At 46.2% G+C, this 220090-nt stretch overlaps 1 protein-coding gene and 3 long non-coding RNA genes across 12 annotated transcripts; 2 read left to right on the top strand and 2 right to left on the bottom strand.

Annotated features, from left to right (window-relative positions):
- Positions 1-27794: 27794 nt before the first annotated feature.
- Positions 27795-43951, bottom strand: LOC122233131. The gene is made up of 3 exons (XR_006210604.1): positions 43849-43951; positions 43156-43285; positions 27795-28003 (listed from the first exon to the last, which is right to left on the bottom strand). It is a non-coding gene; the product is annotated as an uncharacterized LOC122233131 (long non-coding RNA).
- Positions 43952-50309: 6358 nt separating this feature from the next.
- LOC122232973 lies at positions 50310-57945 on the top strand. Of its 4 annotated transcripts, none has more exons than XR_006210356.1 (4): positions 50310-50433; positions 51761-52015; positions 56680-56872; positions 57593-57945. It is a non-coding gene; the product is annotated as an uncharacterized LOC122232973 (long non-coding RNA). The 4 variants fall into 4 exon arrangements; XR_006210357.1 differs by having other exon boundaries at positions 57557-57605; XR_006210358.1 differs by lacking the exon at positions 57593-57945 and having other exon boundaries at positions 50310-50437; positions 56680-57057.
- Positions 57946-59153: 1208 nt separating this feature from the next.
- On the bottom strand, positions 59154-199415 carry KANK1 (KN motif and ankyrin repeat domains 1). Of its 3 annotated transcripts, none has more exons than XM_007077460.2 (12): positions 199301-199415; positions 127160-127279; positions 89613-92279; positions 74749-74946; positions 73988-74096; positions 72565-72807; positions 71093-71180; positions 67857-68076; positions 65095-65237; positions 64139-64339; positions 61781-61879; positions 59154-61193 (listed from the first exon to the last, which is right to left on the bottom strand). In XM_007077460.2, exons 2-12 carry the CDS (start codon positions 127194-127196, stop codon positions 61131-61133), a joined length of 4068 nt encoding a protein of 1355 aa, XP_007077522.2. In that variant the 5' UTR covers positions 127197-127279; positions 199301-199415; the 3' UTR covers positions 59154-61130. The 3 variants fall into 3 exon arrangements, with proteins under 3 accessions (XP_007077522.2, XP_015390907.2, XP_007077523.2); XM_015535421.2 differs by lacking the exon at positions 199301-199415 and adding an exon at positions 140317-140559; XM_007077461.2 differs by lacking the exon at positions 72565-72807.
- Positions 167064-175463, top strand: LOC122232972. Of its 4 annotated transcripts, none has more exons than XR_006210351.1 (4): positions 167363-167396; positions 169118-169325; positions 172640-172769; positions 174226-175463. It is a non-coding gene; the product is annotated as an uncharacterized LOC122232972 (long non-coding RNA). The 4 variants fall into 4 exon arrangements; XR_006210352.1 differs by lacking the exon at positions 167363-167396 and adding an exon at positions 168769-168957; XR_006210354.1 differs by lacking the exons at positions 167363-167396; positions 169118-169325 and adding an exon at positions 167064-167116.
- Positions 199416-220090: the final 20675 nt, after the last annotated feature.

The following is a 220090-nucleotide window of genomic DNA, read 5'->3' on the forward strand; positions in this document are numbered from 1 at the left end:
TTCTCTCGCTCCCTTCCCCCATTCTCCAAGTTAGTTGGGTAAGGCAGAGGTTGGCAGAAGCCAACTCGGAAAGGAAAGCGCCTTCTGTCTCACTTAAGAGAACAACGTACGAGATTGAAGGCCTGAGAAAAGAGAAGTCTCTGCACTTAATCAGCAAATGAGACTCTCACTGTGTGGGGCTCGATGGCACCAAAAGTTGGGCCTTTCTGTTCTCCAGTTATCCCTTCGTGCACTTATGTTCATTCGTTCACAGGATTTCCACCTGCTGGCTCCAGATAACTTTCAAATCTATAGCTCCAGCTCTTGTCGCTTCTCACTTTGGGGGCATACAGCTTCTTGCCTTGAGGCAGCTTCACATAGGATCTGCAGGCACGTGAAATTCAGCCTTTAAAAAAACCTCGATGGGGTGGGGTGTGCTTAACAGATATAGATATTTCTCAAAAGTCATCCCACACTTAAGATCTGTGCATTCACTGTAATTATCCCTCTAAAAACCGTCAGTCATCTTACAGCCTTCTCCCCACCCCCACCCCACCCATGTGTGTTTCCTCTCTGTTCACAGGTACAGCAAATCCCTTCCCAAGGCCCGCAGATCATTTCTTCCTACACACCCACGTGTCCCTGGAACACAGCCCTTCCCTTGTCTGGATCTGCAGTAGCTCCCAGGGGTCTCCCTGTTTTCTTAGTATTCCAGTATATTCCATGCAAACAGCAGCTGGCCCCTGCAGTGGTTTGGTATTGTTTGCCTTGTGAAAACCAAAAGTTAAAAAACCTAACGCTGTGTCTTAGAGGACTTTGAATGACCTCCCTCTGCATTTCTCAGCCTCATAGAGTTTCCACCCAGCATGGAGGACTGTTGTTGGTCCTTTACCTACCTGTTTACTTGGTGACACCTCCCTAACCCCACAACAGCCATTGTCCAGCCAGGGGGCTGCCCTAACATTGCCCTCCCCCCACTCTCCTTGTTTTCTCCAGTATTAGTTCTCAGGTTCCAAACTCTGGGCCCCCATCCCGGGGGGAGGGGGCGGTTAGGTCTGCGAAGGATGGAACCCACCCTACTTGGCTTTTCATCGAGGTGGTTATCTGATTACCCTCACTTAGCAAATGAGCATTTTTCACATTCTCTATTAGTGTTCTCTGGCTGCAAATTATTTTCTAAAGAAGCTTCTACCTTTACATAATCCCTCATACCCTACCCATCGAGTCAGTGAAGCTCTATTCCGGACAGAGGCCAGGATGCAACCAATCATCTCGTTCTGGAACCTGTTACGTGATCACCACCAGTTTGTGGAGGAATACTGCCATTAAAACACACAGGCCAATTGCTGTTAGGTACCATTTATTTATCTTTTTCCATACATTTATACTTTAATACATTAGCTAGAGCAGAATTATTCCCAAAGGCCAATCCAGTTTTAGAGAATGGAGTAAATGCTGGAAGCAGTGACTGTCAAATCCCATGTTACAGGGGAGCCGCCCATCCCTGGGATCTGTGATGGAGGGGTTTAAGGCTACAGAAACGTTGAGGCTAGGAATCTGTGCGACCAAGGTGCTAACACATAAAATGTGATGAAGCTAACGGCCTAATAAAGTTTTTATTCACAAACCACAGAGGAGGTACCAGGCGCAAGATGATCCAAAAGGAAAGTAGGGAGCTCCCAAGGATGAGCCGAGTGGCTCTGGATATTCCGAGTGGCCTGGCCTTCTTGTCTCCTTTCTTCCCGCCCCTCTTTCCAGAAACCAGATCTATGAAGGCTGATGATGCAGATCTCTATGTACTGAGGTAGAAACATGGTGAAGACATACTGATGAGCGGTGGAGGTGGGGAAGCCTGTTCTAAAACGTGGCAGGGTTAGGCAAAGACTTCTTAGATATGACACCAAATCACAAGTGATAAGAGCCAAAAAAAAAAAAAAAGCTAAACTGACTTTATCAAACTTCAAAAATCTTTGTGCCTCTAAGAAACTGAAAAGCCACAGACTGGGAGAAAATATTTGGAAATCATACCTAATAAAGGACTTGTATCTAGAATACATTAAAAAAAAAAAAACCTCTTGAGATTCAATAATAAAGAGACACCCAGTCGAAGAATGGGCAACATTTTGATTGGACATTTCACCGAAGAAACTATTCGAATGGCCAGGAAGCACATGGAAAGATGCTTGGTATCGTTAGTCACCAGGGAAATGCAAATCAAAACAACAGCGAGGTATCACCTCACACCCACGAAGATGGCTGTGGTCGAAAACATGGGCAGTAGCAAGTACTGGGTAGGATGTAGGGAAACCAGAATTCTGATATAGTGCTGGTGGGAATGTAAAATGGCATAGCCATTTTGGAAAGCTTTACCATGTGACCAAATGATTTCGCCCCCTAGATATCTACCGCAGAGACGTGAAAATATGAGTCCAAACAAATCCCCGGACATGAATATCCATAGCACCATTATTCATTTTAAAGAATCCCAATTCATCAACACATGAATGGATAAACAAAATATGGTATATGCATACAATGGAATATTATCCAGGCATCAAAAGGGATGGCAATAGTGATACATGCTGAAGCAAGAATGAACCTTGAAAACATGCTAAGGAAAAGATTCAAAATACCACATATCGTATGTTCCCATTTATATCAAATGTCCAGAAGAGGCAAATCAATATAGAGAAGATAGACGAGCATTCACCAGGAGCTGGGGGAGGGATGAAAAGGAAGTGCAAACGGGTATAAGGGGTCTTTCGGGGGTGATGCAACGGTCTAAAATTGCTTTGTGGTAGAGGTGCCTGGGTGGCTTGGTAGGTTAAGCATCCGACTTCGGCTCAGGTCATGATCTCACGGTTCGTGGGTTCGAGCCCCGCGTCCGGCTCTGTGCTGACAATTCAGAGCCTGGAGCCTGCTTTGGATTCTGTGTCTCCCTCTCTCTCTGCCCCTCCCCTGCTTGCTCTCTCACTCTCTTTGTCTCTCTCAAAAATGAATAAAACATTTAAAAAATAAAATAGTATTGTGGTAATGGTTGCAAAGTTCTGCAAATTTATTAAAATTATCGGTATGACTAAAACAAGAGAATTTTATGTATATAAATTATAGCTCAATGAAGCTGTTTATAATTTTGAGCTGAAAGGCAACAAACAAAAAACACCATGATATACAATGTGGTTCCATTTCTGAAATAGAAACTAATGTGGATTTATATCTGTTTGATAGGCTATTTAGTTCTCCCTGGGTTACAGGATTATGGGTGATAATCTTATAGTTTGTTTTTATTTTATAATTTTGCAAAGTCCATCCAGATTCTGGAACCCTCCATTCTGTCTCTTTTCCATGACTGTATGGTAAGAGCTGACATCCAGGTTTGGGCTGAGCTGGTGCAGCCTCAGTCCCGTGGTCAACCCCAATTTGCCAGCACTCTTAGCATTAGAATTCAGAAACTAGGGGCACCTGGGTGGCTCAGTCAATTAGGCGTCAGACTTCGGCTCAGATCATGATCTCACGGTTCGTGAGAGCTGAGCTCTGTGCTGACAGCTCAGAGCCTGGAGCCTGTTTCAGATTCTGTGTCTCCCTCTCTCTCTCTCTGCCCTTTCCCCACTCATGATCTCTCTCTCTCTCTCTCTCAAGAATAAACATTGAAAAAAATAATAATTCAGAAACTAAGCTCATTTCACAAAAAATTATTATGTGTTTTGCTTTCTAACTACTATAGCTCAGTGGTGCTTACACTTTACTATCTGATTTTTATAAGTGCTTAGGAGGCATTACTTTCACCATCAGAAAAAAAAATACATTATTTTATGAGCGAGGCAGTATAGCATCATAATGAAATGCCTAGCTTTGAATCCCAGCTGTGTGACCTTAGACAAGTTTCTTAACCTCTCTGTGTCTTAGTCTGTTTATCTGTAATAGGAGAATAAGAGGATAATAATAATATCTGCCTAAAGGATTGTTAGAAATACTAAATTAGTTAATACTCATGAAGTGCTTAGGAAAGTATCTGGTTCCCAGTAATAGGGTTATTATTATTATTATCATTATTGTTGTTATTGTTATTTCCATATTGGAAAGAAAAAAGAGTAGGGAGAAAGCAGGGTACATACACGTCTAACCTTCCACACGTTAGTATAATTTAGCAGGGGGAGCTATATTAGAAAGCACCAATGATAAATTTCATCTACTTTGCATTTTGTCCACAGGAAGCAGTCTTTGCCTGAGGTCTTCGTACAATAGATTAGAAGGAAAATTCTCTGTGGTGCTTCTAACCAAATATATGAAGCTAGATACTATACCAGTCAAAATACTCAGCTCAAGGGTCAAGCATGGAGCCCTGAGTCTACTGGCCTGAACTAAAGCCTTGCTGTGCCTCTGTGTGTGGGCAATGACCCAGCGACCGGTATGAGCAGGAGTCTAAGGAGGAATGAGAGCAATAGAACCTGAGGCACGGCATGCAGGGGGCCTGCCATTAAGACCACACTGCCCCATGGCCTGCAGTCACGCAGGATGTGAGCAGGCACAAAGGAGAAAACAGGACCTTCTAGGTTGTGGGAACAACGGATGGAAGGCTGGACACGGGGAGTGAGCCTGTGGGTTGGGGAGAGGGCACAGGCATGCCAGTCTGGAACAGAGGAGTCAAGCTGGAGCCCAGCAGGAGATAAGGTTGGAAAGATAGCGTGGCACCTTGCCTGCCAGTGAGGAATTTGGCTTCTATCCTATAGGCAAACGGAGAATGATGAAGGTTTTTGTCCTTGAGGTGTTTGGGGAATAAAAATGGTGGGTCTGCTAATTACTGTGTGATTTGAACGAACCACTTAATGTCTCTGAGCCTCCCTCTCTTCATCTGGAAATTGGAGAGGATCTGAGAATTGTAATGATGCAGTGACTAGCATACATCAAGGGCTGAGTTTGGTGCCTGCAAGAGAATAAGCACGATCCGGGTGTGAGCAGGTGTTTCAGAATTCCACAGGAGGAATCTTGAAGCACAGAGGGGACATGAGGGGAACTAGGAGGCAGGTTTTAGGATCTGGACAGGCTGCTAATTCTTCCTGAGTAAACAGGTCCTGACAAAGTCAGTAATTAGGAGCCCCGCCTGGAACTTGGAATTAAGTGATGGAACCTCTGAGTAGCTAACATCTGTCACAAGGCACAATGCCCCCCACCTTATCTGAGCATCTGGGACCCGTCCCCGAGGAAGACTGACACAGTAAGGTAGTGCAGGAAGAGCGGCGGCACAGGTGGGAGCCAATGGGAGGGAGGAGACAGCACACGGGAGGCGGGGCTCTGAGTTAACTCGGTGCAGACGCTTGCTGCTTGCAGGAGCCCCCCCCCCCCCCCCCCCCCCCCCCCCCCCCCCCCCCCCCCCCCCCGCCAACCCTGCCCCGGGCGTCCGATTTTCTAAGACCATGCAAGGATTGATTTTCCCAAGTAACGCCCTGTGGGTCATCAACACAAATTTAAATCCTGTTCTAGTCCTTATTCTTTGTTTAAGCAAAGAATATAAATATTTGATTTTTTTTTTCCCCAGGAAAAATTGTTAAAATGTAAATGTTATGACATTTAAAGGGAAAGCTTGGGGCACCTGGGTGGCTCAGTAGGTTGAGAGCCTGACTCTTGAATTCCGCTTTGGTCATGATCCCAGGGTCCTGGGATGGAGCCCCAAGACAGGCTTTGGGCTGAGTGTGGAGGCTGCTTGAGATTCTCTCTCTCTGCCCTTCCCCCCCCCCCCCCCCCCCCGCCACCTCTTTCTCTCTCTAAAATTAAAAAAAAAAAAAAATCTTTAAAAAAATGAAGGGAAAGCTTAAGTTATGTGGGGGAAAAAAAATTACTTAACCTGATAGTCAAATGAAGTGATCCAGAAAAAAATACTCATCATCCAGAGAAATTTAAAAATGTATTTTGAAGATAACTATAGAGGATTTTTCAGTCTTAATTGCTGTTCCGAAATTGTCAGCAGCATCTTGACCCTTTTATATTAAGCTAAAGAAAAAAAACGGCTTGCCATTGTAAGTTTTTCTTGTAGGATCAATTGTTTAAAATGTCAAGAAGAAATTTGGTTAAAAATATTTATTTTGGATGGGAATTGAAGAGTACACATATCATGATGAGCACTAAGGAATGTATAGAATTACTGAATCACTAAATTCTACACCTGAAACTAATATTCCACTGTATGTTAACTAACTAGAATTTAAAATAAAAAAATTGTTAAAAGCTTAAAAAAATAAAATATTAGGTCCAAAAAATTTATTTTATAAAATTTATTTTGGTGGGGAGAGAAAACAGTACACCGGGGCACCTGGGTGGCTCAGTCAGTTAGGTGTCCAACTTGTGATTTCAGCTCAGGTTATGATCTTAGAGTTTATGGGTTCAAGCCCCATGAGGGGTTCTGTGCGGATAGCATGAAGCCTGCTTGGGATTGTCTCTCTCTCTCTCTCTCTCTCAAAATAAAATAAAAAAATAAAAAACTTTACATTTATTTTCAATGTTTGTTTATTTATTTATTTATTTTTTTTTTTTTTGAGAGAGACAGAACATGAGCAGGGGAGGGGCAGAGAGGGATACAGAATCCAAAGCAGGCTCCAGGCTCTGAGCTGTCAGCACGGAGCCTGTTGCTGGGCTCCAACTCACGAACCATTAGATCATGACCTGAGCCAATCAAGACCTTGACACTTAACCAACTGAACTACCCAGGAGCCCCTAAAAATAAAATACTTTAAAATCAAAGGTGTCTAGGGGCGCCTGGTGGCTCAGTCGGTGGTGTCCAACTTTGGCACAGGTCATGATCTCATGGTTCATGGGTTTGAGCCCTGCATCGGACAGTTCAGAGCCTGGAGGCTGCTTCAAATTCTGTGTCTCCCTCGCTCTCTGTCCCTCCCCCGCTTGTGCCCCCCCCACTCTCTCTCAAAAATAAACATTAAAAAAAAGTGTCAAATTAAAAAAACTTTTTAAAAATTTATTTCAAGAGAGAGAGAGAGAGAGAGAGAGAGAGAGAGAGTGAGCATGCACACATATAAGTTGGGGAGTGGCACAGAGAGAGGCAGAGACAATCCCAAGCAGGCTGTGCATTATCAGCACAGAGCCTGAGTCGGGGCTCAAACTCACAAACTGTGAGATCATTACCTGAGCTGAAATCAATAGTTAGATGCTTAACCGACTGAGACACCCAGGTGCCCCTACTTTTTCATGTTAATAATCCCCCTGAAATTACTGTCTATTTAAGTACTTTCTTATACAGCTACTGCTCTGGTAAACGGAGGCTCTTGCAAGGGTTTTCCTGTGCCTTCTGCCATCACAGATTTAAAAGACCAGAGGAAACAGTAATCACAAATCTTGAAATAACTTTTCATTTAAGAGTTTCAAATGAATCGGAAGTTAAAATGTATATCAACAAAGGTGCTCAGATACATCTCCCATGGGGTTCAATGGCCACTCTCTGGCCAATTTGTGAGTTTGCTACCAAAATAAAAAGAAGATAAACAGATTCAGAGTGCAAATACTGCCAAGATAAATAACAATGTAAGTATGCTTGGATTTTTACCACGGGCCATTTCAGGAGGCAGAAGCCGTTGAGAATAGTAAAATGAATTATTTTGTGGCTGATTCAAAGTTTAAAAATTGAAACCTTTAGTAGACACATAGATCAGTTATTATGTGCTTTAGCAAACTTTGTGTTATTGTTGTTGTTGTTTTCCCCCAAAGAAGGCCTTGTCAGGTTTCTCCTTTCCCGGCAAATGGAAGAAAACTACAGTAAGTTTTAGAAATCTGGTATAAAAACAAAAATTTGTCTAATTCAAGAAGGAATCTTCTATTCTAGAATCTTCTAGCCAAGAAGCTAGAGAGTGAGGATGACTGTGTTACTGGATGCCAACAATTAGACTGAGCCTACTGATTGCAATTATTAGCACAAATTATTTTAAAATGACCTGTAAGTCTAAAATGGCAAAAGAAATAATTATACATTTCTATACTACTTTCATAAATGTTGCTTCAAGTTGATTACTGTATATGGTTATTGTCACAGTTGGCTACTATGACTTGAAGGGTCAGAACACCCCTAACCAAATGTGACTTCAGAACACTATAAAGCATGTATCCGGTGCTCAGAAAACAGGACAAATGTGTAAAATATTTCACCAAAGAAAACATCAGTAACCGTTCACCTCAAGAAAGGTCGTGAGTTAGTGCAGGATTCATCCCCAAACGGAGGATGACATTAAACACTAAGGAGTTTAGAAGACAAACACACTGAAGACTGGAGGGGGTGCTGGGGGGCTTCTTGGAAGAAGCAGGCTTTCAGGAGAGAAGCATTGGGATTAATGAACCAAATCAGGAAGGGGTGGTAGACAGGTACAAACTAGAATCACACCTTCCAAAGGGGGAAACGGGGCTGTCTCATGATGGGGACATTCAGGCAGCCTCTACTCTGCCCTGGAAATTTTTGTCCCCACGGTGCGCACTTCCTCCAGCCCCCATCATTCCTCACTGCCCTACTTGGATGGGCATTCCTAATGGACACATCTCTCCTGCTTTCAGTAGACTCAGGAGGCACACAAAGCCCTTCTTTGCCTTTAGGAATCTTACTGAGACAAGGATGGAGTACTTTTAATTTATTATTATTTACAAATACTCAGAAAATGGGTACCCGGGTGGCTAAGTTGGTTGAGCATCCGACTCCAGCTCAGGTCATGATCTCAGGGCTCGTGGGTTGGAGCCCCACTTCCGGCTCTGTGCGTGAAGCCGCTTCAGATTCTGTGCCTCCCTCTCTTTCTTCCCCTCCCCCACTCGTGTTTTCTCTCTCTCTCTCTCTCTCAAAAATAAATAAACATTACAAAAAATACTCAGAGAAGCTGGGGCAAACAAGGAAATAACCCCAGAGTGCCATAAATGGACACACCCCCCTGCTTGCACACACCCCAGTTCCTGGGGACTCCCAAGGGAAGGGTCACCCTCTAGGGCTCCACCAGCCCGCGGCCATGTTTGCCACCGCAAGACAGGCATCATCTTTACACAGTGCCTCTGCGAGCCAGTATGTTTGGCCCACAGGACTGGGTCATCTTGCACACATGCACCGGTGTGGGGGGTGGGGGGTCCTGGGTGGGGCAAGGAAGCTTCCTCCTGCTCCTTTTCAGGCCCTATTTCCTGCCCAGAAGAGCCCCTCCTCCACAGTGATTGACAGGTAGTGTCTGTGTGTCCTCCCCCGCCCCTCCCCCCACACGCACAGCTGTGCGCTGAGAGTGGTCTCCACGTGGGAGGTAGGCACCAGCACAGTGGTGTTGGAGGTGACAGGTGGTGGGACGAGAGGGTGGGATTGGTAGCCTCATACCCAGAGAATACGACCAATACTCTGTTAAGCAGGGGAGCCAGATAAAATACATAAATATTGCATGGGACATACTTACACTAAAAAATATTACCCTTGTTTATCTGAGATTGAATTTCAACACAGAAACAGGTCGAATTTCTGTATTTTAACTCGCCAAATATGGCGATTCTAATTTTACCGGTTCTTGGAAAAATGACTTCCCCCAAGTCTTCTTAGAAGTAGGGAAAAAAAAAACCCTTTAGTGCCAGGGGTCCTCCAGCTATATCCCCATATGCCAAATTCAGGTAACTGTATGTTTTGTATAGCCAGTGGGCTAAGAATGTTTTCTACGTTTTTCTGAAGCTTTATTTATTTTGAGAGAGAGAGAGAGAGAGAGAGAGAGAGCACAAGTGGAGGAAGGGAAGAGACAGAGAGGGAGAGAATCCCAAGCAGGCTCCCTGCCATCAGCAAAGAGCCTTATGCTGGACTTGAACCCATGAACTGTGAGATCACGACCTGAGCCAAAATCAAGAGGTGGTTGCTTAACGGAATGAGCCACCCAGGTGCCCCTGGGTTATACATTTTTAAATGTCTGAGAAAATCAAAAGTACAAGTTTTGTGGTACATAAAATTACATGAAATTCCAATTTCGGTGCCTGTAAATAAAGTTTTATAGGAACACAGTTCCACTCACTCCTTTATGTACTGGCTCGCAGCTGCTTCAGAGATAGGAGGGCAGGGGCCAGGAGTGGCAACAGAGGCCACATGGCTCACAAAGCTTAAAATATTTACTATTTAGTCCTGTTACCTAAAAAGAGTATGAATCCCTGCTATGGATTTTCTTTTTCTTTCTTTTTTTCTCTCTTTGTTTGTTTCTTTCTTTTTCTTTTTTTTTTTTTTTTGAGACTCCCAGTATGACTTAAAAAACAAATGACAGTATTTCCAACTGGGAAAACACATTTGGAGGTACACTGAAAGTCTTCTGTGGACAGCAGGCTTGGTTTAAAATCGTGCTCCAGGGGTGCCTGGGTGACTCAGTCCCTTAAGTGTCTGACTTTGGCTCAGCTCATGATCTCAGGGTTTGTGAGTTCAAGTCCTGCGTCGGGCTCGGTGCTGACAGCTCAGAGCCTGGAACCTGCTTCAGATTCTGTGTCTCCCTCTCTTTCTGCCCCTCCCCTGCTCGCTCACTCTCCCTCTCAAAAATGAATAAACATTAAATATATATATATATGTATATATAATAAAATAAAATAAAATGGGGCTCCAGTCTTTACCCCTCAGGGTCTCTCCCTGCCAAGCCCCTGCTGGCTGGTGGGTTGAAGGAAGAACATGACATAAGCCCTCTCTTGCCCCAGCTCGCGATTACCAGGGGAGACAGACACTTAAATCAAGGGCTCTACTGGACGTGTATTAAGGAAGTCTATCCGGGCTCCTGGGTGGCTCAACCAGTTAACTGACTTCTTGATTTCGGCTCAGGTCATGATCCCAGGGTGGTGGTACTGAGCCCTGCGTCAGGCTCTGCACTGAGGGCGGATCCTGCCTGGATTCACTCTCTCTCTCTCCCTCTGCCCCCTCCCCTGCTCATGCTCTCTCTCATAAACAAACAAACAAACAAACAAACAAATAAAATGGAGTTGAGAAGGGGCACCTGGGTGGCTCAGTCAGTTAAGTGACTGACTCTTGATCTTAGCTCAGGTCTTGATTTCAGGGTCCTGAGCTAAAGCTCAGCATTGGGTTCCCGGCTCTGGCACCCTGCCACTTGCAGACCCCAACAGGAAGAGACAGTACCTTGCATTCCCCGCAGGAACAAGCCTGTACTTGACTATTCCGGCGGGAGGAGGGAAGGTTTTCTCCTTACCCAGGAACGGCCCAGCCAATGGGAGATGGTCACAACCCAGCCAATGAGGAGCCAGTATACTTCAAACTCCCAGTTTATCCCAATGGACGCTTTGCTTATTACAGCCCCGCCCAAAGCCCGCTTTTCCTCTATAAAAAGGTGTTTCTCCCCGTTGTTCTCTGAGTTGCCTAATTGTTTTCCCTTTGCTTGTGTTTGCTGGATTACAATTCTCTGATGTTCGCAAATAAACTCCTTAAACAGTTTATTTTTAGGGTTAACAGTGTGAACAGCGATAGCAACTTAATTAGGGTGATTTACAGTGAGCTTTTCTGAAGCTGCAGCAAACAAAACAAAGGGGGCAGGTAATTCATGGTTTACATGTGATGCAGACCAAAATATGCTGTTGCAGATCAGAGAGGAAAGGAGAGGAAGATTCCTGCTCGTCATAGAGTTAGAATGGGTGGCAGAAGGGCTGCCTTTGAGCTGGTCTTCTGGACTCTCAGAAACAAGGGGTGTGAAGTCCATGACAGTCCTTTCCATGTTTTTGTTTGGTCCTGTCCACAGCTGTGCCTCCATCACCTGGACCAGGACCTGTGATGCCCTAGTGGCTCATTAATGTTTGTTCAATGAAGGAGTGAATTTTAAAATAAATACGTATTTTGGGGGCACCTGGTTGGCTCATTCCTTTGAGCGTTTGACTCTTGATTTCAGCTGGGGTCATGATCTCATGACCAGAGCCTGGTTGGAATGCCCGCGCCCGCGCTGCCGCTCTACTGTTGTTTATCTCTCTCTGAAAGTAAAAAAAAATAAACTTAAAAAAATAAAATAGATATGTATTTTTAAATAGATAATACAGTCCCATGGTTCCGAAGTTAAAAGATTCAAAAAGCCGGAGAATGAAGTTCCTTCCTGCCTCTGTCCCCAGTCACCAAGTTCCCCTCCACACAGGCAACCAGGTTTTAAATTTTTTGAGATTTCTTGCAGTTATTGGGTGCATACACAAGCAAATGCCTCGTGTCTGTGTGTGTCTGTGTGTGTGTGTGTGTGTGTGTGCACACGCACGCACGCGTAAGTGCGTGTATTTATTCTCTACTCTCCCCCCCCCCCCCACACACACACTTTTTTTGTGTGTGTGTGGTAGCATATTTTACACGCTTTGGTGCATGGCTTTTGTTCATATATATATTTTAAGTTTATTATTTATTTATTTTTGGTAATGTCCACACCCAGTGTGGTGCTCAAACCCACGACCCCAAGATCAAGAGTTGCATGCTTTTCCAATTGAGCCAGCCAGGTGCCCCTAGCTAGACATATTTTGAAATTATTCCCTGATAGTCTGTCGTAGGGCTGTGCCCACTGCATTGATGTGCCACACCTTATCCAGTCCTCTACACTGGACACGTCCACCTTTTTCTTCCTTTGCTTCTAGAGGTGGCATTGCAACGGGGTATGTGTGGGTGAGAGTGAGGAAACGCTGGGATAGGGAAACACAGAGCACAACAATCACCACTTTTTCAGATTCACCGGAAGTCACCCACCACCATGGTTGTGAAATGCCCACCCTCAGAATCTGACAGCTCCAGAGGTGAGCTGGTCAAGCGAAAGACAATGGATCTTTGGGCAGACAAATGTGAATTCCCATCTGTGTTCTGCTCCTTACGACCTGCATTCCCCTGGAATAGTGGCTGAATCCCCCAGTTTTCACATCTGAATTGGGGCTCGTGATGCTCTCGGGCTATGAAGATTCAATTCAATGAGATAAGGAACAGAGCCTGCCTTGGGGCATGTGACTGCTTTGGGGCATGTGACTCTTGATCTCATGGTTTGGGGTTTGAACTCTAGGTTGGGTGTAGAGATTTCTCAAAAATAAAATCTTTAAGAAACAAAAGAAATGAAGTTGCCTGCCTAGGTGTGTGGGACATAGGAGGGAACCAATTCCTGCCTTCATTTCGTTTTGCTGCTGTGCTGTGACCCACAGAATTCTCTTTCCTATCTTTCCCTCCAACCTTTATTCCACCTCCCTTGCCAAGAACAACTTGATGATCTGGAAGTCTAGCCCACGGTTGAAGCTCGAAAACATGATGGTAAGTAACAGACACCAGCCACAAAGGACCACATATTGTATGATTCCGTTTGTATGAAATGTGCAGAGAAGAAAGATCTATAGGTTGATAGTTTCCTAGGGGGCTGGGGCAAAGGGGGAGTGAGTGCTAAGGGTACAAGGTTTCATTTCTGGGTGATGAAAATGTTTTAAAATTGATGTTGTTGCACAATTATCAATATACCAAAAACCAGTGAATTGCACGGTTCCAGTGGGCACATTTCATGACTTTATGAATTATATTTCCATAAATTTGTTATTTAAAAATGCCCTGGAGGGGGGCGCCTGGGTGGCTCAGTCGGTTAAGCGCCTGACTCTTGATTTCCGCTCAGGTCATGATCTCATGGTTTGTGAGTCTGAGCCCCACATCAGGCTCTGTGCTGACAGTATGGAGCCTGCTTGGGATTCTCTCTTTCTCTCTCTCTCTCTGTGCCCCAGCCCACGCGCACTCTCTCTCAGGATAGATAAATAAACATTTTTTTTAAAAATTAAAAAAATAAAAATAAAAATGCCCTGGAGGGAAAGCGAGGTAGAGGAGAAAAAAGGGACAGAAGGAGTCAGGAGCAGCTGAGAGAAAGGGCTAGAGAGAAAGATGCAGGTCCAGGGCAACAATAGGCACCTAAACCTTAGTACTGGCTCAGCCTCTGACTGCAGGGTGACCTTGGAAAAGCCCTTCACCTTTCACCTCGCTGAGCTTGGCTTGCCTCATTAAATCACAAAATGAAATTAAAAGGAAGAGGTGGAACTTTATGACCTCGGGTCTCTTGCCATCTATGAGTCTGTAATTTGCCTCCTACAGGGGCTGGGGGAAGGGAGGGCAGGGGAAGAGAGAGCCTGGAGGAGAGCAGAGATACTGGCTGGGCCCCTCCCCACCTCTCTTTGCCCTGTTCTGCACCCTGCCCTCCCCTTGAACCCTCGGTCTTTGTTCAGCTTCCCTCAACCCTGGAAGTCCATGCACGCAAGGGAGAGTGTGAGGGCTGGGTCGGGTCAGGGTCATGGGGAGGCCCGGACAGGAGCCACGTTCACAGATATTATTCCACTTTCTAGTAGAGATTATAGACCTTGGGAAGGAAGCAACTTGGGAAAATGAATACAGAGCCGAGGCAAATTCTCAAGGTGGTTTTCCACCTACTGGTAAGGATAACTTTGCTATCATTAAGGTTAATTAGCATCCTTTAATATATGATCGTGACCTGCACCTGATCGAGCTCGTGAATTTTTTTTAATTATGGTAGCATATACATAAAATGTACCATTTTGACCATTTCTAAGTGTGCAGTTCGGCGGCATTAAGCACGTTCACACAGTGCAACCATCACCACCGTCCATGTCTATTTGAAAATTTTTATGTCGAAGCAGAACACATGTGAAGTGCAAGCATCCAAAGTGTTCCCCACCGTGAGTTTTTACATTGTATATACCCAGATAACTGCCATCCAGAGCAAGATGCAGACTGTTCACGGCCCTCCAGAAGGCTACCTCTTGACCCCTCCCATCACTTATATTTTGTGTTTGCTAAATTTAACTCTTTGCGGGGAGGAAAAGTTCTTTCGCAGACAACTGAGGGGTTTGCAAACTGCACTGTCAGTATCTCAATGTTTCATTCCTGAGGTTGATGCCCCAGTGTACTTGGCCAGGAAAGCACTGTGCTAGGTCCGTGAACATGTTGCTCTCCAGAAGCTTTGCTCCCCTTCAGCGGGCTGGAATCCCCGAGTCCCACATCGTAGGGCCAGTTCAGGGACTAAACAGTTCTCCCTGGAACGCGCTCTGAATTCTCACTGCAGACGGAACGAAGGTGACAACCTTTCTGATAAACAGAATGCAGAGATATTTTCTTCCTGCTGCAGGAAATCGGTAAGGAATCCAGACCTGTGGTCCACCAGGGACGTCAAGAGTCTGCTGCTTCTGTAACTGCCTTAAAAGTGACATAGCCTAGCCCACATCATCATTCTGTAGCAGGAGCTGAATACTAAGGTTAGCATTAACCTACGCTCTTTTTTTTTTCAGATTTAAAAATGTAATTTAATTTTTATGGAGATATCATCAACAAAAAATGGTAGTTTTAGGTGCACACCATAAAGGTTGCATAGTTGTATATGTTGCAAACTGATCGCCAGTTAACATCCATCACCACACACAGCTACACATTTTTTTTATTGTGATGGGAACTTTTAAAAAAAAATTTATTTATTCTGAGAGAGAGAGAGGGAAAGAGAGACAGAGAGAGAGGGAGCAGGGGAGGGGCAGAGAAAGAGAGGGAGAGAGAATCCCAAGCAGGATCTACACTGTCAGCACAGAGCCTGATGCAGGGCTCAGTCCCACAAACCATGAGATCATGAAAATCAAGAGTCGGACGCCTAACCGACTGAGCCACCCAGGGGCCCCAGGATGAGAACTTTTAAGATCTACTCGCACGGCAACTTTCAAATATACGATACCCTTTTATTAACTGTAGTCACCAAGCTGCACTTTCCATCTCCAGGACTTATTTATTTTATAACTGGAAGTTTGTGCTTTTGACCACCTTCACCCATTGTTGTTTTCAGTATCAAAATTGAGGCTGGTTGCCAGTGAAGGAAGAAGCAGAGGGGTCAGACAATCATTCATCAGACTGGGAAAATAGCCTGTAGGAAACCAGGGAATATAGATAATGAAGGAATCTTGAATGACAGATTGGAGGATCATATCAATCCCAGAGAGAAAGAGATCACACAGCTGTGGTCAAGGAATCCAGAAGAACGCAAAACAAACCTCTGCTGATCTTCAGCTCCAACTTTCCTATCTGCAAAATGGCTGGCTGCAGTTTTTTTTTTAATGTTTATTTATTTTTGAGACAGAGAGAGACAGAGCATGAACGGGGGAGGGTCAGAGAGAGAGGGAGACACAGAATCTGAAGCAGGCTCCAGGCTCTGAGCTGTCAGCACAGAGCCCGACGTGGGGCTTGAACTCACAGACTGTGAGATCATGACCTGAGCGGAAGTCGGACGTTCAACCGACTGAGCCACCCAGGCGCCCCATGGCTGCAGTTTTTTACCTTCTCCGGAAGCCCCATGAAAACTGGAGCGTTTTACTCACCACTGTCTCTCTGGAGCCTAATACAGGTGCCTGGCACGTGGTAAGCAGTCAAGAACCAAGGAGCAAAGAAAGGAGCCAGAAAGGCCCATTTCTAACTGGGGAAAATGGCCAAGGGAGAGTGGGAGGCAAGGAGGAAGGGCCACCAGGGAAACTGTCACATGTTCAGAGGGAGGCAGACTGGTGCTGGGCTTCCCAGGGTAGGTACACAGGTACTTGGGACAAGGAGGAAATAAACCTGAGGGGATTTTTTTTTTTTTAAGCTAGAAAAAAAAATTGTAATTATGTGTGGCAATGGATGGTCACTAGACTCATGGTGATGATCACATCACAATATACACAAGTATTGAACCATGATGTTGTGCACTGGAACTAAAATAAAGTTACCTGTCAATTATATCTCAATTGAAAAAAAAAATAAGAGCAAGGGAAGGAAACGCTTAGAAGGAACGAGGCAGAAGTGCCAGGGGAAGATGAAGAAAAAGCCTTTTCTTTAAATCAACAGGAGTAAGGCAAAATAAAATTCTAAGAAAAATAAAGAAAGAGAAAGCAAGTAGGATTTTAATTTCTTAGCCTTCTTGGCAGAAAGCGGGGGCGGGGGGTAAATGGAATCATACCCACAAGTGCTGAATGTCTTTAGCAAACGAAAACCATGGAGACTCAAGACAGGGGGTTTTCATAGTGAATGCTCTAAGCTTTCCCGCCACAGCAAAATGCATGTAAGTTTGGCTTTCCTAAAAATAAATTCTGATTTTTAGAACGTGTTAAGCTCTTCTGTGGGACTTAATACATGATCAATTTGGGGACATGTTCTTCGGTTATTTAAAAAGACTGTGTTACTTCTGGTAGGTGCAAAGTCTGAACATATGTTCAAGCTTGAACATACATTCAAGTTCATTTTATTTTCATATACTCTGCATCCTTACTTTATAGCTGTGTGATCTGTTGATGTCTGAGGTCAACGTGCTCGAGTGTCCCCATAACCACAAACACAGATCTGTTCATTTCACCTCTTGTATTAGTTGGCTTTTGCTGTATAGAATGTGAGGCCATGGCTCTGGGGGCATAAAGACTCGTGATTATTACATATTCTCAGTGGCTTGCACCTTTTACGGAGAGTGAAATCTCTCTCCTGGTCACTTGTAATGATTTTTTTTTTTTTTTCCAGAGCTTTATTTTGTCTGGATCAGTATTTTCCACACCAGAGTCTGTTGTCCTAGTATATCTTTTCCCACGTGCAATTCTTTCCTTTCTACTAGACAGACAGTGCAAACTGAACCAACATCCAAAAACATACCCACAGCTTGAAATTTTCCATTCATTGTGAAAACCTAAGGCAAACCCCAAAGACTAACAGGGTAGACCTCAACTGTTTATATATTTTTTTTTAATTTTTTTTTCAACGTTTTTTATTTATTTTTGGGACAGAGAGAGACAGAGCATGAACGGGGGAGGGGCAGAGAGAGAGGGAGACACAGAATCGGAAACAGGCTCCAGGCTCCGAGCCATCAGCCCAGAGCCTGACGCGGGGCTCGAACTCACAGACTGCGAGATCGTGACCTGGCTGAAGTCGGACGCTTAACCGACTGCGCCACCCAGGCGCCCCTCAACTGTTTATATTTTTTAAATTTTTATTGACTTATCTATTTTGAGAGAGAGAAAGTGCTAGTCACGGAAGGGCAGAGAGAGAGAATCCCAAGCAGGCTCTGCACTGTCAGCAAAGAGCCAGATGCGGGGCTTGAACCCATGAATGAGCTGGTGCCAAATCCATTCTCCTAACGGAGGGGAGTTTTAGCAGAGAAGAGGTGGATTGATCTCATTCTATTGAAAGTGTGTCGGGGCGCCTGGGTGGCTCAGTCGGTTAAGCATGCGACTTCGGCTCAGGTCATGATCCCATGGTCCGTGAGTTTGAGCCTCGCGTTGGGCTCTGTGCTGACAGCTCAGAGCCTGGAGCCTATTTCCGATTCTGTGTCTCCCTCTCTCTGACCCTCCCCTGTTCATGCTCTGTCTCTCTCTGTCTCACAAATAAATAAACGTTAAAAAAAAAATTAAAAAAAAAAAAGTGTGTCTTGTCTTTCTGAATGGTTGTAAACTCCAGGATGGGCCAAATCATGTTTTATCTTTGCCTTGAAATTTGAGCCTCTGGACTCATGGTCCATGGGGCGGGCTTCATCTGTGGAAGAGGCATCCTGGGTTGAGGGTACATTCTTCCAGATATGTTTTGCCTTTGATCCTGCCAGAATCCTCCCCCCCTCCCATAGGTGTTAAGAGCCCAGAAACACTTGCTTAAAAGTTTTTCTAATGTTTCTTTATTTTTGAGTGACAGAGAGAGAGAGACAGAGCACGAGCAGGGGAGGGGCAGAGAGAGAGGGAGACACAGAATTGGAAGCAAGCTCCAGGTTCCGAGCTGTCAGCACAGAGCCCGACGCGAGGCTTGAACTCATGGACTGTGAGATCATGATCTGAGCTGAAGTCTCAGATCAAGTTCGACTCAGATCAAGTCGAACGCTCAACCAACTGGGCCATGCAGGTGCCCCCAGAAACACTTTTTATATTAATACGTCTGCATAGAGATTCTTAGCCTTCACAGGTAGCATACGTTTCAACTCCAAAACTCTGCAAATGTGTGGTTTGCTGTTATAGATTCTCATGGAAGGTCTCCTCCTGACACCCTCCCCCTGCACCCCAAACCAAGGCCCAGGCAGACAAGCTTTCTCCTCATCCAGTCCACTCCTTTGTTCGGGGCACACCCCCTCGAAAACCCCTGCTTTGTGTTTGGGTTTCGATTCCAATTCAGTTTTTAGGCGGGAGCCCAAGGCCTTGCCTCCTGGCCCCGTGACGGTCTTGAGAGCCAGCCCCTTGATCACTAAAAACGTCCAGACCGACAGACCACACCAGGGTACCCAAAGACTCCATTTGCTCACCCTCAGTTTTTCAGCTTCTTTGTGAATGACCTCTGGGGATTTCCCTTATTTTCTTGTCAGCTCTGCATTTATAGGACATTTATAATATTTTTTACAGAATTTATAAGCCTTTCATTGCAGGAAGTTGCCCAAATATCTATCCTGCCTTTTTTTCTTTCTTTTTTTTTTTTTTTGGAAATGGGAGTCTGCCAAGAGCTGTGTTTTTATCAGCCTTTGCCTTTTCCTCAATATCCAACCCACTATCATACAGAGGCTGGATACTCAGTCATAAATAATGGTCACGTGAATGTCTGTGCCATTGCCAAGAGAAAACATACGATCACGTGAAAATAAGTTCATGTATCGTCTTTTAATTTTGAACTGGTGCCAAATCCATTCTCCTAATGGAGGGGAGTTTTAGCAGAGAATAGGGGAGACACGGATATTGGTGAGATTCAAGACCAAGGAGAGATGCTTAGGAAAGGCACAGCCAGGCAGGCTCCTCAGGGGACCCAGCGAAAGGGATGGGTGTGTCCGGAGATAGGTCACTGCAGGTCAAGGTCACTGTCGTTCAAGAGAGGGACTTCTGTCAACGCTGTCCCAACTTCTGCCAACTTTTGTACCAAGGGCAGTTTCTTGAGTGTCACTTTTCCACCGAGCAAGTCTCTGAAGATTTGTTAAGCAGACTTAGCAAGGTGTGAACAGCAGTTAAGCTTTCTTTCCTCCTTTTATGGTTTGTTTGTTTGGGGTTAAGAAGAAAAAGTCTGAAATTAGGAGGAGAAAATAAGCCCCAGCTTTTTTTCTTCAAATTTTGAGGAAGAGAATCTTAGGAGGGACAGGCACGTTTATTCCCTCTTAATAAATATTTATCGGATGCCTACGAAGTACCAGGCCCCGTGCTGGAGAGTAGGGCTGCAGCTGTGAACTTCGCAGATGAGGAACACGCTCTCTGGAGCTTCCGTTCCAGGAGCCGAGACTAGACATTTGCAAAGAATCCCAGAAATAAATGTCTGCGTCCAGAGAATCCACCGAAGGGTGCAGTGATGGCTTGTAACCAGGGGGTGGTGCACATGGGAGACCAAGGGGGCTTCTCTGAAGAGGTAACTGTATGTAGAGACCCGAGGGATGAACCCAAGGGGTCAGGCTGAAGTGTGCGGACGAAGGAAGAGCTGGAGGAAGAGTGTGTGTGTCGTTTCTCATTAGTAATAACTTATCTGCAGAAAATACTGGAGCTTTTCCTCCATTATCATAAGACCTGACAGGGGCGCCTGGGTGGCTCCGTGGGTTAAGCATCTCACTCTTGATTTCAGCTCAGGACATGATCTCATGGTTCGTGGGTTCAAGCCCCGCCTCGGGCTGTGCACCGACAGTGGAGAGCCTGCTTGGGATTCTCTCTGCCTCTCTCTCTGCCCCTCCCCCACTCACACTCTTTCTCTCTCTCTCAAAATAAATAAAAAGCATTAAAAAAAAAAAACCTTAAAAAAAAAAGAAGACCTGAAATTTGGTGGCACTTCATGGCTCCTGGGGTGTTTTCCTGGGGTGGCACAAGCCGGCATTGTAATCCCCGCTTTGTCCATGAAGGAACCAAGGCTCTGCGTTGTCAAGTCACCCGTCCGGGCCACACACCAAGAGAAGGATACAGCTGGAGGCTGGGCTCTGGGTGTTTAAGTGACTCGCCTTGAAAAGGAAACTTTGAAAGTTCCCCAGAAACAAGTGGTTTTCTTTCAGGCAGCAGGCTGGCGGCTCCCTCGACACTCGATAGAAATAGCTAACCGTTTCTGGAAAGAAATGGCCTTTTGAATAGGACAGAGGCTCAGGAGGAAGAGGCCCCAGCTGGAGATTTAACTGTAAGTTGTCACCATAAATAGAACTTGTTGCGGGGCGCCTGGATGGCTCAGTCGGGTAAGCGTCCGACTTCAGTCAGGTCATGATCTCAAGGGTCATGAGTTCCAGCCCCGCATCGGGCTCTGTGCTGACAGATCTGGAGCCTGGAGGCTGCTTCAGACTCTGTGTCTCCCTCGCTCTCTGCCCTTCTCTTACTCATGCTTTATCTGTCTCTCTCTCTCAAAAATAAATAAACGTTAAAAAAAAAATAGAACTTGTTTCACCAGGCCTGTAATGAGGTTCTTCTGGGCAGAGTGAACCAAGACCCTGTATTGGAGGGTGCAAGTTCACTGTCAGAAGATGAGTAGTGGGGAGGCTGTGCCCCAGCTACTGACTGCAGAACACATTTCTACGGAAATTTCTTTTAATATTGAGTTACTACAACTTAATGGCCACATTTTTCTAAAGATGGGCTAAATCAGAGAACACAGACTCCTCTCATCATTCATGAAATTAAAGAACAGAAGAGCAAAAAGGGTCGAATCCAGCCCAGTCAATGGAAAACGCTGGGACGTGCCTTTCCTTTCGTGGCCAGAGATGTCTTAATATGTTCCACGAAAGGGTCTAAGGTGGTGTTCCTCACCTCTGTTCCTTATCACCCTCGAAGGAAAATATTTTAATTTAATAAATTTAAATCAATTAACCAAACTTAAAGAAATTGTTAAATTCTTCAATATGAAATGCATGGTTATGTAATTCAGTTTCTTCCTAATGAGAGAAATTAAATACTAAGGAGTATAATTTTGTCAGAGTTTGAGTTTGGAGGAACCCAAGTCTTTGCAGTGTCTAGGAATTTTTTGGCCCCCCAAGAAATTAATTTTTACCTCTGTTTCTGTTGAGAATTCATGACCTAAAGGAGAAGCAAGGAAAGAAAACATACGTATGCACAGACATATACACACATATGCACATGCACACACACACAAACAAATTGTAGAGCTACATTCTCCTCTGGTCTTTAAAGGATGACAGTAAGTGCAGGGGCCCCCGGATGGCTCAGCCAGTTAAGCATCTGACTTCGGCTCAGATCATGATCTCAAGCTTCGTGAGTTCGAGCCCTGCATTGGGCTCTGTGCTGACAGCTGGGACCCTGGAGCCTGCTTCGGATTCCGTGTCTCCCTCTCCCTCTCTTTGCCCCTGTCCTGCTTGTGCTCTGTCTCTCTCTCTCTCAAAAAAAAACAAAAATAAACATTAAAAAATTTTTTTAAAAAAGGATGGTACTAAATGGAACTGAGATGATCATCGTGTTGATTAATATTACGCATCACCTTGGCTAGGCTACGGTGCCCAACTGGTTAAACACTAATGTACTTGCTGCTGTGAAGGTATTTTGTAGTGTAATTAATATCTATGATCAGTTGACTTAAGTCCTCAACATGGGTGGGTCTCACCCAATCAGGTGAGGGCCACAAGAGCAAACACAGTTTTCCCTAAGAAAGAATCCTGCTCAACGGCTGCAACATAGAAATCACGTGCAGCCGTCCAGCGCCTCTGGCCTGCTGACTCACAGCCTCCACTGTTGCATTAGCTCCTTCTTTAAAATACATCCATTTCTCTCTCTCTCTCTCTCTTTCTCTTTCTCTTTCTTAGCAATAGAGGTAGATATAGATTTAGATACATTTGGTCTTGGTTTAAAAGGAAGAAAATAAAGTATCTCTTGTGTGATCGCCATCCCGCTATCATTGGACCCCCCCCCCCAGCAATGCTGTGAGGTAGGTATAATCACCTCCATTTCACAGAGGAGAAAAGTGAGACACCCAACGTTGACAGAAAGCTTGCCCAAGGTCATGTAATGGAACAGGATCTGAGTCCAGGACCTCCTGGCTTCAGAGCTCCCTGCTTTCCCGACGGCACCTGCTGTCCCTCAGCTGCCCTCCCTGAGCTCACAGATCGCAAAGTGAACGGTTTCCGCTCAGCCTCACAAAGCACTGGGAACACGAAAAGCTTCCCTAACCGAGTCCGCGACTGCTAATGTGCGTGGAACGCTTGACCGTGGCAGTGTTGGCTTGTATTATTCGTCTACTCGTCAACACAACCTTAGCGAGCATATACTGTTACTGTTCACCTTTTATAACTTAAGGGGCTCTGCGTGGGGCGGTGCTCTCAGCTGGCACATGGCTGAGCTGTGACCCTAACCCATCGCTGTGCCCTCCAGGGCCCGGCTGTGACCGCCACACTAGAGAGACTTCTCTGAAGCTGTCCTCAGGACCTTGGCAGAGTTCGTCCCTGGGACCCACATCATCCCCTTTCTCCCTTCTCTACCCTCCTGGCTGGCTCTTGCCGACATGACTCGCTTGTTCCTATTCCCCACTGCCAAAAACACCTACTTGTCCTGGGGCAGGGATGGGTGGCCATCTGATGAACAGTTGTCATGATCGGTTTGAGATGCCTAGCATTTGCCTTTACACAAAGGACGCCCGGAAACACAAAACCTTAACCCACAAGACTGAGCGGTGGATTCGGCAGGTGGGCAGAATTTCAGCAGGCCGGGGACGTGCTGGAGGCAGGACTGGTTCGAGGTACCAGCAGGAGGGGGACGGCACCCTCAGTGGGGAACGGAGAACTGAATAAAGGCACGGTTTACCGGGGTGCGGGGACGGGGAAGAGACACCAACATGGGACGGTTCGGCACGCTGCGGCTGGCGTCGGCCCTGAAGGGGTGTGGGGAGGAATCATCCTGGGAACCCGAGAGCGGCCGAAGCCTTGGAGAGGGCCTCCTGGCAGGTGCTGCGGCTTCAGCAGAGACCCGAGCCAGCCTCTGGCCACCGATGGGGAGAAAACCAAGGAAGGAAGTACTCCTTCCCGCCCTTCTCCTGTCCCCACCCAGGCCATAGGAGGGCCCCCCCATTGACCGCACCCAAGCCGTAGGCAGAGAGTAAGGGGGCCCGTGGCTGCAGCACCCCAGCACACGGAGAAGAGTGGGGCAGAGAGCCCTGGGCGCCTGGAGGGCAGTGCTGAAACCCAGCACGGGGGCCCTCTGGGACAGGTGAGCACAGGGCCAGTTTCACACACGACAACGCGTGTTCACCGAGCGGCTGATAGAACGGCAACGGAGGCGGGCACAGCCCGTGGAGCCGGCCTGCCTGCCTTGGTGTCCTTGCACAGGTTACTTAACCTCTCTGTGCTTTGTTTCTTCATCTATGAAATCGGGAGAGTACTATTGACCCGCACGGTTGTTGTGGGGATGAAACGAGTTACAGCGCCTGAACAAAGTCTGCCGAAATGAACACCGAATCATCCTCTAGGCTCCAAAGCAACATGTCCCCCAGGGCCTCACGTACTGGGAAGTTGGGGGGTGGGGACGGACCCACCAGCACTCACAGTACAGGTGACCTGGGCTGTCAGCAGGGAAGGACGGGGGGGCCGGGGGGAGCATCTCTGCCTGGGGTGTGTCAGGGAGGGCTTTGCAGAGGACCAGCCTTGGGCAAGTTCCTGCAGTGCATTTTCAGAGGTCCCTTTTTTTTGTTAATACATCCAGTGAACATCAGGTGACAGTCCCAGCCCTTTAAAGAAGGAAAGAAGAAAGTCCAACCTGGGATTAAAGAGGGTAGAGGATTTGTTGACGGGTCCGAGGACAAGAATCCACCCGCCTTGAAATCCAGGCATGAGTAAGCAGTGCAACAAGAATCCAGTAGGTGGCATGAACAGGCCGCTCATTTGGAGGGACTTTCATTCGTCACTGTCTTTTTTGAGATTTAGGGAATTTTCTTTTTCTTTTTCTTTTCCTTTTCGGCCCCCTTATTTACAGAACCAGGAAAATCCTTATCAAAAGACCCACTGAACAGTTCAAATTCATTATTTTTTTTTGTCTTGTCTCCTCTTAGAGTTTTCTGGTCAAAATTCATGGTTTCCAGACATTTCTAAAATGGTTTTTAGGGGCGCCTGGGTGGCTTGGTCGGTTAAGCGTCCGACTTCGGCTCAGGTCATGATCTCACGGTCCGTGAGTTCGAGCCCCGCGTCGGGCTCTGTGCTGACGGCTCAGAGCCTGGAGCCTGTTTCAGATTCTGTGTCTCCCTCTCTCTCTGCCCCTCCCCTGTTCATGCTCTGTCTCTCTCTGTCTCAAAAATAAATAAACGTTAAAAAAAAATTTTTTTAATGGTTTTTAATGTTTTTTTTTTAAGTTTATTTATTTATTTTGAGAGAGAGAGAGAGAAAGAAAGCATGGGTGAGGAGGTGAGGGGCAGAGAGAGAGGGAGAGAGAACCCCAAGCAGGCTCCACGCTGTCAGCACACAGCCGGACGTGGGGCTCAGTCCCACAAACTGTGAGATCATGACCTGAGCTGAAATCAAGAGTTGGAGGCTAAACCGACTGAGTCATCCAGGAGCTCCTCTAAAATGATTTTTTTAGTTTATCTATTTATTTTTGAGAGTGAGAGAGAGCAAGCAATGCAGGGGCAGAGATAGAGGGAGAAAGAGAATCCCAAGCTGGCTCTACACTGTGCAAAACTGGAAGCCAGACTCAAACCCACGAACTGTGAGATCATAACCTGAGCTGAAATCAAGAGTTAGACGCTTAACCACCTGAGCCACCCAGGTGCCCCTCCAGGCATTTCTATGTGCATTTCATCTATTTTACCATATATATACCCTGCCCATTTCATCAACATAGTGATTAGAAGTTTTATATGATTTTCATTGAAGAGCTTAGATTATTTTTAAAAATCCAAGCAAGCAACTTGCAATTGATCTCATAATTCAGCACTTTCCAGAAAGCCAGATATAAGTATGAACCCGTGGTATCTACAGAAAAACTGATTTACGTCGGGGTAGAACTTCTAAACCCAATTTTCATTGTATAGTTTTCCAGAAAAAAGACAAAAAATACAATATTTTTGAGTGATTTAATGTGATCACTTTCTCTTTGAGCTAGCTCTAATGTTTCCAAAAGCAGATGCAAATGTTCTTACTTTCTTTGGGATCTTTGGAGCTGGTTTACTAAGGAACAAATTATGAATTTACCATAGTTTGGAGTATACAATAGGACTGTGCTTTTTATGTTTATGGGGGCATTTTGGAAAGTAAATAATTTCTTTTTTTTTCTTTTTTAATTATAAAATAGAATATTATAGAAAACCTAAAAAATATAGAAAAGGAGGGAAAAAATCACTCTTGATTCCAGTATCTTTGTAGAAAGTGCTGGCAATTTGATGTATTGCCTTCCTTTTTCTTATGCAACTTTTCATTCTTTCATAGAATAAATATTATCTGATGGATTTTCATTCTGGGACCTGGGAATCTAATTGTAAACAATAAGCAAACTCCTGATATCACAGACAAGAAAAACGATAAGTGAAAAAGTGGAATAAGGATAAATTCAGCCCTTTGACAGCACTATAGAGAAAATCAGACAAGGGGATCAGGAGACATGAGGTGTCGTCTTTGGATCAGGTGCTCAGGAAAAGCCTCCTGAGGAGGTAATGTTGAGCCATGACTTGCACTGAGGAAGGAGCTAGCATGTGAGGAGAGGGCAAAGAACATTCTGGGCGGAGAGAAGAGCAGGTGCAAAGACCCTGTGGTACAAACAAGCTGGGTGCATGTTAACTATAAGAGGTGCTGGGGGGCTCTAGCACAGAACTAGGACCGGGAGACAAGATGTGGTCAGAGAGCTAGTCAGGGGGCCAGATCACCCAGGCCTAGGCAAAAAAATGTGGGACTTTATTCTGTTCATCATTGTATATACAGTTGTAAAAACACATTTATCACCCTGATTTTTCCCTGGGACATTACTAATATAATTTCCCTTATGTCATTACATAGACCATCGTTTAAAATCGATGCATAAAATTCCACCAAGTAGATCTTTAATAATTAACCTTTTTCCCTATGAAAGGTTTATCCTCTTAACAAATATCCCTGTGTGGCAATAGAAGCATATTGCAAAATTATGTCCTTTTAAACAAGTTGCTTGATTGTTATTGTTTCCAGTTGTTATTGAGTCAAGTTAGTTGCAATAGACCCTCTTGCTTCTCTTAAGAAAGTTCATCTGGGGGTGCTCCGGGGGCTCAGTCGGTTGAATGGCTGCTTCTTGATTTCGGCTCGGGCCGTGATCTCACGGTATGACATCGAGACCTGAGTTGGGCTCTGTGCTGAGTGTGGAGACTGCTTGAGCTTCTCTCTCAACCCGCTCTCTGCCCCTCCTCAGCTCATGCATGCGCCTGTATTCTCTCTCTCCCTTTCTCTCAAAATAAATAAACATTAAAAAAAAATTCATTTGTAGTTGGAACATTTGACTTGTTTACATTTTAATGACGTAGAAGAGAAGCAGAGTTAGACAACTCTGTCATTAAGACCAAGCACAGTTGGGGCGCCTGGGTGGCTCAGTCGGTTGGGCGGCCGACTTCAGCTCGGGTCACGATCTCGCGATCCATGAGTTTGAGCCCCGCGTCGGGCTCCATGCTGACCGCTCAGAGCCTGGAGCCTGTTTCAGATTCTGTGTCTCCCTCTCTCTGACCCTCCCCCGTTCATGCTCTGTCTCTCTCTGTCTCAAAAATAAAAAATAAAAACATTTAAAAAAATTAAAAAAAAAAAAAAAAGACCAAGCACAGTAATGAAGGAGCAAAGCAAGAAATTCATAGTGATCAAGTTTTTTCCATCCCCCCCGCAACCCCCCGTGTCTGACATTATATCTACTTAAAAGAGGCTAAGACCAGGAACGCTATTGTCACAGAGGCAGGAAGAATAACATTCTGAAGCTAGCGAGCTTAAGTCTGCACTCCTGTGCTCGGCATTGAAAGCCAAGGAATCTAGCAGAGCCTTGCTTACAAATAGTAGGGAAGAGAACAGAGTGGTTTTGCCAGTTCACCCGAGTTCTGTTAGGTGATTAAAATAAGGCTGCTCCAGATGCTGGTATTTTCATGGTTCTGTGAACATGGTTGTTTTAGAGAACAATTTTATCGAGGAGCTCACTCTGTGACCTGTAAGAGAGAACGTGGTTTTTAGCAATAGACTAATGCACGTGCTTACACCCCCTGAGAGAGCAGACCCCGTCTTCACAAGTGACCTGTGCGTTTATTGTTAGCTTTGTTTTAGTTGCTATTTCTTTTGTTTTTTAAGTTTATTTACTTATTTTTGAGAGAGAAAGAGAGACAGCCAGGGGAGGAGGAGGGGCAGACAGAGAGGGAGGGAGAGAGAGAGAGAGAGAGAGAGAGAATCCCAAGCAGCCACTGCGCTGTCAGCACGGAGCCTGATGCGGGGCTTGAACCCACAAACTGTGAGATCATGACCCGAATCGAAATCAAGAGTCGGATACTTAGACTGAGACACCCGGGTGCCTCAGTGGCTGTTTCTGATCATGGTCATGGCCGGGGGCTGTGTTGCTGACAGGGTAGCTATGTCAAAGACTCTAGAGGATCACATGTGTCCATAATGGAGCCAGAATCCTTTGGATACTTGGGGCCATTCACCCAATAACTGTGTGTGCGTAACACTGGCAACAGCCAGTCTGCTTGTCTTACTTAGCAGCTACAAGGCACCTTCTTTAAAATGCTTGGACATTCTTTTATTATCTGACCATAAACCCACTGTAAAATTATGTCTGCATTCCATTTGCTTTTTTAAAAATGTTTATTTATTATTGAGAGAGAGAGAGAGAGTGTGTGTGTGTGTGTGTGCAAGTGGGGAAGGGGTAGAGAGAGCCGGAGACACAGAATCCGAAGCAGGCTCCAGGCTCTGAGCTGTCAGCGCAGAGCCCGACGCGGGGCTCAAGCTCACAAACCGTGAGATCGTGACCTGAGCCAAAGTCAGACGCTTAATGGACTGAGCCACCCAGGCGCCCCTCTGCGTTCTATTTTCAAAACAAATTATAAATTCTCCTGTGTGCTGTTTGCCCTTAGATTTCTAATACTGGAAAAACATTAAAGCTGATCTCAAACTTCTCATTTTTATAGATAAGGAAACAGAATCCAGAGAGATTATAGGACTCACCCAAGGTCATTTAACTAGCTAATATTTACAAGTTTTGTGTTTGCACTGGTTTTTTTTTTTTTTAAGAAATCCAACATTATTTTTTTTATTTATAAATCAGCTTTGTGTTGAACAAAAGCAGGTTCATGCTGGCAGATTTCAATGACCCACTCAACCATTTGTTCTAGAAATAAGGCAAAGTTATCTATTGGGAGTTGAATTGTGTCCCCCAAGAGCTCATGTGTTGAATTCCTAACCCCCAGGGCCTCGGAACGTGGCCTGCTTTGAAAGTGGGGTCAATGCAGGTGTAATTAGTCAACTTGAAATGAAATCGAGCCGGAGCAGGCTGGGCCCCTAATCCAGTACGACTGGTGTCCTTATCAGACGGGGAAATTTGCATACAGACATGCACGCAGGGATTAGGCCGTGTGGAAATGAAGATGGAGATCACGATGATGCGATGATGCGTCTACAAGCCAAGGAACAGGTAAGATCGCCTGCAAACCGCCAGAAGCTAAGTAAGAAGCTTGGGCCAAGATCCCCCCCTCCCAGCCTCAGGAGGAACCCCCCCCCCCCAGCCTCCAGCACCGTGAGCCAGTATGTTTCTGTAGCCTAGGCCCCCTACTTAGAGGTACTTTGCAGCCCAGCAAACGAATACAATACACAAGACTGCCGGGTATCCAATGAATTTGGGAGGCCACAAATAATGTGATCACGTCTTCGGAAAAGGCAGGAGAACCTCCCTGAGCCCACAGATACCAACTATTAATATGACAGCAATTTGTGGCTGTGGACCTGAGTGCCACTGATTGCCAAACTACCAGTTATGAAGGTTTCCTAAAATCCAATGTAATATCAGCCTGCGGGGTTTCTAGAGACCTCCGATTGCCTGGTCTGCCCAACCGTGGGGGTGTTACAGATCAGCTGTACTGCCCCATATAAAGCTGTTGCAGAAAACCAGGGATGAATTTAAGCATCCTGATTTCTACGTAGTACGGCACAGGATGATGATGTTACGTTTTGTTCCTTTTCTTTCTTGAGAGCCATTCCCTTGTATCATGGGAAAAGCCATATTCCTGTTCAATTTAAAATCCTTCTCTCCTAAGTTGTCATTTCCGTTAGCATGTCCCCAGCATGTCACTGCAAAATCGAGGGAGAGGACAGGTGGACGGCAAGGGGAGGGGGATGTTTATCTCCTTTTAGGTCCAATCACAACTGGACGGAGGAAAGCATAGGATGTAGGAGCAGATGTAACCACCCTTCTCTTCCCAAAAGTACCGCCAGGAGGTGACCCTAGGGGAGCGTGACGCTTGGCTTATATGACAAAATCTCTCTGAGGAGGGCTCAACATGAAAATACACAGTCTCAGCACAAAGGCAGGTACGGTATACCCTTTCGAAGCCTTTGTCCCGTTAAAGACTATTTACCTGAGCTGGCAGGTGAAATTATGGCCTGGAGGTGAAACTCTGGAGGGCAGCAAATGAAAGAATTAGTGCACTGTTAAAATTAGATTTGCCGATGAAGCAGGGAAACCTTTGCCCGCTGGGGCTGCTGAGGGCACCCTCCCAGGTCTCTGGCCAAGGACACTGCCACGGCCACGGAGGAGGGGATTTTTAGCCCATTTGAGCGAGGGCCCTTCCAGAGTCCACTGCCATGTTCTAGCTCAGGAAGGGCTGGATTCTCGGAGAGCCGAGAGCGAGAGCGCTCCCCAAGTCCCCGGGCCCATTTCCTCACCTTTATTTTTTGTTTGTTTGTTTTCCTGTTTGGCTCCCATAATGATTCTGCTTATCAGACCACTTCAGGTTTTGCCCCCTGGAATGCTTTTCTGCCTTTCAGAAAGCGAGGAAATTACCAAGAATTACAAAAAGGCAAGTCAGAACCATGGCATTTAGAAAACAACCATATTAATCTGCCCCGCATGGCCTTTGGAGAGGGAAAAATAATCGAGTCGGCGACTTTGAATCCTCAGCCGCTTTGCATGACTCATTAAACTGCCATTTTGAACACTTTTGCCTCATGCTGTAAGAATGATAGAATCCTGGAACAATCTATACGTTTAAACTCTTTTATATCTGAAAAGCCTCATGGCACAAGTGCCTTCAGACGTGAGCACAGACATCAATTGAAATACAAGACAATCATAATAGACCTAAATTTGATAAGCCATCCGAGCATGACCCAGGCAGTGCAGACTCTTAAATCAGGATGCACAATTAATTGCTATTCTTTTATTTATTATGTTTAATCCCTCCTTGGATACAGTTGACTTGCTACTTCCTGGGATGAAGCCACAGCATAGGTGGGAATGAATAATTTTAAAATTATGAAGCAATTTCTTTGTTACAAACCTGGGTTCAGACAATGTCAATTTCCAGTGGCTTCCTTTTCCCAGTGCCCTTTGAACTTGGGAAGGGCATTCATTTTTCCTTCCTTCTACCTCCAGTGGGCAGAAAGTCAGGTTCTTGGAGGCCAGTTCTTGGAGGCCACTGGTGTTTTTCTTACCCTCACTAAGGACTTTGCATCATTTCCCAGAATCTCCTTCTCGACACTCTACAGGCTCGTTAAAGACTGATATATTCAAAAGAGTAAAACTCTCTCCTGGATGAACTTGCCCTTTCTATAGCCCTCTTCCACCCCACCTCCAACCTGGTGTATTCATTCCTAGTAACTAGGTCAAGGTCTGCACCTCTCAGGAGATGAGGATTTTGTACTTTGAACCTTTGGTGGTTTTGAGCTGAGTCAGCCTAATGAATCACCAGGATGTGATTTCAGAGGCATTAGGAAACCATTTTCCTTCCTGCTTATTTAACAGTATTCTCCACTGTCTAGAGGTGTCTAAAATTCTACTGTTAGGGATGTCATCCTTTGCCTTTGTTCCCTGGTGAAACATATTGTCGCGGGTAGCATCACATGTTAAGCATTAACAGTCTTTGACAGTTGAGCCTGAGTAAATGACTTCATAGACTCCTATCTTGAAAGGAAGCCAAGTAAGGGAGAAAGGAAGCAAGTGACAAGACAGTGGTTCGGGAAGGGCCACACACAGTGGGGACACCAAGAGAACAAACAACCCTTGAACCCCCACTTTGGAGTAGCATTGGCACTAATGTTGGGAGAAAAGGATTGGCATTGTTTGATACGTATACATATTTCAAGATCCTTTTGTATTAAAAAAAAACTATTGATTCCTGATCATAAAAGTCATCGATTCTTATTATAGAAAACCTCATAAAATATGTAAAAATATAAAAATGCTCGGGTGCCTGGGGGGCTCAGTCAGTTAAGCATACGACTTCAGCTCCGGTCATGATCTCACCTTTCATGAGTTCAAGCCCTACGTCGGGCTCTGTGCTGACAGCTCAGAGCCTAGAGCCTGCTTGGGATTCTGTGTCTCCCTCTCTGTCTTCCCCTCTCCCATTTGTGCTCTGTCTCTCTCAGAAATAAACATTAAAAATTTTATTTTAAATATAAAATTGCTCATAATCTTATAATCTGGACATATCTAATACTTTGCTGTCATTTTTGTGTCATTAATATCATACATTATGTACATTTGTTCTTGATTCTTTCTCAATTAACACTATGTTGTGAGCATTTTCTCACGGTGATTTTTTTCATGGCTACGTAATATTCCATTGTTTATTTCACGGTTCCTCTATCCATCTCTGCTGTTAAATACGACAACGGCCAACATTTACAAAGCTCTCTTGGTCCTTGTCTACACAGCTTACGTGGGTTAATTCACCTCATCTTCACAAGAGCTTAGTGAGGAAGTCCAAGTATTATTTGTGTTTTAGAGATGAGGAAACAGACACGGAGAGGTATCTTGTCCAGAGTCACAGGCCAGGAAAACCCTGGTGCAAGTAGGACCTCCAGGGCCCCAGCTCCTAATATTTCTGCACAGGTGTGATCATTTCTTTAGTAGAATCTCCAGGTCAGAGTTTCCCTTTTTAAGTCTCTTGAAACATTGCTAAATTGCTTTCTGCACAATACACTCTTTGACAATGAGTTTCTATTTCCCTTCCTTCCTTGATGTTTAAAAACAAAAGTGAAAGACAAAAACACCTGTGTTGCTATGGCTGAATGGTTCTATTTATATCCTGCCCCCCCCACCCCATCTCTGAGCTGGCAGCAGGAGGAGGGACCCAGAAAACAACAGTTAGTCTGCACAGGAGACCCACAGTCCTTGAATTCTGGCAGCTTTGGGGATTTCTGAAAGCACATGCAGATCAGATGCATCCTGGGCCCTGCCCTCCCTGTTGTTTGAGTTGCCTTGGAAACGAGGCAAATTATCAGTGTCCCTCCTTGTGGGCTGCTTTTCTAAGCACGGGTCGGGGAGTCAACCACAGGAGTCTTTCCAGCCCTCTGTCTGCAGAGTACACAGCGTGCCCTGGGAGACCTGCGTCCCAGCCGAGCCAGCCGGGCAGCTTGGAGGGGGCACCCTGGGTGGGCCGCAGCCACAGCTGGGAGGCCCTGACATTCACATGGTTAGGTGTTTGTTTACGTGCTTGATGTTTTTGATAGAAAAGGCTTCTAAATGTTTCCATAGAAGATGGGTTAAATAAATTATGGCATACCCACTTCATGGCATAGTGTGAATGAAGTAATCAGTATGTAAGGACGTGGAAAGATGCCCAAAGCATTTAGTTAGGGGGAAAAAAGGAAAAAAAAAAAAAAAGAACAAATTGCAGAATTGTACCCATTATTCATTCCCATTTCAGCATATATACAGAAAAAATAGATTTCTTCTAGCAACTGGGATGGGAAGGGTTTAGGGCCTTCTATTTTCTATCTTACACATGTTTATATTCCTTGAAATTTTCAGTGAACATCTATTATTTTTAAAATTAATTTAAAACCAGAGCATCTGGGTGGCTCAGTAGATAAAATGTCCGACTCTTGATTTCGGCTCAGGTCATGATCTCACAGTTTGTGAGTCCCAGCCCCACATCAGGCTCTGCGCTGACAGCACGGAGCCTGCTTAGGATTCTCTCTCTCTCTCTCTCTCTCTCTCTCTCTCGATAAACTTAAAGAAAATAATTAATTTAAAACCAATAGAGAATTTGCAGTAAGGTAGAATATCTGGGGTATGAAAATTTAAAATACACAAACATATAAACTCACATTTACAAGGAAGGGAAATACATAAAGAAGAAAACGAGATCTAAGGCTATCTGGTACAATTAATACAAAAGGACTCATTGAACTGGTATTTGGGAAATGGAAGTATGTTTTTCCTCATTGTGTTTTCTAAATGTTTGCTTGGTGTAATTATATTACTACTTTACACACCATTTATATAGTTCCAGTGTAGATGTAATGAAAGAAAGCACGAAACTGTATTAAAAGTAAACCAAAAAGGCAACTCTACAAGGAAAAGAGAGAGTATACAGGAGTAGCAAGAGTGAAGCCTAGGATCCAGATACCTACGTCTCCCCCAGGCTTGCTGTGTGACCTTGGGCAAGTCACTTGGCCTCTCTGGGCTTTGGATTCTTATCTTAAGCCTGGAGGTTCTCAACCCTGACTGCACATCGGAATCCCCTGGGGAGGTTTCAGAACCGTATCCTGGGCTTTTCGGGGTGGGGTCCGGATAGGCTTCCTGGTGATTCTGGTGAGCACACAAGGGTGAGAACCCCGATAAGCCCGTGCTCAGGGAAGGTCAGTTCACTCGTACTGGGGAGCCTCTTGACCCAGACCCAGAAGCGACTAGTGGTCATTTAAATAAGTAAATAAGTAGATGTTTATGCAGCTCTCGGAGAAGAAAATTTTGAAAGGCATCATTTGGCTGGATCACCTCTTGGGTTTGAAAAGTGGCTGCTCTTTGCGCATAATGACCACTTTCTGTTGGGATTTTCACTCGGCATTTCGGTGTAAAGAGTATGCATTTTTAAAGCTGTCCAAATGCCTATTTATGCAATAGACCATAACTCCTCTCTGGATAAGCTGCTATGCTTTATCAAATAAATGATACACATTTAAAAAACTGTCTGACGGGGCATTTACCTGAGGGAGTGTTATTGTGTTTGGATTTTTTTTTTTTTTGAGCCCTTACGGTTCATTGGTTAAATAATACCTTTTAACCAATTTTTAAACAGATGTGTCTAAGCAAGATGCCATTGAATCAATCTTACCCACTCTCATACTCTTCAAAGAGGGATCTTTTAGGTTGTTTTTATTTTACTTATTTATTAAAAATGTTTATTTTTTTTTTGAGACAGCATATGTCGGGGAGGGGTAGGGAGAGGGGGACAGAGGATCCAAAGCAGGCTCTGACCCCATGTGGAGCTCGAACTCATGAACTGCAAGATTACGACCCTGAGCTTAGGTTGGATGCTCAACCAACTGAGCCACCGAGATGCCCCTAGGTGGTTTTTATTTTAAATTTTACATTAAGATACTTTACCAAAAACAAAAAAAAAAGGAAGAAAACAAGAAAAAGGATCAGGTCTTTAAAAACTGAGTATTACGGACTCCTGGCCGGCTCAGTCAGCTGAGTGTCCGACTTCAGTTCAGGTCATGGTCTGACAGTTTGTGAGTTCAAGTCCTGTGTCAGGCTCTGTGCTGACGGCTCAGAGCCAGGAGCCTGCTTCAGATTCTGTGTCTTTCTCTCTCTCTCTGCCCCTCCCCTGCTTGCACTCTGTCTCTCTGTATCAAAAATGAATAAACATAAAAAAACATTAAAAAAACACTGAGCATGAAGAAGGCACCTGGCCTTGGACTTTTCTCCCCTCTGGTAGATAAAAAGACTTTCTTATAAGTTTATTTTTTTCTTCAATTTTTGGAGAAAGTGGGGGGATTAGAACTGTTCCAGAACGAGAGGGAGTTATTGAGCTATGATTGTCGAACAAAGAACATTTGGTGGGATGGGGTTTGCATCAGCATGAGTCACAGGACTTGTACAAGCAACAGAGCCAGGGACGGAGCCCTGCCCTGCAGACCCCCAGCGAGGAGACGGGAGGATTCAGTAGAGAAATACAAGAAGGCTTCGAGCATCTGTACGGAGGACCAATAGCCTTCAACGGATCAGACAATAGGAGCCACTCGAGCTGGTTCCAGCAGAAAGGGGTTTACCAAAGGATATTAGCTGATGCACAGAACCTCCAGCAAGGCCGTACAGGCTTTTATACACACAGGAAATTACACAAAGTAACAAGGCAGCCGGCAGGAGAAAGGAGGAATCAGACCTTAAAAGGGTAATTTGGGGGGGAGGGGGGTGGAGGGCCTGGGTGGCTCAGTCTGTTAAGCATTTGACTCTAAAAAAAAAATTTTTTTTAATGTTTATTTACTTTTGAGAAAGGGAGAGAGAGAATGAGCAGAGGAGGGGCAGAGAGAGACAGAGACACAAAATCAAAACAGGCTCCAGACTCTGTGCTGGCAGCACAGAAGTTGGATGCTCAACCGACTGAGCCACCCAGGCGCCCCTAAAAGCACATCTGTTTGGACACATTCCATTTGCAGTCAGAGCGAGAGCTTCATACACACACCTTTATACTTAATTTACACCTGTCCTATTAGGTGACATTGCTGTGGCCGTACCGACTGTAAAGTCTAGCAGGGCGCTGAGCCGCAACGGGGACGTCTGTGTCCTTGGTGGGATCCGCGAGCCCCCAAGATCCAGATGGCCGGGAGGATGTCCCTTCAGTCCCGCTCTGGCTGACAAACGCTTCCCCTCTCGCCATTCAGCTCTCAGTTCAAACATCATCTCCTTACGGAAGCCCTTCGCCAGGGCCCCAAACTCGTGTTGCTCACCCCGGAGGTCACTCCCCACCACCAGTGTCATTGTCTCCTCAGTCCATCTCACTCTCTGCAACGAGCTCATTGATTTGTTCAATGCCCTTCTCCCCACCAGAACATAAGCTCCAAGAGGAAAGTGACTTGCCCACCTTGTCACCGTGGCATCTCCCTGCCTTCCCTATCTGCTGCCCAGCAGGCTCCAATGACTATTTGGAATAAGTGACGAGGCACGGTTGGGCAGCCCCAGGACCACAGTGCCCGCATCACAGCTGTGGCCGGTGAGAGAGGCAGTGTCAGGGAACGTGGTTTCTCTAAAACGTGTGGGGGTGCTCCGTCTCTCCAGAGATAGCCTGATGGACTCGCGGGGACAGAGGAGAGGGAGGCGCCCCATGGAAGGGCCATCTTAGTCACTCAGTTAGAGAGGAGTTGATTAGGGCCAGAATGGTTGTCCCTTCCTCCGGGCTGCTGCTGAAGGTGGAGATCGGCTGCTGTCACAGTCACGGAGACCACACATGTGGCACCTTTCTGACACGATGCTCATCGCTTTTGCGGAAAACCTAGCTCATAGCACTCAGGTGTCCAACCCCGGGACTTGGTTTAAGTTAGCTGGACATGGCCGATTGGAAGACATTTGTGCTGTCTTTTTCATAGGCAGCCTTCTGTGTTCTCATTCCTAGATGGTTGTTCGCGTTATCTCGGTTAATTCACTTTTCAAATCTATGATTTAAAAAACTTGGACATTGATGTAGTCTTTCTCAATGGAATTAAAGTTTTACCTTTCTTAGAAATACAAAAAGCAAAATAAACAGCTGAAAGCAAACCTTGTCCACACCTAAATGCTCTGCACAGAGGTGGTCTGGTGCCTCTGTGGGGGTCTGTCTACGATGCACTCACCTTCTCAGCACCTTTAGTGTCCTTTGCCTAACGAGGAAGATGAGAGTCAGCCTATTGGGCTTTTTGTGGCAATAATGAGCTACTGCACAGAAAACTATATAAAGCCTGGCCCAGAGTAAGTGTTCAACTGTGATGGCCACCTTGGGGCAGACCAGAGGCCAAGGTAAAGGTGTTGCACGGGAGGGAGAACGGAGCAGCCACTCTGGGACACGCCCCTGATGCCCAGACAGACTTGCATTCCTGTGATTAGTCACTGCGGTGTCCCCAGGTTGACTACTGTCCCCTAAAAGCCATGTGCGCCTAGAACCCCACCACGTGACCTCATTCAGAAATAGGGTCTTTGCAGAAATAATCAGACAAGTTAAAGTGAGGTCACAATGGCCGGTGTCCCTGTCAGAAGACGGAAATGTGGACGCGGACCCCCAGAGAGGAAGGTCTGGAGTAACTCGTCTGCGAGTCAGAGACTGCCGGCACCCACCGGAAGCGACAAGAGACAAGGATCCTCCCCTAGAGCCTTGAGAGAGAACGTGACCCCGACTTCACCTTGATTTTGGACATCTAGCCTCCAGAACAGCTAGAGAATACATTTCTGTTGTTGCAAGCCCCTCCTGGCAGTGTGTGTGTCTTCCTGTATTTGCTCGCCACACGGCCGCTGGGCGCCACGGAATGATGACATCACATTTGGAATAAGATCCACTTCCGAAAGCAAGCTGGGGTGGCCGAGTGAGAGACAGGTGCTCCAGGGACAGAGAAATCCAGAGATGGAGAAGGAGGCAGACTTGACCATGGTGTAGACGATTGGAGAGTCTCAGTCTTTTTTCAGGGGTGAAAAGCCAAGCACGTCTCCTTCGATGATGACATCAAGCTTCCGGCCAGGGCTGCTAAGTGTCACGGGAGGAAGCGCACCTATCCAGGAGGTCACCTACCTCCTTCTGGGCTCTTCCAAAGACTTAGGCTTCCTGATTACAAAGGCCTTTTCTCTTTGAATTCTGTGGCAGAAACCAAGGCGCCTGCCCGTAGGAGGAGCTAGGATGGCCTTGAACAGCATTGCTGCCCTTCTGCGTGGTGGTGGTCTGGCTGACTCATTCACCTTGCCTAATTCCTTTGGGATCCGTGGTGGCCGTGGACCCATCACCACTGTCTTAAGTCACGGTAACACCCTCCTCCCCACCACCTCTCCCACCCCAGCAGAAGAGCTTTAAAATTCCAAGTCCCAGGGTTGGGCAATTTTTTAAAAATTACATAAATTGGAGCACGTGGGTGGTTCAGTCAGTTGAGTGTCCAACTTTGGCTCAGGTCACGATCTCACAGTTCGTGGGTTCGGGCCCCACATCAGGCTTTATGCTGATAGCACAGAGCCTGCTTCGGACCCTCTGTCTCCCTCTCTATCTGCCCCTCCCCTGGCTCGTGCGCTCTCTTTCTCAAAAATAAATAAACATTAAAATAATTTTTAATTACGTAAATAAAACGAAATTGCAAATCCCCATAAAACCCTCTCAATATGTTTCTGTCGCTGGTCTGGATGCATATAACCTATTATATCTGAGTGCTGGCCAATGGATCCTTCCAATGGAACTTTTCCTCCCGGAAAAGCTGCCAGGTGTGGGATTCCGTGCTAGATTGGAGTTAGCAAGCCAGTGGCACCAACCCTACATTATGGAAGATACAAAGTGTAGCCTTAATGTCATGCCCAAGAACACACTTCGCTGGCGATGTGATTCCTCTGTAATCTCCACGTGGGTTGCTGGGAGTCAGCGATGGGCTGGAAACCCCAGTATTGAGCCGATAAATGAACCAAAGCACCTCAGTCCACCAGCTCTCATCAAGTTGCCAGTCATGGGGGCCCAAGTCGCCCTCTTCCTACTTAGTGCCACTATTGGCCCCTCTTCTCTTAATATTCCCCCGTCTGCTTATCTAAGCTCTTACTGTACCCATAATTTGTTTACGTTTTTTCGTTCTTTCTTTCTTTCTTTCTTTCTCCTTTCTTCTTTCTTTCTTTCTTTCTTTCTTTCTTTCTTCTTTCTCCTTTCTTTCTCCTTTCTTCTTTCTTTCTTTCTTTCTTTCTTTCTCTTTCTTTCTTTCTTTCTTTCTTTCTCCTTCTTTCCTTCCTTCCTTCCTTCCTTCTTTCTTTCTTCCTTTCTTTCTTTCTTTCTTTCTTGGTTTAATTCAAACCTGTACTTGTACTTTCTAATATGTTGATTCGCAGACTACCTTCTTGGTGCACACGTATCAGCAGTGAGAACAAAAGGCGAAAAACTGCGCTAGTATAATTCAGTCCTTCCAATCACAAAGGACGGAAGTAGAGAGAAGTTTCTACTTTGGGGGGCCAGAAGTGCAACCTTACTCTGTACCCAGAACAGGAGAAAATCAGAGTGCTTAGTGAGCGAACATCATCAGGCGTCCCCACACTCTGCCCACCTGGCGGCCCAGTGCCCGGCTCACCCTCCCGCTGGGCGCAGAATATACTCATCCCTCTCTCCCGCCCCTTGGAGCCCAGATGTCTCCAGTTTCAGTTTCAGTCTCCAGTTCACAATTCGGGGTCTCAGGACAGCCTGTACTTTAGTGAATGAGGTGCAGTCTTATCTACCTGGAAACCAGGGAGCAGGAAAGCTGGGCTAGCTGTGTCCCCCACCCCGTACGCAATGGCTGTGTCACGACAGGATCCGTGCACTAACCACTCCTTCGGGAAAGGAAAATAGGAAGTGCAGCGCAGTCCCCGGTCCGGAGGAAGACTGAGGGCGCGCAGACATTCTGAGAAGCCCCCACTCCTCCACCTCGGCAGGGAGAGCGTCGTTCCTGAAGGGCCCTGATTCAGCTCCCTGGAGCCAGCTCCCTGTCTGTGCTGCCCATGGCCTGCGGTTCTGCTTCGCTGTTTGATCACTCTCCTAGATGTCATTTGAATAGGGCACTAGTAGAGGACTTTCTTGGGCGAGGGACAGCTTTGTCAGTCTGCTTGCTCCTCAAAGGTGGTGGAGAGGACCAACGGTCATTTAAAGTCTCGGGGTGCCTGGGTGGCTCAGTCGGTTGAGCCTCCCACTTCGGCTCAGGTCATGATCTCAGTTTGTGGGTTCGAGCCCTGCTTCGGGCTCTGTGCTGACAGCTCTGAGCCTGGGGCCTGCTTCGGATTCTGTGTCTCCCTCTCTCTCTGCCCGTCCCCTGCTCGCACTGTCTCTTTCTGTCTTTCAAAAAAGGAATAGATGTTAAAAAAAAAAAAAATTTAAAGTCTCAAGCAGGGTTCCCCGGGTGGCTCAGTCGGTTAAGCGACAGACTCTTGATTTCAGCTCAGGTCATGATCTCGCGGTTCGTGAGTTCGAGCCCCGCGTCAGGCTCTGTGCTGACAGCTCAGAGCCTGGAGCCTGCTTCGGATTCTGCGTCTCCCTCTCTCTGCCCCTCCCCTGCACTCTCTCTCTCTCAAAATAAATAAATAAATAAAACATTAAAGAAAAGAGGATGGGTAAATATTCTTCCTGGGTTCCCCAAACAAGCCCTCAGCTTTGGGGCACCTGATTCAGTCCCCAGAGAGAAGGTCTGGAGCCCCGCAAGCTTGCACCCTCCAGTTAATCAGACACCCCTGCCTTAGCAAAGTTTTCTTCCTTCCCTCCTCTATCCTCTCTACTTCATCTTTCATGCTCTCCTTCCAGCCAAATGATTATTAACATTTATGTTTTTATCTCTAGTGCCTGGCAATATGGTTGAAATATACCTACAATTTCTCCCCTACTATCAAGGATTTTCCTGGGCACTAGGGATGTAAATCTTAAATGAGGGTTGTTCTGGGCCCAAGGGACATAAATATTAAATGGGACACACTCCGTGCTGGATAGCTCCCCTTGCCCAGCCAGATCGGCTCTCCACCTCCCCTCCCTGCTCTCTGCCAGAAGTGTGCTTGGTTCTGTGGACCACCTCCCTGGACTCCTTGCCCTCCGGCATCGGTTCAGCCCATGGGGAGCCTTGGTAGAGACCAGAGGGCAGGAGGGGGGTGAGGCTGGGGTATGGATTCCCCTGGACTGTCCTTTCCTGTCCCTGTATGCTTGGCTCGGGCTGTTTATGTCCCTCCTGTAAAGGAGACCCTTTTCCACTTGATTGTCTCCTTCTGGCTTTACTGGCTCTGGGTCTGTGGCATCCTCTGTGGTTCCCCCTCTGCCAGCCTTTGTCTTGCTGAATTGTCCCTTATTAAGTCCCCATGGACTTTCCCAATTTGGCAGTGGCACCTGTTTCCTACTGAGACTGGTCCACAGCTCTGTCCTAATTGGACGAGAAAGTGACACACAGGTAAACAATAGGCATACTATGTTGTGACGATAACTCTAATACAAGAAGCTGGGGGAGTAAGTGTGGGTGAGTACGGGTAAGAGAAAGCTTTTTTTTTTTTAATGTTTATTTTTGAGGGGGTGGGGTAGGGGCAGAGAGAGACGGGGGCAGAGGATCCGAAGCAGGCTCCATGCTGACAACAGACAGCTCGACGCGGGGCTTGATCTCATGAACTGCGAGATCATGACCTGAACCAAAATTGGATGCTTAACGGACTGAGCCACCCAGGCGCCCCTAAATTATGATTTTTCAAAGATTATGTATTAATTTTACTCCAGAAAATATCCACGAAACCGTGAACAATGGTAATCTCTGGGTAGTGAGGATATAAATATTTTTTCATATTTTTATTATCTAGTTGTATTCGTTACCTATTGCTACAGAGCAAAGTCACCACAAACTCTGTGGCTTAAAACAACACACAGTCATGACTCCACAGTTTCTATAGATCAGGGGTCCAGGCACAGCTGAGCTGTGTCTGCTGCAAGGCTGTAATCAAGGTGACCACTGGGGCTGTGGTCTCATCTGGGATGAGAGTGGGAAAGGATATACTTCCTTGCCCACATGGTTGTCAGGAGCATTCTGTTTCTTGTGGGTTGACAGACTGAGGGCCTCGGTGTGTTGGAGGCTGCTGGCCAGAGGCCACCCTCAGCTCCTTGCCACATGGGTCCTGCCAACATGACCACTGCTTCCTCAAAGCCAGCAAGGAAAAGAGTCTCCTTGTAAGACAGGCACTACAACCTTATGCAATGTGATCACAGAAGAGACATTCTATCGCCTTTGCATTCATGTATGGGTAGAAGCAAGTCACAGGTCCCACCCACACTCAAGGGGAGGGACATCACAAAGGGGTGAACATCAGGAGATGATGGGGACAATCACAGTGTCTCTGCCACAATTGTTTCCTGATAACAATTTACAGTAAACCTATAGTTTCTGTAATCATGCACTATTTTTAAAATACTGTATTTTAAAATTTAAAAAGCAACAGAAAAAAAGATTATTTATAAACAACCTAAAAGGTATTAATTTCTTGGTGAAAATAATTTCTTAAGTTAGTCTCTGTTCCGATTATGTTTCCTAAAGTTGAAATCTGTTTAATGAAGTTAATATAAAGGATGTTTTTTGTTTTTTGGTGTGTTTTTGTTTTTGTTCTTACAGAAAGACCCCTGAACCCTTATTTCAAATTGGAAGGTCATCGAGGATTAAAGGGCATACAGTAACATACCAACTGCCCATGGGGCCACATCTGGAAGATGACGCCTCCTGTCCAGCTCATCAGAACTTCCTGGGGGTTGGTCTTCTCAAAAAATCTGACCGTTTCCTCTAAAGGCTGCTCTTTACCTGGGGCCGTCGTGCTGTGTTGGAAGAAAACCTCAACCAGAATGTGGAGAGCTCAGGTTCTAGCTTAGAACACATTATTTTTGTAACATCAACTGAGAAACCTAATTTCTCTGGGTTTCCATTTTTGTCCATTTGAAGGGGAATAAAAACGATACTTGTATCAGCTGACTCCTTAGAGGCAGATGGATGAGATAAATCAATCCACACCCATCTGGCTTTCTAGAAGCTCACGGGTTAGAGTCTGGCAATTCCAGCCTAGGCGTTTCCTGTTGAAGACCTAACTCAGTATCAGGAGGGTCCTCCCCACCCATAGCCTGTTGCCACTGCTACCTGGTTCAGACTCTCTTGCTTGCAGTAAGCACCCTCCGGAATGTCAATCCAGTTGACATGGACCAACCCCTTCCTGGTCTTCCTTAACCACAAGCAGAGCCTTGGCCGGATGTCTGGACAAGGGGACAGGCTCAAACCCAGCTAGGCCAATTGGTTTTGTATCTTTGGGAATTTGCAATGGGATTTCCTGCCCTTCATCTCACTGGGTCCCTCAGAAGAGGGGCTTAAGTTGGACAGATGGACCTACCTTCTTCCCAAGTTCGTTCAGTCAGCCGTTCTACTCATTCTTTCATCTGTTCAGGAAGCATTCGTTGTTGTGTGATTTGCAGGCACCTTACCCCATTTCATTGAATCTGTACAACAGCATCGCACCCATTTGGCATTCTAGAAGTTCAGTGGCCACGAGTCTGAAGGCAGGCATTATTACCACCTGCATTCTACGGGTGCATAAGTGAAGTCTCACAAAGGTAAAATAACTTGCTCACAGTGTCACGTGTAAAGGGGGAAACCGGGAGCCTAGGTGAGGTGTGGTTCCAGAGTTCCTGCACTTTCCCCCTGGAGCCTTGAAGGTACTTGCCAAATCCCATGGAGTGGGCTCGGGCTGGGGTTGGGTGTCTGGTGATGGACAGGAGGGAGAACTCCACCCTTCTCAGACCACACTGGGGACAGTGCAGTATCCAGATGGAGACACAAGGTGGCAGAGAGCCATAGGACATGCAGCTCCCCAGGCCGGGGCTGGGACTGGTTCTTGCTTCTGCGTTCATGCATTCTTTTACATTAAGGAAAGGATATGTGCAACTATTCCATATATACCCAAACTATAAATGTTTCATAATTCACTACAAGAAATAGAGGGAGAATCATAGGAGGAAAAACAAATGTAGGGAGAAAAAAACCCCGACAGTAGTGACAGGTATCAGCATTGTAACAGGCCAAGATTCACTTAAAATTGCTTTTTTTTAAAATATGCTTGTTTAGATGAAACCTTGCAAGAATTTATTATTAAATGGTATATTAATTCCTACCTAATTTTTGAGACAATAATAGACCTCTTTAAATTCTCTTTTCCTTAGTTTTACTGGAGGGAAGAATATCTTTTTTTTTTTTTTTTTAAGAGAGTGATCATGAATGTGAGAGTAGGGGAGAGACAGAGAGAGAGAGAGAGAGAGAGGGAGGGAGAGAGAGAGAGAGAGAGAGAGAGAGAATCCCAAGCAGAGAGAAAATCCCCACTGACAGAGTAGGGGCAGACGTGGAATTCAATTTCACAACCGGGACATCATGACCTGAGACAAAATCAGAAGTCAGATGCTCAACTGACTGAGCCACCCAGGTGCCTCAAGAGTTTCTTTCTTCTAATTATGGAGCAGGAGGGCATCTGATCTCATTTTCTAGGAAAGAAGTCTACTTAGATGGTGTTTTATTTTAGTCTTACAGGGTTTTACAGCGTTAGTACTGAGACTTGAAATCACGTTCTATTTCTATGACTGCAGGTGGAAATGGGCCCACAGAGTGGGTGAGGTTAAGGGGAGATCTGGTTTAGCTGGTCCAGGGAGCCCTCTTCGGGCCCTCACCTTACTTGATGTGAGGTATGGCACGTCCAGAGGCCTACAAGAGGAGAGAGTTTTGCCTTTTTCCAAAGCAGTGGAGGGCACGCTTTCAGAGATGAAGACTTTTCCACTTTTTTTTTTCTTTTCTTTTAATTTTTAAAAAATAATTTATATCCAAATTAGTTAGCAGATCGTGCAACAATGATTTCAGGAGTAGATTCCTTAGTGCCCCTTACCCAATTAGCCCATCCCCCCTCCCACAACCCCTCCAGTAACCCTCAGTTTTTTTCTCCATATTTATGAGTCTCTTCTGTTATGTTCCTGTCCCTGTTTTTATATTATGTTTGTCTCCCTTCCCTTATGTTCATCTGTTTTGTCTCTTAAAGTCCTCCTATGAGTGAAGTCATAGGATATTTGTCTTTCTCTGGCTAATTTCACTCCAGTTCCATCCACGTAGTTGCAAATGGCAAGATGTCATCCTTTTTGATTGCCGAAGGTTCTCCCACTTTTAGCCATAATGAGATCCGAAGCCTTCTTCCCTGCGTGCTGCCATGTCTGGTCACGAAGCTCCACTGGTGGATAGAAACACTCAGCATTACAGGTGTTAAGCGTCTGGTGTGTGAGAAATGAGGGGCCACAGCTGTCAGCCGCAGAATGGAAGCAGGGAGGCCCTGGAACAGGACCAAAACTGGACTAGTGTCTACTGACCGCCTTCCCTCCAGATGAGTGGCCATGAAAGGCGTGCACTGTTCCGGTCCATCCTGATTGTCTACTAATACGCCCAGGGGTACGGAAAAGGCCACCCCTCAGAACCTTGGCGGGGCCGTGCTTCTCCTCGTGGCACAGACACGTTTGCTTGGCAAACAGACCAGCGTTTGGGGCTCAGAAACGCGAGAGAAGCCAAGGAACATCAGCTCTTTGTCGAACATGCTGGGGAAAGGTCATGAGTAACATAACTTTGTTAAGGTGGGTGACATGTGTGCCTAAGTTTGAGGACCCTTGTGGCAGCTTGGTCTGGCAGAGTTGGGGGCTCTGGGGATGCCTGAAACAGGGAATAATAGGACCATCAAGAGGGACAAGACTGGAGGTGGAGACACCAATTCAGACACTCTCCTTGCAATCCAGGCCATGGGGGGCCCTGCATCAGGGGCCAGCGGTGGGGGCAGGGGACGCACCCATAAGCTGCTAGGTAGGTCGAACGGGTGACCTTGCTGAGGACCTAGCTCAGGGGATTTGATGAGGTGATACCCGGGAAGTGCTTAACACAGTGTCAGCCCCGAGGAAGGGACCAGGGACCGGCAGACATCAGCTGCTGCCTTACGGGAGGAGGGGTGAGTGCGTCGTTACAGAGGGGGGACCTGAACACTGCAGTGCATCCGGGGAGGGGGGAGTGTGGAATCAGTTTGTCCGACATCGAGAGGGACACGGGAATGAGGGCCCCCCTTCCTCCTCGTGCCCCACAGACGGGCTGCAGGTTCCACAGAAAAACCTTCTCGCTGCCCAGTGTGGGCTTTTCTTTTTGTCCGAGACCAGCCTGCCTGGGGTCAGCGCTGCAGAGGGCTCTCCAGACGGAACATGGGCATCTATAGTTTATTCGTTTATTTTTTTAATTGTTTTAAATGTTTTTATTTATTTTTGAGAGAGAAAGACACACACACACACACACACACACACATACACACACACACACACACACATACACACACACACACACACACACACACACAGAATCCAAAGCAGGTCACAGGCTCTGAGCTGTCAGCGTAGAGCCCGACGCGGGGCTCGAACTCACGAACTGCAAGATCATGACCTGAGCCAAAGTTGGACGCTTAACCGACTGAGCCACCCAGGCGCCCCTGGACATCGATATTTTAAATGATTGCCCAGCTGCTGTCCATGCTTACGGGGTAACTGGGAAGACATTGTCTTTGGGTGAGTGCCTGGGTTGTCTGGGGAGGAATGCCAGTGACTGAAACTTGAAATGCAAAGCAACCCAACCTTGGGGAAAAAAATGCCCCTCCCCTCAGTGAAATAGCTGACCCAACTGCTACAGCGCTCGGCCACATCTATAAAACACCCTCACAAGCATGACCTCATGTGATTCCTTGTCCCTTGCTTTTCCAGGTGTAAGAGGCTTGGAGCAAAGCAGCTACAGAGTCTTTTTGGTTTTCCTTCCAGAAGTTTCTCTCCTCCTGGCCAAGTCACATGACCTGAACGTAACTAGGGGAGGCTGTCAGGTGCGCACGTGGCTCTTCTGGGGTCTGCGCATCACTGGCAGGGTGCTGTCGCTCACAGGGGTTTCCTACTTTCATGAATCCTTTCTTGCTCTAGCTCTGGACAGGGTCTTAGGCTCCATGAGGACTCAAAGGGACCGGTCTGTGAAGACCTCTGGGCAAGAGGGGGGCTGGAGTGGGGCTGGAAGGTGTTTGAGCTCCAGAGAACGGTTCTGGAACTGCAGTGTCCAACCCGTGGCAGGAGACACAGTTCCCTCTCCTTGACCGTCTCACCCTGATTTCTGTGGCACCTTACCTCTGACGTAGGAGACGTTGGCTAACACTGCTGGGTGGGGAAGGTTGAAGGGAAAAATTTCAAAATGGCTAGACACATGAAGGAACAGGGCACGCGTGCCCTGTCTTGCTGTTTTCACGGTCTGTGCCGCAAAGGAAATGGCAGAGGCCAGCAGACTGGTTGCTTTCGAAGGGCACCTTGAAGGAGCCTTATCAAAGCTACAGCCTGATGCTCTGTGGCGGGTAAGGAAGTTCTGTTCTTGTTGACTGATCAGCTGAAGTCCTTAGACTTACTGGCAGAAACCACCCACAACCTGCAGCACTCAGACAGCCACACTGCAAGGGCACAGAGTCCCCTGGGGCTTGGACCTTCTAATGATACATTCTCTCAGCGGTGCCTGGAAATAAACGTCCTTGCTTATTTTGCTGGAGACAGCAGGCCTCCCTCCTCTAGTCTCCCTCCTTGGGGTGGGAGCGCTTTCCCTCATCGCTTGCTTTTCCAAGTAGAACAGACTTGGAGAAAAACGCCGTGCTTTCGCTCTTCGTTCTAGAAAGGTCTGTCTTCCTACTCAATAGGTCACGTGATCTAAAAAGAACTGGGACAGGGTTGTGGGTGCTTGTGGGACTTTTCTGGGGTCTGCAGATTACTGGCCCAGCCCTAATTATAGCGGCTAGGGTAGGCTGGAGCGTGAGACCCGGACACGTGGAAAGCCAAGCAATTGTACTTACTAGGAGCAGTCACATCCCCAGAATGAGACTTCTGTGTCTTTAAGTGAGCAAAGTCTAGAATTTTTTCAGGAACCAATTTTGGGCCTGAAGGATTTTCATTTGCCCTGTAGTTCCTCGGTCATTTGGTCAAGGGAGGAGACTATCCCCCGAGACCCATGTAGAGTTTGGGGCCACAGACATTTGCTGAAAAAAGTCAGGTGTAACTCAGTTTGTAATCTTTTCCCTGGAAGAAATTTGCCCTCCCCAGTTATTCTCAGACAGAGGGCAGCTTGACTGATTTCCTCTCTGGAATTCAGGTCTCTAACACTAGAAATGTAATCCCACTGCATGTACTGTTTTGGTGAAGAATGCTTTTCTCTCTGTAACAGGGATAGGGATTCTGGAACTGGATTCTGGGCCCAGATTTGTCACTTAATAGCTATGTGATGTTGGGCAAGCTGCTCTCTGCTTGTTTCCTCATCTGTAGAATAGGGGAAGGTTTACAGTAAGGAGAAAATGAGTCAATATGCCTAAAGCACTCAGAACAAAGCCTAGTATGCATTGGTATATAAGAAATTGTTATTTTTCACCATATGAAACCAGAGCAGAATGTGAAATGAAGGGATGTCGTGTTGGTGACTTGAAGTAGTGACAGTCTCGGCCTAGGAGGCAGGAGGCCTGGAACTCTCTAATCAGGCTTCCCATTAAGAAATGGGGGAATTCTGAGCTACTCAGTTCCTTCTTTTTTTTTTCTTCATTAAGAAAATATTTTTAACGTTTATTTATTTTTGAGAGAGAGAGAGCGCGAGAGAGGAGGGGAGGGGCGGAGAGAGAGGGAGACAGAGAATCTGAAGCAGGCTCCAAGCTGAGCTGTAAGCACAGAGCCTGATGCGGGGCTCGAACTCATGAGCTGTGAGATCAAGACCTGAACCACAGTCAGACGCTTAACCGACTGAGCCACCCAGGCGCCCCCAGTTCCTGCATTTTAAAGGGAGGTGGTGGTAACAAGCCCATCAAGAGATAATGGATAAACATACAACGCACCATCACTCAGCCATAAAAATGTAGTGCTGACTCTCGCCACAACATGGATGAAATTTAGACCTTATGCTAAGTGAAATAAACCAGACACAAGCAGACAAATTGATTGCCCTTATGTGAAATATCTAGAAAGACAAATTCACAGAAATAGAAAGTGGAACCGGGGCTACTGGAGGCGAGCGGGAACGGGAGGTGGGTAGTTAATGCTCAACGGTTAGCTCCTGTTTTGGGTGATGAAGAAGGTTCTGGAGATGGGGGGTGCCAATGGTTATTCAACCGTGTGAATGTACTTAAATGCCGCTGAATTATACGCTTAAAAAGAATTAAAATGGCAAACTTTGTATTATGCGTTATTTTACCACCGTGAAAAAAAAATCAAACAAAAGAAACCAAAATAAGAGAGGGAGAGAGAAGCTTTGAAAGAGAAAGGCACTTGCTATAAACTTTGAACTTGTATAGTCCGTGAGGCCACAAATATGGGTTACCAGGGGAAAACATGAGGTGGTGACATTAGCCCCAAAGCCCTTTCCAGCCTGAGCCTGCTGTGGGTAAACTCCCTTCCTTTCGGGCACTTTCAGGCCCTTTGCTTCCTTCGGGACACAAGTCTGGACAAATCTTCCCAGCCCCCGTTCTCTGTCCCGGGAGCTCCCCTACCTACTCTGGGCTCCACCAACCTGCCATCCCTTCTCAGTTGCCCGCTGCTCCATAACTTGCTTTTCTTTACTTGTGTGCGGCCGTTTGTCAACTATATTGTTAGCCCCTCCATGGGGAGGGGCTGGTCTTCCCCTACTCAGGGCTGTGCCCCACCCCCAGTCCCCACTCCCCAGTCCCTGACTCAGAATGAGTCACAATGGGTGCTTGACAGGGTTCCTCCCTGCATTCCTTGCCGGGAGGAACTACAACTACGACCGCCTGGCTGCATCAGGTTCTGGACCTGGTTTTTGCAAATTCTTAGACTTCCGTTCTACCCTCTGTAAACCAAGACCTCTTACCTTGTGACCCAGAACATACGTGTGTGCGCACACACACGTATGTATGTCGTTTCATGAACTATTACTAACCATTGCTCTATGTGGTACAAACTGAAATTCTGGATTTATTCGATTTTTTAAAGGGCTTATAGTAACAGGGATTTTGCCACCATGACTGCGTGTGTGGAAAACACGATCAGGGGGAGACTGGCGAACGCTTGGGCGTGTCCACCACTGGCCGCTAGGGGGAGCTGAGAGGCCAGGCCGTGCAGGGCACGAAGGGACAGCGTTGGTGGCTTAGACTGAGCAGTCTCAGTGCCGGTGGGACCTCAGGATGCCCACGCGAGCTCTCACACCCCTTCACGCCAGCGGAGCACATTCTGACTTCGGTTGACTTCGCTGAAAGAGCGGTGTCCTGTTTCACCCTCTCCTGGGGGGAGCCATTTAAATGTGTACCGTGCTGGGAGTAGGATTTTTGGCTTAGCGTTGGGACCGTCCTTCTCCGGGAGAAGGACAGAGCCCCTCTTTCTCCCTTTTTGCCCAACTGCCCTTTAGATGTGTGACTGGCCGCCTTGGGCTCTCCACGAACACCCTGCAGAATCTGCCTCACGGGGCGGGTTCTGAACCGTACTCGGGCACCCTCCTCCAGACCGCGGCCAACAAGGCCTCTCCTGATTGCCATTTTGGCTGTGGGGCCACCTGGCCTGGTCTGGGCTCTCTCCCTGAAGCAGCCACGAGAAGTCCACCTTAGCCACAGGCCATGGGATGTTCCAGCCTTCCTCTGTGAGGGCCAGGAGGGTCAGGGCATCGTCATCAATGGGGTGCCCGGTGTGTGTGAGTTACACGGTTCTACTTGTCTACGAGGGTGTTTCTTGTGCTTGATCAAAGTTATGATGCAGGCGGCTCGACCTTTCCAGTGGAACCCGGGAACACATGCCTCCATATTTTGAACAGATTCAGCAGACAGTTTAGACACAGAGTAGCCAGAGGGTTAGAAGGTGTGTAGGCAGTGAGGGCAAGTGGTAAAGCTCTTCACATCACTGGCAAGTGGTAAAGCTCTTCTCTCTGCCCACCGCCTCTCCACCAGCCTCCACATGCACACCCCCTCAGTCAGCACAGCCAACGCCCCAGCAGCGTGGGGTACGTTAGGCTGGGAACAGCCCCCAGGGAGCGAGGGTAATGCCTTTCAGTAGCTGCCCCTACCCTGAGCCAGACTTACCTGGTAAGGCCTCAGAACAATCCCACGGACAAGAATTCAGAAAGTATTGCGGAGCCTTTTCTGTTGGCCACAGGAGGTAGCCGTGGCCTGGGGTAAAAATAATGCTTTCGGCTAGGACCTGAAAGCCATGACTCACGGCCAGTCCCCTCTTTGTTTGTGTCAGCAGGAAGCCAAAGGCTGTGGAGATCAGACTCCCCTACCGATTCCCCATGCAGGCGCCTGGATGAGGACATTGAGTTCCTTCCTCAGTCATGTCTCACCTTGACTGATCCTTCTCAAAAACAGCATTTGAAACCGGCTCCCAAGACTCTTAGGACAAGTCCTCCCTTCCGGCTGCTGCTGGGTTGCCAGCCCCATAATGTCCAAGCTACCGCTTTCTGCCTACTGCTGGAAGTTCACAGTCACTGGACGCTTTCAGCAGGTAAGTCTAGTTAGGGGCTCCCCTAGCGCGATGCTCACGGTAGAAATGATGGTATGGCTGAGAAGTGACAAAGGCATCCACCGTGGAAAGGACTCTACAAACATCAGTTAGCCTCAAAGAGGGACCAGATTTATGGTCTCCACCCTTTCCCACAGGTGTTTAAAGGAGACCAATAGGTCTCCAAATCCTGGCCAGAACCACTTAGGGGAAGGATCTCACTGTGAAAAATGTATTGCATTTGATGGTTCCAAGTCCTTCATTCCTTCTATAGCCAAACATTCTGACTGTAGCATCGAGTGCTACTCTCTAAAGAGGCAGGACCTGTTTCCCAATCTCTTTGAACCTGGGCTGCTCTTGTGACTTGTTTGGGCCAAGAGAATGTCATGGAAATGATGGGGAACCAGCAGTGAGCCTGAGCCTGAAGAAGCCTTGTCTGCTTGTTCGTCTTGCTTCGTTGTCATGGCCCCCAGAACGTTCTTGGGCTATTCAGCCAGAAGATACGAGTCACAGGGCTAAAGTCACCTTCTGTCAGCTGACAGGTACAAGGCAAGACTGGCCAAGGTCAGCAGAGCTGATGGTCAGTGGACCACTCAGACACTCAAGCAATAAATGCTCATGGTTGGGGCGCCTGGGTGGCTCAGTTGGTTAAGCATCCGACTTCAGCTCAGGTCATGATCTCATGGTTTGTGAGTTCGAGCCCCGCATCGGGCTCTGTGCTGACAGCTCAGAGCCTGGACCCTGCTTCCGATTCTGTGTCTCCCTCTCTCTGCCCCTCCCCTGCTCGTGCTCTGTTTCTCTCTCTCTCAAAAATAAACACTAAAAAATTTTTTTAATAAAAAAATGTTCATGGCTTTATGCCATGGGGGCTTTGAGGGCTGTGTGTTACACAGCATTACTGTGGCCACGATAACTGACATGCCCGCTTATAAACCAGAGAAAGATGCACCCTTTGAAGAATTATCAGCAGCAACTTTCGCCTTTCGCTGGTCTTCAAGTCTATAGATGTGTTTAATATCTTCGTAGAGACCACAGAACGAGCACAAGAAGCGAAAAATCATTCTTTATTAGGCATCAGATCGACAGAGTAAAGCCAAGAAAAGTGACATCGCATTTCCGCTGCTTCTGGATAACACGGGATGTCCCTATCCAGACCACGTGGTTGCTTGCAGCAGTTAGTATTCTTCATGTTGGCATCTGGACAAAAACTCCTCTTCGTGTAGAGGTCAGTGTGTGCACAGATCATTGAAAGGTAGCCTTTATGAGACTTCCTGGGAGGCAGTGGCAGTGTTTGGCTTCCTGAGTTTCAACGTGGATCAGACGCACAGATAAGAATCTGGCCACACAAATTCATGAATCCAAGTCTGTTGTTCCAGCAATCGTAGGATTATTGGCTTCCTGAGCTGGAGTCCCCAAACTCTTAACACAGAAAGATAAATTGAAGCACTCTGTCCTACCTTTTGAAATATTATGCAGACCAGAAAACACCGCAGGGTTTTTAAGATCAACATCAAGCTTCTGGCTATTTGGTTATATATCTGATCATGTATCCTGACAGTGATTGAATGGGGCATATGGAGGAACTTCATTAACGTTCTCTGGTCATTCAAGGCCTGCCATCAGTCAGCGTCAGCAAGTGTACTTTCCGAGAGTGAGTCTTGTCTCTCAGGGATTAATTTATAGATGGGGGAGGATAGAAACGAGTTGCCTCCAGTTTCCCTGGGAAACACTAATTTCTCCTCCCTCTTCTTACTCATCTCAACTCGATCTCCGACCCCAGAGCTGTGGACACGCAGGACACGTGCCTCTCGGTGGGGAGATCCCTCGAGTCGGCCCCAGGGGCCCCAGGGGCTTTCCCTCACAGATGTCCCTGTCTCTCAGACCTTGGCGTGAATGACCACAGCCCTGGCTCTGAGAAGGGAAACCATTGTGTGTCTCTGCCCACTGCAGAACAGCAACAGAGGGAGGAATTCAGGGACAGCAGCTGGAGGCACCAACACAGCACACCCTGTCCCTGGTGCCTCACTGGCGTTTCAGCAGGAGACGGTAGTTTTGAAATGAGCATTCACGAGGGAGCCGACACAGAGACTCAGGGGGATCAGCACGAATAAAGATTTCTTTCTTTCTAAGTGTAATGTGTGCATCATTTTTCTCGCAAGACTGCAGTGATTCAAGTCAAGTCCTCTGGCCGTATTCCAAAACCCAGTTCTGCAAGAACACCGGATTTATAAACCCTCAATATATCCCACAAGCTCTACAAAAAAAGATCTGCCATTAGGCAAATGCAACTTTGTAAAATTTGTGAGCAAAAGGTCCACGGTGAACAAGCTAAGTGCTATGTCTCAGTCACGGGAAATCACGAATATTACCAAGATTAAAGAATATGGACGCTTCGGAAGCCTATCCAGCAAGTACTTGTGGTTGAGATAAGAGAGTCTACTTATGACACTCCCTGCCCGTGAGGAGTGGTTCTCAGGGTGTGGTCTCCAGACCGGCAAAATCAGCATCAGTGGGGAACCGGTTTAAAACGCTCATTCTCGGGCCTCTTCCCAGACCGACCGAATCAGAGGCTCTGGGCTGGGGCCCAACAATCTGAGTTGTCACAAGTCCTACCCGGGATTCTGATGTTTGCTCAAGTTTGAGAAGTACACGTTTATGAGATACTATCTGCCTCGCGAGGTACACGGGATGATGGCTTTCCTTCCCAGACATCTAGTCCTTAGTGCCCTAAGGCATCTGTGTAACGGGTCACCTTCTCCCTGTGGATCTAGAAGCCTACTGGCACGTAGTAGCTTTGGGAAAATAAGGAAAAGTGTCGAATACGTTGCTGTGTCCTGGACTGAGTCCACAGTGCGAGTGTTCTTATTGTCCACAACTCATCTACCAAGCCCTTCGGTTAGAGCAGCATCTACCTCCCTGAACCAATTTCTGTATCAACAAAGACAACTTCAGCCATGCTATGGTGACAGATCGCCTGCAAACTCCCCTCATGTAACGTCATAAAGGTTCACTGATGGTCACAACACACCTGTAATCAGGTCGGCAAGGACACTGTACTCCACGTGGCACTAGGGGACCCAGGTGACACTTATTGCCACGGACACCGTGATGGGAGAAGGGGGCACAGTGAACCACGCCACGCACTGGCTTTTTGAGCTCCCACCTGGAACTGACACGTCACCTCCGCAAATGTGTCATTGCCAAAGCAATCACGTGACCGAGCCTGACTTCAGAAAGAGGCAGGGAGTACCCAGAAAAAGAAGCAGAACATCTGAGATCGGCCCAAGTGAGGACAGTCCAGGGTTATGAGTGGGCCACAACCCCCATGTTGTGCAAAGCTGTGTTTTAACATTAAAGAGACGGTCGGGGGGTGGGGGGAGCACCTGGATGGCTCAGTCAGTTAAGCGTTTGACTTCAGCTCAGGTCATGATCTCATGGGTTCGAGCCCCGCATCAGACTCTACGCTGACAGCTCGGAGCCTGGAGCCTCCTTCGGATTCTGTGTCTCCCCCTCTCATGTTCTGTCTTTCAATAATAAATAAACATTAAAACAAAACAAAACAAAACAAAAACCATTCCTAGGGGCTCCCCAGCCCCTCATAGGCTCCCTCTCAGTAATCTCCGAGTGGTAACTGTCCTTTCAACGCCACACGTCAACTATTTTTTTTTTTTTTTACACTCATTCATTCAACTAGTGTTTGTGAGCCAGGCACCAGAACTTCTTAGTCTTGGCAGGTGGTGTTACAGACCCAAGTGTGACAGCTGAACTTCTGAGCTTCATTTTGGAAGATCGGCTTTTTTTTTTGGGGGGGGGGTGCAGAGAAACGGTGACATATTTTATTTAAAGAAAAAAGGCTTAGGGGCGTCTGGGTGGCTCAGTAGGTTGGGTGCCTGACCTCGGCTCAGGTCATGATCTCGCGGTCTGTGAGTTCGAGCCCCGCGTCGGGCTCTGTGCTGACAGCTTGGAGCCTGGAGCCTGCTTTGGATTCCATGTGTCCCTCTCTCTCTGCCCCTGTCCTACTCACATTTCTGTCTCTGTCCCTCTCAAAAATAAATAAACATTTAAAAATAAATAAATAAATAAAGCACAGGTTAATTTTGTACTTAATAGTGAATACAGAGTAATTTTTGAAAATAGGATTTGTTTCTGGGGCGCCTGGGTGGCTCAGTCGGTGAAGCCTCTGACTTCAGCTCAGGTCATGATCTCGTGGTCTGTGAGGTCGAGCCCCGCGTAGCGCTCTGTGCTGACAGCTCGGAGCCTGGAGCCTGTTTCAGATTCTGTGTCTCCCTCTCTCGCTGACCCTCCCCCATTCATGCTCTGTCTCTCTCTGTCTCAAAAATAATCATTTAAAAAAAAGAAAAAAGGCTTTTTTTTTTTTTGAGAGTGCACACATGTGCACATGTGGGGGAGGGGCAGAGAGTAAGAGGGAGAGAGAGAATCCCAAGCAGGCTCTGTGGTAGTAGCACTGGGCCCAATGTGGGGCTCAAGCTCACAAACCGTGGGATCGTGACCTGAGCCGAAATGAAGAGTGGGACGCTTTACCCACTGAGCCACCCAGGTGCCCCTGAAGGGTGACATATTTTAGATAGGATTGAGGGACTGGAGTCCTCTGAACTCACAGGGATCCGATCCAATTAGCGACTTGTCTTTATCACCTGTTTATTCAGGCACATGATTACACAGCAAGGCAGATGGATCACAGCCAGAGTCCCTCTGCTGCCTGACACGTGAGAAGCGAGTGGCCCGCCCGGCCGGTACTTGGTGTGGAGCCGCCTGACGACACTGGTGACAGAGCAGCACCTGACAGTCTGGGCTCAGGGGTCTCCTCTTGCTCTCCACCACACAGCCTCGTCCTTGCAGGTAGTTCTAAGGCGGGACGAGCTGGATCCTTCCGGGTTGGGGAACGGGGAGCAAGTATAAAATTTATTTTGGCTCGAATACAGGACTGGCGTTTGCTCTTTGGAATACCTTCTATGCGACTTCTGTCATTGGAAAGGGAGGGATACGGTTCCCATCCCTATTCGATCACTAAAGATCTGAGTCGGAGAGGCAGCGGGCAGCTGGTTTCTTCAAATGCCAGCTCCTCCCCCGATGTCCAATCGGACGCCTCTGCACCAGCACGTGGTATTTTGCGCTCTAGGGCTCCACAGAATCCTTGCTGGAATTCAGGCCGCGGGTCCCAGGGACACGACTCTAAGTGCTAATTCAACCTTTCACACTTCCAGAGCTGACTGTGCCTTCCCAATTCCCAGCCCCCCTCCCCACCCTGGAGAACCACCAGTGACTTTGGCGGGGAGGGAGCGTGAGCACGTGCGGCCCTGGAACACTGTGGCCACCGGCTCGGCCACATCCTTTTGTGGTAATCGTCTTTGGCAAAACGGACTGTAAATATATTTTTATAATCAGCTGGCTTCTAAATTACAGCCGTGTGGCGTAATGGCAGAGTAAACATATGATTAGTAATTTCCTTATGGCAGGAAGTAGAACGGTCTCAGGCTGAGTCTCTGGCTAAGGCCCAGGGCTTAAAAAGAATTGTTCTTTCAGTACAAGAGAAAAGAGAAAACTCTCTTTCTTCCAAAGCCAAAGCAACGGGTCACGACCTTCTTCCTGTGTGGAAACAGTTCTCCTTCCCGAGGAAGAGGGCAAGAGCAAGATGAACTTGGGAAAGTACTCCAAGAGCTGTCTGCACGCTCAACCTCTGTCCCTGAAGTACTGCCTTCCCCATGGCAGCCATGGTTCCTGGCCTTCTAGAAACGACTGCTCCGGAGTTACGGAAATGTCATCCAACACGGACACACACAGACTACCAGGGCTCCTTATACACCCAAGATAAAAGATGCAGCATAATGCCTCTTGTTTTGTTACTGTTGTCTCTGCCCCATCCAACTTGTATACAAAAGAACTACGGTAGTTCTCCTAATTTGGGACTAAAACAGTTCTCAGTGTGGACCAAAGGCCGTGTTGAGAAACACCTGGGCTGCTGCTGCTTCGGGTGAAGCTCAGAATGGGCATTTTCCCCAGGTCCTGCAACCATTTCTGACGCGTGCCGTGGACGCGGAAGTTCCCACCAAACAGGCAAAAAATTACTCATTAGGACCTGATCCCATCTGCGAGGGTTACCACACACCTGCACACCCGCGAATCTTCCCGCCACAGGACTGGCAAGTTACAAGCCAGAGCCCCAGAGCCCAGCACTCCACTTATGGCAGGGGGCGGGGGGGGGGGGGGGCCTGGTCTAGAACGCATACTCCTGGTAACTTTCTCCAGCAGCAAGGCTCCCCCAGCCCTCCCCACCCCCACACAGGGTTTAGTCCATTAAGCCACGGTGGAGCAGGAAAAGTTGTATTTCACGTTTTTGTTGTGTTTTTTTTTTTTTTTTAATGTTTTAAATTTATTTTTGAGAGAAAGAGACAGAAAGCATGCGTGTGAGTGGGGGAGGGGCAGAGAGAGAGAGGGAGACACAGAATCTGTCAGAATCAGGCTCCAGGATCTGAGCTGTCAGCACAGAGCCCGACTGGGGGCTTGAACCCACAAACCCTGACATCATGACCTTAGCCACAGTCAGACGCTCAACTGACTGAGCCACCCAGGCATCCCTTTGTTTCTTAATGTTAAAGTCTCAAAGTTCCCACTGCTCTACCCTTTTGTCTAGGGGTGTCTTCAGCTTCTAATTTTCCAGGGTAAGAAAACAGAGGCTGTCACTTACAGGTTTAGGCTTCTCGTCACATCTGCCAGAAAACAAGATCGGGAGTCTCCAGCCCTAGGCCGGCCTCACGTGGGGGAACCTGCCCCAGTGTCCTGTCACACATTCCTTTATAGCCTTGTGGCTCAAGAAACTGCAGCTACACCCATGGGGGATAATCAGGATGGTTTATATAATGTGCCAAGATCCCAAGATAAAAAGCCTTGTAAGTGCCCAGTGTTAGCAGAGCAAACAAGGCACAAAGCAGAGCTCCCGGCAGCTCGATTCTGTATTGAGTTAAGACCACACTCCATGATAAAACACTCACTCATTTTCTTTTGCAAAATTTAGCATAAGAAATCTGCAATGAAGCACAGACGTAGGAATTTGTTTGCTCATGCACTGACATTATTAATGACTTCTCTTGTCAAACAGAACAAAACTCCCTGGACCACAAACCAGCAGAGATGCAGCCCTCCCTGCTCAAAAGGCACGCCATGCCATTAAAGGGTACCGAACTCACAGCGCCACTTTTCTTCACACACACAACCTTCTGCTTTAATTTATTGTGCTCTGTCAGGTCTGAAGGAGCTTGAATAACTATGCGAACTGAAATTTAGTGCCAATCCCTGAGCTACCCCGGGATGGACAAAGATGTTCGCGTCCCCAGGCAGCTGTGACTTCACTTTCACGGTTCATGGAAGAGGATGGTTCTTCTGCCCTAGATGTCCCGTATGGGACTTGGGGGCCATCACACACGGCCCCAAGTTGGCCTCAATTCCCAGTGCTACTTTTCGGAGCTCCTCTGAGTTGTTCTCTAAACAACCACACCTCTAAGCCTGTGAAACAACAGGCTTTCTAGGAAAGGCATCGTGGTGCACACCTGCTGGGAACATCTGTTCTCTGGTCTCTTTCTCAAGCCCAGCAATGAATGAGCAGAGGAGAAGAAGGAAAGAGGAAGAAGGGAAAGAAACGTGCAAGAACCCGTGATGATTCTCCGGTACACCTGACTCTCATAAATGGCCTGGGTTAAAATTCACCACTGGCAACCGGGCCCAAGCACCTCATTTGCATTTTGGCGGCCACGCTTCTTCACTGAAACGAGATAGACTGGATCCCCTTCACTTTGTAGAAAAGGCTGCAAGGCAGGTGCAGTCACCCAGCAGCTGTACCCGAAACCAGGACCAGAGGCCTGACAAGAGCTAACTCGTCGCCTCCGCTCAGAAGTTACCTGTCTGATGAGCTGTGTGCCTAATAAGGCCTTAAATTTCCGACTCCCGACGTGCAACCTGAGTAACGGGCAGAGCCATGCAAACGCAGTGCTCTCAGAAGGTGTCTCGTCTCGTCCAAGTGCAAGACCAGCGGGCCAGCAGTCCCTGCCGGCACAATCTGTCAGCTTTTGCTGCCACTGCTGTAAGTCAATAGGATCGGGCAGACAGCTGTCAGAGATGAAGCCGGGACAAGCAAGAGCACTTAATGAAATTTTATTTTGAAAATATGGCAAGAGTCTAAGGCACTTCAAACATTTAAATACATTTAAGACCAAAGTAAATGTGACATGGTAGAAAGGAATCCATAAATATGTGGAGAACTACACTATGTTTCTCTAGAGGCAAATATATAGCCAATTCCTCTAACGTGATTCAACCCTTGTCATTAGGTACAGATTTGTGCAATTATTAATTAAAAACATGGTAATGTTACACGTACTTCTTCATGTCTCAGTGACGACGGAATATAAAAGGTGAAAATACTGTGTCAATTTTATATAGATGCCTTTTATATAAAAAGTCATATAATAACACCCACCCAGATAAACCCAACCGAAAAGCTTTCTTTTCATTAAGTTTTGTACTTTCCGAGAGTTCTGTCTTCTATTTTTAAACCAGGAATCTACCAGGCCAGGCCCAAGGTGCTGACGATTGGTCATCTCCACTCCCTCACTTTCCAACAGTGAAGACAAAAGGAAAATCAACAAAACCCTCCCGGAATGGGATTTTCAGAGCTTTCCAATGGCTCCACAAGGGGTAAATATAAATACTTGCGGACAATTGCTAAGAACGCCAAGCCAGTGAGAACCTGACGCTTCTCGCCAGTGGCGAGGGCGGGAGAGAAGGGAGTAGGGGCTGCCCGCTCAGGTCAGGTCACCGTATCCTACGACTGTACATAACGGAGCAGAGACTCCACAGCAACAGAGACGGGGGTGGGCGCGCCCCGCGCACAGGGAAGGCGGCCAGGTGGGAGGCGGGGTGTGCCGGGCGGCACGCCCCTGCTGGCTCCGCCCCCACCGTGCAGCTGCAGGCTTCCGCCCCGGCTTACCCGTTCTGTTTGCTGGTGAGCTCAGGCACAGTACGCATACATTCAGTATCTGTCACCCCAAGAGGAACAATTAGCAGCTTAGTGGTGGCATGTAAATGGACGGCTATTTGCATATAATCAGTCAAATGAACTCCGGTGGGTGGGGCCAGGAGATGTCTTCCTTCCAAGCCTGGGGGTGCCCTAGAGACCAGGAAAGGAAAAAAAAAGGGGGGGGGGCAGTTAATGAGTGACCTCAAGCAGATGTGTCCTCTATAACAGGGGCTGTGCCCGCCACAGCTGACAACCACCTGTGAGCCAGCGTGAGGGCAGCTGGGACAGGGGACACAGACCCATCAGCAGGAGCTGCTCTGAGCAGCTGTCCGGCTGTCCTGGGAAGTCGCTGTCCCGCTAAGAGTGGGCTCTGGGAACAGAGGTTGCTGCTTACTGTCTGCTTTAGGAAAAATGCCAGGAACGTAGCAATATGTACTCACGGGCACACGATGTGCCACTTGGATAATTCTGTCCAGAAATAAACCCTTCACGTGAGGAGGGCATAAGCGAATGTTTGCTTCCCAAGGACAAGCAGGTGCCCAGCCTCTGTGCTGCTAACCATCAGCACTCCTGGCCTTGTGGGCGGGGCAAAAATCATGAACTCTCAAGTTCCAGACTAAAACTCCCATTTTCAGAATCCTCAGAAAACCCGCACTGCCTGCCAGCTCCCGAAGAGGGGGGCCGGCCAGCCTGCTGGATTTCGGCCTGTTCACAAATGTCAAATGCACAACACTGACCGGAGACTGGGCCTTCGCGAAGTTGACATGGGCGTACAGGAGAACGGCGATGTCCTTGTGTCCCGCCTCCAGGGCTATCGAGAGTGCCGTGCTGCCGTCCTTAAGGAAAGAACAAGCCAGGCTGGGTTTCTCACACTTACGGACAGCCAAATGGGAGCAAAACAAATACTTTCCAAGAACTGATAAAGTTCCCCAAATTTGTTCAGTTCTTCAGGAGACTTTTCCGGACCTCTGTGTGCTAAGCCCTAAGGACGAATGGGGCACAGCATCCACAATGGGGAAGTCCCAGTTGGAGAAGAATCACCTCATCCCCTCTGGCTCACGGTGGTTAGAGTGTAGATGTGTGCACAGTACGTGCTCAACAAATGCAGGCTGCCTGCAAAGAAATTTCTCAACTATTCTTCCCACCAGCTGGGGGCTCTAGGGGAAGATGTGGGTGGAAACATAGTTTCTTTTTTCCTTATATTTCCAAGGGAGCAGGCAATACCACAGTGTGTTCTGACACCCTGCAATTTGTCAAAGATCTTTTAGCTTTCCTCTTCAGGAAGGAGTCCCTCCTCCAGCCCTGATCACCCCCAATCGAACGCTGTGAATCCTGCTGCCTTGCAGAAATACATCTTATGAAAACATGCGGGTGGGGTGACTGGGGGCGGGGGGCTCAGTTGGCTAAGCTTCCGACTTCCGCTCAGGTCACAGTCTCCCGGTTCCTGAGTTCGATGCCCGCATCTGGCTCTGGGCTCAGAGCCAGGCTCAGAGTCTGGAGCCTGCTTTGGATTCTGTGCCTCCCTATCCCTCTGCCCCCCCGCCCACTTGCACTCTGTGTCTCTCAAAAACAAACATTAAAAAGAATTTTAAAAGAAAAGTATGGGGGGAAACACTAAATATGGAAAAGTTAAAAAGTTTCCAGTGAAATGTTTGGTTCCCATTAAATTGCAGGGATTTAGAGGATGTAAAGGAGGAATAAAGCAAAAAAAAAAAAAACAAACAAACAAACAAAAAAAAACCCCAGCACAAATTATTTTCTGTCTGGTCTTGGAATAAGGATTCCCTTATGGTCCCTAGCAGCAGGAAACAATTCCCATGTGGCTGGCATCTATGGTCCTTCCCTCCCACCCAGAATACTCGGAGCGACTTGTCCAGGGGAGGCCAGCTGCATGCCCTCGTCTTCCATTAAGCATAAGGAAGCAGACAATTAGCTGAGGTGGCCAGCATTTCCGGAAGCCACTGCGGTTCTCTGGCCTCTTCTTACCACATTTACAGGCTGTTCTTTGCTAAGCGAAGAGTAAAGTATAAGCAAACGAAAAACAAGACACATGAAACACAAACTGCTCTTGAGGAAAGGGGAGGTGGAAGCTGTCTCCCTGCTCCAGCGGAAGGCGTTCACTCCCAGGGAAGTGCGTGCATCTGCGGAAGCCCGTCAGCCCTTGGTACCAGTAAATACCTGCACGGGTTTGCTCTTCCTGCTGGCTTGGGCCCACAGGGACCCGACATTAAGTGTAAAAAAGGATATTTTCCTTCTAATGTTTTAGTGTTTTGATCTGAAGGAAGCTCTGGTCCAAACCTGTGCTCCACAGAGACAAACTTTCCAAAATAGAACCAATCCAGCCTGACCTCTGTGACCTTTGCACTTGGAACCATGTCACCACCCAAATATTAGTTCCTGGGCCTTCACCTGTTGGTACTCTTCCCCTTTGATCCGGAGACATCCGGAAGCTGCAACTTTCCTTACGACGTGTCCCGGGCCAGGGGTTATCTCGAACAGGGACAGCTCAGGAACCGGGAGAACGGATCGGATGCGGAAGATGGGAAAGCAGAGCAGGAGTGGGGGAGGTGTGCTCAAAGGAGCCGGGATGGTCTGGAGGGCCGATGGCTGAGGAGCTGCATGAATCAGCCACTCTGACGGGCCCCAGGGAAGGGCAGGCTTGCCTTCATTTCACGGGTGGGAAAGCTTTTCAGTGTGCTAACAAGTGGATCAAGGCATGCAATAACCCAGCCCGGAACAACTCGCAGTCCAGATTTCCAGGACTGGGGACCTGGTCCTCTCCTCTTCGTGGGCCTGCAAGTTGCCCACGCTGGCTCTATTCTGTGTTGTAAATCCGTTTATGGCCCTTCGGCAAGCTGGTTCTCACCCATGCCCGTCACCCCTCCTCCTGTAACGAATGAGGGGGCCGAGGCCCGCCGACCTTCCTGCCTTCCGCTCTAGTTGAATCAAGTGTCAGTTTGCACACGGTAAGCGGTGCCAAGCCAGACGGGGAAAGGAGGTGGCCCGGACCACAACAGAAATCCCCACAGAGCATCAGGGAGGATGTGTTCTTTCCCTTCCCCGTGGCCCCTGCAGGGCCCGTGGGAGCCACTTACGTTGTCTTCCAGGTGGCCGTTGCAGCCCGGCTGGGCCAGCAGCAGCTTGACGATCTCCACGTGCCCGTGCTCACTGGCACACATGAGGGCGGTGGAGCCCTCGTCGTCCTGGATGTTGACGTCGGCCCCGCAGGCCAGCAGGCCCTTCACCATGTCGATCCGCCCGTGACTGACCGCCAGCATGAGGGCTGTCTGTCCCGCCTGTGGGGAGGCACGGCGGGGCGCTTCAGCGGCACATGCTGGCAGATTGGGGGGGGGGGTGCCAGACTGGGGCAGGAGGTGGGGGGATGGCATGACGACACAGGGAAGGAAGCACATGTGGGATTAACGTGGGGCTGTGCGGTGGCAGGCACGGAGGGAGAAAGAGTTTCTCACTCTGAGCTACGAGCTAAGCAACGTCAAGTAATGGGTCAGTTTTCGCCTGTCGCTGGCAGGATCTATCGAGTTACAGCAAGAAGCTGGCAAGTTCAAAGGTGCTTCAAAGTCCAACTGTGAACACATCTGCACCACGCACGCTCTGCTTACGATATGGAGACAGTCGGGAAGCAACTGTCGCTGAGCAGTCGGTGGAGACTCCCGGGCCCCCAGATGCAGGCTGACCTACGGTTTACATGCACACTGCTCCCAACAGAGGCAGCGCCAAGGCCGGGGAGTGGGGAGCCTGCAAGGTGAAGCTGAAGCCAGTACCTCACAGCTCTGCCCAGTCGCTATGGACCGCCACGCAGCCACGCGGACACGAGGCCGGGCCCCAAAGCGCATGTTCAGTGACGGGAAGCACGGCCCTGGCCCGCACAGGTCAGAGCTGCGGAAGCGCGGCACGGTCTGGGGCGCATGCTCAGTGTTGGGAAGCAGGGCCCCGGGCCCGCGCGGGTCTAGAGCTGCGGAAGCGCATGCTCAGCGGTGGAAGGTGCGGGTCAGAGCTGCGCAAGCGCGGGCCCGGGACGCAGCGCGCTCACCTGGCTGGCTTTGGCATTGACGTCCCCGCAGCCGAAGAGCTCTTCCACGACACGCATGTCCTTCTCTGCTTCCACCGCGGCAAGGGCTGCCAGCATGATGGGGGTGTATCCCGCCTTGTTCTGGTGGTCCACGTTACACACGTCTGCAAAGACACGTGTCCCTTTAGGGAGAAGCCTTCCAACAGCGTCCCTTCTGCCCAGCACCTGAAGGAACGGGGTTTGGAGGAGGCCAGTGAAATGGCCTCAGGTGCTCCAAGTCCCAGAGTGACTCAGACGGAAACGCAAAATACGTTTTCATGTCAAACCAAGAAAAAAGGTCTCTTTGGTACTGTGTGAGGCCAGAAGCAGCAGAAGTGACAGTAAGCTTCCACGGCACCTCTTGTTCCCAACTAGTGGCTGACCTTCAGAAGCTCCGAAGTCAGGGGGCTTGGTCTAGGAAATGGTTGCTTTGAAGGGTCAACAAAGATGTTGGGATGTGGATATTAATCTATGTTAAGGGGACCCCTGTTTTGCAATGAAGAAGGCAGTGAAAGCTACAAATACTTAGGAGGGACTTGTAAAGGCTTATGCAGAGAACACCATGGTGTTACCTGCTCAGCCATCAGTACCTGTTCTGACACCCTGATTTTGCTACCCTGACTTGCTTGGGGCCCTTGGAAGCCGGACTCCAACCCCACGACACCTATCAAGCTGTTCTAGGAACTTGGTCTGAGAGCAAATGCAGTTAAGAAACCGTGAGGACTGACAGACACAATAAACCCGACCTTTTCCGTTCCTGTAATTCTTTTTGTTTTAATATATGTTTTTTTAATGTTTATTTATTTTTGAGACAGAGAGAGACAGAGCATGAACAGGGGAGGGTCAGAGAGAGAGGGAGACAAAGAATCTGAAGCAGGCTCCAGGCTCTGAGCTGTCAGCACAGAGCCCGACGCAGGGCTTGAACTCACGGACCGCGAGATCATGACCTGAGCCGAAGTCGGACGCTTAACCGACTGAGCCACCCAGGCGCCCCAGCCATTCCTGTAATTCTTAAGGAGGCTTTGGGGGCTCAATTACCCTTAGTAAATTCCTTTAGCACTTTCTAATAAAATGAAAGGAATGGAGAATGCAGGAAAGCAGCTTTCACATGTGACCAAATATAGTTAAAATGTTCAGGATGTTTCATCGTTAAGGGGTGAAAAGAGAAGGTACTACCACAAAACGTCCCTTGAGTTCTAAAATAACTGCATACCAGGAACATGATGGTATTTACACAAGGGCATGTTTTTTTATGTAGAAAGGGAAAAAGAAAAGAAAATGCTGGGTGATGGAGAAGCACGTGGGCAAACATGCTCTCAGAGGCTCCTCATCTGTGATGTTCACTCCCTCACAGATGGTTGCCAGTCACCCACGTTCACCAACACACCGTATGGAGCCCCAATCACAGCCTGTAATGGTGACCAGTACAAAGCTAAGTAAACCCAGAAGGGTGACTAACCAAAGCCATCCAACAATGGAGTTGAAATCATTTGATTTACCAAAATATCTCATCCACACAAATTTTCCAAGGGTAGATTAAACTGTTGCTTTCAAGAGCAAAAAATCTGAACTCTGTTTAGCTTTTCTGGATATTAACCACTTTTCTGTTGAGACAACAACGTGGCCTGACAGTACCAGCAGCTCTGTTTATCCTCTGGGAAGGAGGCTTGGAATTCCTTCTCATTAGATGGAAGCAGTTTTAGCCTCACATAGCCCCATATGCTGGGAATAAGCAAACTTAGAAAAGACGATAAATCTGCCCAGTTACTTCTCTGCATTAATTCAATTTCCCCAAAACAGAGTAGAAGAAATTGGAGAGTTGAATCAAGAAACAGTACATGAAAACTGGACAATTTTATTGCATATTCTAAATCAAATGTTCACACTGTTCTCACTAATTAGACCAAAGTACTATAAGTTCTGTATCAGTCACATACTAGAAGTTAAAATATGTATTTCAAAAATAAATCAGAGTCACTTGGGGACTAGGTGAACCACTGGCTGCTCTATTTGAACAAAAAGTTGGAAGCTCCCAATTTTCCAAGGGGACCCCTTCTATCTAGCACACCCTCGCTTCATGTTTAATACACGTCAGAGGCTATATTCTGGGATGGGATATTCCAGTTATAAACAAGATTTGTCACTGTCCTCATTACTATGGCTCAGAGAGAAGAGTAACAATTTCTTCACTCTATGCTGAGTTGTCAATAACAAGGTATATTTTGGTGGGAATAAAATTGGTGATGATTCTACTATAATCTGGTATAGTGGCTTTGCATGGTCCCCATCTCGGCTAACTGTACATATCTGTGAGGCAGTTGGATGGGGTCGGGGAGCCAGGACAGGAAGAGCAGCCTGGGGACACCAAAGCTGTGACTCTGGCCCTACGAGCAGTGATCTGTCTCCTGAGAGCGCACCCGCCCAGCCTGCATGACTCAGCTCAGGAGGGACCCTGAGTCATGTTCACCTCCAGGGATATACCTCGCCTAAACTCAGTGGAACTGCAGCAAGACTATCCTTAAAACCTCCCCTCCAAACAGACGTGGAATCCGTGCCACCCTGCTTTGTTTCCATTTCACGCCTCCCCTCAGTGACTCAAGGATGACATTCTTGGCCACATCATGCGGAAAAGCAATGGAAAGGGTGTTAGGGTGGTCACAGAACTGAGGTGTGGCTCAACCAGCCTCTTTGAGATGAGTCACACCCCAAGTGCTGAGGGGAAGAGACCAGGACGGCCAACGCACCGGCGTCCAAGAGCAGCTTCACGATCTTGAAATTGGAATGTGACACGCTGTAATGGAGGGCCGTGTTGCCGTTGCCATCCGCCATGTTGATGATGTGGCGCAGGACGTCCGGGGAGACAGCCTCAAAAGCAGCTATGTAGTCCCCTACCATGGCCGGGCAGGCCGACTTCTGACTGGATACGCGGAACCACTCGTGCTGCAGGGTGTTCAGACAGGACCGCTGCCAAGACACCAGCAAGGGGCATTAGTTCTTCTATTTATAGACCTTTCTGAGACCCAGCTGCAAGCCCAAGAAATGAGGCCTTTTATAGTCAGGGTGCGTGCAGTTAGAATTTGCTCTCAAAGAATGACTAATGAAACGCAGAGCCCTAAGAGAAGCCTCAAACTCCAAACTGGAACGTCCCTCCTGCTTTTCAACGACAGACACGTTCTAACTTCTAAAGAAGAGGTCAGACAGCAATACTCAGGCGCTCCACCAGCAAGGTTCAAAATCTGGCTCTGCTACTTGTGGGCCGTACAATCCTGGGAAAGACACTCATTCTGTGCCTAAGTTTACACATCTGCAAAACGGGGATGGTAAGAATACCTTTGCCCCACAGCACTCGCCAGGAGGACAAACGAGGCAATACACATGAAAACGCTCAGGCCTGGCTCCAGTGATAAACGAACTATTAATATTACGTAATTGTGCTGGCCCTGCACCTGATTTTCAGAGTAGTCAGGACAGAAGAAGTGACCTCACCCACACTTGATGATGCTGCTTTCTTCCTATACAGACCAACCTCAACTCCTTCAACATCCCCACAGCACTGGGCTGGGAGACTGTAAGCGTGTAGTCAGTTCATTGTCACTCCAATCCCAGATACAAACGTTCAACCACGGAAAGGGCTTAAAAAGCAGGTCCCAAACAAATGACATTTCTCATTCAGGATCCTCTGCATCTGATCACGAGCCCCATGCGCCCTCCCTTGGGCTGTGGACACACGAACATGGCGTTTGTTTCCTGGGCAATCAAGTCAATCCCAGACCGTATGAAGTTCAGTGCAGACTGTGGGTAGCCACTGCTGGTGATGGGAAGAGCTATAACACTTCTTCCATGAGCCCTCTTTTACATGAGTTTACCATCCATTCATTTGTGCTTTGCTTGTTTTTTTTTTTTTTTTTTTTTTACAGTGAGTTCTGTGCCCAATGCGGGGCTTGGGCTTGGGCCTCGTGATCTCACGATCCCAAGATCAAAAGTCACGTGCTGTACTGACTGAATCAGCCAGGTGCCCCTTGTTGCTCACTCTTTAAAGACTTCAAAATATATCAGAGAAAGATGGACCGCCTCTGTCAAAAGCACCAGAACCCAGGAAGTCCCCTTTCTACAGAGGCTGGAGCTGGAATTGTACAGCTTCCGTATCTTTATCATCCTGCTACCGATTATTCAGTTTTAGCCCATTTGGTCATACTTTGGGCCACCTGGTAAAAAGCGTCCTGGGTTGGAAAAAAATGCATCACATGTTTTCTTCTGCTCACTCTTTTACATATTCAGATTTCCATTTCTCTGGAGTCCATCATCACGCAGAGGGAAGGGAACTGTGTCATCTGGGTGACGAAGTCTGTTACGGATACGTACGTGCTGTCCTGTGATGGTTACCTGGCCCCGGCAATGTCATCATTCAGGTGTCTCCCACTTTTCACAGAACAATGCTTTAAACACTTTTTCACCAAGTGGGTTCAACTTAAGCAAAAAGGTACTGAGCACAGAGTGACATGTGACATGTGACAACATGCTTGGCAACCTGGGGCCACAGCACCAATATTTTGGGAATGGTAGAAGAAAAAGTCTATTATGGCTATAAGACCTAGGGTTCAGAGGCACCAGTTTTTAAGTTTAGGTTAAACCTTGTGGGAAATATGAACACTGCAGTGACGTTTCCTGGTTTTGCTATTTGTGACTGAAGCAAGGACAGGGATTTAGTTTATGCTGATGGAGTTCAACATGTGGTTCTGTGATCCCTCTAGGTCAGGGGTTTTATTTAGTATTTCCTTCTGTAAACATCACCGCCGTGCTCCTTCCTCAGCACACTGATTCAATGTCAAGACACAGCTGGCTCTGATAAATTTAAGTTTCTATAGCAATGTAAACAAATGGGTGAAGAAAACATAATTTAACAAAAAGGATTCAGAGAGGAGAAATAAAACACGGACCAGGACTTGAGACAGGTAAAATCTAGCCCCAGTACGGACTAGTAGCTAGTTAACTAGCTCTAGACGAATCTCATAATCTCTAGGGCCTCAGTTAAGACAGGATAGACCAGAATACAGTGGCCTCACAGGTGTGCACGCCCAGGGACCTCTCATGCCTGTGATGGCTGTCACCAGCTCTTCTTCAGATTGTGTGTGTTGTACATGATGAAAACTGCGCCTTTCCAGGATTAGGCAGCCCCTGAAGTCCCTTCTTGTTCTAACATTTTGGTTTCATAACTTTATAATCCTCTGAAACTTAGAAATCAACTTTCTTACTGGTTGCTGACAGATGTAGCATAAAACTTCACATTAACAAGATGCAAATATTCAAATGCAAACTGGATCTAACGTAACTGAGAATTTACATTTTTCTCACTGTGCTGCGAGAAGTGTCCGTCAGAGGGCCAGTCTGACTGCGAGAGGAGCTGCACCTCCAAACGTCATCAGCACACGAGGGAGCGACGAGCTCGGCCATGGTATCAGAAGCACCATCGCCACGGAAACGCTCACCTGTCCTTCGCTGGGCCATTCATGTGCCCAAAGCGACCCCCAGCTTCTCTGCCGCGTGTTTCCAAGTCTCTCAAAGTGTGCGACAATGACAAGTACAGTCACTCCTAAGTTTAAAAATAGTGGCTGCCTGCATTCCACATCAGAACTTAATACACAGTTTCATAATTGAAAGGAATGCTGACCTCGGCCCAGAGAGGTTGCTTTGAAAAACACACGCCAACTTGAAAAAAAAAAAAAAAAAAATTCTGGTGACTCTTCTCCCTGGATAACAAGGTTCTGTGAGCAGAAGCAGAACCTGTAGAAAGCTGACGCCTGACTGCAGTTCGCCTTCCGTTCCATGGGCGTGAGGCCCACTCTGCATACACGAGTGAGAAATAGTTCGGGGAAAGGCACACGAGTGACAACAGCTCAGGGCAGGCAAGAGACACCCTCACAATGGGGTCCACTCGGGTCCTTTGTACGGACTGGGGACAGTGTCTGTAAGGAAGACTCACCATGTCCTTGCTGGTCAAAGCTTTGGGGTCATTTATGTTATTTTTCAGTAAGTTGCATGCAGATAACATCTTTTCACTTAATTCATACCTAAAAGGGGACAAGACAAAAGAGAGCTTATGTTTGGCCACAAAAGGAAAGGTATTTTTATTTCCAACTCTACAGTCCTTTAAAACACAAGAGGCCCCAAGTTGACCTGGAGCAGGTCGTGGTGGTATAAGGTGCTTGCCTGGAGGTCACACAGGCGTCCCCAGGCATCCAAGCATCGAAGCCACTGCACAGAGCCAGTGTGTCCAGCCAGGGCTCAGCTCTGGCCATACGGGTAGCTTTCGGCTTCACCTGTTTGGCCTTTATGATAGTATGGACTAACATCTGGAGATTTTTCCCTCCTTCTGTTCTAAGTTCTCAAAAATATTTTCAATCGTAAGGGGTTGACGCAGTCTGTGTTACCACATATCCATTATGCTGACCAGTAAACCACACCTGTGAACTCTGCAAGTGTGGAACCCTCCTGAAAATATCAACTGAAAAATTGCATGACACATGGTACACAAATTATATCTCAATAAAGCTGTTAAAAAAAAAAATCTAGATGATAAGATCCTGAGCCACGTGAAAATACTTGGAAATATAAACTAGAAACACTTACCTTGTATTCATGTAGTTAAACTTCCATTTGCACAATTAAATAGAAGTTTAGTGAAATGTTCTATTTATACTTCACACAGTGGAAAAACCATCTTGAAATTTCCATCTGTTCTAGTCTCTCCTGTTTTATAAGCATTGATTCTCTATTTGCTAACAGTCTGTAAAATCTGCTACATTGTTAGATACGTTTCAATCAGAGTATTCATTTGATATTTTAGCTGCTGTTCAGGATATTCCCAAACCCATTCTTGTGGTGTTCCTTATCACTCACTGAGCAACAAAATATAGACATGTGACTGATTACATCAACTTTACGGTGAATGTGGTCCCTGAGGCTAAAACACTGTTCCTCTTATGCACAGAGATGTTACCATAACAATACCGACACCAGTATCCAGAAAAATGGCTAATGATATAATCTGAAACCTTGAAAGAAATGTGCTGGCCACACAAAATTCTAATATGCCTTTAAATATAAGGTGGGTTGTCCAAACGATGGACACCTCAGTGGCACTTAATAGTTCTGTGGACAGTGGGTCCACATATAAAATTAGATCGCGAATAGGTTTAAAGGAAACAAAGGTGACAGGCTGAGGAGCCCTTCCCTTTGCCGCTCCTCTGAGAGACCTAGAACTTATCCCCCTCCACCTATATTTATGAGCAGCAGACGCGATGGTCGTACCTTTGAGGATGAAGTTTAGCTTTCCTTTGGGGGGTCAGAAAGACCAAACCAATAGTTACAATTGCAAAATCTAACTGGACAACTCTTCTGCCCAAGCACATTGAACGTGGGAAAGGTTAGGGAGGGGAGGGGAGTGTACCACACCTCTCTCTGATTTCCACCTTCTCAGGTTCACATTCTGGAACCTGCATTTCATCTTCCACCCTGGCGGACTTGAAACCTTCCATATTAACTGCGTGGTGCCCTTCCGCCATTCCCCGAGTGTCTTCGTCCTCCTCTTCCTCCTCCTCTTCCTCAGGAGGATACTCAATGACGTCACACTCGTCATCTGACTCGGAGGAAGAGCTTTCATCTGAGCTGGAATCATCACTTGAAGTTGTTTCATACCTAGGTGGCAATTGGGAGTTCAGGAGATGCAAGGCGTGCCCGGAAAGACCCCGTGACCGAAGTTTTTATGCAGGGAAAGCTAACTGACTCCGGACATTTCACCAGTGGTTTTAGACCCTGCATTTAGAAGTTCAAAGTAAGTTCTATTTAAAAATCTGGTGGTTTTGAATGGGTTCTGACTTAAAAGGGATAACTTGGGTTCCCAATCGGTATCATTATACACTTGTAGGAAAAAATGTGTATAAATACAGCACCTCTGGCTTAGTAGAAATCAAAGGAAACTTAACTTCATGAAAGAAGTTAAGGTCTGCAGTGGTTCATTTTTTTCTGTGCCTTTTCTTCTCCCTTACATTCTTCCTGTTTTGCTTCATTAACTGTGCCAGTGTTACGGTGAACCGATTATGTAAGTAACCCATGGTTTCTCTGGTCCGTATGTCCTCCAAGACCTCCTGGGCCACATCACCCAATACGACTTCAAAGATTCAGAAAACAGGCCTCATTAAGTTAAATCTCTACGGTACGCTTTGCTACAAATATTACCTCCAATAACTGCACTACTGCTTTCTTGTCGAGGCCATATATGGATTCATAGATTAGCGGCTCTGATTCAACTGTAGGAAGACAAATTGGCTTCACTACTTCTCTGGCTCAATGAGAAACAAAAGAATAAACCGCTAATAAACACTCTATTTAGAGAGTCAAGAAGTGACGCACGGCTGGATTACTCATCAAGTGAAAGGCCCTACAATTTTGTTTGTGTGCACGGAGAGCGAACAGCCCATTCTCAACGAGTGGACGGCCATCACCGGCCCGTGGAGTGATGCTCTCTCGCCTCTTTCTGTGTGTTTCTGAGTCTCATACAGGTAAGCACAAGTTGGCCAACACCGCGGGACACCTGCTGCCTGCTGCTTTTGTTGAAGACTACCGGTTTCAGATCAGAGGTGAGAAGATGTCAAGAGCTCAGCTCCGTCAGGTGTCCTTTCAAGAGTGAGTGGCATATCCTTAAAGAGAGCGAGAAGAGGAGAGGACAGAAGCCCAACTGCACCTTTCTGAGGGGGTCTTCCATCACCAAAATGTGGCAGCAGCCCAGACTAGCCACCTTTGAATGGGACTCGAGGAGGCAGGAGGCAAAGTAGACAGACAGACCATGGAGAGACGCTCGGACCGCCATCTTCCTTACCCGCCGTTAATGCCAACAAACTGCAGATTCTTCTTTGCTCCATTTGAATCTCTGTTGCCATCCTTCTTCTTCATGATCGACTTCAGCGTGCTTTCACTGTTGGTACATACTGTGAAAAAAGGAATCGAGGTGATCGAAATTAACATAACTCATATGCACACAAGTTAAGTGAACGAGAAATCTCTCCTCACGTATGTTTGGTTTTTCACCACATTTATGTCAATCTAGATCTTGGCATGTACATATGAGAAACTTGCACAGAATCCAATGGAAAAAATGTATGCATGCAAAGAAAATAATTTCAAGTTTTTTAAATGGGAAAAAAAACCTATTAGTACTTCCAGACATAACAAAAGCAATGACAACTAGCATTTGTATCAGGTTTCACTGTATAAAGTGACGCTGTATCTCATGTGGGCCTCAAAAATCACTTAGGCACTAAAATAGGGATTGTTACTATTCTTTTCCTTCAGCTGAGATGATCTGGGAAAAGTTGCTGCCTGCCAGACTGTGGAAGAATGAAATGGTGTTTAAAATATTTCATAAGTCACAAAATTAGATGAGTTTTCTTTGGGGATAGCACACCTCTTTCTTTGGTGAATCTTCGTAGAAGATATTCTAGGCCTACCTTCCTAAAGTTTGGTTCTTAGGTCAGTGGTTATTCCAGGTCAGTCTAGAAGGCACACTGACATCAGACTGGAACGCAGGCAATGCGGGTCCCAAAAGCCTGCGGCTGAGAGGCACCAAGTGAGGGGAATTACCATAGAGGCCAGCGGCTATCTGGTCGTCTGTCAGGTTCACGGGAGACAGCGCGCTTTCCTGAGAGGGGAAGGCGTCCTGGCCGCCGAGGGGTCTCCCGTCCGTGGTCCCCGCTTCTTGCTCGTGCCGGGATGTCTGGGTGTTGAACGGTCCTCCTGACTGAAGGCCTCCGCACTTACAGGGGTATTCCAGACTACTGCCTGTCAGGAAGGAGACAGGTGCACAAGTGTGTGATGTTAGGACCGAATGAAGTGGGTTCAATTTTTTTTTTTTTTTTGAAGATTTATGCAACTCATCATCTTCTCAAGGGCTTTTCTCCCTGCATTTTCTTTCTGCATATATGGCAGTACCATGCAAGCTGCCCAAACTCAAACCCCAAGGCCGCCTTCACCCTCAACCTTCCCTTTATCACCACATCCGGGTCCGCCCGGGCCTGTCCTTCCACCTCCCTCCCTTCTTCCTGGCCTGGCTGCTACCACCCAGCCTGGGTAGAACCAGCAGCGTAGGATCCTGACCGCCCTCCTGTTCCGCCACGCGCCTCGCGCGCACTGCTACAGAGCAACAGCCCGGCCCCTGGAGTCCCGGTGGCATTCCGGCTCAAACGCACCTGAGCAAAGCTAAGACACTCCCCTCTGCTCAGGAAACGCGGCCCACCCTGTTTAGCCACATATTCTAGGCCACCCACAAGCTGGCACATCGTATTTCCTCTCCACCTGTATTTCCCACCATGCCCAGGGTCCCTGTGGAGGTGAGGACTGCAGCCCAGTCACTGGGATGCTGAGAGTGGGCGTCTCTCATGCTCCTGACAGCACTTTGTACCTGATGCTCTCTTACCTGGAACGCTCCTTCCTCCCCCCTCACAGGGTCAAGCCCTCCATCACCCTCTCTCCTGAGCCTTCCCTGACCTCTCTGAATAAAAATGACGTTCCTTTCTCTGTGACTCGCACAGCCCTCTTACCTCTCGGACTCTCTTACAGGATCTGTAGTAAGACAAGGTGCCAGGTAATTCCTGGGACCGTCTAAGACTCCCTTCTAGTCTGTGAGTATTCTGAGGGCACGAAACCATTCAAATCAACTCTCTCTCCTCACATTTACTACACACTGCTTTTGTGTATTTGGAGTGCCTAATATTTGTTCATGGACTAAAGCAGAAGACGTGGTTAAATGACTGCACATAATTAACGTATACAGGCATAGCACAGTATTTTCAATGTGGCTGACAAAGAAAGATGTTGACAACATATGATTAAATAAGAAAAGCAGATAAAATTCTACATATGTGATTCTATTAAAATACATATAAATACACACATCTGGAAGCTATGCAGATGTTAACTTTTCCCTGTGCTTGCCATTTTTTAGAGTGACTATTAACTGTGTTCAAAATCAATCTTTCTTTCTTTCTTTCTTTCTTTCTTTCTTTCTTTCTTTCTTTCTTTCTTTCTTTCCTCCCTCCCTCCCTCCCTCCCTCCCTCCCCCCCCCTTCTTTCTTTCTTTCCTTACTTATTTATGAGACACACAGCATGAGTGGGCAGAGGAGTAGAGAGACAGAAAGACCTAACTCAAAGCAGGCTCCAGGCTACGAGCTGTCAGCACAAAGCCCGACGTGGGGCTCCAACTCAAGAACCGTGAGATCGTGACCTGAGCTAAAGTCGGACACTCAAGTGACGGAGCCACCCAGGCGTCCCTGTTCAAAATCACTTTAAGAAAAGAGTAAGAAAATTCTTTGCCTAGCAATTTGTTTCTAGAAATTTTATCCTAAGGAGGTATAAAAAGATACAGAAGGATGTTTATGGTCTGCATGAGTAAAACAGTGAAGAGTCAGATACCGCAGTATGCCGATAAGAAACCAGTGAAATAAGCTGTGGTATGTTGACGCAAAGGAATTCCAGGCAGCCATTAAAAATGTTGGTGTTGAGGGGCGCCTGGGTGGCGCAGTCGGTTAAGCGTCCGACTTCAGCCAGGTCACGATCTCGCGGTCCGTGAGTTTGAGCCCCGCGTCAGGCTCTGGGCTGATGGACGGCTTGGAGCCTGGAGCCTGTTACCGATTCTGTGTCTCCCTCTCTCTCTGCCCCTTCCCCGTTCATGCTCTCTCTCTGTCCCAAAAATAAATAAAAAACGTTGAAAAAAAAATTTAAAAAAAAACAAAAACACGTTGGTGCCGAGGGGCACCTGGGTGGCTCAGTAGGTTGAGCACCTGACTCTTGGTTTCGGCTCAGGTCATGATCTCATGGTTTGTAGGTTCGAGCCCCACATCGGGCCCTGTGCTGACAGTGCGGAGCCTGTTTGGGATTCTCTCTCCCTTCTCTCTCTGCCCCCCCCCCCACCTCAAGTAAACTTAAAACAATTTTAAAAAATGTTGACGTGGGTGGACATTTATTAGTACAGAAAGATAAGCATAACGTATTAGCGAAGTTTTTTTTTTTAACTTTATTTATTTTATTTTGAGAGAGAGCACAAGTGAGGAAGGGGCAAGGAGAGAAGCAGACAGAGAATCCCAAGCAGGTTCTACTCTGTCAGTGCTGAGCCCAATGCGGGGCTTGAGCCCACAAACTGTGAGATCATGACCTGAGCTGAAGAGTTGAACGTTTAACCAACTGAGCCACCCAGGTGCCCCAGTGTGTTAGTGAGTTTTAAAAATAAGTTATTAAATTGTTCAGAGAAAATAAACTTATTTTGGTGAATGATTATATGTATACATATTAGAAGAAGTCTGGAAGGATCTAGAATAAACCTGCTTAACACTTCTTTTCCAAGGCCAAAGAATTATAGGTTGTTATGTTTTCTTCATTGTGTTTATTTCCTAAATTATGTATTGTAAACCTAACTTACTAATACAAATAAAAAACTTAAATCTACCCACAATGTGCTATAGTAAGAATCTGATCACAACTTTCTCTCTCTTAAAGCTCTGAAATCCCTTAGATCCTTAGAAGAAAAGACATTTAAATACTGATTGTATTCTAAGTCAATTAGGAAAAAAAGAACCATGATAGATTCTACAACTGTTCTCTTCAAACTCCACTGTTGATACCAATCATCTGGGAGATCTGTTAAAGTGCAGGGTCCCAAGCACCTGCTGCTGTGACATCATTCTGCAGAACTGGGATGGGGCCCAGTGGTGGGCATTTCTGACATCTCCACGGTGCTGTCCCAAGAGACTCTGATGCAGGTGGCCCACTTTCAAAAGTACTGGTTTAAAACAATGACCCCCTAATAAAAAAAAGTGGAGGGAGGCAAAATAGTCACAGTGGGGCATTACCACCTCAATTTTAACTGTCATTCATCCAAGCTAAGAATTCTGAAAGCCAGGGACATTCGTTGACTTCGGAGCTGGACCAGAACCCACGTTTCCTAATTCTGTCCGTGAATCAACAGCACCAGTGCCCTCTGCTAGCTCTGTGGGCATGGGGCCTCCCTCGGGGACTCCACAAACCCACCTTCCTCCCCTGCATACACAGGCAACACTGAATGCAGCCCTCCAAATCATACTTAGTGCCCTTTTGACCTAATGTGCTCCCCCAACATCAAACAGGAAACGTCTAGAGTGCCTCTGACTTACTTTAAGTGAAGTAAACAACACAGGGCCTTTGCCTCGGTCCCTCCTTCTCCAACCCCACTCATCACTGCTGCGAAATTACTGCAGTCACCTCTCCCACGTCTCAGCAGTTATAATCCCCGAGTGCCAGCACACTCTTCCTGGACAAACACTCACTAAGCACGCTCCTATTTAAGAACCAGTGAGGACTTTTACAATGCAAATACACCAACAGTTTTTTATCATTACTGAAACCACAAGCACATACAAAATTAGACACCAGTAGAACAAATCCTTGCGTGCCCATTAAGGGCTTCAACAACCATGGGAGCTACCTGGCCTCACCTAGACTCCCCCACCCACACTCAGGATTACTGGGATGCAAAAACTAGAGGGCTTACCACGCTCGTCCATAACTATTTTAGTATATGTTCCTAAAATAAAGGGCTCTTAAAAATAATTACGGCAGGGGCGCCTGGGTGGCGCAGTCGGTTAAGCGTCCGACTTCAGCCAGGTCACGATCTCGCGGTCCGTGAGTTCGAGCCCCGCGTCAGGCTCTGGGCTGATGGCTCGGAGCCTGGAGCCTGTTTCCGATTCTGTGTCTCCCTCTCTCTCTGCCCCTCCCCCGTTCATGCTCTGTCTCTCTCTGTCCCAAAAATAAATAAAAAACGTTGAAAAAAAAATAATTACGGCATTAAAACTTTCAAATCTAAAAAATTTTAAATAAAAGCTTATTGCAGGGGCATCTGGTTGGCTCAGTCAGTTAAGTGTCGGACTTCGGCTCAGGTCATGATCTCACCGTTCATGGGTTCGAGCCCCGTGTCGGGCTCTGTGCTGACAGCTCAGAGCCTGGAGCCTGCTTCGGATTCTGTGTCTCCCTCTGTCTCTGCCCCTCCCTCACTCTCACTCTCAAAAATAAATAAACATTAAAAAAAATTTTTGGGGCGCCTGGGTGGCGCAGTCGGTTAAGCGTCCGACTTCAGCCAGGTCACGATCTCGCGGTCCGTGAGTTCGAGCCCCGCATCAGGTTCTGGGCTGATGGCTTGGAGCCTGGAGCCTGTTTCCGATTCTGTGTCTCCCTCTCTCTCTGCCCCTCCCCCGTTCATGCTCTGTCTCTCTCTGTCCCAAAAATAAATAAAAAACGTTGAAAAAAAAATTAAAAAAAAATTTTTTTTAAAAAGATTATTGCATATTTGCTCAGTATTCAAATTTCTCTGATGGTCTCTCAAAAAATTTTCGTTAGGTATTTGAATTCGAATCTTTGTCATAAATTTCCACTGGCTACTCTGGTCTTTAAGTTTTTGGATCCATAGATTTCTTTCTTCTTTTTAACCACATCTTTCAAAAAATATTTGTAACGTGAGGTAGAATTTCAATAGAAGAAAATGCACCACCGTGTAGTCTGACGAGTTTCGGTACATGCATACGCCTGCGTAACCACTTTCCTCAGGAAGATACAGGACATTCCTAACAATGGAGAAAATCCACGCTGCCCATGCCGGCCTTTGTGGATAGTCCGCCCACCAGAGGCCATCGCTCCTTCTCACCAGAGCTCAGATGTGTAGACAAGGGCTTCGGAGAACTTCTCCCGTGCAGGGCCAAGCCCTCAGGTGGGCATGTGAGGGTCCTTTGTAATGAACGGGCAGCTTCATCTTGCCTGTGGGAGTTCTACTGCTCAACTATTCCTACCCTCTAGGTGTTCACAGTGCTCGTGTGACGTAATCACTCCCACCTCTGTGCCCTTCTTTACTAGACTATTCTACAGGCCTGGAATTTCAGCGACCTTCACCACCTGAACCCTGACCATACACCTTTCAAGGCTCGCCAGGATTCTATTTCTAGAGCCTCTTTCCTCTGGTGCGATCCCACAGAGGTCTCTTTTCTCCCTCAATGTCCTGCAGCGCTCGACCGTCCAGACCAAAGTATGCCCGTCCTCTGTTTTACACGTGTCTCGTCCACGAGCACGCCAGCTCCTGTCTCCATGCTATACTCTTAGCTGCTGTCCCCTTCAGGGCTGAGAACAATGCTGGGGAAAGGAAAGCCTTCAGCAAGTGCCTGTATCATTTGATGGGAAGTCACGGGGGTTCTGTTCAGACTAATCAGCAAGGCAAAGAACAACATTAAATGCTAAACTAGTTCTCATTTGCTGAAGCCGGAAGGAATGTGTCACTTTTATGGCCAGAAAATGCTTTTCAGAGAGGGCTGAAACTCTGGCTGCTCTTGAATGACCCACAAACAACTGTCCGAACTTGATAAGGACCCATGGTAGTCAGAGGGCACACACAAGGACAGGCGCACCAGCACAAGGCTGACAAATGACTGCTGTGTTCAAGTACAACGCAGGAGAGATGCAGCCAAGAAAACCAAAATACAGAGAACAACAAAAGTCAACAGCCTCGACCCTGGCTACACTTCAGAATCACCAAAGTTGTGGATGGGGCTTTAAAAAATACAGATACGATGAGGGGTGCCTGGGTGGCTCGGTCGGTGAAGCGTCTGACTTCGGCTCAGGTCATGATCTCACGGTTCATGGGTTCAAGCCCCATGTCAGGCTCTGCACTGACAGCTCGGACCCTGGAGCCTGCTTCAGATTCTCCATCTCCCTCTCTCTCTCTGCCTCTCCCCCGCTTGTATGCTCTCTCACTGTCTCAAAAATACATATTTAAAAATAAATAAGTAAAAAATACACAATGAACTATCTGTAGGTGGGCCCAAGTATTTATTAGTACCTTTTAAAAGCTCCTCAAGTGATTCTAATGTGCGGCCAGGATTGAGAACCACTGAATTAAATTAATGGGTACAAAACCTGAATGCTGAGGGGCACCTGGCTGGCTCAATCCACACAGCATACAACTCATCTCAGGGTCACGAGTTCAAGCCCCACCTTGGGCATAGAGCTTAAACTTAATAAAAACAAACTTGACTGCTGAACACAAGAGTTTAGACTTTCCTCTGGTTAATTTAGTCCATCAAGTTGGACCATGTGAATTCTTAGGAATTAGTGGAGTTTACTTAATAGTTCTGGACCATTAATCGTAGAAGTCCATGACTACCAGTAAATGCTACCCCAACAACATGGGCAAAACGACAGGAGTAACCACAAAACACCTGCAGAATTCCAGCACTGGGGCCTAGATGCTCAAAACTCCCACCAGGTGGCAATGGTTCCTACAGGAGGCACCCCTGGAGAGTTAGGGACCAGGCGGGGAGGCAGCTGAGCTTCAGTCTTTAACTCATAATGACCATCAAGGCCAATAATGCATGAACCTCAGTTGATGATTTGACCAGAAGAGTGGTAACTGAAACACAGTGAGTCACAGAAATCTCAGGGTTCTGAAAAACAACAACACCTGGAAGCATTAATTCTAATTCTAAAGTACATGTAGCATTTAATATATGGATAATTCCACTAGCTAAGGCAAACTATAATGAAAACTAAGTCACATTATTAAAGAGAAAACTTTTTGCATGTTCCTGACTTGAGAATGTTTAGAATGTAACATTTAGAAATGCTGAAAGCAAACTATTTTAAAAGAGAAATCTTTTAATGAAAAACAGAGCTGGAGGAGTGTTTTTTTTTTTTTTTTAAACAAGATCACCCTCTCCAGTTTCCTCCGTGACATTTCTCCATCTAGAATTTATATTAGTTCTTGGCACACAGCAATGTGTATATTTGTTAGACAACCGATTTTAAAGAATAAAATTGATTTAAAAAATTGCTGTTAAAATATTCCAATTCTTCTGCATGCCAACCAACATTTTCATTTACAGTGCCAAGAGCGTTCTGAAAATGCAACTGTGAACACTGTGGCCAGGTATTAAACATGTTATTTTGCTAAAATTTCAGCTAAACATTCTGATTTGAGCTTATTTGTCAGGAAGAAGGCCTGAAATGTCTGAATCATTATGGAGGCCATGCCATCATCTAGGTATTTTCCCCACGTAAAACAAAGAATTCAAAGGGATCTGAATATATCTAGTTTTTCCATAAAGAAAGGAGCTTGAACACAAATTTACCCTTTTCAGCCCACCTACTGGTTTGGGGAAATTAGTAGAAATTATTCATGAAGGATCACCTGGGTTTTTGTTTGTTTTTTTTGTTTGTTTTTGTATATACTACTTTTGGAAGGTATGTATCTTTGATAGAGGAAAAGGGGCAATCCCGTTCTGAATGAGGCTCAATATTCGGAACCCTGCCTAAAGACCAATGTATGTGGCTACCAACAAAGTCAACTTGAACTGGAGAGCTTCAAGGACCAGAGCTGCTTAATAATTTCTAGGGCCATTTTAATATCTCCCTTCCAGACAGCTGTCATGAATATATCTAAAACTGGGTACTTAAAATGCTAGAGTGGAGGAAAAATCGGATTCTCCTTCACCACAAGCCCACCCACATTTAATTACACACCATCCCAAGACTTGACCCAGAAAACCCACACTGACAGGCTGCAGTGACTAAACTTGGGTTACGCATGTGTGTGCTTCTAGATACAGCCAAGGACTTCACCTCCTCCCCCAGCCACAGACGACTTGACTGCAGCTGAACCCTTGGAGCACCTTTCTTTTTGCACATTATTTGGTGGCTAACACGCAGCACCATAGGTGATCATTCATATTTCTGGCATACAGATCTTGGCTTCCCAACTGGACTGCGAGTTCTTCAAGGCAAAGACCACTTTACATCATTTGAGTGCAAGTTCTTTAAGGCATAGACCACTTTACACACTTTGCATAGAGCTGGCAATGAATGGATGGCTATCAACCGACCTGAACAGACAAGGGGACAGGGCAGGCTGTAAGCATCTTTACTGAGATATTAATAACTCGCCGCTCGGAGGAAGTGTGAACTAGTAGCTAGTAGCTACTAGTAGCTTGGAGGAAGAATGAACAGCTGTGACGACTGTCCAATATCAACAAATTCGCTTCATCGTTTATGACTGAACATCCAAGAACTCACTTCAGGTCTCAAAAACTATCAATCTGCATGCTTGAGCCAGCAATGAACTGCGTATTTTAGGATTCAGAATATAGGCTAAAATAAACTTGTGTCTGTTTCAGGAGTTCCTTGTCCATTCCACCAGCACCCGTTCAAAATAATAAAGCATCAGTTTAAGAGGGTAAGATTTTCAAACACGTGTCAGCTGAAGGGTTCACAAAGGTGGTGGTCAGATTTTAAACCTTTATAAACGATTTTCCTTAGGGCTGGAGTACTTAAGCGCCAGGTTTGTAACAGATGTCCCAGACATGAAGTTTCAATTTTTCTGAGCGTCAGCTACCTCTTTTGAGGATCTGAGGAAAATTATGCAATTTCTTCACAAAAATTCCTAACACAAAACAGTTCATGAAGCAATGGCCCCCAGATTAAGAGGCCTTGCTCTAAGGCTGTTTATTCTAACATTTCCCTGAAACAGGGCCTGGGTGGCCACCACCAGGCGGTTGGGTGGTGCTGGTGGGAGGCAGCAGGAAACCCATGAATTTTAGAAAAAAAGTTTCCCAGCTGAATCTGACGGGCAGTCCGGCGAAGAGGTACGTTAAGAGAATAATTCTGCTCAAAGGGCATCAAGCGAGAGAAACCGAATCCAAACTTCTCATGACACCGGAGGGCACGGCAGCCTCCTGGCTTCCTCTCTCAACCGATACTTCCAAGGTCGCGAGCAGCCACTTCCGGGTCAGCTCTTCGGTCTTCCGGGTCAGCAGGACCTTCCCCCTATCATGCCATCAGACACCCCAGGGTTTCAGAAGCATTTTGTCTGGATTACATGACGCTCTGGTAACACTTATTTTAAAAAACTGCGATTAAAAAAAACCCCAAGACCTAGGACAAGTAGATGGTGTATTATTTGAGCTAAGATAAAACCAACTAGAAATAGTTACTTCTGTGACTTTATTTCCCCGATTTTGCTTTGGCTCAGATCTCTTCTACAAAATTACTTTCACAGTTATGGGAATGATTTCAAGTTCATACTTTTTTTTTTTTTTTAACCCAAGATAACCAAGAGTTCAAATACGAAACTGATTTCAAAAGCAGTTCTCCCCCTACCCAACTCGTGTGCATGTGCTGTCTCTCAAAAATGAATAAACATTAAAAAAATTTTTTTGAAGCAGTTCTTCTGAGTATAAGAGTTGAGTTTTCTGTGAATCGCGGCAGGCAGTTAAGTTCCGCTGTTAGAGTTTTGTTTGTATTTGTTCAGAGACAAAATATGAAGTACATGAAACTCACACTACCAGCAATCAAAAAGGACTTTATAGATATACGCACCCCGATGTTCACTGTAGCACTATCAACAGCAGCTAAATTATGCAAACAGCCCAAGGGTCCATCAACTGATGACTGGATAAAGGAGATGTGGCTTATGTACAGAATGTAGTATTATTCAGCCATAAAAAGAATGAGATCGTGCCATTTGCAGCAACGTGGATGGAGCTAGAGGGTATAATGCTAAGTGAAGTAAGTCAGAGAAACACAAATACCATATGATTTCACTCACACGTGGAATTTAGGGAACAAAACAAATGAACAAACAAAATAAGAGACAGACCAAAAAAACCCAGACTCTTAAATATAGAAAACAGATGGTTCCCAAAGGGGAGGTGGGTGGGAGGACGCTGAAATATGTGAAGCAAATGAAAAATACACTTACTGGGGCACCTGGGTAGCTCAGTCAGTTAAGCATCGGCTCTTGATTTCAGCATAGGTCATGATCTCACGGTTTGTGAGACTGAGCCCTGCACCAGGCTCTGTGCGGACAGCACGGATTCTGCTTGGGATTCTCTGTCTCCCTCTCTCTCTCTCTCTGGCCCCTTCCCTGCTCACTCTCTCTCTCTCTCTCAAAAATATAATACATAAACATTAAAAAAATACACTTATCATGAAGAGCACTGAAAAATGTATTGAATTGTTGAATCACTATATTGTAAAACTGAAATTACTTTAACACTATATGTTAAGCACACTGGAATTAAAATTTTCAAAAAGACACATTGAGGAAAAAAAGTGCTTTACAGAACATCTTTGGTCATCAACAGATTGCGGCTGCGTCAAAATTATGACAAGGTCTCTTGAATCCTAGAAGAATGTTGGTGACCTTCTATGTGAAAAATAGAGTATGTACAATTCAACTTTTGTTATGAAATTACATCTCTAAAATACAGAGCCACACACATACACACCTGTATACACCAACCACACAAGGGGTTACCCCAAGAGAGCACAAGGAGACTTTCCCTTTTTATTTTGTGCTCTTCCTGAACTGTTAATTTGTTACGAGCACATATTTCAGTTATAACTTTAAAAAACTGAATCGGGGTGTTAGGCATTATGGTGCTACAAAAAAGAATGTTCTTTCACTGTGAAAAAGTGATGCCCTCCCATCTCCAACCTAGAAAAATGGAGAAGTCTCTGGACTGCGCACGAATACACAAAATTCAATTTAGGCTTTAGCTTTAGCTTTTACGCAGACTCTGAATGACTCAGAATTGAACACTTATTCTGTTTGTTTTGTGTTTTCCCACTGTTACCGGTATCTTTATCTTGATAGAACTGTTTGTTGGGGAGGCATAATAATTGAGGGAAGAAGGTGACGGCCAGAATTATGAAGACAAAAACTTGGATTAGAAACAAAAGGCCATTTGTACAATTTGCATTTGGGCCACTTGTTCTATATCTACACTTCCATTTCTGGAAGTACTAAAACAGCAATGACAGCCAGCATTTATTGATCATTTACACTCTGTGCTGCAGACTATTCCAAAAGCTTTCCTCCTATTGACTCATTAAATCTTCATTTCAACCCCACGAAGGAACAAAGACAAATTGTCCTAGTGGCCGAGAAAAGAATCTGAACCCAGAATGTCCGGCTTCAGAGCGAAACTTAACTTTTTTTTTTTTTTTTTAACTTTTTTTTTAACGTTTATTCATTTTTGAGACAGAGAGAGACAGAGCATGAATGGGGGAGGGTCAGAGAGAGAGGGAGACACAGAATCTGAAACAGGCTCCAGGCTCCGAGCCAACAGCACAGAGCCCGACGCGGGGCTGGAACTCACGGACCATGAGATCATGACCTGAGCCAAAGTCGGACGCTCAACCGACTGAGCCACCCAGGCGCCCCAAACTTAACTTCTTAAAATAAAGTACTAGGTTCATGTAAGGCATCATTTCTATGCTCATTTGGTGATGTCAAACTCAAATTCCACATTGTTTTCACTGGGGGAAAAAAATGCCTATGCTCTACATGAAATGTATCCTAGACTGGGCGTGAACAATATTCTGTATCCTACAGAGCCCGCGTTAAGTCCCAGTGATTCTGACACGCCTTCACTCTTCACAGCCTGCAAGTGCTGAAAAAGCTCTACTGTAACAAGCTACTTTAATTTTCAGTCCATATAACAATAACGAGTAACAGAAGCTTAATGCTCTGGGTGAGTCCCTAATCGGACTCCTTCTTCACTAGAACTTTAGAATACAAATGTGATGTGAATTACAGAAATACTTTATTTTTAAATGTTTTTTAACATTTAATTTATTTTTGAGAGACAGACAGAGACGGAGTGTAAGCAGGAGAGGGGCAGAGAGGGAGACACGGAATCCAAAGCAGGCTCCAGGACCTGAGCTGTCAGCACAGAGCCTAAAGCGGGGCTCGAACTCATGAAGTACGACATCACAACCTAAGCCCAAGTCGGATGCTCAGCCAACTGAGCCACCAGGCGCCCCCAGAAACACTTTAAATTTGCTCTTGTGTGCTGGGAGGGGGCTGCCACTATGACCAAATAAGTGTTATTAACAATATTCATACTTTTGTTCAAATGCTGTAGGTCTCCTGTATTTTAGCTGATTAAATCGGTGTTCGTTTGCGGGGTCAGATCTAAACAGGGATGTCAAAACCTTCTCCCTGTTCCTGATGCTCATGGTGTCAGGCGGGTGACTGCAAGGGTACAACTAAATATTTTTGGCAGGAATGTGAAATAGAAACCCCAGTTTGGGGAGGAGGGAGGAAGCTGGCAGGAAAATGTTCTTATAATGGATGATGCATTGTACCATCTGTGTCTGGAGGTATTTAAGAGTTTTATTTTGACTTCACATCTGACATCATGATTTTTAAAAAGAAGTAGAAACAAACATATTATTAGTTACTTAAGACTGCTTCAGTCCACGTATCATTTTAATCCTATTTACTCTAAATTGACCCCTCTGTACATTTACTAGGCTTGATTCTAAAAGGCAAAAACCCCACACATCAGCTGTCATTGCCATGTTCATTTTTTTTCTTCTATGATAAGCTATCTCTTCCATAGAACGTTTACTAGAAACTAACATTAATTCAGGTTTGAGAGTGAAAACCTAGGAACACATAAAAGTAATCTATTTCAGCCTATTTTAATCATTACTCTTTTGACTGTAAAGGGAAACAAAGAATTAAAAATTTTTGTTAATGGTTTATTTACAATTCAGTCTATAATACATGTTTTCATATCAAATTAAATGCACACCATACAATCCATTTGAAGCATTAACATTCATTTTACCTGAAGCATTAGTCAGAGCAGAGAGTGTGGGGTTTTTTTAATTTCTTTTTGAATGTTTTATTTCTTTTTGAGAGAGAGAGAGAGAGAGAGAGACACACACACACACACACACACACACACACACACACACACACACACACACACACAGTGTGAGCAAGGGAGAGGCAGAGAGAGAGAGGGAGACCCAGAATCTGAAGCAGGCTCCAGGCTCTGAGCGGTCAGCACAGAGCCCGATGCGGGGCTTGAACCCACAAACTGCATGATCATGACCTAAGCTGAAGCTGGACACTCTATCGACTGAGCTCCCCAGGCGTCCCGAGAGTGTGTTTTTAGTAGCTTTCCAAACCTCAAATACAGTTCAGTGTGTCAACAAAAGAAGCCACACGGGACACACACGATTAGCACCATCACCAATGACAATAAAGGCTTATCCCGGGCTCACCGTGTGCCCGCAGTGAATACAGAGGCAGCCTTATAGGATGGGTGCCCTTCTGTTCCCATTTTACAAATAGAGGGTAAAGAAGGGTGACTCTGTCTCCCCAGATCATGTTGGTGTGAGAGAGCTGGAAAACCAGGAACAGAACCCTGTCCTACGATGATAAGATGCACAATTAGAGACACATGGCAAAGGGAAGTCCTTCTAACGAGGCCTGCTGGGAAATACTGTTATGTCCTAAAACTTTCTGGGGTAATTTCTCAATTAGTTTCAATTTAAAGAAAAGCTGGGGTGAGCAGGAATCCCCCTGAAGAGAGGAGGGGAAAGACAAAAATGTAAGCACCTATCAAAATGAACCACGGGAAAGGCTCTCTTCTCTGAGTTCGGGCTGCGGACGCCCTTATCAGAGAGGCCTTTCTGGACCACCCCATTTCCGATAGCTACCCCCCCACCCACCCCCCCGGCCCCAACCATCTCCACTCGCTATCCCTATAACTGGAGTTCTTTTCTTCATAGCATGGATCATCACCTGACATCCTTCAGATCTACTGTTTATTGCCTGTGCCCTCAACAGGAAAGTAAGCATTGTGATGACAGAAGCCTCTAACTGTGCTTGGAATGGAGTAGGAATTCAATCATTACCTCCTGAATTAGCAAGTGAATTCATGGAATCGCTCTCCCTTGGTAGAAGTTTTTAAGCTTTTTTTTTTTTAATGTTTGTTTATTTGAGAGAGAGAGAGAACACGCATGCGTGTGATTGGGAGGTGGGGGAGGGGGGAGGAGACAGAGAGAGGGAGACCCAGAATCCCAAGCAGGCTCCAGACTCTGAGCTGTCAGCACAGAGCCCGATGTGCAGCTCAAACCCACAAACACGAGATCATGACCTGAGCCAAAGTGGGACACTTAACCGACAGCCACCTAGGCGCTCCATACCTTGGTAAAAGTTTTAATGAGAAACATTTTATGCCAGTATGTGTCACTGATCACATACAGGTAACTATGATTACAAACTGTGGGACTTTTTCAGGCTGTCCTGTATAAAATGAGCAAGTAACTAGAAGATGTCGAAGCAAACCGGTGCATCCCAGAAGACAGCCACTAGGCCAGCCAACGCTGGCTTGCTTTTCTGCTCCCGGCCACAGTCGTCAGCCAGAGGCCAGTGAAACCATCAGACAACGAGAATCAGCAGAGCTGTTTCTGGGTTTTGATTCTTGCTGCTTATGGGTGTTCCTGCTATGCACTACCATTCTAAAGCTCTCTCCACGGTTCCAAAAAACATGGTTCCAGCAATTAAAAAGACCCATACCTCCTGGAAGTACATTATTATTCCCACCCTCCCTCCTCCCTGGCTGCCTCAGAAACCCACCTACCTGTGACTTTACCCAGACTCATTCTTGGGAAGTCAGGGTTCCTCAGCTCCTCCGTACTTGCGGACTTCATGACTGAGTTGATCGAGGACAGGGTGCTAATGAGCTGCGAGTTCAGAGAGCCGATCTGCGAGTGCGGCTCCCCAAAAGCCTCTGCCAGCTCGCTGTAGTTCTCAGCCAGCAGTGTCTGCTGCTCAGCCAGCAACTTCTGGACCCGCTCAATGTAATGATCCAAGCCGGTCACCATTCCAGCGGGAGCCTGGGGCAGGGGGCTCTCCGCGAACTCGCCAACAGGCCCATCTCCTACGCCGACGCTCCTCCTGCTGGCTGCCAGCCCCAGAGTCAACTGCGGAGGGCCACAGGCGATGGTCCTCATTTTGAGACCAACCAGATAATTGTCATTAATATTTATCTGCCCCACGCCTGACTCTCTGGTCTTCACGGCCGACGGCCTGTCAAACCCAGAAGTGCCAGAGAGCACGGTTCCAACTCCGATGGACCGTGTGTTGGTGGAGGAATTGACATCCTTCACGCGGCCTTCTCCTACGGCCACCGTCCGCATCTCCACGGTCTGAGTGCTGGTCTGCTTGTCCAAAGTGCTGAGGGAAGTGCTGGTGCAGGATTCCGCGAGGGTAACCACCTCGGTGTTGGTGCCCCGGTCCACCTGCTCCCAAACCGTGCTGGTGTGCCGGCTCGCGGTACGAGGCACCGCCATGACAGCAGCCTCCACCTGGCCAGCGGCCTCCGTGTTCACGCTCCGGGACGTGAGCTCCTTCGGGGGGCAGACAGTCACATCAACGGAACAATCCCCGCAGCCGATGGATCGCACTTCTTTGAGATTCAGGTTGGTCTTGAGGAGCGACAGATCGTGCACGGACTCCTCCGTGTTGCTGCCCGTTTCGCAGACGCTGATTTCCACACCCACGCTCTTGTCGCACGTCTCCACGGACCTCCCGGTACCCTGCTCGTGCGTTTCCACCCTCTCCTTGACAATCCACCAACTCATGGGCAGCTCGGGCCCCACGAGCCTGCTCTCACAACGGGGCCGGCAGGAGACGCCCAGGCTGTGCATCTGCACGGCGCTCCCGACACAGGCATCCGCCAGGTCCACGTGATGGCCAGCCGTCTGGTCCCTGGTGGCCACCACCGCCTCCACCATCTTGCTGAGAACCAGCGGCTGGGCCGTCACGGCTTTGTCCGCCTTCTTCCTCGACCCCGCGGCCTGCAGCTCTTGCTTGAGTCTAGTCATCTCGCGGTCATGGGTGGTTTCTTTCAGTTGCACTTCCAGGCGGTAGATCTTCTCCTTCAAGGCCTCTATGGTCTGCTGCTGCAGCTCGATTTCCTTGTCCGCTTCCGTGGTCACGCCAAGCATGGCCTCTGTCACGCCGACCCCACAGTTCCTCGACTCGGTGGCCGTCCCGACGGCGGCGTCCTTCCGGGTCGCGGAGCCCCTGCGGTACACCACCACGCGGTCCATGGTCTCGTCGGCACCCACAGCCACGGACCGGCACTCCCCGTCCTCCCGGGGCCCCGAGGAGGCCTCGCAGCTGCCGTCCTGGATCTTCCGCTCCAGGGCCTGCATGTCTGCCGCGAGCTGCCGGAACTCCCTGACGCTCTGCGCGCTCTGTTCCACGCGTTGCACCTCGTCCTCCTCGTAGTCGATGTACAGTTCACCTCCGCCGCTACTGCGCCGGGCCCTGGAGAGCCGCTCCAGCTGCGACGCGCTCCCCGCACTGTAGGACCGCTTCCTCACACCGCACGCGTCGTTCTGGGCTGTCGCTCTCTGGTGTTTCAGCTGCGAGGCCAACTGTCTCTTCTCCTCTTGCAAGACGGAGATCTTCACCTGGAGCACGGGGATGGTTCGCACCTGCTCCTCGAGCTCCTTCAGGCGCTTCAGGGCAATGGCCATCTGCTCGCGGATGTGCTGCAGGTGCATGGGGCTCACGTTGGTCACTGGCGTGGAGATCCCTGAGCTCAGGGGGCTGTGGCGGATGGAGCTCCCCATGGGCGACGTGGTGGCCACGGCTGGGGCATAGCCGCTGTACTCGCCGTTGCCTTGGTATCCATTCTGAAGTTGGTGCGCGGCAGGATTGTGGTTTCCGGAACCCATGAAGGAGGAGAGCGAGCTCGTGGAGCCCATGCCTCCAAAACTGGCCAGCCTGGGCCTGCGGAACTCACCCGGGGCCACCTGCATGGTGACTCTCTCCTGTTCCAGTCTCCTCCGGGTCTCCATCAGCGTCTTGGTGACATGAAGGTTGTGCTTTGGGAGTTGAGGGGAGGGCGGTGGCAGCTGTCGACTTTCTGGGACGGTAAGGAAAGGGGGTGAGGTCTCCGGAGGGGCAGGGGGCCTTGGGATGGGAGTCGACGTAACGTGGCTTCTGGCTAGCAGGAAGTGAGGACACTGCCTGTTGTCATCACTGTTGGAGGACGAGAGGGATTCCGTGGAAGTCCACACAGCCTGCTGACCAGGCACGGCCCTGCTTTCCGGGCATGGCACCGACGGCTTCCGCCTCTTCTGGATGTTGAGTTTCTTGATGGTGTTTCCTTTCTGTATGTCGTCCACGTACTTGAGGAAGTCTAAGTCCAGCTGATAACCATAGGGGGTCTCCACAAAGTAAGGATCTTTCTGTTCCTTGTCAGGATCTCCGTTCAGAACATCATCTGTTTTTCCTAGGAGAGCGAGAAGGGAGTATTATAATGCCATGTGATACACTCAGTGATAAAAACCAATATCTGTATATTCGGCAGTGTGGCAGACTAGTGTGATTTCAGAGTTGACGGACTTCTGTCTGTTCTGATCCTGGATCTACAACCTGACAGTTGGGTGAGTAAGTGAGTATACCCCTGGGAACTTCAGCTTCTCCCTGAGTAAAAATGGAAACAAGTATATTTACCTCATAAGGTTGGTAAAGAATGTAATGAGACTGTGGTTTTAAGGATCCCAGGGTATATGAAGTCCTTACCAACTACTTTTATTTTTGGAAAGAACATATTGAAAAGACTTGTGTTTTCAGGGAGATCATTTCTTTTGTTGTCTACAGGCCACTGAGGTATAGAGAACAGTCCTTAAGCCTCCTATTTTCGGGGTGCCTGCGTGGCCCAGTTGGTTAAGCGTCTGACTTCGGTTCAGGCCCTGATCTCACGGCTTGTGAGTTTGAGCCCTGTGTGGGGCTCTGTGCTGACAGCTTGGAGCCTGGACCTGCTTCGGGTTCTGTGTGTGTGTGTGTGTGTGTCTCTCTCTCACAAATAAAGACATTAAAAAACAATTTGTTTTTTTTAAAGACTCCTATTTTATAAAGTGAACTATGAGGCACCAAAGGTGAAAACGCTTAGAATAAAGGACCACATCAGTGCAGATCTAGGAAGCCCGGGACGTGAGTTCTCCCCACCACTGGTCTTTTGCAGACACTGCAACCTTTCTAAATGGTGGCCGAAAGCACCCCAGTGCCTGACCACCACCACAAGATCACAATTTGCCTTGACCCTTTCCTTGCGGAGAAAGCCGGGGGCAATGAGTGATTAACTCTAGCAGCATGTGTGTAAGAACACAGAAGGCAGACTTCAACTCTTCGTGCCTTCCCATTTAAAAACCACCACCACCCCTGTCCCAAACGGAGGAGAACTTTTCTCTCTTGGATTTCTTTTGGACAAAACATTCGATCTTCCAAGAACACCTCCTTTTGTATTTGTAACACGTCCAAACAGATGCAGAAGAGAACGAAAATAAAAGCAAACCTATACTCTAAACACTGGATCATGTGGCATTCAGTAAATGCTACTTGGGGCTAAACCAAACATTTAGAAAAGGAAACACAAGAACTTTTCAAGGCACAGACCTTGCTGCTGACCTGAGCTGTGCATTTCAAATAGAAAAGCAAGGCCGTTTTTGTTTGTTTAAATTGCAGGATTAAGTAATGTGTTTTCCTAGAGTCATAATAACAAGCTCTGCTTTTTTTTTTTTTTTTTTTTCTTTTTTTGAGCAGTGGAAAGATCCCAAAACCAATGAGTGAAAATGCAAGCCATGTGTACCCCTGCTCCTATCCTGGGTGTAAAAACCCACCACATTGCCGGACAAGCATTTCCAGTTCACTTTATAAAATTTGGGTTGCCTGCCTGTCCTTCCTAGTCCAATCACTGCTGGGCATTTGCACCTGATAGGGTGAAGGCACTGAGTAAACCTTTTGCCTCCTCTTTCCTCTGAAAAGTTGGAAAGAAAAGTACGAAAAGACTGCCAAGCAGTGGAGTAGAAAGGTTATGTATTCTTCGTGTCCTGATTTAAAACAATATTAAGCTGTTCTCCCTGTTCCTATTTAGGCACTGGATTTCATTTCTAAAACGTGGAAATTCTATTGGAACCAGGTGCTCAGCTTTAATCCTTTTCTAACCTCGGGGTGAGCTGATGAGGAGCCGGTACCCGAATACTTGGGCTCACGCTAGCAGAATGCTTCCTTCCTTCCCTCTTTCTTTCCTTTTTAACTCCACACGGGCAACACGCTCGCTCAAAATATGCAGCCCGACCTGTTTCCAGAACTGTCTGCCATTCCACAAGCAGAGAGAAACCGCCGGCTCGGGTGTCCAGAAAAAGCAGGCGGATCTGACCAACGGGATCCGGCGATTCTAAAACCGGGCCACCGCTCCCGCAGGCCACGGGGAGCGGGTGCCCAGGCCGGAGACTGAGCTCCGCGCGCGCATGCCCGCCGCGCTCCGCTCCCCGCCGGGCCCGCTCGCCTGCCCGCCGCCCCGCCACCAGGTGCCCGCGGCGCCGCGCTCCCCGCCGGCCTGAGGCTCGCCGCCCGCCGCCCACCCGCCGGGCGCCCGCTGAGCTCCGCTCCCCGCCGGCCGGCTCCGCTGTCCCCGCACACCCACAGGCCCGCTCTCCTCTCTCCCCGCCGGCCTGCCCCCCGCCCGCCGCCCCGCTCACCAGCTGGCTCCCAGCGCGCCCGGCCCTGCCTCGGGCGCCCTCGATCGGTCTTCACCCCGTAAGGAAAAGAGGTTCAACATTCGTGCACACTTCGCCCGGCCACGCGCAGACACCATAGGCCCGGTGCTCGCCAATGAAGTCTCCCTCCGGCTCCGGTGACACCGCCCCCCGCACACACTCAGCTGCTCGGCATTCCCTGCTTTCTTAATGAAAACAGGAAACCGGCAGCGTGTGCAAATGTGGGTTCTCCGTCCCAGGCGTCGCCAGGCATAAAAATAAAGCCCGCAATTTAAACCTCTCCACACAGAGGTTCTGTGTCCGCCGTACCAGCCACTTCGTCCCCGAAGAGTTTGTGTGCCGGTGTGGAAACTAAGCAGCCTGGGGCCTGGGTCACCTGAGGAAGTTCCAGGCACAATGGGCGCCACTGTCCCCTGCGGGAAATCTCAGCACTGGGCTCATAACCAGTGACAAGCAGTCATCCTTTGACAGTATTAATCTCAACCGCGCCTGTGCCACTGATGAAAAGCTCTTCAAAAACAAACACCACCCCCCACCTTTTCCCAGCTACAAAAGTAGTCCATGCTTATATTTAAAATAAAATAAAATAAAATAAAATAAAATAAAATAAAATAAAATAAAATAAAATAAAATAAAATAAAATAAAATAAAATGTAAAGTAAAGTAGAATAGAATAGAATAAAATAAAATAAAATAAAATAAAATAAATAAATAAATAAAATAATCCCGTACAGGCCATTTAAAGAATGAAAAAAGTCACTCTTCTCTCACCATCTAGTGGTAATATCAATACTTTGGTTTAACTCCTAGATTTTTCTGTGTTATCTCTTAACATGGTTATTTTACCCATCTGCAGTAGAAAAAGGTAATTTTTGTGTTCTTTCTTTTCAAAAACGCTTTTTTAAAATGCACTGATTTAATGTCAGGATTTGGAACACAACCAAACACATCACATTTTTCAGTGACATTTAACTGCCCGGCTCATTTTAGTTGTTTCTTAAATGCACACTGAATTATCCCCCAAATGAACTCTGGACTTCGAAATCTGGGAGTCAGGAAAGGTTAGAATTCAACCACGTTAAGGTTTGATCATTTCCTAATACTGCTTAAATCAGACTATCTTAAGTGACTTCTAATCCAAATTTTATCCTCCAGCAACTAAAAAAACAACCCGTGTTTCTCAAGGTGTCATTTTTATAATCAACTGTCCACTGTGTATTTCTTCTACAGTTAAATAAAGATACCCAGGGTCATTTTTTGCCTCCTGCTTTCACATACAATACCACAGATATGGCACTTAGAGGACCCTGAATGTTTTCCCAACTTTTCCACACGTGTATATCCTATCCCTCTGTGCTAGACTTTCATGTATCTTGAGCAACAAATTAAAAAAAAATTTTTTTAATGTTTTTTTTAATTTTTATTTTTGAGAGAGACAGAATGTGAGCGGGGAGGGGGTCAGACACAGGGAGACACAGAATCCGAAGCAGGCTCCAGGCTCCGAACTGTCAGCACAGAGCCGGACGCGGGACTCAGGAACTGCGAGGTCACGACCTGAGTCGAAGTTGGATGCTTAACTGACTGAGCCACCCAAGTGCCCCATGAGCAACAAATTTAATTTTAAAAATTTCCTTCACTGCTCCCCCTTGCCAATCATATACATCAATTAGTAAGATATGGAGAATAACAAGGATGTTTAAAAATGTTTACTGAGGGAATCCCTGAATATACAGTATTACTTAATGAATTTTTAAGAACATCTTAATACTCTGTAGACAGAAGTTGTTTGTTCTACATAGCGTTCAAGACAGCTCTTCCATGAAGCTGTTTTCGGTTTTTTTTTTTTTTTTTAAGTTTATTTATTTATTTAGAGAGAGAGCACAAATGGGGAAGGGGCAGAGAGAGAGAGAGAGAGAGAGAGAGGGAGAGAGAAACCCAAGCAGGCTCCGCACCACCAGTGCTGAGCCTGATGGGGGGCTTGAACTCACGAACTGCAACATCATGACCTGAGCCGAAGCCGGACGCTCAACCGACTGAGCCACCCAGGCGCCCATCAGTGGTCATTTTTACACTGTAGAATCATGAGTGGTTGTATGTTGTTCTTCATATTTTATAAATTTTTACAACACCTACATATTCATCTTTTTAAAAAGATTTATAAGTCACTGTTTGGAAAGCAGGAGAAATATATTGAAATCAACTCCGAGAAAATTCATTTGGGAGGGGGATGAATGGGCAACCATGGCAAAGACAGCTAGATGTTCCCCAATATGTGTTATTCCATTCTTTGACACTAAAAGAACTCCTGGTTTAGCTAGGCATACATGAAGATTGTATTTCCCTGGCTTCTTTTACTGTTAGTATGTCCATATGCAGAAATGTTATGAAACAGCGCCCCCCCCCCCCCGCCCCACCCAGAACCTCCCTTACAGGACACAGGAATAGCTCTCTGCCCTTTCTTGTTACTTCCTCCATCCTGCTGCCTGGAATGCAGATGTGATGACTGGAACACTAGCAGCTTCATTGGACCATGAGTTCACACATGTACGGATGGAAGAACAATGTGCTAGAAAGAACCTGGGTCTCTAAGAGCTTTGTGGATCAGAGCTATTATACCACCCCTGGAAAGCCACCTCTATACTTCTATGTGAAAGACAGATAAACTTCTCTCCTGTTTAGCTATTCGATGTGTTGGGTCTATGTTACTTGGAGCTAAACAGAATTCTAATGGATACAGCAGTCTCTCTCCCACAAAAGAATTAAGACCAGGGCAGCTGGGGGGGGGGGGGTCAGTCAGTTAAGCATCCCACTTCAGCTCAGGTCATGATCTTATGGTTCCTGAGTTGAACCCCGTGTTGGGCTCTGTGCTGAGAGCTCAGAGCCTGGAGCCTGCTTCAGATTCTGTGTTTCCCTCTCTCTCTCTCTCTCTGTCCCTCCCCTGCTCATGCTCTGTCTCTCTCTCTCCCAAGAATAAATAAACATTAAAAAATATAAATAAAGGCCAGATCTTGAAAAAAAGAAAAATGTTAAATGATTAACTGGGGAGATGTTATAATAAAACATTTTTATTATAAAAGTTTCATTAATTCAAGAGTAATTAGGAAAGTATAAAAACAACAGTTTAAGAAAAATCTCTAAGTGGGTTATAAAGAGACTCTTAACTGCCTGAAAACTCTTTAGGTGGGGCGTGGGGGGACTAACAGGGTTATGTCTGCTTATATATAGCCAAAAACCGCTGTCTATGTCTGCAAATTGAATCCTGAAAGTAACAGTTTCCAACTAAATATTCTGGAATCAGAGGTCTGTCCCTGGGGTTTACAAGAATTTTCTACATGTCTGGAAATCCAGTGGTGGAGACTGATCCAGGCACTACCTCTGCCTTCATTATATAGCATTTATTAAAAGCTTAATTGGGTGCAGAAAATGGTCCTATTCAGTGGAAAGAGTAGGAGGAAGGATTGTAAGAAATAAAAGGAGGTATAGTCTCGCTGGGAAATAAATGCCAAACATCCTAAACATAACGCTAATTGAGATCAGTTACAAAAGCATATTATGAACAAGAACAATATGATAGTATGTGAATCATTAATCAAAACAGAATGGAGTTAACCGAGGGCTGAGTTTTTAGGATAAGGTAAGTGATGACAGAGTGTTAAACAACAAGAGGTAGACGATAAAGAGCCAGGGCAGAGGCTGCTGGTGCAGCTGGAGGAAAGGGGTGGTCAGAAAAGAGGAGGATGGCTGGGCACCTAAGAGGCCACCAGACTCAGGCACCGGACCGGGGCATCTTGTCTACTTATAGTCACCCTTAGTTTGCACACCCAGCCCCATGCTAAAGGTTAAAAGGCATCAGTAAAGATTGTCTTGATGCTGTGTGTGGATTAGACCAAGGTAGGCACAGAGTTTAAATTTAAGGGGACCAAGTGGAATGATATAATCCCCAAGTGTGAAATGTGGGCCAACCAAATAAAACGGTATTCCTACATTCGACTTACAATATTGATAAATAAAAGCAATCTTAGTCCTATCTATCCATCCAACCGTCCATCCATCTATCTATTGTCACTCACTATTTACCAGGCACTGTTCTAAGAGCTGGGAACACAGTGTGATGAAGGCTTACGGTCGGGGGGGGGGGGGGGGGGGGGGGGGGCCCATGGGGAAAAAAACAAATAAAATGCAAGGCAGAAATGAAGAGGTAGAAACACCAGAATCTGTACTGTTGTGTCCAGGTAAGCAGATGGGCTGCTAAGAGCAGGTGCCCAGCTTCTTGGGTTCGCATCATCTCTGAGCTGACCTACTTGCTAAACATCAACGGTATCAGAGTCCCTCTTCCCCCTTCTCTCTCACGACCCAGTTTGTACAGTTTGCAATTTAGGGTAACCAAACACCAAATGTGACAGCACCAACTAGAGACAATGAGGCCAAATTCCCTTGTGTTCAGAGAGAAGCTGAAATCAACAAACTAAGGGTAATTCTACTCTTTATTTATACATTCCCCACCTATCAAACTTGGTGCTCCATGAGAGTGGCCCGATTTATGGCCTCCGGAATAATTTAAAATTTCTTTGCAGTTTTTCAGCATTAGTCAAGTGAAATGGAGATACGGATATCTCAAAAATAACTTTTTTTAAAGTAAGCTCTATGCCCAACTTGGGTTTGAACTCAAGACCCTGAGATCAAGAGTCGCATGCTCTACTGACTGAGCCAGCCAGGTGCCCCCAAAATAATTTATTTTATTTTTTTATTAAAAACATTTTTTTTAAGTTTATTTATTTTTACGAGACAGAGAAAGACAGAGCGTGAGCAAGGGACAGGTAGGGAGAGAGGGAGACACAGGCTCTAGGCTCTGAGTTGTCAGCATAGAGCCCGACGCGGGGCTCGAACTCAGGAACCATGAGATCATGACCTGAGCTGCAGTCAGATGCTTCGCCGACTGAGTCACCCAGGTGCCCCTGAAAATAATTTCCTTTAAATTAAGAAAGAATTATATGACCTTGATTTTTCTTTTCTGGTGCAAAAAGGCGATTTTATTGAAGCACGGGGACAGGACCCGTGGGCAGGAAGAGCTGCCCGATCTTGATTTTTCAAGCGAATTAAACTTACTTTCCAAACAATATTTGGTTTGGGCAGACAAAAAAATTTAACACACTCCCTGGGAGGTGGGAGATCAGACAGGTGGCAGTAAACTCGTCACGGTATTAACCTGTTTGTGGTGGTTCTCAACTAGGGGTCATTTTGCCCCCCAGGAGACATCTGGCAATATCTGAAGACGGTTTTGGTTGTCACAGCTGGAAGGGGTGTTACTGGCATCTCGCGGGTAGAGGCCAAGGTCGCCACTAAACATCTGAGAGCGCACAGGACAGTCCCACTCTCCCCGACAAAGGATCATCCAGCCCGGGATGTCAGTAGTGCTGAGGCGGAGAAGGCCTGCGCTCAAGGCAGGGGGCAGAGTAACAACCTCTCATAGAGCAACTGAGTGTTTGGCCCCGTACGTCATGGTGTTCGAGCCCCTCACCTCCCGGGGCGGGGGTGGGGGAGGGTGGGGGTGGGGGGGGCATGACATCATGCACCAGTGACAGGGTGAAAAAAACACGACTTCTGAGTAAGAAAACATGACATATTTTCTACACATTCTACCACACGGAGCCACTCTTTAATAGGAGCAAAACGCACCAAAGGTTTCTGAAATAATATGTCCTGGTGGACTTTTAAATGGCCAAAACTTTGGTATTATTAGTTTATCTATTAGTTAGGAGACAAGGACTTCTTTGTGCCGATGTCACTGCTGCACACGCTCAGCCCGATCACTGACGAACCACACCTTGAGAAATAATTACACCCATGTGCCACCACTTCCACACATTTTATGGATTTTTCTTCACCAGATACTCTAACGTGACTGTTGAAAATGCAGAACTTTGCTAATTCTGGTAACTGTACTGTCTCTCCTCCCACAAAGCATGAAGGCTTTGTCCATGGAGCTGAGTCAGTCCCCGAAAAGCACATAATTATCCTGGATTCCCATGTTTAAAAGCAGCAGAGGGGCGCCTGGGTGGCTCAGGCGGTTAAGCGTCCGACTCTTGGTTTCAGCTCAGGTCATGATCTCACGGTTCGAGAGTTCAAGTTCCCCATCAGGCTCTGTGCTGGCAACCGCGAGTCTGCTTGGGATTCTCTCTCTCTCCCTCTCTCTCTCTCTCTCAGCCCCTCCCTTGCTCATGCTCTCTCTCTCAAAAACAAACTAAAAAAAAAAAAAAAAAAGCAAGCAGAGTTGCAAGCATCCTATTGTTAGAAGCAGTAAAAAGATTCCACGTCAGCCAAGGCTGGGAGGCAGGAAAGAAAACCAGTAGGACGAACTCAGGGAGGGGTGGGGGGCAGTGGGGGAAGTTCTAGCCAAGCTAATTACTCCTAGCATGAGAGCGACTGAGTTCCAAATGAACTTTCCTAGGCTCGCATCAGCGGGACAGGGAAGAGAGCAAAGTGGAACAGATCCTTCTGGACGGGTTTAACCTGAAAGTTCTCCCGACGACATTGTTGGCATCAAAACTTTCATGGGGCGCCTGGGTGGCTCAGTCGGTTAAACGTCCGACTTCGGCTCAGGTCACGATCTCGCGGTCCGTGAGTTCAAGCCCCGCGTCGGGCTCTGGGCTGATGGCTCAGAGCCTGGAGCCTGCTTCCGATTCTGTGTCTCCCTCTCTCTCTGCCCCTCCCCCGTTCATGCTCTGTCTCTCTGTCTCAAAAATAAATAAACGTTAAAAAAAACAAACAAACAAACAAAAAACTTTCAGACCCAAGGACCTTCCCTGTACCAAATCCACAAGAAACACTATCGGCAGAGAGAACACAATACAAAGGAGACCAACGTAAGTGTTCCTCATTCTGCTTTAAAATAACGTGTGACAGGTGAGATTTCCTCTTGTTCTTTCATTCGCCGAAGAGTTACTTTGACACGAACGCTTTGTCCCTCCCAGTTACCAAACCTCGCACGACAGAGACCTGCTAGGAGTCAGAACCTGTTTTGTCAAGCCCGAGTTCCTGTTCCGGGGACCTGCCTGCCTCCGCCCTGCCTTCTCCAGGTTGCAGCTGTTCTGAACAGCCACCCCAAGGCTTCGGGCACACGGGAAATGACAACGGTAAAGAAAGCGAAAGTGTTAAGCCACAAGTTCACAGGAAATCCCAGGCCAAGTGAGCTGTTGTACAATGAACTGCAAGTATTATACAGGCTTGGCTTGGTGAGAGGGCTAGGTTGTGAGACGGTGTGGTTTCTCGTGTCCGTAACTCTTTGCAACTCCTGTTGGCTTCTCCCTCTGAACGTTTAGACTTCCTCTCGCAGCCAATCTCATCTCTGCTCTTTTAACCTGTGCCCGCGGACACATCTTCCACGGTCTCCCATCACCACCCCTTTCCATCCCGGCTCCATAATCCCACACCCCATCAAGGGCAGGCTGATCGAGAGCAAATGCAACGACCAGACCGAAAGAAGGATTTTATGCTCCCGTTTGGCGGATATTTATGAAGTACCTACGATGGGCCAAACCCATGAGCTAATAAGCACGTCAGACACAGAGCCCGTTTGGGTCAACCTGGGAAGTACAGGCGGAGACGGAAGAGACCGGGGGAGGAGTGTGGCACGAGAACACCAAGGACAGAGCGGGGACCCCACCAGGAGGGAGTCTGGAGGGCCCCACCATAGCGCTGTGCTGAGGACCCCGTGCAGGGTGTGTGTCTGCAGGGTGGAGGGGAAGGCGGTGGGAGAAACTCTAGATAAAGAAACCGCACACCCACAACCTGTCACTTTCAGGCACCGAACAGAGGGGCTCTGTCCCAAGCGAGGCAGAGAGGGGACTGCGCCCCAGCCGTGCAGGGCCCTGGGAGGCACTCTTTTCCCAAGTGCCCTGGGAAGCTAGAGAAGGGTTCTCAACAAGGGAGCAAACTGCTCAGATCTGCATTTTAGTAAGACTGCTCCGGCCACATGCTGGAGTACGGATCGCAATTCCCTTCAGCATCCTGCATCAGGTTTCCGTGGGTGGCTCCCAAGGCCCCGTGAATTTTTCTCTCGGTATCACACATTCCCTTGCACGGTGTGAGTTTTATTTATTTATTTTATTTTTATTTTTTTGCACGGTGTGAGTTTTAAAACAACTCGATGTAAGTGCTCGCCACAGTGTTAAAACCACCAGAACCTACAACGTGCGTTTGGGGACCTGCGGCCTACACCTTCCCCAGAAATCCTGAGGAGGGAACGGAGAGGGTCTGACAAATCTCAGCCACTCTGGGCTGGACTGGGCTGGAGACCAGGGTCGGCTCTCGGGGACTCGTCCCCTGGAGCTCTATCCATGACCTCATTATGCTGCTCAAAAAGAAAATATTTTTCTTCAAAGCAGCGGATGACTCACTGTGGAGAAAAATGATAGGATTTCCTTTTCTGAAAGTCACTAAAACATGATAAATCTAACCTGGGGGGGACAGGGGTGGCACGGGGGAGGGTCCGACTTAACTGGCTCTGAGATGCAGGGTACAAACTTGGTGTGTCCTTGAAAATCTAGGACGGGAGCAGGAGGGACTTCAACGTGACTGTGAAGCGAAGACAGCACTGCCCCTGACACCAAGCAAGCGTCTCTGTGCAGGAGGGAGAGCGAGACAGGAGACAGGACAGCGCGTTATCACCTCCCCTTAGTGCTCCGTCCCAGCCGATACTTTACCCACACCTGGCCAGGGGCCGGCTCACCCAGCAGGGAAGGCTAACGACAGAGAGGACAGAGTCTGGGAGAACGTAAGCAATGCGCTCCAAGAATCCAAGACTTCCACTCACTAAGCTGGTCTCCGACCAGCTCAACTTCAGGCCCCTTGAATCACCTGTCATAGCCTGCCTGCCCGACAAGGATCTCGCTGCAGGTGGCCCCTCCCTGTGGCCTGAGGTGCGTACAACATCTAGAACTCAGAGAACACGTGCCACCTGTCAGTTATTCTCAAATGTCGGTGCACCTCAGATCAGCTATTCATTTATTTATTTTTTATTAAAAAAATTTTTTTTAACGTTTATTTTTGAGAGAGACAGAGACAGAGTGCCAGCTGGGGAGGGGCAGAGAGAGAGAGGGAGACACACAATCAGAAGCAGGGTCCAGGCTCTGAGCTGTCAGCCCAGGGCCCGACGGGGGACTCGAACCCACGAACTGCAAGATCATGACCTGAGCCGAAGTCAGATGCTTAACTGACTGAGCACCCAGGCGCCCTAGTTATTTATTTATTTATTTTTTAATGTTTATTTATTCATTTGAGAGAGAGACAGAGAGAGGCTTAGAGGGAGAGGGAGACAGAGAATCTCAAGCAGGTTCCGTGCAGTCAGCACAGAGCCTGATACGGGGCTCAAACTCACCAACTGTGAGATCACGACCTGAACTGATATCAAGAGTTGAATGACTGAGCCTCCCAGGTGGCCCTCAGATCAGCAGTTTAGAGACAGCACCCACCTGGCTCAGAAGGTTTCTTCTGGCTTCTCACTGTCCCACTCAGGGAGAATTCCAGCATCAAAATACTGTGATTGATGATATAGGAGATTACACCCTGATGAATAAACCAGGGACCTCCGAGGCCATGATGTTCTAACAAATACACTAGAGTGCCAACTAACGAATAATGGAATTATGAAAACAAAATCATCACTTAACAGCCACTATAACAGTGGCTGATTTGGGAAGGAATCCTCACCACTGGACATAAAGCTTATGAGCAGAGACTGTGCTGAAGAACAGGTTATTGGGATGGCGTCTCACTACCTTCCCATAAAATACTTATCAATCACAAAGGGAAACAATGGTCACTCTTCGGTGCAGGAAGCTCACAGACAACCTCATGGACCAGGCGGTCAAGGCTGACGTCACGCGACCCTGAGGGCATGAGGGCATGCTCTTTCTCCGGTGTTCCTGCCTAGAAGGCATGGCGTGAGTCTGGAAACGTGGATGGATCCTACTTGAAAGGCATCCCGCAGAACAGAAGGTCTTTCTTTAAAACCGTCAAGGTCGTGCAAGAAAGGAAAAGGCCAAGAACTCTTCTAGGTTGAAGGAGACTTACAGAGACAAGGTATACGCATGACAGACATGGAAAGAGACGGAGCAAATGTGGTAAAAGGCTAACCACTGGGGAATCTGAATCTGGGTTGAAGGAGGAGTGAGAATTTCTTTGTAAATTTTCCATAAGCGTTAAGTCCTTTCAAAGTCAATCACACATATACGTAGCTGTATAGGCGGAGTCTAGAGAGGACAGTAAACTCTCTTTGCTTGTGTCTTTAGGGACATGAGTACAGACAGCCAGTCACCAGGGAGCAAAGCCAAGACTCTGCTCATAGATGCGAATGAGGCAGCTTGCTTTTTTTGTTATTGTTTGGTTTGAGTTTTTTGTTTTGTTTTTTTAAATCGGGGCCTGATGCCTCTGCTGTTCTGTATGACATATCCTTTGACCAGTGTTACATCTGCTTGAGGGATCCCTGGCAACGCAGAGGGCTTCTCAATGATTAACCTTGCAGACTGCTTTGTCAGGAGCCCCATTAGAGGGAAAAACGTCTAAAAGCTCCTTTCTGGGGCACTGAAGAGTCTTCAACAATTTGGCCCCAAACCACCACCTCCCAGGTTCCTTCCCACCCTGAACCACAACCCACGGAACAACCTTCAAGCCTAACCACCTTCGCTCGTTCTTTTCCCTCCACCCGCCCCTGCCCTTCTCATCTGTCAGAATTAGCTGTGCTGTCCTGGCCCAACCCAACAGCCCATCCTTTGTCGAAGCTTCGCTTATCCTCAACTGCTCTGCCCTGGGAGGAACTGGTCACTTTCTTCCTTCTGTTCTAAAACACTCGGTCTACACATGCGGATGAGCAGGCGGGTCTTCCCCAACCAGACGGTGTCTCGGGCCATGGAGGGCGGGCGGTGGACAGGAACGCAGAATTTCTTTTTTTATCCCTGAGTGCTTGGCACACAGTGTGATCCATATATGTCGAAATGAAAAACTCCACATCTAGGCATCTACAGATTAATGAGGACCGGTGGAGGAAGAGACGTAATGATTAAGAGCAGGCACTCTGGGGCCAGACTGCCTGGGATTGAATCCTGGTCCTGCCACTTTCCAGCTGTTGGCAAGTTAGATCCTATTTCGGCCATATAATTGGGAAAATAACAGACCTGCTTCACAATGCTGTTGCAGACTGCTTAGATCGATGCCTGCGGTCTGTTATTATTTACTATGACTGATCACCCTCTGTGGCTGGGTGAAGCATCCCAGATGATCCAGAACGCCTCCCCTTCACCCTGCTTCTTCTCTCACACTCCATGAAGCTAGGGTTTGAGGTGTTTAGCCAATGAGTTTGCTAAAACTTTGAGGTCTATGTGGGATCTGGCTTCCGAGAGCGGATAGGGGAGATGTTGGCTGGGTCGTGCAGGGGATGTGCGTGTGGGAGCACAGGGACACGGGGGGCATGGAGAGCAGGCACCAGTTAAGGGGGAGAAGTCCTGGGCCAACACCAGTTATGCAGGAAGGAGGTAACAGAAAACAGGAGCAAAAGTAGACGAACACCCCCAATCTTCAAAACTAAATTATGGCCAGGGGCACCCGGGTGGTTCAGCTGGATAAGCGTCCGACTTCGGCTCAGGTCCATGAGTTCGAGTCCCACGTCGGGCTCTGAGCTGACAGCTGAGAGCCCGGATCCTGCTTCAGATTCTGTGTCTCCCTCTCTCTCTGCCCCTCCCCTGCTCACGCACACTCTCTCCCTCTAAAATTACATAAATGTTAAAAAATAAAAAAAACAAATAAATTACGGCCAAATTAAAACATTCCTTCCTCCTAAGAAGGGGACATGAGTAGGCACTAATTTTTTTGAGCCATCTCGTGCTTCCAGCTCTACGGCAGCCCTAAGAGTAAAGCCCTCTTTAACACGCTGTGCGGAGACGTGTGCTTTCGGACCACGGGGCACATCTCTGTGACGGTCTAGGCTGGCTTGCCTAAATTGGGGAAGGTATACTTTTCAATAAAGAGGAACAGGAGCTATAAATATTTCCCAGGTCACTAACAAGCAATGGGCAGCAGGGGCCGGGGACCGCACAGAGCAGAGACAAGTGTGGTATGCGTGAAATGAGAGGGCTGGTGGGACTCTGAGATTCCACGGAAGTTTCTTCCAGGCTATGACCCTGTGACCATACTGCACTCACAATGTCACGACACCGCATGCAAGGTGCTCAAGCGAAGAAAGCGGTTAATGGTGGCAGGTGTCAGACCAGATGAGCCCAGACAGACAGTGCCTGTGGCCTCTTTCTTTGCCCCTTTCATCCCGTAGCACCTTCCCTGACGTGTCGCATCACCCGGCACGGCCCAACCGGCCCCGAACGCGGCCCCCCTTTGCTGCATCATCAGGTCTGGCCCGGGCATGTCGCCAGAGTCCAGAAGCCAGGCTACAGGTGAGCGGCTGGGAGGGAAGAAAGCGGAAAGGGTTACGTTCCTGGGAACGGAATGGGCTGTGTCTTAATGAAAGGCACTTTGTGTGAAGGGGCACGTGACACTGCAGGGGCCCTGAGGTTTACACAATGGCCCTCTTCTCCAGTGCTCCGTGCCAGCGCTCAGAGGCGACGACTCGACCCCAAATGGGTCTCGAAGTAGGGCCCTTCACCCACGGAGGCACTGCTCTCTAATGTTCACCACCTAACGTGATGAGACGTTGCTGAAATACAGCCTGAAATATCTGTCACGGATGCACAGGAGAGAAGTAGCCTGGGGACCAAGGGCCGTTTCTTCAGAACTTTCTTCAGAAACAAGCATGTCGTGCTAAGTGTAAATATAGGAAATGTGGCAGTTCAAAGGGTAATTCTGTGGAAAGCAGAGGAGTCACACAAGCCCAAACACTGGGCTTTTCTAACAAAACAGCTTGGGTTTGGGGCGTGGGGTGGCGGGGGGACAGAACTGAGGTAAACTGTATGAATCACAGCCCTTACTTTGTTTTATAGTGTTTATATAAGAGCAAGAAGCCAGCTTTAAGGCACCCAGAACGGTTCCCCATTTGAAACACAGAGCTGAAAACAAATGACCAAAAATGGATTTAGCAACAAAAAAGGAAATTCTGGAACTGAAATACACCATCAATGCAGAAACTCAAACCATAGTATCTACGTACAACCTTTCACTCCCACGACAATGACATCTTTATGTCGAAGCCACAGCTAAAGCTGAAATGATCAATGAACCTAAAACCAAGTACCGAGTTTTCATTTCCAGCTTGTAATAAAAGCAAATTATTTGTCATAACCTCTAGCGCTCCCCCCCCCCAAACTTCACCCTCTCCCCTTTTTTTCTTCTTTTGGGCTTTCTTACTTACCTACCCAGGAACAAAATAACTATGATTTTCAGCAAGCAGGAAGCCAAGCCTCCAGCATACTTCCCTCGTCATTAAAGGAACTATACACATTAGCAGGCAGACAGCCCAGGAGCTGCTGGAGAGAATTTATTTATACCCATTTGGAATTTCCTGACCAACTAACAGCCTGCTGGCTGCGGGGTTTCATTCCAGCACTCCAGGCGTCAGTGAGACAGCAAAAACTACCACCCAACAAAGTCGCTAGCGAGGATCTTAACAACAAATAAAGAGGTGGAGACAGACCTCTCCTGTGCCCCTTCCTATTTTTCAAACACGCTATCCTCATGTTCTTTAAACATGTGAAATGCTAACCTAAAAGTGTAGCTGCAAATCAACTAATTCTAGGAAGAAGTCAGAGAAGCAGCACATGTTTTCTGTGCACCACCCCCCACCACCCTAACTTATTCCCTCCCAAAAGCCTCCCTGTTAGAAGAACTTTTGAGCTATGGCTCAGTAGCCGTCTGCTGAAGGAAATGATTCAGTCGAATGCTGAGCCCAGGCTGGGCTGGAGGCAAGTGGTTCCCCCGCTTGGTTTATTCTTCTGTAATGCAACATGTAATTTGAAGGCTAAAAACACTCCCGGTTGTAAACCACAGACCCAAGCCTTTTTTTCAAATCGCTTTAAACATTTTTATCCAAAATCAATCATGTGACTTTCAAAGACACAGACTTAGTTCCCAAACAAGTGCATTCTGTCTTAGGATGGTAACATCTCTCAGCAACCTTTTGTTTCTGTTCTAAAACCTAAGAATGATGTGCTTCTCTAATGGAACATTATTTCTGAGAGAGAGAGAGAGAGACAGAGTGCGAGCGAGCAGGGGAGGGACAGAGAAAGAGGGAGACACAGAATCCAAAGCAGGCTCCAGGCTCTGAGCTGCCAGCACAGAGCCCGATGCGGAACTTGAACCCACGAACTGTGAGATCATGACCTGAGCCCAAGATGGATGCTTAACTGAATGAGCCACCCAGGCACCCCAAGAAAAGGTACTTTAAAACCTGCTCTTCATTTGTTCCTAACAGCACTGGATAAAAGTGACTCCAGTAGGGGGCGCCTGGACGTCTCAGTCAGTTAAGTGTCGGACTCTTCGTTTCAGTCAGGTCATGGTTCGCAGGTTCGAGCCCCACGTCAGGCTCCACGCTGACAGAGCAGACCCTGCTTGGGATTCTCTCGCTCCCTTTCTTTGTGCCTCTGCTCTGCTCCCTCACTCTCTCACAATAAATAAATACATTAAAAAAAATAGTGACTCTAGTAGAACAAGATTTACTGAACTCTGTCTATGGGGCAAACAAGCAAAACCCGTTCTAAACAAAAAAGAGAGATTAACAAAGATTAGGGTGACTCCAGATCACCTGCTTTGCAAAATTCGTAACAGCGGACAGCTATGCACAGAAAAGCCAAATTTTTTCAAGAATCCCCTGAATTCGCCTCGTGTGACTGGTCCATCTGAGTGCCTGTACACGTCCTGAGTCTCACTCCATTTACCTTCTTGTTCCATCTTCCCGACACACCGCTGGTGGCTGGATGCTTATCTTTGGGACATACACCTTTCTGTGTGAAGCTACAAGGACCCAACTTTTTTAAGAGGGTGTGGGACTCATTTGGGCTTGTTTGATGAGAAATGAAAAAACGGATTAAAAAAAAATGAAGAACAAAGCTTCGAGTGCCAGACAGTCTGAAATACAGGGTCCAAATAATTCCAAATTATTTTATCCAAAAACACCTACCTTAGATGAAAGATTTGAGTTACGGGGCATCAGGGTGGCTCTGTCGGTTAAGCATCTGATTCTTGGTTTCTGTTCAGGTCATGACCTTACCATTTCATGGGTTCGAGCCCCACATCAGGCTCTGCTCTGACAGTGAGGAGCCTGCTTAGGATTCTGTCTCCCTCTCTGTCCGCCCCTCCCCCACTCATGTATACACGCACACGCTCTCTCAAAATAAACTTAAAAACAATTCTTCCTCTTTGGTGAGCTTCAAAATGAGCTTATTGAGATATTTACATACCATAAAATTTGCTGATTTTTTTTTCAACGTTTTTTTTTTAATTTTTTTATTTTTGGGACCGAGAGAGAGACAGAGCATGAACGGGGGAGGGGCAGAGAGAGAGGGAGACACAGAATCGGAAACAGGCTCCAGGCTCCGAGCCATCAGCCCAGAGCCTGACGCGGGGCTCGAACTCACGGACGGCGAGATCGTGACCTGGCTGAAGTCGGACGCTTAACCGACTGCGCCACCCAGGCGCCCCAAAATTTACTGATTTTTAAAAGTGTATATATATAGTTTGGTGAGTTTTAGTAAACGTATACAGTGTGGCATCCACACCCACAATCCAGTTTTAGGAAATGTCCATCATCCTAAAAATTCCCTCGGGCTTGTTTTAGCCTTTGCTTTTAACAGAGAAACATTTTTCTCCGGACTTAGGAGAAAATTCTGGTATTATTCAGGCACACTATTATATTCCAAACTAGGTATTATGATCAAAAGCCTTGTTCTTAAGAACTAAAGGGATGAATCTGAACGTAGTGTTTCTTAATCCTGTGAAAGAGGATTCTGCTCCATTTTTATTCCGTAAACATTGTGTTCCGGTTAAGAATATAGCTTATTCTAGAAGCAGCTGAAGAAGGGAGCCCGGGTGGCTCCGATGGTTAAGCGTTCGACTTCAGCTCGGGTCATGATCTCAGGGTTCTTGAGTTCAAGCCCCACACCCGCTTCAGAGCCTCTGTCCCCCACTCTCTCTTTGCCCCTCCCCCGCTTGCGCTCTCTCAAAAGTAAATAGCTGAAAGCAATTATTTCCTATGTGTGCTTCCATTAAGCAGAAAAGTCATAGTATACAGATACATATCTAGTCCTTTATGACGAGTGACAGAGGATGGAAACGGTGAACAATAAAAACAGGAATGCCTTCTGCCTGGAAAGTGCCAGTCACACAGTTTCCCTCTGCCGGGAGAGAAACACACCTGTTGGCCTTCACTCTCTTTTAATTTATGTACAAAAGAAGCATCCAAGCGAACCCTGGGAGAACGGGGATGTACTTTCCTCTGATAGGTGGAAAGCAGCCGGAAAGGCTGACAGCCAGCGTGAAGGGAAAGAGACTGTAGACAAAAGCCTTCTGTGACACCAGGCAGGCCGAGGGCACTGACGGTCTTTGTCCCCTGGGTGGCCGCTGCGGGGCACGGAGGCTGCAGTCAAGCATATCTGAACCCACAGTTCTAATGCTTACTTAGCAGGATTACTGCATCGAGACTTTTATCTCTGGGGGGGGCCTGACCCCCAGTCTAGAGGTAAAACCCAAGTTAAATGAAGTAGGGAGTGGTAATGGGGAATTACACTTTGGACATTTTAAGATGCAGATTTCCTGACACACCCTGCGTGTACCTTCCTCCCCCAGTACGTTCCTCTTCTCCCGGTGACTGATTACTAACGTGCTTCCGGCCTCACAGACATGGCACTGCGCCCCCATCTATCCCGACCGTCCAGTGCACACGATTCTTCTGGACCACACTGTTTGAGGCACTTCATACAAGTGCGAATGCATTTCAATTTCACCACCACCCTGTGAGCTAAGTATGGTTCCTGGTATTTTACAGATGCAGCTTACGTCATCTATATTGCTCACTCCTCCACGGCTGTGTGAGTACTACCCAGTACTGAAAAGCCACTTACAAAGTGTAGTCTTTTCTATACCTCAGAGGGCAGAGAAAGATGGGGGCGGGACACGGGAGCGGGAAACTCTGAAGGGTAGGGAGAAGAAAAATGCTTTGGCTTGGACTGTTCCTTCCCCTTCTGTATTTACATTTAAAAACTATATTCCCCCCGCTTTTTTTTTTTAATACTTTTAACGTTTATTTCTTTTTGAGAGAGAGACAGATGGACAGACAGACCAGACAGGGAAGGAGCAGAGAGAGACGGGGAGACACAGAATCCCAAGCAGGCTCCAGGCTCCAAGATGTCGGCACAGAGCCAGAGTGGGGCTCAAACTCACAAACTGTGAGATCATGACCTGAGCCGAAGTCAGATGCTTAACTGACTGAGCCACCCAGGCGCCCCTGGATTGTTCCTTCCCCTTTGATGTGTTTTCCCGGCCTCCCAGACAAAGTTCTCCTAGGTTGCACAGACCAGCTGAAGTTATCAGTTCTGTCTGAAGCTGGCCCTTACCCTCCAGCCATGTCTTCTCTGCAGGCTTGCAGAAGGCCTGTGCCTCCCTCTGCCCCTACTCCTGCACACACCTCACACCTCGACAAACTTAGGGGAGCCTTGTCCTCTAAATCTCCATGAAGTGCGTGTCCCCAGAAGTGCAGGCGCCCAGAGCCCAGCAGGCTAATTTAAATCCTCCCAGAGGAGCCCAACTCTGCGTGTTACTCTTTCCTTTTAAACAGATGTACGCACCTGTCAGAGATTGAGCCCATGCCCTCATCTTACAGCTGAGTCAGGACTCTGGGCTGCAGCGGCCACAGTGCCAACATCACTTTCAGCTTTCGGGGCAGAAGTACCAACACTGGGACGTCCCAGACCAGCACCCTCCGTGCCAGAAGTTTTCAACCCCACTGCACAATTAAACTGCCTGGGGCTGTTTTCAAAAAACGCTGAGCTGCCCGCCCCCCACCCCAGTGAATCAGAATCTCCTGGAGCAGAGCCAGAGGCATCCGCATTTTTAGAGGTTCCCCAGATGAGTCTATACCGAAGCCAGAATTAAGGTCCTCCGCTTTAAGCCAAACAAGGTCTGCGTCTCAAAGTGTGTCTGGCTGAGGGCCAAATTGGGGGCAGCCCCTTAACCATACAATCACCCTCAGGGTCCAGATGACAAGTTCAAACACCCTCAGAGTCCAGGCCAGTCACTGAAAGGAGGGGTCCAGGGCAGCTGGGGCGGGGGGGGGGGGGGACCAGCGAGCACCTGTTCCCTCCAGCTCACTTGGCCTGGGGAAGAACCACATCCAGTAGACATCTTTGACCTTTCAAGAGAAGCTGAAGATATTAGTGTTTTTATATGAAATTACCGAATTTTAAAAATCTTGGCAATTAAATTAAAACAAAACCCTGGGTTGGCCAAACAGAACTCCCAGGCCTCAGTGTGACACAGCACGGGCTTCATGGTACCCATCCGGGATCCAATTTCATTCCTGGTCCCATTCCTTTTCTTTTCCCATTTTCCAGGTGACCAACTATTTTTCTTTCCCATTTGATTATTTTTGAAAGATTTTATTTTTAAGCAATCTCTATACCCAACGTGGGGCTCGAACTCACAACCCCGAGATCAAGAGTCACACGCTCCACCAAATGAGGCAGCGAGGCGCCCCTTCTTCCCTTAAAAAAAATTTTGTTTTTACATTTATTTATTTTTGAGAAACAGAGTGAGACAAAGTGTGAGCGGGGGAGGGGCAGAGAGAGAGAAGGAGACACAGAATCCGAAGCAGGCTCCAGGCTCTGAGCTGTCAGCACGGAGCCGGACGCGGGGCTCGAACCCACAAACTGTGAGATCATGACCTGAGCCGAAGTCAGACGCTCAACCAAATGAGCCACCCAGGCGCCCCCTTCTTCCCTTTTTAAATTAACTAGAGTCCTTACTGGAGCAAACCATAAAACAGATTAGAAAAACAATGTTAATTGTGCTGCATATTAATTTAATCACTTTATGTTTCACTTAGCTCTGTTACTATTACGATGTTTCATTAAAAAAAAAAAAAGATATAGGAGTATATGGGGGGCTCAGTGCATTGAGCATCTGACTTCAGCTCAGGTCATGATCTCACAGATCATGGGTTCGAGCCCCATGTCGGGCTCTGTGCTGACAGCTCAGAGCCTGGAGCCTATTTAAGATTCTGTGTCTCTGGCTCTCTCTGCCCCTCCCCTGCTCACATTGTGTCTCTCTCTCAAAAATAAACACACACACACACACACACACACACACACACACACACACAAAAGATGAAGACAACAGCCTGGGATCCTTACCACCATTCCTCATGAAGGTAAACTTAAAGTGCAGAAGTGCTACGTATAAGAATTCTTCTTAAAAAGAGACAGACTGAAATCAGGATGCTGTGCTATCACTCTTGAGGAAGGCCGGGGTTATTTCTGCGATACTGTAGATGTGCCTCCCTCCCAATCCCTACAGAATTCAAACTCCTTACCATGCTTCTTCACCCTTCCTGGGCTCTCAGAACGGAGATGGACTGACACACAAGCTGATGTCTAGGCTGACTCCAGGGAGGGAGAGCCGTGGGAGGAGCTCCCTTCCACATCCCTGCCAGCTCCTTCTCCACCCACCTCTGCCACAGCCCTTGAAGGGGATTACAGGACAGGTCCAGCGAGGGCTTCTAGCTCTTTCTAGGCCTGTTAGGTGTGTGCAGCGTTGGGGATTGCAGGAGGGTTCCTCCTTTACATGCCTGGATTTGAAGGATGTGCTCTTTCTAAAACTTACGTGTTTTAGAAAGGGGAGATTTTCCAAAGAGAGGCCACAGTCACCATGAGGAGGGTGTGCCCATCAGAGGTGTGGCATTCTGGCCAGGAGAGTGATATTAGGACAAGGACACTGTGGATGATGGGCCTATGAAAAAGGCCAAAAAAAAACAAAAAACAAAAAACAAAAAAAACCCACCAATCTTCTGTCTTTGTTATACCTTACTCAACAAAGTGCATTTCCTCGAACACATGTAAGTCTTAACACCAGAGTCAGAATGATTTTCTACACGACAGGCTTTCTTCACGGTCTGGGGTGCCCCATGATTATTACTTTCCTCAAACTTATACAAGAGACTGTCTCACGATATACTTTCACCTAGGTCTTGAAATCAGCTTTGAAAACAGCCCATGACAAAATGGATTGAGAGGCGTGAAAATAAATAAGGAGATTAAGACTTTAAAATAGATTACCACAAAGACCATAACCACCTCAAACAAGAACAGTCTATTTAATATTCATTTATAATTAAAATTTATAGTTGATAATGATTATAATTTATTAATTATAATTTATTTAATAATTATTTATTATAATTAAAGAACCGTTTATTACCTGCCACCTAAAAGGGGTCAGAGATCTGTAGACACCTCCCCAAGAGCACCGTGGGAAGAAGGCGGGCCGAATGACCAGCCATACTCCCAACCTGAGAGGCCACCAACTCGGTTTCCCAACCACGGTTCCAACCAGCCTGCCAAACCAGACTAGGTAACAAGCCCGGGGCAAAAGGAAGCGACTGGAGCTTAACATCCTCTCTCTGGCTGGATCCTCTCTCTGGCTGGGTCGCTGACAAGAAAGAGGCCATGGAAGCTAGAAAGAACTTTCCAAAGACCTTTGACAATAATCTTCCCTGGACGGCCACATTATATCTGCTCACCTTGCCCCGGAACCCAAGGCACTTAACAGACAATATCATTTCAAACAGACCTTAGAGCACGTGATGGGGAGAAAGGAGATACGAGAACTTGCACTCAGTGGTGAGGTAAGAGGAGGAAGCCTGTAAGCGAGTGTATGCCACAGACTGAAAAATCCCCAGGGGCCCAGGCTGGGAGAAAACCGTAAAAGGTGTAACGATGTAAGACGGGCAAACGGCAGGGCTCAATTCAATCGCACAGAGACGCAAGCAGGCCCTGCGCCCGTGTCTTGCTCTGGATTCGAGGCCCAGTGTTATGCCAGCACAAAACAGGTGCGCTGCAAACAGGTGCTGCTCGAACGTGGAGCCTGAGCAAGCCACAATGGGCACACCTCGTTGCAGATGACGTGGCTCTTGCCTCTGGAGGCCTCCATCCTGACAGACGGGTGAGGCCCACAGCCCTAACTCTTAATGAAAAGACAGGGCTCTCCAGGAATAAAGAAGAGGAAGGGGTGAGGTCCTCCTGGGAGCAACCGAGAACACCTGTTAGAAGAAATAAGTGAGGAAGGTCTTGAGGGAGGAGGAGTAGGTATGGGAAAGAAAGCCAGAGCAAGAGGACAGTGCTTTCTTCGAGCAAGCCCCTAGGAAGCGAACAGGGCAGGTGGGCAGGAGAGCAGCAGCGGGGACGGTGCAGAAGCCCCAGCCTGTTCCACAACTCTGCCCAGAACTGGTCTCTGGCTGCCTGGGGCCCTGGAGGGCTGGGAAGGAGCCCCACGATTTTCCCAGGCATCAGGACCGAAGAAACAGAAACAGATCATGATTTCTATCCAAGGAAGGTCAAAAACAAAAGCCCAGAGTTAAGAGGAGGGAAGAGAGATTAAAGTTCGTGAAAGCGAACATGTTTGGAGAGACAGAAAGAATAACAGAAGTATAGAAAATCCAATGATCCTTAATCTTGCCAGCCATCCTTAACAAAACAAAATCACAAAGAAGGGAGAGTAAGGCAAAGAAAGACCAACTTTCACAGGACCTCAGGGCTGGTCCAGGTCACTAAAAAAGGGAAACAGCCGTCCCTCTGCCAAACGAACTTCTGTGTAGTCATTTAAAAGTGAGCTACTGGGGGTGCCTAGGTGGCTCAGTCGGTTAAGCCTCTAACTGCGGCTCAGGTCATGATCTCGTGGCTCGCAGGTTCGCGCCCCGCATCAGGCTCTGGGCCGACAGCTCAGAGCCTGGAGCCCGCTCCGGATTCTGTGTCTCCCTCTCTCTCTGCCCCTACCTTGCTCATGCTCTCTTTCTCTCTCAAAAATAAACATTACAAAAAAATTTTTTTTAAATAAAAAAAATAAAAGTTCGTTCGACTGAATGAACGAACTCATTGAAGTATTTTTACTGAGTTTTCTGTCATTCCTTCTGGTTGTTCCAAAACTGCACCCTGATTTATATTCACCACTGTCTGCGAAGTATTTTTTTCATATGAAAGTGGCCAGAGGACAGAAGAGCAAAGAATAATGCCCCAGAGGGGAAACCCCAGCTTTGAGGCCCCTTTACCTTTACGGAAGATTTCCTGTTTGGGGTTTCTTCATTGAAAATCAGTCGGCTGAGGGGCCATAAGTTCGAGGCGCCCCAACAACGTCCAAGCAGCCCTGTTCAGGGAACCCACAGCTGCTGCATGTGTGAGTGATGCATGAGACTGTAGAAGAAGGTGCCCAGGAACTGGTGGGATTCCTTCCCACACGGGGTGACAGGGAGCCAAGCACAGAAGCTTAGGATGTGAGGTGACTGCTTCCCCTTCACACTGCCAAGCTGCTGTCCCTGGGACAGACTTGGAACCCGTGTAAAGCGTGGTGCTAATGGAAAAGTTGGCGGTACAGGGCATCGGTGTTTTGCAATTTTTTTCCTGTAAGCTACATTGTTGGAATGGTTTGACATGCAAACCTCTCCCTCCACCCCTACCGGCCCACAGACTTCCAGCTCTCCACCCTGGTACGAGACAACAATCGGCACATCATCGGGCTGACTCACCACCTACAGGGGCGGGGTCCCGGCTGGGGTCCCCGAGGCATAAAGCCCACAGGTACCGATGCCTCCTTGGCCAGCTCGTGGGAAGACAAATCAGTCTTTGTTCTCCCAGCTGGACGGGAACACGCCAGAATGTGCTGCCTACAAAAACATCTCCGCGGTGTGTTCCTGAGATGTGTTAATACATCCCAATCAATTCGGAATGCTGGTGGAAAAGGAAATCAACCAGCCATACGGGGTGGGCGCACGGACGTAGCCGAGGAGGACACTGACAGCAGAGGAAGAAGGAACATTTCCGGCTTTAATCAGAAGAAAGTGAGAGGTGACGCATGTAACTAAGGGTGTAAAGATATTATGCAGCTGGGCTAATCAATGCTTAGAAACATCATCTCTCTCTCTTATATTTCGAGTCCGGGAACATCCTTTTCCTCTTCTTCCGGGAGACCTGGTGTGCCTGCCGAACAGCAACACTTAAAATGCCTTCACTTTGTGGGCAGTTAATCTGAGAGAAAAAAGGCAGAAGTGGGCAGGGATGGGAAAATCTGACAGCACAAGCTGAACCAATGTTTTCACAAAATGGTTTGCAAAGCTGATGGGATTTATTGACTGAACCAAATATTGTGACACTAAATTCAGAAAAATCACATGATGACCTCTTGATTCTACCTAAAAGAGAGCATGTCCAAAATACAGAAGATCCCTCTGGGGAGGCAACTTGTTCACTTAGATAAGATCATGAAAAAAGACCTAAAATACACACTGTACTTGTGACTCTTCATAGAAAATTGCTTCCATAAACATCACACTAAGCAGCACCTCCTTTATTTTTTTAATGTTTGTTCATTTTGGGGGAGAGGGGCAGGGAGAGAGAGGGAGAGAGAGAATCCCAAGTCCCAACCCCAAACTGGGGCTCGAACTCACAAACCGTGAGATTATGATCTGAGCTGAAATCAACAGCCAGACACTTAACCCACTGAGCCACCCAGGTGCCCCTAAGCACCGCCTCTGTTAAATAAGGGCTCACGGGGGCACCTGGGTAGCTCAGGCAGTTAAGTGTCTGACTTCGGCTCAGGTCATGATCTCAGGGTTCGTGGGTTCGAGCCCCACCTCGGGCTCTGTGCTGACAGCTCAGAGCCTGGAGCCTCCTTCAGATCCTTTGTTCCCCTCTCTCTCGGCCCCTCCCCCACTCACGCTTTCCCTCCCTCTGTCTCAAAAATAAATAAACGTTAAAAAAATTAAAAATAAATGAATAAATAAGAACTCACAAGGTGAAACTTTACCATGCCTACAACCTCCAACCCAGCTGGGAGAAAAGTTATGGGTCCCTCAAACCTGGCCTGTCACAAACAAGACAGATAAGTGCACACAGATTCAACTTCTGGGATAAGAATGCTTCCTATCAATCCCATAATCTGTCCATTGACCCAGTTTTCATTCATGGTTATAATCTGCTTTTCTTATCTGTTGGTCAGAAAGGCCTTCTGAATATTACAGAATATTATTTAACCTCATTCCAAGAGCTGCTAAGATTAGAAATCTGGTCAGTATTAAAAAAAGAACCCTCATGAGAGCGGAATACTTATTTTTAAGTAGTGAGATCACTTGTGCACTTAGAACTACCAGCTGAGATCATGAGGAGACACACATGGGCTGCATGTTTAAACATTTCTTGTTGCCAGGATTTACAGCGAACTGCAACCCAAACCAGAACTAGGCTTAGCCTCTAAAACTGCACACTGGGGCACCGTGGCGGCTCAGTCGGTTAAGCGTCCAACTTCAGTTCGATGGTGATCTCGCGGTTTTTGAGTTCGAGCCCTGCGTTGTGCTGTGTGCAGACAGAGCTTCAGATTCTGTATCTCCCTTTCTCTCTGCTCCTCCCCTACTTGTGCTCTCTCGCTCTCAAAAATAAACATTATATATATATATATATATATATATATATATATATATATATATAGAACATGAGCATACTTTTCCTAAAGCATATGGAAATGAGTAAATCAGCTGCAGCTCATTCCAAAAATATCCGGCAGAGAAGCCAAGAGAGGAAAAACAGAATCAACCAACATTTTTTCCAAGTGAGAATTTCTACAAGGGTTTGAATGAATCCTATCAAATCTGATTTCCCGGTTGGGTCTCCTAGGAGGTTTTGATGAGAAAAGTCTACTCAATGCAATTTTTAGGTATGTTGCCAGGAAACAGCAAGAATTTATAACCTCTGTGAATTCGAGAACTATGCTGATATTCTTTGTGCCAGAGCAAATCAAACAGCCCTGTACAGAGAAGGACCCCAAAGCAGCAACTGCGAGCTGAAGTCGCTCATTTTCCAAGCCCACACAAACCCTTCTCGGGAGCTGCACAAAGGAGATGAACTGGAATTATCTGGGGCACAGAAGGCAAACCTGTGGAAAAGAGGCTAATGAGCTAGACTTTGGATGGGGTTGGCTAGCTCACCCAAGCTCTTCAAGAAAGAGGGAAGTGCAGAATCAGAAATAAACGCCAATACTCACGATGGGAAGTCTGGGGGGTAAGCAAGGCACAGAATATTCAAATCCTGTAGGAAAGGCTGTTTTAATCCTTTGCCTCACTCTGCAGCTTTAGAAAGAGAGCAGGAGCTCAAGTTTTTAATGTAGCGCATCTCCCTGCTGGGCTTTTATTTTGTGTGTGTGTGTGTGTGTGTGTGTGTGTGTGTGTGTGTGTGTGTGTGTGTTTCCTTTCTTCTTGGCACCCAGAGAGCATCTGGGCAGAAATCTCCAAATGGAGGGTGTATTTGTGCCTGATGCCGGGAAGAGCCGGGATCTACCCTTCCCACATCCACGTGGGCTGTCTCTCGCTGCAAGATAAGGCATCTTTCCTTGGCTTAACCAGAGTTTAATCGCCTGTCTGAAACCTGAATGATGCTTAACCCATTCTGACTCGCTTGAGGTCTGGAACCACAATGCCCATAACGTGAAGCTGGCTGCGGGTTAAAACAGAAGCCTTACTCAGGTCACGATCTCGCGGTCCGTGAGTTCAAGCCCCGCGTCAGGCTCTGTGCTGACAGCTCAGAGCCTGGAGCCTGTTTCAGATTCTGTGTCTCCCTCTCTCTGACCCTCCCCCATTCATGCTCTGTCTCTCTCTCTCTCAAAATAAATAAACGTTAAAAAAAAAATTAAAAAAAAAAACAAAAAACAGAAGCCTTACGAGGTGAAACAAGCTAGCCCTGAGGAGGGAGGGACCCTTCAGAAGCTCTCTGGGGGCTGGATGAATTCTGTGGTTCTGATTTAACCAGACAGGTGGAACTCTGAAAGGCAAGGCCTCCTATTTGTAGTGGTCTCAGCATTTTATTTGTTTATCTTTTCATGTTTATTTAATTATTCTGAGAGACAATCCCAAGCAGGCTCCGTGCCACCAAGCACAGCCCCATGCAGGGATCGAACTCACCAACCGTGAGATCTTGACCTGAGCCGAAACCAAAGGTCAGACCCTTAACCAACTGAGCCACCCAGGTGCCCCTCGGCATTTTAAAAATTAGGAAGTTCGAGGGTAACTACTACTTTCTTAAAAAAAAAAAAATCTTCTGAAACACCATCACTATGTAGGAAAATACATTATTTCATTTATAAACTCTAGGGTGAAATTAGCCTTTAATAAGCTAAAAACTAAGTTTCATTTAAAGTTGAAATGTATAATTAAGATCCAATTATTAAACACACCAAAGGAATGGTGCTGCACGCTATACTAAATAAGAATATGCTTGTTACTTTGGCTCTTAATTCACACTAAGAAAAAATACCTTTTCACCATAACCTCTATCAGGGAGGACATTTTACTGGTGACTGGCCTACTTTTGGGTTTCACGTAGTTTTCTCAACTATATACCTTCCCCTTGATCTGTTTAATCAGAACATCACAGACTCTACATTTCTGATTTTTTAATGCCAACAGAATGCGGGGAACAAGGAAAACCGCTGTGTTCCGCTTCTGGGTTAGCCATTAACTAACGGTGGGAGTTGGGCAACTTGTGTTCTGTGGTCTGAAAGTGGGGACAAGTGGAATCAAAAAGATCCCTGTTGGCCCTCACCTATGCTTTTATGTCAGACAACTTCGTTTCTTCCCTTTGTTTTTCTGCTACACCACTCACAGCAGACCCCAAAGGACTGATCAGAACACGCATTTAATCCTTGTGCCGACTTTTCCAGGACACCCTGAAAGGTCATGGAGGGCAGCCCCAGCCTCTCATCAGCTTCCGTTCTGCCTTCGGAGAACAGGACTAAGACCCAACACCACAGACACACACAACGGATCTCGCGCTTGACCATCAGCAGGCAATTTCGCTATCGGGTTCACTGCAGTGGGCTCAGAGTTCTGTTTGAGAAATGCTGCTGCCCAGGAAAAATATTTACACAATCGAGTGGGCTGCACGGCACGGCAGTGTTCGACCTGCTCAGCCAGGAGCCTGTCTTATCAGTGGCCTTTGTACCTCATTTAAGATCCACATGGCGACAAAACCTGGAGCCAGGTAACTGACCAGAAGATCAAGGTCTTATGAAATTGATTGTATGAATTTAAAATGACCACCAAATTTTTAACGCAGTTCGGTAAGTATTGTAAATAAGCAAATATATAGCTATCTGGAAAAAATAAAAAACTAACAAAAGCAAATATTAGCAAAAATAAGGCTGGGTGATGGGAGGCATAAAATGCTACTCTCTAATACTCATCTGTTGCTTTCATTTATTTAACTTTCATTAACAGTAATATAAGTCTAGCCTTAAAATCACCGTATCTATGCACCCCGATGTTTAGAGCAGCACTATCAACAATAGCCAAATTATGGAAAGAGCCCAAATGTCCATCAAGTGATGAATGGATAAAGAAGATGTGGTTCATATATACAATGGAATACTACTTGGCGATGAAAAACAATCTTGCCATTTGCAGCAATGCGGATGGCACTGGAGGGTATTATGGTAAGTGAAGTAAGTCAGTCAGAAAAAGACAGGTATCGTCTGTTTTCACTCATATGGGCAATTTGAGAAACTTAACAGATGACCATAGGGGAGGGGAAGGGAAGGAAAAAATGAGATAAAAACAGAGAAGGAGGCAAACCATAAGAGACTCTTAAATACAGAGAACAAACTGAGGGTTGATGGGATGGGGGGTAGGGGAGAGTGGCTGATGGGCATTGAGGCAGGCGCTTGTTGGGATGAGCACCGGGTGTTGTATGTGAGTGATGAATCATGGGAATCCACTCCTGAAGCCAAGACTACACTGTATGTTAGCTGATGTGATAAACAACACACACACACACACACACACACACACACACACACACACACACACCCCGAACAGGAGAATACCTCTGATTATAGGAAAAAAAAAAGGGAAAAAAAAAATCACTGTATCTGATGGGACCTTGTACAGCGGCACCTGAACAGGTGCCTTTCGGACCAGGAACTCACAAGAGAGTCAGCAGATCAAGAAGGGCAGTGATTTCCCCTGACATCCAACCAGCATTTGATACCGTAAAAAAGTGTTTTTATGGCTATTATTTTCTCTCTCCTTCACAACACACCTGTGAAGAAGGCAGGGCAGGTATTCTTATCTTCATCTCACAAATAAGCCACCTGTCATTTAGCTTCTGAAGAGATGCTAAGCTCTAATTAAAGTTTTACAACAGCAATTAGTGTTTACAGAGGTAAACAGTGCGTCCAGTTTACAACACGATTTCAGAAACCTGAGAAAGAGCAGACTGTCCCCATCCCCAAAGTGCAGAGACACAGCCATCCTCCTAACCAACGGCCCTCACTTCCTTCGTAGCTGGCCCCAACAAAAGGGGACAGTCACGAGCAATTTATAAAGCTTGTACCTCGTCACGCTGACAGGTGGCCTTAGGGTGTTCTCTGGAATACCATAATAAAGGGGTTTTCATTAATGAAATCACAACTGGACCAGTCAACAGAAGTAGGACAGAGATCGTGTGGAAAAGAGGTCACACAGAAACAAATGACTGATACGGACAGGGTGGCCTGGAGGAAGATGAATCTGGAAGGGGTACCCAGGCGAGACTGTCCTGTGTAGCAAGTAAGAACAGATGACACCCGGCTAAATTTGAATTTCAGATACACAGTGCATACTTTTTTTAGTGTGAGTCAGTCCTCTACTTTATCCAGAGGCTCTGTCCACAGGAACCCTCAGCTTCCACTAGACGAAAGGTCTTCGAAAGCAGGAGGTGCGTCGACCGAAGGCCTGTTTTGTTCCCTGCTGCATCCGAGTCCCCAGAACAGTGCCTGGCCCCGCTGGACGCCCTCCATAATCTTTGCCATGAACTTGTCAAGTTTATTTCTGAAGCCAGGTGCTATGTATGCAGGTGCCTGTCATATCACCTTTATGCATTTTGTACGCCTGGAATTTATTATAAGAAATTTACAAATTATAGCATCAACTAACTGCTCTTACTTTAAAATCAATACGTTTTGGGGTGCTGGGCGGCTTAGTTGGTTAAGGGCCTCTTGATGTCGGCTCAGGTGGTGATCTCATAGTGCGTGAGTTCGAGCCCCGTGTCGGGGTCCATGCTGACAGCTCAGAGCCTGCTTGGGATTCTGTCTCTTCCTCTCTCTGCCCTCCCTGCTTGCACCCTCTCTCCCATTCTCTCTCCTCCCCTCTCTCTCAATATAAATAAACTTAAGAAACAAAATAAAATAAAATCAGCTTTTATTCTAGCTAACTGAAGGACTCAGTGGGGAAGTCCAAGTGTAAAAGGACTCTGAATAGTCCCTTACTCAGTTTCAAGTCTCAAACAGGGACACGAATATGTGATGTCAGACCTCAGATGTGCTGGCAGCCAAGGGCACTGCTTGGCCAAGTGGTGTTTTTCTCAGCTGGCTTCTTCTGCTTCTGCTTTGTTCCTAAGACCATGAAAAGCATTTCTCGTGCCAATGCTCTGACTCCAACCTCATATGGGACTTTTCCTCAGGTTTTATGGAAGCCCAAAGCCTTGATTTTTCAGGGGAAGGGGTGGGCCAGACTCCTTTTGGGGCCATAAAGCCCTCTTTAACCCATCTTAATCTGCAGTCTGTAAATGTTTTTATGTTAATTACATTTCAAAACAGTATATTTATAAACAGCATATACATCTGCATTGTTTGAGTTTGGCTTTTTTTTTTTTTTTAAACAATGGGCAGGCATTTCTCTTGCAATACAGAGTAGGAAAACAAAAGGTAAAAATAGTGATTTTTATAAGCATTATCTCAACTGTGTGAAATACTTAAAATTTAAAGACCATACCAAAGGGGCACCTGGGTGGCTCAGTTAAGCGTCCGACTTCGGCTCAGGTCATGATCTTGCGGTTCCTGAGTTCGAGCCCCACATCAGGCTCTGTGCTGACAGCTCAGAGAATGGAGCCTGCTTCGGATTCTGTGTCTCCCTCTCTGTCTGCCCCTCCCCTGCTTGTGCTCTCTCTCTCTGTCTCTCAAAATCATAAATAACATTAAAAAGAATTTTTTAAAAACTTTAAAAAATAAAAATAAAGACCATACAGAAAAGGAGCGCAACATGTATTTCTGGGTGGGGGCATTACCAGTAATTCTTGCTGTATTTTTTAAGAAAATGTTAAACTTTTATATCTTAGAATTTTCTAAAATGGGCCTCATATATATGTATATATGCATGCATATACGTGTGTGTGTGTGTGTGTGTGTGCGTGTGTGTGTATAACTATAGTAATTATGTATGGCTGAGCCTCTAATCAGATTGCTTACAGAGGTCATGGCGACTAGAAAAAACAAAATTGTCCCTTGCCTGGTGCAGACACCTGTCTGCAGTAACTAATCATACCCTGATACCCCAGAAGTCACAAATCATAGAGCTTCCCTTTGTTTCTGGACGCAGTGCCCAGACCTGCTAGGCAGGGGGAAAGGTTACAGCTGGGTCATCAGACTTTAAGAACCAAAGGAAAAGAGACACTCCAGAAGAGTCAGGCTGGAGAAGGAACTGAGCATTGGCAAATGGGGTAGGTATCTAAACCCTTGAAGACAGGAATGTGCTAGACATGCCAGTGGGTCAAGGTCTAGAGGCACCACTAACTCCAGCCCCCCTTCCTCTGAACGTGCGGGAAGTGGGGGCAGGAGAGGGAAGGGAGGAGCATCACAGGAGATTGAAACTCACTCATAACACTCAAGACATTTCATGTTTCAATCTCCTCCCTCAGCAAATATTTGACTCGACACGAGGAATGATCCTGACTTTCCTTACTTAGGTTAAGGGACTGAGGTTCTCTGCCATCACACAGGGCTGATAGCGATGGTGAAGGGGACAGTGTCATCTCACAGGATTACGTACGAATCAGGGATGGGAGTAGAGACAGAGCAGCTTTGGCATCATGGTACGCCATGAGTGTTCATTTAAAGGCTAGATTTGTGTCGTTTGTATTTTATTTTTAAGCTTATTTATTTTGAGAGAGCAAGCAGGGGAGGGGCGGAGAGAGAGGGAGAGAGAGAGAACCACAAGCAGGCCTTGCAGTGGCGGCACGGAGCCCGACGAGGGACTTGAACTCATCAACCGTGAGATCATGACCTGAGCCGAAGTTAAGAGTCAGACGCTTAACTGACTGAGCCACCCGGGCGCCCCCAGTTTTCCTTGCTGACAGCAGTCCTGAGCAGAATCTCTACAAGTCCCTGGCAGCTGGCAAGTAGAAGGGACCAACCGAAGAATAAACAGAGAAAGATGGGTTGTCCCAGAATAAACGGGAGTTTGGCTGGGTTTGGCCTGGGGCAAGAAAGCTACCGCGTTCTTGTCAGAGGGGATGCTTGCAGCCAGGACTGCTAGAAGGAAAAGTCACACGGGTGGGCTGGGGACACCCCCCGCAGAGGGCTCCTCCTGCCGCAGTCCTTACCAGAGCTTGCCGGCTTACATGGCACTTGTAAGTCCGCTTCTGGTGCTCGCGTGGGTCTCAACCCTGCAGGCAGACACATTTACTGATACCGCACACACAGAACAACAGTCCTGCCCCCTATTTCATGGTTAGTGCTGGAGCTGGGACTCAATTCAGGTGTCCTGATTCCAACTCCACATTCCTTCCATGACCCAGTGTTCAGAGCAGCAGAGCCCCGACCCCGTTTCAGACACCGCGCGACAGTTCCTGCATACATACACGGTCACCGTTCTCGCACATTCTGCTCTTTGGCTGATCGCTCAAGAGAGGGACGGACGCTCGGCGTATCGTTGGGGGCAGGTGGTCGTCTCTCAGGAGGACTTCCTCTGCATTTGTTCTATAAATTTCTCCCACATCTTATATAAGCAATACCGGACGAGCTATGCAACCTGTGTAGGTCTCTAACGTAACTAGAGTAACAGTGAGAACACAAATCTTTATGATTCGTGATATGGCTTGTTGATTATTCCTCTCTGGGAAAGTTGCTCTAGCAAGTAAGCTCTTCCCTAGCCACTCTGTCCCTTTGTGCAGCAACACGAAACAAACCCTGCTTGGGACCGGACACTAGGAACTAGTTTTAGGCATCCAAACCTATCTCCTCTCGCATCGCTCAATCCCTCATAAAGAAGGGCAAGAGGAATGCCCATTATCCTTGGATCAGCACTCGGGATTTTACATTGATCTTTCAACACTTCAATAGAATTGACTTGGGTAATAATTTACCTAACTGATTTCTGCACATAAAGGCTCTAAAGATAAAAGCAAATTCTCTAAGAGATTTTGGAAAAAACAAAAACAAAAAAATAAATAAAAAACCAACCTAGCTTCGATGGATAGAAAATTGCTTTCTAAGTCCAGTTACCTAGACAACCTGCTATTATCTACCCATTGCTGAAAAAGACATAAGAAATCAGTTTGAACAAAGGCATACACACACACACACACACTCTCTCTCTCTCTCTCCAGAGTTGAGTTACCTGAGGCACAGCCGTTAACCTTTGTGGCGTGAGCCATGCTGGCTGGAGTCCAATGACAGATCCAGAAAGGAGTGAGGAATCATGCAAATTTTAAGCATCAAGTTCCCAAACGCAATCAACCTGAAACAATGAAGACAGCCCCATCAAAATGGATCATTTAAAAATACGCACAACACTAAATCTTAGATGTCTGTTTACAAAGATGGCCGCTAATGGAGAGAGCAAATTGGGAGTCGGGGAGAGGTGGCCTGTGGATGGGGGTGATGACGGCCTGGCCCCGCCACTCGGTGCTGAGATTCATGTACCGGCAGATGTGCCTGTGGACGGGCACCCAGAGCAGGGCTCTAGACGCGATACTCTTATCGGAGATGGAAATGGTTCTCCAGAAACGTGACATTTTTAGGAAGGTGGCCTTCAAATACCAAGGGCCTCCTCAGGGGCATCATTCCCTAGCCTACCGCAAGTCCACTACAAACCATTTTTGGTACTTTACAAAAAAATTTAGTTTTGAGAGAGAGAGAGAGAGCGAGTGCACAAGCAGGGAAGGGGCAGAGAATCCAAAGCAGGCTCCAGGCTCTGAGCTATCCGTATAGAGCTTCATGCGGGGCTTGAACATGCAAACCTAGAGATCATGACGTGAGCTGACGTCGGATGCTCAACCGACTGAGCCACCCAGGTGCCCTGACCATCTGTGGTTCTTAAATGTAACGTCTTTTCCAGATGCTGGCTCAACACCTTCAAGGTAGTTGCTGTTGTAGCAAGCCTTCACATTTTTAAAGGATTGATTCATGGGAACCCTTCTGAGGTATCTCAAAGTCTTTTGCCTACTCGGTCTTTTAAAACATAAATCTGAGCTGGTCAGCTCCCCTCTTAAAAAAGTCTTCAATATCTCCCACGGTCCTGTCGGATAACCTTCGAATGACAGTATAGCACATAGTTTGGAAACATCAGGGGTCACGATGGGCACCATATGTCTTACTTTATATTGATCCTCTATTTAAAAGTTAACTGAGGGGCGCCTGGGTGGCTCAGTCGGTTGAGCGGCCAACTTCGGCTCAGGTCATGATCTCGCGGTCCGGAGTTCGAGCCCCGCGTCGGGCTCTGTGCTGACCGCTCAGAGCCTGGAGCCTGTTTCGGATTCTGTGTCTCCCTCTCTCTCTGACCCTCTCCCATTCATGCTCTGTCTCTCTCTGTCTCAAAAATGAATAAATGCTAAAAAAAAAAAATTAAAAAAAAAAGTTAACTGAGATTACTACTATAAGACATAGTAGAAACACAAAATTTAAAACAAAAAAGAAACAACAAGAGTAACAGGAAGGGAACATTGTTCTAACCTCTGCTTTTTCAAAACGCCTTTTGAAAAATGCTGGTAAGGAAAGCAAACAATGGTACAGAGGAAAACAGTCCATTTCCACTGTGCCCAGATCCTAACTCCAGACCCACAAAACCCGAAGAAACTGATCTAACAAATTCCAAGTTGGGAATTCAAGTGTCGGTTCAGAAACCCGCAGTGACCTCCCCAAAAGAACAAAATGCTGGGGCGTCTGGGTGGCTCAGGGGGTCAAGCGTCCGACTTCGGCTCAGGTCACGATCTCACGGTTTGTGGGTCCGAGCCCCGCGTTGGGCTCTGTGCTGACAGCTTGGAGCCTGCTTTGGTTTCTGTCTCCTGCTCTCTCTGTCCCTCCCCACGTGTGCTCTGTTTCTCTGTTTCTCAAAAATAAATAAATGTAAAAAATAAAATAAAATAAAAAGAACAAAATGCTAATACATACGCATATACACGTCTAATGCAGCCAGTGAAATCACTTAAGAGCTTTCAATAATGTAGTAAAATGCTCAAAGAACATCGATAAAAATTGTATTCTGTCATAAACCCAATTTTGTGAAAAATATGTACATATTTACACATTGATTTAAAACCCCAAGAAATAAATACACCAAAATGTTCCTTATGGTTGCCCCTGGCTGATTCAATTAGGGAAGAACTTAGCTCCTTTGTTACTTTTGTAATAGTAACTATTAAAAAAAATAATAAAGATTGGAGACTTCCCGTCTCTGGTTTTATTTGCTTTCAAGTGCACAGGAGAAAGAAGAAAGAACTTTCAAAATGCAACGTGAAAGGGAACTATGAGGCCACAGTCATGGAGAGTGTAAGAAGTGAGAAATCCAAGTACATAGAAGGAAGGCACAGGAAATGGCTGATCTCTGTGATCACACAGTGACAGTCGCTAGCTGAAGAGCTAGTGAAATTGTCTTCGCTGCCTGAATGGGTTTACGCTTGTAGTTCAAAGCGAACTACTTACAGTTCCCTTGCTTGGCTTTTCCAGCTTTGGGGACTGCCACTCCGCCCACCGGCAGAGACCGGATTCTCAGCCTCCCCCGAGAAGCTCCCTGCTGGTCCCCACTTGGTGTGTGACAGCACACCAGGAGGAAAGGATGGCTCTAATCTCTCTGCAGTCACCTGACATTCTGTTGGAAACAGGCACTGGTCCGGGTCCATGGCATTGAGCTTGGGAAGCAGTAACCTCCGTGCGGGCAGAGCTGGCTTTAGGGATACAATGAGCATTACCTTTAAGAATAGGAATGACTACACAGGTCTGGCAAATGTAGCTTGGTTAAAAAAAAAAAATGTGGGGACTGGGAGAGAAGAAGGAAGAGAGGGAACAGGGAGATAAGGGGACAGAGGACAGAAGCCCAGCTTCTGAAATTCTTCAACTGATTACACTTTTGAAAGCCAACAAAAGCAAATCTAAGCTGATTCGTGGCCCCTTTCTAGATCGGTGCGCTGGGCTGGTGCTCTTGCTTCAGAATGGCTTGTAAATACCACCCCTTAAACTCGTGAGGGCAAACAGAAGGCAAGAAGAAACAGGCTGCATGTGTTATGGGTGCATGAAGTAGGTGTCAAGGTATTTGGATGGAGATATGCCCAGAATCTCCTGAGTGAAGCTTCATAAACTTTGGTCCAAGGTCCCCTCCTGTTAGTGAAGAGCCTTCGCCTGGCGGAAAATCTTTATGTCCGATCCAAACTGGTCTCTCCCACCCTCCCCCAAACCGAACGATAAAATCAAAAGGAAGGAGAAACCTCAAAAAGGGAACAAGCATGCCACCGGTAATATAATAAGATAGTGTCACCGGGTGTGGATCCGGGTAGCGTCTCTGCAAAAACAACAGTTTCATATGGTGTATTGATTTTTCCCAGTTATTGTTCATGCCTGACAGGTGGCCTCAAACTGTGAGGACTTAGTCTTCTTAATGATATGCAGATTCTTATGTCAGTGCATTATATAAACCAGAAAAGGGTTGGCCATGTTCCATTCTCTGTTACAGATCAATAAACTGCTTCTTTTCTTCCCCAGAGAAGGCTGCAAACCAGTAAATCTTAAGCGGGACAATGGTGGCTTAGTTGAGCTCACTAAGAAAAAGCACTCCTTTGAAAGCCTCTAGGGAAATACATCAATACAGAAAATAAAGAATTTGTCGTCTTCTCTATTTCAAGCGACAAATCTGAAGAACATTTTAGTAGCGCCCCGAGCGCAGCGCAGAGAATAATGTAGACGTTGCATGAATTTATCCCGTAAACGCATGACATTAGTTCAATACGAAACCAACAGGAGGAACAGCCCACTGGGTCTTCTCTAAGAAAGCATTAGTGAAAACAGATAGATGAACTTGAGATTTGACATATACCCTAGACTGGCTCTGGCAACCAACCAAATGCCACTGCCTTGGTTAGAGCCCAGATAATGACGACGAGGACACTGCTGATGACCAAGCAGATGACAGCTGGTATTCACTGAGCTCTTACTCTTATCAGTTATTGAGATATAAATGGTATCCATTCTATGGTACACCATTACTTTAAGTAGCACTGATTAAAAACTAATGTTGCTAATTAAACAGTCTTAAAATGCTTAAGATTATATTAATTGTAGGATATATCCTCATCTCAGAAATGTTAGAATGTGAAAAATGTGCATCTTAGAATTTGTGAACTTATGTTACATTCAGGGCATTTAGGTTTTTTAAAATTTATTTGGGGGGGGCATGAGTGGGAGAGGGACAGAGAGAGAGAGAGAGAGAGAGAGAAAGAGAGAGAGAGAGAGAGAGAGAGAGAGAAAGAGAGAGAGAGAGAGAGGTGGGGGAGGGGGCAGAGAGAGAGAGAGAGAGAGAGAGAGAGAGAGAATCCCAAGCAGGCTCTGCGCTGTCACCAAAGAGTCCCATGTGGGGCTTGATCTCATGAACCATGAGACCATGACCTGAGTTGAAATCAAGAGTTGGATGCTTAACCAACTGAGCCACCCAGGTGCCCCACATTCAAGGCATTTTTTAAAGCACCTAACAGTTATCACCTCATTCAAACTTCACAATAACCCTGCGAGCTACTAAAAATTCTCTCTCCCCATTTTACAAACAGGAAGCTCAGGCATAGGGAGGTCAGAACACGCCTGGCTAGGGGTGCCTGAGTGGCTCAGTCGGTTGAGCGTCCGACTTTGGCTCAGGTCATGATCTGGTGGTCCATGAGTTCAAGCCCCGCATCGGGCTCTGTACTGACAGCCTGGAGCCTGAAGCCTGTTTCGGATGCTGTGTCTCCCTCTCTCTGCCACTCCCCCGCTCATGCTCTGTTTCTCTCTGTCAAATATAAATAAACATTAAAAACAAACAAAAAAAAAACATGCCTGGCTCACAGAACTAGGAAGTGCCAGAGCCAAGTGCAGGGGTGAGCAATCCAGCCCTAGAGCCCACACTCCAGCCCTCGTGGGTAAGAGCCCTGTTGCTTTAAGAAGTAAAAATTTATGCACCTAAATAAGGGGAACCTTTCAAGGCCCTCACCTGAGGGATGTGTACGCTTACTGAAAGGATACTTAAATTCCTTTTAGAAAGAAAGCTATGTTTCAGAATTTTACGGTATTTGTTTTCGAAGCAACTGCATTTCCCGTCTTACTCCTTGAGATTACATGTTTAAGAGCCTGAGGAGGGACTTACATGACACATAGGAAAGGCCATCGTATGCGCCCATCACACTTTGATCGGGACTCCCCAGGATACTCGTCCATGTGGCTATCCGCCTTGTTCCTTAGACTGTACTACGGATGTCATTTGACTCAATACATTAAGTACTTTTTCACCTGACCAACATGCTCCCCCGCTCAGGGTTAGGTGGGAGGCTCCCAATGGAATCATAGTAATTTCAAAAATGGACAGAATCAGGGCAGTCAAATTGGAATAAGAACCTTCCTGTTCAAGTGACAAGTGTTAAGAGGGGAAACCACCGTTTTGATGTACACGTTCTGGAATCTCATCTACAACATGTCATAGTATTGTTTCTTTTGCTTCACAAAATTAACAACATAGTTATACCTAAACTCTGGAAAAGACAGAAAAAACAGTCACTTGCAATCTCTCAGTGCTGACGTGGCCATCATGACCAGCTGAGGCTCTTTCTTTTTTTTTTTTTTTTAATGTTTATTTATTTTTCAGAGAGAGAGAGAGAGAATACAAGCAAGCAGGGGAGGGACAGAGGGAGAGGGAGCCACAGAATCAGAAGCAGGCTCAGACTCCGAGCTGTCAGCACAGAGCCCGATGCGGGGCTCGAACTCGCAAACTCCAAGATCGTGACCCGAGCTGAAGTCAGACACTCAACTGACTGAGCCACTCAGGGGCCCCCCTGAGGTTCTTTCTCTTCAACGTGTGAGGACTCTATGTGTATTTTTGTCACTTCAACACGTTTTAAAGACCTGCAACTCTTAGAATTGGTACCAGCCACTCTTCCTTTTCTACTTGGAGGCAGCAGATAAACGAAAGCTCCGCATCATTCTCAGAGGCTGACACACTAGTGCCAGAAACAGCCAGACAGACAAAGGACAAAGCACTGGAAAAGCAGTGTACACACAGTTAATTCTAATCCACAGCAAGATGGTCTTACCTTGCCCAAACAGGCTGTGAATGGCCAAAAATGTATTCATAAGAGACCATGTGGCCAAAGTCTTAAAGGATGAATGAATGTTTTCCAGGGTGACAAAGAAGGGCATTCTCGACAGAAGGAACAGAGTATGCAAAGTCAAGAGATAAGGAAGTGCATGGTGGGGTGCCTGCCTGGCTCAGTCGGTGGAACATGCAACTCTTAGTCTTGGGGTTGTGACTTTGAGCCCCACGGTGGGTGTAGAGATTACTTAAAAAATTTTGGGGCACCTGGGCGGCTCAGTCAGTTAAGTGTACAACTCTTGGCTTCAGCTCAGGTCATGATCTCACAACTTGTGAGTTTGAGGCCCGCTCGGGGCTCTGTGCTGACAGCTCCGAGCCTGCTTGGGATGTTCTGTCTCCCTCTTGCTCTGCCCCTCCCCTGCTCTCCCACGCTCTCAAAAATAAATAAAATAAAATAAAACCTTGAAAAAAAAAAAGAATAGAGTACATGACAAGTAGGGCTGTGGCTAGAGCAATGTCTGTTTCCATAGGGGCTCAGTTATGGTAAAACAAAGAGGACTAAGGCCTGAGTGCTCAAGAGAAAGCTAAGAAGAATACAGTCTACAAGCCAAAGTCCACACACACACACACACCCCTTTACCCTAATAAAACATGCAAAGCTCATTTATTTCTTTAAATAAGGCAGTCTTTCAAACAACCATCCAAAAACCTGTCTAACTTATTATACACCCTCGATGACTGCCCAGATATTTCTGTCCAGAGTTTAATTGAAAGTAACTTAATTAAAAGTACGTTTGAGTGCAAACTTTGGCCATCGTTCATTATCAGATTATCTTCTGGGGGTTTCTGGTATTGGCTCCTACCACAGGAATTGTGGCAGTAATGTTAACCAGCTCTTGGTCACTTTCCAACCAAATTACCTAATTATGACCCAACCCCATTTACCCTTCTCAAACACAGGGGATAATTTTCTTGGTATGGGGGTGGGGGTGGGGGGAGGGTTTGCTGGAAAGAAATCTCAATTATCCATCAAGATCTAAATCAGAGTCCTGGATGCTAGTTTCATTTATAACATAGAAAGGCAATTGGGTTCTCCCCATTATAAAAATTTTACGCTACGCTTGTTCAAACAGTTATATCTACAATCTTATTCTCTGGGGTGATATTTAAGAGGCCAGAAGAAGTGTTTCTGTCTCAGGAACAAGTTGAAATGCAGACATTAAAGAGAATGTATGGAGGAAGCAATAATAAACACATTCATTTATTCATTTAACAAGTGCCCTGTCATGTGCCAGGCACTGTTGTTGGCACAAAGGATACAGCAAGGAGCAAACAAGACACCCACCTGCCCCCATGCCCCAAACAGTCTAACCGGATCTGTGCTTTGGGCTGAAAGAGACTTTAGATTTCACAGTATGTTTAACAGATGAGCTGTACTAACAGCCAATTCCTGACTCCTCTTTTCCGCATTATTTGAAAAGAATTCCCGTGTTAAGACCTGCCTCCTTGTGCCCCAAAGTGGGTGTGGGCGTGTCCAGCCCTCGCCCAGACCCCCCCCCCCCGCCCCCCGCCCATCCACATCCACTTTCTGCGAGTGTGTATACGAACAATGCTCCTCCAACAGGTTAAAGGCACCTCAGAGCCTGCAGACGCTCCGAGCCCAGCCTGGCTCTGCTCCAGCCGGGTTGCTGGAATCCACACAGCTTCCTGAACACTTGAAGAAAATGAAGGTAAATTTTCTTTCCAGGAAATTTTCAGTGATCAGAGTTTATCAGATCATAACCACCTAGGCTGAAAACTAGCTGTTTTTCTCTGCAAAACAACGGGGCAACGGACGGGCAGACAAATGAGAGTCAGAAGTGTTGAAGCTGTTTTTTTTAAAGCTTATCACCTTTATGGTTTTTGTTGACTTCAGAGGAAACTGCTTTTATGACTCTGCATAGGCACACGAAATAGAACTTACCGATTTGCTTTGGTTCATCTCTAAAGGGTGCAGGGAAAACAGACCACAGCAGACACCTAACCCTTTCATTTATAAATTTGTTCTCATCAGTGAAATCTTGCTCTTACTTAGCAAGCATCTCCATTGCTACTAGTTTTGAGTTAAGATGTCAGTGCTTTTGCCGATTCAAATATTAAAGAACCCACATGTGATGGCCACAGCTGTAAGAGAATTAGTTTACTGTCATTTGAAAGGATTTTGTTCATTTCCTATTTTAATTTTTTTTAAATGTGAAATTCTCATTTATTTACTGCTGTAGCAGGCATTTTGCCTCGAACTCCTCTGGGATTGGATTCCTACAGGATATTCTCTGTGATTACTCCGAAACTGATCAAAAGTAATTGAATGGTGAGTTGAAGGGTGCCTGGGACTGTCACTAAGCCAACGGGGATAACGCATCTTTAGGTGCTTCATCTTCAAGCCAAAGGCTCTCAAAGTGTGGTTCCTTGGCAGCAGGATTAGCTTGGATGTTCTGGGAACTTCTTGGAAATGCATCCCAGACCTACTGAATCACGATCTTTGCCGGGGTCTGCAGCTTAACCAGTCCCCCAGGTGATTCTGTTTCAGGCCTAAGGTTCTCAAAACCACTGCCTTAAGAGGTGGGTTAACTGAGAAAAAATAAATCCTAAGGCTCCAAGAGCCAGGAATGTCCACTGATTTAATTTTATTTATTTTGAGAGAGGGAGAGTGCAAGAGCAGGGGAGGGGCAAAGAGGGAGGACAGAGTGAATCCCAAGAGAGCTTCATGCTGTCAGTGCAGAGCCTGATGTGGGGCTCAAATCCACGAACCGCGAGATCATGACCTGACCCGAGATCAAGAGTAAGACGCTCAACTGACTGAGCCACCCAGGCGCCCCACGAATGTCCACAGATTTTAAGAAAACGGCCCCCACTGATTTAGAAAACATCCCCCAAGGGGCACCTAGATGACTCAGTCGGTTAAGCATCCGACTTCGGCTCGGGTCGTGATCTCATGATTGCTGAGTTCAAGCGCCACATCGGGCTCTCCGCCGTCAGCACAGAGCCCGCTTCGGATCCTCTGTCTCCCTCTCTCTGCCCCTCTCCCACTTGTGCCCTCTCAAAATAAACATTAATAAAAATAAAAATAAAACATCCCCAAGAGGCCTAACTTTTTGCCATTCATTTACCCCAAAAATGACGATTGGGCGCTCAGCATGGAAGAGGCACACTGCTGGAACTTGAGGGGTCAACAAAATAAACCCAGTTCCTGCCTTCTTGGGGCTTCGAGGCAGGAATTTCACACACAGTGACGCACACACACACGAGGAAATTATTAACATTACGCTCGATACCACAAGGGAGGAAAAAATAGGTGTTGAGTGAGAATACGAAGGCCGACGTTTTTAGGGTTGAAGATGAGGACAATGGAGCCGGGTGGGATGGGCGGTCCTCAGAAGCATCTCTAGGGAAACGTCACTGAAGGTGAGGAGTGAACAACAGGTAAGGGCCAGCTGGGGGAGTATGGGAAATGAGGACGGGGCCCAGAAGCAGCCAGACACATCAGTGCTCCCACCAAGTCCCACGACGGCGTATCAAACAACTCCATAAAGGAAGGAAAATCTTTTCAAAGAACAGCAAATGGCCACTTAGAGGCAAAACAAAAAACCCTGACCTCAGCGTTTCACCTCACACAAAAATCAATTTGATAGGACCCATAATCTTGAATGTAAAACAAAAAACACCTTCTAAAACCTTTAGAAGAAAACGCTGAAGATCTTCAAGACCTAGGGCTTGGAGAGGAGTTTCCAGAGGACGACGAAAGATCCATAAAAGTAAAAACTGATGAAGTGATCTTCATTAAAATTAAAATCCCCCCCCCCTTTTTTTCCCCTGTAAAAGCATGGTCCGAAGGCACTTGGGGAAAGAAAAAGCTCTATAGATTTGAGCAACTGAGTTTATTTAAGAAAGGTAAAGAGCAGAGAGGTGAACAGAGGCTAAATGAGAGGACATTTGTTGGGCCTTGCTGGACATGGGAAGGAGAAGACGTTTTATTGTTTTCAAAGTTTATTTATTTTGAAAGAGAGTGCACACACACACACACACACTCACACAGACATAAGTGGGGGAGGGGCAGAGAGGGAGAGAGAGAATCCCAAGCAGGCTCTGCATTGTCAGCCCAGAGTCTGATTCAAGGCTTCATCTTAAAAACCGTGAGACCTGAGCCAAAACCAGGAGATGAACATTTAACCGACTGAGCCACCCAGGCGCCCCAAAGTCACTGAGCATTTTAATCCCAATGAGTAACACACAAAAAATTATCTTACTTTCAAGTATTTTGCTTAGGCTTCTTACCATTTTAAGGAGTGGTAGGTTGGTTCTTCTATTATAATTATTCTTATTCTTATTCCTACTACTATTGAGAGAAGACACGAGATGTTCCAGGAATGGTTTTTTCAGACTTCACAGAAAATTTCCCCTCTGAGTATACTTTGGCTTTGAAAATTTTTACTTCAGACTCTTTCACAGAGAGGCACAGCCATGCCGAGCAGACATTTCCCAGAAGTTCTCGCGTCTTCTCCAGAACATACAAGTTCCTACTTATTTTAGAGAAACTTAAAAGATGACAAGTACACAGCCCACAATGGTACATTGTGTTATCAATAGAGCATATGCACTTCAATTAAAAATGGTTACAGGAAAAGCTGGAACCAGAAACTAAACCTAGAGACTTGGGAAAAACCAGCTTCCGCTGTGCCCCCGGACACCCTCAAAGTTGCCCTTATATGTCCTACAAACTGTTCCGGCAAGTCTTAGATGTTGTTTTCTTTAGCTGAAACAAACCTCACTTAAGCTTTTCCCTTTTGAATGCAGGAGACTCAAAACATTCACTGCTTTTTTTTTTTTATCATCTCGGGCTTTCATGCCGGGACAAGCACACTGCTTTCATGACTCTGCAAAGGTCCTGCTCACGTTCATCTACCCATGGTAGGTGAGTAAACACCAGGGTGTAGGGTGGGGGCGCTGGCACCGGCCGAAGCAGAGAATGGAAATGCTAGGATCTAGCCAGCATCTCATTCCGCTGAGGGATGCTTTGGATAGGAGCAACAGAGTGAAAGCCTGACCAATGACAGGCCACACCTGAGCCTTGTCTCCTGGTCATCAAGGGATGGGCAGACCCCTGGCGTCATTCCCACCAATTTCAAATGGTCAGAGGGCACAGACACGTCCTCTGGGGGCCCATTCGAATGCCATTGATCACTCAACCTGTTCAGCTGGGAAAGGCAACAGGCCTGGGGAAGGCGACTCAGCAGTGGGACTTCAATCCCTGCCTCCTCGTGCACAGGTCCTGCCTCCTCCAGGCCCTGCCTCTCTGTTCCTTCTTCTAGAAGGCTCTGATAGCAACGGCTCAACTCTCCTACACCTGGAAAAGTGTGAGAGGAGGGAGACTGTCCGAGACAGGCTTCACCCCTAACCCAGGACAAAAACACCGGGCTTGAGTCAGAAACACAGGCTGAAGTCATGTCCCCAGAAGGGCGGCTTCTGAGGATGAGAGTGGACATCTGCTCCCCTGGGGGCCTTACTGAACATTTAGCCTCCTGGGTATTAACACCTCGCGGGTAGGAGCGGAGACAGCCGGGAGGCGAGAAGGCAAGGTCCCAAACTCAGAAAGGCAGCGAACACTGAGATCCAGCTACAGGGGGGTAGAAAGGTCTGTTAGGGCATGTGTATCACACCGAAGCAAAATTAATTCACAAACATTTTCGTGAACCTACAGGAAGGGGGTAGGGAGAAGCCCAAACAAGAATTTCTAGCCATCAAGGGAAGATAAATGTTCATTAATGGCAAAGTATCTATTATTTCTAATTTAAGACGTCTAACATCTCAGGGACATTGTTTTTATTAGGGTTACACTGTTTAATAAAATAAATATAGGGGTATCTGGGTGGTTCGGACGGCTGAGCGTCCAACTTGGGCTCAGATCATGATCTCACAGTTCATGATTTCGAGCCCCACATCGGGCTCTGTGCTGACAGTGTAGAGCCTGCTTGAGATTCTCGCCCTCTCCTCTCTTCTTTGCCTGTCTCCTGCTCATGATTTCTCTCTCAAATAAATACACTTAGAAATAAATAAATTACAGGTTGATAGGCAGTTACAGGTGTTGGCTAACAGCTTCTAAGCCCCCGTGCTGTTCCAGCATGTTCCGGGTCTATATTGCTTGTAACACAGTAAACACAACACCAAAAACTAAGCATCCGAAATCTCTCTGCACACAACTAATGTGTTTTCAGGAAGTTTGAAATTAACATGACAATTTTCACTGTTCACTAGGGGATTCTCTGCTTATTCTTCAATCTTGGCTCAAAGTAACTCAGGTTTTATAAACTCAGTTCCTACATAGGGTATTAATGTTGTCACTGGGGGTAAATTTATCAAAAATGTTTAATTCTTTCATCCGGAAGTCCAGGAAAGAGAAATCCTTGATTGACTTACAGTGGCTCATTACCTACTACATTATAAGAGGCTTGATGTGTAACTGACTGGTCAGAACAGAGATGGGAGTAAATTCTAGATTCCTGTCCTAAGACTGAAGAAGTCGCTGTAGTCAAGTACATACACTTGGAACATGCGTACCTTCTGGAATAGGCTCTCAATTATCCTTTTAAGGAGGTATCTAATGCACATGTCCACACCCAGAATAAGCAGATGGTTAGAGAAAGTGCTGGTAAACCACAGAAGAAAACTTAGCTATTGCTGCCCTTGTGAGGTCAGAATCTTTAAGTTAGTTTCATGGAGGGAGAATTTAATACAGTCAACTATGAATTCCATAAAATTTTTTTGAAGCTATGAAACAAAGATGTTTTGATAGGTTTTGTTTTTTCTTATTTTGGAAAGAGGGGCAGAGGAAGAGAGAGAAAGAGAAGGAGAGACTCCCAAGCAGGCTCCACGCTTAGGGAGGAGCCCAACACGGGGCTCAATCCCACAACCCTGGGACAGTGGCCTGGGCTGAAATCAGGAGTCAGACACTCAATTAACTGAGTCACCCAGGTGCCCCCAAAGGTTTTTTCTTTTTTTTTAAAGAGAGCCGAGACTGTAGGCAAAAATAGAAAATATATATGTTGACACTCAAACATATTTTGGAGGTGCCCTTATAGAAATAAAACCACACACAGCAAGTGAAAACATGTGAATAGATTACATATATAATGCTGTGTGACCACGAAATTCTTGGTTGCTGTGGTTTAACAACCCAAAGGGCTCTGAAGATCACCTACATTAAGATCCTGTTTGCTTTTGCAGAGGAGAACGTTCTGTGAAGTAACAGAGGCGAAGAGGCAGAATACAGTCGGAGAAACCAGTGAACGGTGGCCCCGCGTCCTTATGGGTAAAGAGAGGAACAGCTTCTCTCCTAGAATGGAAGCAAGAGGGGATGGAACTTTCCTTTCTGAACTTCCTCTAGTTTCCTATTCATTTCCTTAGACTTCTGTCCTCCCAGCCCTCCACTGATGTAAAAGGAGCCCGTGTTTGGAATTCCAAGCCCACAAAATGTGCATGTCTGTATTTTATTGGCAGGAACGCCGGGCCTCTGCACAGTACACGTTATTTAAGAGTTTCGAAGACACTGGGAACCAGAGGTAGGTGCCACTGGACGGTTCTTCCTGCTCTAGCCTCTGCAAAGCACAGCAGCTCGTGACAGTCCAGGGTCCCCCCCCCCCTCCTCACCCCCCTGTGTCACTCTAACTTGCCTGCAGTGCAACAGCGACATCCAGAGTCAGAACCAGCTGAAGCACCCGTGTCCTGACTCCCCGCGGCGCTGGTCAGAAAGCAGTCTGGGGCTCCCCGTCCCAGCCCGGGGACATCGGAATCTGCATCTCCACAAGAGCCCACGTTCAAGTGTGAGCAACACTGGTTTTTTTTTTTTTTTTTTAATTGTTTTTAACGTTTATTTATTTTTGAGACACAGAGAGACAGAGCATGAATGGGGGAGGGTCAGAGAGAGAGGGAGACACAGAATCTGAAACAGGCTCCAGGCTCTGAGCTGTCAGCACAGAGCCCGGCGTGGGGCTCGAACCCACGGACCATGAGATCATGACCTGAGCCGACGTCGGCCGCTCAACCGACTGAGCCACCCAGGCGCCGCAACACTGGTTTTAACAGAGATCTTTATACCACGTCTGACCTCTCTGAAGAGTGGGCTCTCTGGGGAGAGCACCACATTGACTGTCCCATTGGTTTTTCTTTCTTTTCTGACCTTGTGCTTTCGCTTTTCAAGACTTAATTCATATATATTTCTTTAGGGCTCATGAGCAAAGAGGCCAAGCCCAAACTCCAGTACGGCTGTCAACGGAGAAGGGCAGTTATGCATTGCTTTTAACCAACCACAACGTGCACAGAACTTTTTGGTCAAGTGCTCTGCTATGAAAATACTAGGATCACAGATACTAAGATAGTAGGGGATCCTCTTGACCTTTTAACAAATTCCACATGATTGCTGGTTGGTAGGAAGGGACAATTTCACTCTGTTACAGTGAGGGTCGCAGGGGGGGACGCAGAAAGTGGCACCCACCCCCTTGCACAATTTTCTCTTTAGGCTACTGCACCTTACGGTCCTACCTTCTCATTCGGAGGGAGGAGCAGGAGGATGTGGGGGAGACGCCGCCTTGCAGGCCCACCCCTGGGAGCCGCCTCCCACTCACACCCACCCCCTGGAGTTATGCCAAGAGAGCTGCGGGCACTAGACCTGCTTCCTAACCCCCACCCCCCACCCCGCTGGCTGCCATGGGTGAACAATGGTCAAAACCAAGATGGAAACGGGGGCTCCCTCCTGGCTCAGGCGGCAGAACACGAGACTGCTGATCTCACTCATGGTCCTGAGTTCAAGCCCCACAGTGGGTGCAGACGTAACTTAAAAAAATACCAAGATGAATACCATCTTAATGCAAATCGTCACATCAATGAACACCTGGGGAGGCCTTTAGGAAGGAATGTGAGCCTGGGGTGCCTGGGTGGCTTCACGGTTTGTGAGTTCAAGCCCCGTGTCAGGCTCTGTGCTGTCAGCTCAGAGCCTGGAGCCTGCTTTGCCTTCTGTGTGTGGGTGTCTCTCTCTCTCTCTCTGCCCCTCCTTCCCTCCCCCCCCCTCAAAAATAAACATTAAAAAATTTAAAAAAGCAAGAAAAGAAGGAATGTGAGCCTTCAAGCAGCAACAAGCCAAGCTAGTATGGAAACTGACACGGAGGGTGTCAAGGCTACCGTTCTGAGCCACGGGGCACAAACACACATTCTTGTCTGAACAGCTCTCAGTAGGAACCTGCTGCGGTGTGTGCGGAGGACCAGGCTCTCCGGACGTTCCCCTGCAAACTTCATTCCAGGACGTTACGGGACCAAATCCACACTCCCGGTCAGTGCAGTGACTGAGGTCAGTTCTCACAGATCTTTACAATTCCACTAATTTCATTTTTTTTTAATGCCTTGAACCAAGGCATTGAAATCTCCTCCAAATTTCATATTTCTTTTTTCCTTCCTTTCTCCCTTCCTTCCTTCCTTCCTTCCTTCCTTCCTTCCTTCCTTCCTTCCTTCCATGCCTTGAACCATATATAGCTTATGGCCCAACTCAGGGCACTTTTGAGAGTGCGAACACATCGGGTAGATGGGGTGTTGGAACAACAGACATAAACTAGGATGGTCCCGGGCAAACTGAGACATGTAATCTCCAGGCCTTTAAAGAACTAAAAGAAGGAGAAGGAGGGGAATACCCATACGTAGAAACACTGAGAGACTGCTATAAAGACCCTAGAACCATAAAACAGGCACCTTGTTCAGATCCCAGGGCTGCGAGGCTCTGTACGTTCTTATTTGTGGGTAGAGTGAAAATACACCGTGGGTGCCGAGAAAGGCCGACGGCAGCCAGTGATACCCAACAAAGCCGCACTGTTCTTGCCGTCCTCACCACTGGGCCTCACGTCGATAATATGATTTTCTAGAGTGAGCGGCTCTGAATAATACAACCTCTAATGTTCTCCGGGGAACTGCACTCGACACTGATGTGCATTGTTTCCCCTTAACTCACAATCTCAGAGCTGGATTATCTAAATGGTGTCAGGACAGAAAGTCTCCCACCTTCTATTTTAAACCACACCTGACAACAGATGGGGTCCACGCCGTACAATTTTACAAGGTTTTCACATGCGTTATCTTAGCCGAGATGCAAAACAGCTTCGTGAGATTTGTCCCCCTCCCACACTCCCCGTAACAGATAAGGAGACCGGGTTCAGAGAAGCGAGCTCCCCTTGGCGCCTGCCCCCGCAAGGGCACTTACCAGCAGGATGCTCACGGTCAGGGTCCCGCTGCTCCTCCCCACTGGGCTGTAAGCTTTCCAAGTGCCATGATTAAATCGTCCATGTTTTCTGAGTAGCACTCAGAGCCTAGGACAGCCAATGTCCCAAATTATTCTTAATTAGCTAATAAAAAATTATTTTTTGAGGTAATGAATCAACTGCATAGGAAAACGAATTGGTACATTTCGATTCTTGTGTCTGTGTTCTCATTTTATGACCTAGAGAAGGCAAATACTATATACATACAATATATTTTTTTAAGTTTATTGATTTGGGGGGGGGGAGGGGGAGAGAGAGAGAGTGTGTAGGAAGGGGCAGAGAGAGAGGGGCAGGGAGAGAGAATCCCAAGCAGGGTCTGCACTGTGAGCACAGAGCCTGACACAGGGCTCAAACTCACGAACCGTGGGACTGTGACCTGAACTGAAATCAAGAGTTGTATGCTTAATTGACTGAGCCACCCAGGCCCCTCTATAGGTAGAATATTTTTTTTTTTTAAATTTTTTTTTTTTTCAGCGTTTTTAATTTATTTTTGGGACAGAGAGAGACAGAGCATGAACGGGGGAGGGGCAGAGAGAGAGGGAGACACAGAACCGGAAACAGGCTCCAGGCTCCGAGCCATCAGCCCAGAGCCCGACGCGGGGCTCGAACTCACGGACCGCGAGATCGTGACCTGGCTGAAGTCGGACGCTTAACCGACTGCGCCACCCAGGCGCCCCTATAGGTAGAATATTTTTAAAGAAATACGGAGATGATCCTGTTAAAGAGAAAAGAGGGGTACCTGGGTGGCTCAGTCAGTTAAGTGTCTGACTTCAGCCGAGGTCATGGTCTCACAGTTTGTGAGTTTGAGCCCCGCGTCGGGCTCTGTGCTGACAGCTCAAGAGCCTGGAGCCTGCTTCGGATTCTGTGTCTCCCTCTCTCTCTCTCTGCCAATCCCCCGCTGTCTCCCTCTCTCTCTCTCTCTCTCTGCCACTGCCCCGCTCACGCTCTCTCAAAAAAGAATAAACATTAAAAAAATTAAAGGAAAAGAAAGAAAAGAAACACAGGACTTACTACTATGTAGTTAACATGGTTTACAGGAGAAGGAGCGTCGGAAATGGCACCTGAAAGCAGAAGGCTGAAATGTCTTAGATCAATCAGATCCTTTAGCTCTGCCCTGATTTCCATGGACTTCAACAACAGTCCCATGTAAAACACTTTTCCCAAGCTGCCCACTGAAGGTTTTGGATCGGGGCTGCTGTTTCCGGTCTCTGCTATAATAAGTATGGGCCAGAAGAAAACCTGAGGTCATTCAGTGCCTTCTTTAGTGTTTGTTCTGAGTCAACAAGGAAAAAATAGCGTGGAACACTTTAGGAGATTATGGCAAGATCCTAACATTTCCCGTTTCAGTGCTTCTCCTTAGCTGACACCAGGGGTGCCCACGACTGTATTGAGCTTTTTCTGCAATACCACTCCCATAAAGCAAACTGGAATGATGGAAGGAAGGAAGGAAGGAAGTTAGGAAGTTAGGAAGTTAGGAAGGAAGGAAGGAAGGAAGGAAGGAAGGAAGGAAGGAAGGACAAACAACCCCCAAACAAGACATAGAGTGGGGATTAAACACACATTTAATGGAGAAAGCGTGTGGACGCTGAAAACCTACACTTGTTTTCTGTAGTTTTAGCTACTTTGAGACCTGACCAGTGCCAAAATCAATACGTACAATGGATTGAGTTTCGTGGAATGTCAGAGAAAAACACACAGATGTCAAAGTGACAGTCCTCTTATATTTAAGCTTCTGTAAACTGCTTGTCATATTTCATCAATATAGTAAGAGTACATTACAACATCTGTATGTAGGACACCATGAAATATTGTAAAGCATCCTTATGTGATAATGACATACCTACCCAGAATTTAGGTGTCTGCTTGGAACCCTAATGAGAATAGAAAATAATCAAAGAAACAATAAAAAATAAATCGATGAACTTTGCTTACATCGAAACCTTAAACCCATGGCCAATTTACTCTTTTTCACGGGGGATTCTATTAAATTTGGCTGTGTGCCCTCCTTCCCCCACAGCCCAGATCAGATTACAAATTTGGGGGATTGCTTCAGAAAGTCATAGTAACTCAAAGGCAAATCCCAACAGCAAGGGAAGAGATGGTAAAATGATGTTGAGAAAAAGCAGAGGAGCGCCTGGGTGGCTCAGCTGGTTAAGCATCGACTTTGGCTCAGGTCATGATTTCATGGTTGGTGAGCTGGAGCCCCGTGTCAGACTCCGTGCTGACAGCTCCGAGCCTGGAGCCTGCTTCAGATTCTGTGTCTCCCTCTCTCTCTGTCTCAAAAATAAATTAACGTTAAAAAATATGAAGAGAAAAAAAAAAAAGAAAAAGCAGAAATTCTGGCACAAAGCCCTGTAAGCTGTATGGTCCCCAGTGACATTGCTATAATTACAGCACAACATACTAATTATGACTTATGGCAACAGACCTAACTTACTAACAGAAGCTTAGATCACGCTCAACAGAGCTAAAGAATGTGTCTAAACAGGTCATCAATTTCAGAAAGTTTTCAAACCATAACGGTCCGAGTGAGAGAAGACACCGTCACAGGGACAAATTCTGAGCCATTTGGAAAAGCTCAGCTACCCAGAACAGCTTCTCCTCTGGAGAAACAGAACCCGTATTTTACTACAATTTACTTTTAAGCATTAAAAAGTATTTCCTGAGGCGCCTGGGTGGCTCAGTCCGTTAGGCGTCCGCCTCTTGATTTCGGCTCAGGTCACGATCTCAGTTCCTGGGATCGAGCCCGGCATCCTGCTCTGAGCTGATGGCACAGAGCCCGCTTGGGATCCTCTCTCTCCCTCTCTCCCTGCCCCGCCCCTGCTCATATTTCTCTTTCTCTCAAAATAAATACATAAACTTAAAAAACAATTTCCTGGGGTGCCCAGTGACATCCATATTTTCCCAAGGGATGTATGACTGGTAAAATAGCCATCCTAAGCGAATGGAGAAAAACATGAAAGTAAAACAAAGCATGAAGAGATGGCATTATTAGGCTACTGTCGTGCCCTGAATTGTTAGCCCCAGGGGATCTACCACGATGCTTCAGTCTTCTTCACTCCTGCAGTGGTAGTCTGGCTGGGGCTCAGCACCTGGTAAGGGTTCAGTAACTGGCTGTTGAAATCCCTATCGTAATTCTGTAGCCAAATCAGATCATTGAGGCCAAAAATGTAATCCGTGGTCAAATCATGAAATGCTCTCTTTAAAAACAACAACACAAAACCTTCTTAACCCTTTACCTTTTCTTTTTGTTGCCAAGACCAAGGTGCACGTATGAGTTTTTAAACGTTAGACACTCCATTTCTTAAAAATGTGACCTCTTTTATTTCTCTGATTAACTTAAGACCTAATTCTTAAGCTCCTAAAAATACCAGAGGAGAACTCAATTCCTTTTTACCCAGGTTAATGGGTAACTGATGCTTGTTCTCCAAACAGCAGCACACACACAAAACTCACAGGTACCTATCACCTTGAGTGAAACCACAGTGACCACGTAGATTTTAAAATAAAATCTGTGCTTCCTTGAACTGCTTTCCCAGAAGACAATACAACCTAGTCTCCAGACCCATGAGGCCAGGATCCTCTCTAGTACATCATCAAGGTTAAGAAAGCCTGGTTTTACCACAGACACTGCATGGACAGGCACAATACAATTGTGGTAAAGAACATTCCATGGTCTACAGAGCATGCATCACAGACTGCCCTTAAATACCCATTTTCCCACATGCAAAACACATCAAATCCAAGTCTCATCCGTTTCTATTAAAATCCCTTGCTTTAAAAAAACATACTCATGGGAGAAGCCCCCTAGAATGTAGATTAAAATTTTAAGTGGACAGTAAATTAAACCAAACAAAAGATGACTATATTGCAAAAAAGGATTTTATTCTGCAAAGGAAGCATTTAAAGAGTTAACTAATATCGGAAGTCGTTTTTTTTAACAGCGAAGAGCAGATCTCAAAACAAATACGTTAAAAACTTATCGTCAAAAAGGTATTTTAAAGCAGTGGCTTTGAAAAGCTTATGAAAATTACAGACCTTATCACCAGAAAGTGCAGATACATGTACACACACACACACACACGCACGCACGCACGCGTGCATGAGATTTCAAAGGAAGATGGAAACAAAACATGCAAGACTGTCACCCTCACCCTCAATGAATTCACGGTTCCAAACTTTGGTTCCGAAGTATGAGATCTTCCCAAATTGAGATCTAAGCAGACACTTAAAAATGACCTTCCCTTCACTCTTTGTTTCTAGAAAGGCTCTCCTCTCCTCTTTTTCTGTTTTGTTTATAAAGAGGTTCTTAACATATTAAATATGGGACTGTAAAGTAGGACAAAAGATAAATTTACTCGGGCATAAACTGCATCAACAAAATCTTCTACAACACCGGAACACTTACCCGCACCATCATTTCGACACTGGCTTACGGACAGGAAAGTCTGCCAATCGGAGGCACAAAAATAAAACTTTCAAAATACCACAAGGAAGCACTAACTTTCTTCCGTCTACAGAAACTTACCAGATGAAAGAGAAAAAAAAAAAGAAAGGTAACGAGTACCTATTTACTTTGAAGGACGTACAAAGAAACAAATTTGTCTTCAGAAATTCAAATAAATTTCAAATAATAATTACCTGCCATAAAAGTTCTTGTCTAGCTTGAATTTTTCTCCCCCCGCAAAGAAGGTGAACTCTATCAGTTGGCCCTTCATGGAAATGCAAACCACTGCTCAGTTCTGGTGGGTGAGTATGTCCATGATCCCAGAATTTGGGATATGAAATGGACAAAAGCAAGTCTGTGCATTGCTGGGATTAGCAAAATCAAACACGTGTTCAAAACCAGACCTGCCCCTCAACACCACTCTCCTCAGTTTGTTTGCCCAAATGTAAATTAATTCAGAGAAGTTGCTGGAAAAATAATGTCTGTTGTTTTAAGGGCGGAGAAGAGACCCAAATGGGTCTTTACATGTTACCCTCCAAGAGAAAGGCCATTCTCTCCCCCTACCTTTGTGAAACACAAACGGAGGGGCCCGAGGACGCCTCTGTTCCAAGTTCTTTCAGTGTGGCGCCATGGGCGTCAAAAATCTTTGTAATCCCAATGCTTGAATACCATGAACACTGCTCCATTTACGCTTATGATGGTGGTGGCGATGATCTCATTAGTCATTTCATGGACTAAACCCATCGCTTGGTAAGGATACATAGGGTACCAAGGAAAAAGGATTACCAGGATGGATGTCCTCCTGTACTTCCAAAAACCAAAGCAAACATGTGACAAGGTGGATTCTAACACAGGAAATAATTTACTTAAGTAAAAGACTTTCATTTGTTCATCTGATAAAGACAGAGTAGATACATACATGCCCAGACTACCTCTAACATACTGTGCACGTCTAATTGCATTAATTATCACTTCCGTGGGGAACCTGGTTTCTTACAGCTGAAGTCCTCACTCTGGCAGGGCTTTTCCCCACGCAGAGCTACATTTGCAGGCTTGAAGCATCACTGGTTGTAAATGGGAAATTGGTTTAGGCAATCCATACGGCTCTCGACAACATCTATTTAAAAAATGACATCAAAATTGAGCACACCCTTCTACAAAATATCATTATAGCCCAGGCAGACATTTTTAAATGCTGGTGCATATCCCAAAAAGGAACTTCCATTCAAGCAGACTGCACCTGCCTGAGTAGTTAGGATGAAGGTGAGTGGCCGAGAGTCGTGCATTTCACAAAGCACAGGACTGGGGAGGAGAGTCTTTGGGTCCTTAACTCGGATGTAGAATGAATTCTAAAGTGGAGTTGTGTGCAATGAGATCTAGAGACCTTACTACAGCCTGAAACAGACACACACACTCTCTATCAAGAAAAGCAGAAGGGTGTGGCACTGTGTGGTAAAATCATCCAAGATCAAATCTCCAAATGGAAAGAAGGTGGGTTCTTGAGAAACTGGATACGGCCAAAGATATGAATGAGATAAAATTAAAAGGGAGGTATATATTCAACTAAAATGGAGAGAATGTAATCTTAAAGTAAAATGACAGCTAGAAGAGAGCTGGTAGAGGCTGGTGAAGCCAAGTGTTTAACATCACGTCTGTGGGGGGAAAAGTGCATCTTAAGAAGGTTTTTATGAGGCTCTGTAAGGAAGGCAGAACTTCTGTCGAGATACGGTTGGTTTTTTTTTTAACATACCATGCACTTTTATGAAGCTTCTAAATCATTAACCTTGTTTAGATGAATGTTTTAAAACACACAAAAATAGGCGCACCTGGGTGGCTCAGCCGGTTACGCGTCTGACTTCGGCTCAGGTCATGATCTCACCGTGCGTGAGTTCGAGCCGCTCCAGGATCTGGACCCTCTCTCCCTCTCTCTCTGCCCCTTCCTCACTCTCATGCTCTCTCTCAAAAATGAATGAATGAATGAATTACACAAAAATAAATGTAGTCAAATCTACTTGCTCAGCCTTGGGTTCAAAGAAGCAAGCTGTCTCTGAATTGCGGACATCATTATGCCCCTTTTTATACCTGTTCCTGCCAGTGGCACGAGGTGAATGACAGTGGAGAAATAAGAAAAGGAAACTTCACGACTTTCGTCGGCTTGGCGAGCAGAGAAACCTACAGAGGAGAATTACAAGAAACCAAGGGCTCCCTCAATGACAGACGTCAAGTTCGTCAAGTTTACAGAGGACAACAAAGTCAATCAAGTTTGAAAGGACAGACAACTGTCAGTCTGCCCAGTAGCATAGACGGCCCCCCACTATGCTTGCCAAGTATTCTGCCTCTAGCTGACAAGACACCCTGGGGACGCTTCGCGGAGCTGGTGGCAACAAGGTAATCTGAGCCCCAACGGTTAGGAAATATTTATGCGAGGCTCTGTTTACCCGCACATCCTAAGTAAAACCAGCACAGCCCCGACACAGCAGAGGGGCCCCATCACAGCTGCCTTCGTGAAGTGCCAGACTGTGGCCGAGGGAGGACAACCTCAGGAAAGGTGCAGGAGAGGAGAAAACAGAAGTGGCTTCTAGGGTACAAGATTCGCGCCGTGGAGGCTCTACCGGCACCACAGGTAAGGAAGGCAGCAGGAGCAGGGGGCTTCTGAGTAAGGTTCCCATTTGGTCAAGTCCTGTTTGCAACTAGCCTCTGGCACAGAGGGCGGCTTCGTCTGCAGTTTCCTGCTGTCATTTTGGACAAGCCAGGGCTCCAGGCAGTGACAGAAGCCTGGTGTCTTTCTTCGTGATACTGGTCTTCCCAAAGAATCACTGGAACCGGAAAATTCTACGATATACCTTGAAAGTACTGAGATGTTTAAGAAAAGCCTCAAATAATTACAGTGCGGGGGGAGAAAGAACCACAAGGGTATACTTCTTGAACGACCAATGTCTTCATCTGCCACTGATGATGGAGAGCACAGAGCTAAATTAACGTGGCCCTCGGGACACCTGCGTGGCTCAGTCGGTTGAGCATCCGACTTCGGCTCAGGTCATGATCTCATGGTCTGTGAGTTCGAGCCCCGCGTCGGGCTCTGTGCTGACAGCTCAGAGCCTGGAGCCTGCTTCGGGTTCTGTGTCTCCCTCTCTCTCTGACCCTCCCTCATTCATGCTCTGTCTCTCTCTGTTTCAGAAATAAGCAAACATTAAAAAATTAAAAAAAAAAATAAAAAAAGTAAATTAACTCGGCCCTCAGTGACTGCTGTGCTCGTACCTTAATCACAATACTTGATAAGAACCCCTGGATCTTCCATTTCAGTTTCCCCAACAGTTACCACCGCTACATACATCAGCTAGGCTACAGAATAGTGTGTATCTGGGTATGATCTGGATGTGATGCTCGGCACTTCTGCAGCCGTTTTGCCACCATGCAGAGCAAGACTGAGGACCAGGAGCACGTGGTAGAAAGCAGAGCGGAATGACAGTAAGAACCTGGGTCTTTGTTGGTATCACCGAATCCCACATGAAAACAGACGGTCCTCAACTTATGATGGTTCGGCTTGTGATTTTTCAACTTTACGCTGCTACAAAAATGATACGCATTCAGGAGAAGCCACACTTCGAACTTTTAGTTTTCATCTTTTTCTAGGCTAGCCATGTGTGGTACAATATTGTGGTTTTTTTTTTTTTTAACGTTTATTTATTTTTGAGACAGAGAGAGACATAGCATGAACGGGGGAGGGTAAGAGAGAGAGGGAGACACAGAATCGGAAACAGGCTCCAGGCTCCGAGCCATCAGCCCAGAGCCCGACGCGGGGCTCGAACCCATGGACCGCGGGATCGTGACCTGAGCTGAAGTCGTACGCTCAACCGACTGAGCCACCCAGGTGCCCCACAATATTGTCTTTTGACTCTGGGCAGCAGCAGCAAAAGCCACCCACCCAGGCAGCCACGTGATCGTGGGGGGAAACAGCTGATATACTGACACCCGTCTGTACCCTCCAACCATTCTGCACATTATTCAATAAATTACAGGAGATACTCCACACTTCATTACAAAATGGCTTTGGGTGAGATGATTTTGCCCAACTGTAGGCCAATGTAAGTTTTCTGAGTACATCTAAGTGGGCTGGGCTAAGCGGTGATGTTTGGTAGATTAAATGTACTACATGCGTTTTTGAATTACGGTATCTTCAACTTACGAGGGGTTTATCAGAACGTAACCCCATTTCAAGTCAAGGAAGACCTGCCCACTTATTCCTGGCTTATTTCTTGGTCCCACAGGACAGTGATTCTCAAAGTAGGGTCCCCAGATAAGTAAAAGAACCACCACTGGGGAATCTGATACAAATGCCAATTTTCAAGCCTCACCCCAGACTTACTGATCCACAAGCCTGGGGGTAGGGCCCACCAATCTGTGTGTCAATAAGGACTCCTAGTGAGTCGGATGCACTCTGACACTTAAGAACCACTGCCATAGGAAACACTACTTACGATATCAGGTATCAGTCACTGTTAGACACAATCAAATGCATGTTGAACCATACAAAGTGGGTTAAAGACCTACAGTTCTGGGGCACCTGGGTGACTCAGTCAGTTGAGCATCTGACTTTGGATTTCAGCTCAGGTCAGGATCTCAGGGTCATGGGACTGAGCCCTGCATTGGGCTTCATGCTGGCCATGGAACCTGCTTAAGATTGTCTCTTCCTCTCCCTTTCCTTCTCCTCCCCCCAGTCATGCTCTCTTTCTCGCTCTCTCTCGCTCTCAAAAAAAAAAAAAAAGTATCGTTTTACCCTCTGTTTTCTCAACAAAGAACATACCACAGGTGGCGAAGAAAGGTGAGAGACAAATGGACATTCAACAAATTCTCAAACGAAAGCTTTCACATCGTTATTGTAGAGAGGGAATAAGAATCTTTGCTGGCTTCCGAACAAAGCAGAAGTCCCACGAAGAGCAGATTTGAGAAAGAATGGGGCTGGGAGGAACAGTTACTGCGATTAGCCAGGACAAGCCTTCTTCCCGATGAGAGAGAGACTCAAGAGTTGCTGGAGGAGAGGAATACAGAAGTTGTCAAAAAAAAAAAAAAAAAAAAAAAAAAAAAAAGGCACGCAACTGGATTAAATAAACATAAATACTCGATAATCGGACACAAAGCACACCAAAAAAGTAAGCACATATGCCTTGTGTGATCAGACATGCTGGTGAAAAGAAACAATAAAATGTGGCAGCAATCTGGGCAAGAACTCTGAAAAGTTTGAAATTATTCTGATAATTCTCACCAGGAAGGGTTTTGCCAATGGACATGTAACTGTAGAGTTCTCAGCCCAGCTGCCCAGTACAACCTCTTGGGAAACTCTTAGATCCCATTTTATGAAGCTACATCAGCCCTATCCCGGAACTGGCAATGAATCTTTGAGGATGATGTTCAGATATGCATATTTTAAAATTTTTTTAATGTTTATTTTTGAGAGAGAGAGAGGGAGACAAAGACAGAGCATGAGTGGGGAAGGGGTGGAGAGAGAGGGAGACACAGAATCCGAAGCAGACTCCAGGCTCCGAGCTGTCAGCACAGAGCCCGACGCGGGGCTTGAACCCACAAACCGTGAGATCATGACCTGAGCCAAAGTCAGACCCTTCACTGACTGAGCCACCCAAGTGCCCTTAGATATGCGTTATTTTTAAAAACCTCCTCCAATAATGATGAGGTATACTGAAGACTAAGAAGCACTGTCTGAGAACATCAGAAAAACAGTAAAATTTTAAAAATCTGAAGCCTGTTACACCATCGCAGAACTGGGTTACAACTGTCCCTTACAAAAGAGACAAAAATCAAAATGAGTGGAGGAAGAATATGAACATATTGTGAATGTTACTTTCACGTCTTCCTGTTCTACTAATATGGAATTCTTACTTATCTAATAATGGCAAGGGATGACTGTTCTATTTTAAGGACCGGCTCCAGTCTCAAAGAGGCTAAGATGTTAAGAACACTTCCTTCTGTGGGTTATGTTAGAATTAGTAACATTTTGGGGAAAGGGTTTGCACAAATAAAGTCAGGGTTTGTGGTTCTCTGAAAAGTACACTAGGGAATAGAGACAACCACAGACATGCCCCCAGGATCTCAGAATCCAGCTGGAGATGTGACCTTCACACAAGTGCCAAATGAGCAGAAGAGAGGGAGGGCAAAGAACGTTTCACGGAGCAGAGGGAGCTTAGGTGAGGACCTGGGGGGGTGCCTAGAATCTGGAGGTGCGGCGGTAGGCAGGCACAACTTTGTAAAGCCACCAAGGGGAGGCCAAAAGGGCAGGGGGTGGTTTTGGTGGGTTTGGGGAGGAGGGATATACAATAGGAAGGAGGAAAGCCCCTGAGTCCTCATGGTGGACTTTCCACCCCTGTTCTGCCCAGGATGGTTACCATAGTAACCTCCTTGTCCTTGCCGGTGATTGGTTTAGGAATGGACATGTGGTTCCACTCTGGTCAGTGAGATGCAGAGACGTTCTCCAGGGCACTTCTGGGCAAAGATTCCTCCACTCCTTAAACACACCCACAATGCCCTATCTGGATGTGAGGCTTCATGCTTCTGCAGCCATTTTGCCACCACCAGGGGATGCATCAACCGATGGCAGACAGTGCGGCAGAGGGCCACCAATCACCGGAGCCTTTGAATCAACCAACCTCAAGAGCTGCTCTGTAGACTTAGGTCATGAAAAAGACTAATCTTCCTTATCACACAAGGCACTACTGACTTGGAGTTTTCTTGGGTTTTTAGTTGTACCTAAAACTTACTCAAATAGTACTAGACTGGAAAGAGGAGTTAGGATGAACTCTTGAGGGCTCATAGGCTAGGTTCAGTACCCTGGATCTTGTGCCGTGGGCAGAGAGATTTTACTAATTTGGAGTCTCGTAAGAGGGTCACTGTTGGGGGGCGCCTGGGTGGCTCAGTCAGTTGAGCGTCCGACTTCAGCTCAGGCCATGATCTCGCGGTCCGTGAGTTCGAGCCCCGCGTCAGGCTCTGGGCTGATGGCTCAGAGCCTGGAGCCTGTTTCAGATTCTGTGTCTCCCTCTCTCTCTGCCCCTCCCCCGTTCATGCTCTGTCTCTCTCTCTGTCTCAAAAATAAAAATTAAAAAAAAAAAAAAGAGGGTCACTGTTGGTAGTGAACGGCATGAAAAAGAGCTGGGTTACTTATTAACAGTTCATAAAATATCTCATTCCCTCGTTTTCTTACGGGACGCTAAACGTGTATACAAATTCAAGGTTGGGCAGAAAATGGTATAGAAGCTGTAAAAAAAAAAAAAAAAAAAAATTCCAGCTGCTTGATTTTGCTTGAAACTTCCATCTATATCGGTTACAATACACGTAATAAGCAATTATCTTCTCAGTGTTCCCAATAATTATCTTCTCTCACCGGCTTTTAAAATATTTCCCATTCAACTTTTAAGAGGAACAACATAATTACCAAACCATTGATTCCCTTAACTTCTCTTAGACACCCAAGATAAAAGTGCAATTATCTTGACAAATAGGGACACGCAATGGATATGCGTCATCCCAGAGATCACAGTCAGGGAGCGTGGAATTTCAGGAATATTTTTGGTCATGAAAATCTAGAAAAGCTGTCTGCTAATATCTGAAGTCAAAGGAAAATATGAAATCCGACTTAGAAGCTCACTGCTACCTTGTTTTGCTTGGTCAAGTCTTGGTCATCCTTAAGTAGACCATCAAATGTCACCACCTTTTCATTCCCATCTTCCAGAGACTGTTAAGCGCCAGACACAGTGTTCGTCTTAGGGAGACGGGGATTAGTGGTACAGCCTTGGTCCTCATCGAGCATGGAGTAAGAGAAGGGAAGTTATTATGACATATTTCAATTTAACCTCATGATAAGTACTTACCCGAAAGGTGTGAGCTAAGGGCTACAGGAACACAGGGGCGTAGTTGATAATCCAAACTGAGATGTGGGAATGGGTTATCAGAGGGCATCACCCTTGGGGGAAGTCTTCCAGATCAGTGAGTTGACCCTCAAGGGGAGGAAGTATAGTCTTCTAAGAAGGCAGGCACGCAGCAGACGTAGAGGCAAGGAGAGCCCACAGGACTGGGTGTTTATGACAGAGTTGTGGGAAACCAAAAACCCCCAGGCTGGATGACGAAAGGCTTGATGTGTCAAGCCAAGGAGTTTAGATTTTGTTTTGAAAGTAACGGGAGTCAGTGAATGTCACGTGAGCTCAGAAGCCACAGGACTGGGTTCATTCTTAGGAACTACTGCTCTGGCTGAGCTCAAGAAAAAGGCCTGCCTAGGAAAGGAGCAAGGACACTCCTTCGGAGCTGTTCCATCGTGGAAGTATAGAGCAATGATGGCATCTACAGAAGTGATGGAGGCAGGAGCGAAGTCTGGGCTGGAGCCTGGTGGTATGGGGCAGTGGGGCCCAAGGGTAGAGTTGATGGACCCCTGAGAGAAGGAAGTGGTCTTGGATCTTGGAGGGTAAATCCATGAAGCAGAACCCTGGTTAGGGTTACCCAGGGGAAGCCCCAGTGATCCTGGGATGTTAATGAGACCATACAGCATTTCACTTGTGTGTGGACCACGTAACTTTCCACAGATAATTCTGTTTGCTGGGCATGCACTGCATAATTAATCTGTTTCCAGCTCAAATTCTCATTTCATGCCCTTTATCTCAAGGACAGAAGCATAAAAATCTATGTGTGGGTGGGTGGGATTCAAAACATGGGATCAGAAGCAACAACAAAGGGTCCATATCGCTCTCAGAACTGCTTACAAAGCTCCCATCAACCAGTCACGCCTTGACTTTGCCTTTCGGGCAGAAACCCTTCAACCACCAGATTTAGGACAAGCTCTCTGCAGCCTCTCTCACTTCCCGTTTCTCACCTTCACCTGAAATGTGTTGATGCTCCTGATTACTACCTTTTCATTCCCTTTGTTTATTCCCTTTGTTCTTAAAATGAGCACTCCTAGTCCACTGACAGATGAGCTAATAATAATATACACCAAGAGCCTAGTGCAGGGCTTGACTTATAGAGAGAGGGCACTGGCCAAGTTGTCTGCTGGCTACAACACTCTCCCTTCTCCAAACACAAGCCTTGAGTCCAAGTGCCCTCTTTACTTTGTCACCCGCCTCTCTCTCTAGACGGTACAGCATTGTATAGGAGACCGCAGCTATGAACCTGTCGCCGAGAGAGAATGGGGTAGCTATTCGGCACCTTCACCAGGAGAAGGGAGAATCAGCTATTTGTTACTCATGTTTGCTCCAGAGACCAATGCATTTTCTCTCCAAACACATGTTTGGATATTTATAATTTGTTTGGCTCCTACCCGCCCTAGGGGAGGCAGGAGAGCAGTTAAGTTACTGAATCAGAAAATGTCATCACTTTTCCTAGCAACGCATCCGAGCAGATGGCAAACGGCTATTTTTACAGCTTGTTTCTCTATTGCACGTAGAAATATTGGTTAACGTTGTATTTCTGTCCTATGTGGGCAACAAGCAAGAACCTAAGTTAGGCGGCCGCCAGGAAGGCTGGAGGGAGGCTCAGTGAATGGTGGTGATACATTCCAGCTTTACCGTGGCAAATAAGCAAGCCTCAGCCTGTGCCAGGCCGGGGAGCTGGGAGCGCCCACTTCTCCCGAAGCCAAGCAATGCTAAGCAAGGCAGCACCAACAGCCACCCAGAGTGACTCTCACCGCCTAACACCACGTTCCATCAAATGTGCGATGTCATCATCACAAGGTGGGCATTATTCTATGGACCACCGAGAAAAGAAAGGCACCCAAAGTGGAGAGTTTAGGAGGAGAGCCCCACGTGAAGCGAGGGTACCAAAAAGCCACAGAGAAGTAAGCCCGCCATGCTGAAAGGGAACTGCAGAGAGACCTTGGAACCGAGCGTGGAGGAAGGGGGACTCTCCCCTGAGGATGTGAACTGCAACCAAGTGCTCCGAGCGTTTGCCTTCTGAATTCCCATTACCGGCGTGGTCCAAACATCCTCAGGCAGGGATTGCAAACCTTGGCCTGAGTTTGGTCGCGCCCCCAGTGACCTGTAGACACAGACTCTCAGGAAGACGACGTCAAGGGTGACCGGAAGGTGCACCTCATTTCAGATGCATGAACGCCTAAGAACACGTGCACCTGGGAACAAAACTCCCAGAACCTCCCCCCACGATGAGGATCATCCCAGGAGCTATTCAGAATCGGCAGCTGAGAACACCACAACCACGAAGAGGGAAGACTGAAACGGAAGTCCAAAAAGCAAGACCAAGGTTGAACAGGTGACCAAGGGCAGGGAAAGGCAGCACACGGGAGGCAGGACGGCCAGGTCGGCGGCTAGGAGCAGGTCCTCAAGAGCAGGCTGGGGTCTGGGGCTAAGCCCCCGTCCGCTGGCTGTTCTGGCCTCAGGAGCCAGGAAAGAAGCTCTCCCAGTTTCAATTCACGGTCAGGAAAAGGCAGAAAATACCTTCTCTAGGATGAGTGAGGACATGAAACAAGTGATTGTATTTTAGAAGTGTTTTGTACACCATAAAAGCACTGTGCCCATAAAAGTTTATGTTTTCTCCTCCTCGGATGAGCATTCTGAGGCGCTCCTCCAGTCACAACCCACATTTTCTAAAAAAATAAAAAATATTTTCTTGGAAACTTTCACTTAGCAGAGGGCTGTGCATAAAGCAGGGCCTTAACAAATCCTTATGAAGTCAATAAGTAAGTACTGTTAACCTCTGGCCCTAGCCCTATTCAGCCCCAGTTCCTGAGGGTCCGTTGCTGTGGTGGCTGCAAGCAGAAAAGAGAGGGAGAAAATAAAACCCACCCGCCTGGGATATGAGGTCTTTGTGCCGAAAGAAGGACACAGATCCCACACACTCACCTCTGGCCTCCCTGAAACTCACACCGAAACCAAAACACTAGCCGGGAGGACAGCGGTGACTGAAGGCAGGTTCCAGGAGCCAGCTTTACAAGGGGGTCAATCAGGAGAGACGACAGGGAGCTTTCAGAACGGCAGGGTTGCTCACCACTGGCAAAAAACACCCTCAGCATCATCAAAAAGCCCTTTTGGCGGGGGGGGGAGGGGGGGGGTGGTGGTGCTGGGTGGCTTAGTCTGTTGAGCGCCCGATTCTTGATTTGGGCTCAGGTCATGATCTCATGATTGTGACAGCACTCAGCCCAGAGCCTGTCTGGGATTCTCTCTCTCCCTCTCTCTTTCTGCCCCTCCCTGGCCTCCTCTCTTAAAAAAAAAAAAGGCCCTTTAGGAGATGAGACCAATGACTAGGTGCCTTAGAACATGCTGGCATCAGCCTGTCAAGCTTATTAACAGGGACCAACAGAGAAAGGAGGTCCTTGCACAGCTAGAATTGGGCAGGAAAAAAAGGTAAGTTGAGAGCGAGAAACCCAAGATCAAAGGCATGGGTTTCGATTTCCACCGTGAGTGGTCCTGAGTGTTCCAAGGGCCTGTGCTTTAGGAAAGTAGGAGCACTCTAGAAAAAGGGCCAAATTCTCAGTCTTCACATACAGAGCATCATGCTCAAGACAACATTCAGAAGACTGACCATTTTTTATTGATCTTATTTTTAAGTAATCTCCACACCCAACATGAGGCTTGAACACATGACCCTGAGACCAAGAGTTGTGTGCTCCACTGAGCAAGCCAGCCAAGCACCCGGGAAGACCAGTCATCTTATTTATTTATTTATTCATTCATGTTTAAAAAAAATTTTTTTTTTACATTTTATTTTTGATAGAGACAGAGCACAAGTGGGGGAGGGGCAGAGAGAGTCAGAGACACAGAATCCAAAGCAGGCTCCAGGCTCTGAGCTGTCAGCACAGAGCCCAACGTGGGGCTTGAACTCACAAACTGCGAGATCAGGACCTGAGCCGAAGTTGGAAGCTTACCTGACTGAGCCACCCAGGCGCCCCTCACTCATTCATTTTTAAATGTTTGCTTTTGAGAGAAAGACAGAGTGTGAGTGGGGGAGGGGCAGAAAGACAGACGGAGACACAGAATCTGAAGCAGGCTCCAGGCTCTGAACTGTCAGCACAGAGCCCAATGTGGGGCTCGAAATCATGAAAACGTGAGATCATGACCTGAGCCAAAACCAAGAGCTGGACGCTTAACTGACTGAGCCCCCCAGATGCCCTTTTAAGTTTACTTATTTATTTTGAGAGAGAGAGAACACGATCAGGGATCAGGGGAGGAGAAGAGAAAGAGAATCCCAAGCAGGCTCTGGGCCCTCAGTGCCAAGACAAATGCAGGGCTCAAACTCAGGAACCTGAGGCAAAACCAAGAATCAGATGCTTAACCCATGGAACCACCCAGGCGCTCCAGGAGACTGATCATTTTAAACCATGGTCTGTGTTTGGTACAGGATGCCTGAAACTTCTTTGCATTCATTTTATTCTGAACACTTGTTTCAGCAATGATTTTAGAACATTTCTAAGGGGGCTATTTTATTTATTTTTTTATCAACTTTATTTTATTTATTTTTTTGGTGTTTATTTATTTTTTTTTGAGAGAGAGAGAGAGAGAGAGAGACCGACCACGCACAAGCAGGAGAGGGGCAAAGAGAAGGGGAAACGAAATCCAAAGCAGGCTCCAGGCTTTGAGCTGTCAGCACAGAGTGGGGCTCAAAACCATAAACCATGAGATCATGACCTGAGCCAATGTCAGACACTTAACTGACTGAACCACCCAGGTGACCCAAAGGGGGCTATTTTAGTTAACAAACCAGGAAAAACGCACAGAGCTGTTCAAAACACTAATTTAAAAAAGTGATTAGACAGTCTCACATTTTGGCCTTTTCCAGACGTTCCTTACAGAATCAGGTATACAGAAATACAGAACTTTTAACAATGGACAACTATCACAAGACCCAACCTACAAGTTTCCTGTGGATTAAAAGAGGACACACACACACACGGACACACACACACACACACACACACACACACACACACACACACACACACACACACAAGCACGCCTGCACAGTCAAAGGCCTGAGCTGAGCCCAGTAGAAAACAATTTTTCTGGGAAACTTGGGAACAAGGTTTATTTCACCTCAGGCTGTCAGCCAGCATTTTTGTTGGACTCAAGTTCTTACAGATTTAAATAGTTCCTGTTCTCAATCGCTGGCTTCGGGCTAAATACTTAAGGGTTCTTATCTAGGTGCCCTACTTGATAAGGACTTAAGAAAACATACTAAAAAAAAAAAGTTTTAGTAAACTTTTTCATGACAGTAGCTGTCTTTTCCTCCCTGAGGAAATCTGGCTCTTATCTACAGGAATTTGCTGCCAAAGAAGGGACGCCTCTGTGAGCTTAGGGGGTCTGTACAGACATTAACAATCCTAAATGCCATATACCCTTGGTGGGACCCTTCTGATCCCTGAGCACCTTAGAGACGCCAATTTTGTAGACTCTGATGATAAGTTCTGCTGCCATTTTATAATTTAGAAATTAAGGGAGAAAAAAATTAAGTAGTTTGCCCAAAAGCATAAAGTTAAGTCTGTGTCAAGATCGAAGCATCAGACTAAAGACTGTCTGGGTGCACACCTCTTTTTATTTTTATTTTTTTAACATTTATTCATTTTTGAGAGACTGAGAGCACAAGCAGGGGTGGGGCAGAGAGAGAGGGAGACAGACAAAGAATTTGAAGCCGGCTCCAGGCTCTGAGCTGTCAGCACAGAGCCCGAGGCGGGGCTCGAACCCACGACCCTGTGAGATCATGACCTGAGCTGAAGCCAGATGCTTAACCGACTGAGCCACCTAGGCACCTCTGGATACACACCTCCTGACTCATACTTAAGAGGTAAGACGGGCTTGGTAAGAACATTTTCTGTATTTTTATTGTTATTTTTAAAAGGAGATATTGGTTTGTTGTTATTTTTTAATGCAAGTGTTCAGATGCTTCTGTGCAGCTCACCAGGTACACACGAGATCCATTTGAAATTAAGCGATTATTTATGCATTTATTGTTTGCTTCCGTTCGAGTGTAAGCTTCTTCCTGAGCAGGATTCATGCCTTACTTTTCCACCTGGCCATCTCTCCCTACACCTAGTGCACTGTGCCACCACACAGAGCCCGAGAGGGGCATGAAGTAATGAGATGCAAACGTGGCCGCCTTCGTTTTGCCGCAAGACAAGTCTTACCTAGACATTGAAAACCCGAGTCATCAATTTCAGATACATTTAATCAGGCTTCAGGTATCCAGCTTGACTGGCCCAAATCACACTATTGCTCCCTTCTTCCCTTCTCATCTTCATCCCTGGTAAAGTCCCATGACCTAGCAGGGCAACGGAAGCTCTAAAAGCACACTGTATCTAGAAGCTTAAAGAAGGGTCGAAGACAATTGTAATGAAAAACAAACTTCATATTAAAAAAAGGAAAATGAGTACATTCCAATCTTAAAAGTCATGATTCAGCGTGTCTCTGAACATCATGTAAGATTTGCATGGTCTTTCATAATACGGAGCTTATGTGTATAAGTTTATATGCATAATATGAAGCCTTAATATGTAGTTTCTGCACAGCATGAAGAACAGTGAGTCATGAATCCAAAAAGCCCAGTTATACGGTCTGAGCTCTGTCAGTAATAATCTATGAATTACTCAGCGTCTCAACTTGTAGAAACCCCCTACCTCTTTTTTTTTTGCTTTTCTATTTGAAAAGATACATTCCTTTTGTCTTTCACTTCACAGGACTAGTGAAAAAATTAATACCTCAATCTACATTATGCTTCAAAACATGACATTTTTACACAGATTCTTATACTGGTAAAATGAGCATGATTGGTAGACTAGGCTTTTACAGCTAAGATGTTACTACCCAGACGTAACCATCCAAGAATCCAATAGAAGTCCCGAATTGTTTTTTTAAATTCCCTTCTCTGTTGTTCTGTACCAGTGAAATCTGTTCACATGTACACGTATCATTCTTGCCAAACTGATAGGTGTATTTTTGAGATGCAGATTTTCCGGGAAAAGAAAAACTGGTGCAAAGAGGTTGTAGACAAATTAAGAATCTCAGGATACTGAAAAAAGGGCTGACAGTATCCATGGGGACAGGGATTCAAACCAGGGGGGCTAGAAAGGGGGAGGGGCAGAGCCTTGCACGACTCAGAGTCCCTGGGGCCGAAAGGAGCTTCAAGACATCCACGGGCTTGGAGGTTGGGCCGTCCAGTGTTTGCCCCTCAGCTCCGTCACCTGCTGCGTACTTAAACTTCTCTGAGGTTTCCTTCTGCATACTCTGCACAGTGATAATAAAACACGAAGTCATATACACAGCACCACGTACCCGGGGAATGTTCTGTGAACGTCAGTGGCTTAAATACGAGCAGAAAGAAGCCGGGGCTTCCTAGAGCATTTATAATGCCAGGTGGTAACTGATGTCTACCCTTCTGCCTCCACCAGGCCGTGTAAGCTCCTGGAGGGCCAGCATCCATGCACCAGGTCGGCTGCAAATTCAGGACACTCTGATTCCATAGGTCTGGGGTGACGCCCCGGCAAGCAGATTTGAAATGAGCTCAGGGGTTCTGATGATACACGGCCGGGGTTTAGACACACTAACCAAATCCAATATGAAATCCCTGTCTGCTCGGGACCGAAGAGGCAAGATGGTGCCCAACAAATGGGTTTACAGTTCCACGGTGGGGAGAGAAATCAGTCAATAACTAGGCTAAGTTTACCAGCTATGGAATTACGCAAAGCCCTGTTATACGCTGAGTGGAAGACGCAGAAGCTTCCCCATGCCTGGGAAAAGACAAACACACCTAGAAAACCTCTCCCAAAAATCTTTCACCCCTTCCCTTACAGTCTCTCCCTCCAAACGGGTGAGGAGATTCACTATTAGCTTGATGTGCTTTGAAATGGGTACAAAGCCAAAGAACCCAATAAGTAAGAATTTTTAGCTGGAACCTGCCTGTCCCAGTAGGGACAGCCTGTCAGTTATTCTTTTCTGAGGTTTCTGAAGGCAGTTTTGTGGGTGTGTTCTCTCTCTTCCCAGGAGGCTCAGGCAATACAAGAGGTCCCCAGTGCAAACCAAAGCTATCCGGCAGAGGATTTGGGTTTCCTCATCCCGTGTCTGGACTGTATCCTCTCCGCCGGGAAAGTCACCAGCAAGATGCCACAATGGGCAGTGGAGGGACAATCGGGGGAGCCCGCGTGGCTAGAACGTGGGATGGGAGCACCCACGGCAGGGTCTGCTTCGGAAAGAAGAGGGGACCCAGGCTCTCACTGAGAGAAGAAGGAAGAAACCCACTCCGGCTGCAGGAAGGTCTGGCAGCCATGGGAAAGGAAGGGATGAGTTACCGCGGGGCTTGGACATTTCATCTGCAGCTGCGTGGGAAACGCCGCTCCTTGAGGATTTGATGGCAGAGATTTACCAGATGAAATGAATGAGGCCTGAGGCCTGGGAGTAATGGTTTCCGTGGTCTGTGACCCCTGTGTGGACTCAGATCCCTTTGTGTCATGATGACTTAAGAATTTCCACACCTGCTAAGTCAGTATTACGTGGAACTCAAACCTGACTCAAATGCACCTTGAAGCCTTTGCTGACACCTGTTTTACTCTGTTGTCAGTAATGCTTCATAAAGCTCAAGTTTAATGACAGAAGTTTGGCAGAACTGATATATATAGTTCAAAATGATTAATTTATCTTTGATCGCAAGGACTATTCAGGCTACTAATGCATTATCCCTAAAGTAAAATTCTTAGCCAAATACACTAGGTTCCCTAAAGGGTCTGGCGGATTTCAGGTAAGGAGAGAGAGAGACTGAATTAAATACCTTAGATTTCTGGTATTGAGCACTCTGGAAATATTCATGCAGTTTAGCCCTTAAATGAGGACTGAGAACAGATGAGAGACAGCAAATTACAGAATTTGACCCAAAAGGCTTACCTGGGGTAAATCAAATGACGACTCATTTCCAACATGGAATTAAATCAATTCAATTAGCCAATGGGTATCCTATCTTTAGATCCAGAGCAAAACTGTTAATAGGGCTGTGCTCACTGAAAAAAGACACGACACTTTTTCTTCCTTCAAACCTTATATTGCTAATTCTATGCCTCCCGGATAATTTTTTTTAACTATGTTTTCTCGCAAAGAATTGCTTGTTGCTCTCCCTGGCCTCTGAGATCAGGTTTCAGATCTTCGAAGGGTAGTCAAAGAGTTAAGGATCCATTCCAAGACAGGAGTGGGATGTGGTTAATGACCCTGAGTAATACAGAGGAAAAGCATTTCAGAAGACACCAGGGCCCGCAGAAAGTCCTCTGGCCTACCCAGACCTGACGTAGGTAAACAGGCGCACAGCAGGAGACATTAAACCAGCTAGATACACGCAGCGAAACGATCCCACCTGAGGGAGAGTCTCTTTAAACTATTTTCAAGTTATAGCAAATTGCTAATATTTTAACATGGGAATCTACTGTATACAAAACCTTTGAAACTCCCAGCAAGGCTGGCTTGAAGCAATCTGTGATGTGTACTCTGTGTGCACCCTATAAACCAAAGGCAAAATTACTTGTGGATCCAGAAATGTCTTCCTCGACTCTGTCCCTAGCTGAAAGCTGGAAAGCTACTATGATTCCAGAGGGGTTCATGTGATTCTAAAAGAATGGCCGATTTAGCTATTCTAAACTCACATCACCTCTTCTGTGTGTAAATACTCATACATTTTATTTCAAATAATTTTTTTAATCTTTATTTATTTTTGAGAGGGGCGGGGGGAGAGGGACAGACCAGGAGCTGGGAGGAAGAGGGAGAGAGGGAGACACAGAATCTGAGGCAGGCTCCAGGTTCCGAGCTGTCAGCACAGAGCCCGACGCGGGGCTCGAACTCATGAACCGTGAGTTCATGACCTGAGTTGAAGTCAGACGCTTAACCGACTGAGCCACTCAGGCGCCCCAATACTCATAAAACTTCAAAGCATAAAGACAACTGGGCTCACCCAAATTTGATGATATGCAAAGGACCAATTACACCTAGCATTAGAAGCAAGGAAGAAGTTGCTATGACACCAGCCGGCTAATACTGTGGCTATGAAGCCCACCTCATTCTTTCCCCACCCCCAACCTTCCAGCCAACAAGTGAGATTAAGCATCGTGCCTCTAAGTACTGGGTGGTTTGAAAAATAATTCATAGAAACTATTCTCAAGGCATAGATAAGACACCCTCCCACCCCCACCAAGCCCCCAAATTCAAAAGTACTCTAAGTCTCTCCTACTCCTTTGAGACAAGTATTGATTCTAAAGAAAGAACTGAGGAGTCAGCTCTGCAAGGGAACTTTTAATGGACAAGGTAAGTGTTTCTTTATAAACTTGCACTTAGTTACGGCCATTTTTTCTCCCAAGGGTGCTGTGGATTTTTATCAACAGCTGCTGGACAGAGGTTCGGAAAAGGTGAAATCGCGTTTAAAAAGGCTCTAAGTCACAGGGAGAAAAGTTTGGCCATTAATTCCCTACTTCTTTTCTGCAACAAATTCACTCTCTGTTTCCAGGTGACACATTAAGTTTGTTCAAAGTACTAGAAGCAGCAGAAAGTACTTGGGATAATAGGCTGGAGCCAATTTTGCCTCAAGACAGACAAGAGCTGGGAGGAACCAGAAGAAAAAGTCTGCCTCCCACCCAGGGTGCACAAGCTTTCCTACAGAACCAAAGCAGCTCTTCCTGGAGGACAGATCTGGGTGTTGCGGTTGAAGACTTTTTTTTTTTTTTTTAAACTGAGCAAGCTTGGGGCGCCTGGGTGGCTCATTCAGTTGAGCGCCCGACTTCGGCTCAGATTATGATCTCATAGTCTGTGGGTTTGAGCCCCACATCAGGCTCTGTGCGGACAGCTCAGAGCCTGGAGCCTGCTTCCGATTCTATGTCTCCCTCTTTCTCTGCTCCTCCCCTGCTTGTTCTCTCTCTCTCTCTCTCTCTCTCTCTCTCAAAAATAAATAAAAACATTGAAAAAAATATGTGGCCTGGAACTGAGAACACTCTGCCTTTCTCAAAGAATGCCACATATTTACAGCACAGGAGGTCTAGAAATGCCCATTTCATTCTTGGGAATGTTCTTTACCCAGAGGAAGCTGAGCTCCGGGAGTAATGTTAGTAGAAACAGGCTTGAGGATGAGGTCTTCCGTGCAGGGCGGATAAAAGCAGGAGGCAGGCGGGCCAAACACATTTCTTTGATAACCGCCCACAGCCAGCTCAGCATCCGGAGGGTGGTTCCATAAACACCACTGACTGACAACAGCCAGGATTCACTTCTTCCTCCACTCTGCCCACACCCTCTTTCCGTAAGATATTCCACTATATAAATATGTGTTGTCATTTTGGCCAAAGTGATGTCTTTTTTTTTTTTTTTTAACATTTATTTATTATTGAGAGAGAGACACAGAGCATGAGCAGGGGAGGGGTAGAGAGATGGGGAGACACAGAATCCGAAGCAGGCTCCAGGCTCCGAGCTGACAGCACAGAGCCCGACGCGGGGCTCGAACTCATGAACTGTGAGATCATGATCCGAGCCGAAGTCGGACGCTCAACCGATTGAGCCACCCAGGCGCCCCAACAAAAGTGGTAAGTCTTAAGCGGGACCTACTCTGAGGGAAACCCGAGCAGGAAAGTAAAAAACTGGGGAACTTGGGTGGCTCAGTCAGTTAAGCCTCTAACTCCTGATTTAGGCTCAGGTCACAATCTTCCTATCATGAGATTGGGCCCTGCGTCCGGCTCTGTGCGGATAGTGCCAAGACTGCTTGGGATTCCGTCTCCCTCTATCTCTTAAAAATCAATAATAAACATTAAGAAAAATAAAACATCTGCTAACAAAAAAAAAAAGGAAAGTAGAAAAGAGAACAAGCAATTCTCACTGCCTATAGGTACATGTCCAGAGCTGGCTTGTTTGGTTGAGGTTTCGACAGAGAATATAGGTACAGAACATCAGCCCATCTGCCCTAAGTTAGTGGTGGGAAAAATTCAGCCCAGGAAGCTATTTTGTTCTACCAGCCCATTTTGCTTGTGCCTCTCCCATGGCCAGATGGAAAAAGAATCACTACAAAGGTGACCCGGGGCCCCTCCTGCCAGGCTGGCTTCTGGCCCAGCGCAAAAGTAACTTCTCAGACTAAGCAGATAGACCCACAGAAGCAAGGGCTGACATCTTTGAGAAAATTAATAAGGAAATAAAATCCAAGATATGAGACACCTGCCATCCCATCTCTTCTTCCTGATACCTCCCCTCAACTGACTCCATTTGCCTTGTGAAGACAGTAGACACGTTTGGTTTTTGAAAAATAAATGTTTAACAGCAAAGTCAACAAGTGACAGTTGTAGAATACAAACTTTTAAGCCACTGATAAAGAACCGGACAAAGTAAAATAACTTCGATGTTAGGGGCGCCTGGGTGGCTCAGTCGGTTGAACGTCCGACTTCGGCACAGGTCATGATCTCACGGTTTGTGAGTTCGAGTCCTGCATCAGGCTCTGTGCTGTCAGTACAGAGCCTGGAGCCTGCTTCAGATTCTGTGTCTTCCTCTCTGTCTGCTCCTCCCCCACTCACGCTCAGTCTCTGTCTCTCAAAAAATGAATAAACGTTAAAAAAAATTTTTTTTTAAATAATAACCTTAATGTTAAAGATAGCTCAAACACATAACTATTAAATTATACTTTATTAGATTTAACAGATTCTTTGCAGGAATGGAAAAAAAAAATCAACCTAAATGACCCACCATTCACTTATGAAACTATATTTGAAACATGAAACAAAAACTACTCTCTTAGAATATTACGACCTTGTAGGGTAGGAATTGCATTTTTAGATATGTGGTGGTGGCATTACTCTTCATCAAAATTTCCCACCCCTTCCTAAGGAGGAATTACACATCCCCACCTTGCTGAGTGCAAGTGTGGTCACATGATTTGCTCCTGGCAATGACCATGTATCACTTGCAGGAGAAAATATGAAAAACTGGTGTGAACCTTCCTTCACCTTGCTCTCTCTTCCTCCTGCTCTGAAGAGCGACAATGATGTAGACAGAGACTGTCCCATCAACAGACTGGGGTCAACATTGAGGACAGCTGCAGCTAACCCACAACGAACGTGGAACACGAATGAGAAATCAACACGAAAGCCACTCAGATTTGAGGTCATGCAGAATAATTACGGTCTTCATTGACTTTGAGTGCTACTTACATAGGGCTCTTCATAAAGCTTGGGTGGATGTCTGGATGACAGGAAGTATTCGGAAACTCAATGGTGAAATTTGGTAGGTGTCAGGTGAACATAAATCAAATATTTCTTTACAGGGTGTGGAGACAAGAAGCTTTAAGCGACAGCTACAGGAGCAGCCAACAAAGATTTTGTGAACTGCGATTAAAACCTGGGTTATGCAGTGTGATAGCAATTTGAGCACCACTATCTAGTCTAACAATCAGCGCAAGATCTGCCATTTTAATCCAGCGGCTCCAGACAGGAGTAGACCGAATATCAACCAGCTCCTGACAAGTCACCAAGGTAACTGCCAAAATAGCTTCACTTTAGTCCCCGTGGATATAAATTTCTAAATATGGTCATTCCAGGGAATGGATCAAAGATTGCCTAAACTTTAAACACACTCGGTGCTGGAAGAGCCTTGTCGGGCCAAGATGATCAACTGGGGCACAGAACTTGGGTTATCAGTTGGCACAGCCTTCAGAACTTGGCATCCCATGGACCCGAAGCAGGCTCATAATCTTTCCCTTGGATTTGGCAGTTCTTTCCTCCTTCTCGCTTTTATGACTCCCTTGGGATCCCCTCTACCCCGTCTTCTGTCTTCAGACGTCAACCGCAAGATACAAAATTTGCTCCTGATGTCTCAGCCATACCTTATGGTGCCCTAACCGACATCCAGAATCTGGTATTGACTGGATCAATGCAAAGACCAAGCAGGGAACACAGCCACTAATCAAGCCTTTACCAAGAGGACTGGCCCGGTGGTAGGCACCATGAGAACATTTGGGAATCCTCAAGTTCAGGTCTTAAGCTCACAGGGGCAGTTTTTAATCTAGTTGAGAAGAAAAGAAAGAAAAAAGAAAGGAAACACACCCTTCTCAACTAGCCCAGTTTACAAATGAATACTCTGTGGGTAGCAAACCATCACTCGAGGGCAGATGAGATCAGAGAGAGGGAGAGAACACAGGCAAGCCTTCCTCTCACCCAACGAAACACTCAAAGGAGGGAAAAAGACTAGCAAAAATGGAAGAATCTAGGATGTCAGGACTAAAACAGCGAAGAATATAATTCACCCTTAAGTTTTTGTGTGTTAAAAGTTGCAATTGAAAATGCAAAAAGACACTTCCTAGTTCTTAAGAAAAGGATACTAAAATTCACCTGAGGGAAAAATAAATGCTTGGAACTTAATTTTTTTTAATGTTTATTTATTTTTAGAGAGTGATAGAACATGAGTGGGGGAGGGTTAGAAAGAGGGGGGGGGCAGGGAGGGAGACACAGAATACAAAGCAGTGCGGTCAGCACAGAGCCCGACATGGAGCTCAAACTCACGAACCATGAGATCATCACCCGAGCTGAAGTCAGACACTCAACCCATGGAGCCACCCAGGGGCCCCATGGTTGGAACTTTAAAAGTGGAGGTGGGGGAGGGGGGAAGCAGGGCAGAGGAGAATGAACTATCTGGATGTGATGCGTGGGCTAAACAGAAAAACAAAGGGTCCAAGCAAAGTACACGCTGAGGTTATATGGAAAGCATACCAAAAAATGATACGTGTACAATTTTATACTATATAAAAACTGTGCTCATGTACAATTGGCATGACAACCCATAAATAATGCAAACGAGTAGAAGTTAAGGTGACATGGTTGTTGGTTGTGGGTTTTTTTTAATATAAATTTATTTATTTCATTAAAAGAGCATGCCCAGTGAATTCCACAAACCCCACAACTTACCCAGAACCCTCCAGTCTGCAGCTCCCCCCACTCCCCCAGGCGATACCACCTCCCCGGCCTTGCCCCCTTAGGGAGGGACGTGTATGTTACCGGGTGGTCACAGCGGCTACGGACGCTCCTGGCATTTCATGGACAAGGGCCAGGGACACGGATCACCCTACAACACATGGGACGGTCCCACACAACGCACGACTGTCTTACTCAGGACACCAGCAGAGTTGCTATAAATAAAATACCCCAAGGAATAAGACAAAGACCAGTCTTTCTAACACTTGCTACGTGAGATACACTATAATAAAATCCCAAACTTCAACCAAGGGCCTTTAACTTCCTATCATTATGATTTTAAAACAATGCTACCTTTTTCATTAAAAAAAAAAAACAAACACAAAAACCTGAGAATATAATCTCTCGTCAAAGAAGCAAATGGGCGACAGATTTTTACATCATTAGAAAACAAAATTACATTTCCTGAGAGAGATTATATTGCAGTGATGCTAGATATGATCCAAGAGCAAGCACTGAGGGTCTAACAATTATCCCTGTGTGCTAAACACATTATTGCACCCTTTCGGGATACCATTAGCCCGCAGCTGGTCCAGAACTACTGGGACTACTGGGCCTGTGACATGCGGGGGTCCAAGCCGGGACAATGGCTGGAAACCGGAGCTGACCGCACTGGTGGGCAATTTGCTTCTTGCCAAATGTGCTCCTCTGGGCCTCCCGGATGTGCCTGCAGTAGTAAAGACAGCACCTTCTCTCTGGCCAAAAAGAAGAGAGGAGGAGGAAACAGAAATTCCTTCTCACCAAGGGTGTAGAAAGGAGATCCTGAATGTTCAATGAAAAGGCTTTCCTACTTTTATGATTTTCAGTCCTCGGGAGACTCCCGGGGAGAATCAACTTCCCAAAGGGCTGTTGACACTGCCATCTAGTGAGCACAGTCCTTTTTACACCAGAAAGTCGGAAAAATTTAAGAGCTCACGGACCCATGCTTTTTTAAGGTCAGGTACAGGAAGTAGAAATAGACTGTTCCTAAAAACATTTAAAGTATCACTTATTTTATGGGGCCCTCAGGTGGCTCAGTCAGTTAAGCCTCCGACTTCGGCTCAGGTCACGATCTCGCGGTTCATGAGCTCGAGCCCCACATCAGGCTCTCTGCTGTCAGCACAGAGCCCACTTTGGATCCTCTGTCCAACCCTTCCCACCCCTCCTCAACTCCCTTCCTCCCTCCTTCTCTCTCTCTCTCTCAAAAATAAATATGAAAAAATAAATAAAAATGAGCACAGAGGCATAGAGGCAAATTCCGTTTTCCCCATAAAGTATGCAGGCTCTGCTCTCTGCCCAGCAGTGGCTGTCCAGGTCCGCATGTCAACAGCACGGCCACCGTCCCCTGTGTGGGCGGCACCCGCACTCTTCCCAAGTAGTATGCTACGTATCTGCTCATCGGCTGTTAGGCACCCTGGAGCCCAGTCCGTTCCCAGCCTATTTACAAGACACAGAACATGCTGTCCCTACCTTCCTTCCTCACTCCCTCTTCTTGTTATTCCCCTCTGTCCCAAGATCCTCACCCACGGATTTCTACTTTTATGTTGCATGCCTTTTTACGTCCCCACGAAGTGTTTTCTACAACAAGACTGGGGAGGTACATAAATGAAGTCTGCTAGTGTTAGCGTTCTGGGTGCCACGCGCTGCTGGGTCCACAGGTCAGCAAAGGGAAGGGCAACTTCACAGGGCCTCCGGGGCTCCTGCCTTCTGGGACCCTTGGGGCTCCCTTCCCTCTTGTTCATTCATTAGCAGAACTGCTGACAGGCTAAGGCGGGGTTCACACTAAGTGCCATCATCCAAGACGCTGCTCGCTTATAACTGCAGTTCTCTTCACATTCCAGGATGGCCTTGTAAGGTGTCTTCACCTTGGGATTTCAGGCTAAATTCCCAGTTTCTTCAACTGAAGGCACTGCCTTAATTCCCATCCCACAAATCGACCGTGTCTCACCGTGTTCGCACCTTGCCCCTTCCGTAAGTAAATGGTCTATGTATTCCAAATTACAGCGTTTATATGAAAGGGTTTTTGTTTTAGTTTTAAATGCAAAAGCTTGTTGGGAGGCAGAATAGAAACCGTTACAGCAATGTGCATGAAGATAATCCCCAATCCCAAAGGCTTCCCCTCCTCTCTCAAGAACCACATTGGAGGGACTGGCTAGCTTATCACCGCCCAGGCCTATACTGTGATTATCTCCAAGTCTGGCCTACGTGCTGCTGAACTGCATTCCAACGCTGTTGCCTCCACACTGATACCCCGTGAGCGTTCATCACTGGGACATCTCAGACTTGGTACTGAAATTCCCTTTCTTATTTCTAATAATTGGCTTGTAAAAAAAACCAAACAAACAAACCAACAACAACACAGACTGTAAAAATTACACTCTCCATCCTACACCCAAGAGTTACAACATCTGGCTGTGTATTTTCTCGAGAACTGCCCAAAGCACAACACAACGCCTGATATCCTGTTAGCAAAGCAGATCGTAGAGGGGTGGGGGGTGGGGGTGGGAGGTAGTGTAGGCAATATGTGTGTTTGTTATACAAATAAAGGCAGGTGTTATTTTCCAACATCGTAGTTTTCTATGGACAGGTGCACACCAAGTTAGATGGTAAAGATGATGGGGATAAATGAAAAATTACTGCGAAGATAAACTATCAAAAATGCCTCGGAAAGGGAATCTGAAGGTCAGAGAATCAGTATCCAAGGTTCTGAATTTGAGACTTGACTCCTATCTGATGAGATAGACACTCTTTCATTAAAAGCTGAAGGGAAGAACTTTTTTCGTGGCTTCTGTTTGCAATTCAGCCTCTGTGCAGGCTGAGGACAGAGGACACAACGTCTCATGGCTTTTATTCCAATTTTAGTCATCTCCTGAAGCCCCCACCTCTTCCTCTCCATGTCCTAGATAGAATCTGGAAGGTAAGTCCAGACACCCAGTTTTACAAGTTGGAAACTAAGGCAGAGGGGGTGAGGAAGCCGGCCCAGGAAGCAGGACTTGGTTCAGTGACAACTGTCTTACTAAAAGATTCTCTAGTTTACCTGTTTTTACAGGTAGAAAGCTGTGGACTGGGCCCAGTGCTAGCAAATCAAACTCTGGGGACTGACAGCCAACATCTCCAAAGGCCAAAAAACCACCACACATGTCAGGCCAACCTTCCCTTCAGGTGTGGGGATGGAGACAGGGCTGGGGGACAGAGTGGCAGGTAACCTACTTATACCCAGGCCAGGGTAGCAAAGTAAGCGAACACATACGGGACACGGAAGATACCTCCTTTCAAAGGCAAAAGATCCAAAACAATTCAACAAAAAGAAAAAGAAAGAAAAACAAATGGGAGAACACCACGGTACTATTCTCCTGTAAGCAGACAGAGGAAATGAACACAGTTGTAAAAAGCAGTCTTATACATTGGTTTCTTTCCCTTTGCTCAGCCACATTTCCTAGAAAGGTGGAAAAGACGTCAAACGTGATTTCTACCTATGGGACCAGAAGATGCAATCAAATGTCAAAGACACCCGGGTCACGGACGTGTAGCCAGGAGCGTGTTTTTCCCTAAACACAACTGAACTGCTCCCCCCCCCCACGCCCACCCCCCAGCTTTCTGTCCAGTCAGTGCTCTTGGGCCTTGGGTATCCAATTCCTCTCTTATCTGAAGGGATTCTTCAATGGCCCTTACACCCGGGAGCGCTGGGGCCTGCTGCCTCCAGCCACCTCTTGAACACAGTCAAGTGGGCATGAACACCACTAATACAGGAAACTGCACCGTGTCCAACCAGCAGCTACAGAAAACCAACAATGGGTAACATCTCCGAAGAGGGAACTGCCTGGATTCCATTTCTGAAATTGGACAAATTTAGTTTTTAAATACCTCCTAGGGTCACCACTTCTTGATCATTCCACTCATCGGGACCATCTTTTCTCGCCGCACATAACCTTTGCTTAAGGGCTCACCATGGCTCCCTTTGGAAGCGTCTTAACTGTATATACGTCTCTACCATTCTACCTTATTAGGGTGATCCTGTAACTGCTTTTATAATCTAGAAACCGTCTTTGGATAATTATAAACACCTTAACTAATTCAAATCACGTTCGTACTTTTGACCTAGTTATTTCTGTGAATTTATCCCAAGGAAATAAGGTTTTACTGTCATGGTGTCTAAAGTATCAAAGAATTAGACACAATTAACGTTTTTAACATTAGGAAGATGGTTCACAAATTATAGCACATTAATGTGATTCAACATTATTTATTATTACTGTAGAGGCTTTGTCAAAGAGTTGGTAAACTGGGGCACCTTAAGTAAAAGGAGTATTCGAAATACGCCACATAAATAAAATGAAAACTAAAACACGTAAGATGAAAACATGTTTACATGAGAGACAAAATCTGTAAGTAATTTGAAAATATCTTGTTGGTTTTAACAAATAAATACAAAATACTTGCTAACCAGGAGTTTGAGGAAAATTAATTTTGCCCCGATTCCAAACTAAGATATGGACCTACTTCTCCTTTATTTAGAGTTAACCCCAGTGGAATTTATAAGCTTTCCTAAATTTTACGGGAGTCTACTAAAAGAAATCAAAGTACCACCAATGGGTTAAAAGACAAACCATGGTAGCAGCATCAATATCTACTCAATCTCTTTCAAATGGACTTGAGGGGCGCCTGGGTGGCTCAGTCGGTTGAGTGTCCGACTTCAGCTCAGGTCATGATCTCACGGTTCGTGAGTTCGAGCCCCATGTCAGGCTCCGTGCTGACGGCTCAGAGCCTGGAGCCTGCTTCAGATTCTGTGCCTCCCTGTCTCTCTGCCCCTCCCCTGTTCATGCTCTGTCTCTGTCTCTGTCAAAAATAAATAAAAACATTTTAAAAAGTTAAAAAAAATAAATAAAAAGTAAAATGGACTTGAGATTGCAAGGATTCACAAACACACCCCTAAAATGCATAAGCCATAAACTTATCAAAGTACTTCCCAAATTAAAACACTGCAGTGGCATCATAACATCACCCTAATTATCATTTTAATAACATGGTGAATTTCCTCTGGTCAAGACCAAATGCTATATGTGTGGACAGTCCATTTTTTAAATTTTAATTCACTGTTGCGGCCAACTTTCTGAAGGGGTAGGAGTCAAGTTTTCTTCCCTTCTGGTGTTCAGAACATAAGCATTTTCAGCCATCTTAAAAAGGCTCAGGTCACGAAAGGTAGCTGGGCAAGGACAGCGGGAGGCCAGCCGTGACCCAGAAAGCTAACAAGAAGCGTGAGTGTGTGCTCATGTGTTCTTTCCCATGGTTCCATCCAAGAAAACGCTGAACTGAAGCTAAGGGTATGAATGCATCCATTATCCCACTGAACATCTCAACACCAGTGCAGTTCACTCCCTTGGAGACAATCTGGGCCATCATCTGGGGTGGAGGCCCTTGAGTAACTAGGCGAGTTGGCTTCATCTAGGGAGCTTCTCAGGTGTGGTTCAACAGCCACACCCTAAAGACTGATAACCTTTTGTGAATTATTTATCATGTCTGTTTACCCCTTTGGCTTGAACCAAGACAGAGGACCCAGTCGGCCTGGGTGATGTCCTAGTCCTGAAGGAGACACTTGCAGACAGAGCCCACCTCATTCACGTCAACCGTCTTGATGGTGCCCTCATGCACACGCGCTCACGCTGACCTTCCTGATCTCTTGTGCTCGGAAACAATGACATTTTTCTACATGTAACATGGGTCCACAAAGGTATTTCTTTTACGTCTTGAAGAGAATACATACATATTAATAAAGAAAAATTGTTCTATGGTCACAAGATAACCATCAAATAAAGTCACTCATGTGACAATCCTGAAAGTTTATGCTCTCTCCTTCAAAGGTTCCATGGTAGTGAGTAAGTTACGAGCACACATACCCAGACACAAACACAGATTTCCAGAGGGAAAACAATGTGGCATACACACAAGCTGGAGAGGGTGGCAAGAACGTGAAAGAGGGTTTTCCTGGTGTTTTCTAGAGATCAGCCTCATTTCAACCCTACGCCCATTTCAGTGCTGCTTCTTGGCCTAAAGATCCCTGAAACCCCTACCGTGACATTCTGTTCCTGCCCTCTATGTTGGGAGAACAAGGGGAGCAAGAAGTTTATGGAGGTTCTTACAGCACTATTTTTCTAGAACTCTGCTTCTGGGCTTGGTGAAGACAATCAGGCTGGCCTCCTGGACGGGGGTGAGGCAGGTATGTGCAGCTGGCCTTGGAACTGGGTGGAAGCAGGAATCTGTACAAGAACCAACAAGCCCAGGAGAGAGGTACCCAATCGAGCCTGTGTTGAGTGCTTAGCCATCTGTCTTCACATGGATTATGAAATGCCAGATGTAACCCTCAGTGCCATTCCGAATGACCCAACAGCACGCAGAGGAATTAAGGAAGGCGAAAGAGGGTGTCATTCATTCATGAACGGCCAGTCCAAGAGCCAGTTTTAGAGGATGACCCAGGAAAACTCATAAAATTGGAATGTATGTGGTAGCCCCCAAGTGTTCTGTGGGCATGAAACGTTCCAAAACGAAAATAGGAGCGAACCACTGCATTTCACTAGTGTCTTCTGAAGTTTCTAAAACCACGCAAAAGCAGGTTGTAGGTCGTCCAAATCCACCAGAACATCAACACCGCGAGAGCAGGTGCTCGACATACGTGTGCTGAGTTCAACGAACACACATTAAGCCCTAATTCTGGTTCTCCTTTCAGCTGCTGTGGTCACATGAAAGCAATAACTTACTTTTGCCTCTGACATTTTTAGTTTTCAAACTTTTTAGACAACGTGTTTGAATCCATTCAAACATATTTCAATTAAACATTCCTCATAGGAGATTCAGTATGACATATGTGGGGGGTGGGGGGAAGCAACAAGGTTTTCTTCCCCTCCCATTCTGGTCTTTTCAAGAGGAAAACACGCTCGTGCTAGTTTGATAAAATTGGCTGAGTGGTAAAAGCCAGAGCTGGAATCCAGCATCTGGCAAAGCTGATTTAACGAGCACCCACTTTACAGGAAGGGTGCGAGGACACAGGGCCATGTAGCACAGACAGGCCTGGTGCTGCCCCAAGTGTCATCTGGGGCATGGAGACAAGTTGATCTCCTTACCACTTCTCTCTCATCCTAGTCACTGCCTACCCCTTAATAAAATCACTCTCACCAGGAATTCACCCACTCACCAAACCGTTCTGGGCACAGCGGCTCTCTTGAGTAAGAGCTCATTTCCCCATATTTCAAAGCACTAAGGGAGAGATGGCCATCAGCGAGACTCCTTTTCCACGCCTTCCTTTCCCCTGTCATTATGCTCACCATCACTAGACCGCACCATCCCCTTCACTTCCTTGGTAAATCTGATCCCTTTTTTTTTTTTTTTTTTTTAACTCCAGAGTTTTCCTGTGGCCTGGCATTCCCAGGTATGCATTATCTGGTCTCTCCCCCCACCTCCAGCTTTTGTTCCATTAATGGCCCATCTAGCACTTAACATCTTTGGCCGAGATGCTTGGTCTAAGCATGAATAAATCAAGGAGCTGCAGTTCGCTTGTACATCTGTTGATGACTTCCTGTATTTTGTGGGGAAGAGCACACTTCAGTGCCTCCCTTTCCTCAACTGGAAATCAGATATTAAGACGCCCTCCTATGACTGGTCTACGGAATCGCCATTAGGGAAGATCAAAAAGTGATCGGCAAATAGGAGTTAAGCCTCTAGTGACCTACTTTCCTATAAAAAAAAAAATAGTAATATATACTTTTTTCCAAAACATATTAGGACACATACGTGTAACTGAGTATTTTCTAGTGAAATGTATTTTGGACTCTAGCACATGGATCCAACACACTTCTGCCCTAACACTCTGAAATTGCTCTCCCTGCTACTTGGGAGTTCAATTTCCCTAGATTGGCCATTCTCACTACTGCCTGTTGTTCAAGACCCAGGATCAAATGTCCCTCCTTCCATGCAGCCTTCCTTGATCACACTGGACAGAAAGCATCCCTCACGCCTCTCATCTCCTACGGCTCCCTGTGCCCCACTGGTCTTTGTTTCACTTGCCAAAGTGTCTGATGTCATGTTGGGCACAGACTGGGCAGACACGCCATGATTACCACAGCAAGAATGGCCCTTTCTATACGCCCCTTCGTATTTATAAGAGAGAAAACTAGAAACAGACTGAACACCCAACATCAGGGGACAGCTTCGCAAGAACCACGGTGCATCAACACAATGGGGTATTATGTTCCTCATAAAGACGACCGCTAGATGACTTCTGTCCGTTTGTGGAAATGTTCAGATCGTACAATACTTTATAGAAAAAAAAAATACACAAACAGAATATGAACCATGCCTCCAATTCTAAAAATGTCTGGATGCACCTTTACAAGGCAATTTGAAGTTAAATAAGTAAACTTGACAAGAAGTAGCATTTTTAGCCTACATTCATAGTATTACATGACATCTTAAATTCTCCAGCATTAAGTATGTCGCCAAAAGAGCCTTAGTACATTAGACATCATCAAATAGCACTCCCAATGCCTGGGAACCTCCTTCACTCTAATGTAACATTGTTGTTTTAGTCCCAATTCTTGAAAACAGGCTTAGAGAAGCTTTACTAGCTGTTCATACCTGGTGAAACACACCCTTTGTGAAACCAAGTCAAACCATCCAGAAAGCCTTACCCTCAAAGCTGACCTCTGTGACCCTGGATTTGTGAAAAGGAGTGGATTTAGTAAATAGGAATGAGAGGTCAAGTCAAGGAGCACCAACAAATCAAAGAAACAGGGATGAGAGCCACAAGAGGGTGGAGGGAAAGTGGTCTCTGTCATTCCACAAGTGCCCATTCTCTGGGCCCCCTCCCCCCGTCCCTGCATGGGGAAAGGAGCACAATCCAGTCTCCTTCCACCAACACGGGGATGTCTCAATGCACCGGGCTCAGGGCACCCAAATGTGCTCAAACAAGGAAATTCTGGGACACCTGGGTGGCTCCGTTGGCTAAGCGTCCGGATCTTGGTTTTGACTCAGATCGTGATCTCGTGGTTTGTGGGTTTGAGCCCCACATTGGGTTCTGTGCTAATAGTATGGAGCCTGCTTCTTGGGCTTCCCTTTCCCCCTCTCTCTGTCCCTCCCCAGCTCGCACTGTCTCTGTCTCTCTCAAAATAAATACACTGTGAGTGAGTGAATGAATGAATGAATGAATGAAAGAAAGAAGGAAGGAAGGAAGGAAGGAAGGAAGGGAGGGAGGGAGGGAGGGAGGGAGGGAGGGAGGAAATACTAGTGACAAGAGGTCTCCCACGTCAGAATGCCTCTGACTTCAGGAAAGCTCACTCCAGTGTTTTCTACTTATGCCAATCCCCACCCCCCCCCAAATTTTAAGAGTCTGCACATGGCACATATATCATTATAACCATCTTTCTCCCGCAATTTCTAGTCACTTCCTGAAGTGTGATTTAAGAGACAAGGTGGTAACATGGGGCGCCTGGGTGGCGCAGTCGGTTAAGCCTCCGACTTCAGCCAGGTCACGATCTCGCGGTCCATGAGTTCGAGCCCCGCGTCAGGCTCTGGGCTGATGGCTTGGAGCCTGGAGCCTGTTTCCAATTCTGTGTCTCCCTCTCTCTCTGACCCTCCCCCATTCATGCTCTGTCTCTCTCTGTCCCAAAATAAATAAAAAACGTTGAAAAAAAAATTTAAAAAAAAGAGACAAGGTGGTAACAAAATAACTTCCCATCAGCAACAAAAGAGACCAGGACCTTACTGCTTCTTACCATCACAGCCTTTTCTTCAGTGGTTAGAATAACAGAATAACAAAACATCAGTTGTGAGCGGCCCTGTTACCCACTTCGGAGGCATGCACGTTAAATAGAGAACACTGACAGTTTTCTGTCATGTTGTCTAAGCCATCACTCACACGAAAGCCACATGGTTACTTTATACTCAAACCCAATAGCCAAATGGTGTCTTTTAGTGCTCAAGTTATCTGTGACTGCTGTGTTTATAATTTCTACCGTGTCTCTTTTTAGCCTAAGAAGGGAACTTTCAGACTACAGAAGCTGGATAGCTCCTTGAAGCCCCAAATCATCCATTCGTTACCCAGCAAAACCCTAATGCATCTTAAGCCCAACACCTATGACCCCAACTTTTCCTGAACTTGTAAAGCAGGTTTTTAATTACCTGCTGGAGGAAAATCCACCCTCCTCCTTTCTCAGGACTTCCTTCTTCCAAGGATGATCTCATCATGAGCCCAGTATAATCACAAGCTCACATCTTAGAGAGGTAGGAAGGGTAGATACAAGGGAGGTTCAAGTTAGGGCTTTTTATTTCTTCCAGCTAAGATCCCACTTGCACTATCTGCCAGGCTTGCTGGATCCAAACTCCACACACTGCTGCCGGGTGCGGGTGAAGTGGGAGCACCGGCACGAAAGGTCAAGGCAGCTTCCAGTGACTCACCCCCAAGGTCTATACACTGTGAAGTTTAGTGTTTAAGTGCTTATCTTTTCTGCTGTTAAATATACTCCACCAGCCCAAAGCCTCAACCTTCTACTCACAGTAAAGCAAGAAAGCCTAAGAGAGAAGTTGTATTCAGCTTCAAGAAAAGGCAGGATGGCACCATCTGGGAGCAATTTCCTCTCCTCCTGTCTCGAATTTTATGTCCAGAAACCAAAGGTGTGACAATAGCTGAACCCCAAAAAAACTAACCTTAAAAGTCATTTTTTTCAAAATCATCTGAAATGTTTTCAAAATTTAAAGAGACTTTGAGGGGCACGTGGGTAGCTCAGTCTGATGAGCGTCGGACTTGGGCTCACGTCATGATCTCATACTTTGTGGGTTCGAGCCGCGCGTCGGGCTCTGTGCTGACAGCTCAGAGCCTGGAGCCTGCTTCGGATTCTGTGTCTCCCTCTCTCTCTCTGCCCCTCCCCTGCTCGTTCACACGTGCTTGCTCTCTCTCTCTCGAAAATAAACAAACATTAAAAAAATTAAGAATGCTTTGAGCAAATGGCAACCCTGAAGGCATTCTCCTCTTTAGCGACATGAGGACAGTCACAGAATGCTGTGTGGGATGAGCAGTGACCTGAGACAATAGTCCAAGCCGTTCTCGGGTCTACTCACTATGTAATCCTGGATGAGTCATTTCATGTTTCAAGCACTGGGTTCTGTTTCTGAAATATTGGGAGGTTTCTAGTAAGAGCAAATGAGATGCTATTTGAAAACTATCCCCCACACTGCCTGGCACACAGTGCTGGTTCAATAAATGTTTACGAATGACTGACATCACTATTAATATTCCCCACGTCTCCAGGGAAGAGAGGGAATCAAGAACCAGAGAACATGTTTCGTGCTTTGAATGTTAGCTCTGTTACCCTAGGCACTAGAGCATCTATGAAGTGGTACCTGAAAGTCAAGATCCTATAGGAGAAAGCTTTTTGCAAAACTCAAAGGGCCAGTGACACGCTGCTCACCTCAACCATGACTTAATGAAAAAAAAAAAAAAGAAAGAAAGAAAAATTAAGCATAATAAGGTGGAATTTTTAAAAGAGAAAGTTTAGTCCACTTTTTATTTTAATTAATAGTAGGACACAGAAAAATTATCAATATGGTAGGTAAAATATTCCTGTTCTAGAATGAGGGAAAGGTAAAGACGATTAATGCAGCAACTATGAAGAGTAAAGAAATACCACATGTGAATGTGGCGTCTCTCTACACAACTAGGGCTACAGTTACAATCTTACGCTCCTAACCTTTCAACTGGATGCAAAACAAGGGCGCCTGGGTGGCTCGGTAGGTTATGCATCTGACTTCTGCTCAGGTCATGATCTCACAGTTTGTGAGTTCGAGCCCCATGTCGGGCTCTGTGCTGACAGCTCGAAGCCGGGAGCCTCTGCTTCCGATTCTATGTCTCCTTCTCTCTCTGCCCCTCCCCCGCTTGTGCTCTGTCTCTCTCTCTCTCTCTCTCTCTCTCTCTCTCAAAAATAAACATTACAAACTATTTTTAATAAATAAATAAATAAACAAACAAACAAACTGGATGCAAGGCACATGAGCTATTCTTAGCAAAATGTTCTGGCTGAAGAATGTAATGATTAGTTATCAAAACTACTTGAAGCTCTTCAAGATATCTTATTGCTGCAAAGATTATCTGCACATTTAGAGATCAGAGTCAGCCAGGCATATTTTCAAAACATTACCACACTGGGCTTTTTTAACTGGCCAGCTGGGGTTTGTACCAAATCGCACCTAACCCCACTCCCAAATTCAAGGGTATCAGGGGTGAGAAGAACACGGAAATTTCTTACAAAAGGTCCAAGTCGGAAGGCAAAAGCCCTTGAAAAACAATGCCCTTGAAAAAGAATGACCTTCTTAAATTCTGATATACAGCCACTCTTCTTCCATCTGTATTTCGAAAGAGGAACATACATACAAGAAACAGGTGGTAAGACCCAAGAATGAGCTTTGAACTAGAGCAAAATGCTCAGGCAGATCCTTATCGCTGGAGATGAATACACTTTGTAACTATTATAATCCCGCCAATCACCTGTGGAATGTGCTTTGACTTCATGCTTTGTTTTCACAGACACTGCTGGCCACAAGAGCTGGGATGTGGTCACAGAAATATGAAAAATTACAGAGGAAAACAGGAGTCACTCTGGAATATCATCTAGGCGAGCTCTATTTTGAAAGAATTAAAAGCAGCCAAGAAAGTATACCGGCTCTCCAAGGAAAAGAGGCCCTCAAAGCTCGTGAGTAAAAGATATTTTACCAATGGCTTCTGACTATAAGATTTCATAAATAACATTATGAGGACATAACTAACTTATCAAAAGTCTTGTGCCACATAATGTGTATGCAAAAATAACTTACTATAGGACAATCAATCTGTACTTAGACATTGAGGAAAACACTCATTAATAAGAATACATTAAGTAGCATTTACTCTCTATAATTAACAGAAGGACCAAAACTTATTCATATTAACCTTAAAATATGGCATGGGCTAAAAGTGAGAGTCAAAAATCCTCGAGAGATTATTTGAGGAATGTTAGGAATGTTAGGACACTAACACCGGCCTTTCAACGTTGGAATGTTTTTCCACAAAAAAAGTTAACCTGTTCCATTTACAGGCAAAATCCCTACTTGCCTACAGGTCTCTGTGTGCAGTGATTTTAACGACCCACCATTAAATGATCTGGTCAAAATGATTTGACCCCGAAATGATTAACTGCCCAGCGGAGTCAAGATCAGGTTTCAGGCCTGCCACAACCACAACCGTGCTCACGGGGGAAGAGCTCATTTTAAAACCGATGAAAGAGGGGTGCCTGGGTGGCTCAGTCAGTTAAGGTCCGACTCAGGATCTACGATGGATGGTAAAGTCAGTGACAGGAAGCTTGAGGAGAAGCAAGGCCTTTGCACAGTCTCAAAGGAGCTGACCCCCAAGGTATTTATTACTTACAAAAAGACTAATTTACCAATTACAAGAGCAACTTTAGAATGGAGAAACCCAGGAGACACCTGAATCCAGTGGTCAAGATTATCATCACCACCAATAAGGAAAAGGGACATCAAGTAACCACTCACTGGAAAGGAAGCATCATCACTTGTGTGGTCTTCTTCCCCAAAATGCATAGCCTCACAAGCAAATATTAGAAAACATCAGAAAACCCCCAAATTTAGGAAATTTCGTTCAACAAAATAACTGACCGGGGGCTCTTGGGTGGCTCAGTCAGGCAAGCGTCTGACTTCGGCTCAGGTCATGATGTCACGGTTCGTGAGTTCGAGCCCTGTGTCGGGCTCTGTGGCTGACAGCTTTGAGACTGGAACCTCCTTTGGATTCTGTGTTTCCCTCTCTCCCTCTCTCTCTCTCTCGCTCTCTCTCTGCATCTCCTCTGCTTCGTCTCTGTTTCTCTCTCCTTCCAAAATAATCATTAAAATAATAATAATAAAAATAATAATAATGACCAGTACTGTTCAAAAATACCAAGACCATGAAAAACAGGGTAAGACTGGCGAACTGTAGAAATCTAAGGAGGTAGACCAACTAAATCCAATGTGGATCCTGGACTGAACCCTAGAAAAGAAACAGGATAGGAGTAGAAAACTGGGTGGGAAGCTGACAAAGCCTATAGGCATAGCTACAAGCAGGGTAACAACTTAGAAGTCCTGATTGTCATCATACATTCTAGTCATACATTCAAAGAAGCTGGCTGAAGGGCACATGTGAACTCTGTACTAACTTTGCAACTTTTCTCCAAGTCTAAAATTATTTCAAAATAACACCTTTTTGAAAAACAGATGGAAAAGGAAAGCAACTGAGGTTACTCTTATTCCTCACTTCCATTTGACTTCCTTTGTCTAAAAAAATTTTTAATGTTTATTTTTGAGAGAGAGAGAGAGAGAGACAGAGCACGAGTAGGGGAGGGGCAGAGAGAGAGAGGGAGACACAGAACCCGAAGCAGGCTCCAGGCTCTGAGCTGTCAGCACAGAGCCCAACGTGGGGCTCAAACCCTCGAACCGCGAGATCACGACCTGAGCCGAGTCAGAGGCTGAACTGACTGGACCACCCAGGTGCCCCTATTTGACTTCTTTTTCTTTGGGGCTTTTACAGAAGCATCTTCCTCTGCTTTTCTTAGTCAACCACAGCAAAGCCCAGGAAGGTGTAAGACGGGAGACTCAGACACCGAAGAACAGGTGACCCTACCCCAAAATGGATGTGGTCTGCCTTCTGGGGTTTAGCTAAACTTTCCAGTTAGACTTGAACAAAACAAAGTCACTACCTTCGGAACATGTGAGCAAATTCTCAAGCTGGTCTTTCCTGGACAGTGCCAGAAGAGAGAACATTGGGCGTTCACAGTATCTGTCACCAAGCAAAAGATCTTTTGGAGTGATTGCCAGCAATTGGGGGGAGGGGTGTGGATAAGGAAAGATAGATTAGGAGGGGAGTGAGGGGTACAGCAGGCAGGAGAGAGAAAAGCCCAGAAGGCACGTATGTGCTACCAGCTGCTTTCTTCCCTGACAACATTAAGCTGGGCTGACAACGCATCTAAAAACACCTTGTTTACATAGCTCATACCCAAAAGGATTTTATTATTTACATTTTATTTAGATGATAGGTTACCAGGTAGCGCTAGAAAGAAGAACGGTTAGACGCACCCTTATTTTTACATTTTTCTCCAAGCATTTACTCACTGTGATGTTCTTAGATAAGAGTAGGTAGCATCTATGCCCATAATAAACACTATAAAAACAAAATCTCTCCCTGTCCACCAAAAGATACTATGTGCCTATTTTTTGCTTCAGCAATTCTACTTATGGGAAACTACCTTCAAGACATACTCACATAAGTATGTATGGATACAGGCACAAGACTTCATTGCTATATTGTTTATAATAGAAAACATCACACCATCTGCTGATGTCACACTGACATCGCACCAAATGTTCATTAAAAGAACCTTCTTGGGGTACCTGGGTGGCTCAGCAGGCTAAACGTCTGACTTTGGCTCAGGTCATGATCTCACGGTTTGTGGGTTAGAGCCCCACGTCAGGCTCTGCGCTGACAGCTCAGAGCCTGGAACCTGCTTCAGATTCTCTATCTCCCTCTCTCTCTCTGCCCCTCCCCTGCTCGTGCTATGTCTCTCTCAAAAATGAACAAACACTAACAAAAATTACAAGAACACTCTTAAAGTACAGAACATCTGTACAACAGGATACTCTGCAGCATTTGAAAGGAAAAATGTAAATCTAGATGTAGTGACATAGAAAGATATTCATCATCTATATGTAAGTTCAAATGGAGGCAAAGTATATTATGAGTCTACTCAAAGGAACAAAGTTTATTTGCATGTATATGTACAGAAAATATATGGAAGGATGTCCATCAAACTAAACAGGAATATATAGGGGGATACTGGGGTTCTTACTTCATTTTTAAAAGAACCAGAAGAGATTTTTTTTAACGTTAAATATTTTCTAAATAAAAATAACATATAGGCAGCTGTGTTTCTATATACCAGGAAGAGACAATCTGAAAAGGAAATCAAAGAGACAATTTCATTTGCAGCTGCACCCAAAGAATAAAATACCTAAGAATAAATTTAATGGAGGCAAAACACTTGTACCCTGAAACTATATACCAATGCTGAAATAAGTTAGGACAGATATAACTAAATGGCAAGACATCATGTGTTCACAAATTGGAAAACTTAATATTGTCAAGATGACAATACTATGAAAAATCATCTACAGATTCTGTGCAATCTCTATCAAAATTCCAATAGCCTATTTCTTCTTCTTCTTCTTCTTTTTTTTTTTGCAGAAATAGAAAAGTTGATCTTTAAGTTCATATGGAACTACAAGAGGCCCTGACTATTCAAAGCGATGTTGAAAAAGAAAAAAGTTGGAAGATTCACATTTTCCAATTTCAAAACTTACTACAAGCTACAGTAATCATAACAGTATAAATGGACACAAGGATAGACACACAGACTGATGGAAAAAAACCTAAGGGGTCCAAAAATAAACCCGACGTGACCAATTCATTTTTTTTTTAAGTGTGAAAAGGCCACTCAATTGGGGATAGAGAATCCTTTCAATAAATGGAACAACTAGATACCCACATACAAGAGAATCAAGTTGGACCCTGACCTCTCACCTTATGAAAATTAAATCAAAATGGATTAATAGACTGAATTTAGAGAGAAAAACATAAAATTTGTAGAAGAAAATACAGGGATCAGGAAGTCAGCATGAGCAACCGAAGAAAAAATAAATAACTTGAACTTCATCAAAATATAAAAACTTGTGCGTGTCCAAAGGACATCACCAAGAGAGTGCAAAGAAAAGAACGGAAGAAAAAACCTGCAAATCATGTATCCGAGAAGGGTCTAGCATCCAGGATATATAAAGAACTCTTACAACTCAACAACAAAAAGACAACCCAATTTATTTTAAAGACAGACCAAATTAAAAATGGGCCAAGGACCCCACTGGGGGACGGGAAGGAGAAATGGACATTTTTCCAAAGAAGATACACAAATGGTCAGTAAGTACACGAAAAGATGACCAATGTCATTTGTCATTGGGGAAATGAAAATCACAACCACAGTGAAGTGCTACTTCCTAATCACAAGAATGGCTAAAGAAAAAGAAGGAGAAACAGCACGTGTTGGTAAGGAAGTAAAACAACTTAAAGTTATGCACTGTTGGTGGGAATGTAAATGGTTCAGTTTCTGGGGAAAAACAGTTTGACGGTTTCCCAAAAAAGTCAAAAAGAATTTGCCTATGACCCAGCAATTCCACCAAAGGACTGAAAATGGGGACCCAAATGCTTATATAGCCGTGTTCACAGCAACATTATTCACAGGCATCAAAAGGTGGAAAAAACCCAAATGTCCACCAGGTGAATGAATTGAAAAAAATTGTGGCACGTCCACAGAAGAGAATACTATTCAGCCACACGGTACAGCACGGATGAGCCTTGAAAACATGCTACGTGAGAGAAGCCAGACACAAAAGGTCACATATTCTAGGATTCCATTAATAGGACATATCCAGAATCCGTCAATTCAAAGACAAAGCAGATGAATGCTTGCCAGAGGCTGAGGGAGGCGAGTTAATGGGTACAGGGTTTCTTCTTGGGGCAATAAAATGTTTTGAAACTAGAGAAGACAGCGATGCAACACTGCGAATGTACTAAAATGCCCCTGAACTGCTCGTTTTTATTCTTTATTTTCATTTTTTAAAGTTTATTTGAGAGAGAGGGAGAGCGCAAGAGAAGGGGAGGAGCAAAGAGAGAGGAAGAGACAGAATTCCAAGGAGGCTCCGAGCTGTCAGCACACAGCCTGATGCGGGGCTCAAACTCACGCACCGTGAAGATCACGACCCGAGCCGAAACCAAGAGTAGGACGCTCAACCGACTGAGCCACCCAGGTGCCCCTGTTCTTTTTTAAATTAATCACTTCTCTGTTATGAGCATTTGAAGTCATTAAAAACAGAGTTGAAAAGAAATAATACACAGCTAAGACCCAAACACTAATTCCCCAGTGAGTTACCTTTACCTGGAAGAATGAGCGGCACCAGGGAAGATGGGCGTTTTCTGCATCCAGACACCCACCCCTGCCACACTCTGGATGGATAAAGGACTGTTGCCGGGGCAACGACACATACAAACCAGCGGCTGTTAAGGAGCACCGGCCCTGGGGTGGCAAAATGACCCAGTGACTGACAATTAGCTCTCCCCCCACCCCCAAGAGCTGAGAGGTCAGATACGGACATCCGAAGAGGTCTCACTCCCTCCTCTATTTACAGGGACAGGAAATGAACTTGGTGCTTCACCATCCACACACAGGACCCTGGGCAGGGACTTGGAACAGATGTAGTGAGCTGCGAGAAAAGCCGCGTGTTACCATTTTACCGAGGTCTAGAAATGAACACTCCCCCCGTTCCCTCCGTACAAATCTTCCTGGGAGTCCTCTATCAGGAGGCACACCCTAAACGGAAACGGGATGGCTCCCATGCTTTTTGAGGTGGTGATGTGGGGTGGGGGGAGGGATGGGACAGGGGTGCTCCCGAGAAGGCAAGAAGTCTCCCCTTCCGAGCGCTCTCCCGGCAAGATGAATTCACATTCATCTCCCGGCTGGCCCTTCAGCCCCTCATTTTCTGGGTCAGAGAAATTAACTCTGAGTCAAATTACTCTTTCTCTCACCAGGGACCGAGGACTGCATTTTAATTTAAGCTATTTTCTTTGGCCATTTCAGTGGGGTTATTAGGAAACAAGAGAACTTCGGATCACAAAGCAGCTTTTCAAAACTCCTTAAAGTCAAAATGTTTCAAGAATAAGAAAGAAGGACAACTTCAACTCATGTACCTTTACTTGTCCAGTCTCTTGATTAGAATAAAGAGGTTCTCAGCAATGAAAAGTGGCTAAATCAAGAGTTTCTTTTATATGTTGGAGGATGCGGGGATAAAGGCACAGGGGGTCTCAACTCTCCATGCTTTTTTTATTTATTTGTAATGTTTATTTATTTGAGAGAGAGAGAGAGAGAGAGACAGAGTATAAGCAGGGTAGAGGCAGAGAGAGAGGGAAATACAGAATCCGAAGCAGGCTCCAGGCTCTGAGCTGTCAGCACAGAGCCCGACGCAGGGCTGGAACCCACAAACCGCGAGATCCTGACCTGAGCCAAAGTCAGACGCTTAACCAACTGAGCCACCCAGGTGCCCTTCCATATCTTTATGTTCAATTGTCCACATTCTTGCTCAGTTTAAATGTCATGATTAAATATTACTAATGCTATTTTTTAATGTTTATTTATTTTTGAGAGACAGAGTGTGAGTGGGGGAGGGGCAGAGAGAGAGGGAGACACAGAATCTGAAGCAGGCTCCAGGCTCTGAGCTGTCAGCACAGAGACCTACACAGGGTTAGAACCCACAAACTGCGAGATCTTGACCTGAACCAAAGTCAAACGCTTAACCGACTGAGCCACCCAGGTGCCCCTACTAATGCTATTTTAAAAACTCTAGACACTCATGGATGAAACCCCATTCGATATTTTTAAAAATCCAAAAATATCTACCCTTGTGGATCTGAGTTTAAGGGATAAAGAAAGAAAAAGGCTCGTGAATTCTCTACTTCATTCCACTGGATCTTAAGACATTTCATAAAATATAAACAAGCTTGAGCTTATTAGCAATGAGAGATTTTTACAGTGTTTCTGCTTCACCTCAATCCTTGGCCGAGTGGTTTCCATCACTTTCTCGAGAGCTCCTAAAATGAGAACTCCACGTTAAGGTTTAGATTTAGAGACTTACAAAGTCAAAAAGAAATCATAACTCCTGCACTTTTAATCATCTACCCTCCTGGTCGATGATTTACCCCATACTTCCCACCAGGAAATGAAGAAAGTTTTGAGGAACGAGTTATTCCCAATGTAAATCTCCAGTCAGCCTCTGTCAATCATGTTGGCCTTTCCCCCAGTTAGCCTCTCTCCACCTCCTGCCTGAAAACTACACTACTATTTAATTGCTTTGTGACTTCACATTTTATTAAGAGGCAGAAAAACATAAAGAGTGAAAACAAGGAGATAAGCCCATGGCCGTAAATTGTCCCCTTATGCAATGCAACTTGCCTTTCTGGTGCAATAAGGTGGGCACTGTGCAAAACCCTGGCAGGGGCCATTCTGCACAAGCCCGGCGTCCCCATCACTTACAGAAACCCCTCCGGCTCTCTGGGGGGGCGTGCAGTGCCATAGATCAGAGGCCGGGGTGGTCAGCGGCTCACTTCGGCCTGCCCGTGTGAAGGGCAGAGGCCTGTGACTCACTGTGCTCTTTGCCCCAGTCCACCCTACACTGATTTCTAGTCTCACGACCAAAAAAAAAAAAAAAAAAAGGCAGAAGAGAACGACAGAATGGTGAAAAAATTTAGAACCCGACAGCACCCCAATCTGTGAGCCCCTTTCCCCAGAAAGCAACCTGTGTGTTCTATCAGCCAGTGAAAACGCTTTTGCTTAATGTTCACTCCCATGGACGGAGAAGAATTTCTCCTTTCCCACCCCACTGGCTTCTAAGTCCCTGTTTCTTCCTTTGCAGTGAGAACCAAGTCATTATCAGATGACACCACATTCCTGAGGGTGCCCGGACCCCTGCCCTCTGGAAGATGACATTCAGTGACTCACACAAACTAAGCAGGACCTGGTGTTTAAAGCCCTGGGAAAAGATCAATTAGTAATTTCTCTAACGCGCTGCCAGCTAGAAAACAAAGGCTTCAAGTGTTTTTGAAGCCCACTGATGTGCATAAGAAAGTGCGTTCATGACATTGTTCAGAAAAAGTATGCATATTATTTGTGGGGGATGGGGGAGAGACAGAGAGACAGAGAGAGAGAGAGAGAGAGAGAGAGAGAGAGAGAGAGAGAGAGAGAGAGAATGTGTCAAGATCAAACATTAATGAAGAATAAAAAAGCCTGGGAGCGCCTGGGTGGCTCAGCTAGTTAAGCATCCAACTTCAGCTCAGGTCATCATCTCGCAGTTTGTGAATTCAAGTCCCACGTCAGGCTCTGTGCCGACAGCTCAGAGCCTGGAGCCTGCTTCAGATTCCGTGTCTCCCTCTCTCTCTGCCCCTCCTCCGCTTGTACTCTGTCTCTCTCTCTCTCTTAAAAATAAACTTCCAAAAAAATTTTTTAAAAAATAGCTGTGTGCTGATAGTCTTAAGGGGGAAAAGGGGATAAGAAGATGGAGGATGCCCAAGGGGATGACAAAACCTGGACAGGAGAGCACTCTCTCAGGTGCAGGGTGCTCTGAAAACTGGTGAATGGCAATGACAGTGAACCACTGATGTGCACTTCTGCGCATGGGGTCGATTTCCAAGAACTTTGCATAAATTCACCTGTGTACTCCTCCCAAGGACTCTGAGATTAGTAAGGACTATTATGATGAAGACTGTAGCATTACAGGTGAGGAAGAGGTGACTGTGTTCAAGGACACAGAGGTGGTGAATGGAGAAGCCGGGTGACCCCAAGCAGCCAGGTCCGGGGCTCTCTCTCGGGAACTGCCTCTCTGAACCAGATGGAGTCAGGTCCAAGAGATGTGTGTGAACACACGTGTATGTGCGTGTCTGCCTGTGTGTGCGCGTATGTTCAGCAAGCACAAGCACATGGTCCTAGCAAAGGGGCAGCGCCTACAGAATTCTGGGGGCAGGAAAGAGCTCGGCAGGCTCCACGAATTGACGGGAGGCCAGGGATGCCGGAACACAGGGTTCCACAGACAGTGACAGAGGTGAGGCTGGAGAGCAGGCAGAGACACATCGCGTGGAGCCTTGAGGCCTTGGTAAGCAGACGGCCGTGGCCCCCGGGGGAGGGGAGTGCCAAGATGGACACACAGAACAGGTCATTCTGCTACAAGAAGGGGGAATAATTAAAGGCATTCCTGCCTCCTAGTGAATCTATATGGAAACCACAGGGAAAAGATCTCACTACCTAAATTAAATATTGACTTACTTTTAAAACCGCCAGACAGAGGGCGCCTGGGTGGCTCACTCGGTGAAGCGTCTGACTCTCAATTTCAGCTCAAGTCTCGATCTCACAGTTTGTGGGATCAGGCCCTGTGTTCGGCTCTGCACAGAAAGGGTGGAGCCTGCTTGGGATTCTCTCTCTCTGCCCTTCCCCTGTGCACTCGCCTCACAAAATAAATAAATAAATAAACATTAAAAAAAAAACCACCATAAAAGTCAAAGGCAAAGGACATAAAAGCTAACAATATTTTTATAATAAAAGAAATTTTACAATAAAAACACTCCTGCAGGGGTCCCTGGGTGGCTCAGTTGGTTAAGCATCTGACTTTGGCTCAGGTCATGATCTCACAGCTTATGGATATGAGCCCCGTGTCGGGCTCTGTGCTGACAGCTCAGAGCCTGGACCCTGTTTTGGATTCTGTGTCTCCCTCTTTCTCTGCCCCTCCCTCCCTCCCTCCGTCTCAGTCTCTCTCAAAATAAATAAACATAATAAAAAAAATTTTTTAAACACTCATGCAAATCAGTAACAAAAAAGCAAACGTCCCTTTGGAGATACGGGCAAAGGACATGAACAGAGAATTCACAGAAGGAGAAATAGAACTGATTCATAAATATATGACCAACGCTCACTTGTCCAGAAAACTGGATAAAGTTTTTTTTTTTTTCTAATTCTATACTCTAATGTTAAGAAGAGTATGGGAAAGATATCTCTCGCTACTGTCAGTGAAATTTGTAAACTGGTTCAGATCTTTCAGGTAATATACATCAAAAATCTCTTTCCTGAACTTATATTAAATATCATTTAAAAAAATTTTTTTAATGTTTATTTTTGAGAGAGTGAGAGCATGAGCAGGGGAGGGGCAGAGACAGAGGGAGACACCGAATCCAAAGCAGGCTCCAGGCTCTGAGCTGTCAGCACAGAGCCCGACCTGGGGTTCGAACCCACAGACCATGAGATCATGACCTGAGCCGAAGTCAGAAGCTCAACCAACTGAGCCACCCAGGGGCCCCTTATATTAAATATTATTAAGAGCAGCCTCAAAACTAGTTAGGAGGGTATGCATTGACATATATGTCCAGAGGAAATTTCATTAAGCACATTCCTAAACTAGAATCTTCAGCAACTTTAACTAATTATGTTGACAAAGACACCACCAAACAAGAAAACTACAGACCGGTATCTCTGATGAACACACATGCAAAAATCTTCAAAACATTAGCAAACTGAATTCATCAATACATCAAAAGGATGTTTTACCATGATCAATGAGGATTTATTCTGAGGATTCCAGGTTGGTTCAATATTCACAATCCCATCAATGTGATACATCATCATATTAACAAGAGGAAGAATAAAAACCCTCTGATGATGTCAACAGGTACAGAAAAAAGAATGTGACAAATTAACAACATCCGTTCATGATCAAAACACTCAACAAAGTGGGTTTAGAGGGAACATGTCTCAACATAATAAAGGCCATGTATGAAAACCCCACAGCTAATATCATATTCAACGGTGAAACACTGAGGGCAGCTTTTCCTCTGAGATTATGTACAAGACAAGAATGTCCACTCTCACCACTTTTATTCAACAGAGTACTGGAATTCCTAGCCACAGCAATCAGACAAGAAATACAAGGCATCCAAGTTGGTAAGGAAGAAGTAAAACTGTCACTACTTGCAGATGACATGACACTCTATATAGAAAACCTGAAAGACTCCACCAAAAAAACTATTAAAATAAATCAAATCAGTAAAGTTGTAGAATATGAAATCAATACACAGAAATCTGGTGCATTTCTATAAACTAATATTGAAGCAGCAGAAAGAGAAATTAAGGAAACAATCCCATTTATAATTGTACTGAAAAGAATGAAATACCTAAGAATAAATCTAACTGAGGAGGTGAAAGTCCTGTAAGAAAGAAACTGAACACAACACAAATGGAAAGATGAGAATATCATTAAAATGTCCATACTACCCAAAGCAGTCTACAGACTCCATGCAATTCCTATCAAAACATGAACTGCATTTTTCATAGAACTCAAACAATCCCAAAATTTGTACCGAACCACAAAAGACCTTGCATAGCTGAAGCAATCTTGAAGAAGAACACAACTGGAGGTATCACAATCCCACATTTCAAGATATGCTACCAACCTGTAATAATCCAAACAGTATTGGAATGGTAGAAAAACAGACACACAGATCAAGGAATAGGACTGAGAGCCCAGAAATAAATCCACGTCTATATGGCCAATTACTATATGACAAAGGAGGCAAGAATATATGATGGGGAAAAGATAGACTCTTCAATAAATGCTACAAGCACAAGAATGAAACTGGACCACTTTCTCACTGCATACACAAAAATAAACTCAAACTGGATTAAAGACCTAAATGTGAGACCTCAAACCATAAAACTCCTAAATGAAAACATAGGCAGTCACCTCTCTAACCTGTCTTACAGCAACATATTTATGGAGATGTCTCTCAGGAAGGGAAACACAAGCAACAATAAACTACTGGGACCACACCAAAATCAAAAGCCTCTCCACAGTGAAGGAAAACATCAACAAAACATAACCTACTGAATGGGAGAAGGTATCTGCAAATGACATAACCCATAAGAGGTTATTATTCAAAATATATAAACAACTTATATACAACTCACCCCCCCCCCCAATAATAATAATCTGATTAAGAAAGGAGAAGACCTGAGTAGACATTTTCCCAAAGAAGACATTCAGATGGCCAACAGATACTGTGTGGATATGTATGTGTGCGTATGTATGTGTGTGTATACGTATATAGACACATATACATACATATAATGAAATATTAGCCAGAAAAAGGAATGCAGTCTTGCCCTTTCCGACAACATGAGGGACCTAGAAGGTATCGTGCTGAGTGACCTAAATCAGAGAAAGACAAATACTGTATGATTTCACTCCTATGTGGAATCTAAAAAACAAACACAGAAACAAATACAAAAAATAGACCCTTAAATACAGAGAACAAACTGGTGGTTCCCGGAGGGAAGGTGGGGGGAGGGTAAAGCAAAATGGAAGAAGGGGAGTATGAGGGACCAACTTTCAGTTACCAAATAAGACAGGAAAACGAAAAGGTACAGCACAAGGAACAAAGTCAATAATATTGCAGTGTTGTCTGGTGACAGATGGTGGGGAGCATGGAGTGACGCATAAAATTGTCAGATCCTCTGTTGCACCCTGGAGACTAGTAGAACACTGTGTGTCAATGACACCTCAATAATAAAACACATAATGCAGCAGTGACTACCGATAGAGAGAGGAGTTTACACTGCATCACGTAAAGCAAGTTGCATTGTTGTATTTGAAACTCTTATTTAGGCAGATGCATACAGTAAAATCTCTGTAGGACGTTAACAGTGGGTACTTAACGGCACCAAGACTGCATGTTTCAATAGGTCTTTTTAAAATTTATCTACATGTCTTTAATTTTTCTACAGTCAACATACATTGCTGTTAATAGTAGGCAAAGAAAGAATCTCGACCGTAACATAACAAGGCTGAAGTGTCTCGTAAAGGGGGTCAGAGATTAAACTGGGGTAGACTGAAAACGAATCAGGAAACGGTGTGGCAGAAAGGGACTTCAGGAAGCATCTATGTAAGTCCAAATCCTCATTCACTGATTAAGAAACCATCTACCCCAACCCAACTTCATTCACCCACTGCCTGATGACAAGCACAGCCCTGGACAACGTTTCTAGAACTAAAAACTGAGAACCATTGCTTGTTTATCCAAACTCATCCTAACCCTGCCCCACACGACAAGAGTGCATATATGTGGTCGCTGCAGGACTCAACTTCTGAGGGAAGGGTCCGCCGAGCTGGAGCCCAGACGCTACCTGTCTTCCACGTCTTCCTTCCCCCCTTCCTCCTCTCTGGAAGGATGAAGCCCCTCCTGCCTCCCCCACCTCCCCCTCCTTACTGGGTCCCTGCCTCCTTGTCAATTGTCTACATTTTTCCTTATTCCAATGTCACTGTGTCCAAGCTTCCCCTCCACCCTCACCCCGACCCCCCCTCAGGTGGCATCCCACTTTGCTCCTTCCTTTTCCGGCACATCCTAGAGCCGGGTGTCTACACCTGTCCCTCCTCAGCTCGTGATGTCAGGAAGCACCAAGAGTAAGGTTTTACAGTCAGGAAGCCTGGAGTACACATGTCCACCTTTGCCAATGACCATCTCCATGACCTTGAGTGAGCAAGTCACTTAATTCCTCCTTCCCGTGTAAAACAAGGTGAGTCACAGGCGCCCCGGCTCCCTACAGCTGTGTCATGAGGATCCGGTGAAGCAATGCGCGGGAAAGTGCTCTGTGAGCTCACAAAGCACCGTCCCTTTCGACTGATTTCACACTCCTGTTATTACGGTCTCCTCGTCACCTGTGACCCGTCAGCATGGACGGAGGCAGGGATGGTGACGTGGGACCTGCAAGGGTGCTCACAGTGTTAACACTAATGACACAACAGGGGCACCTGGGCGGCTCCGTCGGTTAAGCGCCCGACTTCGGCTCAGGTCGTGATCTCGCGGTCCGTGAGTTCGAGCCCCGTGTCGGGCTCTGTGCTGACAGCTCAGAACCTGGAACCTGTTTCGGATTCTGTGTCTCCCTCTCTCTGACCCTCCCCCATTCATATTCTCTCTCTCTCTCTCTCTCTCTCTCTCTCTCTCTGTCTCAAAAATAAATAAATGTTAAAAAAAATTTTTTTAATTAAAAAAAAATTTTTTTTAAAAAACAACAAAAAAAACCCACTAACGACACAACAAAGTGAGCACAGTAGACTCTGCTGTGAATCACAAATTAGATGATAATCGTGTCATTCCAAACAAGAATAACCTCTGATTCCTGCTTTGCTTTTTTATTTTTTTTTAATTTTTTAAGGATTATTTTTGAGACAGAGAAGGACAGACAGCATGAGCAGAGGAGGAGCAGAGAGAGAGGGAGACACAGAATCCAAAGCAGGCTCCAAGCTCCGAGCTGTCAGCACAGAACCCCACGTGGGGCTCGAACCCACGAACCGCGAGATCATGACCTGAGCCGAAGTCGGACGCTTAACCACCTGAGCCACCCAGGCGCTGCCCCCTTTTTTAAATTACAGGAGCATAGACTTTTGGAAGGTGGTAAGAGCTGACAATTAGCTGAGCACATCCCAAGAGTCAGGCACTGCTCCCAAGCACCTTACATCGGTCATCACCTGCCACCATTACAAGAGACATTTCAGTATCATTTCCCTTTTCCTGTTGGGGAAGCTGAGGCAGAGGAGTCCCGCCATGCGCTGAACCCAGGCGTCTAGCTCTAGCTCCCTGTCCTGCAAATCCTCCATGACAAAATGAAGACTGGGGTGGGGACCAGGCAGGTGGCCACTGCTCTAAAGTATTAGAGGCAAAAGTATGGACCTGAGCAAGTATACATCGAGTCTTTTAAAAAAACAAAACTATTCAAATTGCAACCTACCCATAATGCTGAGGGCTTGGGGGTCACCAGATACCCCTAGTGAGAATATAAATTTTTGAGACCATCAGCAAGGTCAATAAAAAACCCCAACGTTCCCACATCCCCACGGACTCTGCCAAGCTGCCTGTAGCAGTATGTCCTCGGGAAATAATGGATGTGCTCAAAAGTCGCACGTAAGGAGGCAGGGAAGGGACATCATTCTATCACCATGTAACTGAGCAACATATGCTGTAGAGAAAAAGGAATAAGCATCTTCTTAAGGAGGAGAAGTAGGTGGGAAAAAGCCCACTGGTATGTTCTGAGTGGGTTTACCAGCCATGTGAGAGGTTTATTTATCAAGTCATGTATCTGAACCTCAATTTTCTTACAATGGGGATAAGAAAAAACCCACTTCACAGGGTGGTGAGAATTCACACATTGATATAAGAGCTTAGGATAGAGCCTGGCCTAAGGCAGACATGTGATAAACGTTACTCGTTCGCACATATCTAGCAACTTAACATGCAACACACACACATCATTACCAACATTTGTAATATGAATACTACAAGTCATGCACTAAAATTTTAATAGGCATTATCCCTGCAAGTGAAACAACAGCCTTTTTTCTTTTAAATTCTGTTTTCTAGATTCTCTTTAGTTGAATGAAGCCAGCAATATATTAATATTTAAATATCTCCATTTTTTCCCAAGTAGCCTTAATAATACTCCTTTCCATCTATTACATTTCTCTAATATAATCCACTTTCTGCATAGTGTGTTTATGGAAATAGGGTCCTTCTGTTGATTTAATCTGAAGAGTAATACATTTCCCCTTTATTCTTCAGAGCCAAACAGTTTGCTCATATTTCTTCCGATAAAGTCCTTTCTGCCCTCTAATACATTTGCAGATGAAGAGTACCCCGAAAGGATTTTAGAGCATAAAAGGTAGGGAGAAAGAAGGGATCAGTGTCTCCACAAAGCAAAGTTAAAGGACACAACGTGGCAAGTTAAGGACAGCCATATGGAAAAAGGACACCTCACCTCAATTATGTAAGGCCGGAAAACTACCGCAATCAATATTTCAACTCCATTACCCTAGTGTGGTCAAAAGATGGAGACAATTTGAAAGCTCAGCAGTCCGTCCGGTGCTGCGACAATCATTCTGGAAGAAAAGGAATCTCGTTGAGGAGAACGGGATGGCAAAATATGCTTGATTACTGGAGACAGCTATGGAGTTGAGAAATGAGCAGAGTTAAGCCATTTTCCGTGATTGGGGGGCGAGGTGGGGGTGGGAGGGACGGGCCAGAATGACAGGGAGCCTACGAGCTCATGCAGGCATGGGTCCCCCTCGCTCTCGGTAAAAGCTGGGTTGCTTGCTCTTTCGGTATCTCCCCATCGCTTCAAAGACAAGGGCTGTTCCTCCCAGCCTCTCACTGGCACTTCCAACGCTGTTCAGGTGTTTGTCGGAGGGTCTAGAAGCTGGCTCAAGAATACCATTCATTTTCATATTTTGGTATCTCTGTCATTTCAGAGTCAGACTACTCCGTAAGAAGCACATGGCCTTTCCCGGAAAACCAGCTCCACCAAGGATTTTTCTCGGCATGTGGCAGTTCCCTGGGATTAAAACCTTGGGATTATGCGCAAGCCATCCCCCATCCCAGAGCGGTCCAGCACCACTTTCCCTTGAACATCCCACTGTTCCGTGCCCCGTCTTTCTCACTCCGGTCCACCACGCCTGGCGAATACCGGGGCACCCCCAGCCGCCGACAGCAGCGGCCTTGACCCTGGCTTCTCTCTGCAGACCTCCGCCCGCCCACTCTCTTGCAGACCCGGTGTCCCTGTCCTCTAACCTCTGCCACCCTCAACAGCCCCCTCTCTCCTGGGCCTCATCTTTCTGGGCTATAAAATGAAGAACGGATTAAAATGTCCTCCCTCGATCTTCATTGTGCTTTGAGGTCAGATGTCCCCGTGCTTAAGTCCCGCCCCAGCCGCTTGGCAGAATTTACACAAGTCCTCACAAAGGGGGCCAGTTGACATCTACCCCTAAGGTTGCTGTAACAGGAAAGACTACGAGATCCAGGGCATGGGTTACAACACATGCTTGAGAAATACTGGTCATTCCCACCCCACCTTATAGGAGATCTCCAACTCTCGACTTCTCTGGTCTCCTCATTTCGAAATCCAGCATTCCTTACATGAGGATCCTGGGTGGCAACAATATTCTCTTCCATCAAATATCAACTCCTCCACGGACTTTCAGAGGCTTCCATAACCTAGCTCTAATTTGTCTTATCTTCCTCCAGCTTACAACAAATAATTCCGGTCCTAGTCAGGCTCAGTCTTACTATGTTCCAAAGAACACACCCTTGACCCTTCCTTTGCTTCATTCCTCATGCAAGACACTGCTCTTCTTATCCCTTCTGTCAAAGCCCAGCTGAGCCTGTGGCCCCAGTGATGCCCATGTTCCAGACACGTGAACCCTCACACAGTGTCTTAATGGCACTGTCCGTTGTTTTGTGTTTATTAAGCATAGTGGTCCAGCTGGAAAGGGACCGCTCTGATCATTTTAACTTAGTTTTAAAGCTTAGCATGGACCACAAAGCAACCCAGCATTTTTTGGATCAGCTTTGTGAGCGCTTTGTGAAATTTATATGCCTTTGTGCCTTGAGATAATGAGACTTTTTTTTTTTTTAATTAACTCCACTTTCATTTGCCTAGAGAGGCTCACACAGGAGCCTGTTTCATCAGCGATGAGGAAACCGCGCGCAGACCATCCAGGGGCCTCCTCGCGGAGCCAGGGGAGGAGCTCTAAGTGCGTCCGATGCCTGTGGATTTTGTGTTGAAGCCAATGTGTTCGGATTTGAAAAGCCATCTTGCGATAACACTCTCGGCAACAACAGGACTCACGGTGGAGAGAAAGAGGATTGGCTGCTAGGCTTTTACCTCCAGAAACACGACGGCTGAAGTTCCAGGACTAAAGGAAGCATGATGACAGAAGACACAGCGAAGGATCAAGGGAGACACAGGAGGAAGAACTTAAGGAGGAGATACAGAGCGAGGGGATACAGAGGCAGAAGAAACAGCATGCAGGTGCAAAGACCGCTAGCCCAGGGAAAGATGAGCGACGTCGAGGGCTGCGGATGGGGACAAACACGAAGTCACGGAGTTGAGCGCCTAGTAAGGCAGCCACAGGTGACCCCTGAGGACAATTTGTCATAGGGGCTGGTCCAGGATGCAGACCACAGGGGACTGAGGACAAACCAGGAGGGCAGACGGAGACCAGCAGAGACACTGTTATCAAGAAGTGTGCTAATCAAGCCACCGAAACAGCTGCTTATCTCGTATCCTGAAGTTCACCGGACTTCAACCAATAAAAACGCCTCCCCCCATGCATGCCCTCACTCCTCGCTTCTCCAGGGGCACAGAGCTCAGTGACCAAAAATAACCGACAGCAGACCCTTCCAACCTCTCTCTCCCCATACCCCCCGCGGTGCCTGGTTTTGGCTCTCTAAGACACCTTCTAGAACTAGTCAACAGCCACCTGCTATCAACGCTCAGCATCTAAATTCGATTGTCCGGCCTCAGGTAAATGCCAGTTATCTGTTTATCAGAGGGAAAAATGAACCCAGACGCTAAAATGTGTCAGCTGAACAGGAACAGAAGTGCAGACTCAGGTCAGATACCTTTGGGTGAACTGTATCATTGATCCTCAACTGTCAGAAAGAGAACTTTCAACTTCTACTTCCTTCAAAAGCATGCTTGTTCTTTACTGTAAGTTTAAAAAACAATCAAATATGAATAAAGAAAAAAAACGATCAGCATTAGCCTGTTTTTAATCTTCTACTTTGTTACGCGTGCATGATGCATTTATAAACACAATACACGAATGTGTCTCTATTGACCTAAAAAGAGACTCCCTAGCAGAAGGATTTCCAGCTGTGTTTTTAGTAACATTTCTCTCTTAACAGTAACACCAGGGACTACTCCCGTCTCCCTGCCAATACTAAGCCAGGTTAATAGCTTCTGTTTCATTGGTTCCTCTGGTCCTTCTACGTTCTGTGTTAGTCAACTCCCCTCTCTCTCCTCTGTCACATGTCTTTGCTGCTGAAGAGCCATTCTGGTCACGAGATAAATATTTCTGTTTAGGAACCAAGGCTACTTTATCAGCCACTACAAATGTAACCCGTGACAGTTTACTTTCCAACATTCCCAATACCCTCGAAGGGTCCTCTGCTGGTTATAGGTTAGCTGGTTATAGGTAACAGTATACATGTGAACCTATGCTTTTGGCAGGGGTTAAGAAGCACTATTGCATAAATATTTTAAGTAGAGCCTGTACTGAAATTCTAGATGAAGAGGCATTCACCGGTCCTCTGTGACATGCTGGGGGCCCAAGGTAGCAAATTTTTATTGACGCTGTGAACAAGCCTTGCCATCTGCTAGGGGGGTCTCCAAGATTTCACCCTAAATGTATCCCCCTCCACACCAAGTGTTTCTATTTTTTTTTTTTTTTAATGCATTAGCTGCGCTGTGGGCCAGGTAGTGCATGACACAACGGCCAAGGACGGTGGGTGCTCGGTGAAGCTGTCTGCAGTCACAATTACTCGTTGCTTTGGGAGCCCAAGGGCACAAGTGCACAGTGCATGCGCACCAGGCGGGTGAGTTTCCCCGCAGCAATATCACCACAACCAAGTCATTCATCGCCAGAGAAGGGAAAAAGAAACCTCTCCCTAGGCTTTCATGCATGCACTGAAGATTTATGGAAAATGCTTCGGGATGTGAAGGCTACTTCTCCAGAAGAAGCAGGTTTCCGGACTGCCCTGGGAAACAGCCCAACGATAGATGTCCCTGTCCCCCTTGCTGGTGTGGGGCAGGGACAGCCACCCACAAATCTGGAGCCCTGAGGAAGAGCAGGAGACGCCCCCAAAGCGGGGATCCAACCGTGGGTGACTGCAGCTCTAGGAGCGCAGGGGAGACAGAGCCTAGCCTCTGCCCGGCTGCGGCCAGCATGGGGACAGTCCCCCTGTGGCAGGAGCCTCCTATATTCGTCTCTCCCCACTGCCCTCATTGCTGTGGCTGGAGGGCTCTAACTTCTCTGCTTCGGGGAGGCTGCAGCCAGGTTTTGTCAGGAGAACAGGGCTGGAGAGGAAAGCAATTGTCCCCTAAGAAGAGTCTTGCGGGAGGGCTGAGTGGGAGACGTGGAGGAGCACAGGACTGCACCTGCTCGGTCGGGGTGGCAGACACACAGGGGGCCGGAGGGAATGGCAGGACTCCTGCTGTGACAAAGTACCCTCCCCAGCCTCAACTCTCACCCAGAAGCAGCAGGGACCAGTGGGAAGAGATGAGCCAAGGGTGGGGGGATGGGTCTTCCAGACCTCATGACATATCATAAGAATGTCGAAGTCTGGGGGGCACATGGGTGGCTCAGTCCAGTGAGCATCTGACTGTGGCTCAGGTCATGATCTCGGGGTTCATGGGTTCGAGCCCACGAGCTGTGCTGACAGCTCAGAGCCTGGAGCCTGCTCTGGACTCTGTGTCTCCCTCTCTCTCTCTGCCCCTCCCCTGCTTCCACGTGCTCTCTCTCTCTCAAAAATAAAATAAACATTAAGAAAATAAAAATAAATTAAAAAAAAAAAGAACTTGGAACCCTGGCACAACCTTGCTGGGGTGTGTGGGAAAGAGACCCAACGTTAACCTTTCTGCTACCACCCTGGAGTAGAAGATGAGTGGATTGAGAAAAATACAGTATTTTTTTGCACCCTCGAGTCTGTGGACCAAGATTCATTCTCAACTTGAATTAACAACTCAATGAGCAAATGAGCTCATGATGAAGGTAAACGGCTTAACAGCTAGTAACCTATATATTTTTCTGACACTATCAGTTGAAATGCATAGATCTCCGTCAGATCAAGATGCCATTCAGAGTAAAGGACCCTTTGAGAGCAGAGGCTCATGAGGCTTTTGCATCACGCAGACATTTACCGTGAATTTTGGCCTTGCTCGTCACCAGAGCTGTTTTTAAAGGCGCAGCACTGACAGAGACAGGTGTCACTGGAGGCATCACCTGCTGGCATTGACGAGGCCTCATGGGGTGGAGTCACTTCGGAAAATTCACTGTCATCCTTGACCTTGATTCCCAGTCTGGCCCAAGGTTTCTTAGGTCCAACACTGAGCTTTTCTTGGAGCCAAAGAGGATTCCTCCCCTAGAGAGTGAAGTTAATGAATAAATCCACAGCAACACGTTCATGGTATGCGTGGGGGGGATGCTTCGGTCCCCTCCACATGAACTACTCCCTTCTTTGGAATTTTCTGATCCAGCTACAGGGTCAGAGGGGACTCTCCCGTACTGCCTCCCGGTACACACACATCTCACCCAGCCAAGGCCTCGATGGGCCCCACGGAGGCATCAGACCCATGCTAAGCAAGATGCTTCCTTCCTCGGGTTTTCAGCCAGGCTCCAGATGCAGGTGGCTCTGCCCACAGAAAGAGCTGACGTGCAGAAAGGTGGGGTGAAGCTGAGGGCAGCCGAGACGACAGAGTTCTCCATGTTCCCTGTGCTTTCCCTTTGACCCTAGGTTTTCTCTGAGGGTCCTGGATTCCTTGGGGGTACTTTGGTATCCTGAGAAAGCCCTCCTTAAGTTGGTTTTGATTCTCACAGCCAAAGACGCCCAGCTGAACACCATCCTTTCCCTGTTACCATGTTCTCCAGCAAATAATCAGATGTTCCTTGCTCTTGTTCCTTGCCTTGCTTGGTGAGCACTGGACCAGACCAGAGAAGGGAGAGCCAGGCTCGGGGGTGGAGGGGAGAGGTGGGGGTGCCTGCTGTAGACCATGTTTTGAACCTGGAATACCTCCAGGTCTAGACCTCTCGTCCATTTTCAGCGTGACTTCCTTGCCCATTTGTGCCTCCCTGAATCCTATTTTTCTAGGCTTGCATGCTGACTATTCTACTTTAGCTGACGTTTTACTTACGTACACACATACATACATATATACATTCCATTTCTCCTCCTGTATTCAGCTGTACTATTTCCAGCTGTAGACATTCTATGAAGTCAAGATACAAAGATAAACCCCCAAGAGGGACATGAGTGCTCTGCTCAGTGCCCACTCCTGGTATAGGCTTGTCATCTCAGAGGTGGAATTTTTACCACAAATTGAGCCTATGTTACAAAGACAAGTTAAACATTATACAGAGATGGGAGAAAACGGTTGTCTACAGTAACATCAGGTTTTTTTTCATAGAAAATTGGTAGGGTCTGGTACCTTCTCCCATAAACATGCACGTACAATTTATTTATTTTTTTAAGTTTATTCATGTATTTTGAGAAGAGAGAGAGCATGCACATGTGTGAGCAGTGGGCAGGGTAGGGGGGGGGGTGGTTAGGGAGAGAGAGAATGAGAGAGGGAGAATCCCAAGCATACTCCATGTTCTCAGCATGGAGCCCGACATGGGGCTTGAACCCACAAACTGTGAGATCATGACCTGAACCCAAATCAAGAGTCAGATGCTTAACTGACTGAGCCGCCCAGGCATCCCTACAATTTCTTGAGCTGGTAAAGAATAGTCCAACTTGGTCATGGGTATCTTTTTTTCAATTGTCATACTTGATTTTATTCCTTAAAAACTTGCAATGATGTTGTAACAAAGTATAAATCTTGCTGTTTATTATGTATGTATTTAAGAAAAATCAATGGTGAGAAACACTTTTTTCTTTTTTTTTTTAAGTAGGTTTCACGCCAAGTGTGGAGCCCAACGTGGGGACCGAACTCAACACCCTAAGATCAAGGCCTGAGCTGAGATCAACATTCAGATACTTAACCCATAGAGCCACCTGGCCCCCCATTGTGAGATATATTCTCCAACTGTCTGGGGGGCGGGAATTAAAATATATTTAATTTTTAAAATTTTAAAGAGAGGGTTCAATAAAAAAAAGCTTTTCTCTTTTAAGATTAATCCATCAGAAATGAAATCGTTAACTGACATGTAAACTATTTTTTTTTTTTTTACCCTTCGTGGCTTGACAAATGCAAATGAAGAAGAAGAAGAAGAAGAAGAAGAAGAAGAAGAAGAAGAAGAAAGGAAAATGACACACTCAAGAGACTGCACAGGAAAAAAGGGCATTCAGTCATCCAAAGTATAGTTCCTTACCTGGTATCTACATTTTATAAAGGAGGAAGAACATTTCTACTTAGGGCAAAGAAAACAAAACTACTTGTATGTGTGTGACCCAATCAAAAAGTGCTTTCTCTCTGATGGGGTTACCAAACTTGGCTCGATTCTGCCACTTAAACCGTAAGCCCCAGGACGGAAAGTTCCATACCTTCCAGCATTTCTCTCCTTTTTCAGTTCTCTGTAGAGGAAGTGACTACATCTGGGAGTGACCCGGGGGTGAGGTGGCAAGAGACCCCTTCGTCGGACTGAGGGAGGGGTGTGCAAGGAGGTAACCATTAGCTATAGGCACTCTGTCAGGCACTCTGGAGAATGCCACATGTCAAACATCTTTACTTCCCGAGAAAAGTATAACAAAAGGTACCCTTAAAAGAAACCCCAGGGGTGCCTGGGGGGCTCAGCTGGTGGAGCATCAGACTCTTGACTTCGGCTCAGGTTATGACCTCAGGGCTGTGGGATCGAGTCCTGTGTCGGGCTCTGTGCTGACACCGTGAAGCCTGCTTGGGATTCTCTCTCCCGCTCTCTCTCTGCCCCTCCCCCCTCTCAAAACAAAAACAAAACCCCCCAAAACCCCCAACACCAAAAACCACTGGTTCTCAAATCTAAGCATAAATCAAAATTGAAAGCATAAATCTATTAAAGCACAGACTTCTGGTCCTCACCTCAGAGTCTCGGAGTCACCAGGTCTGGGGTGAGTCCTGAGGACCGACATTTCTAACTAGTTCCCAGTTGATGTTGCACCACTGCTGATGGTGAGGTTGGGGGGGGGGGGGGGCGGGGCAGAGAACCAGTGTCTTAGAAAGAGAAGCAAATGAAGGAGCTGAGCTCTTTAGCTAAGGATACAATCTGTGTTAGTAGCCATTGTGTCAATATCCACTGATAGGGAAATTCATTCAACAGCAGTTTACCAAACCCCTTAGCTACAGGGAATCTAATGCTTTACGAGAAGGGCAGGGTCCCTCCGGCCCTCCTCCACACACCCAAGTAAAACTACTACTCCAGGAACCTCTGTATCTCCAACGCACAGCCTCCAGAAGGAACCGAAACAGAACTCCCGGTGGTTATCCGTCAAAGGACCAAAGCGAATGTCTGGAGCTGCCGTTGAGAGTGAGAGCCCAACTAGAAAAGGATGAAGAAGCCAGGAGGCATGAGGAGCAGAGTAATGGCACACAGTAAAGGCACGGGAGGGAGACGGAATCCAGGAGACCTCTGCTTCCTGACCTACCCTTTCTCTGCACCTTCATCAGTCAGGTCCAGGGAGCCTGTAAGGGTTTTCTGTGCCAGGGCCACCAAAAGTGCTGCCCTACTGCCTGAGACCCCAAGCAGATCTATCACCCTGACGACTCCATGCACCTAGAACTGCATAGACAATGACAGAGAGACAATGCACCAAACTCGGGCTTTCCCGACTCAAGAATGTGTCACAAATACATCAAGGGCGGGGCGCCTGGGTGGCTCAGTCGGTTAAGCGTCCGACTTCAGCTCAGGTCGTGATCTCGCGGTCCGTGAGTTCGAGCCCCACGTCAGGCTCTGTGCTGGCAGCTCAGAGCCTGGGGCCTGTTTCAGATTCTGTGTCTCCCTCTCTCTCTGACCCTCCCCCGTGCATGCTCTGTCTCTCTCTGTCTCAAAAATAAATAAACATTAAAAAAAAAATTAAAAAACAGGGGCGCCTGGGTGGCGCAGTCGGTTAAGCGTCCGACTTCAGCCAGGTCACGATCTCGCGGTCCGTGAGTTCGAGCCCCGCGTCAGGCTCTGGGCTGATGGCTCGGAGCCTGGAGCCTGTTTCCGATTCTGTGTCTCCCTCTCTCTCTGCCCCTCCCCCGTTCATGCTCTGTCTCTCTCTGTCCCAAAAATAAATAAAAAACGTTGAAAAAAAAATTAAAAAAAAAAACAAAAAAAACAAAAAAAAAACCCCAAATACATCAAGGGCTTTAAAAATACAGACTGCTGGACTTAAACCTGCTGAGTTTAATTCAGGAGATCCAGAGTGAGGCTTAAAATGTAAATTTCTAACAAGTTCTCAGACGATGCTGGTGATGCTGGTCCAAGGATCATATCTCTGAGAACCACTTGTTAAGCTATTCCTTGCCATTAACTAGAACACTATCTTCTTTAATTAAGTTATTGCATGAAAGAGAAACCTCATACGTAAAGGACTAAGACTACGGCTTTTGTCACCAACCACGTGGTTTACCTCAGGCAGGTACTGTACTTTCTCCATGTTTCCATTTTCCATCCGTGAACTGAGAACACCTACCTCCAGGATACTGTGAATCTGACTAAAGGTTATTACTGTGTAATTTAAAAGATGTTACCAAGTATCAGCTGCTGCACGGTCCTGACTGTAATGTGTAACATTTAAGTACTCATACCCCTCACTTACCCGACAGAATGGGAGAAATCTTTATCTTTTAGAAAAGATGAAGCCCAGATGTGAGTCTTGCCAGACTCCACAATAACCTGAGAAGATGCTTTTGATTATTCCTCATGAAGATAAAAATTACTTCAATCAAATTCCATTGTATATATAAAGACAAAGCAGATAGGGTGCCTGGGTGGCTCAGATGGTTGAGCGTCCGACTTCGGCTCAGGTCGCGATCTCGCGGTTCGTGGGTTCGAGCCCTGCGTCAGGCTCTGTGCTGACAGCTCAGAGCCTGGAGCCTGCTTGGGATTCTGTGTCTCTCTCTGTGCCCCTGCCCTGTTCATGCTCTGTTTCTTTTTCTCAAAAATAAACATTAAAAATTTTTTTTCAAAAGCACAAAGCAAATGCACACAAGTTTCAATTTGAAATACACACTGTATTTTTTTTTTTTTTTAAAAGAGAGACTGTGTACTTTAAGGAAAGAATGACAAAATATAATGGCTTCTTCCCAGTTGAGAACACAGGGTGGTACGGGTGCCCGTTTCAATACTAACAATTCTATAAATGCCAGATTTCAATCTTGGGAAGAGCAGGGATCAAGGCTCATTTTCCCAGAGCACCCTTGTCGACTGGGTCAAGCAGTAAAGTTCACCAAGAAAATTCTCTCCCAACCTCATTAATTACCAGAGCCCAGGCTCTGGCATTTTGAGAGAGGCAGCTGGCGACCTGCCCACCCAGTACCCTACCACTCCTCAGCCTCTATGGAATATTACATGCACAGACCTCCCGTCACCTTTCTCAAGAGAGGAGTGGGTCTGCTTCCAAATACTTGCAGTCCAGGGGCCACGCGAGTCAATGCTAGCGATGGTCAGGGAGTCCTACTCCACAAGATAAAACGACTCCTTCCACTATAAAGGTGAACCCAGGGGGCGCCTGGGTGGCTCAGTCAATTGAACATCGGACGCATGATCTTGGCTCAGGTCTTGATCTCCCAGTTTGTGGGGTCGAGCCCCGAGTCAGGCTCTGTGCCGACAGCTCAGAGCCTGGAGCCTGCATGGGATTCTTTCTCTCCCAAAGTAAGTAAAATAAACTTTAAGAAAAAAAGATTTAAAAAAAAAAAGCCAAACCCAGGTTACCCTGGCAGACATCCTTGGAAGCACACAGCAGAAGTGGAGGGGTACAAACTCCTAGCTGAGCCTCTCATTAAAGCTAATTAAGGCGATCACAAAAACCGGAAGCGTGTTGTTCATCTAAAGTCAGCCCAGCCTCACATGAGACATTCGCACCGCGTGTATGTATCTCCATCACCTCGTCCTGTAGGCAGCCTGGCCTTCCTCAATCAGTCACTCTCAGCCCAAGGGGGTAATTCCTCCAACTCTTCACTCAGGATTTCCAAAGCAAACATCCATCCGTCTCGGGGGAGGGGGGTGAGTCACAACTCTGTCAACTAGGTTAGCACTTTCTTTAAAATACAAACAAAACAGTGCTGTGACTTCTATATTCATCGTTACCCTTGCGACCGCGAGTACTCTCTCCTGACCATGACTTAGGTTACTTCCAACTTGAACCAACAAAGAAACAAAAAAAAATCCTGGTTTTTAATTTATGAGGTAAATCTACAGACTGGTAAGGCAGCAATTTTAAGTGATTGATCTTGGCTGTCCACCTTTTCAAGTTACCTTTCATTCTTTGACTGTCAAGAGTGTCCTTTGGTAATGGCACGAACTCATTTAGGACATAAGACTAATTACAGTGTTGTCGGCATCATGAATTCTCCAAGTCGGACTCCCTTCTACCTTGTCAGGAACTATCATTTATACCAGCTCAAATATTTTTCTCAAAACATGGGAGAAAGAAAAGTTAATTTCCTGTTAAACCTAACCTTCACTGTATTAGGACATATATTATAATGTTCAATGAAACTGCACAGAATAAAAAACCAACTCCTGGGGCCCTGGCTGGCTCAGTCAGTAGAGCAGGCAACTCTTGATCTCAGGGTTGTGAGTTTGAGCCCTTCATTCAGCACAAAGGTTACGGGGGGGGGGGAGGGGGGGGGCACAAAGATTTTTCTGCCAGCAACAGCCATTGTCACCTCATCCAGTAAAATGTACTTATGCAAAAAAAGCCTTGGTATATTAAGAATTCCCACTTGAGAGGTGCCCGGGTGGCTCAGTCAGTTAAACATCCGACTCCTGATTTCGGCTCAGGTCATGATCTCAACGGTTTGTGAGATCCAGCCCCACAAAGGCCTCCACACCAACAGCATGGAGCCTGCTTGGGATTCTGTCTCTCTCTCTCCCCCTCCCCCGCATGTATTCTCTCTCAAAATAAATAAAACTTTGTAAAAAAAAATAATAATAAAAATTCCCACTTGATTTGTGATAAAGGAAGCAAGAATATACAATGGAGAAAAATAGTCTCTTCAATAAATGGCGCTAGGAAAACTGGACCACCACATGCCCAAGAATGAAACTGGACCCCTATCTTACAGCCTACACAGAATCAACTCAAAACACATTCAAGACTTGAACGTAAGACCTACAACCATGAAACTCCTGATGCTGGTTTTGGAGATGACGGTTTTGAATCGGACACCCAAAGCCAAAGCAACAAAAGCAAAAATAAATAAATAAATAACCAGAACGACGTCAAACTAAAAAGCTTCTCATGACAAAGGAGACCATCAATAAAAGGAAAAGGCCGCCTACTGAACGGGAGAAAATCAGTACCAATATTTCTCTGCTAAGGCTCAAGGTCCGAATTACATAAAGAACTCCTACAACTCAATAGCAAACAACACAAAACAAACAAACAAAAAACACCACAATCCCATTAAAAAATGAGAAGATCTGAACAGACACTTTCCCAAAGACAGAGACGCCAACAGGTACAAGAAGAGATGCTCTACAACATTGATCATCAGGGAAATGCAAACCAAAGCCCCAAGGAGATGTCACCGCACACCTGTGAGAAAGGCTCGCCTCAAAAGGACAAGCAGTAACAAGGGCGGAGGAGGATGTGGAGCAAGGGAAGCCCTCAGGCACCGCTCACAGGAAGGAAAGTGGTGTAGCCCCTGCAGCAAACAGTAGGAAGGTTCCTCAAGTGATTAAAAGTAGAGCTTCCATCCGATCGGTTGCCACCACGTGACCCAGCAATTCTACTTCTGGATATTTATCCGCACAAAACGAAGATGCGACTTTGCATGAGCGTGAGTTGGGGAAAGGGGTAAGGGGGGGGGAGGGAGGGAGGCAAAGGGAGGGAGAAGGGGAGGGAGAGACAGAGGAATCTTAAGCAGGCTCCAGGCTCAGCAGGGAGCGTGACACGGGGCTCATGACCTGGGCCACCGTCAAGAGTCAGATGATCAACCGACTGAGCCACCCAGGTGCCCTGTTCAGAATTTTCATCGAAAGCGCTCCTACCTTAGAGCTAATCCACTAACACGTGCTGCCAAAGGAACACATGTAACTGCTGCATTACCACCACCTGCGGCGACTGTCAACGGTGCCTCCGGTCCCTCCGGCGAAGCTTTTCTCTGGCTCTGGCGCGTCCGTAGCTGTACCCAGTGCCACTGTCTGCCTTGGTAACAATGCCTTTTCTTGTGGAGAAGACACGGGACGCCACCTCTTCACACAAACACCCCAGAGCAGGAGCTGGTCCTGGGTGGAGCCCTACAACCCCACCCCCCAGTGCTCCTGGATGGAGCACGGAGACCACCCCCCCAGGGGGCTAGATGGGAGGCAGGCACGCACATCCCACCACGGGGTGCACACGGGTCTCATTTGAAAGAAACCAATTTTGGGGCGCCTGGGTGGCTCGGTCGGTGAAGCGGCCGACTTCGGCTCGGGTCATGATCTCGCGGTCCGTGAGTTCGAGCCCCGCGTCGGGCTCTGTGCTGACAGCTCAGAGCCTGGAGCCTGTTTCGGATTCTGTGTCTCCCTCTCTCTGACCCTCCCCCGTTCATGCTGTCTCAAAAATAAATAAAAAAAAAATTTTTTTTTTTAAATAAATGAATAAATAAAAGAAACCAATCTGGCAAAACACATCATGAGTCTTTGGAGAGGTTACAGTTATTTAGTATTATTTCTATATATACACATATAAACACACACAACTTTGTGATTTCCAACCCAGTCCCTTTGCTTCCAATAACATAGATTAAGGAAATAATGTTCCAAAAAATCTGACAAAGATTTAGGCCCAAATACAGTTACTGCCCCACCACGATCACAATAAAACATCAGAAACTCAAATTACTATTAAATATTACGCAGACAGGAAACGTGTATGAAGCCAAGGAGTCTTAAACAATTTTATTAGCATGAAAGGAAACATAATTTAGCCTCTGTATATCCTAAAAACTTGCAAAATATACAAATTTTCAATAGCTCATTATATGTGACTATTAATGTTAAGTGAACGGAGGCAGGTGGTTTTGGAAAATAAATTAAGAGGCACCTGGGTGGCTCAGTCAGTTGAGCATCTGACTCTTGATTTCAGCTCAGATTATGATGTCACAGTTCGTGGGATCGAGCCCTGAGTTGGGCTCTGAGCTGACAGCAGGGAGGCTGCTTGGGATTCTGTCTCTCCTCTCTCTCTGCCCCTCCTGTGTATGTGTTCTCCCTCTCTCCCTCCAACCCTCTCTCTCCCTCTCCCCCTCCCTCAAAATATATACATTAAACACTTAAAAATATAATAAATTAAGTGTCCCATGTTCAGTTTCCATAATAAATAGGGTAAAGCAGGATGCATCCAGATTTTATCAAAAGCATTAAGAAAATAATTTCTGCCTTTTATAGGGATGAAAGTTCCTCTAACAGGTTAGCTTTCTGATCAGGACCCCTCGTGGACAGGGTCTAGGTCACAGATCAGGTTTCGGGGGACCTGTGTCTTGATTTCTTCCCATACGACAGGGGTACTCCCAGCTGGGCCCACTGAGTAACAGCACAGACAGGCAGTGGACTCTTGCACTCCCGAAACTGTGAACCCCACTAGGAAAACAACTCTTCATGGTCAGACCACACCCAAGACATCTCATTTTCACGGTAATTAAAATACAAGTGCAGATTTCAAAAATGAAGTGTAAGTGAAGTTTATAGCGATACGTCTTTTCCAGATGTCCATAATTTTATATATTTATACCAAATATATTATTTGGTATAAATATACTATACATAGTATTTAGTGTTATATGCCAAAGAATTCAAAAAATACTTCAAAGTAGCAGACCACACTCCAAGCACAGATTAAAACAAAACCATCATAGAAATAACAGGCATTTCAACAGGAAAGCCAGGGGCATCCGGGTGGCTCAGTCAAGTTAAGCATCCAACTCTTAATCTCAGCTCAGGTCATGATCTCACGGTTTCTGAACTCAAGTCCCAAGTAGGGCTCTGTGTGGACAGTGTGGGGCCTGCTTGGGATTCTCTCTGTCGCCCCTCCCTCACTTGCACTCTGTTTTCTCCCTCTCAAAATAAACTTAAAAAATAATCCCAATACATAAAAGAAACTATTTTCCTAAAAGTTATTGCTTCAAGGAAATATACATCATAAATAAAATTGTTTTAAAAATAACAGAAACACTTGGGGCTGGGGAACGTGGAGATTAACAAAAACAGAAGTCTTATATATCAAATTTTATGGATCTGGCCAAAGTCAGCACAAAAATAAATTCAAGCCCTGAGTAATGACAATAAAGTACATATCCGATGAGGAAAAATGCTCAACTCCATTTGTTAGTAAAATTACTACAAAAATAGCTCAGCAACAGTGAACACATAAAAGAGAAGAGAAATAAATCCAAAATCTTATTTAAAATCCAAGAAAAAGAGGGCCTGGGTGGCTCAGTCAGTTGAGCGACTGACTTCGGCTCAGGCCATGATCTCACAGTTCGTGGGTCTGAAACCCAAGTTGGGTTCTGTGCTGACAGCTCGGAGCCTGGAGCCCGCTTCGGATTCTGTGCCTCCCACTCTCTCTGCCCCTCCCCGACTCGCACTCTGTCTCTGCCTCTCAACATAAAAATTTTTTTTTTAATCCAAGAAAATATAATAAAATCCCATCAAAGAAGTGTACCTAAGTGAACACAATTAGAAAAAGAAAAGCACTAGGACATACTAAGGGGATACAAGGAAGAATGACGTATAATAAACAGATACAAAGTTATGCTTTTCAAAACGACTTGACAGAACAGGACGGAAGGGCGGCATGAAGACTAGTAGCAGGAAACAGCTGGGTGTCAGGTGGACTGAGGTGAGGTCTCTGCTCCAGCAGCCTCCGATGTCACCTGTGTCCCACAGCGGGGACAGTCCCGGATGGAGCATCACAGCTGGGTCGAACAGCACTGAGACCACCCATCCCACCCCAGGGGCTAGGTCCACAGGGAGATGGGCACTCACAACACGGCCATGGGCGTGGGCGGTGGTCCCATAGTTAAATGAAATCAATTAGGGAAAAATGTATCAAGGTCTTTTAAAGTGGTTACAATTTCAAAAATAAATGTAACTTTTAATCCTATAATTTTGCGTCTAATAACACACATTAAGAAAAAAAGGTTTTAGGGGCATCTGGGTGGCTCAGTTAGTTAAGTGTCTGACTTCAGCTCAGGTCATGATCTCACAGTTCATGAGTTTGAGCCCCACACTGGGCTCCTCACTGATGGTGTGGAACCTGCTAGGGATTCTCTCTCTCTCTCCCAAAATAAATAAACTTAAAAAAAATTTTTAATATTTATTGTGAGAGAGAGAGAGCACTTGTGCAAGCACGTGATCAGCAGAGGGGTAGAGAGGGAGAGAGAGAGAGAAAGAGAAAGAGAGAGAGAGAAAGAAAGAGAGAGAAAGAAAGAGAAAGAGAAAGAGAGAAAAAGAGAGAGAAAGAGAGAAAGAAAGAGAAAGAGAAAGAGAGAGAAAGAGAAAGAGAGAAAGAAAGAGAAAGAGAGAAAGAGAAAGAAACAGAGAGAAAGAGAAAGAAACAGAGAGAAAGAGAGAGAAAGAGAGAAAGAGAGAAAGAGAGAGAGAGAGAGAGAGAGAGAGAGAGAGAGAATCCCAAGCAGGCTCCACACTGTCAGTGCAGAGCCCGACACAGGGCTCGATTCCACAAGCTGTGAGATCATTACCTGAGCTGAAGCCCGATGCTTATGCTTAACCAACAGAGTCACCCAGGAGCCCTGTGATTCTCATTTTCAAAAAGGAAGGGGAAAAAAAGAACCTCTCCCTAGCAAGGCACATATAAACATAATTCTAGGCTCAGTGTCACTGACACTTCTCACCTAAAGCCCAAGGATAAGACACTGATTCTCTACCACCTACTTGCAAATACAGAAACATATATAGGATCATATAATCCTAAACTGAAAGATTCTATGTTTCAACAGTGCCAAGTACTTCTGAGGTTTATTCACGGGCTTATCTTGTCAATAACATGATATTAGTGAGTGGCAAAGAGAGAAGTCCCATCAGAAATAAAACAGCACGCTTACTCTCGAACACAATGCACGGGCCTGACACAGAGAGGACATCACTCCAGTCACACAATGGCTATTCAGAGCTCCCCGTTAATGGAATATTCACAGTTTAAGACAGAAACACAATACACAAAGAACAGAAATACAGACAACGTTGCCACATTAGAGATGTGGATGACAGAATTAGCTTCCTGGCCACAGAGACTTCAGTGAGGGCTATACATAAGCCAAAAAATTATTTTCTATTAACGGTCAGGCAATGAAAATAAAGTTGGACACAACAGTTCATCAGGTTGAAGTGATTTTACACAACACCGCTCCGGTCAGCGGGCTTGTTCATCTTTTCTCTTCAACCATCAAAGAAAGTAGTCCTTTTCCAAGCACCACCCTCTATCAGCCGTGGGGTCCGCTGGGTTGCAGCCTCTGATATGCCTCCTCTTTTCAGTGATTTCTACAGTGTATTGTTGTTGTTGAAGTCAGCTCCATGCCCAACACGGAGCCCAATTTGGGGCTCAAACTCACAAACATTAAGATCAGGACCCGGGCAGAGATCAAGAGTCGGATGCTGAACGGATTGAGCCCCCGAGGCGCCCCTCTACAGGGCTCTGTGATGAGAAATCTGCAGTGCTTTCCTCACACTCTTAACACTGAAACATGACACGTCTAGAGAAAACCATCACCTGGTCATATGCAAAAACTTTCACGACCTTTGTGAAGGGATCTTAGATCGCTGTCCAACAAACGCTGAACTCACTGCCAAAATCCCCAATGCACACCTCTGGCTTGGGGCCATCCCAATTCTTTAATACATCCATTTCTATTGGTAAGGCTATTTGGTGAGAAATATCCAAGCCTTGGGGGGGGGGGGGGGAGGAGAAAAACAAAAAACAAAACGAGAGTAACTTTGAGCAAGCTATTTTGTTTCTGAGAATTTGTCTTCAGGAAGTAACTCGACAAGAACACAGTGATGGGAAAATCTCAACAATATTCTTCACAGTGCCGTTGCTTACGATGCTAAAAACAAACAAAAAACCTAAAAAACAACAACAACAAAAACAGCAACCCAGCAAAATGGAGATCAGTGAGAGATGGCTTTAATAAAGTAAAGGTGTGTTTATATAGTCAAATACATGCAGCCATTAGAAAGAATATAGATAAACATAAAATGATGTATATGTGGTATTTGATGGAAGGAAGCAATTACCAATGAGTATAAACACAATCTCTATTTTCTGTGTCAATGCATGGAAAAAATGCTTGAATTAACTGACATAGATGAGAATGTTCTTAAGTCTATCCAAAAGCTCCCCTTCTGAGAAGTTTGCTCTCCTTTCTACCTCACAGCCTTTCAACGCTGCCTGGTACCTGGTGGGAGGTACTTTCTAGGCCATTTATCTCCCTGGTTTACCTCTTAAAATGTGGAGCTCAGAACCCAAAGCAAACACTCAGAGGCTGCCAGGCCAAGTACAGGAAACAATGGGATGATTACCTCCTTTGTTCTGAATACTGCATCATTAATGCTGCTGGAGATTGCCGACCACATCCCAAGGGTTGGCTAAACCCTTACATCTTTTTAACGAGAGCTGCTATGGACCCAGGTCGCTCCATTCCACAAACATGCAACTTTTTTTTTTTTTCTATCCCAGGGATAAGGAAGTTGCATTCAGTAGAGCTTAATTGTATATTTGTTCATGTTGGTCGCCTTTGGCTGGTAGAGACCTTTTTCTATCCTGATTTCGGACTCCCTAACGTGGAGACAGACACATGCATGACCCACCTTTATCAAAGGTCACTTTCTTTTTAAATTTTTTTTTTGACGTTTTATTTATTTTTGAGACAGAGAGAGACAGAGCATGAACGGGGGAGGGGCAGAGAGAGAGGGAGACACAGAATCGGAAGCAGGCTCCAGGCTCTGAGCCATCAGCCCAGAGCCCGACGCGGGGCTCGAACTCACGGACCGCGAGATCGTGACCTGAGCCGAAGTCGGACGCCCAACCGACTGAGCCACCCAGGCGCCCCAAAGGTCACTTTCTTAAACCAGGACACCATGTCTTTTTAGAAGGATACACAAACTATTTATCTTATGACAACTTAAAATGTTTTTATGTCAAAACGAAGAGCCAAGTTAAAAAATCAAATACAAAGTGGATTCATCTTTGTGCAAAAGCATCCAATGTCAAAGACGCATGGCTCTTGTTTTGCTTCCAACTCACCCTACACTCCCACCTACAATCGACCCTGTACCTTCCACCCCTTCACGCCTGCCCCTAAAAAGTATAAACCCTCCTCTTCGTAAATAGTACTTTGATGGGAAAATGAGAATAGCACTGGCAAGGTAGCGAGCCTCACTAAGTCAAACGGTTTATCAACCCTCAATACGTCTATAGTTAAGCCCTCGTTTTTCTAACTTATCCATAAAAGGACCCTAAGAAACTTAGTCAAACACCTGGTCTTATTCTGATATCCCCTAACAATGACACTACTCAAACTCTCTCTCAGACAACTAACTGATTTTTTTTTTAATTTTTTTTTTCAACGTTTTTTATTTATTTTTGGGACAGAGAGAGACAGAGCATGAACGGGGGAGGGGCAGAGAGAGAGGGAGACACAGAATCGGAAACAGGCTCCAGGCTCCGAGCCATCAGCCCAGAGCCTGACGCGGGGCTCGAACTCACGGACCGCGAGATCGTGACCTGGCTGAAGTTGGACGCTTAACCGACTACGCCACCCAGGCGCCCCGACAACTAACTGATTTAAAGAGGAGGAAGGGGAGGAAGGGGAGGAAGGGGAGGAAGGGGAGGAAGGGGAGGAAGAGGAGGAGGAGGAGGAGGAGGAGGAGAGGAGAAGAAAGAAAAAGTTAGTTCAAGAGATGCTTGTCCTTGGGAAAGCCATGCTAACTTCTTGTAACCACTATGCCTCTTTCCTAGGTAATCCCAAACTGTCCCTTCTTCCCTCTCTTTATTCCACTCCAAAATCATTTTGCACCTATTCTTTTGAAGGCACTGAACTAGTCTAGGAAAGATGATACAGTAAGACAGGGAGGCAGAGAGAGAGAGGACACAAAGGCCAACAACTCCAACGCAAGGTAAAAATGCTTCAGGAAAGTTCCAGAACAGGGAAGCACTAGCATGCAGGAGGGAAGACCTCTATCTGGTGGGATGGCGGTAGGCATGAAGGGTGGGAATAAAGGTAAGAATGGGGCCACAAACATTCTTAGCGTGAAAAGATTCTGATTTTGCTAGGGAATCGCTTTAAAGCTTTCCGAGCCACACTTGGAAAAATCTATGGTGTTCTATTTCAGGCAATTCAAATGCTTTCAATTTCTCAAGAACACCTGCCCATCTTCTCACTCTTTTTGGCCTTTCTCCTGTCCTCCGAGATTGCCAACACAAGTGTACAAATCAGAAAATATTAGGCCCTTGGACTTTTGACAGCATTTTTAAGGTAACAAAGCATTTGCAGGTGGATTACCTCTGGAAGGACTTATTAAGGTCCTAAGATATGAAGACACCGGGCCTGGAGACTCGAACTCAACTAAATTTGGTCATCTCCCCCAGCATGGGCACCCCCTACACTTTCATCTATGTTTTGCTCTCTCCAATTAAAACTCATCATCTTTGAGTATCCTAAGCTGAGACAAAAATGAAAGCGGTCCCCCAAGTGACTAACAGTGTTGACTATATGATCAAAAACTCTGATGCACAAATCAACTGAATGGATGACCACCACAAAAAACATGTGCAAGAAATTCAAAGGGGCTACTACCTTTGACGTTTAGAGTTCAGAATAAATCTAAGACTATGTCTAAGAAAGACAGTAGCAGTTCCTTCTTTTTGCCAA

The sequence above is a fragment of the Panthera tigris genome, chromosome D4, assembly GCF_018350195.1.
Source record: "Panthera tigris isolate Pti1 chromosome D4, P.tigris_Pti1_mat1.1, whole genome shotgun sequence".
Lineage (NCBI taxonomy): Eukaryota > Metazoa > Chordata > Mammalia > Carnivora > Felidae > Panthera > Panthera tigris.

Excerpts from the sequence above, each read along its gene's own strand:
- KANK1 (XM_007077460.2), bottom strand. The coding sequence starts at position 127,196 with ATGGCTCACGCCACAAAGGTTAACGGCTGTGCCTCAG. Across the intron at positions 92,280-127,159 it reads GGTTAACGGCTGTGCCTCAG|GAAAAACAGATGATGTTCTG; the intron begins GTAACTCAACTC and ends TCGCTCTCCTAG. Across the intron at positions 74,947-89,612 it reads GAGTCTGGGTAAAGTCACAG|GCAGTAGTCTGGAATACCCC; the intron begins GTAGGTGGGTTT and ends CCTTCCTGACAG.